This window comes from Lynx rufus, unplaced genomic scaffold (genome assembly GCF_022079265.1).
Source record: "Lynx rufus isolate CCGP_SWC_20201006 ecotype Redwood Valley unplaced genomic scaffold, mLynRuf1.p SCAF_19, whole genome shotgun sequence".
Classification (NCBI taxonomy): Eukaryota; Metazoa; Chordata; class Mammalia; order Carnivora; family Felidae; genus Lynx; species Lynx rufus.
The window spans coordinates 29,142,823-29,404,223 of record NW_025814833.1 but is presented as its reverse complement, the minus strand read 5'-3'; the positions used below and the strand labels follow the sequence as shown (position 1 = coordinate 29,404,223).

Sequence of the window (261,401 nt, the reverse complement as noted above, 5' to 3'; positions counted from 1 at the left end):
AAGTAGCAGTGTTACCGCCCCCCATCATCTTCACTTCTTCCTGCGAGGTGGGGGGGACAAAAAGAGGGAAAGGGGGGGAATTCCGGGGCCAGACCGTACAGGATGATGGGTATTAGGCGCTAGAAATGCAGCCAGTCCGAAATGGATGTTCCATAAGTGTCAAATGCACACCCAATATCAGAGACTGCCTGGAAAAAGGAGTGCAAACCTCTGTATTTGTATATTGATTGCAGATCGAAATGACAATATTTTGGGTCTATTGCGTTAAATAAAACATTTTTTAAAAATAAAGTGTGGCTGCTATAACATAGAATATTTACAGTGACGTGGCTCGCGTCATATTTTTTTGTTAAAGCAATTTTAACATAAATGCCGCAAAAAAAAAAAATACAGCAGACCCCAAAAAGCCATTCAGTGATACAAACTAGCCAGTTAAGCTGTTTAATATTTTTATGTTGTCTCTGATGATACATGAATCACTCAATGTGAAATAAGTTGTGCCATCATTTCTACCCGGGAGATACAACTTTTATTGCACATGCATGACTTGAGCAGGGTATGTTTATTATATTATGATTCATTGATCATCTGAAAAACCTCAAGATAAAAATCACTTGAAGAAAGAAAACCACAATAATCACATCCTAGAGAATGTCAGACGGGTGTATCCTAAATTTTTTATTGAAGTATGGTTGACAAAATGTTATATTAATTTCAGGTGCACAGCATAGTGGTTGGACCCTAGTATGGGTTCACTCGCATTCTATTTCTGTTGGACGACATCCCAGGACAGTAGAAGAGCTGATCCTTTTTTTCCTCCTTGTCTCTCAAGAGCTTTGGAGAACAAGAGGTCACTTGTTTGTGCAGAGACGAGTGCGCCTCGCCATTCTGTCCAACTTCCCTCGCTTGGGAGAGGTCTGTCCTCTGCCGATTGGCAGGCGACTATTGGAGGCAGAACAAAGGCAGCGAGCTGGCCGTTAGCAGAGGCATGTAGAATTTGGCGAGTTAACTCTTGGACCAGGGAGGCAGGAACGGTTGGAGGAGAAAATGTACCAAGGATCAGAATTCGGGGCGTTGGGAGAGTGGAAAGACCGGACTTGAGCACGCGGGCCGGAGAAGCCCTTGCAAAGATGTGGAGAACAGGATAAGGCCATCTGGAAAAGGACCCCGTTTGTGCAGAGGAACGGGAAAGGGAAGGTAGGGAGCGGTAGGGCGGTCACGGTTAGAAGTCACCAGAGCTTGAATACAAAGCTTACGTTCACCACTGCGTTACCGTCCCTCTCTGATCAGCCTTGGATGACAAGTGTACGTGTTCGCGTAAATGGGAGGCCCGGCCAGCCTCCGAGGCCTGGGCGCGGGAGACTGGCGGCTGCCCTAGGGCCCTGCGGAGCCGGGATGGCTGCGGGACTGGGCGCCCTGCTGAGCGAGCCGTGGGCGGCTCGGCGAGCGAGGGGACCGTGGACGCGACGGCGCTCCCCGGGGCGGGTGTGCCACCCAGGTCACCTACGGGCCGCCGGCCCCCCGCCCCTCCGCAGACGCCAGAGACGGATAAGCAGCAAAGAGCCGCGGTGAGCGTGTTCGCGATCCTTTTTTCCCACCATCACCTTCTTCACGTACAACTCCAACCGTGGCATTGAGGCCTTCCATTAAAGCTCCCGGCCGGGGCCGTGTCTGTTAAGAAGTGGAGCGTCACCGAAGGCTACTTCCCCGTTCTCAGCTACAAGATACAGCCCCTCCTGGTGTCCCCAGTGTGTGACTGTCACCAGCTCCACCCACCTGCTGGGCCTGAAATGGAGGCGGTTCACTCCGGTGGATTCTCTGTGCTGCCCCGCGCTCTAGGAGTCGTCTTCTTGTCCCCCACCCCGCCCCCCAAATGCAGAAGCCCCTGGGCAGTCTTGAGCAAGCTAATCACTAGGGAGGCCTGGCTTTGCCCAACGCCAAGGCTCCCCCTCCCCCAGTTTGAAGAACTCTTGCAGAGTGGGGCCTGACTGCCACCTATAAATAGGGACAGTTTTATTTCTTCCTTTCCGATTCGTATGCCTTTTTTTTTCTTGCCTTGTCGCACCAAATAGGATTTCCAATAGGATATGGAGTATAAGTGAGAGGAGACATCGTTACCCTGTTTGCCATCTTAAGGAGAAAGCATTCTGTCTTTAACCATGAAGTGTGACATCAGCAATAGGCTTTTTATACTTGTCCTTTATCGGGTTAAGAAAGTTCCTTTCTCTTTCCTAGTTTGCTGAGAGTTTTTACCACGACTGGGTACTGAATTTTACCCAATTTTGGGGGCAGTGTTTCTTTTATTTTTAAGTTTATTTTATTTTGAGAGAGAGAGAGAGAGAGAGAGAGAGAGAACAAGCAGGTGAGGGGCAGAGACAGAGGGAGAGAGAATCCCAAGCAGGCCCTGCACTGTCAGCACAGAGCCTGACTCAGGGCTGGATCCAATGAACTATAACATGACCTGAGTGGAAATCAAGAGTCAGATGCTTAACCCACTGAGCCACCCAGGCACCCCTTGGCAGTGTTTCTTATTAAAACTATTAATATGAGGAGCGCCTGGGTGGCTCAGTCGGTTAAGCCTCCGACTTCGGCTCAGGTCATGATCTCATGGTTTGTGAGTTCGAGCCCCGCGTCTGGCTCTGTCCTGACAGCTCAGAGCCTGGAGCCTGCTTCGGATTCTGTGTCTCCCTCTCATTCTGCCCCTCCCATGCTCGTGTTCTGTCTCTCTCTGTCTCTCAATAATAAATAAATGTTAAGAAAATACTATTAATATGATGTATTACACTGATATTCAAATATTGAATCAGCCACGTATTTCCAGAATAAACCCCACTTGTTAGGATGATGTATTTAAAAAAAAAAAAGTTGGGGCGCCTGGGTGGCGCAGTCGGTTAAGCGTCCGACATCAGCCAGGTCACGATCTCGCGGTCCGTGAGTTCGAGCCCCGCGTCAGGCTCTGGGCTGATGGCTCGGAGCCTGGAGCCTGTTTCCGATTCTGTGTCTCCCTCTCTCTCTGCCCCTCACCCGTTCATGCTCTGTCTCTCTCTGTCCCAAAAATAAATAAAAAACGTTGAAAAAAAATTTAAAAAAAAGTAACAGCAAAATAAATGGGGCTATATTGTGGTGTAGAATGCAAAATTTGCAAAGCTTTTAAAAGAAAAAATTCAAGGGGACCTGGGTGGTTCAGTCAGTTGCACATCTGACTTCAGCTCAGGTGATGATCTCACATTTTGTGGGTTTGAGCGAGCATTGTGCTTGCTGCTGTCAGTACAGAGCCTTCTTTGGCTCCTCTGTCCCCCCTCCTCTCTCTCTGACCCTCCCCTGCTTGCACTCTCTCTCTCTCTCTCTCTCTCAAAAATAAATAAACATTTTAAAAAAATTTTTTTAATTGTTTATTTATTTTTGAGAAAAAGACAGAGTGCAGGTGGGGAAGGGGCAGAGAGAGAGGGAGACACAGAATCTGAAACAGGCTCCAGGCTCTGACTTCTCAACACAGAGCCTGACTCCAGGCTCGAACTCACGGACCACGAGATCATGACCTGAACCCAAGTCGGATGCTTAACCGACTGAGACACCCAGGCGCCCCAATAAACATTTTTTAAAAAGATAAAATTCAAGAGAGAGAGAGACACAAACCAAGAAACAGACACTTAACTATAGAGGACAAACTAATTGTTATAAGAAGGGAGGTTGGGGGGGATGTGGATTAAATGGGTGATGGGGATTAAGAAATGCACTTGTGCATGTGATGAGCCCTGGATGGTGTGTGAAAGTGTTGAATCACTATATTGCACATCTGAAACTAATATGACACTGTATTTTAATTGGAATTTAGATACAAACTTTTCTAAAAAGATAAAAGTCAAAGAAATTAATTTCTTTTTTTTTAATGTTATATTTGAGAGAGAGAGAGAGAGAGAGAGAGAGCACAAACGGGAGAGGGGCAGAGAAAGAGGGAGGCCCAGAATCCAAAGCAGGTTCCAGGCTCTGAGCTGTCAGCACAGAGCCCAACATGGGGCTCAAACCCATGAACCACGGCATCATGACCTGAGCCAAAGTCGGATGCTTCACTGACTAAGCCACCCAGGTGCCCCAAAGAAATTAATTTTGTAATGTAGGCTATGCCCCAAACTCCAGGGAGATGTGGGTTTTCCCTCCTGTGCCATTAGGAGTATTTTGGTGGAAAGTGAAGAATACATTATTCATTTTATTTGCTTACTGATCTCTCTTCCTCTACTGGAAGTAAGTGTCTCAAGTACAAGATCTTTTTCTTGTCTTCATATTCCTAGCACAGACTCAGGCACTTGGGAAGAGCATGTTGGAGAAGAAATTTTTTTCTCTACCCTTTAAAGTTCTTTTGACTACTCAAAGAATTACACTGACATAAGACAGATTAGCAGGAGACAATCTAATTTAATTACATACATATGGGGAACCCACAAAAGCATGAGAAATTCCAAAGACAGGGAAAATGAAGTATATATGTCATTCTGGAATAAGGAGAAGGGGTAAGGATCTGGGGCTTCAAAAGGAAGGCAGGCAATTCACAAGAAGATGAAAATGAGCAAATATTTGGTAAACAAATGTTTGCTGGGCTATACAGAAACAATGGGACACAGAGAAGAATTTTAACAGATTTTGCTAAATTCCTTTGTCTACCACACCTAGATTATGTTATACTGTAGTTATCTGTCATGATAGCTCTCTTTCTGGAACAGGTCCTCTATCTAAATTCTTTTAGGCAGTTAAGGGGAAGGTAAAAAAAGAAAGAAAGAAAGAAAGAAAGAAAGAAAGAAAGAAAGAAAGAAAGAAAGAAAAGAAAAGAAAAAATTCCTGGGGCACTGGGCTGGCTCATTCAGAAAAGCATGTGACTCTGTGACTCATGATCTAGAGGTCATGAGTTCCAGCCCCATGTTGGGCATAGAGATTATGTAAATAAACAAATACACTTTTTAAAAAAAAATTTTAAAAGAAAAGAAAAGAAAAACTTCCCAAGTCTTGTGTTTCTTAAAAATAATCAGCCTAAAATAATCCACATGCCAAAAACACACATTTGGGGGTAGCAGTTTCCTCTCCCATAAGGACAACACATTGATTCAGAATAAATTAAAAGATGGATGAATGAATGCCATGTAACTTACACTGTTGTTGGGATTTGTATCTATGTTACGTCACATAAAAGTCAAAAGAGGATGTGACCAAAAGATGACAGTAGGGGTGCCTGGCTGGCTCAGTCAGTAGACTGCGCAACTCTTGATCTTGGGATCATGAGTTTGAGCCCCATGTTGTATGTAGAGATTACTTAAAAATAAGATCTTACAAAAAAAAAAAAAAAGATGAGAGCAAATGTAGATAACAGGATAGTACCCATTTATGTGAGATAACTGAGGCCAAGAGAAGTTAGTTTGCTTGTCCAAGGTCACACAGCTAACAAATGACCAAGTCAAGGCCAGGAAGCAGGTCCCCTGGTACCTAATTTAGTTTTGAAACCTAAGGGTATGAAAAGGAAATGCAAAGTGGTAATAAAAAAGAAACAAACTCAGGGCTCCTGGGTGGCTCAGTAGGTTAAGCGTCCAACTCTTGGTTTGGGCTCAGGTCATGATCTGTGGTTTCGTGAGTGCGAGCCCCGAGTGGGGCTCTGTGCTGGCACGGGGGAGCCTGCTTGGGATTCTCTCTCTCCCTCTCTCTCTCTGCCCCTCCCCCACTTGTGCTATCTCTGTCTCTCTCAAAATAAACTTAAAAAAAAGAAACTCATTTTACGATGTAGCTGTCGAATTTCCAGCTACATCAAGTATGAAACAAGCAAGTAAAAGATTGAGTGAAGCATATGGGCCTTCGGAGGAGCTATCTTTGACAACGGTGCTTAGCGAAATTTGACCATGAAATTTGTGATACGTAGTGTCACTCAAACAACTTTGTGAAAGGAGAGAAACACAATAATGGCACTTCATAAAAGTGGGTGCTGCAGAGTGCAGTAAAGAAAATATGTAAAACAGATGAATACAACTACTAGGTCTGTAACAGTTGGTTTTTAATAGGTAATTTTTTTCTCCATAGTTCTAACCATGTGGAGTTAAAGATATCCAAGGGGCATGTGGCTCAGTGGGTTAACTATCTCAGAGCCTGGAGCCTGCTTCAGGTTCTGTGTCTCCTCTTTCTCTCTCTCTCTGTCTGTCCCTCCCCTGCTCGCACTCTGTCTCAGTTTCTCTCTCAAAAATAAATAAACAGGGGCGCCTGGGTGGCGCAGTCGGTTAAGCGTCCGACTTCAGCCAGGTCACGATCTCGCGGTCCGTGAGTTCGAGCCCCGCGTCGGGCTCTGGGCTGATGGCTCGGAGCCTGGACCCTGTTTCCGATTCTGTGTCTCCCTCTCTCTCTGCCCCTCCCCCGTTCATGCTCTGTCTCTCTCTGTCCCAAAAATAAATAAACGTTGAAAAAAAAATTTTTTTTAAAATAAATAAAATAAATAAACATTTAAAAAAATTATTAAAAAAAAAAGATATCCAAGTGACAGTTCCCATCTTGCCAGTTCAACGTATACATACCAAAATTAAGTAGTGCAACCAAAGAACACTGTAATCCAGTGAAGTCATGTTCTGTTTAAGCCTCATTTCTAAATCAGCATATTGGAACATCAGAAAAAGAACCAGGGGCACCTGGGTGGCTCAGTTGGTTAAGCGTCCGACTCTTTTTTATTATTATTTAATTTTTTTAATGTTTATTTTTTAGTTTTGAGAGAGAGCCATGAGTGGGGGAGGGGTCTGAGAGAGAGGGAGACACAGAACCTGAAGCAGGCTCCAGGCTCTGAGCTGTCAGCACAGAGCCCAACGTGGGGCTTGAACCCACGATCCAAGGGCTCATGACCTGAAGTTGAAGTCGGAGGCTTAACCGACAGAGCCACCCAGGTGCCCCTAAGCATACAACTCTTGATCTTGGCTCAGGTCATGATCTCACGGTTCATGAGATCGAGCCCCACATTAGGCTCTGTGCTGACAGCAGATTGGCATTCTCTCTCTCCCCCTCTCTCTGCTCCTCACCCCCCAAAATAAATAAATAAACTTTAAAATAAAAGTTAAAAAGAAAAAGAAAACTAGTATGCCATGGTCGGCCAGGATGTCAGCTTCAGAAGCCACATCAGACCTTTCACAGGGTGCTGACAGAAGTCAGTCTAACTTACCCCTCGGGCCTCTTGCCTTGAATCACGTTTTGCTTCCCAGTTCCCCCAAATCTGAATAGGCTTCCTTGAAACTGATAGTGTAAATCTATCCGTTTCACACTCCTCCTTAAAAGCCTTTGCTGCACAGGGGTGTCTGTCTCAGTGGGATCCCTCTTGATCTCGGGGTCATGAGTTGAAGCCCCAATTGGGTGTAGACATTCCTTTAAATAAATAAAAAGTACAATTTTTTTCGCTGCACAGATCAATGTAATGTGGGGGCCCAGATTGGATCCTGGCACAGAAAAGGGACACTAATGAGAAAATTGATGAAATCCAATTAAGGTCGTAGTTTACGTAATACCATTGTGCTGATGTTGATTTCTTCCTTTGCTCCTTTGATCATTGTACCATAATTATGTAAGATGTTCGCAGTAAGTGAAGCTCGGTGAAGGGTATATGAGACCTCTGTGTACTATTTCTGCAATACGTCTGTAAATCTACAATTATCTCAAAATAAAAAGTTGAAACACTCTCCTACTGACGCCTCATTGCCCTAAGGATTAAGTCCAAATTTTGCTTAGTGAAATTAAGCAAACCCCCAGCTCTACCTAACCCCCAGCCCCCAACACCTACCTCTCCAGCATCAAAATTGGGGAGGAGGGAGGGGGAATGGGGCTCCATTCCCACAATCACTCTGATTCTGCTCCAGAGAATTGCTTTTAGTTATGTGCAGAGGCCACTCTCCCTAGCCCCTCGCCTGGGAACAAATTGAGCCTTGCTGCTCATTGGTCTAGAATGCTCGGCGAGTACTCAACCCCTCTCCTACCTTTGCTTGGCTGAAATCTTGATCCTATATTTCAGCTCATAATTTGGAAGTTACTTTGCCCAGCACATGTTTCCTGACAGCCGCCCCCCCCCCCCGCCCCCGGCAACACTATACATGTTCCACCCCCTCCAACACACACACATGCACAGAGTTGGGGCAAGTGTCCCTTGAATGTGTTCCCACTGCACCCTATGTATACCTCTGGTTTGTCGCTTTCACACTGTGGTAAGGTCCTGTCTGCCCCGCCCCCATTCGTCAATTGCTAACTCTGGCTCTTCCCCTCCTATACACACTTAGCACTTTCCTATAGCAAGACAGCCATTCAAAGTAGCTCGACCTCACAGGCTTTACACTTTGAGGCTTATGTTTCCCATTTGAGTAACTATCCTCGGAATTTATATACTCTGATACAGCGAGAGGGAAGAGTTTTAGTTTTTCCCTTGGGACTATAGAGTTTCCGACTGTGAAATATATTTCTGCACCAACAGCAACTTGTTATGAACGGACACGTATATCCCTGTATTGCAGGAACCATTGCAAAACGATCACCACCATAAATCTAGTTAACATCCATCACCATAACAGAGTTACAAAATTTTCTTTCTTGTGATGAAAACCTTGAAGATTTACTCTTAGCAACTTTCAAATATACAACATGGTATTAACTATAGTCAGCATGCTGTAAGTTACATCCCCATGACTTTGGTACTAGAAGTTTGTACTTTTTAACCCCCTTCACCCTTTTTCCCACCCCCCACCTCCCCACCGCTGACAACCACTAATACGTTCTTTGTATTTGCGAGCTCGCTTTTTTGTTGCTACGCGTTTCTGGTGTTTGGTTTTTTTGTTTTGCATTCCACTTATAAATGAGATGGTATGGTATTTGTATTTTCTTTTTTTAAGTTTATTTATTTATTTATTTTGTGAGAGAGACAGAGACAGAGAAAGCAAGCATGCGAACAGGGGATGGGCAGAGAGAGAGAGAGGGAGAGAGAGAATCCCAAGCCGGTTCCATGTTGACAGTGCGGAGCCAGATGTGGGACTCGATTTCATGAACTGAGAGATCATGACCTGACCCGAAAGCAAGAGTCAGACACTTAGCCAACTGAGCCACCCAGGGGCCCTGGTATTTGTCTTTTCTGTTTGACTTATTTTGCTTAGTGTAATGGCCTCAAGGTCGATCCATGTTGTTACAAATGGCAAGATTTCCTTCTTTACTACGGTTAAATGATATTCTGTTGTATAAATTATGCCACATTTTCTTTATCCATTCATCCGTTGAAGGATATTTGGGTTGCTTTTGTATCTTGGCTACTGTAAATAATGCTGCAATCAACATTGGTGGGGGGAGCTATATCTTTTCAAATTAGTCTTTTCATTTTCTTTGGATAAATACCTAGAAATGGAATTGCTAGATTACATGGTCATTCTATTTTTAATTTTTTTAAAGTTTATTTATTTTTGAGAAAGAGGGAGAACACAAGCAGGGTAGGGGCAGAGAGAGAGGGAGAAAGAGAACCCCAAGCAGGCTCCGCCCTGTCAGCACAGAGCCCCGCGTGGGGCTCAAATTTATGAACCATGAGATCATGACCTGAGCTGAAATCAAGAGTTAGACGCTTAACCCACTGAGCCACGCAGGTGCCCCTATTTTTGATTTTTTGAGGGACCTCCATACTGTTTTCCGCAGTGGCTGCATCAATTTACATTCCCATTAGCAGTGTGCAAGCATTCTCTTTTCTCCATATCCTTGCCCACACTTAATATTTCTCATCCTTTTGGTAGTAGCCATTCTAACCGGTGTAAGATGATATCTCGCTGTGGTTTTGACTTGCATTTCCCTGATGATGAGTGATATTGAGCATCTTTTCACGTGTCTGTTGCCTATTTGTATGTCTTCTTTGGAAAATATTTATTCAAGTCCTCTGCCCATTTTTAATCAGATTATTTTGTTGTTGTTTTTTGTTTTATGTGTTTTTGCTATTGAGCTGCATGAGTTCTTTATATATTTTGAATATTAGCTTATGAGATATATGATTTGCAGATATTTTCTCTCATTCAGTAGGTTTCCTTTTCATTCTGTTGATGGTTTCTTTTGTTTTTCAGAAGCATTTTAGTTTGATTTAGTCATGTTTATTTATTTTTGCTTTTGTTGCCTTTGTTTCTGGTGTCAGATCCAAAAAAATCATTGCCAAGACCAATGCCAAGGAACTTGTTGCCTGTGTTTTCATCTAGGAGTTTCATGGTTTCAGATCTTACATTCTTATCTTTAATCCATTTGGAGTTAATTTTTTGCATATGATCTAAAATAGCATTCCACTTTTATTCTTTTGTATGTGGCTGTTCAGTTTTCCCAACATCATTTAATGAAAACACTATCTTTACTTCATTGTGTATCCTTGGCTCCCTTGTCATAAATTGATGGACCACATGTATGTGGGCTTATTTCTGGGCCCAACTTTGTTCCATTAATCTAAGTGTCAGGTTTCTTGCCAATCCCATACTGTTTTGATTACTGTAGCTTTGTAGTATAGTTTGATATCAAGGCACACAAGGCCTCCAGCTTTGTTCTTTCTCGGGATTGCTTTGGCTATTCTGGGACTTTTATGGTTAATACAAATATTAGAATTGTTTGTTCTATTGTCTATTGGTTCTTTTTTTTACTGCTTTTTTTTTTTTTTTTGAGACAGAGAGAGACAGAGCATGAGCAGGGGAGGGGCAGAGAGAGAGGGAGACACAGAATCCAAAGCAGGCTCCAGGCTCTGAGCTGTCAGCACAGAGCCTGACACAGGGCTCGAACTCACGGATTGCAAGATCATGACCTGAGCTGAAGTCGGACGCTTAACCGACTGAGCCACCCAGGCGCCCCTATTGTCTATTGGTTCTTAAAAACACCTGTATCCTCTAAAACAAAAGAGAGTAGTGAGAAGCGTGGTATTGTTGCAAATAAGCATTGCAAACAAGCGTGTCATTTTTGCAGATATTTTTAATGTCTGGCTTAATAGAAGACAGCCAGATGCCCCTACTTGTTTCTGCATTCAATTTGTTGTGACATCGCATGTCACATAGCCTCTGGACTGCTGCATATTCAAGAAAGAATAAGAGTGAAAAAGGCACGTGATATCTTGGTGTTACTATGCACATTTTTTCATCTTGTGAATGCACGAGAAGCGTCTCCAGATCCCCCCCAGCGTTCTCAAACCAAACTTTGATAACCTCTCAACTAGAGCATTACGCTAGTGTTGACCATGGATATAATGAGCTATTTAGGAGCGAAAACTGATAGGACTTGGTGACTGATGGATCACACTGGGGGTGGACGGAGAGGGAAGTGTGAGTTGCACCGGTGGCCTTATGGTGGAGCCACTCACTGAGACACGGCATTGGAAGAGGACCAAGTTTAGGGGTGACAGAGAGAGATCAGGAGGGGTGTTTTTGGAACCGTTATACCTGAGGACACGCTGAGAGTTACAAACGGAGATATCAAGCATACAGCGCTATCTACAGCTCTGGGATGGAGATACAAATTTGGGAATTGGTGGCTTTTGGATGATAGAAGAAGTCACATCCTGGGAGAGTACAGAGCAAGAGCAGTAGAGAATGGATGGCCAGTCTTTGAAAAATGTCAACAATTTGTGGTTTAGTCGAGTGATAAACTACAGAGTTGCTAGAGAAGTAGCAGGCAGGGAGGTAGGGGGGGAAACCAGAACTATGTGATGTTAAATATAAAAGGGCTTGGAAGCCAAAGGAAGAGAGTATTTCAAGGAGAAAGTGGTCAAGAGCGGCAACAACAAAAAAGCCAAGTAAAATAGCACAGAGCATCTTATCTTTTTTTAAAAAAGGATTTTATTTTTTTCAATGTTTATTTTTGAGAGAGAGAGAGACAGAGCACGAGCGGGGGAGGGGCAGAGAGAGAGGAAGACACAAGAATCCAAAGCAGGCTCCAGGCTCTGAGCTGTCAGCACAGAGCCCGACGCGGGGCTCGAACTCACAAACCGCAAGATCGTGACCTGAGTTGAAGTCGGACGCTTAACCCACTGAGTCACCCAAGCGCCCCTCAAAAAAAAAAAAAAAGATTTTATTTTTAAGGAATCACTACACCCAACGCGAGGCTCGAACTTACAACCCTGAGATCAAGAGTCGCATGCTCTTCTGACTGGGTCAGCCGGGCATGCCGACATCTTATCTTTTTGATTTGGTGACACAGATGTCGTTGGTGACATGAGAGAGAGCTATGTGAGGGGAAATTATTGGGATTAAAGCCAAATTAGAGCAGATTCAGAGTTGAATAACAGGTAGTGAAATGAAGGTAGTTGGTATAGACAACTCTATTATTTGATTAGCTTTTAATTGCATAACCAATACATAAATGTATTTCTCCTATAGGGGCATCTGGGTGGCTCAGTCAGTTAAGCATCTGATTTCAGCTCAGGTCATGATCTCACGGTTTGTGGGTTTGAACTCAGAGCCTGGAGCCTGCTTTGAAGGCTCCCTCTCTCTCTGCCCCTCGTCTGCTGGTGCTCTCTCTTTCTCTCAAAATAAACCAATAGACTTAAAAACAAAAGCAAGTTTGGAAGTTTGTGATTAGATTCTCAAAGAAAAGTATAGAGAACATAATGTGTGTTGTCGAAAAAGCCAATGATGGGGGCGCCTGCGTGACTCAGTTGGTTAAGCGTCCGACTTTGGCTCGGGTCATGATCTCACAGTTTGTGGGTTTAAGCCCCGCGTCGGGCTCTGTGCTGACAGCTCAGAGCCTGGAGGCTGCCTTCGATTCTGTGTCTCCCTCTCTCTCTGCCCCTCCCCCACTCACACTGTGTCTCTCTCTCAAAGATAAACATTAAAAACAATTGAAACATTGCAGAGAGCACTGAAATCCTCCGACCGCTGTCACCACATCCTCCATCTTCCAGAAGTAACCATTATTATTTGCTTGGTGTGTCCTTTCTGGCCTTTTTGTATGTATTAACGTGTTGGCGTTACACATATAGCCTAGTTTACACGTAAACATACACACATATACTCATGCATATTTTACGTGTACCTATTTTGCATATGTATAACATGTATAGAACGATGTACTTCAGTGTTTTAACAAATGCGTTACAGATATTACATACCACGAGTATATCATTATTTGGCATTCCTCTATTGGCAATCATTTAAGTTGTTTCCACCTTTCTCCCCAGTCACTAACAATTCTGCACACAAAACTGCCTTAGACACACTGGCCTGGGCATTGAAGGCAACAAGAGCGGTGTGTTCATTTAAATTTTATTAAAAAAAAATTTTTTTTAACGTTTATTTATTTTTGAGACAGAGAGAGAGACAGAGCATGAACGGGGGAGGGGCAGAGAGAGCGGGAGACACAGAATCAGAAGCAGGCTCCAGGCTCCGAGCCATCAGCCCAGAGCCCGACGCGGGGCTCGAACTCCCGGAACGCGAGATCGTGACCTGAGTCGAAGTCGGACGCTCAACCGACTGAGCCACCCAGGCGCCCCTCATTTAAATGTTAGTTGACACTGCTTGTGCTTTTGATATATTTTTTAAGATTTATTTATTTATGTATTTTAGGGGGGGAGTGGGAGGGACAGAGAGATAGGGGGACAGAGGATCTGAAGCCAGCTTCGTTCGAAGTGGGGCTCGAACTCACGGTTCGTGAGATCATGACCTGAGCTGAAGTCGGACGCTGAACCGACTGAGCCACCCAGGTGCACTGATATTTTAATAGCTACTACCAAACTGCCCTCCCAAATGACTGTACCAATTTGCCTTCCCACCAGCACTGGGCATCTCATGAGACCACTGTCCCACACGCTCAACTCTTTCAAGATGTTTGGCTGTGGAGGCAAGGAAAATTATCAAGTGGTAGCCAGAAGGAGATGAAATATTGAGACCGAGGGGAGGGGAGCGTTCTTTTTTTTTTTTTTTTTAAAGTAAGCTCTTCGCTCCAGGTGGGGCTTGAACTCACAACCCCGAGATCAAGAGTTGCATTCTCCACCGACTCAGCCAGCCAGGTGCCCCAGAGTCGTTTTTCTGTATGAGAAAGGCTTGAGCATGTTTTAACGTGCAGGAGAAAGTTCCAGTTGAGAAGGAGTGGTTGAATGAGCACAAGAAAAAAAAGAATTAATGACATAAAATTCCCAAGAAAGCAGGGGAGGACATTGTCTAAGGCAAAGATAGGAGGACTGGCCTTGGATGAGAAGAGCCATTATTCCTCCTCTGCATTGCTTCCCCGAACTTGATTGTACAGCAGAGTTCCCTGGAGAGCTGGTCCAAACACAGGCTGCTGCCCTCCCCCCCACCAGAGTTTGTCATTCTGTAGGTCTGGAGGTGGAATCTGCAAATTGGCATTTTTTAAAGCTTATTTATAAGCTTTTTATAAGCTTATTTTGAGAGAGCAGGGGAGAGGCAGAGAGAGAGGGAGAGAGAAACAGAATCCCAGGCAGGTTCCACCTTGTCAGCCCAGAGCCTGATGCAGGGCTTAAACTCACAAACCACGAGATCATGACCTGATCCGAAATCAAGAGTCAGACACTTAACTGACTCTTGGGTGTCCCAAGATGGCCCAGATTTTCTCTTCTTAATCTGTTTCGTGTCAATTTAATTCTTAGACCAGCCAGAGAAAACAAACAAACAAACAAAGAACAGAGAAAATTTTTCCTCCTCAATCGTACAAGTCCCAACCTTGGTGCCCAATGCGTAGTGTGTATCAGCTCAGAGCCTGGAGCCTGCTTCGGATTCTGTGTCTCCTTCTCTCTCTGCCTCCCCCCTACTCGTGCCCTCTCTCTCTCTCTCTCTAAAAGACAAACATTTAAAAAAATTTTTTTTAAATGCATCCAGAATGTAACAATTTCTCACCACCTCCACTGCTCTGCCCTCCATCCAAGGCACTACCACAATAGCCTTCTCCTAGGTCTCCCTCCTTCCCCCCTGTCTCCAGACACTGTATCCTGGACAGAGCGGCCAATGAGATTCTGTAATGAGGTATGACGAGAACATTCCTCTCTGCTCAAGGCCCTCGAGCGGCTCCCGATTTCAACCCCAGTAAAAGGCGAAGGAGCAGAGTTTCCCGTGCCACTTTGGCAAAAGGATGATTTTAACGTAATGATTTTTATTATTTATTTATTTATTTTACATTTTATTTATTTTTGAGAGAGAGAGACAGAGCACAAGTTGGGGAGAGGCAGAGAGAGAGGGAGACACAGAATCAGAAGCAGGCTCCAGGCCCTGAGCTGTCAGCACAGAGCCCGACTCGGGGCTCGAACTCACAAACCGTGAGATCACGACCCGAGCCGAAGTCGGACGCTTAGCCCACGGAGCCACCCAGGCGCCCCTAATGTAATTTTTTTTAAAAAACTTCACAGGAGAAGCTCTAAAAACTCAAGTAGAAGTGGCCTTTTTGTAGGACACGTTAACATTTTGAAGGGAACCTACATTTTTTAAGGGCTCTCCCTCTTTGTACTGGGAAGGAGGACACTAAATCTCTAGAAACTCTTATCAATGGAGAAGGCGATGACTTCAATCTGCATAACAACCTTACTCTGTTTATTATGCATCGTATGCTAACATCCTGTAACTGACTCCCCAACCCCCAACCTTTTTTTTTTTCTTGTTAGCGGAAGATGGTACCTAAAATGAAGGCTAGGACCTTTTGAGAGAATAATTCAGATTTCCTGGTCTTTCCCATGCCTATAGGAGGTATCCGTGTTACTAAACTTGTTTTTCTCCTGTTCATCTTTTATTATGGGGGGAGGGGGCATGTCCTCAGCCAAGAATTTAGAAGGCTAGAAGGAAAATTATGTTTCCTTCCCAACAAAGGTAAAGTCTTTTCCCGGGGCGTCTGGGTGGCTCAGCCGGTTGGGCGTCCGACTTCCCGGCTCGGGTCATGATCTCCCAGTTTGTGAGTTCAGGCCCCACATCGTGCATTTGAGTCCCACGTCGGGCTCTGTGCTGCCAGCTCAGAGCCTGGCGCTGATATGCCCCGATTCGAGAGACCCCCCGAAAACAAACCACCAGAGTCCAGAGTCAAAGCCAAGCGGCAAGGGTCATTTATTGCAGGTTCGAACACGGTCCTCTGCGCACTTGTTGCCGGTGACGCTAAGAGGCCCCGAGCGAGGATCTTACAGCTTCTTTTATAGACAGGCACAAACGAGTTAGGGATTTTTCGCGGTTACAGAGCTGTTATTGGTTGACATTTAAATTTGAACACTCAGCAGAACTTGATTGGTTCTCGCCTTTTTTTCAAACCACTCAGCAGAACTTGATTGGTTCCCGCCTTTAGGTCAGACCACAACCGGGCACGCCCTGGCTGGTTTCGGGAACGGCAGGCGGGGGGGGGGGGGGGGGGGGGGGGGTCTTTTCTTTGCAGTTGTGAGTACACCTGGTAATTTTTCTCGTAGTCTCTCATTCCCCCCTTTCTTTGGTGCCTTAAGAGCCAATCTTGGATCTTATGTGTCTGACTCAAATGTTTCGGTAATGATAGGTTGGTATTGGGTCCTAAGGACCATCAGTTGGACCATGTAAACTCGGTCTTTGATAAAGGCAACTAGTTTATTAATAATATAAGGCCCGAAGGTGAGGAGAAGGAGGAGTATAAGGGGCCCAGCTAGAGCAGAAAGCAGGGTGGCTAGCCATGGGGACTGATTGAACCAAGACTCAAACCAGCCTTGTTGTTGTTCTCGTTCACGCTTCCGTTTGGCCAGGCCTTCTCTAACTTTAGCCATGGACTCTCGGACTACTCCGGTGTGGTCAGCATAAAAACAACATTCTTCTCTTGAGGCTGCACATAAACCTCCCTGTTGGAGGAAGACTAGATCTAGCCCCCTTCGGTTCTATAGGACTACTTCAGAAAGGGAGGTCAGAGATTTTTCGAGGTGCGAGATTGAGTCCTCAAGTCTGGCTATATCCTCATCAATGGCTGCCCTTAGGCTATTGAACCCCCGGTGCTGGATGGCTAGTGATGAGATCCCTGTTCCTGCCCCTATGGTACCGAGGCCAAATAAGGTGGCCAAGGTTATGGCTGTAAAGGGTTCCCGTTTTGTTCTTATCGACTCTCTTGCTTCCGTCCCTTCTGTCCACAGATCATATACAACATTTTCTCGGTGGTAAATAACCTTTGGAAATACTAATACCATGATACAATATTCGGTTGACGAATTAAAAACATTTCTGCTAACACATGGGGTGAGCCCTGTCTTAGAACAAATCCACCAACTGTCAGGAGCTGGAATTATCCATTTAGATTCATCTATAGAGTAATTAGTCGGGGCACAGAGCTGGATATGGCTAGAGGGGACCTTTCCTATACAAGTCCCATTGCCAGTGACCGCTTGCAGTGTGAGGCCGGGGCCCTTTCGATTCCACTTGCAAGCTGCTGGCGACACTTCTCCTGATTATGAAAAAGGGGCAGCTAGACCTATGGCTTCGTAGAAGGGGGGTTTTATATCATAACATAGCCAGCAGGCCCTTGTTGCCTCAGGGTCTGATCGGTTTAAGGCCTCATACGCTGCTGTTAGCAATTTCCATAGGGAGTCTATGCCTTCTGGGTTCTGATTTTCTCGGACAGCTTGTGCTTTTACTCCTGGGGTAAGGATGGGGCTCCTGTTGGAGGGAGTAGTGGAGATCTGCCCGGGGATAAGCTTATCTGTTTGTTTTTTTTTCAATACCTGATTTGGCCCCACTGGTTGTACAAGAGGGGAGACTTTTAATTTTATTTGAATGGCAGTCCCAAAGAGGGGACGTTGATATAAGTAGAGTCCCCAAGTGAGTCCTGAGACCCACCGCCTGTCCTTTTTTCCCCTTCTCTGTAAATCTTACACGAATAAGGTTACAGTTTTCATCATACCTGGTGCGGGTACATGGTTGGACATAGGACATTTCAATAAATTGGGGTTTTACTTCCCACTTCCATTCCCCATCATTGGAGGTGATGTAACTCCAGGCTGCGCAATAGAGGGTTTCAAACCCTCCACATGTGCGCCTCATCGCCCCCGTCCTAAATCCCGGACATGCATAAAATCCCTTTCTACTTATTGATACCCTCCTTTGCAGTTGCCTCCATTTACCTCCTTCCATTTCTTCTAATGGACTAACTTTTTCTAAATTAAAATATAAATCTGGCCACCAGGTATTTAATGGGGCAGTTCCTAGGGTTTTGTTGTAGATTTCATGAGTCTCTTAGTAGTTTCCCATGTCAAACTATAGGGGGTGTTGGGGTTTGGATTTACAGACAGAATTTGCAGAACAATCAAGGAGGGCAAGTACCATAGTTACGGCTCAGTCCGTTGGCGGCGTAGGGTCAATTTTAAAGGATTGTCCTTAGTCCGATCAACAGTCCAGGTTGTCTTTGAAGGTCCGATGAGGTCTGAGAACGGGTCCACCGGTTTGGCGTGGGTGTAATGGATCCAGGTGGTGATTCCGTCTACTTTGATGGCCGTAGGCATTGTCAGGATGACCTGGAAGGGTCCTTTCCACCTGGGTTCCAGAGTCTCCTGCCGATGACGTTTGACGAGGACCCAATCCCCGGGTCGGAATTGCTGAGGAATAGGCGGGGGTCCAGTCTCATAAAGTTCTTTTAATTTGGGCCATACATCTTCATGGACCCTCGTCGTCTCCGGGAACCAGCTTTCTTGCTTCTAATTGGATCCTCTCTCGCTCCTCTGTAGTGAACAGGATGTGGAGGAGCTGCTGACAGTCGTCCCAGGTGGGCTGGTGGGTGAACATGACACTGTCTAAAAGAGCTATTAGGTCTTTAGGGTTATCAGAGAATCGAGCGTTCTGTGTTTTCCAGTTGTAAAGGTCACTGGTGGAAAAGGGCCAATACTGGAGTCGGGGGTTGCCTGTTTCATCTGGGGGTCCTATTTCCCACAGGGGTAGGGCCACAGTGGAGTCGGGGAGGCGAGGGTTTGGCTCACGCTGGGTGCGCCCGCGGGTTCGGCCGGCTGGCCCCTCGCGGTTGGTTTCGTTTTGAATGGGGCCCTGCGCGGCTGCTGCCTCCCGTCCTCCTGGTTCCGGCGCAGCTGCCACTTCCCGTCCTCCCGGTTCCCTTAGGGGGGCAACTAGCGGGGCGACTGGTGGGGCGGCTGCTGCGGGCAGGGCCTGGGGTACGAGGGGAGGGGGATGATAGGGTGGAGGGTCTAGGGATAGTAGGTCCTGACTATCGGGTAATATGGGATACAAGGGCGCGGCTGGCGTCCTTGATTTTGGGGGATCTGCAGGCCGCATGGCAAGGACCTTACACGTTCCCGAGGATAGGAAGGGGGCCAACCAAGGGGGTGGATTTTCCACTAAATTCCGCCATACAAGAATGTAGGGAATCTGATCCGGGTGCCCCTCGCGACCCGGTAGAAAAATCTTTGACTTCACCTTAGCGATTATAGGGAGGCAAAAAGTTCCTTCGGTTGGCCATCCAAGCCGAAGGTTGGCCATTTGGAGCGGCAGAGGGTTATTAATTTTCCCCTCCGGATGTCTAGACTCAAATTCTGTCCTCTGGTTCTAACACCCCTGAAGTTAGCAACGAGGAGAGAAAGGGGAGTGCTTTGAGATTGGCCCATTTGTATCCTAGAGGTGGAGGAAAGGATTAAAAGGAGAAACAGTAAAGTTATGAGGATTTCTGGCTGGGCCAGGCCAGGTCACCTGCGAAAGAGGAGGGGTTTAACACTTAAAGGTTATAGAATAGAGAACACAACACTTAGATCGCTAGTGCGTTTCGGGTGTCTGTCACCCGGACAGAAGAATTCCGATGGGCCCAAAAAGGTGCCCCAGACGGGTGCCAGTGGACGTCTCCTACTGGACCCGACTGACTGCCCTATAGCGCGTCCGCCAGGGCTGTGTCAGTCCCCGATACAGATCCCACGCGGGAGAGCCAGAAACGAACAGACAAACAGAAACGGACAGAGCCGGCTCACTTACCGATCGGTCTCAGGGACGACCCGTTGACTTGGGGTCTGGTGGGCTTGGGGGGATCCCGGATGAGCCCCCAAATGATATGCCCCGATTCGAGAGACCCCCCGAAAACAAACCACCAGAGTCCAGAGTCAAAGCCAAGCGGCAAGGGTCATTTATTGCAGGTTCGAACACGGTCCTCTGGGCACTCGTTGCCGGTGACGCTAAGAGGCCCCGAGCGAGGATCTTACAGCTTCTTTTATAGACAGGCACAAATGAGTTAGGGATTTTTCGCGGTTACAGAGCTGTTATTGGTTGACATCTAAATTTGAACACTCAGCAGAACTTGATTGGTTCCTGCCTTTAGGTCAGACCACAACCGGGCACGCCCTGGCTGGTTTCGGGAACGGTGGGGGGGGGGGAGGTCTTTTCTTTGCAGTTGTGAGTACACCTGGTAATTTTTCTCTTAGTCTCTCAGAGCCTGCTTGGGAATCTGTGTCTCCCTCTCTCTCTGCCCCTTCCCTGCTCATGCTGTCTCTCGCTCTCTCAAAGATAAACATTAAAAAAAAAAAAAAGGCTTTTCCATGGTCTAGAAAAATCTACATGATCCGGCCCCTCTGCTACTTCTCATCCTCTCTTACCACTCTTGTGTTTCCTCACCCAGTTTGAGCTATACCGGCCTCCTCGCTGTTCTTAGAACATGGCAGGTAGGCTTTGGTCTTTCTGGCCTACTTTCTCCCAGGATATCCACACGGTCTACTTCCTCCTGTATCTTTGTTTCAAATGTTACCTCAGTGAAGCCAATTCGGATCTGCTCTTTCAAGGTGGCACCCTTCCATTCCATACTCTGGACCCTCCCTCCTTACTATGTACACTGTTTCTTGCACAGCAGTTTTCAAGTTCAAACGTACTGTGTCATTTATTTATTTATTTATTTAGATTGTTTACTGTAACTAAATGTTAGCTCCAGTTAGGCGGGAACTCTTATCTTTTTGTTCGCTGGTGTATTCCCAGCACTGAAACAGGGCTGGCGCAGAGTAGGCACCGTATTTGAACAAGTACTTGCTAAGGGAATAAAATGAATGGACGGATGGTCTGCCTGACAAGATTATAAAAGCGCCTACCCATTTTTCTCCTACTTCAGCGGTTCTACATTTCAGTCCTTGAGTTGGAATTTATCTCGAACTAGAAAGTGTGGCATGAATCCAAATTCCCCTCCCCCCTTCAAATGGCTAATTGTCCTAACACAATTTATTGCAAAACCCACCATTCCCCCACCCCCTCATTTGAAATGTTTCTTAAGACATACCTTACCTCCTTTGAATCAAGTATTAAGTTTAGTTAAAACTCATTATCTCCTGGGACACCGGAGTGGCTCAGTCCTTTAAGCATCCAACTCTTGATTTCGGCTGGGGTCATGATCTCACAGTTTGTGGGTTCGAGCCCCACGTCAGGCTCTGTGCTGACCGCTTGCCCAGAGCCTGGAGCCTGCTTCAGATTCTGTGTCACCTTCTCTCTCTGCCCCTCCCCCGCTCACGCTTTGTCTCACTGTTTCTCAAAAATAAATAAATGTAAAAAGAAAAAAAAAAAAAGAAAAGAAAGGTCCAGTGGAATTTGACCTTCACTCATTCAGCCAGCGTATAGCGATATCAGAGCTATACATTGGTTCAAAAAGTTTTTATTTTTCACTTATTGTCGCGAAGCAGGCCATCTTCCGGAGAGTGGCTACTTTCAGTGGACTGGAACGTCTCCCAACCTTTAATCACATAAAATTCTTCCCTCCCTTCCTTTTTCTTGCTTGACACCAGATAACAGACATTTTTAGAACACGTGGCAGGATATCTTTCTGTAGTTGGGAAAACAGGCATAACTGGGTGCAGAGTGACCTTACATTTGCCCTGCGTGTAAAAATGCAAGCCTTCCAGAAGTCCCACTTTAGTCGTCTCAGAGCGATCCTTAGTTTGATGACCGAAGTTTCCTTCTTAAAAACGTTTTCTTGGGGCGCCTGGGTGGTGCAGTCGGTTAAGCGTCCGACTTCAGCTCAGGTCACGATCTCGTGGTCCGTGAGTTCGAGCCCCGCGTCGGGCTCTGGGCTGATGGCTCAGAGCCTGAAGCCTGTTTCGGATTCTGTGTCTCCCTCTCTCTCTGCCCCTCCCCCGTTCATGCTCTGTCTCTCTCTGTCTCAAAAATAAAACGTTAAAAAAAAAAAAAACGTTTTCTTGAATTAAGTTAGGGTTCTCTCTTAATCATTTCATTGCTTGAAGCTTTTAACACTGAATGGAGTGCTGCGCTGTTGTTGTTGTTTGTTTTAGTAAAGTGTGAACCCTTTGCAGGCAAACTGAGATTTGAGACAAGGCCACCAGTATTCATGAAGTACTTGCTATGCACCGGATACCGACTCAGTCTGTCAGCCAGTCATTGAGATGGCATCTGGAGGGACAAATTAGAGTAAAGAGAACCTATAACTCTATTTACTGATAATCCAAAGGAGGAAGTCGAAAGAAAGAAAGAAGCCAAGGGAAAAATCTAGAGGATCCACGAGGGGGAGGGATGGGTTTCAGAGATTCCCTTTGGGCAGCGTGAGACCTGCTGCTAGGACTGTCGTTGGCCAGATTCTCACTCTCGCCAGGCCCACCTCCCCTCTCCAGGATTACATCAGCAATCCTCGGCTTCCGGCTCCTCCCTCCCCCAATATAGTCTCCAGACTGCAGCCACAGTGATCTCTTTAATATGAAATCTGATTACCTTGCTCCACCTCTTAAAAAAGGCTCCCCTCTTCATGGCCACCTGGATCTCCTCAGTAGGCCCTGCGCTCCCCGTGTCCAGCTTCTTCTTTTGTCCTCTCAGTCCTGGCTTGCACTACAGCCATACTGATGCCCTCCTGCCATTCCCTCAACGAGCGCCCCCCCTCCCCACTCCCACCCCACCCCCCCCCACCCCCGCCGCCACCCCGCTCTGGCTTCTTGTCCTCGGAAGTGTGTCCACCTCCACACTCCCTGGGCCACTAATTGCAAAGACCAGACCGATCTGGTTCACAGAGATGCACATTTCCCTCTTGAGACCGAGGGGGACAGGGACATTTATTGTAGAGTTGGCCTTGTTCTGCCCTGGGCTGGGGGAGGCCTGGCTGAGAATCAGAGCCTCGGGGAAGGCGCTGTCGTGCTCGGTCTGGATTTGAGACAGAGAAAAGACAGTGCCTGCCAATCCAGGGGGGAGGGATTTCTCCTGGTTCCTCCTGGGGGTGCAGACTGCTTGCTGAGCCGGGCGTTTAAGTGGTTTTTGCCAACCTGGCCAATTCCCAACTATCACCACAGCAAGTAATTTACATAACTCATTCTGAAGGCAAACGGACAGAACTTTTGCTTTATTTGTCATCATTTGGCTAGGAAATAAAAGAACACACATTCTAACCCTACTGACTACTATTCCCTCCAGTCATGTCAGTAATTCAGAACTGGTTCCAAAGCTCCTTGGGGCTTTCACCCGTGACCTGAACATCATTGACTACCACCTGCCTGGCATATACCATCATGCACCTGTAAGCAGAGTAATTGTAACTGGGAAGAAGTCAAGTCACAATTGTCAACAGACCCTACCCCCACCAAGATGAACTAGTGACATTTCAGCCTATATGGTTATTTCTCTCCATTTCTCTCCGTATACAGTATGTATTTTGTACTTAATACTGTGTGATCTTGGGCCTTCTTTTCCCATTGTTCTCTTCTTTGGTGGTCTCATTCATTCGGATGGCTTGCATTATCATTTGTAAAGCGACAATTTAGCCCTGATCTTTACTCTGGACGTCAGCTTTCTCCACCCCCCCATCCCCCCCCTCCCCCCCGCCCAGCCCAAACTTGCTCGTCTGCAACCATTTTGGTAAGTGGCCACCCCCATTTAAGCCAGATACCTAGTCATCCGTAGTGACTTCAGTCACCTCAATTCCACCCCCTTTCCATCTGATTCTTTAACAAATTCTACGCTACCTGCTACACACACCTGCCTCCCTCTCTCCACTGCCAGCACCCTAATTCAAGTCCCCGTGCTCTCTCTCAAGGTCTGTTCGCACGCCCCCAGTGGGGCCCCTTCTTCCGCACTCAAACCCCCTGCGATCTTAATGGGTTCGAAGATTCTGCCTACCTCTAACTCGGCTCTCTCTTTACGCCCCTTCAATTCCTGTCACCCTGGATCTCTTTCTGTCCCTTGCTGGTGCACGCTCTTTTCTTCCAGTTTGCACTTAACTGCTTGCTCTTCTTGAAAAGCTCTCCCATGGCTGGTTTCTTTTCTCCATTCAGATCTGATGTGACATCTAATATCAAATTTGGTCTCCCATATATTGTCCACCAAAGCACCTAGTTTGCTTCCTCCTTGGCCCCAACCACAATAGGTAACTGTTTTGTTAATTGTATTCAGATTTTTTTCGTTTTCGAATAAATTAGAACAATTTTAATTTCTGTAATCCCCCACCACGAGACTACCGCAGATAAAATACACAATGCCTGGTTAAACTTGAATTAAAGATACACCTCGAAGAAGTTTTTGGTATATGATTTTGGGATATACGCATACTGAAAAAAATTCTCTGAAATTCAAACTTAACTGGGCATCCTGTATTTTTATCTGCCAAATTTGGGAGCTTCACCTTTGAAGTAAGTGCCTTGCCCTTGTCTCGCTTGTTCTGGGTTGTATGCTGACAGCCAAGCCCAGAGCCTGCCATTTATTAGTAGGTGTTCAGTAATTGTTCTATATGAAGGAACGATCAGTCTGTCGTTTTGTACTTCTTTTTCCCCAAGTGACATTTATTTCTCAGAATTGTCCCCATTCACCGGCAATTCTTGTTGCAGATATTTGGGGAAGATCTATTTTATTATCTAAACTTCTTTGTTTCCCATTTATGTAAAATCAGCAGTTAGGAGTATCTACCTTCATCACGTTGTTCTGAGAATTAAACGAGTTAATGGTTCTAAAGTTTCGCACGGTGCCCGGCCCCCTAGAACACGCAATAAATTTCAGCTCGGTATCAAAGGCAGCCCGTGAACCATTTTAGCGGAAAGCAAAAACGCGGGTTCGTGGAGCACGGGTGGGGGCTGGGGAAACGGTTAGAAACGGGCGCCGGCCCAAACGCGGAGGGGCCCGGGGAAAGGGGAGGAGCGAAGAGCGAATGACAGAGAAGACAGCCAATGGGGAGGCTGGGAACCTCTCCCCCTCCCTTAGCGTTTCAAATTCTAAGCTCGGTTTCCATCCGGGTCCTTCAGCCTCGTTCCCGGGCAGTATAAAGTTTGCTGTCTCCTTTGTTCGCCCTCGTTGCGCAGTAGTGCTAGCGGCTTCCCTCTTCCGTTCTCGGAGCCAGCGGCCCTCCCTCGTGCTGGGCTGCTACGAAGCCCCTGCCGGCGAGCTCGTAGGAGCTTGGAACCGTCGTCACCCCTCCGGTACGTGTTCCCCTGCCCTTCGCCCGTTGCGCCTACGTTCCTGCCACGTTAGAACTTGGGATTATCTCCCCGGAGATGGGGGTGGCGGGCGCCATTTTAAGAACCGAGAGGTGCCGACCTATTTCGATAAGGCTGAGCGTGTCCGGGGAAAACGGCCGTGGGGGCTCCGTTCGGCCGGGTGCCTCTCGAGAAAGTTTGGCTGTCGCCTGCGGGGGTGGCGGCGGAGGCCGGGGTGGGAACGGGACGAGGGCCGGCCGCGCCACCGCGGTACCTGCATTGGGATGGCGCTGGCGCTACGGACGGGCACGTGCACTTTTACGCGGGTCCTTGTTCATTGGCGGCCTTGGAGAGGAAGCCCTTCGGATTTTCCCAGCCACTGCCGATAGCGAAAGTTACTCCCCTGGCCGGTGTAGGCTTTTCTGGGTTGAATCCAAGTGTCGCCATTTTGTGTTTTCCACGCGCTTTTTAATGACGGGTTTTAATTGGATTCTGCTGCAGTCATGGAGTGCTGAGTGATACGATGCGCGCTTCCACCTTCCGTTATTATGAAACGATGCCGAAACCTTTTTTATTTTTAAACCTTTTCGGCGGGGCAGGGGCTGGTGGAGAAGGGGAGGTATAACTTGGCTCAAACTTGAGATTTCTGCTTAGGTTTACTAGGGAATCCTAACGAGGAAAGACAAAGTTCTTGGAAGAGGTCCTCCGACTGGCCTGTGACCTTGAATGAGGCTACACGCTTAAAAAAAACCATCAGGGTAATTTGGATGTGATCGTTGAATCCTTAAAAGGCAACACATGTAGGATTAAAACTAGAACTGCTTTTTCAAACGTTGAGTAGTTGATTAAAATTGCCAAGGTGGTTTAAGAATGGAGGCATAAGTTAACTTGGGCCTTTTAACTGGTCTAATGCAAACTGCGCTATCACTAAACTACTTAAATTGGTTTCCTGCTGACGCTTGGAAGAAGAGAATGCTTTTGGTGCCTTCAGTTTTTAAGGAATGACGATTTTATAGTATAACAAGAAAGATGTGCCAATAAATACATGTGTCCCATAAGCTTGAACTTTTTCTAGGGAGGTAATACTGTTCTTTTTCAACAGACTCTCACCAGGGGGAAAAAATGGTTGAAGCAGATCGCCCAGGAAAGCTTTTCATTGGTGGCCTCAATACAGAAACAAATGAAAAAGCCCTTGAAGCCGTATTTGGCAAATATGGACGAATAGTGGAAGGTGAGTTCTCTGAAGGCTTACGCGGAGCTGTGAATAATTAAAAATGTAAGCTGTGATGAATTTGATTACGTTGATCGTCTGACATGATACATTTTGTCCTCTAAGAAGTTCTGAGCTTGCATTTTATAGACTAGCTTTGGTTATTTCATTTGAACTAGAGTAACGCCCCCCCCCCCAAAACTGTGTTTTTTAGTTCTGTTGATGAAAGATCGTGAGACCAACAAATCGAGAGGATTTGCTTTTGTCACCTTTGAAAGCCCAGCAGATGCTAAGGATGCAGCCAGAGACATGAACGGAAAGGTGAGATGGCACAATGATCCCGTTTCTAGTGCATAAATTGGCACAGTGTTCTTGAAATCTGGTCGAGGGTAGCTCTTGAGTTGTGTTTTGAGTGTATGCCTTTCTAGATGCATCTGATCTTAGCCGTTTGTGAATTCACAATTTGCAAAGTTAGGGATTATGCTCTGAAAGTGTCTCAGTTCAGGATGTTGCATGACTCTGTTCTCTACTTGAAAACTGGGCTTTTCGGTTATCAGTTTGTTAACAACTTGACTGGCCTTTTATGTTTTATTGACCAGTAGTGCAATGGACCTTATGTTTGGGTTCAACTCCTCCGTAGCATTCTCAAAAAGTTCCAATGGAAAAACGACCCCGTATTTTTATTGAGCAAAATTTACCTACAAACTTTATTTTGAAGGGTGCGTTGGCGTCACGTGGCATAGTGAAGGGATCTGCAGGTTTTCTTTAAATGTTGATGGAATTACATTTTGATATTATTTAGTCCTTAGATGGAAAAGCCATCAAGGTAGAACAAGCCACTAAACCGTCATTTGAAAGTGGCAGACGTGGACCACCTCCACCCCCAAGAAGCAGAGGCCCCCCAAGAGGTCTTAGGGGCGGAAGAGGAGGAAGTGGAGGAACCAGGGGACCTCCCTCACGTGGAGGGCACATGGGTAATGACTTGGGTCTGCCTCAGGCTTGGTGTGGAATTTGGGAACTGCAGACCTCACGCCAGTGTGTGCGTTGGTTAAGTCCTTGTGTAAAGACTCCACCTGATACTGGGAACACTTGATGCATATATATCGAAGTCCATGAGACTTAAGACACCTAGAAGTCATTATAAGTTTGTGTTTAAAAAAACAGTGGGTAGGGTAACTAGCTGGCTCAAAGCCCCAGATCTCTGGGGTTGTGAGTTTGAGCCCCACATTGGGCATAGAGCTAATTTAAATATGAAAATGGGCACCAGAACTAGGTAGTTTGTGGGGGGGAAAATTGCAGAAGACTTCACAGAAAAATTTTGATCTAGGCCTTCATTTTAAGTATATAAAAATGAAACCATTCGTGTTTTTTCTTTGAAGCAATTTAAAGACTACCGTTTTTTGGTTGGTCTAGATAGACTCCCTTCTGCTTAGTAGTCTTGTAGAAGTGAAAACGAAAACAAGACTCCCCAACTGAACAGAAAATGGTCATTCTTGATAGAGCATAAAAGAACTTGTACAGCTTCCTACTGATTATTACGACGATTAACAGGGTTTTCTTTTTTATTTTAATGTAGATGATGGTGGTTATTCCATGAATTTTAACATGAGTTCTTCCAGGGGACCACTTCCAGTAAAAAGAGGACCTCCACCAAGAAGTGGTGGCCCTCCTCCTAAAAGATCAGCCCCTTCAGGACCAGTTCGCAGTAGCAGTGGAATGGGAGGAAGAGGTAAATGCTGGATTTATAGAACAATCCATTCTGCCACCATGACCTGCACGTGGTTGACAAGGGATTTAAAAAATGATGGTTAAAAATAAAAATCTTCAATATAAAAGATGCTTATGAAAGTGACTTGTGGACTAGGGGTGATGTAGGTACGTGAAGTTAATATGCACTGAAAAGACTTGAGTTGTGAACAGGGGGGTTTTAGGGAAGAAACTCTTTGAGTTCCATACCCTCTGTCCTATCTGAGTGAACTGCCCTGCTTTCATTATCTGGATGGAAATTCACATTCACCGAAGCTTCCCACTTTGGATGTATTTCTAAAAATGGTTATTTTGTCTTAAGCTCCTGTGTCACGTGGAAGAGACAGTTATGGAGGCCCACCTCGAAGGGAACCCCTGCCCTCTCGTAGAGATGTTTATTTGTCCCCAAGAGACGACGGATATTCTACTAAAGACAGGTAACAGACAAGTGTAGTAGTTTGTCTCCATAATTTCGGTTGAAGGGAGAACTTGCCAAAAGTGTGAACCGAGTTAATTTTTGTTTTTGTAGCTATTCAAGCAGAGATTACCCAAGTTCTCGTGATACAAGAGATTATGCACCACCCCCGAGAGATTATACTTACCGTGACTATGGTCATTCCAGTTCACGTGATGACTACCCATCAAGAGGCTATAGGTAAAGTGATACTGCAGCCTGCGACAGCTTGTAAATAAAATTGCTCTGAATATTGCTACCCTGTGGCTTACGAGTTTTTCTCTTCAGTGATAGAGATGGCTATGGTCGTGATCGTGACTATTCAGATCATCCGAGTGGAGGCTCCTACAGAGATTCATATGAGAGTTATGGTAAGATACTGGTTGAGGGTCTTCGAGTATCACCAGCTTGAGTTTTTAGGTTCATGAGCCACTTTATTAGGCTGTGTGGTGCTTGCTTTTTAAGGGATATTTGCTTGCTTTTAAGGGGTAACTTTATCAGCTGGGCTTTTCCTAGTTTTGTGAGGGGCTTTTGTTTTTTCTAAGTTTTTCTTTTTTTTTTTTGAGGCTGTTTGCTTGCTTTGGAGGGGATTTTGCTTGCTTAAATTGGCAGCCTTATGTGTTTTCCCCCAACAGTGAAAATACAATTTAAAAATTTTATTAACAAGATCAAATGTTTACCATTGCAATATGAAGGAAAGTCTACAGTTCAAAATTGCAACTTATCACTGGAAAGTGTCTGAGTGTCTTCTCTAAAATAACAAGCTGTCTGGAATATCCTCTTGAAATACACACCGTCTTCAGTCTTTGCAAACAAACATTAAAACCCATCCATTTCCGTATCTCAGCAGATGAGCAAATCCCTGTTAATGGCCAGCAATGGCAGAGTTTAAAACCTTCCAGTTAAGAAAGTAAACGTTTAATACAAGAATTCTGTAAATTCAGATTTAAATGTTGTATATATACAATTTATAGTGTTGCCATATTACCTGACCATTGACCCTGCAGGTAACTCACGTAGTGCTCCACCTACACGAGGGCCCCCGCCATCTTATGGTGGAAGCAGTCGCTATGATGATTACAGCAGCTCACGTGACGGATATGGTGGAAGTCGAGACAGTTACTCAAGCAGCCGAAGTGATCTCTACTCAAGTGGTCGTGATCGGGTTGGCAGACAAGAAAGAGGGCTTCCCCCTTCTATGGAAAGGGGGGTACCCTCCTCCACGTGATTCCTACAGCAGTTCAAGCCGCGGAGCACCAAGAGGTGGTGGCCGTGGAGGAAGCCGATCTGATAGAGGGGGAGGCAGAAGCAGATATTAAAAGCAAACAAAACTTTGGACCAAAATCCCCGTTCAAAGAAACAAACAAAACAGTGGAACCTTTTCTGTCATAACTACCCAAGGACTACTAAAAGGAAAAATTGTGTTACCTTTTTTAAATTTCCTGTTAAGTTCCCCTTCCATAATTTTTATGTTCTTGTGAGGGAAAAAAGTAAAATCTGTTAATCTTATTTGACTTTATGACATTGCTTTCAGTAAGCAAATGTTAAATGTGTTTAAGACTTGACTTGTGTACTAGTGTTGTAATTTTCCAAGTAAAAGTGTCCCTAAAGGTCACTTCCTATATCTTGATTTTTCCCAGTAAATGAGGCAAGCAATTCTAGGACCTTCCACAAACATCTAGCCATCTAAAATGGAGAGGTGGAATTCTTCTGCCTATACAAACAAGCTAGCTATTAGAGGGTGGTCGGGATATGCTACTCTTAGGATTTCAGAGTGTCTTCAAACTGAAATCTCCATGTTCTCAGTATGAAAAACCTGAGATCAGATGCTTTTATGTAAGGAAAGTGCTATTCACCCAGTAAATCCAAAAAAGCAAATGGATAATGCTGGCCATATTTTGCCTTTCTGACATTTCCTTGGGAATCTACAAGAACCTCCCCTTTCCCCTCCCCCAATAAGACCATTTAAGTGTGTGTTAAGCAACTACAGAATACTAAATAAAAAGTTTGGCCAAAACCAACCATGAAGCTGCAAACGGTGCTTGCTCTTACTGTTTCAAATTTTTGCAACTCTGTAGTGTCTCACTTTTAAGGAACAGCTTGATTGCAAAGGAGAAAATAGATAAGCAATGAAGTTATCTCCAACTTCTCAAAGGCTTATGACTTCTAAAAAGTGAATCTATCAGCATTCCACATCAGATTTAAAGCATCAAATGCCTGTGAAACAGCAAAGATGGTAAGCAAAGCAAACTAGTTTTTCCGTCTAAGTCGAGATTGAACACTTACCTTCCTCCTAGTACAGTGAGACATACTGTACCTCATGGCAATGGAAATGCTTTCTAGATTAAAAAAAAACTTTTGGAAAAGCAAAGTGTTCGATAGCATATTAGAAGTTCTCCAAATTCAACACATGGATTTTTTTTTTTTTTTAAAGCATGTGTGACACTTAAAGGCCTTAATAATACAGCTGTTGTTTACCAATAGCGATCTGGGGCTTGGGAGGGGGTGCCTTTTTTTTTTTTTTTAAAGTATTTTTGATGAAGACCTTTAAACATGCTTCGTATGTTTTAACATTTTTCAAAATAGCCTTTTAGTCAATGTAGGAAATGGCTTAAGTTTGGGGTCCCACTCTTGCCCCTGCAAGCCATTGCAAACTTGACATTTAGTTGGATGCCTGACTTGTTTTTAGTTCTATGGAACTACACTGTATGGAGAAAATCTATTGCAAAGTGGTCTTTAAAAAGCAAAACCTGAGGCAGCATGACCCAGGTCCAGCCATGAAGTTGAAAAAGATGCTCTTGAATATAGTAAACTTGAAGACCTCCAACTAAAAATCCTTACAATGCACTTATTCCTTCAAATAAGTTTTGTCCGTTCAACTTATGGATTTAACATGGCAGTGCACCATTGGAACAGAATGAGAATCCATAAGCCATGCGACTTAACCATTTTAAGCCATTCCAGTCCATCCCAAGCCAGTGAATCTTCCACCACTTAAGAGAATTAGTAGAACATGAAATACGTTAAGCTGCAAGTCTGAACTTGCCTTTTCTTTCTGGAAAAGAGCAGTTGTAGGCAAGTTTTGAAGAATTTCCTTTAAGAGAGATAACTAGTTTACCTATTTAATTTTTACAGGTTGAGGATTTTGGTCCTTATGGTTGGAGTGCTGATTTATTCACACTACATAAACCTCACAGCAAGAGAAATCAAATGCTAAGGTAAGTTTCAAAAGCCATGGCCTTTATAGATACAAATTATGTAGCTTTGCCTGTTTGCATAGCTGTGATAGTTGTAAGTTCTCCCTACGGGGTAGGATAACCTAACGTGGGTGAGGAGGATAAAGTTAAGTGCTGTAATGTATTTTACACCTGGCGCGTTAAGTTATCCATTAGAATGGAGGGTGAGGTGAAACAGGTAGGTTGCCATTAGTGGCTCAGTCAAGTGATCTTAGCTTTTTTTTTTTTTTTTTTTTAAGTTTGCAAGCAAGCGTGTGTGCAAACGGAGGGAGAATCCCAAGCAGCCTCCGCGCTCTCAGCGCAGAGCCAGACATGGGGGCTCGATCTCAAACCATGAGCTCATGACCTGAGCCAGAGTCCAGATGCTTAACTGAGCCAATCAGGTGCCCCTTAGCTCCCCTCCCCCCCATGTTGTGCTGTACTTTCCATGTTATTTACGACTGGAAGTTGGTACGACTGGAAGTTGGTACCTCTTCATGCCCTGTGTTAGTTACTTCTGAGTGTATTACAAAGCTTGCTAATCTAGTCTCCTTAAGCAGTTGTTGACTGGAGCTGTACAGTTAGTGTTTTGGTAGGTGCACAGACTTCACTTCCATGAGGTTCAAACTTGGTCCTGTGAATTTTGTAAGAGGACGCCCTTTTTATTCGTGCCGCCTCAGCCACAGTACAAATGGTCTAAAGGGAGAACAGATGCAGCTGCTTCTAAGTTCCACTTACGAGTAATGTTACCGGCATAACGGTGACATGGTTTTAATATTCCCAAAGTGATAAAGGAATTAGTATTTACGGTTGCATCTTGGAGCTTGCAGCTTAAAGGAAATGTTGCCAGTTACAAAGTATGTGTTTAGAGAATGGGTAAGAGGGGAGTAATTTCCAGTATAAAACAATATCTTGTGACCTGATCACATGCTTTTCATTTTACAGAGTTGTTGAAGCAGAAGAATGCTGATTGTCGATAAGGCACAACAGTTGCATAAGCAGTACTCCTCAGAATTGGTTTGGTGCAGGCAATAGAGTTTTTGCCTTCGAGGGTTCCTGTGGATCTGAGGAAGGAAGGCACCAGTGTTGATTAGCACTCTTAACTAGGGAGTGGTAGTTACTTCAAAAAAAAGTAATTGACCAGATAAAGGGGAGCATTTAAGGAAATGGGTAAGTGGAGGTAGGAAGTTCTTGTGGTTCTTCACGTGGATTTGACAAGTTTGGCTTTCATTCTGTTAAAGTCCTCGGGGACGACTCTGCAGTTTAGAACTGGCTGATGACTACTGTCAGAAAGTTGAAGTAGAAAAATGAAAGGCATAAGTGGTAACTCTTTATCCAGTAAAGTGTTTGATTTTTTTCAGCAAGTGGAACATTTTGGTGCAGTTTATCCCGAAGTGGGGTTTAGTCAGAAAACCAAGGGAGTAGTGTCTGGAAACTTAGAGTAACTGGAAACAGCTAAAATGATTGAAAGCACACTTTAAAAACTGGAAACAAAATTGGGCCACTTGGCTTTTTTTTTTTTTTTTTTTAAACTATTGTTTGGTAAGCCTGCTTTTACCCCCACCACCTGTCTTGGAAACAAACCAATTGTGTTGGAGACCAGAGCTGGTAGTATAAAAAAGCTAATGTTTCCAAAGGAAACAGATTTGAGTCGTTAGGTTAGAAAAACCAACTCAACTCCTAAGGTTTTTTTTCTTCATCGTAAAATCAGCGCTATCATCTTTGATCTTTGTCATTGTGGGAAATAACCCCAGAATTCTAACCCTCTTCGGACAGGCTTTTCTAATCCCAGACAATGAGGGTATTGACCAAATTTAAATAGCTGTTGACACTTACATAGCTGTCTTCCTCAATCCTATGATGTAAAGTACGTGGGATTATGCTTCTGATGACTTGGGCTCTGGAGATTTTATTTAGGTATCTGGAAAATAGTGTAGAACATAGAAATTAAACATAGTGATCATTAATATGAAGTCGAAATTAAGCATACCCAAATGACCATTCAGCTGTTGGCAAATAGTTTACTGACCCAGCAGACTTAATTCTCCCGTTGGGAAAAGAATCCATCTTGAGTCTTCTGGCTTTATACTGGTTGTAAAAGAAACAATGATAAAATGTTTTGTTGAACTGGTAGTTGAATACAGGACTTAGATATCCTAGATCACTTTTCTCTTTTTGGAATGTTTTGTATTTGAAACTTAATAAAACTTAACATGCATATGTTGTGGCCCCTGGGTTCTTTATTCTTTTGTAATAAGGAATTTAGGCTTTTCCATATGACCTTGTGTCCATCTTGAGCGGTTGCCTTGGAACATAGTCCCCAAGGTGGCCTCTTCTGTGACTAGGCTGCTTTTATTAGGGGAGTGAGCTTCAGGTGTAGGTATCAAGGTAAATGAGGTGAGCCCATTTAGTCTCTACCCCTACATAGGCAGTGACACCAAAGAACTAGAAGCTAAAAGACTAGAAGGTATACTCTGGTTTTTACTGCTTAACTCTTGGGGGAGGCACAGGTCCATTGGCTCAGTTTGGTAGCGAATCCCAATGGGGATCTTCAGCGATGTTCTTAAACAGTGCCATTTGATTAACGTGCTTCTGTATTGACCGCTTTCTCTGTTTTTGTCTTCTGTGTATTTCTGACTCCTGCACTGTTCACCCGTGTCCTTTGTTCAAAGGAAGGCCACCCATGGTTTGGAGTGTAGTACCTCAAACAGGCACTGCTCCCAGTGGGGTTTGGGGCATGAGTGAGTTTCATAGAGTATTTCGAGGTGTGGAAAGGCAGGATTGGCTGGCTACAAGGTCCTATATTCTAGGGTAAAGGGGGAGGTAAAGCTAAGTTGGATTGTTTGATATTTTAGGTTTTCTGTGCGCGCATTTAGACATCTGACATTTAGTTTTGAGACATGGGCCAGACCACTGGGGCAGTCTCTGTTTTCTGGGTCCCCCTTAAATTCATCTGCACCTAAAATGTGGATTTGGGTTATATAGTCAGTTGAACAGAAATCATTGCGTGGGAAAGTAATGTTAGTTGAGCATTAGGATGGCAGAAAAAGCCCTAAGTATTGACCTGTAAATAAATTAGCTCCACACCACTTCCAGAGGAACTAGGCCTTCCCATCAATTGTTAAGTTGCACACATCTGTGCACTTCCCTAAAAAACAGCGACCTCAATATTTACAGATTTTGAAGATGAGTTTTAAAATTTTAATTTGGATTGTTTTAAGTATGTGTAATTTAGCAAAAGTCCACACTATCAAGATGGAGAACGTTGCTATCACCCAGGCCAAGTTCCCTTGTGACTTGCTGCAGACAATTGCCATCATTCCTCAAAGATGGAGACTAGTTTTGTCTGTTCTAGAATAAACGCAATCATAAAAGTGGAACCTTGCGTAAAGCTTTTTTTTTCTTAACTTTTTTTAAACAAAATGCTTTAAGATTCTGCAAGTGTATCAGTTCCCTTTTTATTGCCGAATAGAAGAAGCATGGTACAGTTTGCCTGTTGATGGAGACCTGGGCCTTTTTCAGCTCTTGGCTAGTAATGAAGTTGCTGTGAATGTTCTAACATTTAAGTCTGTGTACACAATGAGGTGAAAACAAGTTGCTGTGAACATTCTAATATTTAACAAGGAGATGGAAAACACTTCAATGTGGAATTGCTGGATTGTAGGGTAGATACTTCCTTTCATAGGGAATTGCCAGATGTTCTCCCAAACTTGTTTTACTTGCCATCAACATTGCCCGTATCCGTATGTGGTGCCCCTTTTTTTAAGATTTTTTTTAACATTTGTTTATTTTTGAGAGAGCACGAGTGGGGAAGGGGCAGAGAGAAAGGGAGACAAAGAATCCAAAGCAGGCTCCAGGCTCCAGAGCTGTCAGCACAGAGCTGGACACAGGGCTCAAACCCACGAACCGTGTGATCGTGACCTGAGCGGAAGTCGGACGCTGAACTGACTGAGCCACCCAGGCGCCCCTGTATTTGGTGCTTTTAAATGTAGCCATCCTGGTGGGTGCATTTCATCTTGTTTAAATTTGTATATCCCTGATGGAGTACTGTTTGTATTTAAAAATCTATAATTTACAGTGAAATGCACACAGATCTTGTGTTCAGTCTTGAAAAAGACTGTTTAAGCCATTCATCAAGATGCAGTATTTTCCAGTCCAGGAAGTTTTTGCGTGTCCCTTACCAGTCAGTATCTCCTCCCATGCCCAGAGAAACAGCATTAATCTGGTTTCTATTGTACGATATATTTGCATATGTAGGACTGCATATAAGTTAAATCCTTCCGCAATGTACTTTTTGTGTCTAGTTGCTTTCAGCATGTTTTTGAGATTCCTCCATGTAGTTTGTATGAATTCCTTTTTGGTGCAGAGAACCCCATTGTATATGTAGTTTACCTGTTCTGTTGATGGACATCTGGAGTTCTAGCTTTGGACTGTTAGGGATAATGTTGCTGTGAGTAATGTGTAAGTCTTCAGCATATAGTTTCGTTTCTTTTGGATAAATTTTGGAGAGGGATTGATGAGTAATACAGTGGACTATATACGTTTAATTTTTAAACTGCTGAATAGTGTTCCCAGAGTACCATTTGATGCCCTCCTAGCAATTTATGAGCGTTCTCGTTGCTTTTCCAGCATTTGCCGCTGTTGGTCTATTTCCTCTTACCCATTTTAGTGGGTGGGCGAGGTGGTATAACATTGAGATTTTAATTTGCATTTCCCTGATGACTAATGCGGAGCGCGTTTTTAAAAAAATGAACTTTATTTTGGGATCATTTTAAATTTACAGAAAAGTTGCAAAGATAGGGTAGAGCTCCTATATATCCGGCAGTCAGGCTGCCCTAATTTCAATATCTTACATCGTTTTGGTGCATTTGTCAAAACGAAGAGATGAACGTTGGTGCATATGTTTTACAGTCTGGTAGTTTTAACTTTGTTAGGTGTATAATTCATTTTGAGTTGGGTTTCTTTTTCCTTTGGGGAGGCAAGAGTTGAAATTCTTAAAAAATAGGAATACCGTTTAATCTTTTATTATTTTTCTAATATTTATTTATTTTTGAGAGAGAGCGAGGGGGAGGGGCAGAATGAGAGGGAGACACAGAATCCGAAGCAGGCTCCAGGCTCTGAGCTGTCAGCACAGAGCCCCACGTGGGGCTCGAACTCACAAACCACGAGATCATGACCTGAACCGAAGCCCGATGCTTAACCGACTGAGCCACCCAGGCGCCCCAGGCGCCCCAGGAATACCATTTATTCTAATGTGTGTTGAAAAGACTACTTTTCCATTGGATTACTGCCTCTGTCTTTGTAGGAACAGTGTATACACTGGCCCCATTACTATGTGTTTTTTAGTAACGTGTCTGATCTTAATTTTTGTCACTATGTATCGTAAGCTGACTAAAGATAAATTCTTTTGTGTGTGTGTGTGTAGGATGTTTTTGTTCCTTGAAGTTATTGTTGCTGGGTTTTTGTTTTTGTTTTTTACTTCAAACCATCTTATGTTAGAGGGTTTCTGTTATTTTTATTTTGCAAGAGCGAGCAAGGGAGGGGCAGAGAGAGGGAGAGAGAATCCCAAGCAGGCTCCACGCTCAGCCCAACGTGGGGCTCAGTCTCAGGACCCTGAGATCATGACCTGAGCTGAAATCAAGAGTTGGAAGCTCAACTGCCTGAGCCACCCAGGTGCCCCTGTTCGAGGCTTTCTTAAACAAATGGAGGTTTTTGGTTTTGTGCTCCTGACTATAAGGGGTAGGGGATGAAGTTGTAAGCTCCGGGGGATTTTCAACGCTTTGCTGAGCTTCACTGTGGGGCTGTTCGTTGGGGAACCCCTGAGGCCAGCGCCTTTAGGGCTTTGCTCTTGGGCTCGTCAGATACCTCAAGGAAATCTTGGCCAAGTTCCTACCTTGAGGGCGCAGGGGGTATTTACTGGTTTAATACATAAGGTTGGGGTTTCGCCGTATGGGTGTGTGGTGATTGGCCCCGTGCTTGCACACGAGCTCTGCCCCCCACGGCAGCGGCTTCAGTGCCGCCTTGATGTAACCCATCTCCGGGTGGCTTGGCAGCGCTGTTCTTTGTCTTTCCATGGTGATGGGGAGGAGAATGATCTTTCCAGAGTAATGTTGGGGGAGAAGAAAGGCACAGTTAGAAATTTCTTCTCTGGCCTCTCTGTGGTGCCTGCCTCTGTTCTATTTTAGGCCACGCTCTCCTGACCTCCATCCCTGCTGGAGACTTACCTTCTCCAGTCTCTAGGTGTTTCTCACTTTTATCTAGACTATCTAGAATTGGACTTGGAACTCCAGCATTACCGTTTGTGTGGCCTCAGGCAATTTATTGAACCTCTCTGTACTTGTTCTCTCACCTGTAAAGTGGAGCTCATAGTATCCGTCTCCTAGCGCGAGGATTAAATGAGTTAATAGTGCCGGGCACATAGAAAATGCCGCCTAAGTGGTAGACTTCATCATCATCTGTCAATTTTCCTGTTGTGTGTCCTCATCCGGGCTGGATTTGGGGGAGGGAGCCCAGCACCTTATGGTAGAATCTTGTCAAGGACTGGAAGTCCCTATTATAAACCAAGGTTCTTCCTTTTTTTTCTGAGTCCTAGTCGTCTGTTTGTTTGGGGGACACTATGGTGATTAATCCATACAGGGCCCTTCTCATTTTATTTTCACATTTTATTCCCATTCCTACTCCCATTCACCATCTGCCCCTCCCCAGTGGGAAGCATCTAATGCATTTAATGGATATCGATGTTTTATATGCATGTATTTTTAATTGACTTAAACGCTACGGTATTTCAATATCCCTTCGTAACTTCTCATCACCGTCTTTTGGACATGTAGCCAGCATCCATCGTGTCCGCTGCTTCTAAGTATAGTATTTAATGGTGTGCACCCCCCATAGTTTGTCTGTCCGCTTGCCAGTTTGGTGTGTAAGCTATTCCTTCCTGGGTTGTAGTGTATACCTGGCTGCCTACAGCAGGCTGAGATTTGACCCTAGTTACGGAAGCTCTTTGATTCCCAGACTGACTTGAGCTGAGAGTTACCGGACTTGGGCTTGTAATTGCTTCTTCGGAAGCTTTCACGTGAACTCCAAAGACTCCACCCAACGCTACGGTCTTTCTGGTCATCTTACCGGTATAACGGTTAAGCAGCAAGCATGTGGGCACTCGGAGCACGTGGTTCGGTTGGCACTTCTTATTAGTTCATCGTGATGCTCCTGCCTGCGTGGGTTACTAGCATCCCGTTTCCCTTGTGGCAGAATCTGCAATAAAGCCCAAAGGCATGAACAGACCAGTCCCCCAAATCCTGTTTTTGCCAGGTCCATTTCCAGTTGCCACTCCAGGGTCTATCGCTAGGTTAATACAGTATATGTTTAGGTCCAATCAGAAGCCACACAGTAGTTTGAACAGGGAAGGTTTATAGAAAGTTTAACATGGAGAGGAAAATAAGGGATTACTAAGAAAACAGCTCTTAAGAATACCGATATAATAGAACATGCAACAACATACAGTATACGTGATAACCGCTGCTCCTAAGGCTGAGGCGGAGTGAGTACTGCAGGCACCTCTCCTCTCCCCCCCCCCCCCCACTCCTGCCAAGAGCAGTGATCAAGAGCCCTGCCAGCACCCCAGGGCCAATCTCTACACCATGTTGGAGAGGCATGGCTGTGGCCTATGGAATGGGGGTCCCTCCCCCTGCCCCCAACCTACAGAACTTACTAGAACCGTTTTCCAGGGTACTGGAGAAGGTGGTTCTCCGGTCTCACCAGAGGTACCTGGCTCTAGAACTGCCTGGGAGGCTTTCTGCGGAAGCCACTGCGACTTGAATACTGCAGGACCCGGACCCTGGACAGGCTCTGAGCACAGTTAAGCGCCTGGGGCTGGAGAAACCCACCCTCACTGCAGGAGCCAGACCTGAGGAGTTGCCCAAGCTGGAGAAGCACATCCTTCCTGTACGAGCCTTCCAAGGAAGCATACCTAAACCGGGAAGCAAAAACCCTTTTTCTTCCTACAAGTGTCTCTTTAATGGCCTTTACCGACAAAACCTAATGTATTGTGATACATTAAGAAATACATCTTTTGGGGGTGCCTGGGTGGCTCAGTTGGTTGTGTCAGGACTTAGTTCATGATCTCACGGTTCATGAGTTTGATCCCTGCTTCGGACCCTCTCCCTCTTTCTTTGCCCCTTCCCCACTTGCACCTTCTCTCTTTCAAAAGAAATACATTTTAAAACAAACAAAAAAGGCCTGTTTTGGTCTTTCAACTCTGCAGTGGTAAAGGTAGAGGTTCATCTTTTGTTCTATTTAGATTTTGTCCCCAGTTCCTGAAATAGCTCCGTAGTGATAAAGGAGAAGAGAATGCCTTTTGTTTATTCCTAAAAAGCCCCTTTCAACCACACCCAAGTTTGTTAAGTTTACTTTTTTTTTCTTTTTAAAGTTTATTTAGGGAGAGAGATTGAGCAGGGGAGGGGCACAGAAAGAGAATCCCAAGCAGGTTCCACACCATCAGCATGGAGCCCGACACAGGGCTTGAACCCATGAACCATGAGATCATGACCTGAGCTAAAACCAAGCCAGGCCTTTAACCAAACTGAGCCACTTAGGCATTCCGTTAAATTTGCTTTTGGAAAGTCCCTAAGACGGGTGGGGCTGGTTGTCAGAGGAACTGACCACGTGATTGTGGAGGTTTGGAACTTTCGGCTCCACCCCCTTGACCTTGGGAAGAGGATGAGCCAATCACCAGTGGCCAATGATTTTATCAGTCCTACCTACCTAAGGAAACCATCAATTTGGAGAGCTCCTGGCTGGTGAACCCACGCAGTTGCCAGGGAGGGGGCGTGCCCTGCCAGAGGGCATGGTGTTTTTCAGTCCCTTCTTCGTCCCTGGCCCTATGTGTCTCTCCAGTTTGGCTGTTCCTGAGTCGTATCCTTTGTAACACATGAGTAAATAGTAAAGCTCTTCCTCAGTTCTGTGAGCCGTTCTAGCAACTTACCAATCTATAGACACACTTGTGATTGGCATCTAAAGGAGGGCAGCCTTGTGGGACTGAACCCTTCACTTGTAGAATCTGATGCTAACTCCAGATAGAATTGAACTGTAGGCCACCCAGCCGTTGTCAGACAATGGGTCAATGTGGGGGAAAAACCCACATTTGGTGGCCAGAGTTATTGAGAGTAGTAAGTAACAGGAAACAAGTTTTTCTTGTACATAATGTTACGCCAGCCGACAAAAGGAAAATATTTAAAGGGTTCAGATTCATTTTCACAGAGCAGGCAAAAAGTGAATGTGGAGCTGAGGCAATAAATCAATAATTGGTATGAAGGGTAATGCTCGCCTCATAAAATGAATTCAAAAATGCTGCCTCTGTTTTCTGAAAGAGCGTGTTTAGGATTGGTATTGTCTTTTTCTTAAATGTCTGATTGAAGTCATGAATGAAATCTTCTGGGCGTGGAATTCTCTCTGTGGGAAGAGTGTTTTTTTATTGCAAATTTATTGAAAAACTTTTTTATACTTTTTTTTTTTATCTTTATTTGTTTTTGAGAGACAGCGTGTGAGCAGGGGAGGAGCAGAGAGAGAGAGGGAGACACAGGATGGGAAGCAGGCTCCCAGCTCCGAGCTGTTAGCACAGAGCCCGATGCGGGCCTCGAACCCACAGACTGTGAGATCGTGACCTGAGTTGAAGTCGGACGCTTAACTGACTAAGCCACCCAGGCGCCCCAAATTTTAAATTATTTTTAAAAATTACGTTTATTTGAGTGTAGTTGACTCAAAGTGTTACATTAGTTTCAGGTGCATAACTTAGTGGTTGGACAAGTTTATATATTATGCTATGTTTACCACAGGTGTAGGTATTGCTGTTACACTGTCATTGACTATATTCCTAATGCTGTGCCCTTTATTCCCATGAGTCATTCGTTCCATAACTGGAAGCCTGTACCTCCCACTGCCCTTCACCCATTTTGCCCAGCTTCTCACCCCCTCCCCTCGGGCAGCCATCAGTTTGTTCTCTGTATTTATAGGTCTGATTGTGCTTTTTGTTTATTAATTTTTGTTGTTTTAGATTTAATTTCTTGAGTAGATACAGGTCTTTTCAGGTTTTCTACTTCTTTTTGTGTCTCTGGTAGGCAGAATTCCAAAGTGGTTCCCCAGATTTCTCTCCCTAATCCTCGGGGCTGTGGATAGGATATGTCATAGTCATGATAGTATTATGTAGAAGATAAAAGGGAGGGGCACCTGGCTGGCTCAGTTGGAAGAGTATGCGACTCTCCATCTTGGGGTTATGAGTTCAAGTCCCACGTTAGGGATAGAGATTACTAAAAACAAAAACGAAAACAAAAAACAAATTAGAAAAAAGGTAAAGGATTTTGCAGATATAATTAAGGTTACTAATCACTTGACTTTGAGTTAATCAGAAGGGAGATTATCTGGGTAGGCCCATTGTAATTATGGGAGCTCTTTAAGAACAAGGATGGTCTCGGGTAGCAAAAGAGGAAGTCAGAGATTGTTTTCAAAATTCTTGTTTACATTTCTTTATTTTTGATGGAGCACAAGCAGGGGAGGGGTAGAGAGAGAAGGAGACACAGAATCGGAAGCAGGCTCCAGGCTCTGAGCTGTCAGCACGGAGCCTGATGTGGGCTCAAACTCCCGAACCGTGAGATCATGACCTGAGCCGAAGTCAGATCCTTAACCGACTGAGCCACCCAGGTTGCCCCAAGAGGAAGTCAGAGATTAGAGCATGAGAAGGATTTCTTGTGTTCTTGCTTGCTCACAAATGGAAAGAGGGCTGCGTGTCAAGGAATAAAGGTAGCCTCTAGAAACTGAGAGCAGCTCCAGGCTGTCAGCCAACAAAGGGAAGGAACTAAATTCTGCCATCAGCCTAAGTGAGCTTGAAAGCAGATTCTTCCCCCAGAAGCTCCAGAGAACACCCCAGCCCACACCTTGATTTTAGTCTTACGTGTTACCTTCCCCGCCCCCCCTCGCCCCGGGAGGGCCTGATTGGGCTTCTGACCCACTACTTATCCTAGGTGTTCATTTGACTCCCTCCTTCCCCTCCCTCAAGTCTGTGTTCACATCTCACCCATGCCCTCCATGAGGCCTACCTTGACTGTCCTATTTAATACTCCATCTGTCCATCCCGTCTCACCCTACTCCCAGCATGCCTGAACTCTTACCCTGCTCTCGTCCCTCCCCCCAGTAATGCTTATTCCTTTCATACATACCATATAATTTACCTGTTTACTATATCCATTGTTTCTTTTCTGTCTTCCCCTGTTAGAATATAATCTCCATGAGATCAGAGAACTTCACCTGTTTGGTTTATTGATGTCTCCCCCAAAGCCTAAAAAGTGCCTGGCACAGTAGGAGGTCAACAAATGTGTGTCGGATGAATGAATATACTTTACTCCTCAGACCAATTCTTCCAGAAATGTATCTGCCTACCACACTTTATTTCACATATATCCGCGAATGTACTGCTTCACGGCCACCCCAAAGAAAGACCCCAAAGTTTGTGAATAATTACATTCAGCTCCTAAGTGCAGAATCTCTGGGAACCGATCTCATATTCTCTAGTATATGGATTAAACGTGTTAAATTTATCTCCAAACATTCTTTTTAAAGATTTTATGTTTTATTTATTATTTTTTAAATTTTATTTATTTTGAGAGAGGGACAGAGAGAGTGAGCATGAGTGGGGGAGGGGCAGAGAGCAGAGAGAGAGAATCCCAAGCAGACTCCGTGCTGTCAGCACAGAGCCCGATGCGGGGCTCGTACTCACAAACCATGAGATCATGGCCTGAACCAAAGTCAAGAGTTGGATGCTTAACTGACTGAGCCACGCTGGTGCCCCTTAAAGATTTTATTTTTAAATAATCTGTACACCCAACGTGGGGCTCAAACTCACAACCCCAAGATCCAGAGTCGCATGCTCCACGGACTGAGCCAGTCAGGCACCCCTATCTCCAAATATTCTATGTAAAGTACTGGGAGGAAACAAGAATGTTACAGGGCAGGGGGCAAAATTCGAATGTAATCTACAACACTTGCTTTGGTAACTGGTCACAAGACCATATTGGTATGTATAATGTTCTTTCTAAAAGATCCATTTTGGGGCACCTCGGTGGCTCAGTCCGTCGAGCATCCAACTTCGGCTCAGGTCACGATCTCGCCATTCATGAGTTCGAGCCCCTCATGGGGCTCTGTGCTGACAGCTCAGAGCCTGCAGCCTGCTTTGGACTCTGTGTCTCCCTCTGTCTCTGCCCCTCCCCTGCTCACTCTGTCTCTGTCTCTGTCTCTGTCTCTGTCTCTCTCTCTCTCTCTCTCGAAAATAAATAAACATTAAACATTTTTTTTAAAAGATCCACTTTATATTCCCTTTTACCTCTGTTAAGGGTGCTATTTACTTGGTGGTATGACCTAAACCTTTATTTCTGAGGGGTAAGCCCCCTTTGTGGTTCTAGCTGTATGTTGTACTAATCTTCCTTTTACTTTTTAAAAACATTAATAACATTGAAATATAGCACACAGAAGAGTAAACTAAGCAACTTCCACTTGTGATGACGATGGAGTAATTGGTCCGAAACCTACTTTCCCACCGTAAACAATTGTACAACTGGGCAAACGATAATGACTCAACCAGGAAGATCCCTTTCCTTGCTCATTTGGCTTGTTGGCCGATTTTATTTCCTTGTGGGTTATAGAACTGACGTCCATGTTACTTGCAGGCTGTAAACTGAGGCAAGTTTCCAGCTTCTAGAGGCTACCCATTTTGTTTTTTGGTTTATATCCCCCTTCATCTTCAGAGTCAGTAAAGGGAGGTTGAGTCCTCATCGTCTTGCGTCCCTCTGACCTTTTCGGCCCCCCGCTTCTACTTTTAAGGACTCATGTGGTTAGATTGGGCCTATGTGGATGATCTAGAATTCTCTCCCAATTTTATGTAAACTGATTAGGAACTTCAATTCCATCTGCAGCCTTAGCTCTTTTCCATGTAACATAACATATTCACAGGGGCTGAGGATCAAGGCATGGGCATCTTTGTGGGGAGCCATTGTTCTGCCTACCACATTGAGTACGTTCTCTAACTGTAATGGAACCAAATTAGCAGTCAGTAACAGAGGGGTGCCTGGGTGGCTTCGTCAGTTGAGCGTCTGACTCTTGGTTTCGACTCAGGTCATGATCTCACGGTTTGTGGGTTCAAGCCCCGCATCCGACTCCACGCTGGCAGTGCAGAGTCTGCTTGGGGTTCTCGACTCTCTTCCTCTCTCTCTGCCCCTCCCCTACTTGCACGTGTTCTCTCTCTCTCTGTCTCAAAATAAATAAACTTAAAAAAAATCAGCAACAGAAATGCAGCAGGGAAATCAATGAACATTTGGAAATAAAACTTTAGCCCTGTTATACAATCCGTGGATCAAAGAGACAGTCTCAAAGGAAATTTTTTTTTATTTTTTTTTCAACGTTTATTTATTTTTGGGACAGAGAGAGACAGAGCATGAACGGGGGAGGGGCAGAGAGAGAGGGAGACACAGAATCGGAAACAGGCTCTGGGCTCTGAGCCATCAGCCCAGAGCCCGACGCGGGGCTCGAACTCACGGACCGCGAGATCGTGACCTGGTTGAAGTCGGACGCTTAACCGACTGCGCCACCCAGGCGCCCCAAAGGAAATTTTTAAAATACATAGAATTAAATGAAAATGAAAATCCAACATGTCAAAATATGTGGGACTCATGTAAAGCGGTGCTGGAGGGGAAATGTTTTTTATATAGTAGCCTCATTGAGATACAATTTATCCTTTACAGTTCCGCGGTTTTGAGTATATTCAGGGTTGTGCAACCATCACCACTAATTTATTTTCATCACCCCAAAAAGAAACCCTGTAACTGTTTGCAGTTACTTCCCATTCCTTCTGTTCCTCCCTGCCCCTAGAAATAAATAATCTGCTTTCTGTTTCTATGGGTTTGCGTATTCTTGCATGTAAATGAAATCTTACGATATGTGGCTTTTTGTGACTGGGTTCTTTCACTTAACATGTTTTCAAAGTTCATCCCTGTTGTAGCATGTGTTAGTGCTTCGTTCCTTTTGATTTTAGAGAAAGAGAGAGTGAGTGGGGGAGAGGGGCACAAAGTGGGGGAGAGAGAGGGTCTCAAGCACTCAGTGTGGAGCCGGACGTGGGACTCCATCCCATAACCCCGGGATCATGACCTGAACTAAAATCAAGAGTTGGACCCTCAGCCAACTGAGCCACCCAGACGCCCCAGTGCTTCGTTCCTTTTATGAATCAAGTAATAATTATATTGTTTGGATATAACACATTTCGTTCATCCATTCAACAACTGGTGGACGTTTGAGTAGTTTGCGCCTTTTTTGGTTATCGTGAATAATGCGGCTGTGAATATTCCTGTGCCGCTTTTTGTGTGAACGTGTTTTCGGTTCTCCTGGGTATAGACACCCAGATCATACAGTATCTGATCATATAGTAACTAGTTTTGTACCATTTTGAGTTAATACAAAATTCTTTTCCACAGTGGCTACAACCACCCAAAATCCCACGACAGGGAACTTTTTAACACCAAATGCTGTTTACATTAGAAAAGAGGAAAGTTGGGGCGCCTGGGTGGCGCAGTCGGTTAAGCGTCCGACTTCAGCCAGGTCACGATCTCGCGGTCCGTGAGTTCGAGCCCCGCGTCGGGCTCTGTGCTGACGGCTCAGAGCCTGGAGCCTGTTTCCGATTCTGTGTCTCCCTCTCTCTCTGCCCCTCCCCCGTTCATGCTCTGTCTCTCTCTGTCCCAAAAATAAATAAACGTTGGAAAAAAAAAATTTAATAAAAAAAAAAAAAGGAAAGTTCCCAAATCCATAACCTAAGTTTCCTTCTTTAAGCAACCAGAAAACAGAAAGCAAAATGAAACCAAAGAAAGAAGAAGGAAGGAGCTAATAAAAATCTGAACAGAAATCACTGACACTGAAAAAGGGAAAACAGTAGAGAAATAAGTGATGTTAGGCGTGATTCTTCTAAAAAATCAATCACCTCGATAAACCTCTAACAAGTTTGACTGATCACAAGAGAAGACACAACTACCAATATCGGGAGCCAAACAGGGAAATCAGTACGGAATCTCCAGACCCTGAAAGGATACAAAAGGGAGTGTCAGGAACAACCGGCCGCTCCTACGTTTGAGAACTTAGAAGGTACGTGCTAATTGCTCCAACCCACAGGGTACCTGTGATGGTTCATTTTATGTGTCAACTGGACGGGGCTAAGGGATGCCCAGGTAAAGACACACTTGTGGGGGTGTCTGTGAGGCCCGCTGGAGCTGCTTGGCTCGTGCACGCAGAGGGCTGATAGTGCGCGTGAGTTCACATTCACCCTTGCACACCCCTCTTCCTCCCCACCTGCATCAGGCAAGGCAGAGTTGACACTCAGAGCTCCCCTCTTGGATCATGCCGAAGCGACAACCTTCCGCAAGATGCTGCCAGAAATTACCCACGGGTTTAGCTTCTTCCCCTTTCTTGTTCTGCTTCCCCCATTCTCGTATCAGGTTCTCCTGGGAGCACTTCTTTAAATTAATTGCATGTATGGGAATTCTCATCTCAGCATCTGCTGCTGGGAAACCCACCCTGGGACAAGGCGGGTCACGTATTCCCCCAGTTTTCAGGTTGAGGGACATCTACTGAGGTAACACTCCAGGCTTCTGTGCCCCTCACTTACTCCCCACGGGAGGAGGACCGACATGCTGAATTGTGAGTTGAGGACTAGAAATTTGGTGTATGTTGATAGATCAGATGTTCCGCGAACCCGTAGATAGCGGTGCCAGCTGAAGCCTTCTTTGTGGGCAGGTAAGGCAAGTCCGTACTTGGCACACGGGTCAGTCTCTGTCGGAAGGAACCACTGACCTTTCCAACGGGATGGGGTCAAATATAATCATCTTGGGACCAAGCCACTCGTTGCTATCCTCAAGGGATGGTGCCATTTTGGGGACTTAGTGTTGGTCTCTGTTGCTGGAAGGTCAGATATTTGGCCGCGGCCATGTGTAGATCAGCCCTGTAAGAGGAAGACGGTGCTGTTGGGCCCGTGCGTAGCCTCTATCTCTGCCGCTGTGGCCGATACCAAGCGGCCAGGTCATCATGTCTCCCTGGCCATTTAGTGCTTCTTCTGCTCTCTGGTGGGTGTTAACGTGAAAAGACAAAACCCGTCACATTGTGCCCATTCCCCTAAGTCCACCCGTATGCCTCTTCCTCAGACCTCCCTGACCCCAATCTTCCCATCTTTCCCTTTGAAGCCCCCGACCAACCAAGCTAACCATTCCCTGTGGCCATGAGCCAATACGTGTTGTAACCCCAGGACGCTTCTTCCGCACAAGGTGGATGACCAAGTATACCCCATACCAAGGATACCACCGAAAGCTCTGCTCGTGTCTTTCATAGAAATCCTCGAGTGTGGCCATGGGGAGGGGGGTGGGGTGCACATCTTCAGCCTGTGCCCAAACTGAGCCTACCCAACCATGAGCCAAGTTTGAGCTCTTTCCTTTTTACGTCAGACGGTCCATATGTCTATCTATAGGTGTGAGTCGAGGGAGAGGTACCAGCACAACAGTGGCAGGTGACATAGGTGTCTGGACCACCTGTTCCTGCAGCTTGCTTGTGTCCCCTGGGCCTGCTTGAGCCTCATCCTGCTACATGTATCACTTTATCTTCCAATGGATTGCTGTTGGGTCTGTCCAAACTGGGTAGATCTCACAGAACCCAGCTCGTGATGGGCAGTTCTGGGAACATGATGTCACTTGATGTCCCGAGGTCGGTGCTCAGATCTCTACCAGGGCCCTTGGCATGTCAGGAGCTCCTTTTCAAATGATACATAGTTCTCTGCTTCTGGATGGCCTGGCCTTGCTCCAGAACCCTGAGGATCTGCATTGCCCTGCTCCTTTTTGGGCTTGCCAGTATCTATCTATCTATCTATCTATCTATCTATCTATCTATCTATTTATTTATTTATTTATTTTTATTTATTTTTAAGTATTTTAAATGTTTTATTTATTTTTGAGACAGAGAGAGACCGAGCGTGAGCAGGGGAGGGGCAGAGAGAGAGAGGGAGACACAGAATCCGAAGCGGGCTCCAGGCTCCGAGCTGTCCGCCCAGAGCCCGACACGGGGCTTGAACTCACGAACCGCGAGATCATGACCTGAGCTGAAGTGTGACGCTTAGCCGACTCAGCCACCCAGGTGCCCCTGTCAGCATTTTTTTAAGCCACAGATACCTTTTGGGGCACCGGGCTGGCTCAGTCGGAAGAGCATGCAACTCTTGAGTTCAAGCCCCACGTTGGGTGTAGAGATTACTGAAAAAAATAAATACATAAACGTAACCCCCACCCCCCAGATACCTCAAGTATTATGGAACTTTCTGGATCATATGACCAAAGTGGCAGGTTTGCATTTAGTACAGCTTGAACTTGCTACAGAGCCCTTTCTTGCTCTGGGCCTCGTTCCAAACAAGTTGCCTTCTACGCCGCTCACTAAATGGACCGGTGCAGTGTTCCCAAGCATTGGAACGTGCTGCTTCCAGACATGAAGAGGTCCACTTTTATATTCTTTCTTAGAGGTAGGAGATTCAAAGTTCAAAATCACTTTGGAGCAAATGCCTCAGCCTTCCCCAGACCCTAGATCTCTAAAAACTTCACTCATGTGGCTTATCCCTGCCTGAATCTTTGTAGGGTTTATCTCTGACTCTCTAGAGTGCATATGTCTTAGAGCATCCAGGGTACTTTTGCTTTTTTACTCATCAGATCGAATTAACATGATACCATCAATCTGAGGGATCATTATGGTGTTCTATGAAATATCCAGATGGCTTAGGTACCTTTGTGCTTTATTATGAGAGAGAACAGGAGAAATTACATAGCCCTAGGGTAAGATTGTGAATATGTATTGGTGTCTGTTCATGCAATTGGAAACTGTTTTTGATTTTTCTTCCTGGTGGGTATGAAAGAGTATATTTTCCCAAATCTGTAGCCACCTGCCACTTGCCAGAGGCTGTGTTAATCTGCTCTAGTAAAGATACCACATCCAGCTCAGTAAATGTAATTGGGAGTATTATTTTTTTTTTTTTTGAGAGAGAGAGAGAGAGAGAGAGGAAGAGGGAGAGAGAGAATCCTAAGCAGGCTCCACACCCAGCCCAGCACTGAGCCCTACACGGGGCTTGATCTCACGACCCTGAGGTCATGACCTGAGCCGAAATCAAGAGTTGGACACTCAACCACCTGAGCCCGCCAGGCGCTCCGTTACTGGGACTGTTATTGGGCAGATGCCAGACTGATAAAATGGGGATGTGATGGGGACCGTGACTCTTGCATCATTGTATGTTTTGAGGGTGACACTAATTTTTGCCATTCCTGCCACCCCTGCCCAGGGATGTGATACTGGTTTTTATTTACTCTCTTGGTCATTGGGGGACTTTTTGTGAGGGGAAAGGTTTCGGGGGCTTCCACAGGACCTTTCCTATTATGATAGCTCTTACTCTGTAGATCAATGAGCTGATATATAAGGATTCTGGTAACTGCTAATATATTCATCCATTATTCATCTGGGAGCCACGTAAATGACTACTAGACCTACTGTGAGACCTGAGCCAATACTCCTTATCCTCCTTATTATTACCTGACCACTGTAAACCCTCTCTCTACCCACTTTGGGCTCAGTATCAGTGTCTCCTTCACTTCCTGGTTCCAGGAGACCTCAAAAGTTCTGTGTATATTCCCCTTTCCCTGGCTATCTGAGTAAACGGTCACAGATGCTTTTGGAGAAGGACGGGGGAAATCGCTACCGATGTATTTGTCATGTCGTACCGTGCTTCCTCATGGGAACCTGGCCTCTCCTTTACTTTATGGGTTCTGGGGTCTGCAAACTGGCTTAGTTCCGGAATGGGGGTGTGACTTCCCATTGGGGCAGTTGACTTCTGTTTTAGTCTGTTTGGGCGTCTGGAACAAAACACGAGAGACCGGGTGGCTTATAAACTAAACATTTATTTCTCATGGTTCTGGAGGCTGGGCAATCCAAGATCAAGGTGATGGCAGATTCATTGTCTGTTGTGAATCTGCTTCCTGGTTCACAGGCAGCCATCTTTTCACTCTAACTTCATATGACAGAAGGGGCGAAGGAGCTCTCTGGGCTTCTTTTATAAGGCCCCCCGCTCCAAATACCCTCACACTGGGGATTAGGTTTCAACATACGGATTTTGAGGGGGACACAAACATTCAACTATAGCCACCTCAGATATCTGCTTATCTAATTTTTATTAAATAAATACATTTATATATATTTATACATGTATAAAGCAATACCCTTGTTGGCTGTTCTTATATCTTGCCCCTAGGACACAATGTTTTATGAGTCATCTCATTAGATACCTGTGGGTCAGGCCTACAGTCCTGGCTCACATCCCTCCCTCCCTCCCTTCCTTCCTTCCTTCTTCCCTGACTCCCTCCCTTCCTTCCTTCCTCCCTCCCTTCTTCCCTCCCTCCCTCCCTCCCTCCCTTCCTCCCTCCCTTCTTCCCTCCCTCCCTCCCTCCCTTCTTTCTTTCCTTCCTCCTTCCCTTCCTTCCTCTTTCTGTTCCAGTAGCAGGTGGATCTGAAATCTTGTTTGCTTTTGCTTATGGGGGAGTCTGGGATTTATGACAAAGAATTCCTCAAGGGTTTTGAGACTCCCTACTGTTTTTTCTCATCATTGACAGGAAAACTTAGAGAAATTTGTGCCACTAGGAGGGATCAACGATTTTCAAAATGTAGATGGTTTGCTGGCAGCCTTAGAAGCCAAAGAACAATGGAAAACTGGTTGATGCATTGGCTTGGTTCTCCTTCTTTGCTTTACAAGGGCATAAGGCCTCACTAGACAAGTCTCAGTATTGCTTATCTGAGGTGGAATATTTAAGGCGTCTGTTGTCAGCCGTAAGCCACAGAGTGTGACAGTCTAGGAGGCCACCCATTTTGCAGCTCAAACAGCCTCCTAAGAGAAAAAAAACTTAGACAATTTTGAGACCAGCACAATACCGTAGACAGTGGATTCCAGGCTTGGCAGAGTGTGTAAAACCTCGGATGAAACAATTGCATGATAATCCACCAGACCTTCTCGTGTGGTGCCTAGAATCTGAAGAGACTTCTGGACAACTGAAGCTGCCAGCTCTCTCCCAGCTTTGAGGCGTCCAAATTTTGAAAACTCTGACCTGATTTATATGATGTTCTTGTTCCAAATGCAGATGTAATAATATTTACCAATGGGTAAGGTGCTGTGGCTAAAAGCGGCCCGTTTAAGGCCTCCTCTGCTGCGATGACCTAACATACGGCCCCGGAAACTCATGTTTGGTCTGGAATTAAACCTGCACAAGGCCGACAAGCTAATCCCAGTTAGTTACACTACAGCTGCCATTTTTAATTCTGGACTTAGAATCGACCTATGAAATCTACTGATACCAGATCTGTCTTTGGTGTTGGTCGTGCCACAGCGCGACTGAAAAAAAAATAGAGCATTTTTACTTTGTTGAGCAAAAGCATATCTCACGGAAAACAATATCTCATGGATAACTTCCTACAGTAAGAAACTTGTGTTGACTAAAAAAAAAAATGGGCAAAATAAATCATGTACTTCACCAAGGGAAAGGGGCAAACGGATTGAGAAAGAAGCTGAATTTGACTGGGCTATGGGAATTACCTGACAACACTTCTTTTAAAAATAATTTTGTTAAGGGACGCCTGGGTGGCTCGGTCAGTTGAGCGTCCGACGTCGGCTCAGGTCATGATCTCACGGCTCGTGAGTTCGAGCCCCACATCGGGCTCTGTGCTGACAGCTCGGGGCCCGGAGCCTGCTTCGGATTCTGGGTCTCCCTCTCTGCCTGCCCCTAACCCACTCGCATTCCGTCTCTGTCTCTCTCAAAAATAAATACATATTAAAAAGAAAAAGTAAAATAATTTTGTTAAATTTAATGTTTATTTATTTTGAGAGAGAGAGAGAGAGAGAGAGAAAGAGATTGCAAGCAGGTGAGGGGCACAGAGAGCGGGAGACACAGAATCTGAAGCAGGCTCCAGGCTCCAAGCTGTCAGCACAGAGCCCGACGTGGGGCTCAAACTCAAGAGCTGTGAGATCATGACCTGAATCGAAACCAAGAGTCAGACACTTAACCGACTGAGCCACCCAGGCAGCCCTATCAGCAGAATTCTTTCCAGGCCACTCCCAAGCTAAGCCCAGAAAGATCTCCCTAACCAGATTTTACCAGGAGCCTGGTGGCAGTTGGATTTCATGGAACTAATACTTGCAGAAGGTAAGAGATTTTGTCTCATTATGGTATGTATGGCCTTTAGGTGGCCTGAATTTTTTCCCACTTGAAAAGCTGATGTTGCAGACAGTGGCAAAGGCTCTTTTAATGCACGTAACTCCCACTTTGGGGATCCTGCAGCGTATTGAGTGGGACAGAGGATGTCATTTTATTTCTCTTGTTGTCCAGGAATTATGTTTGCTGACGTTTGCAGGTTCCTGTAAGCCTCAGTCCTCTGGATATGCAGATCAAATGCATCAAACTCCTTGGCCAAGCTTCAGCAATCTACCAGGTTAAAATGACCTAGAGCCTTATTAAAAATTAAAGTGGCCCCTGGAAGCAAGCAGGGGCTCTCCCTTTGAACTTAGTTTTTTGGCGGGTGTGTGCATTGTCTTTTTCTTTTTTTTTAATTTAATTTAATTTTTAAGTTTATTTATTTGTTTTGAGAGAGAGGGAGACAGAGACAGAGAGGGAATCCCAAGCAGGCTCCGCACTGTCAGCACAGAGCCCGACATGGAGCTCTCGCTTCGAACCATGGGATCGTGACCTGAGACGAAATCAAGAGTCAGATGCCGAAGCCACTCAGGCGCCCCTAAGGTTTTATTTTTAAGTAATCTGTACACCCAGCGTGGGGCCTGAACCCTCGACCCCGAGCTCAAGAGTTGCACGCTCCTCTGACTGAGCCAGCCAGGCACCCCTGAAAGGGACACTTTCAAATGCTGCTGATCACCCATATAACATTTACTGGGGCGCCTGGGTGGCTCAGTTGGTTAAGCGTCTGACTTCGGCTCAGGTCATGATCTCACGGTCTGTGGGTTCGAGCCCCGCATCGGGTTCTGTGCTCACAGCTCAGAGCCTGGAGCCTGCTTCGGATTCTGTGAATCTGTCTCTCTCTCTCTCAAAAAATAAACAAACATTTAAAAAATTTTTTTAAAAATCACATTTACTAAGAAGACGAGCGTTGTTACACTGCCTTTTCCTTCTGCGCTCTTGGTATGGACACGATCTGGGTTTATAAATCCAGCAATCTGATTATTGGCACAGTACAAGCGGGGCCGTCTTTCTTAGTAATTCTTGATCATAGCAAAGTAGACGTGGCTGGTATGCGTCTACATACATACTCAAGCTCTAAATCTAACACAGGAATGTTTCGTTAACTGGTTTGATTGGAAGGTCGATGCAGAAAAGGCAAACATTGAATTAACAGACCAACAGAAAGCTGGCATCTACAGATACAAAGTGCAGAAGTCAGATCTGGTATCCCTAGATAATGCCCGAGGGTGCAATTGCTGGGTTGTATGGCAATAACCTGTTTAGTTCATTGAAAAACTGCAAACTACTTTCTGGAGCGGTTATAAACACTTTTACCTTCCCGCTGGCAACGTATGAGTTAGGATCTAGTTCCTCTGCATCCTCGGCAGCATTTGGTGTTGTCAATGTTTTTTATTCTAGCTCTTCTGATATGTGTGCAGTGATCTCTGACTGTGGTTTTAATTTTCATTGCCCAATGATACTGATCATCTTTCCGTGCGTTTATTTATCATCTATGTATTCTATTTCATGAAGTATCTGTGTGTGTCGTTTGCCCATTTTCTATTGGATTCTTTTTAACTGTTGAGTGTTGAGAGAGATTGGTTTTTTTTATTTTTAAATATATATATATATATATTTTTGAGGCAGACAGCGAGCAGGGGAGGGGCAGAGAGAGAGGGAGAGAGAGAGAATCGCGAGCAGGCTCTGGGCTGCCAGTGCAGAGACAGCGCGGAGCCTGACTTGGGGCTCGAACCCATGAACTGTGAGATCATGACGTGAGCCGAAATTTAAAACATATATACCAAAAGGTCAATATTCTGACTATCTAAAGAGCCCTCGTAACAACAATGAACTGTATTGGGTCTCATTTGTCGCATGCTGTAGAAGAATAATTAAAAGTAGACTTCGGGCACCGGGTGGCTCAGTCTGTTGAGCATCCGTCCTCAGCTCAGATCACGATCTCGCGGTTCGTGAGTTCGAGCCCCACGTCGGGGTCTGTGCTGAGCACAGACCCGGCTTTGGATCTTCTGTTCCCCTCCTTCTGTCCCTCCCCCACTTGCGCTCTCTCAAAAATAAGTACATATTGCAAGAAAAGTAGACTAAGCCAATGTCTGCTTCTACCCATAAAAGATTATGTGGTATGGACTTTTTCCCCTAACATAAACAACTAGTAAACTGGACAAAGTATACGAATGAGCTCTTTCCAAATACTGAGACAACAAGCAGTGCAGAACGTTGGTCCCCAAGAGAAGGGAAACAAAGGATGAAGACCCCGAGGGTCACTCAGATTGTTTTGCCTCAAAACGAATTCAGTACTACGACCCCAAAGAAGGGCAGATTGATTGGATGCTGCTTTGGGGAAAAAAAAATCTCTAAAAGACATTTTTAGGGACACGTGGAGAAATCTTAATATGGACTGAAAATTAGAAGGCATTCGTGAACTACTGTTAATTTTCTTAGTTGTGATAATAGACTTTTGGTTACATTGAAAATGCCCTTAATTTTAGGAGAGGCGTGCTGAAGTGATATGATGCCTTCAGTGTATTTGCACATAGTTTATTTTTAAAAATATAGCCACTGCACCTATGGAGGCAAGTGAAATATGGCAGAATGTTACTAATTATTAAATTTGGATGCTGGGTACAAAGGAGGTCATCATACTATTCTTTCAATTTTTCAGTATGTTATAAATTTTTCCTAGTAAATGGTGTGTGTGTGTGTGTGTGTGTGTGTGTGTGTGTGTACCGTTTTAATTTCCCCTTCTTTCTTCCTGGTGGCTGAAATGCAGACATGGTTGGAGTTCAAGCAGCCTATTTTTTTTTTTTTAACTCACAATTGCCTTTAAAAAAATAATAGCTTTGGGGCACCTGGGCGGCTCAGTTGGTTAAGCGTCCGATTTTTGGTTTCGGCTCAGGTCATGATCTCATGGTTTGTTAGACTGAGCCCTGAGTTGCTGTGAGCATGGAGGCTGCTTGGGATTCTCTCTCTCTCCCTCTCTCTCTCTGCCCCTCCCCTGCTCGCTCGTGTGTGTTCTCTCTCTCTTTCAAAATAAATAAGTAAACTTAAAAAAATAAAAAAATAATGCTTTGGGGCCGCCTGGGTGGCTCAGTCGGTTGAGCATCTCCCTCTTGATTTTGGCTCAGGTCATGATCTCACCGTTCGTGAGTTCGAGCCCCACATCAGGCTCCACGCTGACAGCTTGGGATTCTCTCTCTCTCTCTCTCTGCACCTCCCCTGCTCGTGCTCTTTCTCTCTCTCAAAATGAATAAATAAACATTAAAAAATTTTAAAAAATAACAGCTTTATTGAGACATAATTCAGAGAGTATATAACTCACTTATTCTAAGCATACAGTTTAATGGCTTCCAGCATATTCAGAGTTGTGCAACCATCACCAAATCAAGTTTACAACATTAACATTTTCCTCACCTCTTCCCCAAAGAAACCCTCATATCCCTTAGCAGTCACTCCCAATTTCCCCTCCACCCCCCAACCCCAGTCCCGGGCAACTGCTGTCCTACTTTCTGTCCATTCGGACTTGCCTCTACTGACCATTCCGTATAAGTGGAATCACACAATGTGTGACCTTTTGTGTCTGGCTCCTGGCAGTTAGTACAGTGTTTTCAAGGCTTATTCATTCATTGTCATGAGTAATATTTGATTGCAACGTTACTTATCCATTCATCAAGTGATGGATATTTGGATTGTTTAAACTTTTTGCTTATTACGAATAATACTGCTGTGATTATTTGTGTACAAGTTCGTAGGCGCACACACGTTTTTATTTTTCTCAGAGAGGAGTTGCTGGGTCATATTGTGACTGTGTGTGTGTGTCAACGTTGTGAGGCACTGCAAAACTGTTTACCACAGCAGCTCAGCTATTTGACATTCCCACCGACAGTGTATGAGGGCTCTAATTTCTCCACATCCTTACCAACACGAGTTATTGTCTGTCGATTCAGGTTTTTAAATTTTATTGTTCAGTTTTTTGAGTTTATTTATTCATTTCGAGAAAAAGAGAGAGAGCACAAGCAAGGGACGGGCAGAGAGAGGGGGAGAGAGAGAACCCCAAGCAGGCTCCACACTGTCAGCACGGAGCCCGACGTGGGGCTTGATCTCATGAACCACGGGGTCATGACCTGAGCTGAAATCAAGAGTTGGACACTTAACCAACTGAGCCACTCAGGCACGCCTATCGTTTCAGGTTTTTTGTTTGTTTTTTTTAATTAAAAAAAAATTTTTTTTTAAACTTCACATGTTTGGGGTTCCTTTTAAAACATTGTTTACGGTTGTTCATTTATTACTGAGAGAGAGGGAGCATGAGTGGGGGAGGGGCAGAGAGAGAGGGACAGAGAGAATCAGAAGCAGGTTCCGTGCACTGCCAGCGTGGAGCCGACGCGGGGCTGGATCCCATGAACCTCGAGATCGTGACCTGAGCTGAAATCAAGAGTCTGCAGCTTAACTGAGCCACTCAGGTGCCCCCCCAGTTTTTCTTTTTAGTAATCTTTACACCCAGCGTGGGGCTCGAACTTATGACCCCGAGATCAAGAGTCGCGTGCTCTTCTGACTGAGCCAGCCAGGTGCCCCACGATCTGTCTTTTTGATTATGGCTATCCTAATGGGTATGAAGTTCAGTGTCATTGGGGGGTTTTAAAAATTAATTAATTAATTTATTTATGTATTTATTTTTGAGAGAGAGAGGTCATGAGTGAGCGAGGGACAGAGAGAGGGAGTGAGAGAGAATCCTACCCAGGCACCAAGCTGTCAGCGAGGAGCCTGAAGCGGGGCTTGAGCTCACCCGAGGTGGGGCTGGAACTCAGGAACCGTGAGATCATGACCCGAGCCGAAACCAAGAGTCCGATGCTGAACCGACTGAGCCACCCAGGTGCCCCTCACTGCAGTTTTGATTTGCATTTCGCTGAATGCTAATGATTTTGAGCATCTTTTCTTGAGCTTATTAGCTGTTCGTGTATCTCTTTTGGAGAAACGTTTATTCAGATAATTTGCCTATTTTTAGTTATTTGTCTTTTTATTATTGAGTTATCAGCGTTCTTTATATATTCTGCATACAAGTCCCTAATGAGATATATGATTGCAAACGTTTTCTCTCATTCTGGAGTTGTCTTTTCACTTTCTTGATGGTGTCCTTTGAAGCGCGACATTTTCAATTTTGATGAAGACCAACTTATCTTTTCTTTTGTTGCTTGTGGCCTTGGTCTGATATCTAAGAAATCATTGCCTAGTCCACGTTCACATAAACAGTCGTTTTGAACGATGAGGTGGGAAGTCAAGGACGGTGAGGTAGTGAGAGAGCAGAGTCTTGGGTCTCTCGTGACTATGAAGCTGCATGCTGGCCTTGGGCTGCCCAATTCTGGATTTATTTCACCCGAGACTGAGGTAAAGTACCTTATTTTTAAAAATCAAGAACTTCTGTTTCCTAAAATACACCACATGTTACGCCACGAAGAAAGACAAGAGTACAGGAAGATATACACGGGGGCGCCTGGGTGGCTCAGTCAGTTGAGCGTCCGACTTCAGCTCAGGTCATGATCTCACGGTTCGTGGGTTCGAACCCCATGTCAGGCTCTGCGCTGATAGAACGGGGCCTCCTTGGGATTCTGTCTCCCTCTCTCTCTCTGCCCCTTCCCCACTATCTCTCTTTCTCTCTCAAAATAAATAAATAAACTTCAAAAAAAGAAGATGGGCCGCCTGGGCGGCTCAGTCAGTTAAGCATCCAATTCGGCTCAGGTCATGATCTCCCGGTTTGTGAGTATGAGCCCCACATCGGGGTCTCTGCTGTCAGCACGGAGCCTGCTTCCGATTCTCTGTCCCCCTCTCTGTCTGCCCCTCCCCCACTCATTCTCCCTCTCTCTCCCTCTCTCTCTCAAAAATAAATAAATAAACTTAAAAAAGAAGAAGCTATGTACAAACACATATAACTAGCATTGGTTTAGTATCCATTATGTATAACAAACTTTTACAAGGCAGTAATAACAGACAACCCAGTAGAAAAGTGGATAATGGCAATGAGCAAGTATTTGACAGAAGAGGAAATATTATCAATCAACATATGATAAAATGCTTTAACCTTATTAGTAATCATAGAAAAGTAAATTTCACAGCCACGAACATAAAAAAATGTCGGAAATATCAAGTATTAGCTGTAATGTGGAGCAATGGGAAATCAGACCCTGATTATTGAAATGGTATAATCATTTTGGAAAATAGTGCTTTGAAGATCCCTACAAGGTTAGGGGCTAGTTGTAGTGGGAGAAACCAAACAAGCAGCTGGAAAGACGGTAGGTTGTGGTTAGAGACAGGTGATGTTTGAATTCACGATTTAGGAAGGGGAGAAATCTGTGATGACAAAGTACAAGCGGTTGGCTAACACGGAAGAGTGTTCATTGAAGATGAAGAGGCGTGTCAGTCTGGGTCCAATCAGGACAGAGAAACCACAGCAAGATTTGAATAGGACTGTGAACAGTAATAGGGGATTGGAGTAATGAGGGATTGGCTAGTAAGAAGTAAAGGGAACTCTAAAAAAATATGCAGCTGAAATCCAGGCCTTGTTATAGAAGCTGCCATGGGGCTGAGTCGATGGAACTTGCTGGACATCTGCCCTCTAGAACTTGCTGAGAATGTGCCCTTTACGGTGCTTGTTTCCTATTCATGGGGGAGGTGTCTCACCAAAGGCACCTTGCTTTAGAAACCGCCCCCCCCCAAATTGGCTGCCAGGAGAACCTGCTCCCCACTGTGCACTGGAGGGAGCCAGTGTCATAGAAGGGGAGCACTCAGATGCAGAAGGGGAGCACTCAGAAAGCTGGAAACCCGGCAAGAGCCTGTGGAGCGAGCACACAGGAAACAGGAAGTAAAACCCCTTCTTCTGCAATGTCTATCACCGGCTACCGCTACCGATAAAACTTCCTCTCGTGCCAGCTGGCAAAGTAAAAATGATGTAAAGGCACAGGTCCGTTTTCACAGAAGGGCTGGAGGTAACCCATCAATCGCAAGTAGGGAAAGTCAAGGAACCGGGTGGTCGTGACCCAGGTGTTGGCGGAAATTGGGGTAGAGTGGAAGGTTATAAACCCACTTGTGTCTCCAAGTGTGACCTTGATGTACCTGTGTCAGAATCAAGTGGGGCGTTTAGTAATTTAGATTCCGGTGCCTTAGGGCGGATCTTCTGAAGCAGGGTACTGGGGACTACGGCTCCCAACTCTGTTTTTGAAGTGCCCAGGTAGATCCAAAAATTTAAACATCAATTATGAATGTTTCAAACATGTAAAAGTAAACAGTATAACTAGTACCCAGCAGATGTTAACACTGACCTTACTTCCTGCAGATCTTTTTTTTATTAAAAAAAAATTTTTTTTTAACGTTTATTCATTTTTGAGAGAGCACAAGTCGGGGAGAGGCAGAGAGAGAGAGGGAGACACAGAATCTGAAGCAGGCTCCGGGCTCTGAGATGTCAGCACAGAGCCTGATGCGGGGCTTGAACTCACGGACCTTGAGATCATGACCCGAGCCGATACCAAGGGTCAGACACTTAACCGACTGAGCCACCCAGGCACCCCGTCACTTAAAACTTTTGATGGGGGGCACCTGGGTGGCTCAGTCGGTGAAGCGTCAGACTTCGGCTCGGGTCATGATCTCGCGGTCCGTGGGTTCAAGCCCCGCGTCGGGCTCTGTGCTGACAACTCGGAGCCTGGAACCCATTTCGGATTCTGTGTCTCCCTCTTTCTCTCTCCTCCCCCACTCATGCTCTGTCTCTCTCTTCTCAAAAATAAATAAACGTTAAAAAAAAAATTAAAAAAAAACTTTTGATTGTACGTATTTTGCTTCTAAGTATAATTACATCAGATCAAACATTTGGAGGTCAAATCCTTCTTTTAAAACTATTATTAGATAAAACAACATGAATGAATCTGAAAATGATACTGCTGAGTGAAAGAAGCCAGGTAAAAGGAAGTACCACAGGGGTGCCTGGGTGGGTCAGCCGGTTGAGCGTCCAACTTCCGATTTCAGCCCAGGTCATGATCTAGTGGTTGTGGGATCAAGCCCCACATCAGGCTCTGTGTGCTGACAGCGTGGAGCCTGCTTGGGATTCTCTCTCTCCCTCTCTCTCTGCCCCTCCCTCACTCACACACTCGCGCTCTCTCTCTCTCTCTCTCTCTCTCGCAAAATAAATAAATAAATATACTTAACAACAAAAAAAGGAAGTACCATACTGTATGCTTCCATTTATATGTGATTCCAGAAAATGCAAACTAATGTACAGGGACTGAAAGCAGATGGGAAGGGAAGGGGGGGAAGAGGGGATTGAAAGGGCACAAGGACACATCTGGGGGTGATGGAAAGTTTTATCTGGATTGTGTGAGTGTGTATGTGTGTGGTTCTATCACAGGTATATACATATGTCAAAATTCATTATATCGTACATACATCTTAAATATGTGCGATTTATTACGTGTCAATTATATCTCAAAAGTAAAAATCATTGGCCAGGAAAAAAAAAACGTGTTTGTCTTAAGACATATGTGCGCATTCATTCATTCATTCATTCATTCATTTTGGAACATCGACTGTGCCCCTGGTGCTGCTGAGAACGGTGTTAAACCAGACGGACAAGACCTCTCTCTGCTCTAGGGAGGTTGCGTTCTGGTGGGGGAGACGTATCAAAAAGTAATAATAGTAAAGCGTGGTTAAGTGTTAGGACAGGGCAAGAAGGGGAAGTTTTGAAGCTCATCTAAGCTGGTTATTTGGTGGTAGATGTCTAAAGCTGTGCTGAGAAGGATTCGGAAGCTTAGGAAGATCCTCTGTGTGAGGAGGGGTGGTGACTGATGGGGAGTACCGTGCATTGGCTAGTTTAAGGCTGTGCTAGATGGGGGGGTGGGGGTGAGGGGAAGGTGGGTGATGGGCATGGAGGAGGGCACCCGTTGGGATGAGCACTGGGTGTTGTCTGGAAACCAATGTGACGATAAGTTATGTTTAATATAAAAAAAAAAAAAGACTATGCTCTTCACACTGGCCTTATCGTAAGTTTCCCAATTCTATGACTATTTCAACTGGGTGGTGACAATGTTTGAGGGTAACAAGGTCTGTTATAGACCAGTTTTTTTTTTTTTTTCTCTTCTCAGAGCAGGATTTTTAACGCAAAGTGTTTCTTGTTGGGGGAAGCGTGCACTTTCCAGACTGTAGTATAGACAGAGGACAAGGGCTCTTTTGTTCTCCAAAGTTCTGTTTTCAAGTGTTTTGGACCCACTTATGGGACTGTGTCTGAGCCTTTGCTAAGGGTACTGCAGCTGGATTGTGTAGTGGAACCAGGTCCAGAAAAGGAATTGCTAAAGAATGCAAGTAAACAGGATGTCAGATGTTATCCTTAGCCTATTTCCCTAAACATAGCTTTTTTGGCTGCAAAGTAAAATGCCATTCTTCTAGCTTCTGCGTATACACCGTGATGGCTGACAGCAGGCACAATCTTCATTCACTTGGCACGTTTTCTCAGCCTACCTTCCCCACGAGGCTCAGATCTGTCTGACCTAAGAGCCAGTTGGCATCTTCCTCCTGACAGAGGCCAGATTTTCACTGGGGCTAGACTATTTATTGACAGTGTTCTCCCAGACTGGCCCTTGGGTGTCTCATCTCCAAGGTCCTTTCTGTTTTCCGAGAGCACTTGCTTCCTACTCTCTCCTTCACTTCCTTCCCTTACAGCTTCTTGCACTGTGGGGTTTTTTTTGGGGGGGGGAGGGGCGGTGTTTGCGTGTGTTTCTTCTTCTTTTTAATCCTAGTGAATTTGTTTTGCAGGTTTTGAAAAAGAAGCCCAGCGTTCTCCAGGATTTTTATGCATTCGATTTCTACATCTTTTACGTGTGATCTCTGTGGCTTTAAGATCCCATAAGTTGAGTGGGCTCCCCCGTTATCTAAGAAAAGTTGTTTAAATGCTTTGCTCTGCAAGCACCAGCAGAGAACTCATAAAAACGGAAGACAGTAGCAGATGCAATCGCGGATGTGGCTTTAGTCTTTGCAGCTGCCCCAGAGAACTGTTCAGAGCAGACAGTCCTCAGCAATGAATCCAGAAGAGCGAATCGTGACATGGCTTATATCCTTGGGGGTTTTAGATTCCCCCAAAAAGACCATCTGTGATCCGGAGGAGTTCTTGAAGTCTTCGCTGAAAAATGGGGTAGTGCTGTGCAAACTGATCAACAGACTTAGGCCTGGCTCTCTAGAAAAGGTAAGAGAAAGGCTCTTTGGCATTGCTTACCGCCAGAGAGCGGTAATAATGTAACTCTGGAGGTGTTCTATGGCCAGGGACTCTCCTACTTTTAATCGCTAAGAGTTTGGCATTCTGTCTTGTTGTTTTTCTACTTTGAAAAACTCTGAAAGTGAAATATTCTCCTTTAACGATTGGCCCGCAAATATAATACAACTGATACACCTTTGGTGCCAGGGGACAAGGAAAAAATACTGCTATCATTTGCTCTGTCATAGAGATCCATGTGGTACCTCCCTGTGTATCAAAGGTATCTGTTGAACTTGGGGTCTATGTGAGTCTGTGTAATCATGGCATGATTTAGAGCAGATACTAATGGTGTTTATTGACAGTTTGACTAAAATCCATGGCGATTTTCTTCTCAAAGAAAGAAAATATCCATTGAAACAGAGGCTATTTAGCAACCGGGAGAAATAATCCAAAATGTCAGGAAAGCTTTGGTAAAACAATAGAAACCAAATATAGGTTTTGAATGCAACATGCGTTCAAAGCGAAACTAACCTTACTCTCTTCTAAACTCCAAAAGTTTTAATGATGGGAACCCATGATCACGAGGATGGCTAATTTCTAAAGTAGGCACTTTAAGTGAGTTTAGAGGTCAAGTCTTCCTGTCACTTTCTTTAGGTTGGCAGGGAACATGACCGTGAGCGTAATGTGACTTCTTTTGCCTCCTTGAACCAGTTTGCATTTTTAGTGAGCCAACTGATTGACTCAGAAGTTTTCCGAAACTTGAAAACCACTGCTGACATGGTGGTAAAACACACAGAACTATGACCAAATGTTGCAAACGGCCAAGGGGAAAGTATAATTTTAGATTAAAAGCAAGAACCAAGCTCAAAAAACAGCCTGGATCTAATTCGCCATCGCCACACTTTGGCAGAAGGCGAAGAAAAAGTTTGCACGCCGAGATAGATGGTTTGGGACTAGAGGTTTAGTGACATTTGAAACGGGACCGACCGTTTAGACTTTTACATCACTTCCTCCGGTGGTTATTTCTCTTCCTGGATTGACAGCGGTGTTGCCCCTGCCTTAAAAAGCCTACCTCTCGGATTATCAGCAAATGAGGAATGTGGCGTGCTTGGCATGGGATGACAGCATCCAAGTGACATTTGACTGTGTTTCTCTAGTTCTGTTTGGAGCCGCAAACCGAAGCTGACTGCCTCAACAACATCAGTGACTTCCTGAAAGGATGTGCAACCCTTCAGGTGGAGGTAAGCCCGCCCAGGCCCTGCTAAGGAAGATGCTGTTGTACTAAAAGCGCTTGGTTGATTTTGACTCTTGAACAGAGGTAGCGCTTTAGGGAAACCGTGGTTAAGATTGGTGGTCTGCAGTGGTGGCTCGTCAGTCTGTCTTTTCCAGAAACCAGTTCCGAAGCAAAAGAAAACAAAATCTAAAACTCAGAATGTGATATATATATATTTTTTAAATAAGGTGTTTTTTTTTTCAAGTTTATTTATTTATTCTGAGAGAGAGGAGGGGAGGGGCAGAGAGAGGGACAGGGAATCCCAAGCAGGCTCTGTGCTGACAGCGCGGGGCTCGAACTCACGAACCGCGAGATCGTGCCTGGAGCCGAAATCAAGAGTAGGACGCTCAGCCGACTGAGCCACCCCGGCACCCCGGAATATGATTATCTTTTAATACAGCATCCAAGCCTTGACCATAATGCCCCTGAACTGGGAAGAGAGGAAAGTATGTTGTCACTTTTTCCCATTAACACTTTAAGGGCATTTAAAAAAAATGTTTATTTATTTTGAGAGAGGGAGAAAGAGTGTGAGTGGGGGAGGGACAGAGAGAAAGGGAGAGAGAGAATCCCAAAGCAGGCTTCCTGCTCAGCACAGAGCCCAGCTCGGGGCTTGATCCCATGAACCGTGAGATCGTGACCTGAGACGAAATCAAAAGTCGGACCCTTAAACCGACCGAGCCACCCCGGGCGCCCCTCCCATTAACCCTTTAGAACAGAAGCCTTGGAAAGCTGAGAAAACGTGGGCCTGTGGTAGAAATTGTATATGAGGTGATACTTTGCCTGAGTGTTGAATTACTTAACTTTTCTGTTCCTCAACGTGTGTGTGTGTGTGTGTGTGTGTGTGTGTGTGTGTGTGCGTGTGTGTATCACGTCTTTATGTGCAGAAGCAAAAACCAGGGAAACAACGTCAGTATCTAGCAATAGGGGAGTAGTCAAATAAATAAAGTACATTCAAATGATGCTGAAGTCTTATACATTCATTTAAAAAAGATTGTAGTTTTGAAAATGGAAGTACAGTTGCCATATCATATTGTATTCGTTTCAGGCGTACAACGTGGTGATTTGCCAATTCTGTGTATTACACAGCGCTCATCACTATAAGTATAGCTACTGTTCGACACCATACAATGTTACTATCTCGTTATTGACTATATTCCCCATGCTGTACTTTCCATCCTCGTGACTTACTTATTTTATAACTGGAAGTTTGTGCCTCTGGACCGCCTTCACCCAGCCCCCCAGTTCCCTTCCTTCTGGCAACCAGTGGTTTGTTCTCTGTATTTGTCGGTTTCTGCTTTGTTTGTTTTGTTTCTTAGATTCCACGTTATCACTGAAATAACATGATAATGGTCTTTCTTTGTCTTGACTTATTTCACTCAGCATAATGCCCTCTGGGTCCATCCGTGTTGTCACAAATGGCGAGATTTCGTTCTTTTTTTTTTTTTTAATAAAATGTTTATTTTTTTATTTTGAGAGAGAGAGAGAGAGAGAGAGAGCACGAGCAGGGGAGGGGCAGAGAGAGAGGGAGAGACTCCCAAGCAGCCGATGTGGGGCTTGAACTCACGAACCCTGAGACCATTACCTGAGCCAAAAATCAAGAGTCGAGCATTTAACTGACTGAGCCACTGAGCCACCCAGTCACCCCCATTCTTTTTTTAATGGTTTATATACACATCTGTGTCCATTCTTCTATCAGTGGACATTTGGGTGGCTTCCATATCTTAACTATTGTAAATAATGCTGCAATAAACACATGGGTGCATATCTTTTTGAATTTGTGCTTTTCCCCCCTTTGGGTATGTGCCTCAGTATTTTGATCTGTAACAACCGACACAAGAATTACTACTTCATGGGGCTGTTTTAAGGATTAAATGAGATACTACATAATAATTTAGAAGTAAGAGCTCCAACCTGAAAAAGATCTGTGAGATAATATATGTACAGTTCTCAGCAGAGAACCAGGGACATAAGAAGTATAGACATGTATTAGCAGTGTTATTTGTGGAGAATTATTAGTAGTGGGTTGATCATGCCCTCCGATGCTGGATTGCTTGGGTCCAAATCTCAGTTCTCTTCTTACTAGTAGCTTTGTGGCTTTGGGCATGTTACTTGACTACGCCTTAGTCTCCCCACCTGTAAAATGGGAAGGATAGCAGCACACATCTCATAGGATCAGTGTCCGATGCCAATGAATTCATGTCCCCAGAAGAGTGCCTCGTACATAGTAACTATCCTCCAAGTGTTAGCTATCATTATTAGTAGTAATGCAAGTCGCTTTGCCCCAGATAAAACTTGGTTTGCTTCAGGATTTTTTCCTAAAGCTAGCCACAGCATCAGGCTACGCTTGTCTCAGAATATCGTGTTCCAGGTGTCCCTGTTGCCCAATTTTAGCTGCGTGTGTATGCACGGGCACGTGTGTGTGTATGCTTTTTGAGGTAAGTGGAGCCTGGGACGACTGTATGTATCTTATAGAATAATGTCTTCTACGGAACAGATCATGGTGTTTTCTTTTTTATTTGACAAATAAAAACATGGTGAGGTTGCCAATGATTTCTGCACTATGAAGCTGGGTCTAGCCGACGTTGTTGGAGAATGAGTCGTTTCACAAAAGTGGATTTTTCTGATAAATAAAGCTTACTCCTGTAAGTACCAATGCTTAAAATATTTTCACCCACTTCGGATACAAATCTTTCTTTTTTTTTTAAAATGCTTATTTATTTTATTTTGAGAGACAGATGGGGAGGGGGCGCAGACAGAGAGAGAAAGAATCCGAAGCAGGCTCCAGGCTCCGAGCGGTCGGCACAGAGCCCGACGCGGGGCTCGAACCCACGAACCGGGAGATCATGACCTGAGCTGAAGTCGGACGCTTAACCGACCGAGCCCCCCAGGCACCCCAAGTTCGTGCCTTAAACCATATCGCTTTTCATCCCCCCACCTCCCCATCCCGTGGTAACTACCATTTTACTCCCAGTTTTTCGAGTTTGACTTTTTTAGATTCCACATGTAAGTGAGGTCACACACTACTTGTCTTTCTGTGACTTCTCTAACTTAGCGTAATGTGCCCAGGGGCCATCCGTGTTGTCACAGGTGGCAAGATACGCTCCTTTGTCGTGGCTGAATAATACTTGATTGTGTATACATACCACGTCTTTTTTATCCGTCCATCCATCCATGGACATTTAAGTTGTTTCCATCTCTCGTCGCTTCAGCTACCGTATCTCTCGGGCCTACCTTACCTAGCAACAGTGCCTAGTATAGGACATACTTAATAGATTTTGATTAATGCCATAAAGCTGTTAACGTACAAAACGCAAGGAGAGTAGGGCTTGACCGTTGCCCAGAACACATTATTATTTATCGAAAGAGAGAGTGCCAGTTTGAAACGGTCAGCTGGGAAATGCAGAAAAATGAAGCCAGAGATACAGCAGAATGACAGCTCGAGTGCTGGCTGTGGGGCATGGTGGCCCCATTAAAGAGTTGCTGCCTTCTGAATCTCTAGGGGTCCAGCGGGCCTCTCCAAGGGACCTCCGTCTTTGTGTGCTCATATGGCGTTAGTGTCCGAGGGTGTCTAGAAGATCGCACAGCTAGTAAGTGGTCAGCGAGGTTTGCTGAGACATCTAAAAAACAAAGCGCTCGCTGAAGCACCTCCTAACTTTGATAGTATCTGTTTTTTCAAGTTTTGTTTATTTAAGGACTCTCCATCCCCAACGTGGGGCTTAAACTCATGACCCTGAGATCCAGGCTCGCAGGGTCTTCCAACTGAGCCAGCCAGGCACCCTGATGGTATCTTTTGAAACACACAAGTTTTTTAAGTTTGATGAAGTCAGGGGCGCCTGGATGGGCTCAGTCAGTTAAGTGTCTGACTCTTGATTTTTGCTCAGGTCATGATGTCATGGTTTTTGAGTTCAGGCCTGCACAGAACCTGCTTGGGATTCTCTCTCCCTCTCTCTCTGGCCCTCCCTCCCCGCCCCTCAAAATAAATAAATAAACATTAAAGAAAAGATCCTCTAAAAAATTCGATGAAGTCAAATTGATCTATTTTGTTGTTGTTGCTTGCGTTTTGGGTGTCGTATCTAAAAAATCATTGCCCGATGCGAGGTCGTAAAGATTTACCCTTATGTTTTCTTCTAAGAGTGTTATAGTTTAAGCTCTTACCTTTAGGTCTTCGATTCGTTTTGAGTTACTTTTTGTATATGGTGTGAGGTAGGGGTCCAACCGTATTCTCTGAAACACTATTTGTTGAAAAGACCATTCCTTCCCCCACTCGATTAATGTAGCTGTGTAGTAAGTTTTCAAATCAGAAAGCATGAGCCTTCCAAATTTGTTCTCCATTTTCCAAATCATTTTGGCTATTCTGGATCCCTTGTGTGCCCATATGGATTTTAGGATCAGCCTGTCCATTTGTGAAAAACAAAACAAAACAAAACAAAAAAAAAAAACCCCAAAAAAACCCAACAACCCAGCTGGCATTTTGATAGGGATTGTGTACAATCTGTAGATGGCTTTGGGAGTATTGCCACATTAACAATATTAAGTCTTGCGATCCATGGACACAGGATGTCTTTCCACTTATTTGGGCCTTTTAACATGTCATTCAACATTGTTCTGTAGTTTCTAGTGTGCACGTGTTATACCTCCGTGGTCCAATCTATTCCAAAGTATTCGATTCCTTTCGATGCTGTTGTAAATGGAATTGTTTTCTTAATTTCATATTTGGATTGCTCACTGCAAGCGTGTAGAAATGCAATTGGCTTTTGCATATCGATCTTGTATCCTTCAACTTTGTGTAACTTATTTATTAGTTTGAATAGTTTTTTGGATTCCTTGTGGTTTTCCTGTACAAGATTATGTCATCTGCGCACACAGATAGTTTTACTTCCTCCTTTACCAATCTGGATGCCTTTTACTTCATTTTCTTGCCTAATTTGCCTGGTTAGAACCTTCAGAACAATGTTGAATAGAAGTGATTAAAGTGGACAGCCTGGTGTTGTTCTTAATCTTAGGGGGAAGCTTTCAGTCTTTCATCATTAAGTAGGATGTTAGCTGTGGGTTTTTCATCGATGCCAGGTTGAAAGGAGTTGTGTCAGGTTGAAGGAGTTCCCCTTCTATTCTTAGTTTTTTGAGTTTTTTTGAGTTTTGTTTTTTGTTTTGTCTTTTGTTTTGTCATGAGACGGTGCCAGATTTTGTCAAATGCTTTTTCTGTATCTGTTAAGGTGACGGTTGGTTTATTATATTGATATGGTGTATTACTCTGATTGATTTTCATATGTTAGTTCCATCTTGCATTGCTGGGATAAATCCCAGTGGGTCATGTTGTAGTATGTGCACATAGAGATAGATTTGTGTACATCTGTGATTATTCTTGAAACGTCTTTCTTCACAGAAATGGAATTACTGTGTCAAATTTGATAGCTGTTCTCAAATCCCTATAAAAACGCCCTGTGAAGTTATACCCCCACCAGTAGAGTAGGAAGTGCCTTCTTCCTCATGTCCCTGGCAGCACTGGGTATTATTTAGCTTCAATGTTTGCTCAAATGTTGGGTGAAAATGGTATTTGATTTACTGCTGTAATTTGAATTTCATGATTCCTGGTGAGTTTGGGCATCTTCTGACCCTTTTATGGTCCATTTGTATTTCCTTTCCTGTGAACCAACTAGATCTTTTTTATGGAAATGGAGAAGGCAGGGAGGACACTCAGGCCTCAAGAGAAAATGTTCTAGAGCGCGTGGAAAAACCCTGATGTCTAGGTAGAGTGTCACTAATGCGACCAGGAAGTCCTTTGACAACACTATTCTAGCCATGGTAGTTTTATTTTCATTCTGCCTTTGAACTTGGGAGGTGTAGGGACAGATACAGTTGTTCCGATCATTTGAGAGTGGCCTGAGTGATTGATACCTCTCTGGGCTGTTCTTGGCTACTTCCTCTGTGATTTCCTCCTGGCCTCATCCCCCCGCCCCGCCTACTCCTGCTTTGTCCCCTGCCCGCCTTACTACCAACCCATCGCCAGGTTTACCCTGCTATCTCCTATTTTGCTCCTGGGCCAACTCTACTTTTAGTTATTTTTTATTTTTTTAAGTAGGCTCCGCACCCAACGTGGGGCTGGAGCTCGCGACCCTGCGATCAAGAGTTGCACGCTCCACTGAGTGAGCCAGCCAGGCGCCCCCAAGCCTACTTTTATAAAGAGATGTTTTGTTCATGAGGGATTTCATTGAATGCATATGTGGCTCACTTAGTGCGTCCTTCTCTCTCTCTTTCTCTCTCCCTCCCTTCTTTCTTCTCTCTCTCCTTCTCTTTCCAGTACCAGCTGGTATCAGTATGGTTTTTCTTTGCCCCCACCCCCTCACTGCCTCCTGTCTCCCTGAGTCACTCCATCTGCCTTGTCACTGGAACAGCCTGGGTGCCGTCCCCAAAGTGGGGCCTGTGGGATGGACGATTTGCCATTTCCCAGGGGGCTGCTCTGCAGGGAGGCAGTTCTGGAAGGAAGGCAGGTCCACTGATGACCAAGAGTCAGGGCTGGCTCTCCCCTAAGAGCGCTCCAGCTCTAGGAGAGCAAAACCATCTTGGAGGAGTGAGGCATGAGGTCACGCGACTAACCAATAGCTGTAATGGGTATCAGACCCTCCCTCAAGCCCCAGTCTGCCACCGCTGTGAAGTCAGAGTCCCCTCCCCTAGGCCTCGGTTGACTCATCTGTGCAAGAGGAGACTAGAGTAGGGACTGGTAACGTCTAACTGTTGGACACTCTGTTTTTGACTGGCCCAATTCCAGGAGTTTCTGCCCGGCAAAGCTTTGTATATTTAGCTGCTCAGTTTGTGCCAGGGGGAAGACTAAGGAGGATTTTGGTAAGTTTTTCTTTTTTGGTCTGTTGAGCAAATCTGACACTCCTAATGGAATTTCCATGAGTTACAGGAACTGACAGGGCTCTGGCCAGCCTCATCTTTTACCGACTGCATTGTCTTTCTGTAAAAAGACTTCTTCGAGGAAGGCGGTAAATACCCCCGCACCACCCCCCCCCCCAACAAGAACGTGGTGAGGCTCTCCCGGAGGGACCATTCGACTTGGGTCCTGTTATCAGAGAGCCCGGGAAGGGCATCCAGGAGAGTTGGGGAAGGGACGGATGCCGAGGGCCGCCGGAGAGCGCTTGCTTTCTGGCGGTCTCAGCGGCTCCGCACGGCGCTGGGGGGTGGGGGTGGGGGGTTCCTGGTCGGGTCCGGAGGTGCAGGAGGAAGCAAGGCCACCGGGAAGGGCGCGTCCGGGAGGCCGGGACTCCCGCCCGAGGCCCCGGCGGTGGCCCGCGGCAGGCCGGGCGCCAGCGGGCCCCGGGCTCGGCCGGAGCAGGCGGCGGCCACACTGCGCATGCTGCCGCCGCTTCGCCGCGGCTTCTGCCGCTGCCACGGCTACCCGGGCGGCGGCGGCGGCGGCGGCGGCGGCGGCGGCGGCTGCTCTGCCCTGCCGCTGTCACTTCCAGTTCCTACTTCGGCGATCCAGGTCCGGGTCACCGCTTCCCCGCCGCCGGCCCGGTCCCTCCAGGCCGCTCTCCCTGCCCGGCTCCGGCTCCGGGCCGGAGGGGCCAGCGCGCGGCGGCCGAGCGGGGTCCCCGGGAAGCCGCTCCCGCCCGCCCCGCGCGCCCCGGCCCGGCTCGCCGCCAGCGCACCCGGCGGGAGCGTCTCCCGCACCCCGCTCGGCGCCGCGCTCCTCCGCCCGCCGAGCCGCACGGCCCTGGAAGCCAGAACTTGAGGGCGAGAATCTGGCTTCCCTTTAGATCTTAGAGAAAAAAAAAAAAAAAAAAAAAAAGGCATAAAGAAAATCCTCCGGCTGGAGAGGTGGCGGGCGCGGCACGGAGTTTGGAGACGGGCGCCCCCTCCTCGCCCGCGTTCGGGAGCAAAGTTGCAGCCGCCCCTCCCCGCCCGGGCGAGCCGAGCCCCAGCTCTCCAGTTTCGCCCGGGTGGCGGCCGCGCTCAGCGCAGGGTCCCAGCTCCGGCCGGGGCGCGCGGTTCCCGCAGCCTTGGCACGGGCTCGCCCGCCCGCTCGCCGGCCCCGTGACTCGCGAGGGCGAGCCGCTTCCAGGAGGCGGCGGCGGCGGCGGCGGCGGCGCGGCCGGAGCCAGCGAGCGAGCAGCGGGAGGAGCAGCGGGCAGCGGCCGAGCCAGGTGACCTGCCTGGGGGCTAGGGGTCAGGGGAAGGGGAGAGCGCGAGGGCCGGGGTGGTGCCGCAGGACCGGGGTTGCAGAGGAGCCGCCCTTCCTCCCCCTGCCGTGGCTCGCAGCCCTGGCCGCGGGGTCGGTGCTGGGCCAGGGCCTGGCGGTGCCCTGGGATCCCGGGGGCCGGGAGCGGGGGGCGGGGGGCCGAGGGCGCGGAGCGAGGACGCGCCAAACTTAGGGGCGAGTTGTCCGGCCCTGGCCGCCGGGTTTGCAGCGGACGGGAGTCCTTCTCCCCCCCCACCCCCCAACCAGGGCGGGAGTCAACAGCACTATTTTCGATACTAATTTGATGCCTCCCCCCTCCCCACCCCCTCAGTCCCGGGCATCCGCACGTTTGGGGATATCTTTGGCATCGAGTACACAGGTCTGTCGCAGGAAGGGTTTGTGGCTGTACTCTACAAGGTGTACCAACGTGCCCGTAGTTAATTTCGAGTTTTCATTTTCCAGTCATTTAGGAACCCAACAGGTATTTGAGCTATTTCGTTTCTTAGCTCTCGAGTGGAGAGCCCTCAAGTTTATCTCTGTCTCTTCAAAAACCTTGTTTTCATTTCTTGGTTTGTTATTGTTTGGGGCTATAGGGGTGACTCACATGATTTGTTTTTCTTTTCCTAACGTGTAGCGGGAGTAAAAATAGAATACGGGAATATATTTGTCTATGCGGCTACTTAGCTTTTTGTGAATAAAAAGCTTTATATAACCTAAAAACCATCACCGAAACGGGTAGATTTCGGTTGAGGTTCTGCAAAGTATTAACAGTTTAAACTGTAAGATCCTAAGGTGCAAACTGCCTTTCTAACTTCTATTTGCCTGGAAAGCCCACAATTTGTCCTTGAACTTCCTATCTTAATTTTGACATTGACCACGGTAAGGGGAGCTGGGATGACATCATTTGCTCCAGCCACGGTCCTGGTGTTCTGTGACTGAGGGCACCTCTCTGCAAAACGTAAGGCCAGGGCCTGCCCTTGTACTTCAGCTGAGGCATTTCCAAGGATTTCTCTGAAGCAAAGTATTATGCTACATGCCAGGCGGTACCGCAGTTCACTCTTACATAAGCCGGCTCCAGGCTCTGGGTGTGTGCTTGGAGCAGTTCATATCAGAGAGTTCTCAGTCTCCGGGGGTGGTGGTGGTTGGTGATTGGAGTTTGGAACAAAGTGAAATTTGCAGCTTGGATTCTCAGCTTGGGTTTCTTTGCTGCTTAATTTTTCAGAATGTCTTGTACTTAACCTTATCTGAAACTCGCCGTGCCCTTGTAGAAGCGTGTAGGAGAGGTGGCATTACTTTTCATTTGCCGGAGAAACGGAAAAGTTAGTTCACCGAAGTCATACAGACAGCTTACCCGTGGTAGCGTTAAAGCTCCAATATAGATCTTCTGCTCTCTACCCAGGAGTTTGTTTGGTTTGTTTTTACTAATAGAGGACATTTTAAAGCTAAAAAAAATTTTTTTTAAGTTTATTTATTTTGAGAGGCAGAGAGAGCAGAAGAGGGGCAGCGAGAGAGAGAGAGAGAGAGAGAGAGAGAGAGAATCTCAGGCAGGCTCCGTGCTGTCAGCGCAGAGCCTGATGCGGGGCTCGAACCCACGAACCGTGAGATCGTGACCTGAGCCGAAACCAAGAGTCAGATGCTTAACCGACTGAGCCACCCAGGCACCCCTAAAACACTCTTATACAAAAGTGTTTCATTTGGCACATTTCATGGATGGTACGTCTTCTGAGCTACTCATTTTTTCGATTCTTTCTGCCAACTCACATCTTGGCCTTGTCTTTGCTTGCACAGGGCTGGCGCTGTGCTTAAGGGTGAGGACAGGAGTAAAGCTTTCCAAAGGAGGGTCTGTGGTTGTTGTATGTATCTGCTGTCTTTGTCCTCCCCATGCATCTTTGGGGACAGCAGGTGCTGAATAGAGTCAGCAAACCAGGGCCCGGAAATGTCCGATATTTGTTTGACACCATCAGTCCAAGTATAATATTACTTCAGTCTTTACAAAGAAACTCATTCAGGAGGAGAAATTGGAGAGCGCGAATTTGGTTCCTTTACAGCGGCCCGCTCATCACCCTGCTTAGGAACTTCGGATGCAAAGGAGGAAAAGGAGTGAAGTGCCTACCGCTTCTCAAGCACCTACTGTGTTCTAGGTACTGTGCTAGGTACTTTAGGCATATTAGCTTGTTTGATCCTCCCGACAGTCCTGGCAGGGAGGTGGTGTTGTGCCCATTACACAGTGGAGGAAACTGAGGTTTGGGGATGATCCGGGCAAATGCGCCAGTCAGAACGGCGCTGCTGATGGGCCTTACTCCAGGGCTCGTTCCCTTTGCCATGTGCCAGGCTGTCCCCACAAAGGAGCTATTGATAAATATAGGAACACCAAGCTGCCTGGCTTTCAGATATGGCCAGACATCAGAGCCACCTGGGTGCGTCTACAAAATACAGACATTGTGGTCACCCCAACCCCCCCGCTGAGCTTAATTGGTCTGCGGTGAGGCCCAGGCCTAGGTATTTCTTCTTCTTTTTTTTTTTTTTTTAACGTTTAAATAAATTTGGTATTGAAATATTACATGAGTTCAGGAAACCGCGCAAATCCTAAGTATACCATTTGACGAATCTTTACGAATTGAACACATCCGTATAATCAGCACACTAATGAAGAAACACAACATTGGGGCGCCTGGGTGGCTCAGTGGGTTAGGCGTCCGACTTCAGCTCACATCATGATCTCGCAGTCCATGGGTTCGAGCCCCACCTCGGGGCTCTGTGCTGACAGCTCGGAGCCTGGAGCCTGCTTCGGATTCAGTGTCCCCCTCTCTCTCTGCCCCTCCCCCCACTCACCTTCTGACTCTCTCTCTCTCTCTCGAAAATAAATAAACATAAAAAAAATTAAAAAAAAAAAGAAACACAACATTATCAGCACCCAGAAACCACCTTCAGTGCTCCTTCCCAGTCACCACCCCTCACCAGTGGGCCCCACGGCCCTGACTTCTAAGACAATAGATACATTTTTTTTTTTCTGCTTTGGCACATTATATGAGTGGAATTATACAGCGTGTACTCGTTTATATAAGGTTTCTTTCACTCAGGGTAACATTTGTACAAGTCACCCACATTACGGATACTAGTGGCTCGTTCTTTTCATTGCTGGTACTGTCCCATCACGTGGACGTCCCATGGTTGGTTTATCCGTACACCTGTTGATGGACATCTGGGTGGCTTCCAGGTTTTGGTTGCTGTGACAGTGCTGGCCTCGGGCATGTCTTCTGGTACGCGCTTCTTTGGGGTTTGTACCTACGGATGGCACAGCGGGGTCATCGGGTAGGTATATGTTCAGCTTGAGTAGGTACCGCCCGACAGTTTCCCAAAGGCACCGTGTCTTGTAATTATTTTGTTTCGAGAGGTCCCCCCAGTCGTTCCAATGCGCAGCCGGATTTGAGAACCATTTCCGTGGTGTGTCTAGAGTTCAGCAGTCTAGCAACCTCCAGGGTCCGTCACCCAGCTGAGAACCGTAAAGAAAGACATGCCAAGCTCCTTCCGCAGCTTGAGAGCTTCTGGAAAATCTTCTCTGCCGGATTGGGGAACTATCATTCCCGTTCTCGTAATCCTTTGTGCCAAGCTATCTTTTTTTTTTAACTCAAAAAAATGTTTATTTATTTGACAGAGAGAAGAGCGCAAATGGGTGAGGGGAAGAGAGAGAGAGAGGGAGAGGGAGAGGGAGACAGAGAATCGCAAGCAGGCTCTGCCCTGACAGCTCAGAACCCGACCCGGGGCTCGAACTCACCCACTGTGAGATTACGGCCTGAGCTGAAACCAAGAGTCAGATGCTTAACGGACTGAGCCACCCAGGCGCCCCTGGGCCAAGCTGTCTTAATGCTGATGGGCCATTCTCACTATGGGGAACTGTGGACACGTTGATCTCTCTCCTAGTCTTGGTGCTGCTCGAAGGCAGGAACCTGGGTTTGATCATTCTTATAATCCCAGCCCTCAGTTTAACAGGTACGCGTAGCAGGTACTCAGGAACTGCTTACGAAGTGAGCGATCAATAGAATGACTGAACGGTGAGGGAAAGTCTGGGCTGCAGAGAGATACCGCATCGTTGCCTTAAGGCTTACGCACTCTATTCCTGGGAGACTGCTTCAGGATCTCACTCGGAGCCTGATGACTTTTACTTATCTAACTGAGCTCGTGGGCATTACGGGTCATCTGGTTGCTCATCCCTAAACGGATTAGAAATAGAAAATTAGATTAGATGAGATAAGGTTTGTGGAAGCACTTTGTAAACTGGGGAACAGCATCTGGATAGAAGGTCGTGATAAAGGGGGAAGGGGGGGTGCTGCTGGGGACTAGACGTACCGGCAGGGGTAGAGAGAGTTCACGTCCATGTACGACATGGAGGCAATGATGTCAACAGCGCGTCAGGGAAGGAGCCAGGAAAACTCTAAAAAGAGCAGACCCCCGGGCGCCTGGGTGGCGCAGTCGGTTGAGCGTCCGACTTCAGCCAGGTCACGATCTCGCGGTCCGTGAGTTCGAGCCCCGCGTCAGGCTCTGGGCTGATGGCTCAGAGCCTGGAGCCTGTTTCCGATTCTGTGTCTCCCTCTCTCTCTGCCCCTCCCCCGTTCATGCTCTGTCTCTCTCTGTCCCAAAAATAAATAAACGTTGAAAAAAAAATTAAAAAAAAAAAAAAAAAGAGCAGACCCCCAAATACATAACCACCCGGGGCCTTTTGGCGTGGGGTCAGGCAACCCCCCCCCCCAGTAGACGATTATTTGCAAATGATAACATCGCGTTATCAAAAAACAAAAAAATTTTGCTTAAGTCTTTAGCTGTGTTAAGCAAAGTCTATTAAGAAGTGAGTCATGCTTTAGAGAGAAGATCTTCTTTTGAAATCTTAACATTAAAAACAACTTGGATACAGGGGCGCCTGGGTGGCTCAGTCGGTTAAGCTTCCGAATCTCGATTTCAGCTCAGGTTATGATCTCACAGTTCTTGGTATCAAACCCCGCGTTGGGCTCTGCGCTGACATTGTGGAACCTTCTTGGGATTCTCTCTCTCCCTCTCTCTCTCTCTGTGCCCCTTCCCTGCTCATGCTGTCTCTCTCTCTCTCTCTCTCTCTCAAAATAAATAAACTTTAAAAAAAAGTAAAAACAAACAAACAAAAAACCCAACTGGGACACAGGCAGGGGTAGACTGCGGCCTCTGTAAAATGATAGCTTCTCCCAGATTTCTGAGCTTTTACACCAGTTACTTTGAGAATTTAAACAGGGAGGAACCTTAAAACAGGAAAACAAAATCCAGCCATCTTGTTCCTTCGTTCCGTGATTTATTGGACAGAGACCACGTGATTTTGGGGAAAAAAACCTTTTTTAAAGGTTTTTTTTAAAATTTATTTTGAGAGAGAGGGAGAGAGAGAGGGAGAGAGAGAGAGTACCAAGCAGGCTCTGCACTGTCAGCACAGAGCACGATGTGGGGCTCCAACCCACAAACTGCAAGATGCTGACCTGAGCCCAAACCAAAAGTCAGATGCTTAACTGACTGAACCAGCCAGACGCCCCTGGAAAAGAACATTTTTTAAAAGTAAAGTTGATGGTAAAATCTCCGCATATTTTCTAATACTTAACAGCCCTCTTCTGAAGGCAAAACAAAGTTGAGCATTTTCTGGAAACTTTGGATGAATAGTGGCAGCCCTCCTTGTCTTTACCAGCAGACATCAGTCCTTTGACCGTTATTAATATTGTTCATTCACTAATTGAAGTGCTTCTTCTTTTCACTTGTACTTGAAATTCTCTGTGCCTCACATCACAGAAAACAATTTGAATTTAGATGAGAGTGTGTTGAAGTGTGTTTAAAATTATTCCTATGTCCTATTTAATTTGTTTACGTATTTTATTCGGAAGGCTACGTGAAGGCGGTTGAAATTTCTGTGATATCGTGGCTCAGTGATGTCCCCGGAGCAGAGGTTGGAAACGTTAACTGTCATTTCTGTCAATTTATGTGCAATCTTAAGAGTTTTATGAACTGGTTATGAAAGTTCACGTTAAGGTCTCTGGCTGGTCGTCTTAGTGTTGTTCTCGATGCTTAGCGTGGCCAAGTTTTAACTGCTGAAGACAATTCGTATATGGTTTCCTTTGTAAGAACTCAGGACTAGAAATGTGTGTGGGGCTCTCATTCCAAGGAGGACCTGGAGAAGACAAAACCACCGAATTCTTCAGAGACTACGAATTATTCAGTTGTTGACCACAGGAACTTCCTCAGCCGCCATTTTGTGTGCGAGGAATAGAAACCGTTTGGATGGATTCCTCTTGGAATCGAAAAATCAGGAACGCTTTTCACTCTTTTCTAGTCTAGGTATGAGCTAGAAGAATGTGAAAAAGGAATATTTTCAGTTTCTCGCGTTGATTACCTGGAGGAGATAGTTTAACTTTTGTGTCTTTTAAGACCAACATATTCATTTCTTAATTACAGTAGCTTGAAACTTAAAAATACACTCCAGGGGCGCCGGGGTGGCTCAGTCGGTTAAGCGTCTGACTTCAGCTCAGGTCCTGATCTCACAGTCTGTGAGTTCGAGCCCCGCGTCGGGCTCCGTGCCGACAGCTCGGAGCCTGGAGCCTGCTTCGGATTCCGTGTCTCCCTCTCTCTCTCTGCCCCTCCCCTGCTCCTGCTCTGTCTCTCTCTGTCTCAAAAATAAAATAAAATATAATAATTTTTAAAAAAGGTTTAAAAAAATAAAAATACACTCCAGAGCAAGATGCTTGTTTTGTTTTTGTTTTTTGCTTGTTGTTTTAGTTAAACAATTCGACAAATGGCTTTCTATGTTTGGTGACGACTGACAAGAAACATTTTCCCTTGCCCCTGGGAAATAAGTAATAAAGCTGATGAATTGGGCATAGTTGAGGGGGGAAATCAAAACCAATTGCCTCTATACAAAAAACCATGGTAGGCAGTACTTAAAAAGGAAGCATGTCATTTCTGAATTGGATTGAATATATATATTTAAAAAAATTTTTTTAAAAATGTTTATTTTTGAGAGACAGAGAGAGACATGGCATGAGTGGGAGAGGGGCAGAGAGAAAGGGAGACAGTATCCAAAGCAGGCTCCAGGCTCTGAGCTGTCAGCACAGAGCCCGATGCGGGGCTTGAACTCCGGCTGTGAGATCCTGACCTGAGCCGAAGTCTGATGCTCAGCCGACTGAGACACTCAGGCGCCCCTGGGTTGAATATATATTGATAATACCAAAAGGAATGTGTTTTGTTAGAAAATTTGATCAATTGGATCTTTCTGATGGGAGATATACAAGTTGTCTTGTTTTAAATCTCACTCAAATTAAAAAAAAATTTTTTTTATTTTAGAAAGAGAGAGAGAGCACAAGTAGGGGAGGGGCAGAGGGAGAGAGTGAGAAAGAGAGAGAGAGAGAGAGAGAGAGAGAGAGAGAGAGAGAATCTCAAGCAGGATTCACGCTGAGACCCTGTGGAGGGGAAGGACTTGATCCCACACCCTGGAATCATGAGTTGAGCCAAAATCAAGAGTCGGACACTCAACCGACTGAGCCGCCCAGGCGCCCCTCTAATTTGGTTTTAATGTTGATTCTAATCCAGGCCGTTTCGGGGGGCAACAGAGCACAATGTAGCTCTTTACTAAAACCACACAATGTAGGCCAGCTATCCCCTACTCCAGCCCCCTCCTAATCTGGTCATATGCTATCCCTGAGCGGGAGCCCCCAGGGATCAGTGTGAGGGGTGATGCCTTTGGAGTTCCTTCGTAAAAGAGGCGCAAGGTCTGGACTTTGAATTGCAAATGAAGAAGGGTGAGGGCACTTGCTAGTTTTTCGGGGCCTCTGCTTACCCACTTTTTAGAGGGGATAGATGTCCACCCGGTTCAGAAGCTGCTTCATATCTGCATTTCACCTGGAAGAAAGACTTAGGGCGCCAGACATCTGTCTGCTTAGCTCCGGGCTCAGGCAGACCCCGGCGGACTGGACCCCACCGCACAGAGGGGTGTGTGGGTTCAGAGAGCTGGCTCATCCGAGAGAACATAGAGCCACCCATCATTGCTATTTGCCTTCTGGCAGAAGATCTACCTTCCTAATTAAGTTCTGCTTAGACAAATAGAGTCAAATCCCAGCTTTATACTTTCTTGGGAACTTGAATATTATTACACAGATCAGCTGTATCAGTTGAGGGATTGAAAAGGGCAACAGGGAAAAGGAAGGATTAAATTAAGGGAAAGGGGGAAACAGCACTTTGCAAAGCAGTGAGTGACACGGTTATTAAGGGCTTGTCTCACCCTGGACAATAGCAGACACGTTTCTCTACCCTTGGAAGCGCGGACATCGTTTTACAAGGCATGTTTAAGGTGTTAAGCTCTTAGCATCTTTTATGAAGAGCCCAGCCTGAGAAGCAGGCCTGAACATTTCATCTTGTAATTCGTCTATTTTTAAAAAATGTTTATTTATTTTTGAGAGAGAGAGAGAGAGAGAGAGAGACATAGCGTGAGCGGGAAAGGGGCAGAGAGAGAGGGAGACACAGAATCCGAAGCAGGCTCCAGGCTCTGAGCTGTCAGCACAGAGCCCAACACGGGGCTCAAACCCACAGAGTGCGAGATCATGACCTGAGCCAAAGTCGGACGCTTAACCGACTGAGCCACCCAGGTGCCCCTTTGTCTATTCTTCATGGCTAGGTCTCCAGAAAACAGGATATTTACCAATAATTTGTGAGAAGCGTCTGCCAGCCAGTATTTTACCAACAAAAGAAATGTAACCACTTCTTTGGGGGCACAAATGTTGTGATAGCATTCCTTGAAGACATGCTGGTGTTTGGGAATGTGTTATGGATTGGGGAAAATCTTGATTTGGGATCGAAAAATGACTTTTCAGGAAAGACAACAGGATGGAAAACCATGCTTTCGTGGTCGGTGAGCCCATGCATGGGTGGCTTCTTTATTTGCTACATTTTCCATACTATCCTTTTTGTTTTCATCCTACAACAAATGTCTCTCTTAGTGCCTGGCATCTCCCAGGGGCTCAGTAAGTATTTGTCCAATGGAGAATGACCGGATGCGTGTTTTTAAAGTTTGTTTTAGATAGCTTGTGTATCTAAGAGTCTGTATGTAAAATTTCAGGAGTTGACTTTTATTCGGAGAAATGACTCTTTGAGTGTAATGTAATGAGCGTAAGTAAGGGTAAGGAGAAAGCTGAGTCTCTTCTAATACAGTGCCTACTCAACTTCTTTCTGCCAAGCTGGACTACCTGTTGCGTGGTTTTCAAAAATTAAAAAGAAACAAAGAAAAGACAGTTAATGGTAGGCGAGTTAGGTCCCATCATGTCGAAGGGAAGACCTTTTCTGCTTTTCCAGTCCTCCGCTCACCTCATATTTCTTCCGTTACCCAAACTCTGTTGATTTCGTTGGGTTTTCAAGGCGTGACGCTTGCACGCATTAGGACTCGGTAACTTTGATTCTCGAACGTGATCCCAGGCGGTACCTTCGCTTCCTTCAACGTTCTTCCCTTCTCTGAATCACCGTCTTCAAGGAGAAGAATCTGTTTTACCAGGCGATGGAAAATAAATAAGCCCCGATTTATCAAGTTCTGCCAGAAAAAAAAAAAAAACAAAACAAAAAAAAACCTTTTCTCTGTCTTTCCTTCGGGGGAAGGCATACCAAAAGGGCAGGTGTTTCTGGTGGAAGAAATACCTGTTTAGCTTTTAGGTGGAAAAGCAAAGACTAATGATCAGCAAGTACTCGTTCACTGTCTCTAGGGTGGGTGCTATGCCTGGCATTGTGGGAACTCGCCGCATTTAACAGCGGATTGCAGTGTATGCCGAGGTATCCAGCGTAGTGATTCCAAGGTCTAGAACATAATACAGAGTTCAGAAGAAGCAGCCCATTGTAGCCTGAGGTGTCGTGTTTGGGGCAGACCCTGTGGAGGGGAGTGATGTTGTTCGGGCCCCAAAGGACAAGGGGGATTCAAATGGTTGAGGAGGGGCGCCTGGGTGGCTCAGTCAGTTCAGCGTCCGACTTTGATTCAGGTCTTGAAATAGTGGGTCACTTGCTGTCTCTCTCTCTCTCTCTCAAAATGAATAAACTAAAAAGAAAACCAAACCAAATGGGTGAGGGAAGTTTTCCATCAGGAGACGTGCACCTGTCAGAGAGAGGCACGGTGAAGAACGTGAAGAATTCTGGGGCAAACGAGGAGACCACGGTGAGAAATGACGGGCTTGAGATGAAATGGCACTTGCAGGTGGGGTTCCGTCAGGCTGAGAGACCTGGGTGTTCGTGGAAAGCACCATTGCATCATGTGTCTGCTATGAGAGCTCGCAAACACCCACCTTGCCGTGCGTGGATTGTATCCCACGTGGACATCTTGCTTGGGATCGGGTGGAGGAAAATGAACTGATTGACGTCTGTTAGGGCATTGATGGGGCATCTCTGAAAAGGACCTACTTTTGAAAATGTGACTCGCATGTGGCCGTGAGCGGGGGGTGCCAAAAGTCTTTGCCAAGGATGTTGTGGGGGGTGATCTCTCAATGAAGAAGACGGTAATCTCTTTGGCACAACATCCTTCCTACCCTGATGAGCTGGTGGAAGGGGGTCTTCGGGTGTGTGGATCGGAGGCTTTCAATCTGTCACCCCTTCTTGCTTCTCCTGAGTTCCTTCGGCAGAGCCCGTTTTAGAGCGAGGTGTGAAACAGGTGAGTGTGGCTTATGGTGTTTGTCATTTAAGCCATTGACAATGAAGCAGTTCAAACGATAGAGCCAACCGCCGGCAAAGCGGTAAAACCCCTCAGCTCTTTGGTGCTTCCCTGCTGTCTGATTCGTAGGTCCTGGTGCTTTGTGGGGAGACCAAAAGGCACCGGTACTGGGACAGGCCGGCCATTGCAGACTCTGCCCAGACTGGGCACAGAAACTCAGTGAAATCCACAAGCATGGAATTTGAAGTACGTAGGTCACCTCACAGTCGCAGGGCTTAATTTTGCAGACAGATACGGGTGTATGTTATTTTAGCCGATAGGTGTTTCCTGGCAAGTCACGTGGGAGTTGAGTTTTTCTTCCTTAATCATCTTTTTATTTTTTTTATTTTTTATTTTTTTCAATATATATGAAATTTATTGTCAAATTGGTTTCCATACAACACCCAGTGCTCATCCCAAAAGGTGCCCTCCTCAATACAATCATCTGTCTTTTTAAAAAAAAAAAAAATTTGTTAACGTTTATACATTTTTGAGCCGCAGAGAGAGACAGTGTGCAAGCAAGGGTGGTGTAGAGAGAGAGGGAGACACGGAATCCGAAGCAGGCTCCCGGCTCCGAGCTGTCAGCACAGAGCCCGACACGGGGCTCGAACCCACGAACCGTGAGATCGTGACCTGAGCCGAAGTTGGACGCTTAACCGACTGAGTCCCCCTCGGTGCCCCCTGACTTTTTATATATAATCGTATGCTTTTTTTTTTTTAACTTTACCGTAATTTCGGCAATGCTGTTTCTTCAGTTAGGATTAATCATCGATTGGCAAGAGCTTCTCAACCCTTGTGAATTCATCAAATACGTATTAAGCGCCTGCTGCGTGACAGGCACTCTTCTAGACCCCGAGGATACAGAAGTGAAAACGTTTTTTTAAGCCCTGGCTTCATGGGGCTCACATCCGAGGCATCGTTTGTGCTTAAGTGTCTCTGCCAGCACTCCCTGTCGATCGGCCGATGAATGATCCCTTATCGAGCGTCTCACATGCGTTGGATACCGGGCCGCGTCTGTGGGGCAGTTTGGACTCCCAAGAGCCCGCCTTCTAGTTGGAAACGCAGACCTGATCTTAACGCCCACCGAATAAACAGAGAACGTTACAGCGGTAGCTGGTTGAGGGCTGAACTGTACAGCGCCCGTACGGACCGGAAGGCTGTGGCAGTTCAGAAGACGGAAGCCCGAGGGTAAGCGGATGTGGGACTTTGGGGGAAGGCAGCGGATGAGCAGGCCAGGGCGTGTAAAGCCACCGCGCCGTGGTTCCTTTGTCCGCGGTGCTCCCCCCTGCCTAATCTCCGTGTGGGGTGCATCTGACGCCAGTGTCTCCGGTGCCTGGGACTCGTGGTGAAGCCGTTGATTCTGCTGGGCTGCAGGGCTCCCACCCTGAACCCGAGCGGACTCCTAGGCCAGCTGGGGCTGCAGAAGCCCTGTCTTCACATGTGCGTCTCCTCCTCAACTGCCTGGCCCGCTGGACAGCCAGGACTGGTCGACCGTTAGACTTTCTGAGGCTATTCTCACCTTCCTCTTGTATCCCTCGATTCTCTCGTTCCGGGCCGCGCGGAAACAGGTATAGTGCTCGGGGTGTCTAGAGTCATCGTTCATCCTTGACGTGCGAGGACAAGGAGACAGTATGAAGGATGCGGACGCTCGTCTGGGACCGCACGTCCAGGCATTCTTCACCGTAAAGCGGGCTCTTTTCCGAAGGTTGATTTGCAAGTTATTGTTAGGAACCCGGAAGACATTTTTTTTTTCCCCCTAGAAACCAGGTTCTACGCAGGGATTATGTTTTCTGGCTGGCCCACAACAGCCTGTTTAATAAGTGCGGCCGAACTATAGAATTCACCCTGTGTCTCTGGGAAAATGTGTTCCGCATTCCAATTTGGAACGCGAGGAAGTAAGTCCCCTTCTCCGGAGGGGTGGGGGTGAGGAGCTTGGGGAGGACACCCCCAGGTCTGCCACCCAGATGCTTCTAGCAGCTGAGGAATCACCCGTCCGCCCCGCCCCTCAGAAGCGGCAGCCAGTGCGGCTCCTGCAAAGGCTCTGGTGACGGGTGTGCAGGAGGGGTGGCGGGGCGGGCCGCCATGGCGTCTGGCTGAACAGCAGCTGGTTCTGGGCACCCTGCTTCCTGTCCTCGGCTTGGCAAGCCCTGTTAACAAGAGAGATTTCATCTTTCCCTTCCGCTGATGCCTACTCTCTTCTTGGGGCAATCATCCAAAGCCCTTTATTGTCTCTTTCTCTTCTTAATCCTGTGACCATCCCGGCCAAGATGCCTAGATCATTCCTCAGTCATCCCCCTCCTTCCCGAACACTTAGTCGTCGATTGATGATAACTCCCTGTTGGGGAGCAAAAGGGTCTTTTCCCCTGGAGGAGTACTAACAAGGAAGATCGGAGGCCATGAGGTGTTGGCGATTCTGAAGCGGCCATCAGGATTTGGTGATGTTGTGACGAGACATGAGCAACGAGGGGGGTCGCACTCAGGTCTTCGCTCCTGTCACGGGAGCTCTATGCAGCGGAACTTCCTGGCTCTGAACTCTCTAAGGTCCAGGCAATCGAGAAGCCCATATTAGTTCCGGAGAACGACGCCACACAAATCCACAGAGACGCAAGGACGTAGATGGTCAAAGCTAGAGCCAGAATTTATAAGTAGGGCGTCTTTTATTTTTTATTTTTTAACAGTTTTAGTTTTATTTATTTTGAGAGAGAGACAGAGAGTGAGCCGGGGAGGGGCAGAGAGAGAGGGAGACACAGAATCCGAAGTAGGCAGCACAGAGGCTGACACGGGATTCGAGCCTATCAACCGTGAGATCATGACCCAAGCCCAAATCAAGAGTTGGACGCTGAACCGACTGAGCCACCCAGGTGCCCCAAATCGGTCATTTCTTTTTTTAATGACAGTTTGAACAAGTCCACTTGTAAACAGGTAGTAGTGACATTAGCCTGTGATCTCCCAGAACCCCTCTGCTTAGATGCTCTAGTACCCAACAAATTTCTATTTCTGATTTGGCTTATCACGCGGATTTCTCTCTTGGGAAAGAGTGATACGCTGGCCATAAAATGGCAGTATCCAATCTTCTTAATGGTTTATTTCTTTTAGCAGAACTATGCAAGTTGGCCTTTTGGGGTTATGCATTGGCCTTGGGCGAACTTGGTTCGCGTGAGTCCATTCTCCAGAGCCATGAGAATTGAAGAGCAGATTCTGGACCTTGGGGACACGGCCGAGGTGCTGCCTCTGAGAGTCCCCTATTCAGATCATGGGCCGGCGAGCCTTTTGCTGTGCTGGTTTGGTGAAAGACGTCGCTCACGTCCCTCGTGGGAAACAGAGCCGCAGAAAAGTGGCATTGTTGCTGACTTTGTGAGTGCTTTCAGGAGGAGCCGTGCGGAAGCATCCCGGGTTCACAGAGCCAGGAGCAGTGCCACCCCGTGAGATATGACTAAGCAGCTCGGATTTGCTTTGCTCTGTTGCACCACGTAATGACATTTCCTCCAAAGTTCAGGGGTCAACAGAGGCAGCGCGCTCAGCTGTGAGAACTGGAGGCTGTGATTCAAGATGGGCTAAGTGCATTTCAGATTTTACGCAGTGGGAACAAGGGAGAGATGGAATGTTCTTAAAACATTTGGAGTCTGTTTTTTTTTTTTTTTTTTTTAACGGGCCCGAAACAGAAGCTGTGTCCATGTGGTTCCACTGAATCACTTGCTTTTTAATTGATTAGGTTTTAACAGTTGAGTGACGGAGCCTATTGGGATCACTCCAGACCCTAAATGAACTTCATTTTTTTTTTAAGTTTATTTCTTTATTTTGAGAGAGAGAGAGAGAGAGCACGTGAGCATGAGTGGGGGGGGGGCAGAGAGGGAGAGAGAGAGAATCCCAAGCAGGTTCTGCACTGATGGATGTGGGGCTCGAACCCCCAAACCGTGAGATCGTGACCTGAGCCGAAACCAAGAGTCAGACGCTCCACCGACTGAGCCGCCCAGGCGCCCCCTAAATTAACTTTAAATGGAAGTCGATTGAGGGGTACTGAAGCCTCATGACATTGGTGACGTTACCCTGTTCCGACACCCTGTTCTATGGTGTGGCTTCTTCTCTTAACGAGGACGTGGCCGGAGCTGTCACTGGTTATGTCAGGTGGTTAGAGCGAGGCGCCAAGGAGTAGTTTAGGTTTGCCCTGTAACCCCGGGCTGAACCCCCGCCCAAGCAACACCTCACAAATATGGACAGCGGCTCACAAGGTGGAACCAGATGAACACATAGCGAGTGGCTCAGTGCAGCCCTTCCCCGCTTCCGGCAAACATGAGCCGGTGCCTACCGGGTCGGGGCTTGAAAGGAGAAGGCCAGCACGGGAATGTGGCACAGCCCCTGCGGAGACAGTCTGGTCCTGTGGGACACTTTCTCCTTGCCACGATTAGTCGAATTAGTCATCGTAGCGGTTGTAACGAACTTGTGTTGACAGCAGGCAGGGATTTCTTTTTGGGTACAAACCCACAGATTTCTTCCTCTTCTTTCTAGTGCCTCGTGACAGTGGGAAGTATGCAGACAGGGCTCAGATGTCCCCCAGAGCTCTCTCTCGTGTATCTGCATTGGTTCCATCACTCTCTTGCTCGGTGACGCAACCGCTCTGAGTCTCAGTCTGCTCATCTGTAAAATGGGGGAAATAAACGTGCCCATGTTACGGGCTTGCTGGGAGAATCGTGTGCAGTGAATGGAGACACATAAATATCTCCAGGCACGGTGTTGGCGTGTCGCAAGGGCTCAGTAAATCAGTACAGTGTACCTGTAAGATTAGTGAGGGAATAGAGCGGGGGCGGGGGGGGAGCTTGGAGATTTTCTTCTCATGTGCTTCCTTGCGCTGGTCGATTTAGGGAAAACGTCACCGAACGGCGTGCAGATTGAAAGTGAAAACTGTCCCCAAAGGGTCTACTTGTAAAACCATGAGAATATTACATGTCTGCGTGGTTTATACTGCCAGATGCCCAACAGTCCAGAATTAACACCTGGTGTTTAGTGGACGGAAAAGAAATTGTGCGGTCATTGTGGATATCCGAAATGGAAAAATGCGAGGAAACATTTAAAAATTAAATGCCTCGTCTGATTTCAGCCGCTGATGTCGTGTTGGGCCTTATGTAAATTGACCTTATGTACATTGACCCGAAGCCTTACTGATAACACCAACAGTCCATTAACACACAGCTTGCATGTTAGATGTATTATATACTGCATTCTTACAATGAAGTAAGCTAGAGAATGTTGTTACCAAGTCATAAAGAAGAGGGGCGCGTGGGTGGCTCAGCGGTGGAGCCTCCGACTTCGCCTCAGGTCCTGATCTCACGGTTCATGAGTTCAAGCCCCGCATCCGGCTCGGTGCTTGCTGCGCAGAGCCCGCTTCCGATCCTCGGTCTCCTTCCCTCTCTGCCCCTCCCCCGCCTGCTCTCTCTCGGTCTCTTTCAAAAATAAATAAACATTAAAAAAAAAAAAGAACTCATAAGGAAGAGCAGATACTTTTACAGTACTGTACCGTATCGAAAAAAGCCCACGTGTAAGTGGACCCGCACAGTTCAAACCTGTGTTGTTCAAGGGTCAACGGCACTTAAAAAAACATCTTTCATGAGGTTTAATCTCGGTCTCGCCTGTTGCTTACCCAGAGTAGAGTAAACGTCCGTCGTTGTTGTCCTTGAACCTCGCCCCCCCCCCCTGTTGCAGGAGGCGGGACCTTGAAAGCATCTCGTAGTAGTTCCAGAAGCCGCCCTTTCTTGTCTGCATCACAGTCGTGGTAGATGGAGGGAAGGAATCCTGCCGTTCATCCGACCTTCACAGACCCAACTGCGACTAACCAGCTAATTTCTGGACCCAAATGGTATAGAGCAAGTTCAGCTAATCCGGGACTCGGGCTCACGCGGAGTAGCAGACGGGGAGTAGTAACATCACGGCTTCCCGTCGGAAAAGCACCAGCGCCGTAAATGTGCAAATGTGCGTTTCCTTTAACAAGCCCCGGGGCTCTGCGGACAGAAAAGGGGAATTGGCTCTCCATTTTGTGTGTGTAAATGGTTGGGATCGCTCCCAGGCAAACGGCCCCGTACTGCAGTCCAGTTCTCCTCGTTCTCCCCTACCCTCCCCACGTCGTCCGGCCGTTCTCCCTCGCTTTTTCCCAAGTTGCGCGCTAATGTCTTTACGTTTTCCACACCATCAGCTCTAAACTTGGTCTCATGCCTGTCATTTCCATTAAGGTCTACAAGACTGCTAACAGCTGAAAGCGTTAGGCTCCCTCCCAGTGTTTCCATTTTAGTAAGGGACCCATCTCGGTGCGCGGAAGAAAAGTCTGGGGCGGAATTTTTAATAGCATGCAGTTTGAGGTTTGGAAGGGTGTGGTGCGGTGGAGGGTGTTCCTGGCTATATTTAATCTTCCAACTGCTCTGAAATCATAACTCTTAGGCTCTGCTGTCTCTGCTACTCCCTAGAGGCCTCTTCCAGCTCCTTCCTGTGTAGTTGCTGCTGCTACAGAATAGGCTTGCAGGGAGAAAAACAGTGTCCGTGGGTAAACTCTAGCATATGGGGGTTTTCTAAAAAGGAAACCCTGTATAGTCCCGGCAGCTTCCCACAAGTACAGGCGGTGACTCTTGTGGATGCGTGTTTCATTTTCTGATCGGGTTATTTGTCTTAATCTCAGTCAAGTGCCCTTGTACGGGTACGGGCCCCTGATGTGGGCCAGTATCTGCCGCACGTAGGCAGTCAATTCACCTGGATCAGGGAGCAACAGAAAAGGAAAGGGGGGACGTTTTTCTCACAGCTGTTGCTCTCGTGTCTCATCCTACTAATATTTACTCGTGGTTTTTATTTTAGGCTGCTCATCCCCACCACACCTCCCCAGCACCCGCATCCACGCGCGCACACGTATTCACGCTCCCGTTAGGAATTAGAGGCTAAAAACAAATGACCTTTTGGCTTGGTTACCATCGTGGCACCCGTGCCCTTAAGACTTCCCCACCGATGTGCTCTAAGGGAGATTCAGTGAATCTGGAATCCTCTGGGATACCAGATACGCTCTCCAGGGTCTGTTGTATCTTGTTCACCCAGGCTTTGGCAGACTAAAACAGAGTGCCTACCCCTTTATTCCTGGACAACTTTGAATTTCATATTGTGGGATTCGGAGACATATTTGGATCGTACTGTCATTTGACTCTTTAGTAATATTGGGGTTACCCCTTTACTAAAAGTAGAATGAGTGTGTCATTTTTTTTTTTTTTAAGAGAGAGAGCATGAGCAGGGGAGGGGCAGAGAGAGAGGGAGACACAGAACGGAGCCTGACCTCACGACCTGAGCCGAAATCAAGAGTCAGACGCTCAACCGACTGAGCCCCCAGGCATATTAAGTTTGAATGCGAAACATCCATCGATTAAATGAACAGTATCATCGTCGATCCCAGAATACACAGATTTTATAGGTTCACATTTGCATATATTATCTATATTGACGCCCCCCCCCCCCCGAAAAAAATGGATACTATGTACCTTCATTCTAGAGACAGAGTTTAGGTCTTGGAGAATATGTACACAAAGAAGATAAAATTTTGCCTTGACATGGCTTTCAGAAAACACGCAGATTAGGAATGAAACACATGGCTCCATCTAATGGGACGGCCCACACGAAAAGGTACATTTTATTCCTGTCACTGTATCTGGGAAAAGAAGATTCAGACTTCTAGCCCTCCTGGAATGAAATGATTTTATTTATTTTATTTTTAATTTTTTTAATGTTTATTTTTTGAGAGAATGAGAGAGAGAGAGAGAGACAGGGTGCAAGCAGGGGAGGGGCAGAGAGAGGGGGAGACACAGAACCTGAAGCGGGCTCCAGGCTCTGAGCTGTCAGCACAGAGCCGGATGCAGGGCTCAAACTCATGAGCTGTGAGATCGTGACCTGAGCCGAAGTCGGAGGCTTAACCGACTGAGTCACCCAGGCGCCCCAAAGAATGAAATGCTTTTAGAAGGTGAACTTGCATCCAGAACCTGGGCATCTGGTTACCTATAGATATGTATATCTATATTGTGGGCTGGCTGGCAGATGAATAGATTGTGCCTGTGTTTGAGAATATTGCTAGCTTCAAATATTCATATATGAGACTAGAAGAATTCTATGTGCATTTTAATACATTGAAGACATTTACAAATCAATAATTAATTTGTATTTAAGACAACAACCGATAGGAGTCTTCACCAGGGACGGTGGCATACCAGAACGAAGGCGAAGTGAAATATCATATCTATTTCATGTTTTGTTGCTGACACTTGCGGAGTACTAGGAAGGCCAGAGGTCACGTCTGGAAAAGTCACCTGAGGCCAGGAAGAGCCGGCACAGGTTCAAATCCACGACGATGAGCTGAGAGGGGCGAGGTCAAACGGCAGAAACCAGGAACCAAGGCTGGGAGCAAAAGACCCACCTGGAAAAGTTTGAGTGACCACGGAGCTGGGATCCCAGGCCGTTGGGACCCGGTGGGTGGCAGCAGGGAGGACAGCAGAGGAAGAGACAGCATGCCCCAGTGGCCCTCCTGAGCCCAGCGATTGAACTGTGCAGGTGGCAACGTGTCAGAAGGGCTCCAGCACCTTCTTCGCGGGCTGGAAGGGCGTTGTGTAGGTGGCGGGCACGAACTGTAACAGGTGCCTACGGGGCTCTGGTAACGGGGCCGAGCATTGACACGCTCAGGGCCAGAGCGCGCGTCTGCTGATGGGCTCAGCTTCTCGGCTCGGCTCTCATTTCCCAGCACTGCTTCGCTCTGACTCACCGAGGGCCCTGCCACATGTCATTAGGCGGCTCAGCTGCCGCTTTCACTTCTCGCAAGGCTCTATGGAGGTTTGGCTCTTGGCTTTTACATCGTTTTCTCCTGAGAGCTGGAGGGAGTGGCCTTTTCGATAGGTTGGTTTGCTGAGTTGAACCCTTAACGGCGTCTGACAGTTTCAATTTCCTTTCTCATAGGTGTTTGATCCTGATGACCTTTATGCAGGGGTCAATTTCTCCAAGGTTCTGAGCACGCTATTAGCTGTCAACAGAGCAACAGAAGGTGAGCTGGGTTTGCGATTTGTGAGTCGTGCGTGACACGTTTGGATCCACGGGCGTCTCATTCCCCTAGGAGCCAACTTTGGCCACGACTGTTCGATCGGTGCACATCTCTCCCCTCCCTGCAAGTCAACCCCAGTGGGTGTCAAATGCTTTTTTTTTTTTTTTTAATGTTTACTTATTTATTTTGAGGTGGGGTGGATAGAGAGTGAGCAGGGTAGGGGCAGAGAGAGAGGGAGAGAGAGAGAGAGACAGAGAGAGAATCCCAAGCAGGCTCTGCACTGCCAGCACTGAGCCCCATGCAGGGCTCGAACCCATGAACCGTGAGATCATGACCTGAGCTGAAACCAAGAGTCGGACGCTTAACCGACTGCATCGCCCAGGCGCCCCTTTTAATTGTTCAGAGGTTAGGATTTAAACACATCTATCACAGATGTTATTGTAATGGCCTTCATATAATGATAAGAACCAAGGCACTATTTCGTCCAAAGCTACAGAATACACAACTGAGAACAACAAGACAGAAAATGAAAAGGAAAAGATGAGTTCCCCTTTTCATAAAGTTTACAGAAGATAGCAGTTACTTCCCCATTAGAGCCATGTTTTTCTCATAGATTTTTGTATGTGTCTGTCCACGTAAAAGAAGTTGTCAGTGGGGCGCCTGGGTGGCTCAGTCGGTTGAGCGCCCGACTTCAGCTCAGGTCATGATCTCACAGTTTGTGGGTTCGAGCCCTGCATCGGGCTCTGTGCTGACAGCTCGGAGCCTGGAGCCTGTTTCGGATTCTGTGTCTTCCTCTGTCTCTCTGCCTCTCCCCTGCTCACACTCTGTCAATCTCTCTCTCAAAAAATAAATCAGGGGCGCCTGGGTGGCGCAGTCGGTTAAGCGTCCGACTTCAGCCAGGTCACGATCTCGCGGTCCGTGAGTTCGAGCCCCGCGTCAGGCTCTGGGCTGATGGCTCAGAGCCTGGAGCCTGTTTCCGATTCTGTGTCACCCTCTCTCTCTGCTCCTCCCCCGTTCATGCTCTGTCTCTCTCTGTCCCAAAAATAAATAAACGTTGAAAAAAAAAATAAATCAAATAAACATTAAAAAAAAAAAAGAAATCCACATACTTTAAAAAGAAAAAAAGAAGTTGTCAGTAACCTTGCACTGGAAACGAAACCTCAGGGTCATAATGAGTGAAAAGAATATTTTTTATTTAAATGTTTAATACCCACCACATTGGAGGCATTAACTATAAATCCTAGCAAATGTGAAGAAAACGCCCCATAGCCTTGGAGTATAACCTTACTCCTGTGAGACAGCATCTTTCCTACAGCTGGGTGGGAATAAGCATAGTTGAGATGCACTGAGCCCTCACCACGGGTCTAAGCAATTCTAAGAATCATCGGTGGTCTCCTCTTTGAAATGACCCTGGGGGTAGGTATTATTATTAGGTCCGTATTACAGATAAGGGAAGTCCGGCCCACAGTTGCCCAACCGGGAAGTAAGTGGCAGAGCTGGGGTTCAAAGCCACATCGGACTGACCGCCCCCCAAACATAGGTCTTGGTGCTCAGACTGTTGGAGAGTCCACAGGCTGTGTGCCCAGCACCGCCAGGTGCTACGAAGGAAGTGTAAGATATGGTCCCCGCCCCTGAGAAAATTACCATCTATTTCGGGAGACTCAACTTACCCACGTGAAACAATTAGCGCACGAGAGCAGACAATATAGTCGAGTGCCAAATAGAATGGAGCATCTAGGAAGCTATCAAGTAATTATAGTTTTAGTCAAAAGAGCTGTACATAATAGCAATAAATGTAAAAATACTTCTCTAGAGTTGTTCTTTTGCTATTTGGGAAAAAAAAAGGAGGCTCTTGAGCTATTGCAAAGGCGTATAGCAGAAGTACAGCTAATTCGAGTAACTATATTTAAGACATATGACAACTAGCCAGTGCTAGGCAGGGAGGATCGTATCATTCTAGCATTATGCCATCCAAATTATACGTTCCTTTGCCAAACTCTGCTAGCAAGTTTTATAGTCTCTTCCCTTGCCGCGGATATTTATAAAATACAAGGAGGTGAAAGTTAAAACCCACAGCATCAAGGAAATTACTTGGATACTGAGCTTGTCGCCTAGGGAATGTTTGGGCTTTAGACTTTTGCAGTTTATGTCTTTTAAAAATAAACGGAGAGGAAAAAAGCCCTCATTTGAATTTGTCGAGAAGCCAGCATACGGAAAACACCCAGCTCAGCGCTGGTCTGATCGAATTTCACAAGGTTTCAAGGAAGAGAAGATTCTCGAGTGTAATTTTTGAAGATCGCATCTTTCCCAGACACACTCTGTCTCCGATTCTCCTTCGCCTCGCCCACCGCCCCCCCCCCGCCCACCGCCGCACCCCCAGTTTCTGTGAGAATTTACATTACATACGCTACACACGTTACCGCATATGAGGAAGACAAGAACCACCCAGTTAAGGGCCAAAACACAAAGAGAGAAGTTTGAAATATTTCAAAGTAATAAGAGCCACAAACAGCTGTTTGGTACCCAATATAGTTCTGCCTTGGATAACAGGGCGTACTGTCTCAACCGGTTCAAGAGGGGAGAGTCGTAGGGAAATGGGTTAAGAGAAAATGTGGCTCTGTCGCTGTTTTTCATTCTACTGGACAGCGATGGCCAGTAAGGCTATGAAGAAGTTGGCCACCAAAATGGGAGGCGGGGGGAGGAAATTCACTTGGCACGTTCCGAATGGTAACCGTGAGGATTACGGCCAGGGCGCCCGTGCTAATGTCCCGTGAAAGATTGTGTTATGTTCTAGACGTGCTTCTGACATGAGTGGCTCCCTTTATCTTGCCTTTTCCTCTTTTCACAGATCAGCTATCAGAAAGACCATGTGGACGTTCCTCTTCTCTTAGTGCTAATAGTTCTCAGACAAGCCCACAGGGAGCAGTTGTTAGCACAGCTCCAGGGCTGCAGAGGCAGTCAAAGGCAGTGGTAAGTATAGAAGCCAATTCCCCTTGCCTGTTTCACAGTCTGTCAAATGAAATCGATATCCTGGTTTCATCTCCTCGTGTGGCGAGATAGCCGTCCTGTGCGTTTGGGGCGTCGCCGGTGAAACTACTTTAAACCTAGCGCCAGTTCGGGCTGGCCCGCTGGCGCGCGTCAAAGGCATGTGGGGCAGAGGGTCAGAAAATCGGGGCTGAAGTCCCAGAGTTCTTTCCCTTCCTGGGACCGAGTGACTCGTTTAGCGGGGAATGCCGTGCAAATGGAAGTCGTTAGAACGGCTTCCTGATGGCAGCTTGCTGGCATTTCCTCTACCTCTGGCTTATTAGGAGAACTAGATAGTGCCTGGCACATAACAGACAATCAATATGCATTACTTGCCATCATCATCGCTACTGTCATTTGCTTTTTCTCTGTGCCTTCCTATTGAGCCTGTGATGATGAACTCCCCTCGTGGGGTAGCCCAGTTAGCTCTGCATTTGGTCTTAATAGGAGCTTTTATTTGGGAGGAACCGCCTCATCCTCGGCTGGCTCTTTGGAGACCTTTATTCCTTGTCAAAAGCCACCCACTTGCTTTAAGCCATCAGGAGCTGTAACTTCCAAAGACTTTAATTACTTCCAAAGCGCTTAACCTTTTGAGATCACGGCTCCCTTTGGGGAGCTGATGAACACTACGCTTAACCTTTTGAGATCACGGCTCCCGGCTCCCGTTGGGGAGCTGATGAACACTACGGTTCCGCGCCCCCTTGGACCCTCTCAAATTGTGTGCAAACCTCCTGTGCAGGAACTTACGGGTGGTTTAGGTCAAGATCCCTGTGCGCATCAGCTTCTCAAAGGGGCCCGTGACAGGTTAACAACTCCGCCTTAGGTATCTACGGGATATTTGATGTTTGCATATGACTAAATCAGCCAATTTAAGATATTCTTAGCCATTGAGAGGTGGGAGGCAGATTTTATGTGTAGATTAGTACTTAATCTTGGCCCTATAATTATGTAAGACCGTGTCTGGGTGTTGGGGAGAGGCAGGGTGGAATAGTTTATCACTCTACTTTGTTTCCTGGCGCATTTAGCAAGTATCTTCAGGCAATTGGTGAGGGGAGAGGGGAATGAAAGCTATGGCCCCCTTCAAAATACACATTCTCGTAAACACAAAAGGTCGCATGCACTTCTGCGCCGTTTATTACCCTCCCCCACCCCAGCCCCACTCCTCAGTTAAAGACTCAAGACGGCTGTGGACCTGGGGTTCCGTCCTTGCGCATCCCACGTTATTTGCCTCAATTCATGTCGTTTGTGCCCCTGCCCCATGTAGATGGGTGCTTAATCTGGTGTGGCTTTTATTTCCCTAGGAGATGATGGAAAATGGAGGCCACCAGTTGATAGTAAAGGCAAGATTCAACTTTAAGCAGACTAATGAAGATGAACTGTCAGTTTGTAAAGGGGACATCATTTATGTCACCAGAGTTGAAGAAGGAGGCTGGTGGGAAGGCACATTAAATGGCAGAACAGGCTGGTTCCCTAGTAATTATGTCCGAGAAATTAAGTCCAGTGGTAAGTGGATCTTTCAAAAGCCTTTTGGAACGTGACTGATGTACTCTCTTGTATTCCTACTGACAATCTTTTTTTTTTTTAATTTTTTTTTTTTTTTACCGTTTATTCAGTTTTGAGAGAGAGAGAGAGAGAGACAGAGCGTGAGAGGGGTAGGGGCAGAGAGAGAGGGAGACACAGAATCCGAAGCAGGCTCCAGGCTCAGAGCTGTCAGCACAGAGCCTGATGAGGGGCTCGAACTCACAAACCATGAGATCATGACCGGAGCCGAAGTAGGACGCTTAACCGACGGAGCCATCCAGGCGCCCCCCTACTGACAATCTTGTAGTTTTAGTTGGTCAACAGAAACTGTTTGTATTTGCATTTATAAGCCGACAATTAGGGTAGGAGGGAACTGGGAAAAATCGATGATTAGATATTTTGAAACGAAGTTGCATTTCGATTACATCAAGACAGCAAAAACCTAAAAAAGCTAAAGAATTCAAAGCTCAGACAACTGTTCCACCTTAACTATGTCCCCTTCCTGCCACTCTAAGAATCACCATGGTAGAAAAGAATAATAAGAGAGGCCATGTGCTAACTTCCTTTTTTTAGCCCTAAGCTCTTTAAGCAGACCTAAGTCTAAATGCCTCAGACATGTGTTCGAGAAATAACAATCATAGGGCTGCAGGAAGCCGTCTGGCTGCTTTGATTCTGAATAAAATTGCCCTTAACTCTTACGTACTGCTAACTGCTTATCCTCTTTTGTAATAATATCGGGAGAATGAAATCTAAGAATTCTTCAGTAGTCTTTCTAGAACTTTCTTAGGTCACTTCCTTGCCTTTTGTTATTTAAGCAAGGAGGCCCTGCCTATATCACCAAAAAAACCCTGATATATAAAAATATGTCACAATACAGATAAAGTAGTGTTCGGTTATTCACATTGTTATATCTCTTCACTCCCCCAAAATATTTACCCAAGGGCTCCTTTGAGTGGTTAGCTGCTCAGTGCGCTTTTTCTTTTGTAGACGTCTTCATTGCTTTTTTAATGACTCAAAATTAATACTATCGGCTAATATAATCATAGGCCCATCGTAAATAAACTAAAAAATTACAAAGATGTATAATATAGGCGATACAAATTCCTCTCTCCTTTGCATCCTCCCCCAGATAACCCCTCTTAGGAGCTTTTCCCGAACGCATTTAAGAGAAAGTTTGGTTTGCACGCTTTTCTGTGTCATGTGTTGGTTTAAGGCAGGGGGCACCTCCCTTAATGGAATAAATGTTTACTAAAAGATTTATAGTTATATATGTATGTGTAGACTTCTTAGCATTTTTTAGAAGATTTTATTTTTGAGTAATGTCTACACCCAACATTGGGCACGAACTTACAACCCCAAGGTCAAGACTTGCATGCTCTACCGACAGAGCCAACCAGGTGCCCCTTAGCTTTTTTTTTTATTACTGGGAATTGAGATGTTTCTGTGGATCCCTGAAATATTTTCACAGGCCTTCTTGGAATTTCCTTGGTTTTGATGGTTCTCACAGCTGATTTTTACCCCTCGCTACGTCTTTCAGTTGCTTTGGTCTGGTTGTTACGGTCTCTATCTTTCCAGATTCACTCTAGCTTTGTTCGTTGATTCAGTGTCTTCATCCCCCAGATTGAAAGCCACAGGTCTCGCCGCCTTGCCTGGGGATTCCCCAAGGCATTGTCCAAGCATTGTCGCGAGGACACCGGAAGTGGACAGACAGCATGCCTTCATCATCATGTCCCTCGCTGAGATGCCTTGTAGCACAGTCTGGCTGCTGCATTGTGGACTGCCCTGGGCTGTTTGTTCTGGGCTTTGGACCCTTCCCTTAGGGTTTCTTCTATCCTCTCTTTGGTTTGGAGCTCAGTTAAGGACTCACGTGGCAATCTCTGGCTCCGATTGGAGCACCTAGGTAACCCTTTGAAGCGTCTTACCCAGCCATCAAGGATAGGTCTGGACAGCTGGGGCCAGGAAGCCTGCCACTTAAATTAAACCGAATTTAAACTCAGCAGCCAGAGTGATTCTTTCAAAATGGAACTCGGGTAATGGCTCCCCATCTCAAAAAGAGTAAAAGCCAAGGTCATCTCACTAGCCTACAAGGTCCTCCAGGATTCAGCTTCCCGTTGCCCCTCTGACCTCCTCTCTGACCTTTCTCCCCCTCACTCATTCCACTCCAGCCACACTGGCTCCCGGTTTCCTGTGCCAAATGGGCACCTACCTCACTTACTGATCCTCTGCCTAGGAGGCTCTCTGGATGTCTACATGCCTGGTTCCCTCACCTCCTTCAGGTCTCTGCTTACTTGTCCGCTTTGCAGTAGGGCCTTCCCTGGTCACCCAAGAAAATGGAACCCTATCCCCATTGCCCCTCTCCCCCTTCCCTGCTCTATTTTTTGTTAACCATTTCTCTCCACCTCACATAGTGTACGTGTGCTTATTTACTTCACTTACCATCTGTATATTCCCATGAGAATGTAAGCGCCATGAGGGCAGAGATGTTCTGTTTTGTTTAGGCTCTCTAAGTATCTGTAAAATGAATGGATACCGTGGGGCAGGTCATTATATTCTGTTCAGCTTGTTCACTGAGCATCAGTTAGATACTTGGTAGTAGCGGTGGTGGGGCTATATTAGTCTGTCCTCGGGGACCCTGCCTCTAATGACCTTACAGTCTAGTGGTCAAGATAGGTGTGTACATAGACAACTGTAACAGGGTAGCACGGGATAAGTAACGCAGACAAAGCTCTAAGTCTAGACAAGATGCTATTGGTGCAGGCAAAAAAAAACCAAAAAGGTTCTATGAACAATAACCTCGGCGGGAGGGGGAAGCACTTGAATCGGGCCTTGAAGGATGAAAAGACGCTTCTGACAGGTAGAAGGTTAGAGGGCATTAGTAAGTTAAAGCATGGAGGTAGGAAGGTGTGGAGTGGGTGGTAGGGTGATTTGGGTTGAGGGTAAGGCACGTAAAGAGGAGTGGGGCTTCGGCTGGAGCTATATGAAGAAGGGTGTCAACACAAAGCAGGGGATAGTAGGGGACAGTATGTGGTTTCGAAAGCTGTTTCTAGTCATCAAGTGGGGGCTGGATGGCAGAGAAGTGGTAGGGGTAACCAACGAGGATGTGGGGAAGCCAGTAGAGACTCTTGCTGAGATCTTGGCAATCCAGAGAGCCGTGCGGGCTGCTTTTGTGATAGTGGAGCGGAAAAAGTGGGCGGATGCAGTACTGTTAAAAAACAATCAGGAAAATTTGCTGATGATTTGTGATGAGCAGAAGGGAGGAGGTGAAGATAATTCCAAGTCTAGAGGTCCAGCTTGAGGGTGAGCTCCTTAAGGGCATGTGGCGTCATGCACCCAGCCAGCCAGCAAAGGTTTCTTTGCCATGACTGGGATATCAGGCTCTGTCCCGGCACTGGTGAGTCAGAGAAACCTAAGACATGAGTTTTGTCCTCATGTTTATAGTCTAGTGACGGGGAGATCTCACTGAAGATGATGAGTTGCTTTGGACATGTTGAGTGGAGGCACCAGAGAGTCGTCGTTCTGAAGATTTCCAGCAGGTAGCTGTCATTATTGATTTGGAGTCCGGGGCAGAGCTAACAGCCGGAGATGAAACTGACAACTGACGTCGTAAAGTGGTAGATGATAAAGCGTAAAAATACATAGCAGATTGTCAGCGGACAGAGAGTGTGCTGTGGCTGGAGAGGTTGGAAGTGGCTTCGTGGAGGAGGTAGGGCTTGAGACACGTAGGCTGTGGATAGGTCCAGATGAGAGGGGAGGACAATCCAAGCCATAGTGATTGGTCAGGGAGGACCAAAGCCACAGAGGATCCGTGGTAGGACTGAGCAGAGGGAGCTTGGGGTGGTGGAGGAGATCAGCTCGGTGTAATGAAAATGTCTTGTTGGGAAGGAGGTGATGAGTCTTTGTTGACCCGAATTCTTGCCCATACCACCTCTCGCTGCCTCCACAGGGGGGCAAGTTGGCCGGAACCTATTTAGGATGCTGCTGAGGGACACGTTAAGTTCAGTGTTGTGCTATTTTATGTTTGGTGTAGAAAATATACCTGTCAACATTTTCTTTCTTTAAAAAAAATTTTTTTTAATGTTTACTTATTGAGAGACAGAGAGAGCATGAGCATGGGAGGGGCAGAGAGAAGGGGAGACACAGAATCTGAAGCAGGCTCCGGGCTCCGAGCTGTCAGCACAGAGCCCGACGCGGGGCTCGAACTCACGAACCGCGAGATCATGACCTGAGCTGAAGTCGGATGCTTACCCGACTGAGCCACCCAGGCGCCCTGCAATGTTTTATTTCTTTTCATGAAGTTCATACTGATGTATAAGCTTAGGGAAGATTTGTCTGTAAGGAGTTTTAAAAAAAATGACTCCTAGATTAAATACGTCTTTCATTGAAATGAAACCATCCATTTAGAGCTTTAAACCCCACGGCCACACAAACTCTTGGGTCGTTTGGGAGGTTGAATCAGGCATGGAAGTCAAGAACTCCTGTGATCTCCGTTTACTCTTGGGTCAAGCGGGTAACGCTGAGGTCACTTGAATAGTCAGTGATTCTGACCTTCATTCCTGGTAGCCTGGGGTACTTCTCATTCGGGCCGGTATTCCACGTGCCTTTGTATTGTCTTCAAAACGGAACAAAGCAACCCTGGCCCTGTGCAAACCCCCACCCTGCAGATTTCAGTGCCGTGGGAGTACTGTGCCCGCTTTTCTTCCCTTGAGCCTGCTATGGACAGGAGCACTTTGTGCTCTGGTAAAGTCGCCCTTGGGGAGTGGCATGTTAAGTTTGAGATTCCACTGTAACTTTTGTCTAGAAGATGATTATGGTCAAGGCCCTGGGGACAGCTTCTTCCCTCCCATCAGGAGGAGGCTGGTTTCAGAGGACCTGTGAAGCCACCAGTCTACTACCGTAGGAAGTGAGGAAGTAGAATATTTGAGTATCTCGTGCACGCACACGCACGCACGAGACTCCTTTCGACATGAGCTTGAGGCTGAAGGTAGGGTAGGATTTGGTGACCGTGATAATAAAAGCCTCTCACCAAGAATGATGGGACCTGGACGGTGGTGACATTATGGAGCCATTGTTCCCAGTCCTGCTTGCGTACCTCTCGTTTTCTTGTTGCATGAGAAAAATAAACCCTTTTGAACAAAAACATTTTCTCAAAGATTTTGTTTCATGAAAAATATATGTATGAATCAATTAGGCATTATATAAGCGTCAGAGGGTATATTAAGGGCCTTTGCTCCTTTGTTTGAGTCAGATACATTATAAATAAGAAAATTAGCCATTGGTGACAATTTTCAGTCCTTTATTTTAAGAATCAGTGGTGACCTGTAAATTAACATGTTATTTATGCATGAAAAAAAAATTCCTGCCAATACATCAGTAACACCATAAATTGTATCTTTTTTTCGTTTCTGTCTTAGAGAAAAGCTAAGGACTTTGCATTAAAATTTTCCTGGCAAAATGTCCGTGCCAAGGAAGTATTGAAGCAAGTATGATCAGGACAGATATTTTAAGCAAATTCTGTTTTCTGCAACTGGTTCCGTTAAAGGGTCATTAAATCTTTCTAAGACTTTTTATTAGCAGGTAAATATAGTTATCAGATGAGGAGATTAGGTAGCTGGCTAATTAAATTTGTATTAAGGCAGCTTAAGAAATGACTCTTCCTGCTGATTGTAAACCAAAACTAAGATTGAGCTTTATATTTAGACTTCCTGTTGTAATCCCCTGGGTATGTCACATAGATGTTTCATATCCAGAGAAACCCATTGTCACTAGATTTCTTTTTGTCCCATCACCACCAACAGGCAATAGGAATCTGTACAGCAGCAGGGGAGGGGAAAGAACCAAACGTTAATTGGAAAAGGCTCTTTATATCAGGATTAGGAGGGTTTCTTATGGCTTTATCTGTGGGACAGTGCTGTTGTTGGAGTTCTCTTATGCCAGGTAACCCATTTGAATTCTTCATGACGTTGGTTGATGTCAGCGGTTGAGTTGAATTGAATTGAATTGAGCTGAACTGAATTGAATAAGAGGTGGTGAGAGAGACCACCTTGCCTTGTTCCTGATCTCATGGGGACCACGCTCAGCCTTACATCTTGTGCCATGTATGTCTACGCCAGCTGCAGGTGTTTGGTAGATACTCTTTATTGAGTTGAAGGACTTCCACTTTATTCCTATTTCGGGGGGGACAGGAGGTGGGAGTTTCTTCCCCTTGAGGGATTGTTGAGTTTTCTCAGGTGCTTTTTCTGCACTGACGGGTATTATCATGCGATTTTTCTTTGTAGGCTGTTAATATTGTGGGTTGCATTGATTGATTTTGGAATGTTTAACCAACCTGGCGTCCATGGGGATGGATTCCGTGGTCTACAATGCTTTAAAAATGTTGCGGAATTTTATTTGCTAATATTTTGTTAATGTTTTTTGCATCTATATTCATGAGGGCTATTGGTCTGCAGTTGTCATTTTTTTATACTATCTTTGTCTGGCTTTGGTGTCCGTGTGATAGTGACTTCATAAAATGAGTTGGAAGGTTATCCCTCCTCTTATTTTCTCTAAGAGATTGTGAAGAATTGGTATTGCCTCTCCCTTAAACGTGTGATAGCGTGCTCCAGTGAAACCACATAGGCCTGGAGATTTCTTTTTCTGGAGTTTCAAGTTTAGAAGTTCAATTTCCCTAATAGTTCTAAGTCTGTTCAAATGGTCTAGTCCATACTGGGTGAGTTGTGGTAGTTTTTGTTTTCCGAAGAGTTGGTTCGTTTCACATCTGATTATCAAGTTAATATGTGTAGAGTTGCTCAGAGTATTGCTTTATCATCTTTTTTTTTTGTTTAAAGAGAGTGCGAGTAGGGGAGAGGGGCAGAGAGAGAGAGAGAGAAGGAGAATCTTAAGCAGGCTCCACGAGCCGCCTAGAGCCCACCGGGGCTCGATCCCATGACTCAGGGATCATGCCCTGAGCTGAAATCAAGAGTCGGATCATAAACCGACTGAACCACCCAGGTGCCCCTGTCATCTTTTTGATAGGTAGTGACAGCCCCTGTTTCACTCCTGATACTGGTAATCCGTGTCTTCTTTTGGCCTCTGTCAATCCTGCTAGAGGTTTGACAATGGTATTGATCTCATTAAAGCACCAGCTGTTTTTTTGCATCCCGTTCAGCCACCCAGGAACCTCCATGCAGCCAGTCCTTTCTTTTCGGTTCATGTTTCTCCGTCCTACTCCGCATAGGTAACATTTTGTTTCCATTGCAATCACCCATTCCTGTGGCCTTTCCTTCCTGCTTCTCTGTCTTGGCAGGCTCTCCATTACTGTTTACCCTCCCGTTCAGCCTGGCTTTTGAAAGCTGACCCTATCTTGCCGGTATCTCTAGAAAGTTTCATTTTTATCAAGACTGGCTTACGTTACAGTCGCACAAAACGATTGTGCGTTCTTTTAGAAAAAAATGTTTTTAGGTTTGTTTATTTATTTATTTATTTATTTATTTAGAGAGTGAGCGAGCAGGGGAGGGGCAGAGACAGAGGGAGAGAGAGGGGATCCCAGGTAGGTTCCGCACTGTTAGCACGGAGACCAGTGTGGAGCTCGAACTGACGAACTGGGAGATCATGACCTGAGCTGAAACCAAGAGTCGGGTGCTGAACCGACTGAACCACCCAGGTGCTCTCGGCTATGAGTTCTAAGTAGAACCATTATCACTACGTTATAGGAAACTGGCCTCCTAAACACTGAAAGAATTTGGTAACTGTCAATTTCAAATAAGTCTGAGTCCAACAGTGGTGCCTGGGAAGCACAGCCGGCTTGGTACAATACTTGATTTCAAGTCCTGGCTCTGCCACTTACAATCTTGTGAAGCCACCAGGTAGATCCAGGAGGATCTTGAAATGGCGTGAAGCTTCCAGCAACTGGCTGTACCCCACTTGTCATCACTCGGACGTGACACAGTTGGCCCAGAGGGCTGCCTTTTTGCCTTGTTTTCGCCCTACCCAGCAAGGCCCAGCTGGACAATTGATTGGCACAGGAACAGTCCTGCCTTGAGCATTGCCATGTCTACAACTGTGCTTCTGGAATCTTCCCTGCCCAGAAAGTTCTCTACTGTTTTCTCTCCTGGTTTGAATTCTCACCACCCTCCAGGACTAGATCGAGTGCCTCCTGCCCAGCAAGGTCTTCTCTGAGCATCCCAGCTCAAACTGATGGCCTCTCTGAACGCCAGTAGGAATCACTGCAAAGGCCATTGACCAAGCCCTTCTCGGTAGATTTACCTCTGGACATCATATTGGTTAGGAGCACAGGCTCTTGTCAAGGCACGCCTGAACTTCAGTCTTGGCCCTGCCATGTCCTAGGTACATGCCCTTAGGTAACTAACTTCACCTCCCTGGACCTGAGTGACCTTCTCTGCAAAATGCAATCATCTCTGCCTGCTAGGGTCGTGAGGCTCAAATAAAATGTCTGAAAAGCTATTAAGTGACAAATAAATAAAAGGATTATTTTAATATAATATTTTAAATATAATAATAATTAAAAGTCAAGGTTAAATGAGAAAATATTCATGCGATAATGTGATAGAATTACAGAGGAGCGCCTGGCTGGCTCAGTCAGTAGGGCATGTGACTTTTGACCTTGGGGTCATGAGTTGGAGCCCCACACTGGGGTTCGAGCTTACCTAAAAACATAACATTAAAGGGGTACCTGGGTGGGTCGGTCGGTTAAGCGTCCGACTCTTGATCTCAGCTCAGGTCATGATCTCACAGTTGGTGGGATCAAGCCCCACATCGGGCTCTGCGCTGATGGCACGGAGCCTGCTTGGGGCTCTCTCTCTCTTTCTCTCTCTCTGTCAAAATAAATAGAAAACACTTAAAAATAAGTAAATAAATAAAAAGTTTTTAAAAAGGTTGTTAGGAGAATTACAAAACCATAAGTAAAGTAAGAAAGATCCCTCTGTGTGTATATGTGTGTGTGTGTGTGTGTGTGTGTGTTCACAAATACATATATAAAAAGACTGAGAAGACATGCTTTATAATGTTACTCTGATGATGGTTAACTCAGACTAATCATTGGTTTTTATGTTTTCTCTATAATTTGCATTTTTTAGGGTTGGGATGTAATAGATTTAAAACTAGAAAATATTTTTTAAAAAGAAAAATCAAGTGTGATGATATCTTATGAATTGGTTACTTATATGTACTCGACTATACTACAGAAAGAGTTTAAAGCAGCATATAATATAGCAAGATAAAAATGGAATGTAAAACAAAATGAAGCAAAGGAGAAAATGAGGGGAGGAACGGTAGTGTTAGTGACACTGTTAAACATTTATGATCGCCATCTTGTATTTTCCTGAGGTGTTTTTTTTTTTTTTTAAGAAAGAATGCGTTAGGATGTCTCTTAGTCATGAGTTTAATAGGTAAGATTAACCTGGTAAAAGAAAGGCAGCATTTTGTAGCACGATGTCATGATACTCAAACGATACATAAAAGAAAGAAGAATTTTCTGCTCGTTTTCAGTGTGTTAGAGATTCTGATTATTTTATTTTTGGCACAGTAGAGAGCCCCAAGAAAGGATGGCTGCTATTACCTATGTTATAATATATATCTATACTATACTTGTATAGTAACTTACAAGTTACAAATATGTGTATTTGGTTAGCATTAATTTGGCTTATCTGTTTTGAATGAGGTGAGTGGAGAGGCAGACTGGAGTAAAGAAACGAGCCCGAATGGAGTGAAGTTCTTGGTCTGGCCCTGCCATTCATTAGCTAGGCCTTAACTTCTTGGAAATTGAAGGGGTCTGGACAAGAACCCTAGCTTGGACCATCTAGAGTCTAGTAAAATTAGAGTGTCACTTGTCGGGGAATGTACATTTCCACTGATCCTTCCATTTGACAAAATTTATAGTATGTGAGTCGACTTCAGTTATAAAATGTTCATCTTAGATCTGTGTGATCTTAACATAATTTAAATGTCTATTCCACAGAGAGACCCCTCTCCCCCAAGGCTGGCAAAGGATTCGAAACTACTCCACTTACCAAGAACTATTATACTGTGGTGAGTGTTCAGATCAGAACTAACAAAATTTCTTGACTCTCTGTATGGAACCTTTTCACTTGCTGAGCCACTGATGCGTTGAGGTGACGCTCACAGGAGACTGGGTAAAGTATCGCAAGGGTCTAATGTCAGCTGTGCTACCGTGGAGCTCTTCTGCTGGTAGGCCTCTTACAGATGTCTAGAAGTTTTACATCCACCGTACTGAAAAATTCCAAGGTAGCCCAAAGAGAAATTGGTTCATAAGTAGGCGTGATGGGGAAACCCAGCAGTTAGATATAGCCTTACCAGATATTAAGAAGGTGAGTTCCCACGTTCCTCTAATGCTATTAGTTTTAAGTGATCGCATACTGTGATTTTATTTTCGAATCAATCAATCCATTATGGTGTCCTCCAAAATATTATGAACCTTGTATTTGAGGAGAGCCCGGAGGGAAGACTGCCCTCTGGCACAGCGGGAGGCGTGGAATGACTCTGGCTTGAACACAGACATGTCAAAATATATTAGCTATAAATAGGACAGATACAGTACTCAAAATAAGTTCCCATTTGAGAAAAAAAATTGTATTATTCTCCTTAATCTTCCCTCTGCTTTCCTTCACGTCTCCTTTCCAGACTCGGCCCAATCACTAATGAAAAGGACAAATCATTGTAAGCTCTAAGTTTTCTTGTCTGAAATAGTGTCACTTTTGAGAGAGAGAGAGAAAGAGGGAGAGAGAGAGAGAGAGAGACAATCTCGAGCAGGCTCTGCGCCATCAGCACAGCTCTCACGAACCGTGGGATCGTGACCTGAACTGAGATCAAGAGTCGGGCGCTTTACCGATTGAGCCACCCAGGCTCTCCTTAGTGTCACTTTTCACCCAGTATTGGATGTGCATTTGGACTGCATACTCCTTTCATTTTGCACATGGATAATCTTGTTCAACATCTCTATACGTAGCGTTCCAAAAGTCAGAATTGCACCCTTCCATGAGTTTGCTCCATAATGATGACATGAGTGGTTGTGGGTATGAAAACTCAAGAAGCAGCTTCATAGGGGACATGGGCAATAATCATAGGGGACAATCTTGTCACTACTTTTCTTCTTACATTTTTTTTATTTAAAAAAACTTTTTTTTAATGTTTACTGATTTTTGAGAGGAAGAGTCAGAGCATGAGCGGCGGAAGGGCAGAGAGAGGGGGAGACACAGAATCCGAAGCAGGCTTCAGGCTCCGAGCCATCAGCACAGAGCCTGATGCAGGGCTCGAACTCACGAACCGTGAGATCATGACCTGAGCCGAGGTCGGACACTCAACCAACTGAGCCAGCCAGGCGCCCCTCTTCTTACATTTCTGAGGTTAAAATATATTACCCAACAGAGCTAGGCTCCCTTCTTCCTTCCTCCGTGACCATTTCTTCCAGTTTCTAGATGACCCCCCCGTGATTTAATTTTTGTTTTAATTTTTAAAATGTTTGTTTATTTTTGAGAGAGAGAGAGAGACACAGAGCACGAGCAGGGGAGGGGCAGACAGAGAGAGACACAGAATCCGAAGCAGGCTCCAGGCTCTGGGCTGTCAGCACAGAGTCCAACATGGGGCTCGAACCCATGAACCGTGAGATCATGACCCGAGCCATAGTCCGGCGCTTAACTGACTGAGCCACCTAGGCGCCCCCTCCCCACCATGATTTAATTTTTAAAGAAAGTATGCAGTCAAATGGTGGATGAAAACGTTGCAGTAGCTTCTTCTCTCTTTGCATCTGGAGTATGCCATCACACTGCTTTGGAGCTGTCTCTGCCTCTGCTGATTCTATTTATTTTTTTAAGTTTGTATTTAAAATCCCGTTACGTAACATACAGTGTTATATTAGTTTCAGGCGTGCACTACAGTGGTTCTACACTTTCATAAAGTACGCCGTGCTCATCACAACAAGTGCCCTCCTATCACCTATTTAACTGTGCACGTCCATCACCTATTTAACTGTTCCCCCCCCCACCTCCCCTCTGGTAACCGTCAGTTTGTTCTCTGTGGTTGAGAGTCTGTTTCTTGGTTTTCCTCGCTTTTATTTTGTTCCCCTTTGCTCGTTTGTTTTGTTTCTTGATGAATACAATTGTATGCCATTTGTCTCTCTCTGACTGACTTGTTTCTCTCCGTATTATGCTCTCTAGCTCCATCCGTGTCATTGCAAATGGCTCGATTTCATTCTTTTCATTCTTTTTTATGGCCGAATAATATTCCAATGGTGTGTGTGTGTGTGTGTGTGTGTGTGTGTGTTTAACTCAAAGAGTTAAAAATAGAACTACTTTACAATCCAGCAGTTGTACTACTGGGTATTTACCCAGAGAATACAAGAACTGATCCGAAGGGATACACGTACCCTTATGTTTATTGCAGCATTATTTACAATAGTTGAGATATGAAAGCCATGTGCATAGCTTCTCGTACCTTACTACTCTAAACAATTCTGCAGTGAACATCTTCTACGTAGGACTTTGGCAAGGCATATAAAGAGCTGTAGCTGGATTCCTGGAAGTTCAATTATCCAAAGGCCTGAGGGCCAGGAGAGCCAATGGTGTAAATTCTAGTCTGAGGGAGGAAAAGACTGATATTTTTAGCTCAAGAAGTCAGGCAGAGGGAGCAAATTCTCCCTTCTTCTCCCTTTTTGTTCTTTCCAGGCCCTCAAAAGATTGGATGATGCCCAGCCACGCTGGGGTGGGCAGTCTGCTTTCCTCAACCTACCAAAGCCATCTGCAGACACCCTCCCAGACATACCCAAATAATGTCTAAGCTCGGTACCTTGTGACCTAGTCAAGTTGACATGTAAAATGAACCAATCGCATCCGATAAATTTGGGCAGGATAGAAGCTCCTTGAATTTGCAAGTCTGTAGATTTGTCTCCCCCTTTTCAAGTTTCCAGGGGACCGTGTGCTGATTTCTGCCCCACCCGGGCCTTGATGCAAGTTCTCCAGTGTGACCAAAGTGGCTTTGGGTACCCAGCCCAGACCTGCATGTGCCATGAGCCACGTTCAGTGTGTCTAACTGAGGCTTGCCCACTCCTGGCCTGGTGCTTGGAATAGGTGCTCAGGATCCTTTAGGGCCGTGGCAGCCCAGAGGCTTTTGCTGCCCCTGACCGTGGTTCCTTCCGCGTTCTCAAAATTCACTGCCGTTTGTTAAACTTCTCTCACTACTGAGAAACAGCATGCCATTTTTCTATCCATTGTTTTTCTAATAATCTTATGCTGCTTGTTGGCTTTCTCTGCCCTTCATAACTTGCTGTGACGTGCCAGGAGGCATTTAAAAATAAAGAACAACAACAACAAAGGAAAATGGTAACGATGTGAGGCGCTGGTGTTAATTAGCTTGACTGTGGCGATCTCTGCACACTGCGTACCTATATCAAAAGCCCAAGTTATAGGGGCCCCTGGCTGGCTCAGTCGGAGCAGCGTGTGACTCTTGATCTCGGGGTTGTGGGTTCGAGCCCCCTGTCGGGTGTAGAGATCACTGAAAAATAAAATCTTTCGAAAATATATCAAGTTATACACCTCGAGCATAGACACTTTTTATTTGTCAATCATACCTCAGTAAAACTGAGAAAACAAAGAACAGGAAAAGGGATCAGTGTGGCTTAGCGATCAGGCTGAATCTGTGCGCAGTGCTTGGCTCTTCGCGCCCATGGTCTGTCTCACTGGGAACGTGGGACAGACGTGATGGGAAGCCACGTGGCAGAGAATGATGCAGTTATAAAGTGTCCTAAGATGGGCTTCTCAAAACGTGGCTGGGGGATCCTGCCTCAGAAGGCCCCGGGGAGCTTGTTAAAAGTGCACACGTCCGGGCCCCATACCGGACTTGCTGTATATCAGAATCTCTGGCCATAGATCTCAGGAAACAGTACTTTTTTTCATGTTTATTTATTTTTGAGAGACAGACAGACAGACAGAGACAGAGCATGAATGGGGGAGGGGCAGAGGGAGAGGGAGACCCAGAATCCGAAGCAGGCTCCGAGCTGTCGGCACAGAGCCTGACGCCGGGCTCGAACCCACGAACCGTGAGATCATGACCTGAGCCGAAGTCGGATGCCCAACCGATTGAGCCACCCAGGCGCCCCAGGAAACGGCTGATTCTGCTGCTCACTAAACTGAAGTTGGAGAACCAGTAAAGGGAAAGGTTCAGTGGAAGATGGGATTCAAGCGTGTCGAGACTTAGCTAAGCAGAGAAGAGCTGGAAGGGAATTCAGGCAGGGGGGCTACATGGGCGCATCCCCCCCCCCCCGGGGCAAGAGTGGGCGCGCCCGCGATCCCTCCCTGCTGGTCATAGAGTGGACTGCACTGTCTTCTTCGCCCGTCAAAACGCCCCCCGGGAAGGTGGAGTGCTGTATTCACACGCAGTGATCCGAATATTCGATTCTGGGCGGGAGCATCTATCCGTCTGCAGAGGGAGAGATGATCTCTCCCTACCTCCAAACAGGAAGGTACAATCAGTAGCGGCCAGCACAATTTATTTTTCTCCTAACTTTCTTCTACTTCATTGTAACTTGTGGCAGATGCCTAGAGGGTATGCCTTGGAGAACCCGTACGCAGTGGGAAAGGTGGGGAGTGTGTAACATGTGACCTCACATAAAAATCCCAGGAAGCCTCCTGCAATTTCTGCTCTTACCGCCCACCTTCTGCTTACCCCATTTTCCCTCTTACTCATCTCTCTACCCACCTGCTCCCACCCGGAGTTTTCTCTACCTTTTTAGCGCTTATCCGCCCCCCCCCTCTTTTTTAAGACTTTATTTTACAGAGCGGTTTGGGGTTCACAGCAAAATCGAGCGGAAGGAACAGAGATTTCTCACGTACCCCTCCCACCCGCACACACACACAGCCTCACCCGCTACCAGCGTCTCCCACCAGAATCGGTGACAACTTGTGACAAGCGAAGGATCTACGCTGACGCGTCACGATCTCCCAAAGTCCATCGTTTACATTGGGGTTCCCTCTAGGTGTTGTACGTTCTGTGGGTCTGGACGAATGTATAATGGCCTGTATCCATCATTATAGTATCACACAGAGTATTTTCACTGCCCTCAAAATCCTCTGTGCACCTTCCCCTTTTAAATCCACCAGCCTGAACTACTCCCTACATCTGCCCATTTATTCCTTCTCCACATTCCCTGTACTTTTTTTTTTTTTTTTTTTACCTACCCATTTCCTGTCTTACTCATCCATATACGGTTGACCCTTGAACAGCTCGGGAGTTAGGGGCGCTGACCCCCTGCACGGTCGAAGATCCATGTAGAACTCTTGACTCCCCAAGAGCTTAACCAGAAGCCTTACCGCTAACATGAACAGTTGATTAACACATATTTTGTATGTCATATGTATTACATCCTGTCTTCTTACAGCGAAGTTAGCTAGAGAAAAGAAAATGCTATTTAAAATATCGTAAGGAGCAGGGGGGTTCCCGGGTGGCTCAGTCGGTTAAGCGTCCGACTTCAGCTCAGGTCACGATCTCACGGTGCGGGAGTCCGAGCCCCGCGTCGGACTCTGGGCCGACAGCTTGGAGCCTGGAGCCTGCTTGGGATTCTGTGTCTCCCTCTCTCTCTCTGGCCTTCCCCTGCTCACACTCCGTCTCTCTCTCTCCCTAAAAAATAAATAAACTTAAAAAAAAAAGTAAATATCATAAGGAACAGAAAAGACATTTACAGTAAGCGGACCCGCAGTTCAAAGCTGTGTCGTTCAAGGGTCGGCTGTTTATGCATTTTAGCCTCTTAAAATAATTTCTTCATATTCTATGACTCTTTCCCTTTGGAAAAAAAAAAAGAAGAAGAGTTATAAAAACGAACTCACTCTAAAGCCTTTCCAGGAAATGTGGGAAATATATTTTACTGGAAAATCAATAGCCCAGGATAGAGGCATAAAAGGCCGCCACCTGTTTTTCTATGGCTTCTTACCATCTGTCTCGCTCTGAATTTAGTCAAAGGTTAATTGAGCAAAAGAATACTCCGTCGCCCTTGTGAAGACAGAGTCAGGGAGGCAAAGGCAGTGTCTGGATGCAGTCTATTTTAGTAAGTTTGCCAACCCCCTTGCTTTCTGACTCACCACTGAGGCCTTCTGTTTGGGAACACATAGCCTCCTCTGTCTGCTTCCCTTTTTATCCCTTTACAGTACATGCCCTGTGGCCTGAAAAATAAAGAGCCAGTCTCAGAAGTTCATCAGTTGGTCTTTTGAGATTGAGGAAAGCAATAAAAGCTCAAATGAATTTGAGAAAGAATCCTAAGTGTCCACCCTGATGAGCATTTCTGCTCATCAGACCGCAGCCAGGGCAGCGCTATTTAACATGTTACCGTTCGATTGGGTTTTTGTTGTTGTTGTTGTTGTTTGCATTATTAAGTGAAGGAATCGTGGATCATCTCTATCAGTTTAGTTTTGTAAAGTCGGCATTCAGCCACCCTCAAAGCTTTCAACAATAGGAGTTAAAATATGTTTTCTGTTTAGCTCTGAAGGAGGAAATGTTTAGCTATGAAATTTGTTTCAGTTTTGCTCACTGAAAGGCGGCGGGAGATATCCGCCTGCTTCCCTCACCTTTGCCTTCTGCGTGTCCCAGGCTGGTGGGTCCAGCGAGAGTGGGACTTCTAGAAAGTGCGCCGCCTCACCTGGCAAATAAAGCCACTGGAGCAGGACAGTTGGCACCTTTCTTGCAAAATCCTACTGATTTCTTGTGAAGGAGCCCCAGATGATAGCGTTTTGAAGGACGTTGAAACAATAACGCTGTTTCGGTGGTGAGAGGGAGGTCGGATTCAAACAATGCTGTTCAATTGTGTTAAGAATCACATTTTATGGGGCGCCTGTGGAGCACCGTCAATTGAGCATCCGACTCTTGATTGGGGCTCAGGTCATGATCCCAGGGTCATGGGATTGAGCCCCGCATCGGGCTCCGCTCCGAGCGTAGAGCCTGCTTAAGATTCTCTCTCTCTCTCTCTCTCTCTCTCTCTCTCTCTCTCTCTCTTCCCGTCTCCCCCGGGCACATGAGTGCACGCTCTCTCTAAAATAAGGTAAAAAAAGAAAATGAAAACCTCATTTTACGAGGTAAATAACGCCTGCAGTTTCTAATTTAAAAAGTTCCTTCGGGCAATGGGTGAGCGGATTCGGTTTGATTTTTTTTTTCTTTTGTTTTTCTTATTTTCAACAGACGTGATGATTTGGGTAGTGTCACAGCTCTAGGCAACAGTGCTCGAAAGGAGGGTGAGGATGTGAGATGGCTCGTATCCAGACCCGGTCTTTTTAGAAAAATGTGAACAAAAGGAGATGATTAGATGATTTCATCCCTTCCTGAACATTAGCAGGAAGGCACGCTACCAGCCTTTTCCCACCCTTGATACAAATGCTGTAGACAAATAAATCTTGTTAATGAAGCAGTCTGTGTATGTTTTCCCTCTTACTTACTAAAAGACGGTGCTGCTGAATTCTGGTGTAGTTCTCCCCATTTCTAAGAATACAAAATGAATACGAGTGCAGCTCATTTATGTAAGCGATTAGCTGAGGTACCACAGGCGACCCCAGCCCAGCTGGGCAGGCAGTTTCACTGATGGACAAACTACAGTTTGGAAGGACCATCCTGGGTAAGGACGTGGGGTCAGGGAGAAAAAAACGGAAAGAGTTTCCATTAACAGATGAGAAATATGTGCTTTGAGTCTCTAAAATCGCTTTTTTGGCCGTATAATTTCCATACCACAAGACTCACCGTTTTAAACTTGCACGGGGGCGCCTGGGTGGCTCAGTGGGGGAAGCGTCCGACGCTTGATTTTGGCTCGGGTCGTGATCTCACGGTTTGTGAGTTCAAGTCCCGCACGGGCTCTGTGCTGACAATATTTGTTCCTTTGTGTCTGGCTTCTTTCCTTTTTGCGGCTAATATTCCATTGTATAGACACACGAGGTTTTGTGTAGACATTCACCAGTTTATGGACCTTCGGATTATTGCCACTTTTTGGGTACTATTAATGACGCTCTGTGAAAATTGATGTGCAAATTTTTGTGTGGACATAGGTTTTCATTTCTCTAGTTATTGAACTGCTGCGTCATATGGTAACTCTAGGGCTATTCAAATCCTCAGCCAACTTTTTTTTTTTTAATGTTTGTTTATTTTTTTAAGAGATAGAGAGACCGAGTGCAAGCGGGGTAAGGGCAGAGAGAGAGGGAGACACAGAATCTGAAGCAGGTTCCAGAATCTGGGCTGTCAGCACAGAACCCCACGCGGGGCTCGAACTCACGAACCGTGAGATCATGACCCGAGTCGAAGTCGGAAGCTTAACCGACTGAGCCACCCAGGCGCCCCCTTAGCCAACTTTTAATTAATTATTTTTACTGTTGAGTTGTAAGAGTTCTTTTTTTTTTTAATTTTTTTTAACGTTTTATTTATTTTTGAGACAGGGAGAGACAGAGCATGAACAGGGGAGGGTCAGAGAGAGGGACACACAGAATCTGAAACAGGCTCCAGGCTCTGAGCTGTTAGCACAGAGCCTGATGCGGGTCTCGAACTCACGGACCGCGAGATCATGACCTGAGCCAAAGTCGGATGCCTAACCGACTGAGCCACCCAGGCGCCCCTAAGAGTTCTTTATATATTCTGGATACTGGATCCTTATCAGATATACGACTTGTAAATATTTCTCCCATTCTGTGGGTTGTCTTCTCACGTCCTCGATAATGCCCTTTGACACACACAAGTTTTTAATTTTTATGAATTCCAATTTATGTATTTTTTTTTCTCTTGTTGCTTGTGCTTTTGGTGTCAAATCTGAAGTCGTGAAGATTTTCTCCTCTGTTTTCTTCTAAGAGTTTGGTAGTTTTAACTCTTGAGTCCATTTTGACTTAATTTTTGTATTATGTTATAAAGTTGGAGTGCAGATTCTTTGGCGTGTAGACACCCAGTGGTCCCAGCACCATTTGCTGAAAAGATTGTTCTTTCCTTATTGAAAGGTCTCGCACACTTGTCAAAAATCAGTTGACCAGGGGTTCATTTCTGGACTACCCCGTTGATTTATGTATCTATCCTATGCCAGCACTAAACTATCTTGTTACTGTAGTTTTGGAGTGTGTTTTGGAATTGGGAAATGTACGCTGTACTTTGTTCTTTTCTAAGATTATAAGAGTTTATGAAGGATTGATGTGAATTCTTTCAACTTTCGGGAGAACTGACCAGTAAGGCCATCTCATCCGGGGCTTTAAATGATGGGAATTGTTTCGAATGCTTTATTCAATAGCTTTACTTGTTATAGATGTATTCAGATTTTCTATTTCTTTTTTTTTTCTTGAGGCGGGGGAGGGGCAGAGGAAGAAGGAGACAGAATCTTAAGCGTGCCTCACGCCTGGCACGGAGCTCCATGTGGGGCTTAATCTCATGACTGTGAGATCATGGCCTGAGCCTAAATCGAGAGTCGGGCGCTGAACCGACTGAGCCACCCAGGCGCTCCTGGATTTTCTATTTCTTTTGTGAGTCGGTTTTGGTAGTTTGTATCTTTGTAGATTTTTTTTTTTTTTTTTTTTTTTTTACTTTTTTGGGTGGTCGACCTAGAGTTTGCAATATATATTTAGAAGGAATCCGGGTCCATTGTCACAGAGCACTATACCGCTTCACAGGTAGCACAAGCACCTTATAATAACAGAGTATACCTAATTCTTCCTTCCCACCCCTGGCATCATTACTGTCATTCATTTCATTTATACGTAAACTTATACGTAGGCATCATATATATGCTTGTAGATAAGCATATATAATTGAATACATTGTTCCTGTTACTATTTTGAACAAACTGTTATCTGTTAGATCAATTAAGAATACAAAAAAAGTAGATGGGGCACCTGGGTGGCTCGGTCGGTTAAGCGACCCACTCTTGGTTTCAGCTCAGGTCATGATCTCGTGGTTTGTGGGTTCGAGTCCCACGGAGGGCTGTGTGATGGCTGCACAGAGCCTGCTTGGGCTTCTCTCTCTCCCTCTCTCCCATCCCCTCCTCCCCCTCAAAATAAATAAATAAACATTAAAAAAAAGAATACAAAAAATTCGAGTTTTTATTTTATTTCATTTTTTTTTTATTTTAGAGAGAGAGAGAGAGCGTGCAAGTGAGAGAGATGGGGAGAAGGGCAGAGGGAGAGAGAATCCCAGGCAAGTTCCACACTCAGCGCGTGACTGACGCGGGGCTTGATCCCATAACCCTGGGATCGTGACCTGAGCTGAAATAGTCAGATGCTTCACTTACTACTTCTCTCGTACTTTCTTTCTTTATGTAGATCTGGGTCTCTGACCTATATAGCATTTTCCTTCTTCCTGAAGAACCTTTTGGGAAACATTTCTTGCAAGGCAGGTCTACCGGCAACAAATTCCCTCAATTTTTATATGCCTGAGTTCTGAAGGAAAATTTCACAAGGTACAGAATGCCAAGTTGGGGAGATTTTTTTTTTTTTCTCAACACTTTAAACATTTCTCTCCACTCCTCTCTTACTTGCATAGTTTTTGAGGATAAGTTGAATATAATTCTTATCTTAGCTCCTCTCTAGGTAAGCTGTTCCCAACCCTCCCCACCCTTCCCCCTGGCTTCTTTCAGGACTTTTTCTTTATCATTGTTTTTTTCTGCAGTTTAAATATGATCTGCCTGCTTGGTGTTTTCTGAGCTTCCTGGATCTGTTGTTTGGTGTTTGACACGAATGTGGAAAAATTCTCAGTCATTGTTGTTTCCAGTATTTCTTCTGTCCCTTTCTCTTTGTCTTCTCCTGGTAGCCTCATTAAACATATGTCATCTTTGGTATCTTGTTCCATTTTCTTTAGTCTTTTTTTCTTTCCTGTTTGCTTTTCAGTTTTGAAATCTTGTATTGACATATATCCACAAGTTCAGAGACACTTTTTTTAATTAAAAAAAATTTTTTTTAATTTTTGAGAGACAGAGAGAGACAGACCATGAGCAGGGAGGAGCAGAGAGAGAGGGAGACACAGAATCGGAAGCAGGCTCCAGGCTCTGAGCTGTCAGCACAGTGCCCGACGCGGGGCTCGAACCGTGAGATCATGACCTGAGCCGAAGTCAGACGCTTAACCGACTGAGCCCCTCAGAGACTGTTTTTTTAGTGGGCCAGTGTACTAATGAGCCCACTAAAGGCATTCTTCATTTCTATTAGAGCGTTTTGGACCTCTACCGTTTCATTTTTATTCTAAGTATTTCTCTCATTCTGCTTACGGTTCCCGTCTGTTCTTGTATGTTGTCTACTTTCAGTAGAGCATGTTACATAGTTATATTAAAATCTTAGTCTCATTAATTCCAACATTCCTGCCATATCTGACCATGGTTCTAATGTTTTCTCTGTGTCTTCAAACTGCGTTTTTTGCCTTGTAGTACGCCTTGTTGCTTTTTGTTGAGAGCCAAACATGATGTACTAGTTGAAAGGAACTGCAGTAAATAGGTCTTTAGTAATAATGTGGCATGGCACGGGGGGCAGGGGCAGTATTCTGGAGCCCGGTCATTAGGTCTCAGTCTTTTGGTGAGTTTATGTCTCTGGATTACGAACTTCACCAGTGCTTCTCAGCAGCTTTCCTCCCTTAGGTGGGACAGGAAGGCTAGAGGGACTGGGATAGGGTATTTCCTTTCCCCTAGGTGGGTTAGGCTCTGACGAAAAACCCGATAGATCAAGCTCTGGTCAAATAATTTCTCTCTTGAGGGCAGACCTTGTTAGGATGAACAGAATGCTGTGGCGTATTTCAAGATGGCTCCCTTTCCTTTCCCCCTTGTGAAGCGGGACGGAGATTTTCCTCCCACTTCACTGAGACAACCTGGTGGCTAGCGGAGGTAAAACAAAAGATGGGCGGGCTGTCCCGTGACTGGGCCCCCTGGGGTTTTCAACTCTCAGACTGGGCCACGCTGAGCCCCCCAGCAATTCGGTCACAGTTCGGATTCTCCTGCCCTGCTGCTGAGTTCCGCAGAGGCCTCTGCTCATGGGTTTCTGCTCCAGCAAGGTTTGATTTTCTGTGTCCGCTTGTCTGTCTCTCCAGTTCTGGGGGTAGCATTGTCCCCTGTGACCTCAATTCCCTGAGAAGAAGAGTTAGTTGTTTGTTTTTTTTTTTTCCCAGTTAGTTCAGCTAGTCTGCTGATTGTTAGGCTGGAGTAATGACTTCCAAGCTCCTTAAATGCTGGCCCAGAAACCAGAAGTCCTGTTGCTTATTTTTCGATAGAGACATTTATAGCTACATATCGTCTGCCTTAAGGGCATCCCGTGAGTGTTTTTACGTTGCGTTTTCTTTTTTTGTTCATCTCAGGGTAGTTGCTGACTTCCTTTGGGGTGCCTAAACTTTCTATGGGGGGGGGAGGAAAGCATCGCCAGCCCGTCACTGGATTAATTTCAGGGGGCACTGGACCCTCCAGGCCCCGGGATTTGTTTCCACTAACACCTTTCGACAGTGGTTTCTGAGGAAGACAGGAACTGAAAGGAGACAGAAGTGGCTGAGGAGAAGGCCGTGTGACCTCAGTCCTCGCTTCAGAAGCCACCCTGTGGGCGGCTTCCCTCTAAAGCAGGGATTCTGACCTAGGGCCGGTATTGTCCCTCGGTGACACTGAACAATGCCGGGACACGTGTGTCATCGCCAGGCTGGAGCAGGGGTTGGCCAGTGGCGTCTAGCATCTCTCGGGTAGAGGCCAGCGATGCTGCTAGGCTGCTGTAACGCACAGGGCGCCCCCTCACAGCGGACAGTTATCTGGTCTGAAATGTCAATAGCGCTGCCGCGGAGAAACCTTTTCTTGCCCCCTTACGTTGGTGGGACTGTCTCCTGCTCACTTAGCACCTACCTGTCCAGTGTCTCAGTGCCTCTTCACAATGGTCCCTGAGGTAGGTGAAATGTCACAATCTGAGGTGAGGCGGGTGAAGCCTTAAAACTGTAGCCAGGCTGTCAGTCGGGAGCAGAGCCCGGACGACCACCCTCCAGTCCGGTTGTGTCCCCGCAAACGCCCACAGTCGCCCGGGCCTCCGCTCGCCTTGCTCACTCCAACTTTCGAAGGCAGATCGTCATGGACTGTCCTGTGAGTACACGTCCCAGCTAAGAGCGCCTCACGCTGTCTGGCCCTGCGAACGGAGTGGAAGCTCCCGGCAGGCCGCGCGGCATTCGGCCCAGAGTAGGCGTTCGGTACACGTTTGTTGAATGAATTAGGAGGTAGGAGAGGAAAGGTATGAAAATGTTAGCTTGTGTGTCTCGAGGAGCTTGAAGGGAAGGTTGGAGCTGCCCCCGGAAGAGGCTGGGGCATGGTGGGGCCTAGCACTGGTGGGGCAAGAGAGACTGTGGACCGTACGTGGGTTGTTTTGCCCAGAGGATTTTAATTTGGTTTTAATTCATAATACCGGTAGGCTTTGTTTCCCTTGCCAAATTCCTCACACTCCTGCTTCCTCTTCCCTTGGAATCGTTCATCCCAGCACCTTTTACCTTTTTTGAAAGACTAGGTTTAGCTCTACTTAAAAATTCACCGTGGCCTCAGATTTTTGTCCCCTAAAGGTCTCACCAAAAACGTAAAGACATTTGGCGGCATTTGACGTCCATTTTCATTAAATTGTCCCGACATTGAATCTGCGCGTTCTAAGGTGGCTGGTCTCCACGTTCTCCTCCATAAAATGGGAATAACGATCCTTTGTTAGCTAACTGAGCCCTTTCCCGAGAATCAATGATTTAAGCACACAAAAGCATTCTCTCTCTCTCTCTCTCTTTTTTTATTAAATATATTTTACTGTCAAATTGGTACCCAAACAAAAGCATTCTCAACAGTACTGTGTAAATGGCCAGGCCCCTCCGGTTATGGGTGACTTTGAAAAATTGTATTCATATGACTTATGCAATATAACCATAATCATTAAAGTAGTTTGCTAGAATGAAACAAAGGGCATTCGGATTTTGTGCTTCTCACTTACAGTGCTAGCCTCATAATTTGCTTAAAAGCTCTTTCTTACCTGGGACTGTCCTGACAAATACAAGACCCTGACCTTTGTTTCCCCATAGGTGTTACAGAACATTTTGGACACGGAAAAGGATTATGCTAAGGAACTTCAGTCTCTACTTGTCACTTACTTAAGACCCCTGCAGGCCAATAACAAGTAAGATTTACGTTTTAAACCGGTTGCTAAATAAAGCAAGATAATGTCAGCATCGAGTCATTACTCTTATGTCACTGAATAATTGATTTTGCCCTTTAGAAGAATTTCCACAGATCACAGGTTGCCAAGAAACACGGTCAAGGCAACGGAAATTACGCAAGACGTTGCTGCTGGAGAGCTTGGCTTTCTGTCTCTTTGGGCTGTGGAAGGAATGAGCGGATCCGCATTTCTGTCTGTCACAATTTTTATCTTGTACATCCTAAAAGCGACACATGCGGTTTTACCTCGCCCCAAGAGGGCCTGCTGGTGTTTCTATGCAGCAAACATGTAAACTGGAAACTTTCGTGCTCCCCGTGACCTTTTCTTGCCAGGGCAGAAACTCTTTCCCGCGGTCTGAGAGCGGAAAGAGTGTGGCATTTTGTGAATGTTCATAAGGGCACTTCAAGCCTGTATTTCAGCCAGGCAAAAAGAGAAATGATAGAGATGTTAAAATGTTTTTGTTTTTTAAACAAAACATTCAAACCTTATTCTGGTCTTCGAAGTGACTGTCTGAGGCTGGAATTGAAAACTTAGTCTTCGTGAAAGAAAAATATCGACCGCTCATTTTGGGTGTGTGTGTGTGTGTGCGCTTCTAGAATAGCATATTAAACAGTGGCTAACTGCATTTGTTTGTGTTTATATCTTACTTGATTACCCTTTACCGGAGATTACGATCTATAAGTCAAATAGAAAATGTAGCAGTTGGCCCATGTAATGGGGGACAAAAGCCTCCTCTTTTTCCTCGGGAAGAGTTTACTTTTGCTGGACAGCTGCCTAAAGTATTGGGCTTCAGTCAGGGAAATATGTTTCATATATTTCACGATTTTTCTCCCTTTTTTCCACATCATGTTTGCTAAGGCGTAAAGCCTGGCTGAATTTCCCAATTGGGAATTTTCCACGGCACTATGGGAACATTACTCCAGCGTGAAAGGATTTTATAGTCCTATGTTTTGTAAGAGCTTAAACGCGATCAACAACAAAGTGTCCTTTGTTATTATTATGTAAAGCACGAAGTGAATTCTGTGAATCATGCTTCTTTGAGCTGAATGGAAGGAACCCCAGTGAATCACTGGGTCCAGCGCCCGGGAAGAAATCACCATCCCCATTGAACACATAAGAAAGCTCAAGTCCAGAAGGGCTTTACTGCCGTACCCATCACACAGCCAGGAAGTGGCCACGCTCGACCCACTGTGCCTCCTGCCACCGGTGACACGTGCCTTCCGTTTCGCGGAGGTGACGGGCAGAGGCAGGACACGGAGGCGGTGACCCTGGGAGGGGAGATGGTGAGATTTCAAATGAAGGAGTGACTGATTAGCAAGCTGGAAACAGTAAGAGGAAAGGGAAGCTGGCTGGCTGAAGGTTTTTGCTTTTGACTCCCCATCATAGGGGTTTTCCAGCGTGTGGTTCAGGAGGGCGATGGGGGCAGAAAAGCTGGCAGCTTTTTATGCCCGAGGGGTTTCGGGTAACGTTTGTTTGGGTGTTCCTTTTCTTTGTCAGCAAAAATGACTCTCTGGGAAACACGCCCCTGGTATTAATACACGAAGAAGAAAGGCCTTTTAAGTCTTCAGAAAAGCCTCCTCCCCGAAACGGTCTAAGAGCATGGACTCTGGAGCTAGAACGTTTTGATTGGCATTCTGGCTTCACCCTTCACTGCTTTGTGACTCCGGGCGATTTGCTGGACCTCTCTGTGCCTGGGTTTCCTGAGCTGTAAAACGGAAGCAACAGGGGCGCCTGGGCGGCTCAGTCCGTGAAGCGTCCGGCTTCGGCTCAGGTCATGATCTCACAGTCCGTGAGTTCGAGCCCCACCTCGGGCTCTGGGCTGACAGCTCTGAGCCTGGAGCCTGCTTCCGATTCGGGGTCTCCCTCTCTCTCTGCCCCTCCCCTGCTCATGCTCTGTCTCTGTCTCAGAAATAAATTTAAAAAAACACTTAAAAAATTAATTAAAAACAGAGGCAACAGTCCCGACCTCATAAAGTTGTGGGCAGGTTACGGTGCGTTATGTGTGAAACGCCCGCCTCCGTGTTAAGTGCCGGGTGAGTGTGGTTGGCGCTTCTGTTATCATGTACTGTCTGGTAGGGGAGGAATGGACAGAAGTCACAGCGCGGAAGCTCTGGATAAAACTGTTCCGTTTGCCTTTATCTGCTCCGTTCCACTCCACAGACAAATCAGTACTAGTTTCTTCTCCTGGACCTCCTCTCCTAAACATTTCCTTTCGTTGATTTATGAGCATTGCAAATTGGGAGAAACTGGGTTTTGTGATTTTTCCCCTGTGCATTCTGCGAGCATATATACTATCCTTCGATTGCTCTCCCAGCGGCTCTAGAAGACTCAAAATGCTTTACGTTTATCCCCCGCTATGATGCATTTCGCCTATTAAGATATTTAGATAGTATGCAGTTGTAATTCGTTCACTCGTTGCACTGTAAAATGCCTAAATGGCTTTTATAAACCTTCGTTTGCTTGACGATCATTATTCTTACTGCAGGAAAAGAAAATCAAGGAAAGACGCTTTCACTTTTATTTTTTTTAGGTTTATTTACTTATTTTGAGAGAGACAGAGACAGCGTCGGGGGGCGGGGCACAGAAAGAGAGGGAGAGAGAGAATCCCAAGCAGGCTCCATGCTGCCAGTGCAGAGCCCGACGCTGGGCTTGAACTCACGAAACCGCGGGATCACGACCTGGGCCGAAACCAAGAGTCGAATGCTTAACCAACTGAGCCACCCAGGCACCCCAAGTAAAGATGCTTTTACAAATTGTTTAAGAACACGGACTTGGTGTAAATTAAAAAGCGAAAGTTAAAATCTAGGGGTTGCTTCCCTTGTCCCCTTTGCCAGTTATTAGCAAATCATCAGCTCGCTAGACCAGAGATAGATAACTAGAATCATCCTTAAATTCTAGCCACTGAAACTATGTATGTTTTTTTTTTTTTCCAGTCTGAGTACTGTGGAGTTTACATCTTTATTGGGGAACTTTGAAGAAGTATGCTCATTTCAACAGACGCTCTGCCAAGCCTTGGAAGAATGTTCAAAGTAAGTGTCACATATTGCCATCAAGATAGCCAGCAACATCGCTTCCTTGGCGTGTTTTGTTTTCCTTTTAACTGTTGTCTTAGATTAAGGGCATTTTATGTTTACTCATTTGTTACAACTTTGATAAACGGTCCCGGTACAGAGAAAATATGCTAGGTGGTGGCATTCACAGGGCCAAACCATTAGTTGTATATATCAGGGCTCTACGTGCAGTAAATTGTTCCTGACTTTACTGAAAAATTGTATTGCTTTTACTGCTCCTGGGCAGTGTAAGAGCCAAATAAGGTCTCGATCGACCGCGGATGATGCCTTTGACATTGATTAGATATTTTCTTTTGTACATTGCAAATGGAAAATTAGTCAGATGACTCATTTGGTTGCACAAGCTGCTGCTTCTCTTTAAATCACACCCAGGATCTTATCTGTTATATTAACAGTTGAAACTTGAAGAAGTGGGGAAAGGAAAGTATATCTTTGTGTGAACCACAATACATATTTGATGGTTAGCTCGATAGTTGAAGTGTTCAACTATGAAATGGGCTGTAATGATCATCAGGCAGTATATTTCTGTAGCAAGATTCATTTTCCAAGCAGTGTATCTTGGAGAAGTCGGCAACTTTCATCGTCTATAGCGAAACTGGAGGGATTGCCTGTTTCTTGAGCTTTCTGGGACACGGGTGGTCATCCAGGAAGGAAGATGGTAAGAGCCCACACCAAAGAGACCTGTGGAGCCATCCTCAATGCGCATAGGGATCCCGCTTGTTGATGAGGGAAGAGAAGTCACCGGGTGAGAAGAGCAGATCACAAACTAGATTTGTAATCTTCGTTTTCCATTTTATAGAGAAAGAGGTAGGAGGAAGTCCAAGGAAAATGCCAAAATTATTATAATAGCTATCCCTGAATGGTGGGGTTCTGGGTAATATTTTTTCTTTCTTGCACGTTTCTGATTTTTCTACAAATAAAAACAGGTGGCTTGTAACTTAAAAAAAATTAATTAAAAAAATCTTGAGGCCATCCTGCCTAGGGACCACCAGGTCACTAAGACTACATAATACTCTTTTGTGATATGTCATTTTTGGAGTTGATTAGTTGTGTCTGTACTTGAACTTCATATAAATTAGCCGACAGTATTTTTGTGTGTGCCTGGCCAAAAACTTGAATATTATAATTTGAATAAATACCTTTTTTGAGAAAGAGAGAGAGGCACAAGTGCGCGACAGGCAGAGAAGGAGAGAATCCCAGGAGAGGCAGAGATAGAGAGGCAGGCTCACCCGAAGCAGAGCTCGAGCTCACCCGATGTGGTCCTCGAACTCACGAACCATGAGATCACGACCTGAGCCAAGTCAGATGCTTAACGACTGAGCCAGCCAGGCGCCCTTGAATAAATATCTTAAAAAAAAAAAAACCCAAAACACCCTACTTCGTAATTCCAGGTAAGTACCTGACCTTATGTATCGGTGCTGTGTTTGGTGGTCGAGAACTTCCATTTCATGGAGGAAGTGATTATAATAGAGTTTCTCTTTTAATTTTGACAAAAGAATTCCAAAGGTTTGCACGTTGCCAGGTTTGATTGGAGCCATCTTCCTTTATTGCGTTTATTATTTTACATTCTGTGTTTCATCTGTTTTTACTTACAGGTTTCCAGAAAACCAACACAAAGTAGGAGGCTGTCTACTGAACCTCATGCCTCATTTTAAATCTATGTATCTGGCTTACTGCGCAAACCACCCTTCAGCTGTCAATGTACTCACACAGCACAGGTAAATTGTTACCATTTCCCCAACTAGGCTGCTTTACAGCGAGATCCTTTCCTAGGACTGCTTCGTTTGGAAGTCCAAGGTCGCCAGCTGAACTTTCGATGACTGAGCAGCTGCTATGTGCAAGGTCCTGTACTGGCTGATGGGGATACAGCAGTAAGCAAGGAAGAGGAAGTCCCTCCCCTCAGAGCATAGACTCTTGAGAGCAATGCAGACGTGAAATCAAACACCATAAACATGTTGTAGGACAAAAGGGTAATGAAAAGAATGGTGTTAGACTGTGCAACATGGTATCAGCTTAGTGTGGGGGGAGGGGAGGCTCAGGGAAGGCCTTCCTGAAGCGAAACTCTATTTGGATCCTTTGGTGTAGTCTTCCGGTGCCCCTATGAATGGTTTTTCTGAGTTGCTGACAAATAGCTCAAGTGCCAGGGGTCATCTCGGTTTCACTTTCCCTTTGTCTGGTGGGGGACGTCTCAAGCAGTGCTGTGACTGGAAGGCAGATATTTACTAACATGGAGGGCGGAAGGACACGAGCGGTGTGAACTACCTGGCGGGTACTTTATGCAGTGGGTTGTGATAATAATTGTACAGGATTAGAAATTGTTTCAGATTCGTGGGGAATAACAGAATAGTGTCTCCTTTCAGAGTCCTCGCAAGGGACCTTGATAAATGCTTCTCTCTCCTACCCCTCCTGACCCTCGGGCTCCCTGTCCCTGACACATTTACTGGTGCGTTCATCTGGGCCAGCACGCTGTATGGTGGGTTTCTTTTTTGTAAGTTTATTTATTTATTTTGGGAGAGAGAGAGAGAGAGAGTGCACGAGCGAGGAGGGGAGGGGCAGAAAGAGAGGGAGAGGAAGAATCCCAAGCAGGCTCCGCGCTGTCAGCACAGAACCCAGCATGGGGCTCGATCCCATGAACCATGAGATCATGACCTGAGCCGAGATCAAGAGTCAGGTGCTTGACCAAGTGAGCCCCTCAGGTGCCCCTGTACGATAGGTTTAAAGATGCCGTTCGAACTTTGAAATCATGTGCTAGAAATCTGACGTGGTGGGGACAGTAGCAAGTACAACACACAGAGTCTCTCAGGACTTAACCTGGAGACTAGATTCAGAATGGATAGGAGTTATAGAGACTGCTCATGGCCAAGAGGAATATTCTTCTCTCAATCTGGCTCAGACTTGAACTCCCAGAGCCGGACTGGAACACTAGTCAACACCAACCCTCGGAGGTGGCGGAATTTTGGGTTTTGTCCTGCTCTGTTAGGAGCGTTATTGACTTCATAGAGCCGTTAAGTAAGGGCATTTTTAAGGTAGAATTCAGTGGGTCCTACTCGAAGGTCAGTTTTTATTTCCCTGACCAACGTCGTGAATTCTTGTAGAATAGCAAACCCGGAAGTTGGAGTTTAAAGAAAGCGGAGCCGTGAATCTGAGTTATTTAGGCAAGTGGCTCAACTCCTTAGAGCTAATATTAGCTAATAATAGCACTGATAGTGTGCCAGGCACATGATGTAAGAGCCTATGAGGGAATTACTATTATTACCGTCTCTGCTTTACAGATAAGACGTTGGAAGGTCAAGGAATCTGCCCGAGAACCCATAGCCGTTAAGCGGTTGAGCCAGAATTAGAACCCAGGTCTGCCAGACTTCTAAACAGATATGTTTGTTAAGATATATATTTTACCTACAAAGAATGACTTAAATGCAAATTTAAGGAATTGCAATAAAGTGAGCACCCATGGTACACACCACCCAGCTTAAGAAATAAAACATTACCACTTCCTTTTTTATACACCAGGCTTACTGGGTTCGAATTCACATACAGTTAAATTATTCTTAGCATATTCAGAGTTGTGCAACCATCCCCACAATCAATTGGAGACCATTTTTATCACTCCCAAAACAAACCCATCCTAGTTGCCAGGCACTCGCTGGCACTCTGGACATTTCATTTAAGTGGAATCACACAGCACAGGGCCGTTTGGGTCTGGCTTTTCTCCCTTCTCGTAATGTTTTCCAGGTTCATCCGTGTTGTAGCACTTATTAGCACCTTGGTCTTTATTAATTTTTATTTTTTTAAGTTTATTTATTTTTGAGAGAGAGAGAGAGAGAGAGCATGCAAGTGGGGGGTGCAGAGAGAGAGAGGGAGAGAGAGAATCCCAAGTCACCTCCACCCTGTTGGAGCCCGATGACACGGGGCTCGATCTCAGGATCTGTGAGATCATGACCTGAGCCAAAATCAAGAGTCAGGCACTCAACCAAGTGAGCCACCCAGGTGCCCCTAAGTACCTTGTTTTTTAAATCACCAAAAAAAAAAAAAAAGATTCCATTGTTTAGATACACAATATACAGCATACAATATACAATATACTATATGCAATATACAGCATAATATTCTTCCATTCAAGGTGGTGGACATATGGATTGTGAATAATGCCTCTATGAATATTAGCTACAAGTCTTTGTGTGGACATGTTTTCATTTCTCTGGGGTGGACACCCAGGCGTGAAATCGCTAGGTCATATGAAAACTTATGTTTCACCTTTAGAGGAGCTGATAGACTGGTTTCCAAGGTGGCTGCACCAATTTATATTCATTCCCGCCATTTTTTATCATCAGCGTTTGTGATTGTAGCCATCCTGACGGGTGTGAAGTAATATCTCATTGTGATTTGCTTTGCATTTCCCTGATGAAGGATGCTGTTAAATATCTTTCATGGGCTTTTTGGCCATTTGTATAGCTTCTTTGGGGGAAATGTCTATTCAGATCTTTGCCTATTTTATTTGTTTTTAATGTTTACTTATTTTTGAGAGAGAGAGAGCGCGCGCGCAAGTGAGTGGGGGAGGGGCAGAGAGAGAGGGAGACGGAGGATCTGAAGTGGGTTCTGCGCTGACAGCAGAGAGCCCAATGCGGGTCTCAAACTCATGAACGCTGAGATCATGACCTGAGATGAAGTCGGACGCTTAACCGATTGAGCCACCCAGGTACCTCCATCCTTTGCCTATTTTGGGGGCACCTGGGTGGCTCAGTCAGTTAAGCTTCCGACTTCGGCTCAGGTCGTGATCTCACGGTTCGTGAGTTCAAGCCCCGCATTGGGCTCTGCGCTGACAGCTCGGAGCCTGGAGCCTCCTTTTCTCCCTCTCTCTCTGCCCCTCCCCTGCTTGCACTCTGTGTCTCTCTCTCTTAAAAATAAATAAACATTAAAAAAATTTTTTTTTTTAAATCCTTTGCCCATTTTTAAGTTGGGTTATTCCTCTTTTCATTGTTGACTTGCAATACTTTATATATTCTTCTTTATATCCTCTTCTTAGATATATGATTTGCAGAAATTCTCTCCCACTTTGTGGATTTTCTATTCACTTTCTTGATGGGGTCCTTTTTTGTTTGTTTTTTGATGGTGTCTTTTGAATCACAAAAGTTTTAATTTCGAATTTGTCTTCTGTTGCTTGCGCTTTTGGTGTTCTATCTAAAAAAACTATTGCCTAATCCAAGTCATGAGGATTTATGCCTGATTAAGAATTTTATAGTGTTATCTCTTACCTTTAGCTCTTCAATCTATTTTTAAAAGATGTTTATTTATTTATTTTGAGAAAGAGTGAGCAGGGGAGGGGCCGAGAGAGAAAGAGAGACAGAGAATCCCAAGCAGGCTCCACAGCTGTCAGCGCAGAGCCCGATGTGGGGATTGAACTCATGAACCTTGAAGTCATGACCTCAGCTGAAACCAAGAGTCAGATGCTTAACTGACTGAGCCACCTATGTGCCCCTGTTTAATCTATTTTTGAGTTAATTTTTCATATGGTATGAGGTAGGGGTCCAACTTCATTCTTTTGTGTGTGTATGTCTAATGTCCCAGCACCTTTTGTTGATTTCTATCCTTATAAATTTGTTATACTGTGTTTTATGTCTCAGAATCGGGTCTATCTTGGTGAATGTTCCATGTGAGCTTGAGAAGAATTTATATTTTGCTGTGATTAGATAAAGTATTCTATAAATGTCAACTAGATCACTAGATTGATGGTGCTGTTCAATTCAACTATATCCTTACTAATTTTCTATCTGCTGGATCTGTTTATTGATAGAGAGATGTTGAGGTTTCTAACCATAATAGTGGATTTATCTATTTCTCCTGTCCGTTCTATCAGTGTTTGCCTTGTGTATTTTGATGTTCCCTTCTTAGGTGTATTCATGTTAAGGATTGTTTTGTCTTATTGGGGATTGGCCCTTTTATCTCTATGTAATGCTTCCTCTTTATCCCTGATAATTTTCCTTATTCCGATATCAGCTTTTTCTGAAATTAATATAGCTAATCCAGCATTTTTTAAAAAATTTTTAACGTTTATTTATTATTGAGAAACAGAGAGAGACAGAGCATGAGCAAGGGAGGGACAGAGAGGAGGAGACACAGAATCGGAAGCAGGCTCCAGGCTCCGAGTTGTCAGCACAGAGCCCGACGTGGGGCTCGAACTCAGAAACCCAGACATCATGACCTGAGCCGAAGTCGGATGCTCAGCTGAATGAGCCACCCAGGTGCCCTGAAGCCAGCTATTTTTTTGATTACCGTTAATATGATATATCTCTTGCATCCTTTTCCTTGTATTCTGTCTGTGTCTTGTAGACAATATGCAGTTGAGTCTTGTTGTTTAACCCACCCTGACAGTCTCTGTCTTTTAATTGGTGTATTTAGACCATTTACATTTAAAGTGCTTATTGATATAGTCAGATTCATGTTTACCATGTTTATAACTTTTCTATTCATTGCACTTGTTCTTTGTTTCTTTACTATCCGCCCCCCCTCCCCGCTTTTACTGACTTCTCTGATTTTAGTTAAATGTTTTATATGATTTCAGTTTATCTTCTCTCCTAGCATATTATACTTCTAAAAAAACTTTAGTGCTTTAGAGTTTATAATATCCATTTATAACTAATCTAACAGCACTTTCACATAACACTTTACCATTTCATAGGTAGTGTCGGTACTTTATAAAAGAGTATTCTCAATTCTCCGTCATCTCTTATAACATTGTGCTCATTCATTTTATTTTTCCATAAGGTAAAACCACCTAATATATCGTCACTATTATTACTTTTAAAAGTTATCTATTAGATCCACGAAGAATCAGAAGAAGAAAAGGTTTTCTTTTACCTGAATTTATTATTCTCTAACACTCTTCCTTTTTTAAAATTTATTTATTTTGAGAGATAAAGAGAGTGTTCCCACAAGCCAGGGGAGAGCAGAGACAGAGCGGGGAGAATCCCAAGTAGGCTCCACATTGTCAGCACAGAGCCCGATGTGGGACTCGATCCCACAATCTGTGAGATCATGACCTGAGCCAAAATCAAGAGTTGGACGCTTAACCAACTGAGCCACCCAGGCACCCCAACACTCTTCCTTTTGTATGTAGGTCCAAGTTTCCTTCTCTCCAAAGAACTTGTTTTAACAATTTTTGCAAAGGTGGTCTATTGGCGATAGTTTCCCTCAGTTTTTGTGTGCCTGGGGAAGTTTTATTTCTCCTCTACTTAATTTTTTTCTCTTTTATTTTTATGGTGACCAAAAAAAAAAAAACAAAAAAACAAAAACAAAACATGTAGCATGAGATCTGTCCTCTTAACAAACTTTTAAGTGTAAAGATCAGCACACGAGAGGATTTTCCCCTGATCTTTACCGTGAGAACTTGCTTGGGCTCTTGGATGCAAAACCCACAAAAATATTTGGATCCTGAGACTGAGTTGCTGGGGGTTTTTTAACTGTCCAGGTCGTCCACACTTAGACTCTTTAAAAAAAATTTTTTTTAATATTTATTTTTGAGACGCAGAGCGAGACAGAGCACGGGCAGGGGAGAGGCAGAGAGAGTGCTGGGCTTGGGGGAGGACACAGAATCCAAAGCAGGCTCCAGGCCCCAACACACTCTTAAAATTAGCATTTGAATGTTTCTGCCAGTTACTGGAGCCAGTGGTTTGTCCTTCAGGGAAACATATCTCTGTTTTAAGTCTCTGTATTTACCTGTCTTTCCAGATTTGGGGGTGGTGGTTTCCCTGTGATCCCAATTCCTAGTAGATCTAAGAAAAGTCATTGATTTTTCAATTAGTTTTTTACTTGGGAGAATAGTAATGATGCCTTCCGAACTCTACATGTCAGAGCTGAAACCAGAAGTCCTTCAGTGATTTGTTTTGTTTTTTTGTTTTTTTTTTTGAATTCTTTCTTTGGTAGTTGCTCTGATGCTTTCCATATATATCTTATCAGAATCTCCTTTATAAGTCACACTAAGTTAATTCTAGTGAGATATACGAATGTGATTCCTGGTATAACTCTGTTTCCTCTTCCCTTTTTGGGCTACAATTGTTATACATATTACATCTGTAAGTTACAAGCCCAATAGTATATTGCTACAAATACTATTTTATGTGTAATAATGAAAACGAGAGAAGAAAAGAGGGCAAGGATGTATTTATCGCATCAGTTACATTAACATTCTCGTTGACTATGTGTTTATTTCTTCCTGTGGATTTGAGTTACTGTGCTGTGGTTGTAAAATACATTACATTTCTATATGTTGCAGGCTTTATGCAATTGTTTTTACATTAGTTAAGAGAAGAAGGAGACATATGTATTTTTACTGTCTTTTATGATAGGCCGTTTTACATCTCTCTTCTTCTTACAGGTAGATTTGAGTTTACATCTGGATTTACTTGATTTTATCATGTAACTTTAGTATTTCTTGTAAGGTGGGTCTTCCAGCAAAGAGCTCTTTCAGTTTTTGTTTATTGGGGGATATTTTCATTCCACCTAAATTTTGTTTTAAGTTTATTTATTTATTTTGAGAGAGAGAGAGAGAGAGAGAATCCTGAGCAGGCACTGTGCTGTCAGCATGGAGTCTGACTCAGGGCTCTATGTGGGGCTCGAACCCACAAACTGAGAGATCATGACCTGAGCCGAAATCAAGAGCCAGATGCTTAAACAACTGAGCCACCCAGGTGCCCCTTTTCCACCTAAATTTTTGAAAGATAGTTTGGATGGATATAGAATTCTTGGTGGGCACTTTTGTTCCTTTACTTTGAGTATATCATTTCACTGCCTCCTTGCCCTTATTAATTCTGGTGAGAAATTAGCAGTTAATCTTATTCAGGTTCCCTAGCGCACCATGAATTGTTTTTCTCTTTCTCTTTTTAAGATTTTCTCTTTGCTTTTGTCTCTCAGCATTTTTACGATAATTTATATATGGATCTCTTTGCATTTTTTGTACTTGGAATTCATTGAATTTCTTGGATGTGTAGATTAACATTTGCCTCAAGTTTGGGAAAGTTTTCAGTCATTATTTCTTCAAATATTTTTCTGCTTCATGCTCTCTTTTGGGACCCTCATGATGCACGTGTTGTTGTGCTTAAAGATGTCCCACATTTCTCTGAGGCTTGTTCGTTTTTCTTTTTTTCTTTTAAATGTTTATTTATTTTTGAGAAAGAGAGCAGGGGAGGGGCAGAGAGAGAGGGAGACACAGAATCCGAAGCAGGTTCCAGGTTCTGAGCTGTCACCACAGAGCCAGATGTGGGGCTTGAACTCACGAACTACGAGATCGTGACCTGAGCCGAAGTCAGAGGCTTAACTGACTGAGCCATCCAGGTGCCCTTCATCTGAATTTTTTAGAAAAAAATGTGTATTTATTTTTGAGAGAGAGGGAGAGAGAGAGGGAGAGAACGTGCACGCGCACACACACACACGTACACACACGTGCACAAGCGGGGGAGGGGCAGAGAGAGAGACGGAGGCACAGAATGTGAAGCAGGCTCCAGGCTCCGAGCTGTCGGCACAGAGCCCAGTGTGGGGCTCAAACTCACAAACTGAGAGATCGTGACCTGAGCTGAAGTCGGATGCTTAACCGACTGAGCCACCCAGGCGCCCCACAATGATTGTACTTTATAGCCTGAATTTCCATTTGGTTCTTTTTTTTATAATTTCTATCTCTTTACTGATACTCTCTGTTTGATGAGACATTGTCATTATAGCTTCTTGTAATTCTTTAAGCATGGTTTCCTTTTGTTCTTAGAACACATTTATAATGGCTACTTTGAAGTCTTTGTTAAATCTGACATTTTGTCACTCTCACAATTTCTGTTGTCTCTTTTTATCTCCTGTGTATGGGTCACACACTCCTTTTTCTTTGTGTGTTACATTAAAAAAAATTTTTTTTTCTTAACGTTTATTCATTTTTTGAGAGACAGCACGAGTAGGGGAGGGGCAGAGAGAGAGGGAGACAGAATCCGAAGCAGGCTCCAGGCTCCGAGCTGTCACCACAGAGCCTGGCGCGGGGCTTGAACCCACGAACCACGAGATCGTGACCTGAGCTGAAGTCAGACACTGAACTAACTGAGCCACCCAGGTGCCCCAGTGTCGTACATATTTTTTTTTTTTTTTGAAAACTAAGCACTTTATGTAATTTTAGATTTAGCAACTCTGGATACGGATTCTTTTCTCCCCTCTTGGAGGGGGATGTTTTTGTTGTTGTTGTTGTTTGCTTATTTGTTTGTTTAGTGACTTGACTGGACTGTCTTAGTGAGGTCTGTTTTGCCCACAGCGTGCATCCGCTGAGGTCACGCCTCAGAGGGCACAGCCTTGGTCATGCACACACAGTCACCCCGAAATGACAGTGGTTTTAGCGGGGTTCTCTTTGACCATCTCTCCCTGATTTTCCTGTTAAGCTGTTTACCCCTGGGGGCATAAATTGATCTGTCATCTGATCCAATTAAGTTCGCGCAGGGGTTGTTTTTGAGACCAGTCTTTGAAGTTTGTTCTGACGTTCTTAGCTGTCTCTTTCCTTGGTTCTGTCTAGTGACCTCAGTGGCCTATGGTTTACATTCTTGCTCTTAATTAAGAAAAGCTGCCAGCGCCCTCTCATTTGCTCACCACCAAAATCTTCATTGTTTTTGCAAGAGCCTTTAGGCTTGGATTTCTCCTCTCTCTCTCTCTTTCTTTTCTTTTCTTTTCTTTTCTTTCTTTCTTTCTTTCTTTCTTTCTTTCTTTCTTTCTTTCTTTCTTTCTTTCTTTCTTTCTTTCTTTCTTTCTTTCTTCTTTTTAAAGTAGGCTCTGTGCCCAATGTGGGGCTCAAACTCATGACCCAGAGATCAAGAGTCTCATGCTCTACCGACAGAGCCAGCCCCGCGCTCCTCCCCACGCTCTTTTTCAACTAAAACCAGTTCCTTTGGGGAGAGCTCCAGAGCCCTCTGTTCTTGTAGGCTGCCCTCCTCCCCTGGCAAAATCTTTGTGCCAGTGGTCTGGGCACGGCACTAGCCTCTGCCTTTCTCTGCTTGCCTCACCCCGCACAGAACTTGTGCCCAACAGTGAGTGGGGGTGAGGGTGCGGGGCCCCGGTATTTTCAGCCTGCCACTCCTGGGGTAGAGCCCCCTCCCTATGTCTGTCTGTGGGGGTGCTGAGCACAGAAGGAAGCCTCCGGCCTCTCAGCCACCCTTGCCAGGAATTGGCTTTTTCAGTTCAACGTTGAAGCACATGAGATATGCTAGTGAGATATGGTGTCCTTGGATTGGAAGCGAAGGGGAGAGGGACACCTGTCTTCTTGGCCACTAGGGTCTCTGTCAGGCTGAGCTGGGAAGGAAGGAGAGGCGAGGCGAGCAGGTCCTGGCTCAGGGGCCATGAACTCTCCCCGTTCTGTGTGAGTATAAGAATGTTTTCTCGAATACGTATTTTTTCACTTATCGTTATGCCATTCGGACAGTTTCTAGAGGCCTTAAATGGTTGCTTTTATAGTTTCCACCAGCTTGCAGGTTTGTGGGTTAAATGAAGTAATGTATACCAAAGTCTCTGGCTTCGGGCCCCCCCTGGCTGGCCCAGTCCGTCGAGCGTCCGACTCTTGATTTCGGCTCAGGTCATGATCTCATGGTTCATGGGATCGAGTCCCACATTGGGCTCTGTGCTGACTGCACAGAGCCTGTTTGGAATTCTCTCGCCCCCGCCCCTCACTTTCTCTGCCTCCCACCTCTCTCTGTCTCAAAATAAACAAATTTAAAGCAAAACCAAGGTAGTCGTCACCACCCCTTATTTCGACTTTATTCATCTGCTGCGAGCTGCTAGTTCCTTTTTAGAAAAAAGGTGTGTAATATTTCCAGCACACAAAAACCAGAGATAAAATAAATCCCATCCAGGTAGCCACCATTCAGCTTATAAAACAAAATATAGCTGCAGCTGGAGTTCTGTGTGTGTGCTCCCTCGTATTTCCTGCTTCTCCGTCCCTCACCGGAGGGGACCGCAGTCCTGGATTTGTTTCTGTCATTTCCAGGAACGCTCTCATACTTTACCACCCATCTTCAATAAAGAAAAAAAAAATGGGGGGCGCCTGGGTGGCGCAGTCGGTTAAGCGTCCGACTTCAGCCAGGTCACGATCTCATGGTCCGTGAGTTCGAGCCGCGCGTCAGGCTCTGGGCTGATGGCTCGGAGCCTGGAGCCTGTTTCCGATTCTGTGTCTCCCTCTCTCTCTGCCCCTCCCCCGTTCATGCTCTGTCTCTCTCTGTCCCAAAAATAAATAAACGTTGAAAGAAATAAACTTAAAAAGAAAAAAAAGAAAAAAAAAATGGTTCAGAGACATTTTTCTTGTGGCAGATACATAAACATCCTGTGTGTAAAAGGGAAAATTTCTTTTTTTTTTTAATTTTATGTTTGTTTATTTTTCAGAGAGAGAGGGAGAGTACGAGCAAGGGAGGGGCAGAGAAAGGGGGGCAGAGGATCCAAAGCAGGCTCTGCGCTGACAGCAGAGAGCCCGACGTTGGGCTTGAACTCACGAACTGTGAGATCATGACCTGAGCCCAAACCAAGAATTGGACGCTTAACCAGCTGAGCTGCCCAGGTGCCCAAAGGGCAATTTTTTTAATACCAATAAAAAGAGATCCCTCTGGGGCGCCTGGGTGGCTCAGTTGGTTAAGCGTCTGACTTCGGCTCAGGTCATGATCTCACTTTTCGTGAGTTCGAGCCCCGTGTCAGGCTCTGTGCTGACAGCTTGGAGCCTGGAGCCTGGTTCGGATTCTGTATCTTCCTCTCTCTCTGCCCCCTACCTGCTTTCTCTCTCTCTCTCTCTCTCTCTCTTTCTCAAATATAAACTAAACATGGAAAAAAGAGATCCCCCTCATGTTCGCTTACCATTTTTATGAGCACATATTCTTTTCCTTTTAACCTGAGAGTAGCAATTCCAGAAACAGTGTGCCTCAAGTAGCAGACTTCCGTAGTGTTCAGAGAAGTTTCTGTTGTAACTGTGTGTTAAAATGTTACTGACTGCATTTCCCCATATTCGGAATTTAATGTTATGAATAACCGTAGAAACTCCTTCAAACATGATGATTTAAATAAAGTTTGTCACATAGTTAATTTCGAGGTTCTCAACTTTTGGGGGGGGGGATTGTATCCGGTTTGCTTCCTTTGGGTTGGTGATGTTTTTTGAGAATTTTATACTATCCCTTGAAATGATGGAGGACTCATTGGAGTCCCATAGAACGGAATTTTTATCGAACCTTTGATTTGCATGTAAGGAGTGAAAATTAAATTGAAATACTTGGGGGGTTTCCCCAGACGTGGTTCTAACATAATCTCAGCTGTTTTACATGCATTTTGTGGCGATTTATGCTGACACAGTAAAGGCGAGGCGTAGTTGAATGAAATTTCCAGAAATTTCAGTCTAAAATCCTGTTTTAGACGAAGCTGTCAGATGAAATAAGGACTCTGGTGGGTTTCTGTTCTTTGCCTGCCGAATCTGTGGATGGTCAGATGCCGGAAAATCACTGGAGCCTGGGCAGGCCAGTCAGTCGAACTTCTCCCTTTCAGCCTGCAGGTGGCAGTATCATACCAGAAATGCGCCTGACAATGGGCCATGAGGTCTAAGGCTTTAAAATTCATGGCGTGTTAGCACCTGGTGAAAAATGCAGTAATGTATTATCTGAATTTGGATACAGAGGCAGACCCCCACCTTGATGTGTCCCCATATTTACATATATTTGAATGGCTGCCCCAGTCTTTTCTAATCCCCTGGTTGAGGTCTTTTGGGATTTCCCCTCTCTCTCCCCTTCAGGCTTATTACTGAAGCTCTTCCTTCTTCCTGGGATTAACCTCTCCCTTACAAAAATACCCACTTCTCTCCCGCGCTCTGGTGTGGCTCCCATCCTTTTGACGAGAGAGAGGGGCCCGGATTTAAAGAGAGAGCAAGGAGATGGGAGAATGAGCGCTAAGACAGGTCTGAACCCTACCTACTTCTGTCTCCATTGCAGCGACAAACACCGCTGGGCCCTTTCCCTCTTGTGAGTTTTCACCCTCTGTTTACCATGTTGTCAGCAACAGAAGACTGAGAAAAACCCAAAGAACTGTGTTGTGTATTTGCCTCGGGACAAGGAGCGTTGGGAACATTCTGAAAGTAACTTCTGTTCCGTTTGTGTCTTGGAGGAACCGGGGAAGGGGTCAAGTGAGACTGGTCAGAAAAAAAAAGTGGTGGGAACAAAAGAGAAGCAGACAGCCTGGTCTGTGGGACGAGGTGAATGAAAAAGGAATGATAGGGATCCACCCAGCCCAGTTGAGTGGCCTCCCTGGGGTCTTCCACTGGCCAGACTCCCCACCCCCACCCCGGGGCCTCCAACAGAGTGATTTCCGTGAAAGGGGAGTGGGAAGGAGGGGGCTGTGGAGGGGAGATCTCTGATCCTTTTCCAGCTGCTCTAGGTAGACCTCTCATCATTCAAAGTAGAAATCTCTGGGGCGCCTGGGTGGCTCAGTCGGTGAAGCATCCGACTTCAGCTCAGGTCATGTTCTCACGGTTCATGGGTTCGAGCCCCGCATCGGGCTCTGTGCTGACAGCTGAGATCCTGGAGCCTGCTTCCATTCTGTGTCTCCCTCTCTATCTCTGCCCCTCCCCTGCTCACACTCTGTCTCTGTCTCAAAAATAAATAAATGTTAAAAAAAAAAGTAGAAATCTCTGCAAAGATTCCACAGAAACACTCTTATATGATGTGGTTAAGCTCTGTATAGGTACTATAAGGTAAGATAGTTTTCTGGAGCTTTCCAGCCCTACCCAGAACGTCCCAGAGCCCCATCCACCATGCATTCTGTGAGGTACACTATATGTTGAGTCTAAAACGGCATCCATACCTTGACAACTGCTTGTGTTTTGTAATATCACGTGTACAGAACATGTTAAGCTTGAAAAACAAGTCAGCCCGTTGACATTTCCAATAGGCTGCATAAAGTTAAAAACTGCATTTTCAAGACAGCTTGTTCTTTGGTATCACAATATATATTTGAGTGTTTCATTTTTGTATAACGATATTAATTTGTGCATTAAATTTATCGGGCTAAGTAAAATGTGTCTTTTAGGACCTATTAATTGTAATGGGCAGTGGCTTTATTAAGACCATTTTGTTCTTCCGTTGCACTCGTCAAATGTTCATTTCTTCCTGATAGCCGATGATCTCATGTTAAATGGAAAAAAAAATTTTAATTCTCTTATAATATTAAGCAAGCCTAGAAGTTGGAATGCTGCACGGAAAGTAATAAGAAAGTACATGCTAACATTTGCTTTTAATTGTTGTAACCCCTGTATCAATTAGAGTTAGAATATTGAGGATGCGGGCAATTCTGTAGTCATAGAAAGACTTGTTTACCCAATTGAAAAGAAATTAGGAAAGTGATTTTCTCTAAATTACATTTCTTCTCAGATGCCTTCTCCAAGTTCAAGTTATTTTCCTAATTATATTTTTTATGTAATGAATTTTTAAACCTCCTTGTGCTCTTGGTTGGAAACTTAACATCAATTGAGTTTCCATTAAGCTGGAAATCACAGCTTAATGGTAGTTTTTAAAGATGTGATTTTAGCAAAAGGTATTTGCCTTGGCATAGTAATAATAGTAATAAAGATGCATTTTCGGGCTGAAGTTTACAAAATACTTTTCTGTACAGAGGCAACTTAGCTACTTACTCAGGAGTACTCTCTCTTCCTGAATCTCAGGTTTCTCATCTGTAAAATGAGGGTAACATCTGTTTTGAAGTGTTGGCATCCATATTAAATAAGAATGAATGTGTGCAAAGATCTTAGCATGAAACAGTAGCCTTCTAAACCCCAATACCGAATCTTCAGAATTTTAGTAGGGAGTAGGTTTTTTTTGTTTGTTTTTATCTTTTGTTTTTTTTTAAGTTTATTTCTTTATTTTGAGCGAGAGCGTGAGCGGGAGTTGGGGAGGGGCGGAGGGAGAGAGGGCGAGAGAGAATCCCAAGCCCGTTCCTCACTGCCAGCGCAGAGCCCGACTGCGGGGCTCAAACTCACGAACTGTGCGATCATGACCTGAGCTGACACCGAAAGTTGGACGCTGAACTGACTGAGCCACCCAGGCCCCCTTGGTTTTTTGTTGAAAGTGTTTATTTATTTTTGAGAGAGAGAGAGAGAGAGAGAGAGAGAGAGCGCGGGCTAGCGAGGGAGGGGCAGAGAGAGAGAGGGGGGACAGAGGATCCAAAGGGGGCTCTGTGCTGACAGCAGCGAGCCTGATGCGGGGCTCCAACTCATAAACCGAACCGTTACTCACGAACCAAACCATGAGATCATGACCTGAGCCTAAGTCGGGCGCTTAACCGCCTGAGCCATCCAGGCGCCCCTAGGAAGTGGGTTTTATCTCTGTTGTACAGATGAGTCAGCTGGGGCTAGGTAAGCGATCCAGGGTGACCAGACCTGTTTTATGACTGCAGGTCAGGGTACTTCTCTCCTCTCAGGGGCTTCGGGGGCCAGACTGCAACAACCGATGACAGTCCTCGGTGTGGATTGTCAGGTGTGACCTCTCCCATGCGATCCAGCTTCCGTTAAGGCAGTGACTCCCAGCCCGTTTTCCCTGCACGGCATGTTCCTGGGACATCAGCTGAAACGCCATCCTTTTCTCTCTCACTCACAAAAGCCCAAGGAGGGAGGGTGTCTATTAATAGGGGTGACTTGCCATGCACCCCCTCCCCAAGTTTCCTTGAACACAAGGAAGTAGGTCATTTTGTAGGAGAAGGTTCCTGATCGAGGGTGATGAGAAAGATTGGTGGGACCAGTAGGAGTCTACAAAGTTAAGGCTTGGTTTTGGAGGCAAGCAGAGGTTCTTGAGTGAGAAAGGAAGAGGCTTAGAGCCGTGGTCTGCAGGACGGCTTGGAAGCAAAAAGGCCCGGAAGCCAGGAGACCAGTTGGGCTCTTGGAGTGAACCAGATGGGATGAAAGAAAGGTCCGAAGCAAGGCAGTGGCAGCGGGAATGCAAAGGAATAAACGCGAGACTGATTGGATACGCCCGGGCAAGCCAAGAGGTAAAAGGGGCCAAGTAATAAGCAGAAGTTTCCGAATAGGCTGGCAGGTAGGCAGTGGGTGTCCTTCTTTAATTTTATTTTGCATAAATGAATATTAAAATGATCTTTCAGCCCCAGGCCTCAATATCACGCGGGGGGGGGGGGGGAGGAGACAATCCAGACGGTGCAAAAAGCAGAAGAAGCACGAGCTTCCTGGGCACAGTTCACAACATATGAATAGCCTTTTTCTTTTAACCGAGTTGTTGCCTTATGGGAATTGTCTGTGTCGCCTGCCGCACTGGTTTCAGATCCTAGGCTCCGTGACTTTGTGGTTAGTCACACAAACACGCAGCTATCCGAATTTTCACCTTGATTCTGAACATTATGAGTGGGTGCCCGGTGATAGGGAGCATGTGGTGAGTCGCTACCCTGCGCCTTTGACCAGCCAATAACTTGAATGTTTGCGGCGACTGAGAAAATACTTTTTAAAACCGTATGTTGGGGCGCCTGGGTGGCTCCGTCGGTTGAGTGTCCCACTTCGGCTCAGGTCATGATCTCACGGTACGTGAGTTCGAGCCCCGCGTCGGGCTCTGTGCTGACAGCTCCGAGCCTGGAGCCTGCTTCGGACTCTGTGTCTCCCTCTGTCCGCCCCTCCACCGCTTGCACTGATGTGAATGGGACAGCATTTGGATTAGCGCGACTAACTTCCATTTGGTTTTATATTGTACGAAATATGGGAAAATGATGCTTGGTTGATAATTCTTTGCATAGAACATGAAGCAATAGCAAAGCCACGTTCGTTCTTTTTCTAGCGATGATCTGGAACAATTTATGGAAAGTCAAGGTGCGTCCAGCCCAGGTATCCTCATTTTAACAACCAGCCTCAGCAAACCGTTCATGCGACTGGAAAAGTATGTTACTCTCTTGCAAGAGCTGGAACGCCATATGGAGGTAAGGGAAGGCCACGCATGGGCCTGTGCTCTGGAAGAAGCAGCCAGTCTCCTTCCAGACTAAGCTTGCCGAGGAATTCAGAAAAGGCCTGGGTTTCAAATTTTACCTGATTCAATCTTCCCGCTTCCCTGGGCTTCTAGTTTTCCTCATTATGCAGCAAAATAAGGGGGGGGGGAGCATTCCTTTATTTCCCCCTTCTGGAGATTTTTTTTAAAGTTTTACTTAGTTTATTTAATCTTCCCACTTTTACTGGGGTCTGATTGACAAATAAAAATTGTGTATATTTAGGTGGTACATTGTGAGTTTTAAAGTGTTACAATATGATGGTTTAATATATGTCTACATTGTGAAATGATTCCCAGAGCAAGTGAATTCACACCTCCATCACCTCACAGAGAGGATGAGAACACTCAGGATAGACTCTCAGTAAATTTCAAGTGAACGACACAGTGGTGTAAACTGTGACCACCACGCTGCACATTAGATCCCCCGAATTTATTCATCTTATGACCAAAGGTCCCACCTCCTTCACTACTCAATATTCATGATCGTTCCCCTTCTCGGTCCAGCCGCTTCTCTCAAGCCCATGCTAACCGGTTGACTTAGGTTTTCTTCATCTGTAGACGGCAGTTCAATCAAAATCGACCAAGATCTTCCCTTGTTCCGGTATATGAACCAACCTGACTGTGGGAGACAAACAGAGCAAAACGTCAGAAAATAGAAATACCGCTTTCACTATAGACAGGGGTCGATATCTCTACAGCCCTGTGATCACTCAGCTTTCTGACCCTGGATGACACTGGAAGATTCTGGTATTTCCTTAAAGATTCATAGACGGGTCCAATATTAGTTTATCTGTCTACGCATCATAGATCTACACCAAAGTTCCCTCACGTTTTTGTTTATAAACTTCTAGTTGGCTTGCCCCAGCCGTGGCATCGCTATAATCTTCTCTGAATATTAAGGTTTGCACCGAGGCCTGATAACTGAATATTATTTCATTGAGAGGCCCAATCCTTTTCTTAAAAACCAATCGACAGGGATAGCTTCTAGAATTGTCCTTGTGCCATCGAGCATGGGCGCCGGAGGTGGTGTGGGTGGGAGAGGAGGGCCCTCTGGGGGAGGCGGCGTTTACCCTAGTTGCTCTTCCTGTGTCTGGGGAAAGGTTTTGCGGTTTTAAAGGGCTTGATTATCTTTAAAGAAAAAGGTTGCACACTGCCGGTCTCGTCAGCATTTGTAAGGATTGAAAGCATGTACTCTGAGCAAAAATCCAGAAAGCATCGGCACCAGTTTCTGGTACTGCTCAGGGCTGAGGCGCTAATATGCGCTCCGTTTGAGGGGAAGACTCCCCAGATGCCCCCGCTGCCGGGATCCTCTCTCTTGACCTTCCTTGAAGTGGAACCCGTGTTCCCTCCTGTCTCCCTTTTCTGTTGCTTCCAGTTCTTGGCTTGGGGCAGACCCCTGGTCTGTTCAGCCGCGTTTCGTGACCCAAGGCTGGCCGAACAGCGGATTTTCTCCTTCCATTTATTCCAGCTGAATTCCAAAGGTTAGGTGTACATATACCCCCAAGGTGGGGTACGCAGCTGCACCCCACGTGCCCCCCATGTTAGGTATACAGCTTCCCCAAGCATCACCCCTTTCCCTTCGTGGACAGTTACGGAGATGTGGATCCCTGCGAGTAGTTTTTGAAGCTGTCCACTCTTCGGGGTTGTAAGTACCGTGGAATTGTGGACCATACGTAAGAACCTCGCTTGCAAAGGAACACACGGTATGAAGCTTGGAATTGTTTTCCCCGTCTGCCACGTTGAACCCGCCGAAAGAAAATGGAGGCATTTTAGGAAACGAGATTGGGTTGATTTTTCTCCGACCACTCCTCTGTTTCCGCAACTCCCTACCTCTGGTCACTTATTAACAACGTGGCCTGACGATGCCCCCCGCCAACTCATGGTTATTTCTTATCTCAAGTATAGCAGCAAAAGGGGAAACGAGAGCTCTGGCCCCAATAACCGCACCTAGTATGTTGTTGCCAAACCCATGATGTGTTACCGGCTGTCTTAATTTCTTGCTCGCCTGATAATCGGAGGTGCTGAGATTCCAAAGGCTCAAGTGCTGTTGTATTATGCAATCTTTAAATTTGTGTTACCACCGCCACAACGGGGATCCAGAACGGTTCCGTCATCCCCTCGGATTTCCCCTCTCTTTGCAGCCGCAACCCTCCTCCCACCCCTAACCCCTGGCGACCGCTCATCTGTTCTCCTTTAACGTTGTTTTGCAATGTATTCCTTTACTAGGATACGCATGCAGATCATCAGGATATTCTGAAAGCAATCGTAGCATTCAAAACTCTCATGGTAGGTGATGCTCTCAAATTATGATTCTCCGTTGTGTATGCGTTGTTCCTAAAAGAGTGATTTGTGTGTAACGTCTCTTTCCCAATGCAAAGGTCTTTAGAGTGGAAACAATAAGCTTTGGCGACAGTATCGCAGTGATTGTTTCATTTAATTTTGTCTTCCAAAAATCATGCTTACCTATGAAAGGTTGCCGGGCCGAGGGTATAAAGCACTCACATTTGAAGTCTCTGCCACATTAAGCATTGTTGTGTAGGTGGGGGGTTTCCTTTTGTCTCTTTGTCTTTGCCCCCGTGTCGTTCACCTTGTGTCTGTGCGACTTGTCACTCACTGATAGCCATCGGTGCTGGATTCATCTATTTATGCCAAAGGGTGTGAGTTTTACTCTTTGCGTATGAAAAAGAAATCCTTCATCAAATCTAAAAGGAAAAAAAACCTACTAAAATGCAACTGTTTTGTAATCTTGTATCTTGAGCATGATTGTTAATGTCTTCTTGAACCCACTGATGTAAAAGCACTTGGTGGCCTTTTAGGAGAAAACAAAGCATCACTTTGGGTGATTGATTAAGTTTAGCTTCATTCTAGACGTTTCTTTTTTTTTTTTAATGTCTATGTATTTATTTTGAGAGAGAGAGCAAGCAAGCAGGGGAGGTGCAGAGAGAGGGAGAGAGAGAGAGAGAATCTCAAGCAGGCTGTCAGTGTGGGCTCGAACCCACGAACGGGGAGATCATGACCTGAGCTGAAACCAAGAGGCAGACGCTTACCCTAGTGAGCCACCCAGGTGCCCCCATCCTAGACATTAATGTAGCATTCCAAGGGATTGGGATCCATGGTTAGTTGTCGGTTCTTGCTATAAGGTTGTGATGCAACATTCGCCATCACCTCATTTTTATTGCTGTTGAAAGATCAGTACCTGATGCGTCCACAGGTAAACAGCAGGTTGAAGTCCAGAGTAAGGTATTACATTAAATACCTTTTGTTGTCATAGGTCACAAACAGTTTAATCTTGGCAGTTTTACATGGCATTTATTACTATTTGGGTCCCTTTTATTTTGTCCTACGTAAATGGAATATAAAATTCCTTTTGAAAACAATATTTCTTTCTGACCATAGTACATGTTGTGAAGCTTGCTTTGATGGTTCTAGTATATTTATTCCCACTTTAGATGCTTCAGAAACATGTGTCCAGTGAACTGATTTCTTCAAGTTTCCATTTAGCCGAAAGGGGCAGCAGAGATTTTATAGAAAACACAGCCCCCAAGGAACTGTGACATTTATTTGGAAACAGTAACATAACTAACCATATGCTTATTTTCATATTCAATTTGGAGTAAAGGCTGTTACATTTTTTTAACAAATGTGTAAGTACTGTTAAAAATTATTCTAAGATGACTTCACATTTTCTGAAACAGTGATCTATATCTATCTATATGTAGATAGATAGATAGATAGATAGGTAGATAGATATAGTATTCATACCCCACATTTTGTTTCCTGGTTTGTATTTTCACTTTGTATTCATAAAATTCAGTTGTATCTCTTTCTTACAATTCTTTTAGGAACAGAATTAATGTAGTATTTTTTCTCCATACCAACCTACTCCCAGTCCCTAAACAAAGTATAGGCAGTGCCTCTGTTTCGTTGTAAGGTCTATTTGATTCACTGCGGCAGGAGAAATTTAGTTTTCCCTTTTTCTAGAGCCCCTGGAGTCATTTTGTGTTTGTTTGCTTTACTAAGCTGTCGCTTGGTTGGAAACTGAGCGTGTGTTGGGAAAATAAAACGGCTTGGTGACGAGCTGGAAAGGAGCTAGAGCAGGGACCCCAGCCAGCCACTCGTTTTGGCACGGCGAAAGGTGGCTCTTCCTCGCAAAACCTCTGGGGGCCCCAGGCTAGAGCTTCAGGGCCGTGGGTCTCTCTGTCCGTGAGGAGCGGATCTGGTGATGGGATTCGTGGTGAGGAATCAGGACGCTGTGGAAATCTGAGAGCCCAAAGCTTCCTCTAACTCTGCTCTTGTTTTCGGTCTGTTTCGCAAGAATTCCTCTTCCAGTACGTTCTGTTTTGGTTCCATAGGGGCAGTGCCAAGATCTAAGGAAGAGAAAACAGCTGGAGTTGCAGATACTTTCTGAACCTATTCAGGCGTGGGAAGGAGAGAGTATTAAAACCTTGGGGAATGTTCTGTTTATGTCACAAGTAATGGTGCAGTATGGAACATGTGAGGTAAGAGGTTTCACAGCTCAACGCCATTGCTGCCATCTTTCCTCTTGTTCTTCTTTGATTCGTTCGTCCGTCCGTCCAGGCCAGGTTGCTCGAACGTGCCAGGAAACCGAGTGCCTCTTCTTTGCCCCACACTCTGCTAGGTGCTGTGGGAGAGAGGAGGAGAGACCACGCGATGAGCCGTGCCTTAAAAACAGATGAAAACACAGGCTGCGGCCAGAAAACGAACCCAGCTAGTCAGTGTAGATGGTGCGCCTCAACAGTGGGTTGCACGGAAGCTCAGAGAAGGGAGAGAGCAAGGAGGCTGTGGAGAGGGGACTCGAGGAGGAGGGCCACGAAGGGAAAAGGCGAGCATGTCGTAAGGTAGAGGTCCTTCTTATCTCAGGAGAGAACAGGAGCGTGGCCTTTTGCTGCAGGAAGGCGAGGAAGCCGGTCTCTCGGGAGCAGAGGAAGTGTGTTGGGAGAGGGAAAGCCGTGGAGCGAGACCGAGTCAGGTTATGAGAACGCTGGGCGTCAGGCAAGAGTCGTTCGAATCCACCCAGCAGGCAACAAGGAACTGTTAGAGGCTCGAGTAGTAGAGAAACGGGAGCAAAGGGGTGTTTATGATACTTAACCTGACTACCACATACGTCAGGTAAACAGAAGGACCGGCTGGGTTGGCAAGTGAGCAGTACCCCCCCCCCCCCGCTTCCCCACGAAGCTGGTGGGGGCAGAAAATGAAACTTCGGGGCCAAATCTGAGCCCCATTTAGGAGGGAAAGCCGATAGGAAGCAGTGACGTATGGGCTGGAGGAGATGATGGCTGCCATCTTAGACCTGTTAACTTCCAAGTGACCGTGGGTCTCCAGGGGGAGATGTCTTGTGGGCGGCCATTAAAACAGTAGAGAAACGTGGGCGGGAGGTCAGAGTTAGAGGCAGGGAATTAGATGTCCCTGACAGATGTGCCTTCCTAGGAAGTAAGTATCCAGAGAGAAGCACGGAGGGCTGAGATGGAATAGGTCTTTTAGGAAGGGGGCAGTCCAGCGAGGGGGGAAGGTTGGTTATGTCACCTGGCCTGATTTATCGGCTGTTAGAATTGCCTTCCCCGTCCCCAGACATCTTCCTATACTCCCTGGCAGGTCTCTGTCAGAGATTCATTACTTTGGGTTAATAAGCAATCTCATTTAAGACGCAGATACCCTGGGGAAGGTTGGTGGGTGCTGCAGAAGGTTCAAAGGTCAAGCAGTATGGAGACCAAGAAGAAGCCATCGGATTTTGCTAGAAGGCAGTTATTGATGGCTCGGAGACAGCGGTGGGGCTGCAGTTAGGGAGGAATCAATGAGGAGAAAAATGAAGGCAGCAAGTCATTTGGCCATAAAATACCGAGAAACAGGGTACTGACATACCTCGGGAGATCCTGGGGGTTTGGTTCCAGAGCGGTCTCTCGGTGTGTATAAAAGTTATCTCCACGCTACGCAGTGGTTTATTAAGTGTGCAATGCCATGTAGTCTACCAAACGGGCCTACCTTAATCAAAAATCCTTTATTGCTACAAAATGCTAACCATCGTCTGAGCTTTCCGTGAGTCATAATCACTGATCGCAGATCCCCATAACAAATACAGTAATAATGAAAAAGCTTGAAATATGGCAACAATTACCCTAACGCGACAGACATGAAGCGAGCAAATGCTGCCGGAAGCACGGCACTTGCCCACCTGCTCCACGCAGGGATGCCACAGGCCTTCAGTCTGTTAAAGAACACGACTACCTGTGACGCGCAATGAAGTGAACCGCAAGAAAACAAGGCAGGCCTGTATTATATCGAAGGCGCCACGGGGGCCCGGGAAGGCCTGTTAGGACAGGAGATGTGCGTATGTTAAAGGCAAAAGAGGAAAAGCTCATTAAGCAGGCGACGCTGCTGGAAGGAGGAAGAAGAGATTAAGTGTCTGTAGAAGGGCATGGAGATAATTGGAGCTAACATGGCTGGACATGTAAGCCGAATGTAATTAAAAAAAATTTTTTTTAATGTTTATTTATTTTTGAAAGAGAGAGAGACAGACAGAGACAGGGAGACAGACACGGGGAGACACAGAATCCGAAGGAGGCTCCAGGCTCTGAGCTGTCAGCACAGAGTCCGATGCGGGGCTCGAACTCACGAACCGTGAGATCGTGACCTGAGCCACCCAGGCACCCCTGGATGTAATTTTTTCCGCATCTACTACATGTGCATCTGTTTGTAGAGTTCAGAGAAGCCCTCACGTGTAAAATCTCCCTTGGTGCCATTTTCAAAAGGTATTTATTTCTTTGTTTCACATGAGTACGATAGTTTTCATGTTCTTACTGATTAAAAGTAATTTTATGGATAAGATCTTAACACACATGCCAGAGCATAATACATTTCCTATTTCAGGCTTTCCTACCTGAAAGCCCCTTCTGTTTTGCTACTTTTCAGAGTAAAATCATTTTCATTTTGTGAACCTAGAGACTTGTGCTTTGGCTACAGCTTGCGTAGCAAGGCATTAACTGTGTGACTGCTCAGGCATACGTACTTGGGAAACAGGCACGTTATTTGTATTTAACCGTTATGTATAGGAAAAAGAGGGATAAACTGTGGCTTTATATTCACTTCGAAGTCGAATTCAACTAGTCTTGTGCTTTTAAGTTGGGTATCTTTTTTAAAAGGTCACTGTTCATGTTTCGTTGCCTTATATAAGCCCTGTGATATACGACAGTGACTCCACAAATTCTTAACAAACAAAATGTCCACTTTCTGTCCTCCACTTAATATTTTCCGTTTCACTTTAGGAAAAAGAGGAGCGGTACCTCATGTTGTTTTCAAGTGTCTTGATAATGTTATCCGCAAGTCCTCGGATGAGTGGCTTTATCTATCAGGTCAGTAGATTTCATATAAAACAAACAGCAGGACCCAGAATGAAAACAGGTTTGCATCCCGTTGCAATATCTGTTCTATGGCACTAAAAGCTCCAGCCAGAAAATGCAGAATGTTCCGACCCTTTGTTGTAATTATACAGCTTATAAGAGCAGATGTTCCTTAGATGGAAAACCTTTGTATTGCTGTAATGAGTTTATCTTGAACGTCCATCGTGCTGGCTGTGAGCTAGGTTACGAATGGTCCGATAGAAGTCCTTCCACTCGTTGGGAAATTAAACTTCCTTCAGTCCGCTCCCCAAATATGGAGTGCTATAAGTTACTGTTGCTTATTATAGCTGGCCTAGCAATGACTAATGTTCATGAAACTGGAAAAAAAATTTTTTTTTGAATCTTTACTCTGTTGACTGATTCTCCAGAAAATGTGTTAGAAAACAAGTAAGCCTGTTTGTAAATCCTCACCGTATGGTTTAGGATGTGTTAGCAAAACACAAGCCACATTGCCCCCTTGCTTTCTCGTCTGATCACATTTGAAAGCAGGGAAGCATGCAGGCCAGAGAAATATGTCGAGCCCTGAATCAGCAGTGATTTCCGAGAGGGTCAGAAAATCTAATAGACATAAGCCGGGGCACATCTAACCACAGAACTGATGGGAATGTTCCTTTTCTGATAGGGAAAAATACCAGTCGCGGGAATCGTGGTGACCAGATTAGATGAAATCGAAGGAAATGACTACACATTTGAAATCACAGGTAGGCACTCTTGTCTTTTTCAAGTAGCTACTTGAAATCCTTTTTGGAATGAAGTGGGATTCGAGTAAGTAAAAGCTATTATTTTCTGCTCTAAGTCCGTGAGCAAGTTTTACCTGGCCACAGCAAGGTGTCTTCCATTTTCTGGGATAATTAGGGTCCGGCGATAGAAGCAAGTCTCCTGGCCACTCAAAAGCCTCAGCGTGGCCATTGGTTTCAATCTTTTCTTGCGTCGGAGCTACTTGTTAGAACTAACAGAATGGACTGATGTAGAGGCACAAATTGAGCAGGCCTGGTAAGGCCTGACCTTTTGGCCTACGGTCCCTTTTGCCAGGCCCGTGTGACTTCCACGTGACGGTTGCGCTCTGCACCGAGAGGGCGCAGCAGCTCACGCTGGGATGGTGGCCCCGGGCCTTACCCCCTTCGTTCCCCAGTAGAGAGCCTGAGATCGGATGTTGGCCTTGCTTCAGCAGGGGTTTCAACAGGGGTTATCTCATCGGTGTGGACACTCATGGAAACAGACACCCCAGCCTTAGTTGCTCGACGTGTGTTCATGAATGAGGTGAACTCAAGGCCCTCCGTGTCTTTTGTCTCCAAATGCTCCCAATGGGGCAATGCAGGTAACCTAGTAGAGAGGACTGTGGTCCATTGCAACAACAGCCAGGACTTCCAGGAATGGCTGGAGCAGCTGTGCAGACTGATCAGGGGACCTGCCTCTTGCAGCTCGTTATCCAAAACATCGTCGTCGTCTTCTGGTGCTCATTCCGTAAGTTGTCCACTTGTGCGGTCCGGGGACTCCTGAGTCTCTCGTCACACCTGCCTGCAGAGGACTTACAAGAAGCAGTGAGCATGCCCTTAGTCTTTGGGTTGTCTATATTCGTAGGTCTTGAAGTACAGTTAAACCTCACTAATTCTGATTACTTGTGGAGGGAGGTCCATCCAAATTAATGAGAGGTTTTACGTAGAGGTGTGCGGCTTTGTCGGACGGCGTTGAGGAGCTCCCGCCAACTGCCCGCAAAGTTTTGTCTAATCAGAAGTCCCACTGAGATGTTTTAGCGGTAAACGAGATTTATTTATTTTTTTTCGCTTTTTTTTTATTACGTATGGTTTATTGTCAAATCGGTTTCCATACAGCACCCAGTGCTCATCCCAACGGGTTAATTAGCAGCCGTTATTCTCCTATTCGTTGTGTGCTGAGTCAAAAAACAGATAGTTTACCTGCCCAAGTACTTCACCATCTCCACGTAATCTCATTTAGGCTACCACATTCACCGGGCAACCTTCAAGGGTAAACTTGCAGCCGCTGCCTTCTTCCAAGTCATCACGAATTTGGAATTCCTGGACTTGGAATTGATGAGATTTTACTGTACTTGTTGAGTGAGAGCGAAGATTGCAGTGCTGTTAACACTCCAACCGGTGATGCCAAAATTCCAGTCTCAGGCACTGTGCGATGTGGTGGGAAGAACAAGGGCTCCGGCATCAGATCTGAGGTCAAATCTTGGCTTTGTCAATTGCCAGCTAGTTAGTTACTTCACTTCGCTAAGGTTTGTCGTAGGCAGTTCTGCTGAGATAACCTATTTCAGCACCTGATAGAGTGCCAAGCGCCCGACTGAAGCCATCCAGTGCTGACTCCACTCTCCTCTCTTATGAAGGAAAGCCACCCCTGACTTTAGTGAATCAAATTCCAGAAGAGAGAGGGAAGACAGGCCCGTAGGATGTTGAGTCGATTTTGTGCCGTTCCCTAGAGACCCCATCATCTGGACTTTTGTTTTCCCACCTTTCCTTTCCTGTGGTTGGCTTTGCTGATCCAATGAAACTATTGTTCTCTTGCCACGCGGCACAAGGTCGGGTTCAGGTGGCAGATCGCCAGCATCTCATCAGACATTTTCCCAGTCTTTTAGCTCTACCGGACAGCCCCGAGGACCCTTGGAGCCTCCTCAAATTATAAAACCGTGGAGTTTAAGTTGTCTACGACCCGCACCTCCACTTAGACCATCAGCAGCACTAGGTTATAAAGAGGTAATTTTGCTACCTATGGTATAAAATGTGTCTGTCAAGCTAATGTCACAGCTTATTCCGAAGAGTTCTGTGGGGATGTGCTAGAATTTATGCTAGGTGATACATGTCAGTCAGTCGTGAATCGTTAGACTCGGGGATGTTTTTATTTCTTAATTTTCCATTTCCCCATTGTCCCTGTGCAAATATTTATCCAGAAGGGTTTATGTGCACTGCCTGGGTTCCCCGGTCCCTTCCTGATAATTGTATATAATGTCCACACGTCTTAAACAGAAGCCACTTCCTTGGAGTTCAGTTTGCGACCAAGCAGACCCAGTTCTGCATTTTGGATCATTTAGATCTATTAAAGCCAAATCAGGAAAGTCTTATGGGACCAAGGCATAAGTCTGAACTATGAGAGTCTGGACCTTCTGCTGCAGTTGGAAAGGGAAAAGAATTTAATGAAAAGAATGTCTTTTCAAGTGAGGCTTCTAAGCAACATTGGATATTTGGGTAGTGTGGGGACTTCAAGGTTCTTTCTATTTTTTTCCTCAAAGTCGCAGTCAGGAAATGTCAGTCACTGGCTTCTGTAACTGTGTGGAGTGTTAGTTTTTCCATCCAAATGGTGTTTTGTTTTGTTTTGTTTCCCTAAGATGTTAATCATCATTTCAGCTTTCAGTAAAGAGCCTCATTTATAAGTAACTGTTCTTTAACTAGGTCTTCCTGAGTGAAGGTTTAAGATCGTGGCGGTTATGAGACGCATCTTAGAATTAGGGAGCAAAGACCGCATATATTGCCATATCGACTGTGTGTTTTGATGCGCGACACAGATTTAGCTCAATCTCAAGTTTGTTTTGATTTCAAACACTGTGCTACTGTCTCGATTAATTGTTGCCTCCGAGTGCGGTAAAAATAGAGCGGTATTGACACCGGAGGAATTTTTGATCGTTTCAACTGGGCATGACAGGAGAAATAATGTTTGAGCTGAATCCTTATTATGTACCTCTGTTCAGAATTGGGCCAGGAAACAGTCCCACAGGTTTGCTGTGGAAATCGACCCGGGAAAATCGTAGTTATCTGGGTCCCCTTTTTAACGATCGCTATTTTGTAATTGTCAGTTCCTAAGTTCGAATTCAGGTGAGCCTTGAAGGGTCCAGTTAACTTAATCCTTCGCAGAACTAATCCATTAAAACTAAGGCATGATCACGTTGTTTCTGCTGGGAGAAGAGAGCTATTAATATACTCTTACCGTATAGTGTGTATTTCAGTTATTTTCAGTATTTGTTATTCTGCACAGAACTGTATTCCTTGGGCTTTCGCATGACAATATTGCATCTGAGACTAATGCAGGAAACATGATGATGTTCTGTGTAATTGATGATGACACTAACATTTGACTGTTGTTTTAGAATTACTGATAAATGGATTTGATCATTATAACCATCGACCTCTCACGCTCATTTTCTCTTTCTTTACATATTCACTTTAGAGGATGTCTTATATCTTAAAGGTAAGGGTAGAACAATATCTTTGGCTTACAGTGGCCTCATAATGCTGTGCTGTCACCTCTGATGAATGAAGCTTTTCCTTTATGCTTGTTTTGTCCCTTGTTCTCATTGGTGGCTAAAGTACGAAGATGCAGTTCTGACATGTAAGTACTTTCTTCAGAAAGCAGCCTCTTGTGAAATCCACATGAAAATGTTGTCTTAGACGCCTTGAAAATGCCTGTTTTCCTTGTGTCTTTTTGGTAAACCCTCTTTTTCCGATCCTTTTTGTCACATGTGAGTTTTCCATGTCCGTTTTCAAGTCTAAGTGGGTCGCTGTGGCTAAGCGGAAGAAATTAAATTCTTTTGTCCCATATATTTTAAGGTACTAATTATGACCCACCCATCACGTATATACCTTGCATGGGACATTGGGATAAGACGGTCACTAGGGTCTGAGATTCTCATCTCTTTGTTTGGATACCTGATAATGAGCACCGGTTACTTATCCGGCAAAAGCAAATTCAGTAATCCGTGGCTCTTTTATCTGCTAATTAAAAATACGGCTTTCTGTATGTACATTTAAGCTTCGGTCTACACCCATCGCTCCTGACGCCAAATTATTTATCAGGACATCCCTCATTTGGCTCTTCTCTCTGAGTTCAGGGAAATTATTTGGTCCCTTAATTTTCCCATCTGACAAATGGAAATTAATATTCTTCTTTGTGGGACTGTCGCTAAGGAAAATGTATTTAAAAAGCTTTGAAGCTCCTTGAAAAGCAGTATGTACCATATTAGTATTTACAACTGTTACTTGATTCCCTGGAAACTGTATCAGCGAGGACTATAAACCAAGTTAGGAATGCGGTTGTTTCCCTAGGATCTACACCCACTATTTTCTCTGCACACGGCACCCGTCCCTATGGCGATTGAGAGGCCAGTGTCACTGCCTCTGTTTTATGGAAGCTTTTAGAGTTTCTTGGAGCCACTTTTTATTGTGTACATTATTAAACTTTGATGCCCTTTTGGGACTGTCAAAATAAGAGAGAGCCATTCGGTTTCATTTCATTTGCTCTTTTTAATTTGTCTTGGGGGGAGAATTTTAATTCCTAAACAAACCTCTGTCCTTACAGGAGTCTAGTAAAAGCCCCAAAACGATGAAGAAGTTTCTTCATAAAAGAAAGACGGAAAGAAAGCCATCGGAGGAGGAGTATGTGATTCGGAAAAGTATGTGTTTTGTACTTTTGGAAGGTCGGTTATGGATGAACTAGCGGAAGGATTCTTTTGAAAGCAGATGATTAGAGCAGTTTGTCCTCCGTACCCCCTGTTTCATGAAGAAAAAAAATGCATGCATTCAAGGGTTTGGTCACCTCTAAGATTTTTGAGTCAGCTGCCGCCTGTATGATTTCGTTTCGAATATCTTGCCCCGCCTGGTTGAGAACCACTAAAGGGACCTGTTTGCTACGGATACATTTTTTCCCTTAGTTTCTGATGCCCAAGATATTTTCCTCTACCAGGATACACTAAATAGACCTGAAGGCTGAAATCCTTCTGGAAGGTTAATGCTCAGTGACGTTCTCTGAGTTAGCCGAGGAGTCGGGCAGCTGCTGCATAGAAGCAGCTGGATTCAGAGTCAGGCTGTGGCTGGGAACGAGGTCCTTTGGGACACGCATGAAGGAGTAAGTGATGTGTCACCAAGGGGTGACGGATCTGTGCGTCCCGGCCAAACATACAGTCTGGAAAGATCTGCTGGACTCCAGCTTCTGCATCTACCCCACCCCACCCCCCACCGGGATGTGCGCATCCGCCGCCCCGCTAGCTAGCAGGGTTTCGCCCTCCAGTCATTTCAAGAATGAGTTGGAGGAGGAGAGGCAGGAGGGGGAATCAATGACTCTGCTGGCTGGTTGGAAAAACGGGTGAGGTCTATGGGGGAAAGCTTCCCAGAGAAGGGAAGCCTTGAAGTTTGAGGGAGAGGCGGGTTGTGGTATATATCGGATGAGAACTGAGGCTAGGGCTGTCATTGCGGCCTCTAAGAGTCTAGTAAAAGCCCCAGGGCCGCCTGGGTGGCTCAGTCGGTTAAGCGTCCGACTTCAGCTCAGGTTGTGATCTTGAGGTTCATGAGTTCGAGCCCCGCGTCGGACTCTGTGCTGACAACGTGGAGGGGACTCTGTCTTCCTCTCTCTCTCTCTGCCCCTTCCCCGCTCTCTCTCTCTCTCTCTCTCTCTCACACACACACACACACACACACACTCTCTCTCTCTCTCTCTCTCTCAAAATAAACTTAAAACCAAAAGCCCCAAAGTGATGAGGACATTTCTTCAGGAAAGAAAACTGGAAAGAAAGCCACTGGGGGAGGAAGCTTTCCAGTCAGGGAGGCCAGTCCCTAGCAGTTGAGTGCAGTGCATGATTCTGAGGGTCCAGGGGCGTAGATGTCTCTGCAAACTCATTGGTAATTAAATCTCACAGGTACGGCTGCTCTGGAAGAAGATGCTCAGATCCTGAAAGTGATCGAAGCCTACTGCACCAGCGCAAACTTTCAACAAGGCCATGGCTCAAGTAGGTTCCCCCAAACCACTTTCTCTAATGAGCCCCGTTTCTTCTTTACTGCTCGGCGCCTCTTTGAAGAAGAGAAAAGCAGCCCAGCTGGGTTGCAGGGCGTGGAGAGCAGGTGACTTCGTGCCGAGGAGCAGCGAGCAGAAGAGCAGAACTGCATCTTTCCGATAAGGGGCTTTTAGCTGCCCGGCGGTTTGTTTACGCAGTGTTTTCTTTTCACCCGGAGAGAAAGAGACACGCAAGAGTAAAAAAGCTGGAGGTGATAGAAATGAAAACAAAAGAAGTTTTTTAAAAAGTCATTCTCCTTTGAAGTACGCAGATGCCTTCACCAGCACTAGTTAGGAATTAAAGAACCCAGAGAGTTCCTGTGTCTGTGAACTGATGCTAATCTCTTCTCATGGGCAGATTTGGAAAGGAAGTCACAATACTATCTCCGATCAGCTGCATATTTAAGCGAACAGTGCTTCACCAAGCTCAAGTTTCAAAGTTGCTCTGAAATTCTGGAAATGTAGCTGCTTAGCCGGGGCTGTTTGGAATGGGTGCAATTTACAGGGAGCTATTGGGGGAGGGTAATCCCCCCCTCCCCGCACCCCTCCCCCCAGCAACTTTCAGGCACCAAAGGAAAGCAAGCGGATGTTTTCTGATTGATCCTTGAGCTTTTTTTTTTTTTTTTCCAAACCGAGTCACATAGACACGAGTCTTCCGTGACTATAGGCGTTCAGGGGACCACAAGTGAGGTGTCTGCTGTCTGCATTTGCCTAAGACACGAGTGCTCCGTAACACAGCCACTGCCCAATCACTTGGGTGGGGGGGGAGGGGATCAGTTTGGTGGGTTGCCTTGACCGATGCCTTCAGAGTAACTTGTCCCTAAGGCTGGCAGGAGGAAGATGTTTGATGTCGAACTTGACACGTTTGACGGTGAAGGGAGGACTGTCACACCATGTAGTTCACAGACAAATCCTGGCTGTGGCCTTGGGCGTGGCCAGCTCTGAGAACAAGTTTTGAGGAGGCAGGAAAGGAAAGGGAGAGCAATGTCTGTCGTGAAAACTAGGAAAGCGAGGGGGACAGGGAGGCCCCAGAAGAAGCCTCCCTCGTGCAAAACCTGACCTCACCTGCTCCCCGAACCCGCTCTCGTCATGTCGACAGTGTCTGTAGATGTGTCACAGGGGCAGGCAGGTGTTATGGCCTAAAGAGTCACGTTTCCGCCCCTCCTGCCCAGCCTGCCCCTGACACGTGGCAAGCGTCTAGTATCATGGTGACCTCCCATCCTCTGTCCCTCTCCGGCCAGAAGTCGTGCTTCCCTGGAAACGACTGCTGTTGTTTCCTGCTGCATTTAACCGATCAGTCAGTCGGTCTGCTGTCTCCTTATTAGGCACCTACCAAGCGCTGGGCCCCGTGGAAGGCAGACACAGGGCCACCTCAGCAAAGGGGAGGCAGTGAGCACTCACAACTTGAAGGAATTAGGCTTCGAAGAGAGGACGCCAGTGGCTCAGGGAGACTGAAGTTTAAGGGCTTGAGCTCTGAAAGGAAGGATCCGGAAGTGAGGGGGAGGTTGGACATACAGGAGAGCTGTTTGGCCAGGTCCCTTGTCTGTTCCGTCACCTCTTCTGTCCCAGAGCCTCGAGGCAGTCTGAGCAGAGCCCTAAGGATGCCCACATCTTTGAGCTGATGTGATAATCCCCAACCCCCGCTCTACCCTTGACCAAAATGGCCTTGACTGACTGAACGCACCCCGCCCCGGCCCCCCGCTTCGAGACTGAATCGGTGCATTTGGCCGTTTCCTCAGTCGGGAAGGTGTAGTCACCAAATGTTGGGTGACTGCTCTCTGGGGTGCAAGGCAGCAGCATGCCATCCACAAAGACCCCTCGATGACGACAGTGGAAGGGGCCAACACCTAGAATAGTCTCCAGTAACTGTCCCCTTTCCGCCCTCTCTCAATCCTTGTTTGTAGGTGCTCGCAAAGATTCGCTTCCACAGGTCTTACTCCCCGAGGAAGAGAAGCTCATCATTGAAGAAACCAGGAGCAACGGCCAGACCATCATTGAAGAGAAGTGAGTAGAGCAGGCTGCTGTTTCTGATCTGTCTGGGGGCCAGAAAGAAGGTTCTGGCAGGGCAGTGGGTCTCTTGCAAAGCCTGCACTGAAGGATAGTCCGTCCTTCTCCGGGAATATAGCCCTCTTTGCTCTCATGCAGTTGGGAGCGGTGGGAGGGCTGCCCCCCCCCCAACAAAGGGAAGGGGGAAAGGGAGGCCAAGCGGCCAGAACTCTCTGCTTGGTGGCTGCCCCTGGGATCAGGTCCCTCATACGGTACGGTGCTTCAGGGCACACAAGAATAGCACTCTAGATGAAACTAGATGGTGCCGGGGAAGGCCACAGCACCAATTTCCTTGCCCACGTGGATGCTTCTCATGCATACTGAGTCAAACACTGGACTTTCACATACTTGACCTATTTAGAATCCTACAGAAACCCAGTGAGATAAGCTTTATGTTCACCACTTCTATAGGAGAGGAAGCTGGGGTTCAGGGAGATGATGTCCCTGGTCTACCTTTGCACAGTAGGGACGGTGACCTAATGGGCGAGAAGCAGGTTAAGTACCCATGGGCTCATAAAATAAACACAAAGTGGCCAGCCAAATGGTTTGTTTAAACTGGAGTCGTTTCTGAAGTCAGGCCTAAATTTGCCTAGGACAGCATATTTCAAAGTGCTTGACATCGTTGATGTGTTTTTCCATCTGGTACATGAAGTGATGTGGCAAAATGGTAAAGCACTTGGGCTCAAGGGGACAGCCCTGGTTCAAGTCCAAATTCTGCATCATGTTAGCTGTATGGCCTAGGTGCAAACCTCTTTACCTCTCTGTGCCTCAGTTTCCTCATCTGTAAATGGGTATGATAGTACTACTTTAAGGTTTGTTGTGAGGTTAAATGGAAAAATAAATACAAAGGCTAGCACATGGTCATCACTTAATAGATGATAATCATTGTCATTATAATTGTTGTAGCTATATTAATCCCCACGATAACTTTGTGAGGTTTTTGGGGAATGTACTATTATCCCCATTCTGTCTGTGAAGAAAGTTAAGACAAGGAGAGGAGGAGAAAGAAACTACCCAAGGTACCCAAGGTACCCAAGGTTACCCAAGGTTGGAGGACTGGTGGGTGGTAGGATCAGAACTGGAACCCAGATCTCCAAAGTTCTTGTCCAGGAAGAGAGCCAGCCGGGAAGTGACTGTCCTGCCTCAGCCAGGGCACTTTAATTCTCTTTCGGAATAGATGGAATCTTCCAGAAATAATGCCTCTGACTTTGTGTCATGTAGGGTCAGAGAGATGAAAAGTGCAATGCCATGGCACAGATCTTGTAGGATAGGCAGGACCTCATGACGGCCCTCATTGTATGTTCGGTGATGTTCATTCCTGCCGCAGAGAAAGAATCGAAACCTTTTGATGAGCCCTAGTCTCTTCTTTTGTGTTCACCCAGCTGGGAAGCAAGTGGCCAAAGAGGAGGGCAGTGTAGAAAAGGTGTAATGACATCGTGTTTGAATGACCACGTGTGCTGATGGTTGTTCACCCACAAAAATAGGGCCCCACGAGGACCGTTCTTGGCGGTCATGTCTCCCGACCAGCTGGAAAGTCCACTGCTTTTCAGGATCTGTATTTCTAGAAAGCTGCTTTTATTGCTACGTTTTGCTTAGCAGTATTTCAGTGCCAGCTGTTAAACTCTGAACTTTATGTTCTAGGAGTCTTGTCGATACTGTTTATGCCTTGAAGGATGAGGTCAAAGAACTGAAACAGGTAATGAAATATAAAAGTCATTTTCTCAGCTCATAGAACTGATGAGGTGGGGATTTTTATTTTCCTTGTGTCTTCAAGGTGGGTCTTGTTGGTTTATCCCATGTGGTCTTGGGTTTAAATTTCTCAGGATTGCTCATATACCTATTTAGCAGTTTACAAAAGGGTCCCCAACTTAGTTATAACTTTCACGCTCTCGGACATTTGTAAACAGAATTTTTTTTACAAAGCTAAGTCATCCGTGAGTGGATAAGTGTAAAGAGAACCATAAATCTTGAGTTGTGGGCTCCTCTAGAGATGTGATCCCCTGTTTCATGATGCACACTCTTCCCAGTGTTTGGGGACTGGCTGTGCCTGGTGACGGGGTAAAGGATGGACTGGAGCGGGGAGAACAGAGACTGGAAGAACACTCGGGAGGTTGTCACAAAACTCAGGGTGAGACAGAGGAGCACGAGAAAGGAAAGTACAGTCAGTGGTGACGGCTGCTAACAGGATAAGCAGGAGGAGCCCTGAGAAGGGGCCACTTGGTTTGGGAATTGACAAGTCTTTTCCCATCACAGGAAAATAAAAGAATGAAGCAATGCCTGGAAGAAGAATTGAAATCAAGGAGGGACCTAGAAAAGCTGGTCCGGAGGCTGTTGAAGCAAACTGATGAGTGTATTCGGGCCGAGTCCAGTAGCAAGATCTCCATCCTTCCATAACCATCACTGTGCGGCTGGGCAGATGTTGCCTTCGGGACATCTTGAAATGTCCAGCTTCAAACGCTCTGTTTGCTCACTTCTTCGGTTTTCATTTTGTATCGGAGTCAGTCTCTCTCTCTCTCTCTCTCTCTCTCTCTCTCTCTCTCTCCTTCGCTTTCTCTCTCTGTCTCCCTGTTTGCTTGAGTGTTGGTTGGTTGGTTATTGGTTGGTTGTTTTCCTTCTGACAGATCCTTCTGACAGGTGGTAGAAATCTCCCCAGAGTCTTTTCCATCCGATGAGAAAAGGGAAACCTAGTGTAGGCAAGTGACTTAAATGGTCTTCAGATGGCCTTCAATTCATAGTGCCTCTTTACCAGCCATTACCCCTGGGTCACTCTTTTGCGGCTGGCTACCAGAGCAAAGTGGCTGGCCGTGGCTTAGTAAATGTGAACTTGACTTTTTCTCGAATGCTTTCTTGTATCTGGAAGCCCCTCAGTACCCAATTTAATGAAGGCGAAGCTCCCCGAGCTGTGACTAGGGTAGGGTGAGTAGAAGACTAGCACATTTGCCCAATGACCCAGCCACCCTTCCCCGGGTGATCATGTGCCACCCCTCAATGCACACTTTTTATTATTATTATTATTATTGTTACCGCCCTGTGTTGTCTGTAGGGCCAAGAAGACAGTAGCACCCTTATTTCTTTTGTGCGGGTTGACATTTTCACTCTACGGGGCAGAAGCCCCACGCATCCATGCCAACACCACACCCATTAGCAAATTGCACTAGACAATCTTCCCCTTCAGCAGCAGAGCTGGCCATCTTTCCCCAGCGCATGATAGGTTTCCTCCCCTAACCTTCTGCCTCCCGCGTAAGGTTTATGTCTCCCCAGTGCTTTAAGCCAACCATACCAAGTGGTGCGTAAACTAGTAAGTGTGCGCTTTGCTTACTTTTAAAAAACACGGACTGTGAGCCGCTCCTTCGTCCACACTGCGTATTCGCCTCGCGACTTCTCATCCTTCAAAACGATCTGCATTGAGGAGATATTGTGCCCTAGTAGACAGCTTTAATTCCCCGTATTGCTCTCCCAGATACGCTGTGAGAAGCTGTATGTTCATCAGCCTCTTCGAGTAGGGCTCGAAGCATCATTTGCAGAGATGTGCTATTGGTCCGGTTTGTATATCCAGAAAGAAAGGACCCCTCCGGTGGTCGTGCGCTGGTTACTAGTGAAGCTGAGTGTTTGGAACCGGTTCGCCAAAGTTGCCCTTCGGATCAAGTGATCGCCTCTGTAAGTGTCTCAAAAATGAGCACCACGTAAACCCGGTTTAGAAGAGGGTCACAGAAGAGCAGCACCCATCCGAATTCGACACAATCGAACGTTGGCACGAGGCTCCGGGACAGAGCAGCACAACCCGCCCCTCTCTCTCCCAAAGACAGGTGCCCTTGGGCAGGCAGGGACGATCACTGGAAAGAAAGGCAGAGGGCCAATGGACCGGTCAAGGTTGTCTTCCAGATACGTTTGACGGGTGCCTATAAATGTGGGTTTTGCAAGTGTTGTCTAGAAACCAAACTTGAAGCTTGAACACCCCCAGCCTGCTAAGCCCGTTTTCCTTTTTTGGTACCGGGGGTCTCAAGTTCCCACAGCTACACAGTACGGGGCTGTTGACTGCTTGCCGCCCGGCAGAAATGACACACACCATCCACGGGAAACGGACTATTCCCGCCGCCCACCATCAGCCAACCCCAGGCTGTGGAAGCCCAGCAGTCTAGATGTGCCGTCCTTCACCTAAAACTTAACAACAGCCACACAGATCTTAGCGTCCGCCCCGTCTGGGGTTAACCAATGGCTTGCAGTGAATGGCACAAACTATACCCCTAGGGAACATTGTTGCGATTGCGAAATCCTTTAGTTGATAAGGTGTAGGATTGCTTAGCGTAGCGAAAGGTCTTTATTTTAAAGTGACGTGTACCTATGCATGTGTCTGGAACCCGGCCCTTCTCAGGAAAGGCCCTCGGTACGCTGGGTACTGAAGCTTGCGCCGAGTGATGTCCGCACTCGCACGTTAAACAATAATATAAAGGAAACGAAGCCATGTTAGCCCGAGAGCAGTGTCTCCGTAGTTGTGTCGTTGACAATACTCTACAAGTGGGTTCCTGTCACCCTGTAATTAAACCGCTGCCCTTAGAGGCTTTGTAGCTCCTCTTCCGTCGCGTCCCTTCTGACACAAGCTCAGATTTTCTAACTTGTTTTTATTTTGAAGACTTTTCCAACGGACATTTTCAATAAACAAGAATAACAGTGCTTTATAAACTAAGTCCTGTGTTTCTTTCCTTTTCTCCCCCCGCCCCCACCAGCTGGTGGCAGTTTCCTCCCGCGTGTCTCCACTCAGGGCAGGGGACGTTTGCTCCCCACTTTACAGAGATACTTCATGCCATGAGATGGGACCTTCCTTAACCTCTCCGCCCCTCTCCTTCTGGCCCCAGCCTACGACCTGTCTACACCATTTTCCGCCCGGTGTAGGGCTTTCGTCAACCAGTGGTAGCCTCTATCTTGCCCACAGTTGGAATGCTGGTGTCAGCAGTCACGATGAAAATATTTGCTCCCCCTCGAGACAGATGCATCTGGTCCTGCCCCCTTAAAAAAATTTTTTTTTTCATTTTATTTAAGTCCAAGCTAGTGAACATACGGCGTGGCATTGGTTTCGGGAGTAGAACCCAGGGATTCATCGCTTACGTATAACGCCCAGTGCTCATCCCGACAAGTGCCCTCCTTCATGCCCATCTCCCCACCCAATACCCCTCCAGCAACCCTCAGTTTCTTCTCTGTATTTAAGAGTCTCTTATGGCTTGCCTCCCTTCCCGTTTTTATCTTATTTTTCCTTCCCTTCCCCCATGTTCATCTGTTGTGTTTCTCAAATTCCACATATGAGTGAAATCATATGGTACTGGTCTTCCTCTGACGGACTTATTTCACTTAGCAGAATACCCTCTAGTTCCATCCACGTTGTTGCACGTGGCAAGCGTTCGTTCTTTTTGCTCGCCAAGTAATATTCCACCGTGTATACATACCACGTCTTCTTCATCTATTCGTCAGTCGATGGACATCTGGCTGTTGTCAATAGCGCTGCTATAAACATTGGGGCGCCTGTGCCCCCTCTGAATCATCATTTTTGTATCCTTTGGCGAAATACCTAGTGGTGTGACTGCTGGGTCGGAGGGAAGTCCTACTTTTAATTTTTTGAGGAGCCTCCATACCGTTTTCCAGAGCAGCTGCACCCGTTTGCATTCCCACCAGCAGCGCACGAGGGTTCCCCTTTCTCCGCATCCTCGTCAACACCTGTTTCCTGAGTTGTGCCCCCTCTTATGTTTCTCCCCAGAAGCCTTAAAAAAAAGACCTATCCCAGGCTCCCTTGCAGCTAAGGCTCCGTATACAATGTGAGTGGTTCCAGGGACCTGTTGGTGGTTTCTGTACCCCAGCTTACAGAGGGTGCAGCTTTGTGCATGGGAGACCGTAGCAGCAGCAACCATGACCTTGAATCCATCCGTCCAGTGGAGGCCCCCCGACTTTCACTTCCGTAGCCAGTGACTTTGCAGGCACCTAGTATTACCTTTCTGCTCACCATGCCTTTGGCAGTTTACGTTTCCTACTCTGAAGTCGTAGCTACGACGCAGCACCTCCCGGGTGCTAGGCTCTATCCTAAGTGTTTTACATGGCTAAGCTCACAAAACCCTCCCAGCGACCCTATGGGGTATTGGTTATCCCCATCTTACAAATGGACAGAGGCGCGGATGTTGAACAAGATAGCGGGGTGTGTGGAGCCGGGACGTGAAACCCTGGTCTGTCTGCCTCTTGGATCCGTGCTGTCTCTACCACGTTTCCTCCTCTATACTTGGCACCTGCTAAGTAAGCTTCTGCCTCAGCCATCTACTCGCCTGAAGTCGCTACTGAACTTTTTTTTTAATATATGAAATTTATTGTCAAATTGGTTTCCATACAACACCCAGTGCTCATCCCAAAAGATGCCCTCTTCAATGCCCATCACCTCCCCTCCCCTCCATCCCACCCCCCATCAACCCTCAGACTACTGAGCTCTTAATTGGAAAATCCAGGGAAGCCTTTTCAACTCTTATCTTGATCTCTCCACAGTGTTTGACCCTCGCCTCCTTGATAGATGTTCCTTGGCTTGCATGAGCCCAACTTTTCTGGCATTCATCCAACCTGACCAACCCCGTCTCCTTTGCTGGCTCTGCCTCCTTTGCCTGTCCCTTGAACATTGGCTGATCCTCGACACTTTTCTTCTCCTCTTCCTTTCTATAGCCTCTTCCTGGACGGCCTTGTCTACCCCTGTAACTTCATTTATCACAACGCAGGTGACTCCCGCGTCCGTATTTTCCCATCGCGATCTTTCTCCTGAGTTCCAGACCCATGGATGCAGCTTTTTGCCGGACGGTCTCAGCTTGGGTGTCCTTCAGCACCTCAAACTCAACATATCCAAAGCTGGACTCCTCATTTGCATTCCCGGGTCTGTTCGTCCAGTGTTTCCCATCCCAGTGAACAGCACCCCTGGCCACCTCGTTGCCCCAGCCAGGAAAATGGGCATTCTCCTCCACTCTGTCTTCTCCCTCAACCGTGTATAAGTTTATACATCAATGCTTTATAAGTCTAGCCATCCATCTTACCAGTTTTAACTCTCTTGTGTCGTCTGAATTCCTCTCCATCCTCCTGACCATCGCCTATTTTTGGCACTTGTCACCTCCTTCCCTCTTGTGTCACCTTCTCCAGTCTGTCCTCTTTCGTGCCAGTAGAGTGATTACCTGCAAGATGTATGTCACTCCTCTGTTTCAAAATTTAATCTCTCGCTATTCCCCAGCACACAGCAAAATTTAGTCTCCATGAATTTCCCCTAAGTCCTGTAATATGCCTTTTGTCCTTCCTAAAATCCCTTTCCCATACCTGTCCATTGAGCAAATTCTTCCCTTTCCATTAGGGGGCAGCTCAAGTATCTATGTGAACTCACAATTTCTAAAATGCGTGCATATAGGCGTGTCTCTGCATGTGAATGTGTGTCTGTATGTATTACGATTGCCAGACAAAATACAAGGTGCTCAGTTAAATCTGAATTTCAGATGGGGCACCTGGCTGGCCCAGTCCGTAAAGCATGTGACTCTTGATCTTGCGGTCTCAAGTTCAAGCCCCACGAAGGGCGTAGAGCTCACTCACTTTTTAAAAATTTGAGTTTCAGCTGTACAACAAATAATGTTGGTAGAGATCATGTCCCAAATATCGCATGGGATGTATGTATACTAAGGTTTTCAGCGTTTACCTGAAATTCAAATATAAGTGGGTCTCCTGAATTTTTATTTGCTAACTCTGACAGCTTTTGTATGTGTGCGTGTATATAAAATATATATTTATATTTCTTAGTTTATTCTTATATATATTTAGTCTCTCACTATATAATTAGTGTATATATATGTTTCCTGGGAGCAGTAAGCACTTCTACTCCGTGCTGAAAGGCAGCAGAGCTCCTTGGAGAAATGGCTGAGTCTATGGCTAACGCAGGGAAGGTACTAGATGAGCCTGGAACATCTTGTTGTGCCAGAAAGTAACAGAATGCTAAAAAAAGAACCCGATGGAGCCATGTTTCAAAGACGCAGGGGCCAACTTGAAGAGGCTCCCACTGGCCACATAAGGGAAAGTTTGGGCACCAAAATAAGAACAGTAATGAATTAGAGAGCATTGGGAACAGTAGAAGTCTGTGAGTCCATACTAATCAATAAGTGGGGAGAAACAGCAAGCTCTTGTGTACAGACCCTGGTTAGTGTTGACTCGTAGACGCGCAAGGGACACGGGAGCGGGAAAGCCATCACGTCGCCACCAGCGTACTAAAGACTGATTCAGGCAAAAATGACTGTCAGATGCTAAATCAAGGGGGAGATGATGATGCGAGAGATACTTGCGTAGTCTCAGAGTGTCTCCCCCTGGGACTGCTTCCTAGTTACAAAGGGGAAAATGGTAACTACAGAATGGAGACCTTGGACAACACCTTCACCGAGTGATCAAAATTCACATCAGCGATGAGAGGCTGATGGCCATTGTGTGCGTCCAGATGTGGTAGGAACCCTGAGAAGAACACAACATCGTGTATGTAGTTTTCCATCCAGGAAGGCATAACTGGAATTTAAGCATGAGGAAACATCAGACAAAATAAGGAACATTCTTTTTTTTTTTAATGTTTATTTGAGAGAGAGAGAGAGAGAGAGAGAGAGAGAGAGAATGAGTGGGGCAGAGAGAGAGGGAGACACAGAATCGGAAGCAGGCTCCAGTCTCCGAACTGTCAGCACAGAGCCCGACGCGGGGCTCGAACCCACAAACCACAAGATCGTGACCTGAGCCTAAGTCGGTCGCTTAACTGACTGAGCCACCCGGGCGCCCCCGGAACATTCTTTTTTTGTTTTAAAGGGGAGAGACTGTTATTTAGAAATGTCAATGTCATTAAATACAAAGAAAGGCTGTGGAAATGTCCCAGATTAAAGGTGACTAAAGAGACATAACAACTACATTCAATACCTGACCCCAGACTGGATCCTACTGGAAGGGGAAAATGATATTAAAGGACATTATTGTATCACTTAACAGAATTTTCAGGAATACAAATGGCAGATCAGTATCAGCGTTAAATTTACGGAAGTTGATCAAGTGTAGAGTTGACTCTTTTTTTTTTTTTTTAAAATTTTTTTTTTCAACGTTTATTTATTTTTGGGACAGAGAGAGACAGAGCATGAACGGGGGAGGGGCAGAGAGAGAGGGAGACACAGAATCGGAAACAGGCTCCAGGCTCTGAGCCATCAGCCCAGAGCCTGACGCGGGGCTCGAACTCACGGACCGCGAGATCGTGACCTGGCTGAAGTCGGACGCTTAACCGACTGCGCCACCCAGGCGCCCCTAGAGTTGACTCTTGAACGGCATGGGGGGCGAGGTCGCCAACTCCCCCGCACAAAAATCCACGTATAATTTTGACTCTCCCCAAACGAAACCAACAGCCTACTATTGACTAGAAGCCTTATTGATAACATACAGTCAACACATATTTTGTATGTTGTATGTATCATACACTATATTCTTACAACCAAGTAAGCTAGAGAAAAGGAAATTTATTAAGAAAATCTTAAGGAAAAGAAAATACGTTTGTAGTACTGTACCCTATTTCCTGCATGTAAGTGTGCCCACATACTTAAAACCTGTGTTATCTGAGGCTCACCTGGGCTGTGGTTATAAACAAGAATATCTTTCTTCTTAGAAAATACACGCCGAGGGGCGCCTGGGTGGCTCAGTCGGTTAAGCGTCCGACTTCGGCTCAGGTCACGATCTCGCGGTCTGTGAGTTCGAGCCCCGCGTCGGGCTCTGTGCTGACTGCTCAGAGCCTGGATCCTGTTTCAGATTCTGTGTCTCCCTCTCTCTCTGACCCTCCCCCGTTCATGCTGTGTCTCTCTCTGTCTCAAAAATAAATAAACGTAAAAAAAAAAAAATTTTTTTTTTAAATAAAAAAAAAAAAAGAAAATACACGCCGAAATATTCAGGGGCGAGGCCATGATGTACAAAACCTCAGATGGTTCAGAAAAAAGATACACTTGGTATTTATATTAGTATTTTTGCAACTTTTCCGTAACTTTGAAAGAATTTCTAAAAAAAAAAAAAAGCTCAAGTATTGATTGCGTCCTCAGGGAATCCAGATTCCAACACCCCTTTTCCGTGTCCCCGCCTTGCACTTCATTTGCTTGTGTCTTTTTCCACACCAAACGTGACGTACCTTAAGAGGAGAGCTTCTCTCCTTTCCTGTACATAAATTCAGAGCCCGATACAGGGTCAAGTCCGTAGTACCTACGCCGTATGTGTTGAGTGGAAGCCAACCGGGGGTCTAAGCTGTCTGCGGGGCAAGTTGTGAGGAAGTGGCCAGGAGGCTGGGTCACTGGCCAGACCCTGCAGGCTTGGGAAGTCAGCCCAGACACCAAGACTGCCCTGCACACGATGCCCGCGGTGAGCTGACTCCTGCCCGCGCCCCCGGACCCTTCATCCACGCGCACACCTCTGCGGTCTTGTGTGCTCCGTGCTCTCCCCCGGGGGCTCCTTTCCTCCACCGCAACATCCTTTAGGACCCAGTCTGTGCCACCGCTCCCGGAGCTTGCACAGGTGTCGTGCAGAAGACTGCACGTACCGTCGATCAGTGTTGGATGGGTGGCCGGATGGGTAACAACAACAACAAAAAGAAACAGTAACCAGAAATGGGCATCAAATCTGAGTTAAAGGCTGTGCGTTCGAGACATTCACAGCAGAGAGGTGCAGGAGAGAGGAGTAGGGTTTGTGACGGATTATTGGACTCAGGTGGGGCTCAAGTCCACAGGAAAGCGTGCAGAATTCAGAGGAGCTCCAGGAGCGGGCCGTGGGAAGTTCCCTGTGTATTTCACTGGCGTTCTTGAGAGTTGCCGAATCGCCTGCTGGGGTTACTCAGAGGAGTGTGGTCTGGAGGGGGTACATTTGCGTGCTGATGTCCTTTAGATTGGAAATCAAGGGTCGCAGGCTTTTTTATTCATTTTTTGAGAGAGAGTGTGTGTGAGCGGGGCAAGGGGAGAGAGACAGGGAGGCAGAGGATCGCGCTGACAGCAGCGAGCCCGAGGCGGGACTCGAACTCACAAGCAGATCGTGACCTGAGCCGAAGTCAGGTGCTCAGCCGACAGAGCCACCCGGGCGCCCCAGATTACAGTCTTTTTAAAAAGAAACCTTCCTAGGGGCGCCCGGGTGGCTCCGTCGGTTGAGAGTGTCCGACTTCGGCTCAGGTCGTGATCTTGTGGTCCGTGAGTTCGAGCCCCGCGTCGGGCTCTGTGCTGACCGCTCGGAGCCTGGAGCCTGCTTCGGATTCTGGGTCTCCCTCTCTCTCTGCCCCTTCCCTGCTCATGCTCTGTCTTTCTCTGTCTCAAAAATAAATAAAAACATTAACAAAAAAAATTAAAAGAAAAGAGAAACCTTCCTAAATACCCTCAATGTGGGTGTGGTCTTTGGTCTACTGCCTGGGCAAGGCCTATTTTCCTTGGTCTCCTACATCTCAACCATTTTAAGATGCCTTCCTGTGCACTTGCACCGCTGGGTGCAGGCAGGTGTTCTGGGGGCCGCGTGGAAACCCACCTGAGCGCTGCTGCCTATGACGGTCCGTTCCGGACTCCAGGTTCTGCTGGGCGCTCTCGGGGAACGACCTCATTAAATCCTCACCAACCCTGTCAAGCAGGTATTATCATCCCCACTTTCCAGACGTGGACACTGAGGCCCACAGGAGGAGAAGTGATTTGCCCTGGTTATAAAGTTAGTGAAATAGCAGAGCCTCGATTAAAACTGTATCTGTCTGACTCCAGACACAATCATTACACGGCAGTGAGTATTTCTGCTTTAAAACATTTTTTTTTTTAATTTGAGAGAGAGAGAGAGAGAGAGAAAGAGAGAGTGTGTGTGTGTGTGAGAGAGAGAGTCAGGGAGAGGGGAAGAGGGAGACAGAGAATCCCAAGCAGGTGCTACGCTCCGCATGGAGCCCGATGTGGGGCTCGATCCCACAACCCTGGGGTCATGACCCGAGCCAAAAATCAAGAGTCTGCGCTACTCAGGCTCCCCTCCAATTTTTTCTTTTTTAACTGGAGGTTTCACAGAGAAAAAAATTGTACTTAGTTTCATGTTCCGCGTTTCTGTTGCCTTCGTTTAAGTGCGATTTCCCCGTACGAGGAGCACACTGCATTTTGTAGACATTTGCTTCCTACCAGGTAACAGAGATCGTGAATATTTCATACTAGGCTCATTTTCTCTTTCTTTGGAAATAAAAAGCATTGGTCATTTCAAGCCTTCCCTCCCCCAACCCTTAGAGGGAATGTAAAAGTAACATGTTTGTTAAAAAAAAAAAAAATGGAATGAAGTTAGATAATTTACAATCAGAACGTTATAGGTAGACCAGAAATGTCCTCAGGTCCTCCTCATTTAGTAGAACAACTTTGAAAATGTTCAAGTTTGGAACAACTGCATGTACCGTTTTGCGACCTACCATGAACTATTATAATAAAAACAGATTCTTTATTTTTTTATTTTTATTTATTTTTAATTTTTTTGAACATTTATTTATTTTCGGGGCAGAGAGAGAGCATGAACAGGGGAGGGTCAGGGAGAGAGGGAGACACAGAATCGGAAACAGGCTCCAGGCTCTGAGCGGTGAGCACGGAGCCCGACGCGGGGCTCGATCTCACGGACCGTGAGATTATGATCTGAGCCAAAGTCGGTCGCTTAACCGACTGAGCCCCCCAGGCGCCCCATAGAAATAGATTATTTATTTTTATCTACACTATAATTCTCATTCTCTACTCCCCGAGTACGTTTTTATCATAGAAATGTTGTCAACATAAACTATTTTTACAGTATTGCAAATTTTTTTTTCTTTGCTTTACCCAACCCCCAGAATTATTTCATGAGCTACTTCACCGAGTGATAAGCAGCTGCATTTATTCATTTTTCCTTCATGCGATAAATAAAGAGCCAATTCTATGTCAGGCCCTGTGGTAGACACCGAAGTCACCATGAACAGGTGAATAGGACACAGTCTTGGTCCTCAAAGAGCTCACAGAATAGTAGGGACGTCTTCCACTTGGCTAAGAGCTGTGGGCACGGTGGGGGAGGGGGAGGGGGAGGGGTGTTCCAAGCAGAGTAAACCTCATGCGGTACCGAGGGTTGGAACTTAAGACGCCGAGAGGCGTATTGGCAGGAGACGCTGAGGCAGGGGAGTGGAGAAATCAGACTTGTGTTTAAGAATTCACCTTGGGGGCGCCTGGGTGGCTCAGTCGGCTGAGCGGCCGACTTCGGCTCAGGTCACGATGTCACGGCTCGTGAGTTCGAGCCCCACGTCGGGCTCCGTGCTGACGGCTCAGAGCCCGGAGCCCGCTTCGGATTCCGTGTCTCCCTCTCTCTCTGCCCCTAACCCACTCGCCTTCTGTCTCGGTCTGTCTCAAAAGTAAATAAACATTAAAAACAAAAAAACCACACAAGAAGTCACCTTGGCTGTGTGTGGAGGTCAAATGACAGGGAGCAAGAGTGGAGGTGGGGAGGCTGGGAGCCTGGTGTGGCATTCCGGAAGCGAGGTGACAGTGACGCGGACTTAGGATAGTGGCAGCCGAGATAGAAAGAAGTAGATTAACGTAGGAACTGTTCCAGAAAGAGAGCTGATTATGTTCATGCCGGTGTGGACGTGGAGTGAGCACAGTGGGAAGGAGTCGAGCCAGGTTTCTGGCTTGGGGAGCACGTGTCTCGTTGTGTTGGGGGAGGGGTCAACAGTTCCCTTTGGACCCATTGGGCTGGGGGGCCTGGGCCCACCATTTGGAGATGCAGGCAGTTGGGGACAGACTCCAGGGGGGCAGGTCAGGACTACAGGCATGAAGGTGGTGCTCGAACCCATGAGCTGGCAAAGCGGGGGAGGTGGCCTGCTGCGAGCATGTGGGACGGGAAGAGAAGAGGGTAACGGGTGGGACCTGGAGTTCTTGGAAAGGACAGGGTGTCCTCATGAGGAAGTACTCTGAGGGGGTGAAGGCAGTTGGCTTGGTGAGGCTGACGCTCAGGGGAAAGAAGGTTCTGGGCCGGAGCTACGGGAGGTGTCCTTTAGGGAGCAGTAGGAGGTATGAGAGCAGGAGAAATAGACTAGAAAATGTAGTCTTTGTATCTAGAGCATTCCTTCTGGTAACAGATGTGGTCAGCAACTCGGTCGCCAGAGGCCAAGATAACGGGGAGATACCATTCCCAAAGAAGAAGAAGAAGGCGGGGTGACGTGCAGGGGCGATGTTTAAACCCGGGAGGTGAGGATACGAAGACTAAAAGTTTCGTCCAGGCTGGACGTAGGTTCCCTTTGGAGGAAGCCTACCAAAGGGGTGATGCCTCTCGCCCTCCCCCGCCCCCACGACCCCGCCAGGCAACTGTGGCTGTGCACAAAGTGGCACTGAGCTACCGCGAGGCAGGGAGAGTCACGGCCCGGTGTATGGTCTCTTTTCTCTGGACCAGGCCAAGCCCTCTTCTCAGCTGGACCTGGGGTCCTGGCCTTCCTACGGGAGCCTGACATCTATAAGAACCTCACGAGCAACGTCTCCTTGCTGTCATGGCCGCTGCCCCACCTCCTTCAAGCGTCCCATGCGGAGGACAACGCGGAAGCAGGATATTCCGCTCCGGAGGACAAGACGGCACTGTGGACGTATCGGTACGTGGGTCCCCGAGTCAACACATGTCACCTCTGCTCACACCAAAGTTCTCTTGTGGAAGTGCACAGCCGAGCAAGTACAGCCACTCTGGGTCTCTTATGTGAAAAATCCCTCTATCTCAAGGGACAAAGAATGGCCCTGTCGGCCTCGGTGGAAGGATGGAGGGCCAGTTTCCCAGCTCCAGGCCCTCTCGCCTAAGGTAGAACCACCTAGGCAGCTATTAAAAAGGTAAAGCAGGCGCGCCTGGGTGGCTCAGTGGGTTAAACGTCTGACCTCAGCCCAGGTCATGATCTCACGGCTTGTGAGTTCGAGCCCCGCATCAGGCTCTGTGCTGACAGCTCGGAGCCCGGAACCTGCTTCGGATTCTGCACCCCTCTCTCGCTCTGCCCCTCCCCTGCTCATGCTCTCTCTCTCTCTCAAGAATAAATAAACATTAGAAAAAAAAATTAAAAATAAAAAGGTAAGGCAACTGCTTCTCATCTAAGCACCCCCCCTCACCTCCAGCCTCGCTAAATTGTGATTGATCAAGGGAAAAACAAAGTCTCTTTTTAATCTCCTGCAGCCTTTCCAGAGCAGGCTGGAGATAAAGACCCCGATCGCTTTTCCCTGAACGGGCTTCACATCATTCATCAAAGGCTATCGCAGACCTCCGGGGACTGTGCTGTCACCAAGATACTTTGTGGTGCAACCGAGCTTGAGAACCGAGTTCGCGAAAACATCACCAAGGTCGGAAAGAGACCCCCTCGGAAAGATCCCCCCACCCCCCACCCACCACCCCCGCCCCCAACCCGGCGGCGGCGGGCTCGAGGGGCTGGATCACAGCAGTAATGTTAAGGGCTCTTTATTATTCAAAAAATAAATAACAAGATAATCACAAGTTCACTCTGGAAACAATGGAGACTGCAGGTAGATACGAGAGATTTCCTTTAAATACAGTCATTTCGGGAGGAGGAGTGGGCAGGCTGAGAGCGGCTGCCTCTGCTCTCTTCCTCCCACCTACAGTGGTGGAGACGGGACAGGGTTGAAATAAGAGAACCGAGTAGTAACAGCCTGACTGTGTGCGGATGAGGGGGGCGGAGGAGGGAGAGAATGAGTGTGGGGCGGGGGGGGAGGAGGCGGCCGGGGGGGGGCAGGGTTTTTCAGTTCTCCGCTGCAGCAGACTTTCTAGAGCCTGCCCCCTCCGTCGTAGGGGCCGCAGGAACCCGGAACCAACGTCTTCAGTAATCAAAGACATCACCCACGGAAAGACACTGCACGCAAAGACACAAAACTAAACTTGACGAATTTTCTGCCGTTTACTCTGAACTCAATCTGTGCATAATGGTCTCGTCTTTTCATGGGGCTCTCCGGACGTCTGCCTCGGGTGGGGGGTGGGGGGGCTTGTCGCTTCAGACTATAGACTCTGACGGACCGGGGCCTGCTTGGGCTGCTCGGCCCCGCGGTTCGCGAGTCGCAGCCCTACAGGCCTGGGGGTGTATAATAAATAGTTCTCCGCGAGGAGGATCCTAGGGTTATAAATAGGCAGTTCAACAGGGGGTGGGCTTAACTGCTCTGCTGTACTAGAAGACCACCAGCGTGAGCTCAGCCGCGGCCTGCGAGGTGCCAGTGTTCAGAGTTTGAGCAAGCCAAAAGACGTGAAGCCCGTCCCGTGGCTCACTTGGCTCGGATCAGTCACGTTCACGAACACCGAAGCACCTGGATGCAGTTCGAAGACTCCTCCCAAGTGAATGGATTGCTGCCCACAGGGTTTGGAGGAACTGCGGGCATTTGCAGCTCTGAGTAAGACTCTCTCGGATCCACTCGGGGAATGCAGGCAGAGGCTGGCTATAAACGGAGCTTGACTCGAAGCTTCCCGATTGGAACAGAAGGTGACTTGGGCGTAGATATAATAGAGTCCTTGTCTTTTAACGGCCAGCTGCTTCCCATTCTCGAGGGTTACCAAGTTGCTGCTTATGGTGTAGTAGCCTTTGGGGGCCCACTGGAGAACTGCAATGGAGAGGGGAGATTCATGGTGAGATGACGCGTACGTGGTTCGCATTCTAACACAACACAGAGTCTAATGTGGGACCCTGGCTTCCTCTACGAATGAGAGTTTGGGGGGAGAGGGGCTCCTGAGGACCCTTCCGGACCTCCGTCCACGGAGCAGCTCCTGACAACTCGGCAGCGGCTTCCGACGGAGCCGGGTTCCAATCCGGGCGTCGTGCAAGCCCGCACAGGTCACTTAACCTCTCTGAGCTTTTTAGTTCCTCCTCTGTAACACGGGGCTGGTAGCACAGCGTCTTTCAGAAACTTGTTCTGAGGATTAAGTACAGCCACTGAACGCGGTGAGTTTCCTTCTTCCTTTAGAGCTTTGGAAGCCGATTTGCCCGTGAACTTTAAGGTGTGAGTGATTTCAAAATTCCACGTCATAAGTCACGCACGCTAACCCGGTCAGACAAAGCCCTTGCTAACAGGAACACTGGCATCTTGCTCTCCTGGGATTTCACAAAGTCCGAGAGCTGCCCGTTCCACGTAGCTCAGCCTTAGCCCACAAGGGGAGAGACCCCATTTCTTCCTCCCTGATCGTGCTGTCGCAAGCCCGACCTGCCTCCCACAGCAAGGACTAAAATTAGGCAAGGAAGTATGAAAATAAACCTGTCATTTCACTGTGTGTTTTGATCTTCCATTGTAGTGGGGCGTCACCAACTTGAAAGTACCTGTGTTCTTGTGGCGAAACCTGAGTACCCACCAACAGTGTGCCATTTTCTCGGCTGAGATGTTGAGTGGGTTCAAAGTAGTGTGTGCGCCCGATTTCAAATCTCAGCTCCCACAGAGAGCTAGACTGCCGGCTGTGGGGGTTGGGGAGAAGTGAAAGTATCGATCATTTGCTTCCTTGAGCTCTTTTTTTTTTTTTTTTTAATTTCCTATTTGGTGGTCTATCGGGGTGTCAGATTCAACCTGTCAAGACTCATCCTTCGGTAACAGGAAAGGCGTCCTGAAATGTCTGACATTTCTTGGCCCTCCAGACCACTCCAGAAAGGACGCTTCATTACGGGGTTTTCACTTTGGGACCGTTTGACAGAACAAGGGCGCGGGTTCTCTATCTTTTAGTCCACCAACATTATTTTCCTAAGCCCTTTTACCTAATCTTTGTCCTTGCTGTGGGATCCAGGTCAAGTTTGTGGCAGCATGAGCGGGCAGGAGTGACGGCTTTGGGACTGGGGTGGGGTGAGGGATGTTACTGTCTTGGCATCTGATCGCCTGTGGGCCTCCTGGGATGCAGATGGGGAAATACGCTAGGACCAATATCGATCATGGGTCTTTGGGCAGAATCTGAGCACCGTGGAATATATCCAAGGGCCAGGGTCTAGGTACAGGTGGACAAAGACCAGTGGGAAGCTACTCTTCTAGGTGGTGGCTCTGTTGCTGTCATGCGATCTGGATGTGCCAGTGTCAGGCGAACAGCCACCCCGGACATGCCCGTCGACTTGTGATGTTTTCCCATAAGTGTATTTTCTGAGAATGGCTACTTGGCAGAATTATTAAATGTTGTAGGAACAAGGGGTGGGAACGAAGGGCTTTATGCGGCTCTTCCACCATCTAAAGTACAGAAAAGTAAGCTCAGGAACGACACCTTACGTTTGGAGAGCACATGACAGTGTAGCCTTCTTCCACATTGGCTGATGTGACGCTGAGAGCCACCCCGTGAGTCAACGAGGCAGGAAACAGCGGTGAAGGCACTGGCCCGAGCTCATCTAGCAAGTGGTAGTCACAGTCCTGGAATCTCAGGGTTCAAAAACTTCCTATCCGGTGCTCTTCCTTCCATATCATGATCTCCGACAATCATTTATGGGTTACACCCACTGAGACGCCCAAGCTGCCTCAGATATGAGGTGGTGTCTCCTCTCCTCTCTCTCTGTCTTCTATTTCTATCTCTGTCTCTTTCTCATTGTGGGTGTGTGTGTGTGTGTGTCTCTCTCTCTCTCACACACATACACACACACACACACATGCTGTGTCGAACTCCGTTCTGGAGCACTGTGCTACATGTTTTCCCGAGGTGGTTTCACGCTCGTGTGCACATTTCCACCCATTTGTCAGATGCAACGCACTCTCTGGCACTGGCTATCTCAAGGCACACGAGATCTTGGTTGAAAAAGATCTCAGAGCCAGGATGATGGCAGAACACATATGGAAATAAAATCATTCAGAGTTGCAAAGATTACGGCGTGTCGTCTGTTGTTACTTCATCGGAAAAGCTAACGTCCTGGCAACGATCGATCTTTGCAGAATGATTTTACCTTTAATTTCCCCGGGGTTGGCCCCAGCGAGCCTGGGGTTAATCATACAGGGATTGACAGATGGCGGGAAATACCTCCGGAGGCCCATTTACGCACAGTGAAGAGGGGTTAGCATGAGGGATGCTCCCAGTCGGGAGGTCACTCACTCCCTGCCATCTCTTCTATGTTGTCAGAATAATGGTCCCTCCACCCAGCAATTCATTTGGAATCGGCCATTGAACAAGAACATAATGAGGACATCGGGACTGCTTCCCACCTCCTTTTGTCCCTTCAAGGCCCATCTGTCCGTCGGAGCTCACTTTGAAGACAAAGGAGGGCGGACGAGAGGTGTATGGGTGGGTTGGTAGACTGGGCCCCAGAGGAAGAGAGGAACCTGCCCAGTAGGCCGTGTCGCTTCAGCATCCCCGCCCTCCCGCCCGGGTGCCCGACTCAGGTGCTTTGGACTTACCAGACGCTGTGCTACTGCTGGCCTCACTTATGACATGTGCTGCAACTCGAGGATCCTGGTCGCCTGAAATTGAAACCAAGAGCCAACTGTCAGGCCAAGAGCAATGCGAAACTGCCCGCAGAGCCATTGGGTCTAGTTCTCAGCCACGTAAGAGAGGCCGGGCTTAAACCGGTTACGCAAAAGGAAAGGTAAAGTGGTCTGAAGTCCCTGCCACAGGGACAGGTTGGTTTCGAGAATCCGAACGCCTGAACCGGCGCTGGGCACCGAGGCTGCTCCCCTCATGGCTCTTCGATACCCGACTCCTCTCTACCTACGTGGACTCCGGCTAAACTCCTGGTCTCCATGAAACGTATTTGGAAGCTTTGCTTTTGGAAATAGCTCCCATCCGCTGGGGATCTCACTGGGCGCCCAGGCCGTGTCTGATGTGGTCAGGCAACAGGCCAAACTATTGTGCCTATCTCGAGTTGTTTCTCGTGTAGAAAGCTTGCTTTTTAATCAGATGTGTTGATCTCCTGAGTGCAGAGACTATGAGGAAGTTTCTCCCCCCCCCAGTAATGGGCCTGATGTCAGACACCTTGGAGGTGCCCTATAAATATTGAATCAAATTGCATGACCTAGATAAGCAGTTTCGTCAAGTTGATCCTTTCCCTGCAGACCGCTAGACAGATCCATGTGAACTGGTTCCTCAAATTTCATTCTGAGGACAAAAACCTTCGTGGAAATCAGATGACCCGTCGCGAGTGTCCAGAAAAGGAGGTGGGCGGGAGAGGAAAGGCCCTAGAAAGCATCATAGGAGGAACAGTGGAAGACACTGGGGGTGTTCAGCCTGGAGAAGACAAGGCTCAAGGGCCACGACTGCTGTTTTCAACATCTGGACAGTTGCTGCATAAGAAGAATTCTGCTTTGCTCAGTACGGCCCCCAAGAGCAGAACTGGGTCCAGTGAGTGGGAGATTACAGGAACGACTTTCAACTCCAGAGGAGAAAAGATTTCTCTCGAGTGGTATAGCAATCTTATTATCATTATTAGAGCCACTTAAAAATGGACCCAAGGTGCCTAGGCATGTTGGATCAGAGGACAGATGGTCAGTGCCGTTGTGAAGGAGATGCGTATCGTGTGGGTGGTTCTACATTTGAGAACCCTTCCAGTCGAGACCCTTTCCGCCCCTGAGATGTTTGAGATGTTCTGACATCTCAGAAGAGTAGAACGTTGTCACACGGTATCGTTCCTCGATCCCAGATGCTCCACTGGCCACGGTCCCCCATGAAAACCTGTTGTCGCTGAGCGGTGAACGCCCCTGCTCCCAAATGATGACTTCCCCATAGACACGTATAAACAAAGCCTTCCCAAATCGCAGGCATTAGAGAAGGTGTCGATTTGGCCATCGTATTCCTGTTTTATTTCTAGGGCTAAAAGTTCCCTCATTCATCAACCGGGCTGTTCAGTGTCATCAGCCCAAAGCTTCCTTTTAGTTTTTAAGTATTCATAAAAATGAGTAGAGAGCAACCTACCTTTTTGCATCGCAACATTTTTTTCTTTCTTCGTTTCTTTGTTTAGCATTATCTCCTAAAATAAGAATCATTGCAAAGGGTCATTTTGACAGGAAATCGGGCGTGGGGGTTTTAGAGGTATCATTCATTGGGCGTCTGTCATTGCTTTATCGCCTGTTCCTGGTGAGGATGACCCCAGCCTCCCTGCCTCTGACAGGTATTGACAAGTAATGCTGAATGGGGAGACGTTTCTACCCTGGGAACTAGTATATAGAATGATATTAAACACGAAGCACGGTGTGTGTCTATTGGAATAAAATTGGTCTGAAATCTCTCAGGAAATGGTAAGAGTAAGTTCGACCTTGGGAAGAAATTCCAGACGATGAAAAGACCCTCAGACATTTTTTTTTTTTTTTTATCCCGGTCAAGGGGATGAGGGAATTCTCTGGTTGCTGGTCGCCTTGCGTGGCCTGTATTTATCTAGAGTAATCAGCAGATGGGAGACACAGATAATCTCCCAGTGATGCCAGCGTTCAAAGGCAAATGCAACACTTCTTAAGGGGTTTCTTTTCACTTAGCAACTGGGGAAAGCTGGAGGTACTCAAAGAAGTTAACAGGGACAGCCCTCAACGCAAGCAGGAAGGTAATAATGGCTACGGCTGCCATTTTGAAGATCCTGGATACAAGGCCCGGAGGGCTTAACTGGCTGGCATGAGGTCACCCAAGGGGTCTGGGGGTGGAAACCAAGAGCAGAAACCATGCGATCACATTCAGAGGCCGACTGAGCTCACGCCATCACTCTGGACTCTAAATACAAGGGAGGAACACGGTAGTATTTTCACATCTGATCATCAAAGTCCCATCACCGGACTCCATTTTCTATAGGGCCCTTCCTTTTCCGTTCTTCCCCAGAAGGAATCCGTGGCGGTACTGTTGGGGGTCTCGTTGTAGGCTCAGCTCGGTTGCCAGAAGTGAGGGTGTAAGCCACAGAGCCCTAGCGGGGAATCTGAGCCTCGAAATGCTCACAGGGGCCCGCAGGGCTTTAACTTTCCACTTGAGCTAGACTGTGGCGCTGAGAAAGTGCGGTGACAGGAAAATGTTTGTGAGACAGCAAGTAAACAAATGAGTATTTAGTGTCTTTTCAAAAATGGAGTGTGATGATCGAGGGTGAGATACTTTTAGGCTACGTGAAAACGTGAAGTCAGCAAAGTTTGTCTTTTATGTGCCCAGCCTTGCCTTTCTGTGAACTTTCCCTCAGCCGCACTCCCCAGAGCCTTTTGCCCCCTTGCTTCACTCCCCACCTCGACTGAAAGACTTCTTAAAGTTGACTTTCAGAAAATCTGGGACTGGTTATTTCTCTCTTAGTGGGAGGTCTATGTGGCAGGGATGGACAGGCGGACCTTTACCTTGAAGAGGAAATGCTTTGACACCTCAAAGACGTCTCAGGCCTCAGTGGGCAGACGACCCTGGAACCGACCAGTCTAGCGGGGTGGGGTGGGTAGTATGTTTTAGTGTGAAATTACACTATTCAACATGCTGCCTCCACTTACCCTAGCATAAACCCTGAATCCCATCCTGTCCAAGTGACAGGTAGGTGTTGCCTGCCTCAGGAGATAATGAGTTGCCTGTTACTAGAGGTGTCCAGAGTTTGGCGACCGCTGGGTAGGGACTACTGGGGAGAAAACCGAAGTCCTGGGTTGATAATTGCATCTGGTGATTTCTTTCTTTCTTTTTTTTTTTTTTTAAAGTAGGTTTTATGCTCAGTGTGGAGCCCAGTGCAAAGCTTGAACTCACGACCCTGAGATCAAGACCTGAGCTGAGGTCAAGAGACAGACACCGACTGAGCCGCCCAGGCACCCTTGGATCCGGTGATCTCTGGGACCCCTTCAAGTCCTATGATTTGGAGCCCCCAAAATCAAACCTTAGGTTGCCCTGGACCGGTCAGACCGTGAACCCCAGAAAGAAAGCCTGTTAACGCTCACTAAGAATATTAAAATCCAGTTTGGGGTTACTATGCGGTTGGCCTGTTGGATTTTTTTTAAGATTCCAAAATATTGTTTAGAATGAGAAATTTGGGGGAACGGATATTGGAAAGGGGGTCGGTCTTGGAAAAGGACTCGTTGTCTAACCACTGCGCGTATCATAGGTACACAGGGCTTCCTCTGTCACACGCGAGGAGCCCTGGGTGGCATGTTGAGAAGGTCTGCCTTTCTGGCATGTGAGACTTTGGAGCTGGCACTATTTTTAGGCAAGCAGCTGGAGGGGCCAAGCCGGCTGTCCTCCTCGCTCCTATCCTGGGAGGCTGGCTTGGGAAGTTTTACACATCTGACCTAAAATAGAGCCGTTAGCAATGGGCAGTGGAACTGTAAAACTCTCAGTAAGAAAGAGGGAGGAGAAAACCCAACAGCCACTCGCACTGCCCTGGAGGGAACGCAAGGCTGATCGTATAATTACAGCACGGCAGAGCAGATAATCTCAGCCCTCTCACTTACAGACGAGAAAACAGGCCCAGGGAGGTGAAGTCACTTGCCCAAGGTCACACGGCCGAGCGCACTAAGTAGGCCAGTTGGATGACTGACTGTTGTTCTGAAAGTGGCTTTAATTTTGCAACACCTCCCAATGCCCCGTGGTTCTGGCGAGAATCCTCGAAGAACCAGAGAAACTCAAGTCATGAGAAACTCAAGTCGTTTCCAAGCCTAACAGAGAAAGAGGAGTCTCCATCTAAACCCTAGGTTGGCGTAAAGAACGCAAAAGCCGGCAGCAGATTCGGGCTGCGTTCTGATTCCTGTAGGTGACACCTTCATAGGCTTCGGAGTCTTCGCTATTGGATTAAATTCCACCTCAGGGACAGTGCAGGAGGACAGGCGTAAGCTCAGGTTGCATCGTAAGCCCTTTACTCCCGGGTTGAATTGCAGAGCATGTATGTATGTATGTATGTATGTATTTATTTATGTTTATTTATTTTGAGACACAGAGGGTGAGTGCGAGCAGGGCAGGAGCAGAGAGAGAGAGGGAGAGGGAGAGAGAGAGAGAGAGAGAGAGAGAGAGAGAGAACCCCAAGCAGGCTCCACGCTGTCAGCACAGAGCCCGATGCGGGGCTCGAACTCACGAACCGTGAGATGGTGACCTGAGCTGAAATCAAGAGTTGGATGCTTCACCCACTGAGCCACCCAGGAGTCCCTAAACTATACATCATTTATACGTGAGAACCAACTCCTGTTGGCTTATCTAGATACCGCCCCCCCCCCGATTGGCACAAAACTGCCTTCAACGTGGGGAGCTGCTTCCTATTCACGGCCCCAAAGCGAGCTGAGGGCCAAGGGTACTTAGTGCTCTGAGAGCAGAACAGGCAGAAAGACTTTTTGATGCTCTGCCTCAGGAGAAGGAGCTTCTAGACTCCTTGTCCGTGATGACGGAGTCCATGTTGTAAATGACATTCTAAAACTTCTTGTTTGGGGTACCCTTCAGAGGCCCCAGTGACTACAGTGATTTCCTGCTGGGTCCTCTGTCCGTCTCAGGTGTTGCCCGGCCCTAGGGTGGACTGGCTTCACCGGCAAGTGGTGTTACGTAGGGTCTGGTGTGAGCGGCACCGAGAAAGTCCGTCCCCCCTTCCCCACACCTCTCCCCACGAGCAAAGGAAAAGACCTCCCTTTGGTGGCGCCTGAAATTCTGTCACCGGAGAAACATTCCTTCCAGTGTGAGAGCATCAGCCTTGCGAAGTCCCTGGTGCCCACCGTAGCCACCTAGCGTGGTGGAGGCAGGACCGTAACGTGGCCACAGGTCCCCAGCGAGAAGGCATCGAGGTTTGGATGGAAAGACAAGAAAATACCGGAGGACAAAGTCGGTGTCCTTCGTCATGTTCACAGAGGCGGCTGCATGTGTGAGCCCGTGATGTGTGCGAATGCGGCCGTGAGAGCGCGTAATGTCCCCGGGAGAGGCCTTTTTGTTCTTCTCAAGAACGTTCCTATGAACACGCGCCCCTCCCATTCTCCTTTCCCTTTTAACATGGGATCTCGGCTTCATTTTTCCTTTCCTTTTTTGGGGGGGGGAGGGGGGAGAGGGGGATACCTTTACCCACGTGTATGTATGCACCTACGTATGTTGGTATATGAAACAAATGTCTACACTTTTACATTGCCAGGTTTCCGTCTCCCGACCTAGCAAAAGCAGTAAAGCGTTTCGATGACACTTTAACGAACAACTGGGCTCCTTACCTTGAGAAAGGCTTCAAACCGGCTTTTAATTTCCTCACAGTTCAGTAAGGATAAGGCCCCCTCTCCTTTGTTGCATTTCTGTAATGTTTTCATGAACACAAAATCTTCATAAAGATTCCTTTCATCTTCTATCTGTGAAGGGACAGGGACATGAGAAACATAATTCTGGAACATGCAGCTAATGACGTCTGTCAGTGTAATCGCCAAAGGCAGCAATTAAAACGCCATATTGTCTGAAAGTCCAGGTAGAAATCACAGCCATTCTAATAATATTCTAGAATGATCTATCGCTCATTGGTCCAGTAACGATCGGTCACTGTGAGCCCAGTCTATAAAACAGTTTTCTGCTGAGCTCGTTTGCCTACTTCATTTTAGTTTGTGCATTTGACTGAAAGAGCCCACCAGGCCAAACACAAACAAACAGACCCAGAACCCCCCCGTCTTTTCGCAGCTGTGAAAGCTAAAACTTGACTAACCCAGTGGATGGCCTCGACCATCCCTGCCCCTCCTTATCCTGATGGTAACCTTCACGGCCTTAGTTCTAGGCTGGCCTCCCAACAGAGGGCATTCAAACATCCCTGGGAACATGCAGCCTCCGGAGGCCGAACGCCCACCATTCCTACACCCAGACTTTTCGGACCAGCCAGATAATTGATCAAGTTTCTCCTCTTCATATATGATCGATGTTTTGTTGGCCCGGCCGGCAATGCCCCGCGGGGGAAGTGGATAGACACACGGAGACAGGATAAATCCTAACGGTTATTTTCCCCTCGGGATGCAAAACCGCCTGCAAAGTTGCTCCACTGTTCTGTTCCTGGAAGTCCAGCCGCTTAAGAAGGTAAAACCCCTCGGAGGGAGACTGAGGGGCTTGCAGCTACCATCAGTGTTTGAGGAATTACAGAGAGAACGCCACGTTTGCCGTAAATGTGCAAATTCTGGGACTTAGCCGTGCCTGCGCTGCTCTGGAGCACTAGGACGTTTCAGATCAAATTCACACTCTCCTCTAGTCGGCAATTAAAAAACAAAAGTTGTCTCTAGCAGAAGAAAAGTGTAGTTTTTAAGCAAAACTTGAGCGAATAACCACAGCTAGTGTCCGCATAGGACAAAGCCTGTTCGAAGCTTGCTACAAAGGCCAAATTCACTTAACCTGCGGGGTGGACACTACTCTCGTCCCCATTTCTCGAATGTGGAAACTGAGGCCTAGAAATAAAAAATGACTTGCCCGGGATCACGGGGCCAATAGGGAGCCGAGTCGCGGTTTGAACCCAAGCAGTCTGACTCCAGAGCCCAGGCTCTGGCCCAGAGACCAGAAGAGGACACCTTGTCCTCCAGGACGAGGTGCCGAACGTGATGCCACGAGACCATGTCTCTAGTTGGGTTCCTACCATTGCCCATCGGGGCAGAACGGACCCCAACCGACCCGCCCGGCGGTAAGGACCCCCACACGTAATTAATAAGGGCTTGTGGTTCGTCTTACCTTGTCCAGTCTTCTGTGAAGATACACAGCAAAGAGTGCTGACCCAATCATCTGGGTGATGAGAAACACAGTAAGTAAATACATAAAAATTTTCATACTGACGGGTGGTCCAGGGGCCACGGAGCGGGGAGCAGTTTGGCTATATGTTTCGATCATGCTGTGTTAGAGTTGGAACGAGATCTTCAGACCGAGGAGGTGGCAGCAGCAGCATGAGAACACTGTCAAAGTGGCCACCTTACTCAGGATTAGTTAAGAGCGCACAATCGTTGCAGCCCACACTTCCTGGAAATTGTGTTTCGCAGTCTTCTCTCCCAGCAAAAAAAAAAAAAAAAAAAAAAGTTACGTAAAGGTTTTTCTTTTCTTTTCTTTTTTTTTTTTTAATTCTACCCATATCATTCCCTTCCAGGCTTTCCCTTTTGTTAGTAAAGAAGAAACAAGTTTCTTCTTCCATACATTCATTCTTGCCTTGAAATGTCACAGGCTTCTTAACAGACAATGGCAGTGTTTTTCCTATCGCTAACTTTCTGGGTTCACCAGTTTCAAGGAAAGTGACAAATTCATCCACCAGCAACCGACTTATTTCAATTTCAATCTTACTAATACCACCCAGGAACCTGGCGTATGGGGAAAGAAACAAACGTCAACAAAAGTTTGGATTGATTTTGTGGCTGCTGGGCCACTGGCGAATTGCTCCTCGAGACTCCTTTCATCTTTAGAACCCAACGAAATCCCAGAAGCTTGTCAAGTCGGGTCTGCATGGCATAAAGCACAAAGGAGGGCTGACAATTATTAAATAGAATTTAGCTGGAAAGGTAATTCGAGAAAAAGAAATTTCTCCAAGGCCAAGAGGAGTAGGGTCTTGAAAGAAATCAGTCCCAAGCTCTGGGATCGAGGTTAAAGTGGGAATCTTGGCTTGACTTAGCCGGATTGCTTGTCTACGCTGTTCTAATCTGTCAGATAATGGCTCGGAATAGAGACAATAGGCTCCAGTTAAGAGACCTGAATTCTAGCCCTTGCTCCACCAACAAATCGCTATGGACCTCAGACAAATCACTTGACCTCTCCAGGTCTCAGTTTCCCCATCTCCAAAGAGCTGCCTTGCCTAGCCTACAGGCTGTTGTGAAGATCAAATAAAAACGTGCACAGGGGCGCCCGGGTGGCTCCGTCGGTTAAGCGTCCGACTTCGGCTCAGGTCATGATCTCACAGCTCGTGGGTTCGAGCCCCACGTCGGGCTCTGCGCTGACAGCTCGGAGCCTGGAGCCTGTTTCGGATTCTGTGTCTCCCTCTCTCTCTGCCCCTCCCCCGTTCATGCTCTGTCTCGCTCTGTCTCAAAAATAAATAAACGTTAAAAAAAAAAAACTTCAAAAAAGGTGCACAAAAGATCTTTGAGACGTGTTAAGCAATAGACAAACAAGTCGCCCTGCATTTGGGGGAATTGGTTTAGCCGAAGAGAGTGAGTTTTCGAAATAATTGTTACCTCCTTACACGCTAGTAAAAACCAAGAGAACAACAACGTCAAAAACACCCAACGTTTTGACAACACATTGAATCATTGAGGGGTGTAGGATTATGCATTTCTCAATGGTTTTTGCGTCGTCTCATCAGATTGTCTTCAAAATAAAAGCAGCTGTGGAAATCCCTACCCCACATCCCAACCTGGTCAAGAAACCATGATGAGATCACTTTGGTGATTCCTATAAAATTGTTTTGAGAGACAAATAGGAAATGTAACAAAGTGCTCCGGCGGGCACACTCTCTGTATAGTTAGCACCTGCTCTCTTCCCCTCCCACGCGTCAGCATCCTGTCCCGGGCCCAGATCTGTGCAGCTCCTCACTGCATCTGCCAAGTAGGTGGCTTCGATGCACATGATAAACTTCCATCCGTCAGGTCAGAGGCTTCAGTTCTTAGACAAGTAACCTCCGTTCCGCTGAAGGAAAACGATCACGGGCGCCAAGAGAGGGGCTCGGGGACTTCTCCAAAGCCGGTTTCGTGTGGTAACCAGATCACAGAATGCCAGAACGGCGAGGGCCCTGCCAAGATCAGCTCGGCCAACCGCCCAGGGACAGGACGCCGAAGGGACCCCAGAGATGGGGGCAACGGCCGGCTTCATTTCACGTGACCGCCTTTGAGAAAAAGTTGTCCGATCTCCTTGCTTCCCGCTTTCTCAACTTCAGCCCCCTGCAGTCTGACTTCCACCCCCAACGTTCCCCGGGAACTACCCACACCACTATTAGCCCAACCGTTTGGGCCGAATCCTTTCTTAGAGTGCATTTTGCGTGACCTTTCTATTAGTCTGTTGACCTACGATTCTGTTGTCACCCTTCTAGCGTTGCCCACTTGCCTCTCAGAATACTTCTTTGTGTGATCCCCTTTTTTTCTTTGTTCCCCTTAAAACTTTGCTATTCCCGGGGCGCCTGGGTGGCTCAGTCGGTTAGGCGTCCGGCTTCGGCTCAGGTCATGATCTCGCAGTCTGTGAGTTCGAGCCCCGCGTCGGGCTCTGGGCTGACAGCTCAGAGCCTGGAGCCTGTTTCAGATTCTGTGTCTCCCTCTCTCTGACCCTCCCCTGTTCATGCTCTGTCTCTCTCTGTCTCAGAAATAAACATAAAAAAAAAAAAAACTTTGATATTCCCTATCCTTACCCTCCTCTCCTCCCTGCGCCTCCCCTCCGCACCTCTCACTCTACACGTTTTCCTTGGGCGATTCCCATCCACCCTCAGGGTTTTCACTATGACCCTCACTGTGATAAATCCCAAGTCTATAACCATGGCCTTGAGTCTCAGATTTGTAAGTATAGCTACCGCTCAACGTCTCTACTTGGGCATCCCAAAGCCACCTCACATTTGCACACCCCTACCCTTGACTCCACTTCCTGCCCAGCCCCGTTCTCCCTCAAGGTTCTTCCCATCTTGGGCAAGAGTGCTGCTACACCCACCTAACTGCCTGGGTCAGAGACCTGGATGCCAGCCACGACTCTTCCCTACCTCTTGCCCAGATTCCTCCCCAATCCCAGTGGCTTCTTCTTCCCCAAAGCTTCTCGATAGCCATTACTCTTTTCCTGTCAACATCTGAGTCTAGTCCCACATCCCCTCTCTCCTAGATTACTGACTTGCATTCTCCTAATGTATCTCCTTGCTTCCCTTCCTGCCCTGCCCCACCCACCCTTCGTACTGCCAGCAGAACGTTAATTCTGAATCTTGTAACTGACCATCTCATCTAATCTGACCTGACTCCCTCAGACTCTGCCCCAGACCCAGGGAAACAGATTGGCAGTGCCCTGGCATGTTCAACATGGATGGGATTCGCTCCAGAATAGCTTGCTTGCCCTTCAATCCTGGAAGCCTCCTCTTTCTTTCGTCCTTCTTCTGCCTGGTCCTCTACAACAATTGGCTGCCTTTCCGACTTCCAAACTTGAGCTCTAGTTTCTGATTTCTGATTCTGTATCAATTTGTCCTTTGTGTCAGGACATCCCACACCCATCTCTCCTCCCGAAAAGAGTGGCCTTGCCCTGGTGTTGGCCCCCTTTAAAAATCTTCGGCTGCCTAGGGACGCCTGGGTGGCTCAGTCAGTTAAGCGTCCGACTCTCGATTTCAGCTCAGGTCATGATCTCCCGGTTCATGGGTTCAAGCCCCGCGTCAGGCTCCGCGTTGACAGCGTGGAGCCTGCTTGGGATTCTCTCTCTCCCTCCCTCTCTCTCAGAATAAGTACACATTAAAAAAATTCTCCAGCCGCCTAATGCATCCAGAAGTGATTCTTAAACTTAGTTTCCAAGAGATCCGTAGATCTCTGGAGCGCGCAAAAGTGCCTACAACCAAGGTCAAATAATAGCCATCTTTTTCTGAATTCACAGAGCATTAAGTTAATAGGTTGGGTCACTTTTCGGTTTTTCTTATGCAAACTTTTCTTAAATCTCTGTCCCCTTGTTTTACTGCCGCTCTCCTGCTAACTAGTGACTGCATTGCCGCGAATAAGTACCAAGGGAAAAATTCAGAAAACAATGGATCATACCTCAACAGTTTGTCTTGGGTGTGCGTATGCTTGTGGTTGTGATTTTATATTGATAACCTAGAACACCGTCATAGTTTCTGCTAGGAAAATTATTTCCAGTACATATGAAAGAGTTAAATGTATCAGCATTTTGTTTGTTCTACAAAGGGCCTCACACGGACTCTTTGCCCTGAACATGTCTGAAAAACCCTAGCCTAGGGCACGGCATCTCAATTCTTAGCCCAACACATGACCTGTCCCCTGCCATGTCAAGCCAGGTTTATCCCCCTAAACGTGCTGTTCCTGCTCAAGCTGTTCCCTGCGCTCATGCTGACTCCCTCTGCCCTTATCCATTAAGGTCGAGGAAGAGACACCCCTTCTGAAATATCCCCTCCCAGCAGACAATGTGGAAAGTTTACTCCGTCTTAATCTATCTTCTGTGCTTAATCTATCATTGCATGTGCCATGTTGCCTCATAACTGACTCATTTGATTTCCCTACCATTGGCTCCTAGAGCAAAGAGACCATTAAAAACTCAAAGCTCAGAACCCTTGCTTCCTGACCCATGGCAAGGAATTGGTGACTCTCTGCCAATCTACTAAATTTTTTTTTAAGGGCATAGAAAGGGGAGTTGTTCAACATTCTATCTAATCTGATAGAATAGCACTGGCGAGCTTCTCTGGCGATAGAAGTCACCATATATTTAAGTTTTCTTCTATTCCTTTAGTTATCTTTCTTTCTTCTGGGGTCAGTTCCACTCGTTTATTTTTGGTTCTTCTCTTTCATGTTGGTAGTTCTCCTCAAATGCCTGATGACCCTTAGTTGTCTGGTCATATTTACGAATGAAAAACTATGTTCATTTTTATGGGCAGACGGCATGGGTTTCCTCTGCAAATTGCATTGAGCTGTTTCCCCCCACAAACCCTTCTCCGGAATGGGAGGGCTGGCTGCGGGTTCTGTTTCAGTGGGTGGAGCCTGTCAACAGGCAGGCTTCCCTTTAGGTTATGTGGGTGGAGAGGCAGGAAGGCCAGGGACCCCCACAACCGATGAAACCAGGAGGGCTTTTCTCTGGGGTGAAGCCCTGTAGAGGGTTTCGCTCTTGACTGATGCTGGTTTTTCTTTTGTTTTCTTTTTCCTGTCTTTCGTGGAGGTCTTAGCACCCTCCCCAGAGCCCTCCTGGGGCCACTTTAGCCTGAGGGCAAAGGCCAAATGCTGCTGCTAAGGGTTCATCGGGGACGAGGGAGAAGGGGGAAAGAGCCCACCTGTCCCAGCTGTTTCTGCCGCAGCTCTTTAATGAGGTACCATGATGGTTACCTCTCAGCCTACCCCTGCTCTTTGCATTTACTGTCTCTGAGCTTGATGTTTCCTTGGGAAAACCCACTCTCGCCCCCGAGTTCTTGCATTGCAGTGCAATGCTCTCATCTGTCTGCTAGTCCAAAGTCATTGCCTTTCTTACTTGTTCGGATTTCTCAAAATTTATTTCACTTTTTCTTGTTCCCCATGGTTGCTGTGATTTCGTCCTTTCTACATTTATTTTTGGCCACATAATACATTCACATGGTTACAAAGGTAAATGGCGTAAGAGAACGAATGTGCAACGTAAAGTCTCCCGTCCACTGCTTTCTCCCAGTCCTCCATTGTCACCCAGTGTCGTCAGTCTCTTAGATCTCTTGCAGAGATGCCTTTACGTGCATTCAAGCAAGTACATAGATATTCTCCTCCACCCTTATTTTACACACAGTAGTATACAATACATTGTTCTACATCTTTGTTTTTCCATTTAACAATATATTTTGGAGATCATTCCATGTCAGCAAATGCTTCTTTATTCTTTCTTTCTTTTTTTTTTACAACTGCATAGTATTCTACTGTATGATGATATACCATAACTTATTTAACTAGTTCCCTATTGACGAACATTTAGGTTGTTTCCAGTCATATGATATTAGACAATGCTGCAACAACAACAAAAAACCCGTACGTATTCATTTTTTAAAGTTTCCTTTCAGACATTTGTGCGAGATCTGGAAGGCAAAAAGAAATCACACTTTTTAGAACATTAAACAATCAACATGTTGACCTAAACACATCACACTAAAAGGAAGATAATTTAAAAGTCATTGTTTATTTTCTATTAGCCAATGGACAATGAAAATTTCCGTTATCAACGCATAGCAAATTATTTGCGGTATACATCTTCTTCAAAGCCAGACATTGCACTTTCAAGCTTCCAATGCAAAGCCCTACCTGGCCTTGAGAATCTCTGTTGCCCCATGTGTGATTCTCCATGTAGATCTGCAGCAAAAAGCCAGAGATGATGTGTTCTCTGGTGCCTCCATCCACAATGCTGCCGTTGTTGGCTAGATTGGTAAGAAGCAATTACAGGAGACATTTCTTTCTATCAGTTCATTTGCTCAAATCAACATTCACTGAGTGCTGCGGGCCAGGTGCTGAACTGGATGCTGGGGAGACAGGGATAGAGATGATAGTGCCAGGGCGCCTGGGTGGCTCAGTCAGTTGAGCGTCTGACTCTTGATTTCAGCTCAGATCGTGATCCCAGCATCGTGGGATTGAGCCCTGCATCGGGCTCTGCCCGGAGCATGGAGCCTGTTTAAGATTCTCTCTCTCTCCCTCTGCTCCTCTCCCCGCCTTGTGCTCTCTCTCTAAAATAAAATAAAATAAAATAAAATAAAATAATGGTGGTCCCTACCTTGCCAGGAGCTCCCAGTTCAGAGAAGCCAACCAGTACAGGAGCAGACAAACATAAAACAAAGTGAGAGGTGCCACAGTGGAGGGGAACACAGACTGCTGTGGGAACATTAAGGAAGAGTACTTACCCAGCCAGGGGGCTGGAATAGAAAGAATATCAGAGAAGCTTCCCTAGGAGGAGAGATCCCTGCCATCACTTTGTATCCTGGCTTCTAGCACTCCACTGACAAATCCCAGCGTTCAGCATCCATCTACTGTCCTTGGCTTTTCTAATCCAGAACCTCCTAACCTTTTTCATTGTGCAGCCATCTTCTAGTTGACTATATTGACTCTGACACTCCAAAGGCTCAGGAGGAGTAAGGTAGGAGGGGGTTCGGGATAATCAGCATTGACAAATGATGTTGGGGACAGGGATACTTGGAAGGTTGGCCTGGTTGTAGGTATTAGTTTTGCCAGCGTGACCGTAATCCTCAATCTCTCTTCTTACCAGCTGCCTATCTCCATCCCAGATCCCCAAAGTGAATTTTGTTGGCAAATCCTTGCTCCTTGTTTCTGACTTGGGAGGCACTTTACCTCCGTGCCCCATTTGTGTAAGAAAAATAAAGCTATATTTATCTATATGCCTAGATGGAAAAGGAACACAGGTAACACCGATTGCCACTGGGGAGTAGAACTGGAGGCTGGCATGATGTTTACAATGAACGTATTTTGCTTTTGTAATAACTTTTAAAAAAAATTTTTTTTTAATTTTTTTATTAAAAAAAATTTTTTTTACATTTATTTGTTTTTGAGAGACAGAGATAGAGCACAGGTGTGGAAGGGGCAGACAGAGAGGGAGACACAGAATCCGAAGCAGGCTCCAGGCTCCGAGCCATCAGCACAGAGCCCGACACGGGGCTCGAACCCACAAGCCGGGAGATGATGACCTGAGCCGAAGTCGGACGCCTAACCGACTGAGCCACCCAGGTGCCCCTGTAATAATTTACTTTTCCATAAGCTTTTTACTTAAATAAACCTTTACAGACAGAAAAGCACACAACTCATAAGCTTAATGAATTTTCATGAAGCGAACACGCCCGTCGGACTCATCACCCAGATGTAGACCTTTACCTCTGAAACCCCCCTTCTCAGTCACCTCTACTTCTCACAAAGGTAACCGCTGTGCTGCCTTCTGTCACCAAAGATAGCTCTGGCCGGGAGTTCTAGTTGCTTCTTATCCTTGCTAGCACTTGGTACCATCTGTATTATTTAATAGGTCTGTAATCTTATCTCATTAAAATTTTGATTTGTATTTCCCTGATGGCTAATGACGTTGAACATCTTTGTACGTGCTCATTTGCCACCCATGTGTCCTCTTTGTTGCTAGCATCTTTCAAAAACATAGAACGTGGTCATTTAAAACAACAAAAATATAGAACGTGGTCATTTAAAACAATTGCTTGAAAATACTAATGCCACTAACCTGACTAGGGGTCTTTAAGTGTAACAATCCTTCTGAGGGGCGGACATGGGGGGGTGGGAATAGCCAGCATTCGGTAGCAGACATTACAGACTACTCTGCTTGCTGTGGGATCTTGGGTAAACTATTTAACCTTTTGGTTCCTTAGGTCGCTTTGTCTATAAAGCAGAGGCAACAATAGTTCCTGCTTCAGAGGGTGGTCCTGAGAATTAGATGAGAAAATTATATAAGGCGATCTGCTCCATGCCTGACACGGTAAATGTTCGTCCATGTTCTCTCTACCTATCTGGCCAAGCCTGGAAAGACAAGGGAGAGAAGTTCGTCCTTGAGGTAGTCAGCAGCTTAGTATCTGACGGAGAATGGGTGAGTGATCCCTCTTTTTCTGGCTCTGAGGAAAAAAAAAAAACCCTTCAGAGTTTTGTTCTGGATGCAGGATTCTGTCCCCTCACTCCCTGCTGTGCTCCCCACCCCCAACCAGCACAAGGAAAATTCTAGAAGAAATTTCCAGTCACAACGGGGCTGTTGGAAGCTGCCGCGTCCCTCGTATGAGTTTAACACCTCCTGCTGTGCGTCTACCAGAAAGACACAAGTCCCATGGACTCTTTCTGTATAATTCACAAAGGTCTTCCCATTGATGTCTCCTATGGCAGGACTGCCTGAGGTGCCTTGTGGCTGACACCAAGTGGTCAACATCCATGTAGCAAATGTTGGTTCAGCACTTAGCAAGCGCTGGGCTCTCTGATAGGCCTGGGGAACTAAAACGAAGAAGAAAGAGCTACTAGTTAAGGAGATAGGAAAGCAAGGAGCCAACCACAGTGCACTGGGGAAGCATCAGAACAAGGCAAGTAGATGGGGTTGTGGGAGCACGCAGGAGTGGGGGTGAAGTGTGACAGGGCCAGGGAAGGTTCCTGGAGGAGGTAATGTTAGAACCCTGAGGGAATTTTCTGGGTGCCCTCCAGGTGCAGGAAATAACACACGCAAAGACCCGGAGACCGAGCATCTTTCTTCTCGTGAGGCTGCATGCTTGGGACCAAAGCCTTGCTCCGGGCTCCGCAGAGCACCCCAGCTTCTTCCAGTGGGCCCTTAAGGTGGAGCACAGGCTATTAGGGCTTTATAGGTAGACAAAATCCCCTCTGCTCCAGAGTGAAGATCAGGGATCAAGTACACCCTAGGTGGGTATATTATTGGCACCCGTTTTCCTTTAGAAATCGGCCTGACATGAACATATAAGGCTTGTCTGTGTGGTTGAAGCCCACTTTTAACCTCCTTCGTTCTGGCCTCAGCTTGCCTTCTGTACCTCCCTTAGAGCTCCAGAACCCTGGTAGGCTGGCCCCAAGCTCCTATGCACCGAGACCCCCCACCACACAGCCTTTCCTTGGGCCCCTCTTAATTTACCCCTACCCAATCCTTCTTCTTGACTTCACAGGTTCAGGGTTCTCTCCTGTCTTTCTCATTCTGTCTCTCCCCAACTTCTAACTACTACTCTCCAGGCTGCCCTCGCTGGTCCCGACCCTGGGCTCCAGCAGTCCCTCTGCCCCGTCCTGTGGTTCACTCCTGGGGCTCTTTCTGAAACAGCACTCCTGCTCCCCACTCATTTCCTAATATCCTCACAGGAGACTGTCTTCTTGGTGGGGACCTCACTCAGAGAACCTCTGGTGTTCCCACAGGGTCTCCTGGGGCCGGCCCCATGGTTTCATAAATGGGGAAACTGAGGCTCGGAGAGAGGGGACGACTTACCAAAGTCATGCAGCAAGTTAGTGGCAGAGCAGAGACCAGCCCAGGCCTCCAGACTTCCAGCCAATGCTCTTCCCCGGGAATCAGGCCGCCCCTTCACAAGGCTCAGGTCTTCACAAGGCCGACATTTGCTCCCACCCACTGACTGCACGGTACACCATCTCTGTAAGCACTTCCTTCCTGAGTCAGTTCATTAAGACTGCAGCTGGCCCGTCCAGGCTTCTGACTCAGCAGCCTTGCAAAGAACATCCAACCATGTCTGCATTCAATTAAGGAAATGCCAGGGGCAGGAAGCATTTCTTTTTCCTGGCAGAGTGGAGGGTACAGAAGGAGATGAAGAGATTCAATTAAATGGTAAGATGTCAGGGACCACGGTAGGGGTGGGGTGAGGGGGAGAAGGGCTGTATCAAAGGATTTGGGATTAGTAGTTAAATACATTTTGGTACCAAAGTAGAGTTACTGGTGTAGAGGGACCCCTGTGATACACTGTTAGTACAAATGTCATGGCAAAAATAGAATGTTTCCATAGTTCCACTTAAGGCTGCAAAGTAAAAGGAAGGTGAGAGTGTCCCCAGAGTGCCTATGAGTACTAATTAGAAATGAGCTGTATGTTCCTCTCCATTCTCTGCACCCATGTTAATTTTTATCTACAGGTTGGTAGCTGGAAACAATTACCACAACCTTTGAGATCTGCTGGGGCTCAAGCATTCACCTGCCAATAAATGGAGTTGAGAACTTTTCTCCTTCACAATGTCCCACAGTGAATGGTGCCATCTTGCTAAGTGTAGACTTAGAACAGCTTCCACCAGAGCACATCTATATCTCATCCAACATCTAATCCTCAAGGATTTTTTTTAAAGTAATCTCTATGCCCAACGTGGGGCTTGAACTCACAACCTTGATATCAAGAGTTGCACGCTCCACCGACTGAGCCAACCAGGTGCCCCTCCAACCAAGGATTTTGACGTCAAGATGCCTTCTGACCCAGAGGGGCAGGAAGCCCTGACACCCCCTATTGTGACAAGGTCATGGATGCCTGGATACCTCTCTCCCAAATTGGGAGAACCAATCATATCTGAAGCGTGTTCCAGTAAATAATGGGGGGTGACATTTGTACACGGTCGAATAGCATCCACCCAAAATTCTTGTCCACGGGAACCTGTGAATGTGACTTTATCTGGAAATAGAATCTTTGCAGATATTAGTTAAATCCAGATGAGGCTATACTGAATTGGGGTGGGCTCCAATCCAATGACTGGTGTCCTTATAAGAAGAGGACAGTTTGGCCACAGACGTACACTGATGCTGCCAGAAGCCAAGTGACATCAAGGATTGTTGGCAACCGCCAGAGGCTGGGAGAGGCAAGGAAAGATCGATTCTTCCTTAGAGCCTTCAGAGGGACTGTGGCCCTGCTGACACCTTGATCTTGAACTTCTGGCCTCCAGAACTGTGTGAGAATAACCTTCTGTTGTTTCAAGCTACCTGGTTTGTGGTAGCATATGTGTGGAGTGTGTACGCTTGCTGTAGGGTTATGGGAGCCGCTGGAAACAAATACAACACTTATATGGAAAAAGTTGGCCCCATCTTATGAAAGGCTGCGCCAGTTGTGACATGAAAAGAAAGATGCTCCTCCCCAGAGGACGCGCCCTCAAGCATAAGGACTGGGCGGCCCCTCTGATTATGCTGTACACTGCTCTAGAGAAATAAGCTTGGAAGGTACCAGAAGACTTATCTCTGAGTGATAAATTCTGGAACATTTCTCTCTGTTTGCTTCAACTTGTCTGTATTTTCTAAGTTTCCTACAATGGGTATGTGTGACTTTTGTAAAATATATGTGTCTCAGGGCACCTAGCAGGGTGGCTCAGTCGGTTCAGCGTGTCTCACTTGATTTGAGCTCATGTCATGATCTCACGGTTCTTGAGATCTCTGTGCCTCCCTTCTCTCTCTCTCTCTCTCTCAAGATAAACTTAAAAAATCTGTGTCTCTGTCTACCTTTCATCATTTATCCATCTACCTGTCTTTGATTACTAGTACTCTCATGCACTCACAGAATCCTTCTAAGTGAAAGAGTCCCAGGGTGCCTTCATTTCTTGTAGGCCCATGGTGAGGAACTACTCTCTAAAAACCCTGGAAGGAGTGAGGGTAGACAAAAACAAAACCATATATTTATATGGTATTTGACACTCTTCAAAGAGCACACTTCCGTATCCATCGACCCTTTCAAACTTATACCCTTCTGATTGATAAGAATTCTCAGGCTCGAAGAGTTGTTAAAGAACTCCTCCCGGGTCTCATCGCTAAGAATTCATGGGGCTGTGACTAGCACTCATGGTCCTGACACCTGGCCCAGTAGAAGTTTCTAGAATGTAAGATCCATAAGGATAGCACTTTCTGTCTGTCATGTTCCCCAAGCACTTATATCTCCAGCATTTAGAATGGTGCCTGGCATACAGTAGGTCATCGGTACGTTTTATTGAATGAATGTGACAAATGCAGGCTTCTCCCTAGAAGAATTTTCTGCTATTAGGGATATTTTTATCCAAGCCAAGCTGTTGTGCTCTGCAAAAAGCAGCAGGACTGCTGAAGGGGTTCCTCTCTCTTCTCAGTCTCTGTCCTTCTACAGCCTTCTCCTCCACCTCCCACTCCCCAGGCAAAGGATAGCTAATTTCTGGAGATGACCTCTCATATCGCCTACAAGGAGGCTCCTATGTGGTACAATTCAAGGTGGGTCTGAAAAGTCAGTTTCCACAGTGCAGTGGTTATAACGTTCACCTCATACAAGGTGAGTCTAAAAAGAGCTCCTTATGGGGCATCGGGGTGGCTCAGTTCAAGTGTCTGGCTCTTGATTCTGGCTCAGGTCCTGATCTCATGGTTTATGGGATTGAGGCCCACATCGGGCTCTGCGCTGATGGCACAGATCGTGCTTGGGATTCTCTCTCTGTTTCTCTGCCCCTCCCCTTCGCGTTCTCTCTCTCTCTCTCTCTTTCAAAGTAAATAAATAAACTTCAAAAAACCTTTTTAAATAAAAAGAGCTCCTTGGGCACCCGGCTGGCTCAGTCGGTAGGGTAGTGCGTATGACTCTTGATCTTGGGGTTGTGGGTTCAAGCTCCACGCTGGGTATAGAGATTACTGAAAAAGAAAATCTTTTAAGTACATACATACTAAATAGGGCTCCTTGTCCAAAAATAGCACCACCCAGGAAAAACAGATCCAGGGTCAAGGGGAGGGCAGGCTCTGCAGGTTGGTGGGCTTATCAACAGCAGAATGATTTATTTGGTTCTGGGACGGGGGCAGGACACATCAAGAGACACACAGACAGAAAGAGAGAGAAAATGGCAGCAAAGTGGTTGGAGAAAGGTCTCAGGTCAGGAACAGAACATGAGAAGTACAGAAAATGTCTAAAAGCCGATCAAAAAGGAAGACTTGTTGAAACAAATAGGAAAAAGGAAGTGGGGTGGGGCGGGCAGAAGGTACCTGCATCCCTGGCTGTCACCCTAGCCCAACCTCCGTTCTCACGCCTTCTCCTAAGAATATCCCCCCACCCCCCATGCAGGTGACACCTTCCCACCATTCCCACCAGGCCCTCTTGCGGGGGTGGGGAGGTTCTCCCAGAGGGCAAGCTTTGTACCCAGGTCTTCCCTTCAAGTCCAATTTCCCAGGAAGCTTTAAAGTTACCTCATGCCCTGCGTGGGGGTGCTGGGGGCCGTGTGGCTACTCTCGGTGCCAAGGATTGGGTCTCTGGAAGTTGGGAAGCCAGCCAAGAGATTGGAGAAAAGGAGGGAGGGTCAGGGGCCTCTGAGCACTGGGGTGAGGAGCAGAGCTCTGGGGACCCCGTAGGATTTCATAATTCTTCCCTTTCCTGGCCTTTTCCACACCCCCCGGGACAGGAAGGGCAAGCTTAAGGAGGGTTTTGGGCCAATTGATTCTTAGCAAAGACCTATCTCAAAATCTACTCCCACCTCAGAGCAAAATGTTCATTTGCAGCTTAGGGCTCCAGAGAATTTTCTATCAGTGAGGTGGGTTTGGGGGGTATCCTTCACAAGGTCGGTGAACAATGAAAATGACTGCATCTTCGGAGTTCGCCCCTCTGAAACCGGAAATGTGTGCAGAGCTGACTTAGTGCTAATACTTTCTCTTACTCCTGTAAGAAAGAGGAAAGACTGTGCTCAAGGTAGCAGTGATGTGCGAAAACCACAGTAGAGGTTTTGTAAAGAAGAGCAATTGTGGCTTTTGCACAAATGATTCCTAAACCGAGGCTGGGGACGGCATATGACACTTTTCAAATGAGGTAGCTTCTGGACTGGTATTTCACTGAAATGAAGACGATCTTTGAGCAAGACCGGAAAGCCAAAACTCTACATTTCATGACCTCTGCAGGAAAGTAATCGTTGCATTATGGAACATTCTAGACTGGCAGGCTCAAACCATGGCCCGGAAGAAATGTAGGCCTTTTGGGGTAAGAGGGGGGAGGCAGGGAAAATCTAATTCCCAATGAAAGTTTCTGATCGTTTTCCACTCTCTTTAGTCCCCTCCCCTAGCACAGGGGATCTGATTCAATAAATGGGGAAAAGAAAGTAGAGGAAACAGCAGAAAAATTGATGTCAGTCTCAGGAGGTCCAGAACATTCTTAACTCAAAAGTTGCCTGCAAATGCTAGCAGAAAGGAGGAAATCACACAGATTAGAGAAGAAATAAATGAAATGGAAAATCGATTAAAAAAAATCAACAGGGGCGCCTGGGTGGCGCAGTCGGTTAAGCGTCCGACTTCAGCCAGGTCACGATCTTGCGGTCCGTGAGTTCGAGCCCCGCATCGGGCTCTGGGCTGATGGCTCAGAGCCTGGAGCCTGCTTCCGATTCTGTGTCTCCCTCTCTCTGCCCCTCCCCTGTTCATACTCTGTCTCTCTCTGTCCCAAAAATAAATAAACGTTGAAAAAAAAATTAAAAAAAAAAATCAACAACCCTAAGTTAACTTTTTGAAAAGGTAAACAAAATTGATGAACCTTAGCTAGACTAACTAAAAAAAGAGGGAGAAGGAGAAGACTCAAAATCAGAAATGAAAGAAGGGACAATACAACTGATGCCACAGAGATAAAAAAGATCACACAAGACTATTATGAAGAAGTACACACCAACACACTCGACAAACTAAAAGAAATGGATACATCCCTAGAAACATACAAGCTACTAAGAATGAATCATGAAGAAATCGAAAATCTGAACAGACCAATATGAGTAAGGAGATGGAATCAATAATGAAAAACCTCCCAAGAAAGAAAAGCCCAGAACTGGATGGCTTGAAAATTGTACCAAACATTAAAGAAGAATCAATACTATTCGTTCTCAAACTTTCCCAAAAACAAAAGGAAGAGAAAAGAACACTTGCAAACTCATTCTGGGACGTCTGCACAATGATACCTGATACCAAAGCCAGACAAAGACACCACAAGGAGACTGTAGGTCAGTATCCCCAGTTAATATAGAAGCAAAAATCCTCAACAAAATACTAGCGAACTGGTTTCAACAGCTCATTAAAAGGCTCAAACACCACAACCGAGTGAGATTTATCCCTAGGATGCAAAAATGGTTGAATATACACAAATCAACCAATGTGATACTCCACATTCACAGAACAAAGGGTAAAAATCACATGATCATCTCAATGGATGCAGAAAAAGCATTTCACAAAATCCAACACCTTTTCAGGATAAAAACTCTCAGCAAACTGGGAATAGAAGGAAAGTACCTCAACATAATAAAGGCCATGCACAACAAGCCCGGAGCTCCTATCATGCTCAATGGTAGAAAACGGAAAGGTTTTCCCCTAAGATCAGGAGCAAGGCAACGATGTCCACCCTTGCCCCTTCTATTCGCCATTGAACTAGATGTTCTAGCCAGAGTAATCAGGCAAGAAAAAGAAAGAAAAGGCATCCAAATCAGAAAAGAAGTAAAATTGTCCCTGTTTACAGATGACATGATTTTATATACAGGAAACCCTAAAGAGTCCTTTTCAAAACCTGCTAATACTAATAAACGAATTCAGTAAAGTTGTAGGACACAAAATCAATGTACAAAAATCAGTTGCGTTCCTATACACTAATGACAAACTCTCTGAAAAGGAAATCAGGAAAACAATTCCATTCATGAATAGCACCCAAAAGAATAAGATACTCGGGAACCAATTCAAATAAGAAGGTATAAGTCTTGTCTACTGAAAACTACAAAACACTGATGAAAAAATTAAGCAAGATAAAAGCAAATGGAAAGACATTGCATGTTCATAGATCAAAAGACTTAATAATGTAAAAATGCCCATAGTGCCCAACGCAATCTACAGATTCAATGCAGCGCTAACAAAATTCCAATGGTACTATTTACAGAAATAGAAAAAAAATCCTAAATATCATGTGAAACAACGAAAGATTGTGGATAGCCAGAACTATCTTGAGAAAGAAGAACAAAGCTGGAAGCCTCATCCTTCGTGACTCGAAAATATATTACAAAGCTACAATAATCGCAACAGTAAGACACTGGCATAAAGACACCAACTAGACCTTTGGAAATGAATAGGGACCCCGGAAGGAAGTCCACATGTATACTGTCAACTGAGTCACAAGAGTGCCAAGAATTCACAGCAGGAATGGGACAGTCTCTCTAACAAATGCTATTAGGTAAACTGGACATCCACACGCAAAAGGAATGAAATGGGACCCTTATCTTCTACCATACACAAAAATCAACTCAAAATGAATTTAAGACTTAGACAATAGACGTGAAACCATAAAATTCCTAGAAGAACATTTAGGTCTTGGTAATGATTTCATGGCTATGACACCAAAAGCGTAGGCAACAAAACCAAAAATAAACGAGACTACATCAAACTAAAAGCTTCTGCACGGCAAGGGAAACATTCAACAGTATGAAAAGGCAACCTACAGAAAGGGAGAAAATATATGCAAACCATACATCTGATTAGGGGTTAGTCTCTGAAATATATAAGGAACTTGTACAACTCATAGTTGAAAAAAAACAACTAACAACCCAATTTAAAAATGGACCAAGGACTCAAATAGACACTTCTCCAAAGAAGACATAGAAATAAATGGCCAACAGATATATAAAAAAATGTTCAATGTCGCTAATCATCAGGGAAATGCAAATCAAAACCACAATGAGACATCACCTCACACCTGTCATGACTGCTACTATATATATATAAAAAAAAGGCGACAAGTGTTGATGAGAACATTGAGAGATTAGAACCCTTGCACATGTTGATAGGAATTCAAAATGGTGCAGCCACTGTGGAAAACAGTATGGAAATTCCTCAAAAAATTAAAAATAGAACTATTATGTGATCCAGCAATCCCACGTCTGGGTATTTATCCAAAAGAATTGAAATCAGTATCTTAAAGAGATAGGAGCACTGCCGTGTTCATTGCAGCAATAGCCTAGATGTGGAAACAACTCAAATGTCTATCGCCAGAAGACTGGATCGAGAAAATGTAGTATATACATCCAATGGAATACTATTCAGCCTTTAAAAAGAAGGGTGAGGGGCGCCTGGGTGGCGCAGTCGGTTAAGCGTCCGACTTCAGCCAGGTCACGATCTCGCGGTCCGGGAGTTCGAGCCCCGCGTCAGGCTCTGGGCTGATGGCTCAGAGCCTGGAGCCTGTTTCCGATTCTGTGTCTCCCTCTCTCTCTGCCCCTCCCCCGTTCATGCTCTGTCTCTCTCTGTCCCAAAAATAAATAAACGTTGAAAAAAAAATTAAAAAAAAAAAAGAAGGGTGGGTGAACCTTGGGGAGAGTATGCTGAATGAACTAAGTCAGTCATGAAAACACAGACAACCCCTGCATGATTCCACTTAGGTAAGGTATCTAAAATAGTCAAATTCATAGAAGCAAAAGACTGCAATGGTGTTTGCCAAGGGCTGGGATGGGGGAAATGGGGAATCCTAATCAACAGGTGTAAATTCCCAGTTTGAGCAAGATGAATAAGGTTGAGAGATCGGCCGTACAGCATCGTACCTATATCCACAATAGTGCATTGTGCACTGAAAAGTTTGTTAAGAGGCTGGATCTCAGGTGTTCTTACCATGATAAAATAAAACGTAAAAACCCGAAAAAGAGCATAAAAAATTAAACTGCCTATCATCAGTCTCATGTGGAGTACACCAAGGACAAGGATGTACCACCATTTTTCTTTTTTCCTGATTTGTAAAATTTGCACCGGTGGCTGTAGGATGTTCTTCCTGCTGCTCTAGCTTGTGTTGACTCATGCATGGTCTCGTCAGCAAAGCAACAGTGCACACCCCTCCGTGCTTACTCCTTAGACCCCCTTAAAGGAAGACTGTATTCATTGGCTTTATTGGCATTAACCCAATGGCTCCCAGTCCTGGCTACACATGAGAGTCACCTGAGCAGCTTTCTCACGTGCTTCTGCTGGGTAGCTGGAATTGCAAACTGGCGCAGTAGCCATTTCTCTCCGAGTACTTTCTCTCCGTTTTACACAAATTGACATGCATGCCATTTGATTCTGAAATTAGTTGTGATTCATTACTGACGCTTGATCGAACAACTCCCTAATACCCTAAAAGAGCACCCATTAGAGTAAGTGCACTTTCAGAAAGGAGGAGGCAGAGAGGAAGTAGCCAGACCTTGGGAGAGTCTCAAATTGAAAGAGGGCAGAGAGGAAGTAGCCAGACCTTGGGAGAGTCTCAAAATGAGGTAAAAGGGAAAAGAGAAGCAAGGAGGGGTCAAAAGAACAGAGAATCAGGACTGGGTGATAGCACAGAAACCAAAGAGGGGGAAAGATGCAAAAGAACTAAGCCCATCCTTCTGGTTTCCCCTGGAGCACTGCCCGCCTCCCCACCCAAGGAAGGCTTTTTCTGTGCTAATCAGCTAGGACTGGCCGTCAGCATCAGAACCACACTGCCCAGCTCCCCAATTTCACCATTCTCCAAGCCCACAACATCACAGAAGTCAGTAAATTTGCCGCATCTCTAGCTCATCAGCTACAAAAGAGGACAATGGCCTCTGCTCCTAGGACTATAGTGAGCCCTAAACAGGCACCCAGAACAGCACCCGGAGTTGGGGCACCTGGGTGGCTTGGTCGGTTGAGCGTCCGACTCTTGATTTCAGCTCCGGTCATGATCCCAGGGTCGTGGGATCGAGCCCCACGTCAAGCCCCTGTGGCGGGCTCCACGATGAGTGTGGAGCCTGCTTAAGATTCTCTCTCTCTCGGGGCGCCTGGGTGGCGCAGTCGGTTAAGCGTCCGACTTCAGCCAGGTCACGATCTCGCGGTCCGGGAGTTCGAGCCCCGCGTCAGGCTCTGGGCTGATGGCTCAGAGCCTGGAGCCTGTTTCCGATTCTGTGTCTCCCTCTCTCTCTGCCCCTCTCCCGTTCATGCTCTGTCTCTCTCTGTCCCAAAAATAAATAAACGTTGAAAAAAAAAATTAAAAAAAAAAAAAAAAGATTCTCTCTCTCTCTCCCTCTTGCCCCTCCCCCCCTCGCACTTTCTCTCTCTAAAATAAATAAATAATAAAATAAATTTTAAAATAAAAGATAAACTTAAAAAAACAGCACCTGGAAAATAGGACATATTATGTTGAGTGTTAGCTATTGTCGTATATATATACAAATATATGTGTATATATATATATAAATATCTCCTTTGCAGACCTTCTTAGCACCCTACATTCCCTTTCTGTAATGTTTGTGGCAATGGTCATCTCCCACTTTTTTTTTTTTTTTTTTTTTTGCTTTTTAAGTCAGCTCCACCGGCAGAATCTCCCTTTTGAGTAACTCAAAGCCAACTGATTTGGGACCTTAAGCACATCTGCAGGGTCCCCTCCCCTTGGCCATACTATGTAACCGAATCACAGGAGTTATATCCCCATCATACTCATGGGTCCTGCCCACCTGCCAAGGGAGGGGACCGTACAAGGCATGCACATCAGGGTGTAGGAATCTCGGGAACCATCTTAGAATTCTGCCTACCACAGTGCCTATTTGATTACCCTCTCTCGCACTGGATCACGACGTCCACAAGGGCACGGGCCATTCCTGTTTTGTGGCATGAATGAAGGGGAAACAGTTGTGGATATGTGTGTTTCGATTCATCGAAAGCCTGACCGTTGTGTTCAAGAAGTCGAGGGACCCCTTACAGCTTCACAGAAGGTTCTGGAAAGCCGTGGAGCATACAAACGAGGTAGGCATCAAAGCCGCATCCCTCTTTGGTGCTTGTCATGTTACCAGAGGCAGTGGGGACGCTGCCTGGGGCCTCTGCTGGCCCGAGCACTTCCCAAACCACGGGTCTCCACGCACCCACCCAGCTAGCTCTTTGCCAGCACCCGGAACCTAACAGTTGGCACTTCTAACACAAGGGGCACCGTCTGAGCTCAACGGTTCATGACTGCCGCTCACCTGCCCCGCTCCTCTCCTGGCACCTGGGCCCCTGATCTGGGCCAGGACCCAGGATGGGCCCTGGGGCCCTCGGTACTTTTTACAACACTTTTATCAAGACGTAAATCCCATAATTCTTCCGTTTAAAGTGTACCTTTCAATGGCTTTTTAGCATATTCACGGAGTTGTGCCAACATCACCACGATCCACTTCTGGAACATCCCCTTTTGAGGTCGTGCCCTCCTCCCCGCCCTCCCATCCCCACTCAAGCCTGACAAAGGCAGGACCCTGCCCCCAAGGCTCTCCCAGTCTTGTGCTACATCGCTGCGCTCTGGGCAGGCAGAAGACCGAGTTCCTAGCCCTGGCTGTGCTGTTGAACAGCTGTGTGACTATGTGGCCTTCCCTTTCTGGGTCTCCGTTTTTTTAGATGTAAAATGAGGGGATTGGACCGTAAAACGTTCCCTGAGGGACCTCGCTGTTCTGCTCACAAACTACTGATGCCAGCACGGTATGAGTTTAGGTCAACAGCCCAGCATTCTTACTGCGTCCATTATGCTTCCCCTTCCATTCACCTTCCCTGCAACCCCTTCCACTCCTTTGTACCTCCCCACACCCGTCTCTCCAAGACTCAACTGCAGCTGTACCTTCTCCAGGAAGCCCCACAGGAGTCTCTCTTTTATCTAAGCTCCTGCGGCAACCGAACCATCTACCACGCAACGCGGCCCTTCCTCCTAGAGAGAAAGTCTGTACTTCTTGTGGGTGGCTAGGAATGGTACGAAATGTTTGCACTGCCTCCCACATCACCACCCCCTTTGTCCACCCAGTGCCTTGTATGGCTGTTTCTGTGGTTCTTTCCTGCTCGACACCTGGCAAGATACCACCATACTTCAGAACTTGAGGTGACGTTGGGAAGGGCACAGGATGGGACCAGCATCGTTCGGGCACTTACGATATGCCCGGTCCCTGCCAAAGATTTCATGCGCTTTATCTGCCCGGAGGCTCCCAACGGTAGCCTGTGAGGTAGAACGGAAGGTAAGGGACGCTGGAGGGGGCATGGGCAGATGAAATCCAAATTTCTCTCGTAGCTAATGGGGGCTGAGCTCACCCACAACGGAGAGGAGAGATCCCTGCAACCCCATCACACCCGGTGCAATGCTGGCCATACCGTAGGCCCAGCTCCCTCTTGCTCGGGCCCTGGGTGATGGGGCAAGATGCTGAGATATTAGGGCAAGTTTGTGTATGTGTGTGTGTGTGGGGGGGATGGCTGCCACATCAGATCTCAGCAGAAAAAAAGTTTACCTCGAAGAGGCCTTAATTTCTGCGAAGAATTCATTTTCACTTAGCCAAAGATTTCTCTAAAATCGTTCTTAAACCCATTTTATTATTGTCACGTAGGGCCCTGTGTTTTAGAATGCTTCACCCACCAATGCCTGCTGGAGCTCTGGTTTTCTGATGAGAAAAGTGATAAGTGCTCGTTGTGGGAAACTTTAAAATGCAGAAAAATATAAGGAAGGAAACAAAAAGCACCCACAACCCAAAGATAAACACTGATAACATTTTGGAGTATTTCCTTCTAGGCTCACTGCCTTGCATGCACTCTCTCTCAATAAAGAAATAAATATACATACCTTTTGCATCACTGGATTCATACCGGCCATACAACTTCATACTCACTCTCCCCTGAACACTGGGTGGAGTGAGCATTTTTCTACTTAAGTCCCCCCCCCATTCATCCCTATTGGGAACTGGTTTTGTAAACGAATAAGACGATTTTAGCGCTGGTTCTCAGAAGCACGTTCCATCACTATTAAATAGCAAATCCTAATAAAGGCAAACAGCTCCGGAGCCCAGAAGGTGGCAGAGTAACTTGGAGTTTGTTCTAGTAGCCTCGGAGTGGTCTTCCATTCACGTTGTACTTACTTATGTAGCACCAGACGCTGGCACTGAACTGTTTTTTGTCTCCTCAACAAACACTACGTATTAAGCTTCACTCCCCATTTTCAAAAACAAAAAAAAAAAAATTGCAGGATTGATTCAAATGTGGTTTTGATAGAGAGTGTGTGTGTGTGTGTGTATGTGTGTGTCAAGGTAGTAAGCAGCCATCCCCCAAAATATTTCGGTGAACCTGGTGATTCACTTGATGATCTGTGGGGACAGGGAAAGTTCTTCAGTGGCAAACTTAGCCACAAAGGTCATCTTCCTTCCAAGGGAGAGGAGGCCCCATCTTGCTCCATTTCCCTTTCCCAAGTTCCGGGCCCATCCACACTGAGCCAAAATCAGGGCTTTCCAGCTGCCCTTGATCCAACTTGAGACTCAGCTTTCTGAAACCACTCTGGTAGGCACGCGTAAGAATGGGCTACGTGATGGCCTCGATTTGCAAGGACGGTCAGAAATGAGGCTGCTGGCTCTTTTTCTGGGATGACTCAGAGTTTCTCTGGGCTTACTTACTGAAGCGAAGAGCCCAGCGGAGCCCCTCTCCTGGGCAATCTTTTTAGGATGAAGAATGGCTCACCCCATCGAGTCTCAGTTTCTGGAAGATTGGGTTAGGCAAGGGGGAAAAAAATCAATTCATGCTTTCAACTTGGAAACTTGTAACTTGTAACTTGTAACAGAAAGCCTTCTTTGAAATACAATTCTGGAAAAGTGTTATTTAATGACGTTGCCAAACGGAGAGAAAAGGAACAAAATTACCCGTAAACTTACCTTTCTAGCATAACCATCGTTGTTATATCTCTTTCTGGTCTTTCCCTCACATAAACCTTTTCATAGTTGTGATTATAGGATCTAGGTAATGATTGTATCATGCTTTTTTTTTTCTCGCTTAGCTTTCCTTCAGCTTTATCGAGGTATCATTAACAAATAAAACGGTAAGCTATTTAAAGCGTACATCGTGGTGATTTGATGTACATACGTGCCGTGGAAAGATGCCCCCATTGAGTTAATTACCACAGTTATCTCCACTTAGCCTTTTCTACTAAGCATCTGACATTGCTCTACGTTCTAGTAACCACTGTTTTAAAAGGCAACATAACAGAATTTTTTAAGTGTTTATGTATTTATTTTGAGGTGGGGAGGCGCGGAGAGAGCGAGAGAATCTCAAGCAGGCTCTGAGCCATCAGCACGGAGCCTGATGCGGGGCTGGATCCCATGAACCGTGAGATCATGACTTTAGCCGAAATCAGTAGCTGGGTGCTTAACCCAGTGAGCCCCCCGGGTGCCCCTAGAAATGCTTTCTTTTTAATAACATTGCATCACTGTCATATTGCGGTTTTTCTCCTGCTTGTCTGCAAAAGGCACAAGGTTAAGAGGTTGGAGATGTGGCTGGTGCCCCCAAAGAGCTCTTATTCTATTTGGGGAAGACAGTCATTTCTTCAAAGACCCTTAAGTTGGAGCCACCAAGCATGAGTAGCACCAAACTGAGGACTGTCCAGAAATTTTTTTTAATGTTTATTTATTTTTCAGACACAGAGAGACAGAGCATGAATGGAATGGGGGGAGCAGAGAGAGAGGGAGACACAGAATCCAAAGCAGGCTCCAGGCTCTGAGCTGTCGGCACAGAGCCCGGCGCGGGGCTCGAACTCACAGACCGCGAGATCATGACCCGAGCCGAAGCCGGACGCTCAACCGACTGAGCCACCCAGGCGCCTCCAACTGAGGACTGTCTAAACAGATACCCCTCCGTGAGCAATGGAGCACGTATGGGAGCAATCGGTTGAGTCATTTTCAGCGGCTCAAGTTTACCACCCTCAAACTCGGATTCTGTATTGGCACCTGTCTCACCTACTGCTAGCTAATGTCATGTTTCAGTGGCCTTGATGTGGAGGCTGCACATGTGGAGGCCTCTCCCACACCCTTTTAATCTGGTTGGTTGGTTTGATGGAGAGTGTACCCTGATGGGTTTACACCTTACCTCCGTGGTAACCAAGTGAGAAGATTCTAGCATCTTGGAAGGCATCAGATGAAATCCTAAGGTAATAAGCAGAATCTTTCTGGTTCTAAGTGGCTCAGCTGACGGAGGTGTTACCCAGACTCTAGAGTCCGGATGGGGGTTCCTTGCATCTTGTCACACTGCTGAAAAGTTCTAACCCTGAGCTTTACTTAGGGCCCCGTGAATGTTTGGAAATGTTTACAATCCATAATTTGTCTTTGTTGATTTGCACAAGCATTATCAATCCAAATCGTTTGCACTGTGAGCTTCTTTTATAAGTATAGACTCTCTTTATTATCCCGGATTCCATTAGAAGAAAGCATGATCTTGATACAAGAAAATCTTCATCATTGACTGCCAATGCTCAGGAAATAAAGCTACCAGGGCCAGTGTATCCTCAAGTGAAAAGAGCCATTTGAACATTTGGTGGCTTTACCTATCCTGACTTCTATATAGGGTACCGCTCCTTTAGCCAATACTCAGCTTTTCTAAAAATGACTTTTCCAACCATTTCCACGGTACGTATTTATGCTCAACCCAAGATCATGTGTGTCTGTGAACTTCCCATTGGCTTTGATTAAAAGTACCTGGGACTAGTTGAAACAAGGCTGTCCTTGAGACACCAACCCAGATCATCTGGAAATAAAGGTGGAAGCCCTGAGTTACAGGAAGATTGTGAAAACAGATGTCAGAGAAAAGCCCAGGAAGTCATCCTTCAATGCCATTCCCTACAGCCTGTGGGAGAGAGTCTCAAATATTCATATTGTCTCCTCTCTTTTCAAAAGTTTATTTATTTATTGAGAAAGAGAGAGAGCAGGGGAGGGGCAGAGAGAGAGAGGGAGAGAGAGAGAGAGAGAGAATCCTAAGCGGGCTCTGCACTGTCAGCACAGAGCCCCCGCAGGGCTCATCCCACGAACTCTGAGATCATGACCTGAGCTGAAATCAAGAGTCGGACGCCTAACCAATGGAGCCACCCAGGCGCCCCTCTCCTCTTCTTTAAGAATATCTTCTGGGCATTTCTCTGGTAAGAGGTGGCAGATTGTACCTCACCATTGTAAAAAGACATTTTCTCAATGTAATTACCTAGTTGGCTTCCTCAATAAAAGATTTCAGTAGTTTTGTCCACAGACATTAATCTTCCTCTAATGGCTCTGACTCAAATGCAGACCAACTTTGTGGTTGGAAATGTTGTGACATTACCAAGAAAGCTCAGTCAGTACCAGGACTCTTGTCAAACTCCTGTTTGCAAACCCAAGGAAAGACCTTTAGCAGGAAAGGCCAAAACAGTGATATGCAAAACCATTACGCTTTGTTTGGTAGAACTCAAGTGATTAGTGAACCCTTCTCTCCGCCGTTGTTTTTTTGTTGGTTGGTTGGTTGGTTGGTCAAAGGAACCAGTTCAAGGAAATTTTCAGTGAGGTTACCCACTGAGTATTTGTGTCCATGAGAGACAAACAGGTTCTGGAGGATCAAAAGCAACACAGTATCAAAAGTTTATATTAAACTAGTAGTTTCAAACTTAATTCCCACCAAACTGTTAGTTTTACTTTTCTCCTCACTTAAAAGTACAAATAGGGCTTCTATAGCTGATAGCACTTGAGGACATCACCAGCTGCACTAAGGATCAAACCAGCAGCTAAGAGTAGCAAGAGGTCCAAGCAAGAAAGTGATCCTAGTTCTAAACAGATGCCAGGGAGAGGCAGAGTGGATAAGAGGTCATAGGCTCATGAGATGTTGAGTTGGAAGAGAGCTTGGAGCAACAAAGTTTCTTGAAATGCAGATTCCGAGGCCCCGAGGTAGGAGATTCTGATTTAGTGGGTCTGGCTGGGGTAGGGCCCAGGATTTCATGGGCGACAAGTATCCCAGATGATTGTGCTATAGGTGGTTCATGTTGATCCCACCTTGAGAACCTCTGTCTCAGCGGGAAGGGGGTGCAACTCATTCATTTTACAGGTGTAAAAAAGACCTTGAGAGGCTAAGTAACTTAGAATCCTTGAGACTCAGATCAAGAAGCCAGGTTTTGCAACCCAGGGCCTTTCCCCTTCTGCTATGGTTCAAGACTGAGCTCTTTTTCCTTCTTCTGTGCTCACCACCTGAGCCTATGCCAATGACCAAGGCAGTCAGCCCTATTGTTTCAAGTTGGGGCTGGTAGCTCTTTTCACGACAGGCCTCAGACTGCGTGGGCTGTGATCTTAGCGGAGGGGCATCCACAAAGTGGATCTGGCCCCCTTAGCTTGGTTGTCCCCCCATAAACAGAGCGAACTGTGACACAGGCTCTCCTGCTGCCAGAGTGCTATTTCACATCGGTGACCCTGAGCTCTGGAATATATCTGTCCTGTTGAAGACTTGCCCCAGGATACATGGCCCTTTGGCATATACAGGTTATTAAAGATTTGCATGCTTGATCACCTTAAGTATACAGAAAGAGTAGTATTAATTGCCTGTGCAATACAGTGTATTCGTTTGCTAACACTGATGTAATAAAATACCACGTATTGGGTGGCTTAAACAATAGAAATTTAAGGTCTAACAGTTCTGAAGGTTAGAGGTCCAAGGGGTGGTTTCATCTGAGGCCTTTCTCCTTGGCTTATAGATGCCTGCTTTCTCCCTGTGTCTTCACTCCATCTTCCCTCTGTTTGTCTCTGTGTTCTGATCTCCTCTTCTTGTAAGGACACCAGTCGTATTGGATTAAGACCCACCTCTATGACCTCTTCTAGCTTAATCACCTCTTTGAAGACTCAATCTCCAAATACAGTCATATTCTGAGGCACTGGGGGTTGGGGTTTCAACATTTGAATTTTTACTTTTTTATCATTATTTGTTTTAATCTTATTAATTCCTTAAACTGTGTAAACTCTACACCACACATGGGACTCGAACTCAGGACCCTGCGATCAAGAGTCGCATGCTCCAATGACCGAGCCAGCCAGGTGCCCCTCAACAGTTGGATTTTGAAGGACACAACTCAACCCATAACATGTTGTCTTTGTTCATTTCTGTAATAAATAGAGATGGGGTGGGATGGGTAGGGAGGAAGGGGTGGAGAGGAGCAGAAAAGCGGAAAGAAACCTAAGCGTAGGGCTGCCGAATGAAGGGAAAAGTGTTTGTTCAGTAAGAGAAGTCAGATATCAGGGAGGCATTGCCATCAACTCATTGCCAAAGTCATGTACCATATACTTCCATTTGCATAAAATCCAACATTTCATAAGGACGGATGAATGTTTCATGAAAACTCTGCATGCATGAATTGATCTTATATTTTACTGATAAAATGTGCTCTTCTGAATAAAAAAAAAAGGGGCAATCATGCCTTTAATCTTTTGGAGATTTCTCTAAGTATAAAGTTGCCCAAATCGCTTAACTCTCAGAGGAAAATAGTTAATAGATGACCTCAGAAATTTTACAAAAGATACAAAGTCATCCAACATTTCCCTACCGAGGACATAAGTAGAGATGCTATAGACCTATTCTGATGCTCCCAAGATGTGGTTTGCTATGGCCGACTTTGAGAAAAGGAGAGGTCCTAGCTATCAAGGGTGGCCTGGCGAGAGGAGGGAGGACATCCTGAGGTGGATGCAAACACCAAGCCACCTTGGACCAGTCCTGCAGATCACTAATAAAGATTAGGGAGCTATTAACGGATGGAGTGTATCTGTTTTGCGAATGAGGGCTTAGGCCATTCGAATCCAGCTAGCTACTCGGGTGTAGGTTGTACTCAATCGGAATCCCGCACGGGGAAGGACTGGAGCCCTAGGCCAATAACCTGTGGGATGTCTCTGCGAGGAGTCCTGCCCGGCCAGGGCTCCTACTAAAGGCCCAGAGTGCCTGGGAGATTGGAGGAGGGAGACTCCGACGGGAGGAGCGAGAGGGGCCGCCCAATGTATACTGACAATACCACTGGCTGTTGTGGTTCGGGCTCGCCTCGGGCTTCAGTGCTAAGGGGGAATTAGAAAGTGAGCGCTGAGTCACCTACGCAGAATTGCTAGAAGACAGAGGTGGGCAATTCTGAGTGTCGGTGGTCACAGAGTGTGGCTTCTGGCGGGCCACGGTCTAACTACCCTGGAGCCCAACAACAAACAGCGGGAAGAGGACAGAAGTCCTTGGTGCACGGAAGTTTGACCTTCCAGGCTTCGCCTTCAACTGGCTGCTTGTGCTTTGTCTATTTGGTGGCCTGTCCACGAGCCAGTTTGTCATCACGCGGTCATTTCTTACTCGAAGCAGCACGGCAGCTCATGCAGTGTTTACGCCGGGTTCCGTTTTAAGTGCCTTACAAATAATAACGCATTTAATGAGTGACAGGTGAGGAAATGGGGGCACAAAGACGAAGTGACTTGCCTGAGATCATAGTGCTAACAAGTGACGGAGCCAAGATTAGAACCCCAGCAGTCTGACTTCAGAGCCTGTGCTCCCAATCGCCGCAGCTGACTGCCGCGTCGTCGCTGCGTGGGAAGGGAGGACAGTGGGGGCAGGCAAGCCCAGCTACCCAGAACCAACGGGGGGCAAGACTCTTCCAGAGAAGCCCATTTCCCATGTAACTGAGGGCCGGCCCTTTACGGGTGGGTGCTTACACATTACAGTGTTGTCGGAGAGAAATCTTTCTAAAAGAAAGACTCTACACACGCGGTGCCCCTTCCTGAAAGATGCAATGGCTCCGTTACCAACATGACCGGTGCATTCGCTGCACCCTCGCTGAGAGCCTGTGCCGTTATGTCGCTCTAGATGCCAGTGGTGATTGCGTGGGGCTCTGGCTGCATGAGCTTTCTACTGTGTGTGGGATGACAGATCCCCAGTGCTCTGTTCCGGTGCTGGTGGGTACGTCTTCCGCTGGAAGGACAAATGCCTTGTGGTTGACCCCACGGCGAGGTGGACCCAGGTGACTCGTGTTCAAGTGGCTCTGCCGCCTATTAGCTGCGTGACCTTGGGCAGGTCAGGGAGCTTCAGTTTCCTCATCTATAAAAGGGGGATAAAGAGACTTCCTACCTGGAGGGTTATGAGAACACAGTGAGATAACACAAGGGAAGCGCAGTGCCTGGCCCCAGACTGAGCCTTGTGACCGCGAGCCAATCGGAAGGCCCCTTTCGTTCTCTACAGGAAACCCAGCGCTCTTAAGCACTGTCACCACAGAGGCTCTGGTCCTCCCAGCCCAGTTCATTTGTGACTGTGTGCTCAGGGGCGGCCTCCAGGCCATCAGAGAAGACTCCCAGTCCCGAGCTAAGCAAAGCCGGGCCTACGTGAGTGACAAAACTAACGTGGGCTATTGGTTGACACGGCTTGAAAACGAGGCCGATCGAGACCAGGCACTCGGTGAGTGGCGCCTTGAACGGAATACACAATAGGTCACGTAGTCGGTTCACCTCACCCACCTTTGCCGTGTCTCACTTTCTCCACCTGCACGGAGGCCTAATAATACTTGCCACCGACACACCTTCCTGCTGTTGTCGGGGAGCAAAGACTCCTATCCCCTTCAAGGGTCCTTCTAGCTGGACTAAGAAGCCATTGGCAGGAGACAGATGAACAGGAGAAAGCCAAGTTTAATACCATACGTACAGGGACTCCTCGCGGACGTGGAAATTCCAAAGACAGGCAAAGGGAGATGTATGTGTCACCCCGAACTAAGGACAAAGGGGTAGGGGTCTGGGACTTCAGAGGGAAGAAAAGTACCTCACAGGGCGATAAGAAGAGCAGATGTTGGTAGTTAGATGTGTGCCTGCCGTACAGATGGGTCACTTGGATAAAATGTATCTCCGCTAATACCCCTTGTTCTGGAAAGAGCCTCCAACTTAGATTCTTCTACGCAGTTAAGGGAGGCGCAAGAGTTTCTCTTGAGCCCACAGGGTCTCGATTTGCCTTCAGCTCAAAAAAATCCGCACGCCAGAGTGGCACATCCTGGGGGCGCCGGGGTGGGGGGGCCTGTCCCAGACCCCTTCACTGTCGAGAGGGTTATGGTAGGCAAATGCCATGGAGAGAGAGGAGTCATTGGAAGATGTACATCTAACGAAGTAGAAACCTTTGAACTTTCGGGGCTGTGGGGTTATCTCCTGGAGACCTGTTCTCTTTACCTTTCAATCTCCTCTTCAGCGCTTCGATTAAGATGAAGTGTTCCCTTGGGGCGTCTGGGTGGTGCAGTCCGTTAAGCGTCCGACTTCAGCCAGGTCACGATCTCGCGGTCCGTGAGTTCGAGCCCCGCGTCGGGCTCTGGGCTGATGGCTCAGAGCCTGGAGCCTGTTTCCGATTCTGTGTCTCCCTCTCTCTTTGCCCCTCCCCCGTTCATGCTCTGTCTCTCTCTGTCCCCCCCAAAAATAAATAAACGTTGAAAAAAATTTTTTTTAAAAAGATGAAGTGTTCCCATCTTGCCCCAGGCCGGTGTAAACATCCCGAGGAGAGCGTTCTGGCCTCTGGCAGCCTGAATTCCACCTTACCCCTTGCCCAACATCCTTTGAGGGACAAAATAACCTATGCCTCCTAACACTGCCACAGCCCCGTGCTATCTCGTGCAAAAAAAAAAAAAAATCACTTCAGTTCATTACTCCTTCATTCACTTCACAAGTATTTATTGAGCACCTATTTATTATGTGACAGACACTGTGTTTGGCCCTAAAAGATACAGGAGTGAATGAACCAGACACAGCCCCGGTCCTAATGTACATTACATTCTCAGGAGGGTGGGCCGACAATCATCAGATAAATAGAGAAACTGACAAGACCATTCCAGATCGTGATAAGGCTTATAAAGAAAACCAAAGGGGGTCATCGGTGAGAGACTGACCGGTGGGGGAGAAGTGGTTTAGTTGGGATACTTGAGAAAAGTCTCATCAGGACCAGTTCATCTTATTCTGGGGCTTGGGACCTAGAAGTCACAGGGCTGGGATGTCCGCCACTTAGAGATTTGTTACCCTACCTGGGACTCCCTTCACAGTTGTACCTACTACCTAGAAATACTACCTAGAAGGGTCACACTCACGACTGCTAACACCTTGATGTGAATTCGGTGTCAAACCCTTTCCTCCCCATCCTGAGCGATGAAACACCTGTGGGCCGCGGGACGGAGTGGAGCATAGGATGAGGTGGGGTGGAGAGGGAGACCTTTGCACTTTCTGTGTCATCGTTTCCGCCTTCACATCAAGGTGCTTTACCCCTCAGGAAAAATCTTTAGATGACGAGTGACTAGAAATTGGTTTGCGAGGTTTCCAAAGCTGTAGCTTTTGTGATCGCTGTTGCCATATCTGCGTTCTTCCCTTCCTATCAACAAACACTGGAAAAGCTCTGATTCATGGCGTCGGGCTTGCCATGCGGGCCTCTTGTTCTGAGTCAGAGTGGAAGGGCTCAGAGGCCTTCGGTTGGTAGGGCTTAGTAATGAGGAAGGAAACGGTTACTAGGAAATGAAGAGTTGCACTCATCAAAGTGCTGGGTAACCAAAGAACGGTGACTTGGTTCTTTGTTACATGGTGGAATAGAAAAGAGTAGGTGTGTGACAGAACCAGGCCCAGATGACCCCACACGGTTCAAAGGGCCAATGCCAGCTTCCTATGAAGTCGCCTAGGAAGTAGGTGGGGACGGCCCCCATTGTATCTCCATAGTGTTTGCTTTTGCTTTTCCCGAAATAAGCAATTTCAATCTTTCATGTCCATGTGGAAACGCTCCCAATTTCCCCTGCCCCCCCCCAAAGGTGGGTGTGTAAAAGGACTAGACTTTGCGGGAGATAATCGATGACCTGAACTTGGAAGTTTTCCTCATAGCAGCTGTCCTCTCACCCACCTTTGAATTGCCCCGTCCTTAACGGCTGCTCACCAAACTGGCATGGCAGCTGAGGTTGGTAGAACATTCTAGAAACATTTAGAACTCAGAAACGATAATATAGAGCACTTGACATGTGCTTAGGCGTGCTGTTATAATTGTCTATTTAACAACACATATACTGTCGCACGAACCCCCTGAGGTAGCTATCCTGCTATTATCTCCTTTTTATAGATTAGGAGACTGAGGCCCAAGGAGGTTAATTAACTCACCCAGCTATGGAATGGCATGGCAGGTTTAAGTCTAGGCAGCCCACTTCCTCTGTCTGTCTCTTAATCCTTATGCTATTCCTGGGGCACCCGGGTGGCTCAGTGGTTAAGCGTCCGACTTCGGCTCGGGTCATGATCTCGAGGTTTGTGAGTTCGAGCCCCACGTCTCTGTGCTGACAGCTTGGGGCCTGCTTCAGATTCTGGGTCTCCCTCTCTCTCTGCCCCTCATCTGCTCATGCTCTTTCTCTCTCTGTCTCTCAAAAATAAAGAAACGTTAAAAAAAAATCATTATGCTATTCCTGTTCTGTCCACTGTCTGTGACAAGTGGTACCCAGCTCTCAGTGTTTTTGGCTGCTCTGTGTGTTTCCTTAATCTCTGCCCCTGCTGTTCATTCCATGGATTATCTCCTCCCCACTGCTTCCAGAAAAGATGGGAGGTAGTGACTTAGGCCCTGAGGGTTCAACCCTTAAGTGGGTTCTAAGGAACACTGGTTCACCGGGAGACCTGGGTGGCTCAGTCGGATGAACTGATTTTGGACTCTTGATTTCGGCTCAGATCATGATCCCAGGGTCGTGGGATCAAACCCTGTGTTGGGCTCCGTGTTGAGCGTGGATCCTCCTTGGGATTCTTTCTTTCTCTCCCTCTTTGCCTCTCCCCCCTGCTCACTCTCTCTCTAAAACAAATAAAAGAAAGAAAAAAAAATCTTTAAAAGAAGGACAGTAGGTCACCAAACGTTCACCAGCTGGCTTATAACTAGTTACCCACACACATTTCCCCCAAGTGTTTTTCGTACCTGTGCCTTCCTCAGAGAATCAGGGCTGTGAACTTCTAAAGCCCAAATGAGCACCATGGTATTATCTGGAAACTATGAGTTGGGGGGCCCCATGCCCAGAGATGGCCCTGGCGGATATTCGACTTCAGAGATGACTGATTTCATTTTCAGACCCAGAGCCAGGCTGAATATCGGGATGGGGGACCAGAGTTTGGTTATTATATACGGCGAGAAATCCTGTCTGGGGCCCTTGTGGAGAGCGGTCGTGTTGATTGCTTACTTGGCTTAGTTGTGCCTAGTTGGCTGGTTGAAGCAGTGTGCTTATAGCAAGAGGAGTTTGCTGTGGTGGTTGGCTATGGTTTGCGTCTTGCCCCTCGGGACACATGCTGAGGGGGACAACCTGAAATCTTCAAACCGAAGATCCATGCACGTTCCCAGAGGAATGAGACAAAATGGCGTCAGGAAGCTAGGTGCCAGATTTGTACTTATGTCCCGTAATTCATGGCTCAATTTCAAGATGGCTCCCATAAAAGACAACCGTGCAGCCTCGGATTCTTTTCCCCCTTCCTCCGCAGAGATCTCTCACCACTCAGGTCATCCGGCGGTTTTGTCTCCCCTCTCGACTACACTTTTCTTCTCAAACCCCTTCGTTTCTTACTTTAAAAAATTGTTTTAATGTTTATTTATTTTGAGAGAGTGAGCATGAGCAAGTGGGGGGAGGGGCAGAGAGAGGGGGAGAGAGAGAATCCCAACAGCACAGAGCCCGACCCCACGAACCGGGAGATCATGACCCGAGCTGAAACCAAGAGTCAGACGCTTAACCAACTGAGCCACCCAGGCGCCCCTTCTCAAGCCCCTTTTTAAAATTCACTGATCCCATGCTAATAACCCATTAAAAGGGTTGCTTTTGCCTGGGGGGGGGGGATTAAAAGCTTGCTTTCTTTTCCACAGAGAGAACAAGAGGACATAAGCTGACAGTTAAGAAAAGGGGATTTGTTTGATTACCACAGATTCACTCCCAACATCCTCTCCGCTCGTGAATTAGGTCTCACTTTAGCACTTGAATCGTTAACTTCCAGCGTGCTCCTTGGCACATGGCCGTCCACTGCTTCAAGATGGCAGTGCCTGACTTTTTAAAGTTTTTTTTTTTTAATTTGAGAGAGAGAGCATGTTCCTCCACCAGTGGGGGAGGGGCGGAGACAGAGGGAGAGAGAAAATCCCAAGCAGTCTCCACAATGGCAGCGTGCATTCCATTCGGAGGCAGGGCTCGATCTCACTAATCCATCCACTGTGAGATCATGACCTGAGGCAGAATCCAGAGTCAGCCTTCTAACCGACTGAGCCACCCAGGCGCCCGGCAGCATCTGATTTTTGTTTGCTTGAGTGTTTGCTTTTTCTAACGAGGTCTTTCCGGGCTTCCCGCAAACCCGGGTCAGGTTTGAGATATTCAAAAAAGTTGAGCGACGCGAAACAAAAACCTAGACGTGGTTTTCCAGTCTCGGTTAGCAAATGTTACCCATTCCCAGCTGCCACAAAGTTGTGCCCGGTTTGCGGTGGCCAGGGTTCTCCGGGCAAATGGCGGCCTTGCAGTGGGCCTTTAGGCCGCTGTGTGCTCTAAAGCACTGAGAAGAGTCTAGAAAGCTTGAGCCAGCTGAGGGCTGGCGCCGTCCAAAGGTGCTAGTCTTCAGTGCATAAGCACCACCCCCTTCACTAACGGCCGAGGGGAAGGCCCTTCATCGGAGCACTCCCGGAAGTCAAACGAGAGATGAAAATGGTCTGGGGAGACTGAGATTGGACTGTGGGTACTGTTTCACCACCCGTTGGATTTCCTCGATTCTAAAATAGCACTGGGGATCTAAGGCACACCGTTGGTTTAGAGATAGCTTCGGAAGAGAACACTAATCCCAGGGTTCTGGCAAACTGGATGCCAGGGTCATGGTTAGGGTCACGACTCGGCACGCCTCTGCCTCTTAATAGGTGCGCATATGTGACACCTTGCAAGACGTACTTCACCTTTTTTGTGCTCCGGTTTCCTCAGCTCTCGAAGAGGGGATCATCCCTGTACCTAATTCATAGGGTTATGAATAAGTTGTTACAGATAAGGGACTTAGAGGGACACCTGGCTAGCTCTATTATATTATATTGTTATTATTCTCCTCATCGCCTCCACCATAATTATACACCCTGATTTCAGCAATAATCAAGTGTGAAGAATGTTCTTTTTTAAGAAGTCTATTTATTTTGCGAGGGAGAGAGTGTGCACGCATGTGTGTGGGTGGGGGAGGAGCAGAAAGGAAAGGAGAGAATCCCAAGCAGACTCCATGCTGTCAGCACAGAGCCCGACGCGGGGCTCGATCTCACGAACCGTGAGACCATGACCTGAGCCGAGATCTAGAGTCACATGCCTAACTGACTGAGCCAACCGGGCGCCCCCCCAACACGTGCCTTTTTTAAAGTGAAGAAACACAGTAAAGATAGCGATCCAATTCCATGACTGCTGGTATGGATTCTGTGGGTTGTTTTATAATTTCGTCATCCACGTGACCTAAGCATTAGCATCGTTGATGTGACCTAAACGTTAGCCACTTCTGCCACGCCAAGGGTCTTTCTAGGGTCTTTCTTTCTCTAAAATCCTGGGGAAAGGAGGTTTTGCCCCCTCGTATTTTACCTCTCGGTCAGGTGTTCCGGGGCAGCCACTTCTCTGGGTTGGATTCCCTCCAGGCCATTCTCTGAGATTCTTCCATACAGGCCCCGGCTCATGGCCGACCTTGTCACCGCATGGAGCTCCTGCACAATGGTCCTTCCCAGGGTGCTGCTACATCTCTGCGTGGGCATCAGCTCCAAGCTGGGCAGCCGTCTCAAACTCCAGCACGCAGAGTCTTACAGGAGTTTCAGACTTTATTGGAGGGGTGGGGTAAGGGTAACTGGAGAGAATTTCAATGAAGGACAGAGGATGCAAACCATACATTAAATGCGGCCCCGGGTGGCTCAGTCGGTGAAACGTCCGACTTCCGCTCAGGTCACGATCTCCCGGTTCGTGGGCTCGAGCCCCGCGCCGGGCTCTGTGCTGGAGCCCGCTTCGGATTCTGTGTCTCCCTCTCTCTCTCTCTGCCCTTCCCCCGCTCACACTCTGTCTCTCCCTCTCTCTCTCAAAAATAAACATTAAAAAAAAATTTTTTTTTAAATAAATGTGGCTTTGCCTTTATGTTGTGCAACAAAAAAGCATGAAAAGGGGTGCCTGGGTGGCTCAGTCGGTTAAGCGTCCAACTTCGGCTCAGGTCATGATCCCATGGTCCGTGGGTTCGAGCCCCGCGTCGGGCTCTGTGCTGACAGCTCAGAGCCTGGAACCTGTTTCAGATTCTGTGTCTCCCTCTTTCTCTTACCCTCCCCTGTTCATGCTCTCTCTCTCTCTGTCTCAAAAATAAATAAAATGTAAAAAAAAATTAAAAAAAAAAAAGCATGAAAGAATTAACTCCTACACAAGGGTCTTCCGTGGACACATCGGGTTCCTGGCCTTACTCTCTCCTATTGAAGGCTGTGGACGTCTCTTCTCAGTAAGGTCTCCATTTTCAAGATGGGGACGACTACCTTCCTTTCGGGAAAGCTTACCTCAAAATAGCAAACTTTAAGCATTCACTATATGTCGTGCATTGCTCTAAGTGCCGTATCAATATTAACTACTGCATTTCATTGATTAGGAAACGTGCACATTTAGTATTTTAACATTTCTGAAGCCAGGATGCGTCAACATCAAGATGTATAGAGCTCAAGGGGTAACTTGACTTTTCTTTTTGAGAGGTACATAAAATAATGGTCTATCCTACAGTCGATGATGTCTTAGATCATCTTAGATTCAATGAGCTATGGCAATTTAATCCTCACAACTCCATCATCGAGAGATTTTTTTTTTTTAGGGTGTGATTTTGAAGTAATCTCTACACCCGATATGGGGCTCAAACTTACAACCCCAAGACCAAGAGTCACATGTGGGGTGCCTGGGTGGCTCAGTCGGTTAAGCGTCCAACTTCAGCTCGGGTCATGATCTCACGGTTCATGGGTTCGAGTCCGGCATCGGGCTCTGGGCTGACAGCTCAGAGCCTGGAGCCTGCTTCACATTCTGTGTCTCCTTCTCTCTCTGCCCCTCCCCGGCTCGTGCTTTGTCTCGCTCTATCTCTCAGAAATAAATAAATTAAAAAAAAAATTTTTTTTAAAAAGAGTCACATGCTCCACCAACTGAGCCAGCCAGGTGCCCATGGAGGGACTATTTTTATCAGTAGTTTTACAGATGATGTATTTGAGGCTCAGAGGGGTTACCCAGCTAGTGATGTTAAGGTTGCTCAAAGTCCCACAGATAGAAAATGGTAAATGTGAACCTAAGCAGGCTGACTCAGGGACCTATACCTTTAGGACATGATCTGATCCTCGGGGATCAACACGTCTCCCATGGGGACCCATTAATTATTAAGGACTGTCCTGTCCAATCCAAAGCGAGGAATAGAAAGACTTCCCAAAGGGTCACAACACCTGCCAGGCTGGCCCTGCCAAGTTGTACTGTTACACAAAAACGAGTGACAGTGTTTTGTTTCTCCTGTTTTCCCACTGTGCTCCAGAGGCATACGAAGTAAACCGATCACAGAGCCTCCTGCCCCAGGAGCTCACAGAAGCTTTGAAGTAGAAAATTTCTTGCTTTATTTTGGAGGCTAGGTCAACTTCTAGTGCAGGGCCACCCCCTGCAATCTCAGAAAAGGGAGACTGGGTAAGGATTTACTAATTCTGTGCTTAGCACCGTCTCTGGGGTGAAAAGGCAAGGAAATGGGCAACGGTTGTCTTTCTGGTTCCACAGACTTGGGATTATTATTGATCGTATCTTGTCTATTTCATGTGTATATTTCATCCGCTCATTTCCTATGAGCTTGTGACAGAAAGGAAGAAGTTTGACACCAGAAACACAGATTTAGGTCTTCAAACTGGGTCTGCATCAAGCAAGCAAGAAGCCAGACTACTTCAAAGTGAAGATGGCCTAGCCCAACCCCATTTCTAGAAATCGGAGGAAGACAGCTGTAGAATATCAAATAATTCATGAGTTTTAGAGTCTCCAAACACTGCCGACCGTGCACTGTGTCTTTTTCCTTTTGCAACACAGACCCTTGTAAAACAGGATTTTCGTATCACCAGGTAAGAAAAAGCAAGTTAAGAAATAAACGTAAGGGGTGCCTGGGTGGCTCGGTTAAGCGTCCAACTTTTGATTTTGGCTCAGGTCATGATCCCAGGGTTCGGAGCCTGCTTGGGATTCTCTCTCTCCCTCTCTCCGCCCCCCCCCACCCCCCACCTGTCCTGTGCACACACTCTTTCTCTCAAAATAAATAAACTTTAAAAAAAAAGAAATTTTTTAAAAAGAGATAAACTTAATACTACCTCTGGCATAAAGATCAGGAAACTTCATTCCTAATATAAAGTGAGTGTCGTAGGGGAGTTATTTATTTATTTATTTATTTTAATTTAAAAAAAGTTTTTAAGTTTATTTATTTATTTTGATAGAGAGAGAGAGAACCAGCAGGGGAGGGGAAGAGAGAGGGGGACAGAAGATCTGAAGCGGGCTCTGTGCTGACAGCAGAGAGCCCGATGCAGGGCTCGAACTCACGAACCTTGAGATCATGACCTGAGCCAAAGTCGGACTCAACTATTTTATTTTTTATTTTTAGAGAGAGAAAGTGTAAGTGAGGGAGAGGGGCAGAGGGAGAGAGAGAGAGAGAGAGAGAGAGAGAGAGAGAATCTTAAGCAGGCTCCACACTCAGCAAGGAGCCCGATGCAGGGCTCAATCCCACATCCCTGGGATCATGACCTGAGCCGAAATCAGGAGTCAGATGCTCAACTGACTGAGCCACCCAGGTGCCCCTAAGGGGAAGTTTTGTTTTTTTTTTTTTTAGAAAGAACGCTTCACTGTTCTCATTCTTCAGTGTTTTGTGATACATATCATATTTTATACAAAAATGTAAATATGAATTGCTTTACCTTGCTCTGTGTTGTACTTTTTAGTGTCAATTAAAGTGACTTAATTCCCCATTTTAAAATTCTGTAATGAAGGCTAAATAAGCAAATGAATCATAGCTTGGCCGTTTTTTGTTTTTTGTTGTTTTTTTTTAGCACCACCTAATTGTGAAAACCACGTTTTGCTTTTTGCTATTTGAATGAGCTCTCGGTGAGCCCATGTCGGTGTGCTAGCAATCGGCTATAATTTCTTAAATACTTAGCGGTTAAACACATTTAAAAACGTCTAACAGGGACGCTGAACTTCTAAACTGAGAGCTAAGTAACATAAGTTAGCTTCTCTGAAGGTCAGACTTGAAAAAGTTTACTCCACGGTTGGTTCTTTCCTCCGTGACACACCCTGTCTGCCCTGGTCTATTCGCCTATATTTCTCTCCTGTTATTAGTTTTGGAAACACACACTGCTCTGCTTACCTTTAAAACTACTTTGAGGGGCGCCTGGGTGGCGCAGTCGGTTAAGCGTCCGACTTCAGCCAGGTCACGATCTCACGGTCCGTGAGTTCGAGCCCCGCGTCGGGCTCTGGGCTGATGGCTCAGAGCCTGGAGCCTGTTTCCGATTCTGTGTCTCCCTCTCTCTCTGCCCCTCCCCCGTTCATGCTCTGTCTCTCTCTGTCCCAAAAATAAATAAACGTTGAAAAAAAATTTTTTTAAACTACTTTGAGATGGGGGCACCTGGGTGGCTCAGTCCGGTAAGTGTCCGACTTCAGCTCAGGTCACAATCTCGCGGTCCGTGAGTTCGAGCCCCGCGTGGGGCTCGGTGCTGACCGCTCGGAGCCCGGAGCCTGCTTCGGATTCTGTGTCTCCCTCTCTCTCTGCCCCTTCCCCGCTCACGCTCTGTCTCTCTCTGTCTCTCAAAAATAAATAAAAACATAAAAAATTTTTTAAAAAAATAAATGCAACACTTCCCACAAGTGGAAGCAATTGCTCTGTTAGCTGTTAACGACTCCTTGCAAAAGTCTAATACCATCACCCACACATGCATCCCCTCATGCTGTTATCCTTAAAACGAGTGTGGGAGAATCGTGCGCCCTGGGTTGGAATTTCACTGCCACGCTTGACCATCTTTGTTGGGGTTTGTATCTCTGCGTGTGCCATGACTCATCTCACGATGAGGCAAAATTAATTGGAAGTTAGAGTGTCTCGTATTTTTCCTCCACTTGAACGGTTTTTCACTAGTCTGAGACAAGGATTTTTGCATTTCTGCCATTTTGAGTTTCTGAGAGATGTGAATTTTAGGATATTTGCAGATATATGCAACGATTCCCACAGGTTTCTTCATTTCTTTTCTTTTCTTTTCTTTTCTTTTCTTTTCTTTTTTTTTTTTTACCAGAGTTAGTTTTCGAAATTGAGAATTCTCATAACCTGAAAAAGAAACTCTGTACCCTTTAGTCATCACTTCCCTACCCCGTCCCCACCTCCAGTCTTAAGCAGCCACTAATCTTCTTTCTGTCTCTATAGATGTCTCTATTCTGGACATCCATATGAACGGAATCATATAGCATGTGGTCTTTCGTGACTGGTTTCTTCCCCTTAACATGTTTCCAAGGTTCCTCTGTGTTTAGCATGTTCGAGTACGTCATTCCTTTGCACGGCTGAGTGACATTCCATATTATGAATACACCACATTTCGTTTCAATGAAGGGACTTAAATACAGGCAGTGGGGACCAGGGAGCAGGGACCAGGACGGGTGTTAGTAGGCTGAATGAACCTGAAGACCTGAAAATTCTGGGAGTCTCTGCGAATAGACGAGACACATGAATATCATGTAGGATTTGTAAGTCCCTATAGGTAGACAGAGCCCTTTGGTCTGGGTTTTTAATCAGACCACAGTTTCCGGGCCTGCCGTACCAGAGATGCTTATAATTTGCCTGTGCTTCCACAGGGATCTGCACGTGGCTTCCGTGATCCGAAACGTCCCTGAGACCCCAACCCTTCCCAGGGGTGTCTGATGGCAGCATCTGGGCGTTTGACCAACGGTGGCTGTTTCATAGGGAGGTTAGCGCTCTTTGGAGAACTCCTGTGGCCTGGCTTAAGAAGGGAAACTTGAGCAATCAGATTCCTCTCTTGGGAATATGGTATAAGGAAGCCGAGGGTCTGAGCCACAATCTGAGATGAGAGTGAAAGGCTATAAGACAGATTGGGGTTGGGTCAAATATGAGGGACCGTCTATGAGCAAAAGTTAAGAGGAAACCAGCCAACAGAGAGAGGAGGATGGGGCAGATATGCAGAGCCGATCAGAGATACGGAGAGAGATCCCGGGCCTTTGGGGGGAGTGCCAGAAATTGTAGCTGCCACACTGCCCGTTCCGGGTCCTGCTGCTGTGGCTCTCTTGGGAACGCCATAAGACCTCCATCTCCTTACAACGGCCAGTGCCCCCACTCTCCTGTCCCCTTACACACTTTGTTGTTGAACCAGCTTGAGCGGGTCTCTGTTCCTTGCATAATGGAGCTTTGACTGACATACACGCAGGGTCGGTAGAGAGTTGGGAGCCAGGAGTGAAAACGTAGGAGTGTTGGGGAAGCAGATGCCCAGCATGATGGTGGACGTGGGCCAGGCCGCACCCGTCAATGGGTGGGGAGCAGCACAGGTGGGGTGAAGGAAGAGGCACCTGGTGACAGGGTGAAATACAGAGGGCCCAGAGGGGTCTCGTGAGCTTCCTGTCCGGAGCTGGAGGTGTGTGCGTGTGCATGCGTGCACGTGAACACACGCGTACGTTTGCGTGTGGCAGGTGCGGGCAGGGGCACTAACAGCAAAATCATAACCCAAAGGTGAGATACGCACATAGATCCTAGAGGCCAAGTGGCACAAGGGATGGTCACGCTCAGCTGACTGCCCCTTTCGTCAATCACTGGTTTATGTGGGCAAGGACAAAAGAATCCTGCTTCAAAATGCCCCCGGTGAGAGCAGCTGCTATAAAGCAGAAAAAAGCTTGGGGAGCTGGGGAAGGGAAAAGTGTCGGATGAAAATTCTTTTTCTAGAATTTTCTTTGACTCTGTACCTGTAGAGATGTCGTTTTATAGAGACGGCAGTTGTGAACCTTTTAAAGCCTCGACACGGGAACGCCAAACTCCTCCACTGGGAAACTCTCGGTCACCTGAGGCAGAGGTGATTCCACAATCTACGGACGTTGGTAAGTTTGTCCAGTTTATTGTCCCATAGTTAGCGGGCGGCATTTCCTTGGGGCTCTCGCGGGCAGAGAAATGCTATAGAAGCCTTCTGCAATCTAGAGCCGGGGCAGCCTCCTGCTTGGGGACGCAAGACTTGACACCTTTAAACATTTTCGTTTTTAAAAGATGAAATGCTCCTCTTTCCCCCTATTCCACGAGTACTACGTGTTCATCATGGAAAAAAAAATCAAACTATACACAAAAGTGCAAGGAAGATTAAAAAAAATATCTGCCGTAACCTCACTGCCAGATATAGTCACTGGTCACATCACGCTGTGTGTTAATTGCAGCCTTTTTTTTTTTTCCGTATTCACACCACTCTCCCTGGCGTTGTGCCAGCACCAGGCCACATGCCTGTGGGCTCTGATGTTCACCAGCCTGGCAGAGAGAAGAAGTTGAAACAACCCTGCCACCTGCTGCCCAACCTGATCTCCTAAGCGGTTTTTTTTGGCTCTGTACAGCTCGTTTTCTTTTTAAAACCGCTATTGTTTCTATTTTTCTAATTACACGCGTAATGCGTGCTTGATTGCTATAAAAATTCAGACAACAGGGAAGCTGATGTACAAAATGTAAGTCCCCTTTCCATAACCCCACTCCCCAGAGGTACCACTATGCCAGTTTAGTGTGTATCTATCCTCATTCATGCGTTTACATGCCTATATATGGTTCACTCATTCATTCATTCATTTGTTCAAAAAAATGTTCCCTTAGAGCCTCCTGTGGGCCAGGCTAGACACCAGGGCTGGGGCTGTGAAGAAACAACAACAAAATCTCTTCCTTGTTGGAGCTTACATCTTAGTGCAGGGAGACAGGCAGGAAACTAACCAACAATGGATCTACAATATGCTAGGTGACGATAGGGAGAAAATAAGACAGGGTTAGAGACCTGGGGAGTGCCTCGAAGGGTGTAGAGGGAGTCGCTATTTTACACAGAAAGAAGGACTCTTAGGGAAGGTGACATTTGGGTAGGGCCCTTAAAAGAGTGAGCAAGTAACCAATGTGGTTATCTGGGTCAAAAATGAAGGGCGGAGGCAGAAACAGACCTGAGAAGCATCAAGGAGGCTTGCTGGCTGGAATAGAGTGATCCAAGGGGGAGGGCGATAAGAGACAAGGTCACAGAGATCACAGGGATGAGGTAGTGGCAGGTGATTCCTAGGCCTGAAGCTACAGGGAAAGAAAACGACATTATAGGAGCCCCACGCGAACTGGAGCTATGGAGGAGGGACCCTGTGACTCCAGCCATGAGAGAGTTTTGAGGAGAGGAGAAGAAGGCATGATCTAACTTAAAAGTGTTAAGGGATCGCTCTGGCTGCTGTGTTGAGAATAGACTATAAAAAATGAGAGTAGTAGCAGGGAAATAAGTAAAGGTAGAAAGCAGAGGTTGAGGCTGGGGCACTCCAATGCAAAAAAAGACAAAGGGAATCGAAGGGGCCCAGGAGTCTGTAATTTTTAAAGAAACATCACGGGTAATTCTGATGCAGGTGCCATTCCCGCCACTTTTATTCAACATAGTACTGGAAGTCCTAGCCAGAGCAATAAGGCAAGAAAAAGAAATTGAAGGCATCCAAAGAAGTAGTAAGAAGTAAAATGAAAAGTAAAGAAGTAAAATTGTCTCTATTTGTAGAAGACGTGATATTATACATGGAAAACCCTAAAGATTACAGTCAAAAAAAAACTGTTGGAACTAATAAAGACACTTAGTAAAGTAGCAGGATACAAAATCAATACACAAATACGTCAGTCAGAGATAGACAAGTATCATCTGATTTCACTCATATGTGGAATTTAAGAAACACAACAGATGAACACAGGGGAAGGGAAGGAAAATTAAGATAAAAACAGAGAGGGAGGCAAACCATAAGAGACTCTTAAATTTTTTTTTTTAACGTTTATTTATTTTTGAGACAGAGAGAGACAAAGCATGAACGGGGGAGGGTCAGAGAGAGGGAGACACAGAATCTGAAACAGGCTCCAGGCTCTGAGCCGTCAGCCCAGAGCCCGACGCGGGGCTCGAACTCACGGACCGCGAGATCATGACCTGAGCCGAGGTCGGCCGCTTAACCGACTGAGCCACCCAGGCACCCCGAGACTCTTAAATACAGAGAACAAACTGAGGGGTGCTTGGTGGAGGGATGGGTTACATGGGTGATGGGCGTTAAGGAGGGCACCTTTCAAGGTGAGCACTGGGTGTTATAGGTAAGTGATGAATCACTAGATTGTACCCCTAAAACCAATACTATACTGTATGTTAACTAACTTGAATTAAAAAAAATAAATTTTTAAAAATCAATATAAAAAAAATCAGTTGTGTTTCTGTACACCAACAACAAACTGTCAGAAAATGAAATTAAGAAAACAATATCATTTATAATACCTTCAAAAAGATTAAAATACCTAGGAATAAATTTAGCCCAGGAGGTGAAAGATCTGTACACTGAAAACTATAAGACACCAATGAAAGAAATTGAGGAGGACACAAATAAATGGAAAGACATTTCATGCTCATGGACTGGGAGAATTAATATTGCAATAATGTCCGTACTATCCAAAGCAATCTAGAGAGTCAATGCAATTCCTGTCAAAATTCCAATGGTATTTTTCATAGAGCTAGAACAAATAATCCTCAAATTTGTATGAAACCACAAAAGACTCTGATTAGCTAACTCGACTTTTAGAAAAAAGAAGAAAGCTGGAGGCATCAGGCGTCCCAATTTCAAACTGTATTACAAAGCTGTCATAATCAAAGCCATACGATACTGGCATAAAAATAGACACATAGATCAATGGAACAGGAGACAAAGCCCAGAAATAGACCCACGCATCTTTGGTCAATTCATTTTTTTTTTAAAATATTTTTATTTATTTTTGAGACAGAGAGAGACAGAGCATGAGCAGGGGAGGGGCAGAGAGAGAGGGACACAGAATTTGAAGCAGGCTCCAGGCTCTGAGCTGTCAGCACAGAGCCTGACGTGGGGCTCGAACTCACGGACTGTGAGATCATGACCTGAGCTGAAATCAGACGCTTAACCGACTGAGCCACCCAGGCGCCCCGGTCAATTCATTTTTGACAAAGGAGTTAAGACGATACAATGGGGAAAAGACAGATTCCTCAGTAAATGGTGTTGGGAAAACTGGACAGCTCCATGCAAAAGAATGGAACTGGACTCCTGTCTTACACCACACACAAAATCAACTCAAAATGGATTAAAGACTTGAACCTAAGACCTGAAACATAGAACCCCTAGAAGAAAACATAGAATAAGCTCCTTGACATTGGTCTAGGGAATGATTTTTTTTTTATTTGACAGCAAAAACAAAAATAAACAAGTGAGACAACATCAAACTAAAAAGCTTTTGCACAGCAAAGGTAACAGTCAACAGAAAAGGCAACCTAGAGAATTGGAGATAATATTTGCAAACCCCATGTCTGATCAAGGGTTAATATCCAAAATATACAGGGAACTCTGACCACCTAACGGCAAAAAAACCCAAATAACCCAATTTAAAAGTGGGCAAAGGACCCTTCCAAAGAAGACGTACAAATGGCCAACAAGGACATGCAAAGATACTCAACATCACTGCTCTTCAGGAAAATGCAAGTCAAAACCACGATGAGATATCACCTCATACTTGTTAAGATGACTATGATCAAAGAGACAAAAAATAAATAAATACATAAATACATAAATAAATACATAAACAAACAAACAACAAATGCCAGTGAGGCTCCTGGTGAGTACCCTTGCGCACTGTTGGTGAGAATGCAAATTGGTGTAACCACTATGGGAAACAGTATGGAGACCTTTCAAAAAATTAAAAATAGAATTACCAGGTGATCCAGCAACCCTACTTTTCAAGTATATGTCCCAAGGAAATGAATCCATTATCTAGAAGAGTTATCTGCACACCTGTGTTCATTGCAGCATTATTTACAATAGCCAAGGTACAGAAACAACTTAAGTACCTGAATGGTACTTAATGGATGAACGGATAAAGAAAACATGGCATATATACAGATATAAGGGAATATTATTCACTCTTTAAAAAGAAGGAAATCCTGGGGCGCCTGGGTGGCTCAGCCAGCTAAGCATCCGACTCTTGATTTCAGTTCAGGTCACGATCTCACGGTCGTGAGATCGAGCCCCGCAATCTCTTGGTATTCTCTCTCTCTCTCTCTCTCTCTCTCTCTCTCTCTCCTTTTCTGCCCTTCCCCCTTGCATGCTCACACATGCTCTTGCGCTCTCTCTCTCTTTCTCTCTCTCTGAAAAATAAATAAACTTAAAAAAATAATAAAATAAAAAGAAGGAAACCCTGTAAATACTACTTGGTATCACTCATACGTGGAATCTAAACAGAAGAAAAAAAGAAAAAAAGTCAGACTCCTAGAAACAGAGATTAGAGTTGGTGGTTGCCAGGAGCTGGGAAGTGGGGGAAATTGGGAAGGGCTGGCAAGAGGGTACAAACTTTCAGTTATAAGATGAATAAGTTCTGAAGATGGTGACTATAGCTGATAACACTGCATTGAAATTTGCTAAGGGTAATACTTAAGTGTTATTGCAAAAAAAAAATCACTATGTGAGGTGATGAATGCGTTGATTGATTTGATGGTGAAACTCCTTTCACAATGTATATCGAATCACCATGTCGTACACTTTAATCTTTTTTAATGTTTACTTATTTTTGAGAGAGGGAGAAAGAGAGCACGAGCAGGGGAGAGGCAGAGGGAGGGGAGGACAAAGGATTTGAAGCACACTCCGCGCTGACAGCAGGGAACCTGGTGCGGGGCTTGAACCCACGAACTTCGAGATCATGGCCTGAGCTGAAGTCGGATGCCTAACCGGCTGAGCCACCCAGGTGACCCTGTACACTTTAAATATGCTACAATGTAATTGTCCATTATGAAAAAAAAGCAAGCAAGCAAACACACACACACACACACACACATTAGACATTTGTGCTGTTTTGCAAGCTTACATTTTGTAGCAAAAAGTGCTGCATGAAGTTATATTCCGCACCCCCCCACACAGCAAATGACAGGGAAAAAAAAATTGCCCCAAATGGAAGGGTAGTAAAAACATAAATGTTTATTTAAAGACCAACGAAAAGGGATAGAATGAGCCATATTCCCTCCCTTGACTTCATCAGCATGTTTATTATGTATATCTGAATTTGGGGGACATGGTAGGTCACTCTGAGTGGTGCTCAGGGCTTATTTTTGAGTTCTACTAGTTGTTTGAGGGGACACAGGCAAGGTAGGGTGATTCAGAGTGGGGATACTCAGATTCGTGTCACAGCAAAAAAATAAATCGTTTCAGTCAATGAAATAAACAATCACAAACCACCAAAAACAAATGATTTTCTGTTTTCTCGCCTGGCGTATTTTTGTACGAACCCTAATCTGTCTGGTGACAGGGAAGAAATAGGTTTGAAATAATTGTCGGTACAAAACTTTGCCCAGGAATTACTCGTAAGCTCGTTCCTTATTCAGTGAAGTGATTTATCTGATTGGTAAATTTGGGCAGAACAAACTGGACGTGCTTAGGTTTTGTTTTTGTTTTTTTGTTTTTTTTTAAATTACTGATAATAGAATTTTCCCTCCACACCAGAACTTGAGCAGACAGAAATGTTTCAACACTTGCCTGAATGTCTCCCAGCCTTCTCCTTGGGATATAGTGACAGATTTTTTTTGTTATCACGAGGCAAACGAAACAGATAATCCTGAACAGAAAGAAGTTCTCCAGATGAGCTAAGGGGCCCACGTTTTCATCATCAGAATATGATTTTAAACTCCCATCACCCCTACTTTACCCAAGATGGGGGCCTTTGGTATATTTCCCACCACAAACAGCTGTCCCTTTCTCGAGGTTTCCATGTCAAAGATGAAAGCAATCGTAAGAAGGCTTTGCTCCTTCGGTAGCAGAGCTGTGCAATCTTCACCTGGCCTCATGGACTTTCAAGGAGCCACAGGATGGGGGAGGCTTGGAATCGGTAGCCTATTCAGAGAACCCCACATCAGCTGGTCTCAGCCTGCAGGATTCATAACAGTCTTAACCAATGACCATGCAAATAAGATGGGCACTGGAATTGTGTCAATAATTGGTAATTACTATGATTATTCGATTCATTGATTGAGTTGTGCCATGGTATTTGCTTCCAAGAGTCTTCTCCCCAGTTGATGAGATCAGCTACGTTTCCCTTGAAATGACGATGATTCCCAGGCTGATGTTGCCGGAAGCCGGCTGGCATGTTGCTATGTGGTTTGGTAGAAAGGCAAAAGGTGGGGAGGGGGCAACCCCGAAATGTCTCGAGAATCGACCAGCTGACTCCAGGAAGAATCACTAACAAGATCTCCTAATGGGAAGCTGTCAACACATTCCCCACTTTGGTCAGGGTATGTGCAGAAGTAATTCGTTAAAATAAGATGAGGTCATTCTGGATTAGGGTGGGGCCCTGGATCTCAGGAGTGGCGTCCCCTGAGAAGAAGCTCATGTGAGGACACAGACGCACACAGGGAAGATGATGCGTCAGGCTCTGTGCTGAGAGTATGGAGCCTGCTTGGGATCCTCTCTCTCTCCCTCTCACTGTCCCTCCCCCACTCGCCCTGCCTCTAAAGAAACAAACAAACAAATAAATAAAAACTTAACAACAACAACAACAAAAGAAGGCTCCCTGCTAACTGTGATATCAGACTTCTGGCCTCTGGAACTGTAAGAGAATCCATTTCTGTTGTTTCAAGCCACCCATTTCGTGGTAATTTATTGTGACAACCCTAGGAAACTAATGCATATGGTTGGGGGAGGTGTTGGGGGGGGAATACTAATGCCTGATGAACAAGCCACTTCAACCTTACCCTGATCTCATTTCTGCACTCATCTGATGTTCTGCTGGGTTTTTTTTTAAGTGAGTACATCTTTATTCAATTTACAAATGAGGGCAAAGACCCAGGCAGCGTGCTTTGCATTGGGACTTATTTTTTTATATATATATACAACTTATTGTCAAGTTAGCTAACATACAGTGTATACATTGTGCTCTTGGTTTGGGGGGTAGATTCCTGTGGTTGATCGCTTACATACGACACCCAGTGCTCATCCCAACAAGTCCCTTCCTTGGGGCGCCTGGGTGGCTCAGTCTGTTAAGAGTCTGACTTCGGCTCAGGTCATGATCTTGTGGTCCGTGAGTTCGAGCCCCACGTCGGGCTCTGTGCTGACAGCTCAGAGCCTGGAGCCTGCTTTGGATTCTGTGTCTCCCTCTCTCTCTGCCCTTCCTCTGCTTGTGCTCTATCTCACTCTGTCTCTCAAAAATAAATAAATGTTAAAAAAATTTTTTAATAAAAAATAAACAAGTGCCCTCCTCAGTGCCCATCCCCCGTTTCCCCCCTCCCCATCAACCTTCAGTTTGTTCTCTGTATTTAAGAGTCTCTTATGGTTTGCCTTCCTCCCTCTCTGTTTGAAACTATTTTTCCCCTTCCCTTCCCCCATGGTCTTCTGTTCAGTTTCTCAAGATCCACATATGAGTGAAAACATACGGTATCTGTCTTTCTCTGACTGACTTATTTCACTCAGCATCACACTCTCCAGTTCCATCCACGTTGCTGCAAATGGCAGGATTTCATTCTTTCTCATAGCCAAGTAGTATTCCATTGTGCATATAACCCACATCTTCTTTATCCAATCATCAGTTGATGCACATTTGGGCTCTTTCCATAATATGGCTATTGTTGAAAGCGCCGCTATCAACATTGGGGTACAAGTGCCCCTATGCATCAGCACTCCCGGATCCCTTGGGTCAATTCCTAGTAGTGCTATTGCTGGGTCATAGGGTGCCTCCCATTTAGGCAACTCGATTTTTGAATTTCTATTGAGCTTAGAGTGGTTCAGGGTTTCATGGGGATTCTGCTGTCAAGGATTCCGAGGGGAGGGCCACACTCCCTTGACGTTTGTGATCATCCCACAGACACAGGACAAACATGTAGAATAATGTCAGCAAGCCCCGCATTCCTGTTGTGCATGAATCTGGGTGAACAAAAACATGTGTGCCACGGGAACTTCAGTGTCACCTTCCACTGTGTGTTCACCCTGCCGGGATTGGAGCCACCCCTCACACAGTTTACCATGTGCCTCCACCAAAAATAAAGCAAAACTACAGGCTTTCTGCAGGAGGAGGGCTACTCAATTGCTGTTGTGTTTTTCTTCTACCTGATTACATTTTGAAAAAGGCATGAGGAAGACTTGCACTCAAGCAAAAAAAAAAAAAAAAATGACGGGGACTAAACTTAAGAAGTAGCAATGGGGTGGCACCTGGGTGGCTCAGTTAGTTAAGCGTCCAACTTCAGCTCAGGTCATGATCTCACGGTTCGTGGGTTCGAGTCCCGCGTCCGGCTCTATGCTGACGGCTCGGAGCCTGGTGCCGGCTTCGGATTCTGTGTCTCCCTCTCTTTCTGTCTCTAAATAAATAAATAAATAAACTTAAAAATTAAAAAATAAGGAAGTAACCATAGGGGGTGTGATGTTGGATTTCAGAGATGCGCTTGTAGCACTATGAGGCTTTGTTGATTAATTGCTTAGTGGATATTATCAAAAGGTGAAGGGGGAAGAGTTAAAAAAGAAAAGACTTTGAGGTTCCTTAGCCAGGGGGACCTGAGAATATCGTGATATATCATCAGACATAAGCTGTACAAGAGGGACATCAAGTTGTAGGGAAGGAGCAGGGATGTGATTAGAATATCCTGCTGTTTTAATTTTTTTTTAAAAAAAAATGTTGAAATGTTTAAATCTCTAAACCATTTTGGGGAGGTGCTTTAAGTCACTAAGCCGTTACAAGATTAAATCTGACAGGCGCTTTTAAAGAAAATATGACAACAACTGTTGACTTTTTAAAAGCACAATATAAAATATGGTGGAAAGTTTTCCAATTGAGAAATAGATTTCGCTAAGAAATCGAACAGAAAACAGATCTGTTCTGGATCTATTATGCTACCCAATGGACTATTCCACTGTATTTTTTCTTTTTCTCTTTCTTTCGTTCTTTCTTTCTTTCTTTCTTTTTCTTTCTCTCTTGGGACAGGACAAGTTCCTAAACCCACATTGATGGTGATCAGATGTTAGGATGATAGGGTGGAGGGAGGAGGGAGGCCAAGGAAGGACAAGGCCCTATCGATCCCCTCCCACCCCTAGGACAACCATCTGTACAAACTGGTTTAAAAAGAATGTCAAGGGGCACCTGGGTGGCTCAGTCAGTGAAGCGTCCAACTCCGGATTTTGGCTCAGGTCATGACCTCACGGTTTGTGAAATCAGGCTCTGTGCTGACAGCGTGGAGCCTGCTTGGAATTCTGTCTCTGCCTTTCTCTCTGCCCCTTCCCTGCTCGTGCTCTCTCCCTCTCTCTCAAAAATAAATTTTAAAAAAACATTTAAAAAGAAAGAAAGAAAAAGAATGTCAAGGTCAGCTTCGATGGGGAGAAGACCTCACAAAAGACCAGCATAGTCTGAGGGATGGAGAAAGGGCGGCGTCCGAGGGCTTGAGTGCACAGTGCATATGTTGATTTGGTGTATTTATATGTCTCAGGTTTTTGTTTTATTTTGTTGTTTAACTGTAGCTAGAGCCTTCTTCTCCATCCCACTGAGAAGTGGCTCGGAATAACTTGCCCATTGGTTGAGCCCAGAGCTCTTGATCTCAGGGAACGTGTCCCTAACCACCGTCATTACTGAGCCAAGCGCGGCAATCCCCTTTCTTTTGCGACATTTACAGGTGGCAACGTGGCCTAGTTTGGTGAATGCGACAAAGGAGAAGTCCGATGGCGGGGGGAGCTTCGGGGGAGGGTTTTCCTCTCTGATCGAAGACAGAGGCTTATGTTGAGAGAAAGTCTCCTCCCTGCGCCCACTTCCTGCTTCTGGAAGTTGTCGGGTGATGACGTGGCGGGGTGGAAAGAGAGAGCGAACCGGGGGCTTGAGCTGCAGTCCCTTTTCTCCAACTATCTATCTCCAAAGTTTTTATTATGTGGGAAAATGAAATTTGTTGTTTAAACTGACGTTAGTTACGCTACTGCATGAAGCCAAAGGCAGCTTAAGCAACAAGACGCAGATAAACCGAAATGACACAGGTCACAGGGGGCAACGCAAAGGGTCAGATCTGGAACAAACGTGGAGTTTGGAAGTAAACAGACCCAGGTTTGGATCACTGATTCGCTGTGTGCTCTAGAACAAGGCACTTCGTGTTGCTGGGCCTGTCTTCTCCTCTGTAAAATGGGGGTAAATAACATAAGGGTCCACCTCATGGGGCTGTTGTAGGATTAAGCGCGATCATGTGATGTGTGTGGCCAATAGTCCATGAATGTTTTCTCTCTTCGGCTTCCTGCCTGACGCTGCAGCCCGTGCAATCTGTGTTTTTTGACTTAATTAATTAATTAACTTTTTACATTTACCTCCAAATTAGTTAGCCTATAGTGCCACAATGATTTCAGGAGTAGATTCCTTCGTGCCCCTGACCCATTTAGCCCATCCCCCCTCCCACCACCCCTCCAGCGACCCTCTGTTGGTTCTCCATATTTCAGAGTCTCTTCTGTTTTGTCCAGTGCCATCTTTTTGCTTTGTTTTAAAAAATGCGTTGCCTTTAGAAAATCAACTCTAAGAGTTTTAATGCAGTAAAAACGTTTAGCTTGTTTTTTTCGTTTTTACAAAATGCATTTGAAACGGCACAATCTGTTGACTGTCTTATCTTTCCTTTAGAACTATTTTAGCGGCTGGATTTGCATGATATTCGTTATACGCAATGGCAGAGTACCTAAAAGATTAATTTTACTTCATTGTAAACATTTTTGTACATTTACAGTGTGCCTCTTCTCTGCAAGTACCCCAAACAGGAGATGACTTAATTACATTAGTATCTGGAAAAGTTTCTGCTGAAGGTCTGTTATCTCTCGCTCTGAAAAATAATAGACTTCTGGAACTCTGATGTGTCATCTTGAAATCTTTAAGTGCTTTTTAAAAGTAATCCTTAAGTCTCTGTATGTCGATGTTATTTTCAGCCCTTATGACAAAAGCAGAGGAAAATAAGGAGTGGGGTCAGTTGTTCCTGTGAAAGAAAATGTCATCTAAATAACAGTGATTTAAAAAGCGGTCACAGTGCCTCTACAGCACAGATGTGGACAACCTCACCGATGAGCGAATGCACTGTGCTAAATTCGTCCCGGTTGGTACCACCTTAAATTGTCCCCAAAACCCTACCTGGTAGATATAATGGCTATAATAATAATAATAATATTTCTTTATTATAACAAATATCAATATCAATATCAATTAGTGCTAATTATTAATGTTAGTATTAATTATTAACAATATTGATTAGTAATATTCACATTAATTAATGACGCTGATGTTGAGTACTAACTGACAGTGTGAATTTTAACTCTCACTTAAAATGCTGGTGTTATTTATTAATTAATAGTGTTATTAATACATGTATTGCTGATTAAAATTTTTTTTTACATCTATTCATTTTTGAGAGACAGAGACAGAGTGTGAGCAGGGGAGGGCAGAGAGAGAGGGAGATACAGAATCCGAAGCAGGCTCCGGGCTCCGAGCCGTCAGCACAGAGCCCGACGCTGGGCTCGAACCGCGAGATCATGACCTGAGCCGAAGTCGGACGTTTAACCGACTGAGCCACCAAGGTGCCCCTTCCATGTATGGTTTATTATAATAACTTTACAGATGAATAGAGTGAGGGGCAGCGGTCGGCTGTAACGTCTCCAGCCTTCATGTGGCTTCCTAGTGTCAGGAGAGCAAACCGCCATGGGAAAGCTGCAACTGGAGCAATATATTTTAAGTGTCTCAAGGGCCTTACTTGTTTTGTTCCTCAACTAGAGCAGTGCTAGGTACCTCCTAGACACCAAGTGATTGATTGATCAATCAACCAAGTGATCTATAGCCAGCAATATCTTACTTGTGCACATTTCCCTCCGAAGAAATATTTAAGGGCCTGACAATGATGCGAATCTCATCATCATTTCCAAAATAGCTATTATATTTTCTCCGTGGCTGCGGGACCATTTCACAGCAATGACAGTGCCATCAGTTTGTGAAAGTCTTGAGGACACAATTACCAAAACGAGAGCTGGTTCCGTCATTTTTTTAAAAGGCCAAATATAGCAAGTAGTTTTTTTTTTAATTTTTTTTTTTCAACGTTTATTTATTTTCGGGACAGAGAGAGACAGAGCATGAACGGGGGAGGGGCAGAGAGAGAGGGAGACACAGAATCAGAAACAGGCTCCAGACTCTGAGCCATCAGCCCAGAGCCCGACGCGGGGCTCGAACTCCCGGACCGTGAGATCGTGACCTGGCTGAAGTCGGACGCTTAACCGACTGCGCCACCCAGGCGCCCCATAGCAAGTAGTTTTATACGAGGAAAAATAAAAAGACCAAGGACCTGATCCCTTCATTAGGCTTTCATGCCCAAGTTGAGAACTGGATATTAACCAACGTAGTTTGTAGAACTAACATTGTGAGCATCGTGGCCATAACTTTCGAGCAGATACAGAGCTTGAAATTCTTGACATTTTACATAGTCGCTAACTTGAAGGGATAGAATGAATGGGACCAGAAGTTGATGCGTACATCGCTAATCTACTGTGTGACTTTGGGAGCATCATCTGTCTTTCCCTCTCTGGAGCCCCATTTCCCCAACTGTATGAGGAAGGTTTGACCACGTGATCTTCAAAGCCCCTTTCGTGTGCCAGTCAGCTCCTTCTCTTTCCTTTTATCCCCCAGGTTATTGCCGTAGGAGGAGTGGATGTTCTTGAGAAAAGTCTCTTTGATAGTAAATACAGCGTCTCATGAATCTGGAGGACATTATGTAAAGTGAAATAAGCCAGACACACAGGACAAATACTACATGATCCCACTTGAATGACGAATGTAAAATAGTCAAACTCATAGAAGCAGAGAGTAGAATGTTGGTTGCCGGGGGCGGAGGGGGGGTGGTGAAACAGGGAGATATTAGTCAAAGGCACTAAGTTTCAGTTGTAAGATGAATAAGTCCTAGAGATCTATGGTTCAGCACAGTGCCTGTAGTTAACAATACCATATTGTATACTGAAATTTTTGCTAAGAGGGTGATCTTATGTTTAAGTGTCCTTACCACAAAATATAATAATAATGACAATAATCATAAAGAAGGTAGGAGGAAACTTTGAAGGTGATGGATATGTTTATGGCAAAGATTATGGGGGGGCGCCCGGCTGGCTCAGTTGGAGAAGCATGTGACTCTTGATCTTGGAGTCACGCATTGGAGCCCCACAGTGGGTGTAGGGATTACTTAAATAAATAAGCTTTTAAAAAGAAAGATTACGATGATCGTTTCATGGGGGTGTACTTATCTCCAAACTCATCAAGTTTTACATGTTGATATTTAATGGACAGCTCTTCATATGTGAATCATATCTCAATAAAGTGGTTTGAAAAAGAAAAAAAAAGTACCTCATCTTGGGCTGAAAGTCCTTGGCGACTGTGAGGTTCCTCACTCATTTCCAGAGCCGCTAGCCCATCCATGTGGATATTACTCAGGATTCTTATGGTGATCGGTGACTTAACCCCAGCTGCCATTTTGCTTCTGGGAAAAAGAGAGACTTACTGGCTCATGTCACCGAGCCATGGGAAGGGCAGGGACAACTGGAACAAAGGACTCGCAAAACTGACAGGATTCTCTGTTTCCCTTCTCCTCTCCCTTTCTTTTTCCGACTCCCATCTCTGCCTCTCCGGCAGCTTCGTTCTCTCAGACATTTCTTCCGCACGGCTGGATGCATGGCGGCCGGTCAGTTCTGTGCTCACACCTCCCAGAGTTCCTGCCACAGAGGAATTTCTACTTACTCTTTCTAATGCCGAGTATTAAGAGAGCCCAGGAAGGCTTGGCCCACCTTAGATCCCGTGCCCGTGTCTATGCCAATCGCTGTGTACAGGTAACAGAGTTCTCTAAGAACATAGCTGTGGTCCTTCAAATGGGTGGTTGGAGTGGAGAAGGGAGCATTTCCCAGAAGGGGGAGTGCTGCTCTGAGTAGACAGAACGCTGGACAGCCACGGCAGTGAGGCTCCATGGCCTTTGGTGGAGGTCTGCTGAGCACGACCCACCATGACACCGAAAGGTTCTATGGCATTTTTATAATCAGGAGATGCTATGGACTGAATGTTTGTGTCCCCCTCAAAATTCTTATCTTGAAATCCCACCCCTTGATGTGATGGTATTAGAAGGTGGGGCCTTTGGGAGGGGTTTAGGTCATAAGCATGTAGCCCTCATGAATGGGATCAGAGCTCTCATCAGAGACCCCAGAGACATCTCCCACCCTTTAGCCATGGGAGGACACAGCAAGAAGACGGCCATTTACGAACCAGGAAGTGGGCTCTCACCAGATTCCAAATCTTCCAGGGCCTTAATTTTGGACTTCCCAGTCCCTGGAACTGTGAGAAATAAGTTTCTATTGGTTATAAGTCACCCAGTCTATGGTAATTTGTTAGAGCACCTGGAATGGACAAGACAGGAGACTCTTAGGAAAGAAAATACATTGCTACATTGAATTCAAAGGGCTGAGGATTGAATACGCTTTACCAGCCTCTTTTCTCCAATGCAGATAATGACCTGTAATGTTGAAAGAGACATCCATTTTTTTTTTATAGTGCCACTCGGAGTAAGCAATAGAAACTTCATCCATTTTTTATTATTCATAACACGACTTGATACTTACATAGTATGGCATTTTCATCAAAGGATTTCAGAACATACAATTAGCAAGTATTAGTCAGTTTTCAGATGGGAAGTCAGAGGTGCTGAGAAGGCAAAGCCCGGCACTGTGGGTCTGCCTGGGATGGTGAACTTCTGGAAAGTACCTTTTCTAACCCTAGCCTAGTAAGTCAGTTCAAAGGTGCATGCCATCCAGTTCAGCAGCCCCATTCCAGCCGAGAAGGAAACTAAAGATGAAAGTCAAGCTTTCATAGAATCAGAAACTCTTCAGATTTGGAAGAGGACTCTGTGGCCAGATGCAGGCCAACCTCCCACCCGTGCATATCCTCTTTCTAGAATATCACTCATAATGAGTGGCCATGCAGCATCTAGAGACTAAACACTATTTAGTTCACTAAGCAACCCATTTTATTGTTGGAGTGAGCAACTCATCCTTTAAGTTGGAACCTGTCTTCCTCAGGTCAGCCATTCTTTTTTTTTTAGCTCACCCTTGAGGGCCTGGTCTGTGAACGCCAGTCATCTAGCATAGGGGGATTCAGAGGTAAGACACGGTCCTCATTCTCCAGGACATCAGCGTCCAATGGAAGACACAGGCATATCTGCCTATGGTGTGTTCTGTAGTGAAGGTGTGGACAAGGGAGCCCCAAAGTAGAAATGCTTACCTCTCTCCAGAGAGGTCAAACAAGTTGTCCTAGAGGAGCTAACCCTAGAACTGATTTTTAAAAAGATGATTAAGAATCTGCCGGATGAACTAGGATGGATTCTTGATCAGGCGGAGGTGACACCAGCACATACAAAGGCTCAGCAAGAGAATGGCTCCTGAGGGGAAGCACAGATCGTTTAGCGCGACTGGAGACCGCGTGTTGGAGGTTTAAAAGCTCAGGCTGCAGGGCTAGGTAGCGTCATAGGATGAAGGGCTGCTGTATCGTCGCAAAGGAGCAGCGTTTACGCTATAAACTAGTGAGTCTTAGCACTTGTGGGGCCACAAATTACTGAGAATCTGATGGAAGGCTAGGAGCCCACTCTCCAGAGAAACGTAGGGACGCAGATGCACATGTGCACGTGCACGCGTGCACACACACACACACACACACACACACACACACCGTATTTCTTACCATTGTGCAGATGCTTTAAAATCCATCCATGGATTCATTCGTTTGTTCATTCAGTATTCATAGGGGGAGTTGGAGACCCAGAGCCAAGGACTGTGCAGGGTGTTAGAGATAGAGCTGTGTTATGCGTTGAACCGTGTCCCCCTTACGGAAGATACACTGAGCAATACTCCTACTACCCCTACTATTTCAGAATGTGGCCTTAATTGGAAGTAGGGTCTTTAAAGAGATGACAGGTAAGATTAAGTCATTAGGATGGGTCCTAATCTAACATGACAAGTGCTCTTATAAAAAGGGGAATTGGGACACAGAGATACGCTCACAAGGAGAACACCATGTGAGCATGGACACAGAGATCTGTATGATGCATGTACAAGCCAAGGAATGCCAAAGATTGCCCGCAAGCTTCCAGAAGCTGGGGAGAGACCTGGAGCAGATTCTTCCTCCCAGCCCTCAGAAGGATCAACACTGCCCACGCCTTGATCTGAGACTTCTAGTCGCCAGAACTGTGAGACAATGACCTTCGGTTGTTTAAGTCACCCAGTGTGTGGTACCTAGTAACAGTAGCCTTAGCAAAGTAATACAAGTAATGAACAAAGAAAATCTAGATTCTGCCTCATGGAGCTTATACTTTAGTGAGGGAGAGAGATAATCGGACAGATACAAAAATGTATGCCATACATTGTGAGAGCAAGAGCCCAGGGGTTTATGGGAATACATACAGAGGGGCCTAATTTAATACAGGTGGGCAGAGAAGACCACCTAGAAAAAATGTCCTAAGGAATGAGTAGAAGTGAGGCATGTCACTAGGGGGATGAGGTGAGAAGTGAATTGGGAGAAGAGAGAATATCCATGTGCAAAGGTGCAGAGGTGAGAAAGAGCATGACGATGAATTCCAGGAACAGAAAGAAAGTCACTATGACCGCAATCTAATGTGTAAGGGTCAGGGATGAGGATATAAACTTGGGATCAGATCTTGGAGAGTCTTATAGGCCAAGTTAAGGAGTGCAGACTACATTGTAAGAGCAATGGGGAATCACTGAATGGCTTTCAGGAGGGGCATGAAGATCAGATTAACCGTTTAGGAAGATCACTCTGGCTTCAGGCTAAGGAATGGATTCGAGAACACCGAGAGTGGCCGCAGAGAGACCAGATTACGAGGTTTTTACAAGAGTCTAGGGAGCGATGCTGATGGCTTGGGCCAAGGTGGTAGCGTGGAGGTGGAGAGAACTGAATGCATGTGGGATAAAATTTTGAGTTACAGCCAGTAGGACCTCCAGGTGGAGCTATCCTGCAGGTAGTTGGAAATATCTATGGAGATTCCCTCTTCAATGCATCACCAGTCTCTCCCTTTCTACTGCATCAAGGCCTTGAACATACAAACATACTCTAATAGTTCCTGTCTTTAAACAATTCTCTTTTGATCCTATATGTCCCACTTGCGGTTCCCCCTCAAAGCAAAACTTTTGCAAAGAATGTTTGCAAACAATTGTCTATACTCTCTTTCATTTTCTATTCACTCTTTTTTAAAATATTTTATTATTTTTGAGAGAGTGTGTGAGCATGGGAGGGGCCGAGAGAGAGAGAGAGAGAGGATCCAAAGTGGGCTCTGCGCTGACATCAGTGAGCCCATTGTGGGGCTTGAACTCACAAACCATGAGATCATGACCTGAGCCAAAATCAGACACTCACCAACTGAGCCACCCAGGCGCCCCTCAGTCTTTTTAAAAAAACAGCTTTATTAAAGATATAATTCACATATCGTACAACTTACCCATTTTAAATGTACAGTACAATGGTTTTTAGTATAGTCTTGGAGTTGGAACATTTCAGCTTCAGAAAGAATTCTATACCCTTTCCTATCACACTCTAAACCCCTCGCATCTTACCAAGCCTTAAGTAACCTCTCATCTGCTTTCTGTCTCTGTAGAATTGCCCATTCTGGACACTTCACATAAATGGAATCATATAATATGGGGTCTTTTGTGCCTGGTTACTTTCATTTAGCATCATGTTTCGAGATTCATCCATGTTGTAGCATGGATTAGTATTTCATGGCTGAATAACTCTCCATTTTACAGATATTCCACATTTTGCTTCTCCATTCATCAACTGACCCATCTATTCTTCAATATTGTCTAACTGGGCTTTCATTTCCGCCACTTCTCTGAAAATACATTTGTCAAAGTCATTAACGACTTCTACGTTACTTAATTCAACAGTCACTTTGCTATTCTCGTATCATTCAAACCCTTAAGCATTCAACACGATTGAACATTCCTTCTTTTTTGAAATAACTGCTTCTCCTGATTTCAGTGACACCATATTTTCCAACCTAAAATGCTTGTTTCCTTCAATTTTGTTGCCGGGCTTTCCCTTTAATCCCATCTATAAGTGTTGGAGTGTTCTAGAGTTTGACCTTGAACTCTTTCATCTACCTATGATTTCTAAATGATTTTATCCAGTCCCATGGCTTTATATATTATCTATGTATGTTGATGACTCCAGAGTTTTTATCTTCAGTCAAGACCTCCTCTCTGAGCTCCACATTCATATACACTACCTCCTGCTTTGCCAGTTCTTTTAGATGTATAACAGACATCTCAAATTTAACATGGCCAAAGGACACCTGATTCGCTATCTTCCCCCCCCATCCTCACAAACATGATCCTCTCACATCCTTCCCTATCTCAGTTAATGGCACAATAGTCCAATAGTCATTCAAGCAAAAACCCAAGAGTCATTCTTGATTCTTCAGTTCCTCTTCATCCCTTACATTCAAACCCTCAAAAATTCCAATAGACTGTATCTAATAAAAAGTATATCAAAATTTGACCACTCTTCATCATCTCCACCATTACCCACCCCCCTAGTTCAAGTGTGGTCCAGAGAAACTGGTCGTCCTCGTTTGGGCCACTGTAATAGCATCCTCATTGCTCTCCCTGACTCAGTTCTTGGCTACATTCCAATTCATTCTGTACATCACATCCAGAATGATCATTCTAAAGTGTAAATCAGATCATGTCTTTCAAAATCTTTTTGAAGTTCTCCAATGCCTTGCTACCTAGCTGCGTGGACTCCCTTATAATGAAATCCAAAGTCCCAATTATGGCCCTGTAGGGCCCTCTAGTACCATCTCCTTGTATTCTCTTGGATCTCATCTCTTATTACTCGTCTCCTTCTTCATGCGGCTGCAGACACACTGGTTTCTTTGTTGTTCCTCAAACACCCTTATCTTGTTCCCATCTCAGAGCCTTGGCACTTCTGTTTTCTTTGCCTTAGAGGCTATTCTCCCAGGTGTTTACATAGCTCTCTTCTCATTGTATCGTCTCAGTTCAAAATGTTACCTTCTTTAGAGATGGCCTTCCTTGACTGTCCTGTGTAAAATTGCACCCACCATTTTGCTTATGATGGAGAACAAAGTAATTTTTAAAAATGAGAGTATGGAAAAGTTATATAGTATTGCTCCTCTTACTCCATCAGAAAGATGATCCTTGAAAATTTTTGAGGTTAAGATGTATTTGTTTACAATAAATATTCAAGATGAACTACCATCATTTCATGAAGTTGGCAGAGGGATAACTGTTTCAGAGCAAATTCTGCAAGAAAATCTCTTAGTAGGGAAAAAGGATACGCATGACATGTAGGAAGGTATACTTTTCAGCATAGACCAACTTTAAGTAGAATGGACAAAAATACCACAATTAACGTGAGAAAATCCTCTTTTGTTAACATTATTTACTGAAATACTGGCAGCTATAGCATCAGAAAAGTGGGTTTTGAGCTATATCTCTATGGTCTTAGAAGATTCTAGTTGAATAGAAACCCCTAGGACTTCATAGAAGCTTGGAACACTAATCAGTTTTCTTCAGGAGTTTCTATTTTTTTTTTAATTTTTTTAACGTTTATTTATTTTTGAGACAGAGAGAGACAGAGCATGAACGGGGGAGGGTCAGAGAGAGGGAGACACAGAATCTGAAACAGGCTCCAGGCTCTGAGCTGTCAGCACAGAGCCCGACGCGGGGCTCGAACCCACAGACCGCGAGATCATGACCTGAGCCGAAGTCGGACGCTTAACCAACTGAGCCACCCAGGCGCCCCACTTCAGGAATTTCTAAAATCTTGAGAGATGGCCTAAACCCAGAACAGATGCCTACAGGATGATGGCTTCCAAAGGTTTAGGAAACTTACTTTTTATTGGCACTGGAGCCCACATACGTAAGCCAGAACCTACACGTAAACTAAGCAGGGTAATACACGATAAAATAGAAGACTTAAATAAAATTAAGAGTGTCCTAGCATAATAGTCAAAATGTACAGGATGCAATAAAAAAAATCACCTGTCATACCAAATCCAAGAAAACTAAAATCTGAGTGAAAAAAAAAACTCTACAGTCAACCGATACCAATACTGAGATGGATTGTACGTTGGAATTATCTGATAAGAATTTTAAAGCAGATGTCATAAAAATGCTTCAACAATCTATTAAAAATTCTCTTGAATGTACAAAGTATCTTGAAACACATAAAAAACATTCATATTGTATGAGTCCCAGAAAGAGAAGACAGAGAGAGTGGGACTGAAAAACCATTCAAAGTAATAATAGATGAAAACTCCTCCAAACTGACAAAAGACATAAACCTACAGATTCAGGAAGTAGAGAAAACTTTAGTTAGGATACCAACCCCGCCCCCCCACCCCCCACAAATTCACACCAGGACACGGCATCAGGAAAACTTCTGAAGAGTGAAGACAAAGAAAAAGTCTTGAAAGCAGCCAAAGAGAACCACGAAATTGTAGGTAATTCTATAGGGAACATTCTATAGGGAACATCCTATTTGAATTATGGTAGGTTTCTCAGATGACATCATGGAGGCCAAGAGGAAGTGTCATAACAGCTTTCAAGTACTGAAAGAAAAGACCTGGGAGCCACAAATCCCCTATCCATTGAAACTATCCTTGAGGAATGAAGGGGAAATCAAGACATTCTCAGATAGTGGAGAACTAAGAGAACTTGCCACTTGTACACTTACCCTGAGAGTATAGCTGAAGAAAGTTCTCTAAAGAGAAAAAAATGATAACAGAAGAAGGCTGGCAACTTCAGAAAGGAAAGCAGAACATGGAATGGGTAAAAATAGAAGTAAACATTATAGACTATCCTTCACTTCATGAGTTTCTTTAATAATATTTTATGGCTGAAAAATGATACAACACCATCTGATATGGAGCTCGATGCATGTAGAGAAAGTATTTAAGACAATGATATTTGAAAATCAGGGAGGGTAAAAGGGTCCAAATGGAACTAAGGTTTCCATACTTCACTCAAAGTAGTAAAATATCAACATTAGTAATCTGTGATCATGTGTATATGTGTGTGGTAATGCTCAGAGCAACTACTAAGAAAACTATACAAAGCAAATTACTCAAAAGCATTGTAAATAAATAATATGAAACTCTAAAAATGTTAAGCAACTCACATGAAAGAAAGAAGAAAAGAAAAAGGGGAGCAAGAGATAGAGAAAAACATAAAACAAATATTAAAATGACGGACTTAAGCCCTAACAATTTAATAATTACTTTAAATGTAAATTGTCTAAATTCACCAATTAAAAGAGATTGGGTGGGGGGTGCCTGGGTGGCTCAGTCGGTAGAGCATGCAACTCTTGATTTTGGGGTTGTGAGTCAGAGCGCCTTGTGGGGTGTAGAGATTACTTAAAAACAAATAAATAAACAAAAACTAAAAAATAAATTAGGGGTGTCCGGCTGTCACACTTGGTAGAGTGTACAACTCTTGACCTCAGGGTCGTGAGTTCAAACCCCACACTGGGCGTGGAGCCTACTTTAAAAAAAAAAAAAAAGCAGAACAGCGATAACATCAGATAACGTAAACTTCAGACAAAGTAAATCGCTAGAGACAAAGGGGGATATTATATAATGATAAAAGGGTCAACCCATTGAGAAGACCACCAAACAACACAGCTGCAAAATATGTGAGTAAAACCCATAGACATGAAGAAGAAAGAGACAAATCCACAATAAAAGTTGGAGACATCAATACCCCACTCTTAACAACGGATAGAACTGTGAGATAATCAGCAAGGATATTGAAGGTTTTGTTTATTTATTTATTTATTGAGAGAGCAAGCAGGGCAGGGGGAGAGAGAGAGAGAGAGAGAGAGAGAGAGAGAGAGAATCTTAAGCAGGCTCCATGCTGAGCATGGCACTAGACACAGGGCTCAATCTCATGACCATGAGATCATGACATGAACCGAAATCAAGAGTCAGACGCTCAACTGACTGACCCACCAAGGTGCCCCAGGTATCAAAGATTTTAACACAATTAATCAACAAGATCTAAATGACATATATAAAACATCACAACTATCTACAACAGAATACACATTCTTTTTCAAGCACTCATGGGACATACACCAAGATAACTATATCCGTCCGGCATCATTAAAAAAACCTTAACAAATTTAAAAGAATTTAAGTCATGTAGAGTTTGTTCTTTGACCAAAGTCAAACTAGAAAGCAATAACAGAAAGATAAAAAGGAAATCTCCAAACACTTGGAAACTAAGCAACATACTTAACAATCCATGAGTCAAAGAGGCGGTCTCAAAAGAAATTTTAAAATTAACAGAACTGACTAAACATATCAACATGTATGAGATGCATTTAAAGCAGTGCTGAAAGGGAAATTCATAGCATTAAATGTTTATAATTAAAAAAGGACAAAAGTCTCAGGGGCTCCTGGGTCGCTCAGTCAGTTAAGCGCCCAACTTGGGCTTTGGTCATAATCTCTCGATCTGTGAGTTCTAGCCCCATATCGGGCTCTGTGCTGACAGGTCAGAGCCTGGAGTCTGCTTTGGATTCTGTGTCTCCCTCTCTCTCTCCCCCTCCCCCACTCATGGTCTGGTTCTCTCTGTCTCTGTCTCTGTCTCTCTCTCTCAAAAATAAATAAACATTAAAAAAATTTTAAAGAAAAGGACAAAACTCTCAAATCAATAATCTAATCCTCTTAAGAACCTAGAAAAAGAAGAGCAAGATAAATCCAAAGAAAGCAGAAGGAAGGAAATAATGGTGACAGGAACAGAAATCTATGACATTGAAAACAGGGAATCAGTAGAGAAAATTAATGAAACAAACAGCTGATTCTTCCAAAAAAAAAAAAAACCTCAATAAAATTGATAAACCACTAGCAAGTTTGAAAAGGTAAAAAGAGAAGGGATACAAATCACCAACATCAGTGGGACACCTGGGTGGCTCAGTTGGTTAAGCCTCCAGCTCTTGGTTTCGGCTCCGTTATATGATCTCAAGGTTCGTGAGCTTGAGCCCCACACTGGGCTCCATGCAGACAGTACAGAGCCTGCTTGCAATTCTCTCTCTCCCTCTCTCTCTGCCCCTCCTCCACTCATGCTCTCTCTCAAAGTAAAGAAAAAGAAAAACAATAAAACACACAAATCACCAATATCAGGAATGAGATAAGGATATCACAGCAGATGCTGCAAAGGATAATAAAGGAATACCACAAACCACTTTATGGTTCTAAATCCTCATGCAAGAACCTGTACACAAATGTTGGTAACGTCTTTATTCATAATAGCCCAAACTGAAAACCACCCAAACATCCTTCAGTAGGTGACTGGTTATACAGACTGTGATACATCCACCCTATGGAAGAGTACTCAGCAATACAAAGGTAATGCACCAAGTTGTAAATGCGACAACTTGGGTGAGTCTCTAGGGAATTATGCTGAGGGAGAAAAAGCCAATCTCAAAAGAGTACCCAGGAGCACCTGGGTGGCTCAGTTGGTTAAACATCCGACTCTCGGTTTTGGCTCAGGTCATGATCTCATGGTTTCGTGATCTTGATCCCTGCATCAGGCTCTGCACTAAGTGTGCAGAGCCTGCTTGGGATTCTCTCTCTGTCCCTCTCTCTCTGTTCCTTCCCTGCTTGCACTGTCTCTGTCTCTCTCGAAATAAGTAAACTTGAAAAAATTCAAAAGAGTAGCTACTGTGTGAGTCCATTTACATAACATTCCCAGCATGGCAAAATTGTAATGAGGGAGAACAGACTAGTGCTTGCCAGGGACGAGGGAGGGGAATGGCTGTGGCTACGGTGTAAAACAGGAGAGCTTTGTGAGGATAGTATAGTTGAGTGTCTTGTCGTGGTGGTTGTATAAATCTTGACGTGTGATAAAATTGCATAGAGCTACACACACACACACACACACACACACACACTCGAATGCGTGTGTACAACCAGCAGAATTGGAATAAGCTCTGTGGACTTTACAAATGTCAATTTCTTGACTCTGATATTTTTCTAGAGTTGTATCAGACATCAACATTAAGGGAAGCTAGGAGAAGGCTGCTTGAGATTTTCTTGGGCATTTCTTTGCAACCTTCTGGGAATTTATAATTATTTCAAGATAAGATGTTACAAAAAACATTTGGACACCAAATGAGAGACTCCGTGTATGGAGTCCATCAACTGAGAAGGTGTGTAATATATGCTCTTTACTAGTGCTATTGTTACCTACCTTCCTGATCCAAACTTGTCCCCATGTATAACAGCCCCAAGTAATATTGCCAAAGTGAGCGGCTTTGCCCGTTGTGGTCAACCCAAGGAAAACCAAAATTATTTTTTCAACCTAGCTACATCATGGGGTCCTCTATCAGGCTGCCTCCCCCTCGTCCTTCCTTGCTACCAAGATGGGCAAGAAAACACATTTTTATGAACACAGTAAGAAGCACTTGCCTAAGGGTGGACTTCGTGTCTAGTCGGAACGAGAGTTAACAAGAGTGCCGGCGTCCTAAACGTTAGAGAGTATATATGTATATATAATTTGTATATATAAGAGGTATGATACTTGGCATTAATTTACAGGAATCCAGACATGATGACCCTCTGCTCCTTTGCTTTGGAAATGAGCTTATCACGAGTTCAAATATTTCCCACTCTAGGGGCGCCTGGGTGGCTCAGTCGGTTAGGCGTCCGACTTCGGCTCAGGTCACGATCTCGCGGTCCGCGAGTTCGAGCCCCGCGTCGGGCTCTGGGCTGACGGCTCGGAGCCTGGAGCCTGCTTCCGATTCTGTGTCTCCCTCTCTCTCTGCCCCTCCCCCGTTCATGCTGTGTCTCTCTCTGTCTCAAAAATAAATAAATGTTAAAAAAAAAAAAAAGAATCAAATATTTCCCGCTCTAGCTGACCCCGGTTGAGAGCACAGGCATTGCCAAGGTAAATGTGCGTCCAAATCCCAGCTCTGACACTCACGGGCTGTGAGAATGTGACCCGTTTGTGCTGACTTCTCTAAGCCTCGTCTCCTCACCTGTAAAGTGGGGTCCTGGTCATAACTACCCCAGACGGTTGCTTGCACGAGCCAACGAGATAATAAAAATGCTTAGCATGACATCTCCTGGGCAAATAGTAAAAGCCCAATTCGCAGTGGTGTTGCCAGGAGTCCATTAATAATGGAGCACCGTTATCACTCTTTCACCACCCACCCCTAGTGGTAGCCAAGGCCTGAGAACCTATGGTTTTAGATTTCACTCCTTATTGTAAATCTGAGTAAGGCTGGTCCTTTCTAACTGCGCCCCCTCAAAAACTTTTGAGAAAACCTTCAGGTTTCAAGTAAACCTTTTCTTCTTTGGGGTCTACACTGTGGTTTTGGCTGAGTTTCACTCTGCTATTTGGGTTCAGCCAAAGGTGGAATTCAAAGTGAAATGTAAAGAGGAAAAGGCCCTCTTTATGCAAATGTAACTGAACAACAGTTTCTGCAAAGTGGAAAGTGCTGAGTTTTGCACAAAGCTGAGGTCAGTTGGCTTTCTTAGGTTAGACCACTCTGTTGTCTCTGGGAGAGAACTAGCTGAGGGGAGAGAAGGGGCCTCCTCCTCTACCCAGGTGTTGTCCCGGGGGGTGACAGAGAGATGGCTGTAAGAAAGGGAAAACTGGGATCTTGCTCAGCGGCTCGGCGTCTGCTGAGGTATCGAATCACCTTCAGGAGGTTGCTCTCAGTCGCTCTTAGAGGCAAGGTGGATGGTGTGGGTGGGGCTCAATGCAAATAAATGCCTTCCCTCCAACTTCTGAGATGGCAAGTAACTCCAGAAACATGGTAGCGCTCTCAAAAGCACACAATACCTGCCACGTAAAGTATGAAACCCAAGACAATGGCGATATTAGTTTTACAGCCCTGGGAAAATAAACGGTTGTTGCAAATGGACTGCATGGACTGCCCAAATGTATATGTTGAACCCTGACCCCCAAATAGGATGATCGTAGGAAATGGATGGAGCCTTTGAGAGGTCACGAAGTCCTGAGGTGGGGCCCTCATGAACGGGGTTAGTGCCTTTACGAAAGGGACCCCTCACCCCTCCCACCGCGTGAGGACACGTGCTCTCACCAAGAAAGGGGCTCTCACCAGACACCGCATCTGCTACTAACTTGATTTGGGACTTCGCAGTCTCCAGAACTCTGAGAGAGAAACCTCAGTTGTTCGAGCCACCCAGTGGAAGGTATTCTGGTAGAGGAGCCTGAGTGGACCAAGACCGTTGTTTGTGAAGACAGAGGATTGAGTTTTAAATCCCATAACGTCCGGTGTAAATAATTAGCACTCCCGGGGCCCCTGGGTGGCTCGGCCGGTTCAGCGTCTGACTCCCGCTCAGGTCATGGTCTCGCGGTTTGCAGGTTCGAGCCCCGCGCGTCGAGCTCTGCGCTGACAGCTCAGGGCCTGAAGCTTGTTTCAGATTCCGTCTCCTTCTCCCTCGGCCCCTCCCCCACTTGCGCTCTTTCTGTCTCTCTCTCAAAAATAAATAAACGTCACCCCAAAATAAACATTAAAAAAAATAATAATTAGCCCTCCCACGACCGTTGGGTCCTATCATTCCCATGGCTAAGGCCATCCATTCACCAACGACAATTCCTTTCTGGGTTGCCGGCTGGGTACAGTGCTGTTCCCGCACACATTGGAGATGCCCTGCTAAACAGCGTTCTGGCAGGAGTAGCCAAGGAATCACCCCCTGGGGAAATGGAAGATCCGGGAACATAACTGAGCATTCTCGTCGAAGGATCCAGCAAGTGCAAAATAGATTTGGAGGATTATTTTTCGACACCGTTTCTGAGTTTTAATTTTTCAATTTTCATGCCGAGTTTGGACCAGACGTGCCTCCTTCATCGCAATTGAAAGCAAACTCCTAAGTGTTTCCAAATATCACTTTTTTTTTTTTATTGAAGTGTAGTTGACATGCGATATTATGTTGGCTTCAGGTGTACGATATCGTGATTCACCATTGACCTACGTTATGAAGTGATAACTATCACTTCCTTAGGGGCGTTTTCTTTGACCCCTTCCTCCAGTCCCACTAGGTTGGGCCCTATGGGATCTCACAGTCTCTCCGGTCCTTTCCTTCAGAGGGCAGTTCACACTTAACGGTTCCATAACAAGGTGTGTGATTGTGAGCTTAGTGCTTGCTTTTTCTGCTAGACGATATCGTCTCTGAGGACGGGGGCCGTGTCCCATCCTAGTCACTGCTTACAGGGACTCCTCGCTCAGAACCTGGCATACAGCCGATGCCAGGATGAATTCAATTTCCCCACCCGTCCTTCATCCGAGCCAGCCTGATGGGTTTCTGTTCCCTGCAAACAAGAAACCGGAGTAGAATGCAAAGGAGTAAATGACAACTCAAAGCCTCGGCAAGAGCTGAGCCCAGGTTTCCCTCCAAGAGTTCATTTGCAGAGGGATTAATCCTGTTTGTAACACGGAAGGGCGGACATTTCACCTCTGGGTGCTCGGATAACTCGCTCTGCTTCCTCTCGGCATGGACTAAAATGGTACACTACTCCTTGCCTCACCTCCATTCTACTTTCATTTTTCGGGTGCTAATCTGACCTTTAGTTTTTTTTTCTTTTTTAAGGCACCAAATGCAAAGAGACAGTAGGTATTTTCCCCAAGTGACATTTATTACCAAAGTGACACAACATCATTTCTTAGAGTCTCTGTAGTTGGGACCCGTTCACAATTCAAGGTGCCTGACCCTCACACATATGCCAGAATATTCTCCATCCTTATCCCCGGGCCACTTTTGCTTGTTAAAGTTAGGTTGCGGTGTTTATAAGAATGTATATTATTGAGAAGAGAATGGCGTGGCTCATGCTTTGTCCGTGAAATCCAAGGGCTTAGCAAACACCAGAGCTTTGAATATGGGATTTAGTATATACTCCCCTAAACAAGGGAATCGGTCCCATTTAGGTCAGAATTCCACAGACACACCCAATTTCCCCAGCTCCGCCCTCTGCCCACATTCAGGCAGAAGCTGGAAGCCTTCGGTCAGACCTGACATAAAGCAAAGCCCTATATCGGGTGGGAGAACAATAATTACTCTGGTATTCCTATGGAGAATATGTTGGTAACATATTTTAATATGTAAGAAGACATTACTTTTCTACCTCCGTTCCCAAGAGAGATGGCTACTCCTAATTATCTTTTGATCTCAGATATCACATCATGGAGGCACGTGACTTTTTTTTTTTTTTAACCCTGTGACCCAGCAATAGCACTGCTAGGAATTTGCCCAAGGGATACCAGAGTGCTGGTGCATAGGGGCACTTGTACCCCAACGTTTATAGCGGGGTTTTCAACAATAGCCATATTATGGAAAGAGCCTAAACGTCCATCAACTGATGAATGGATAAAGAAGATGTGGTTTATATATACAGTGGAATACTACTTGGCAATGAGGAAGAATGAAATCCGGCCATTTGCAGCAACGTGGATGGAACTGGAGGGTATTATGCTGAGTGAAATAAGTCAGTCAGAGAAAGACAGATACCATATGTTTTCACTCATTTGTGGATCTTGAGAAACTTAACAGAGGACCATGGGGGAGGGGAAGGGGAAGAGAGAGTTACAAACAGAGAGGGAGGGAGGCAAACCATAAGAGACTCTCCAATACAGAGAACAAACTGAGGGTTGTTAGGGGTGGGGAAGAGGGGAAAGTGGGTGATGGGTGTCGAGGAGGGCACTTGTCGGGATGAGCATCGGGTGTTGTATGGAAACCAATGTGACCGTAAATTATATTAAAAGGAGATTTTATTTATCTTTAAGCTTATCTATTTATTTATTTACAGAGAGAAATAGAGAGAGCATGAGCGGGGGAGGAGCAGAGAGAGATCGGGAGAGAGAACCCCAAGAAGGCTCCGTGATGTCAGCTCAGAGCCCGACGCGGGGCTCGATCCCACAAACCATGAGATCATGACCAGAGCCGCAGTCAAGAGTTGGATGCTAAACCGAGTCACCCAGACGCCCCTTATTTTATTTTATATTTGTAGAGAGAGAGAGAAAGCACGGGAGAGGAGCAGAAGGAGAGAGAGAGAATCTTAGGCAGACTCCATGCTCAGCATGGATGGAGCCTGATGTGGGGCTCGATCCCATGACACTGGGATCATGACCCGAGCTGAAGTCAAGAGTCAGACACTCAACCAACAGAGCCACGCAGGTACCTCTAAAATTTTATTTAATTTTTTTTTAATTTTTTTTTAACGTTTATTTATTTTTGGGACAGAGAGAGACAGAGCATGAACGGGGGAGGGTCAGAGAGAGAGGGAGACACAGAATCGGAAACAGGCTCCAGGCTCCGAGCCATCAGCCCAGAGCCCGACGCGGGGCTCGAACTCGCGGACCGCGAGATCGTGACCTGGCTGAAGTCGGACGCTTAACCGACTGCGCCACCCGGGCGCCCTAAAATTTTATTTTTATTTGATCTCTACACCCAACGCGGGGTTCACATTGCAACTCTGAGATCAAGAGTGGCATGCTGTACCAACTGAGCCAGCCAGGTGCCTTGGCATGTGAGCTTTGATCTCAGGGTCGTGAGCTGGGGACCCATGTTGGATGTACAGATTACTAAGAAAATAAATAAACTTAAAAAAAGTAGTTCAGCAGGGCGCCTGCGTGGCTCAGTCAGTTAAGCATCTGACTCTCGGTTTCGGCTCAGGCCATGATCTCACGGTTCATGAGTTCAAGCCTCGCATTGGCCTCTGCGGACAGTAGGGAGCCTGCTTCGGATTCTGTGTCTCCCTCTCTCTGCCCCTCCTCTGCTCGCACTCTCTCTAAAAAATAAATCAACAGTAAAACAAAATTAAAAAAAAAACAACAACAAAGGAAAAAGTTCAGCAAAATTAAAGAAATTATTTTTTGAAAAAGAAAGCATATCACCTCCTCCAGGAAGCCTTCCTTTACCCTCAATAACAGGGCGCCCTCCTCTGTGCTTCAAGAGCCTTCATCCTAATTATCCTTCAGGGTCTTGCTTAAGCAGTACTTCCTCCGTGAAGCCTTCTGTGATAACTTCGTCACACTCCCCCATCCTACACTGAAATCCCATGGGTCCACTGGATTTACTGTGATCACCTATTTGCTAGTCTCTCTCTGGTGCTGTGCTGGTAAATGTTTAATAACTTGTTTCCTGGGGAAAAAAAAATCCTAGTTTATAGTGACTGCCGATTTCCAGGATATAAATACACCTACCGTGGCCAATCTCAGGCTACCGGGGCGAGGCCACGCAGCACTAAAGCTGGGAAGATATGCCAACGGCACCGCATTATATATTATTATATATTATTATATTATATATATATTATTTCCACCATACAGATACAGTAGCAGTAGATTGCCTCAAGAGCAGGGAGAATAATAAAAGGCAAAAAAATGGTTAGGAAGTGATAAGCTTTGAGGACTTATTACCTTTGGTTTTTGTTTGTTTGTTTATTTTTTTTTTACGTTTATTTTTGAGAGACAGAGAGAGACAGAGCACAGGCAGGGGAGGGGCGGGGAGAGAGGGAGACACAGAATCGGAAGCAGGCTGCAGGCTCCGAGCTGTCGGCACAGAGCCCCACGCGGGGCTCGAACTCACGGACTGCGAGATCATGACCTGAGCTGAAGTCGGACGCTCCACCGACGGAGCCACCCCGGCGCCCCTACGACCTTTGTTTTAATTATGTTTTATTTAACAGTCAGTCTGCATAATTTTACTTGTCATAATGATGTGTTTCACAGTCTGTTTGCAATGTTCCTGAACATTTATCAAATCTCAGGCCCCAGCAGGAGCTGGCTACAGCCCGTAACCATCTGTGTCCCCAACTCGAGTGTGAATTTGGTGAGGACTTAGGCTGGGACTGTCCAGCGACCGAGCACAGAGGACTCTTCAACCACAAAGGCCACTTGGCAAAGGCTCTGGAGGAAGCCGATGTGACCTCAGCTAAGAACAAGCTCAGAGCCCTGTTATATATAGCACCGCATGACCAACTTCCTTCACACTGAGCTAAAGTGCTGCTCCGTGTTGACAACAGGGCAAGGCGGTATAGGTCTGGTCTGACTGCGAAACCCGCACCAAATTTCCCGTAGAGCAAAAGAGAATTGGCCGGCCGCCGGCAGGAGACAACCGCGGGAACACTCACAGGGTGTTTGGGGCCAAGTCGGCCATCGGTGGCACCCTGGGGACGTGAACTTGCATTAATCAGAGCAAATGCCAACATGCAATGGGTGCTTCCTACCTCGGTGCCAGGCACCGTGAGAGGCCATCTGTGTTTGCCCATCCAGTGAGATCAGACTGGTTGGGATGGACAGGTTCTGCTTCGTGGTCTCCGTGACCGTTTTCCTTGTCTCCAGGATGGCGCCATTCACACTGGCCGGAGTCACTCCACTGAGAAGCCTGGGAGGAAGAGGTCCCGCGGGCTCAGCTTTGACCCTCTCTGACATCCGCTCAGAGAGCTGAAATCCGTTGGCTTTTCAGGGCACTGGTGACACTACCCACGGTCCCCTCCAGATCTCAATAGGTTGACATTTCGCACCATTTGAATAAATCAAAGTGACAGAGGGCCATTAAGTTGCTGAGCTGGGGAGATGATCACAAAGAAGTGAAAAAGACATTTTCTTTTCTTTTCTTTTTTTTTTTTTTTTTTTGCTGATGAGCGAAATTAGTAAATTTTGCAAAGGAAGTGGGGTGCTTTGCGAGAGGAACCTTCTCGAGGAGAAAGCGGCAGTGCCACGCATCAAGGGCACCCTAAAGACCCGCTGTGTGGAATCCCCACCCTCCCCGAAAACAAGAGAGCCCTGACTTGGCAAGTCCTGACCTTGGAATACAAACTCGGTGTCATGTGCAAAACTGAATCCCGTTTCCCACAGAAGGAAAAGGTCGTTTTTCTACCCCCGGTGGAAACACAAACTTAGGTGCTCTTCTGTTCGCGTGCAGAAACAGCCTAACTCTGCCTTGAAGCTGCTTTGTTCAAAATGTGTTTCAGGGATTTGGCGAGTGGAAAAAAAAAAAAAAAAAAGCAAGCAGGCACACAAACAACAACCCTAAAGTGTCCGGCAATTTGGGTCAGAAGTTGAAAAACCCAATTGTGAGGCCGCATTCAGGAAGGGAGATCTTTTTCATGCTAATCGACTACTAATTATAAAATAGGTGATAGCAGGCAAGTGAGGAACTAAAAAGGAGGGGGTGGGGACGGTGCTAGTTCACAATTTAGTCACCCTTGATTGGAAAGTGGGCGTTGTAAGGTTCTTTGGCACCCCCCCCCCACCCCGTGAGTCACTCTGCGGCATGGGTTTCTCTCCCTGTGGGCTTTCAGTTTGGACACAGAAACAACGAGCCAAAAATTAAAGCCTGAAGGGCTGATTTTAAAAGGCCAAGCTGCAAAGAAGAGTGGGTTTCGGGCTCCTTTGCCAAGAGAGGTGGAATAATGGAGAATAGGCTCTTTTTTTTTTTTAAGTTTATTTACTTATTTTGAGAGAGTGCACGCGTGGGGCAGGGGCAGAGAGAGAAGGAGAGAGAATGGGGGGTGGTCAGATGGTGAAGAATCTGAGGATGATGTTAACGACCTGGAACTCCAGCCTATGAGCGACAGGGAGCCACGAAAGCAGCGTTTCTCCAGTTTGGCTACATGTTAGAATCACCTGGAGGGCTTGATGCCTGGATTCCCAACCCCCAAGATCCCCATTTAATTGGCCTTGGGTGCAACGTGGGCATCAGGATATTAGAAATCTGTCCAGGTGGGGGCGCCTGGGTGGCTCGGTCCGTTGAGTGTCTCATTTCCGCTCAGGTCATGATCTCGCAGTTCGTGGGTTCCAGCCCTGCTTTGGGCTCTGTGCTGACAGCTCAGAGCCTGGAGCCTGCTTCGATTCTGTGTCTCCACACCCCTCCCCCGCCCCTCCCATGCTCTCTCTCTCTCTCAAAAATAAATAAACATTAAAAAAAAAGAAATCTCTCCAGGTGATTCTGCTGTGCAGCTAGGGTTGAGAGCCACTGCATTAAAGGGTTTCAAGCAGGACCACGATGGTGTCAGGCACCTGTTTACTAGAGCCCATGGTGACAGCAAGTGGAGGACAGAAGGCAGAGGCAAGAACCAGTTTGGAGGCAATTGCAATGGTCCAGGCCAGAGATGATGTAGGATGGACCAAAGCGATAGCGATAGGACAGGAGACGAAGATACAGTTGGGAGAGATGTTTAGCTTGTTAAATTGCCAAGACTTCGGTGACTGATTGGCTGTGTGAGCTCAGGGACGGGGAGGAATCAAGACTGAGTCCCAAAGAAATTCGACCCTCCCGGAAATATGTGACTGGTGGGGTATAACACAACATATTCATTCACTTTGGAAAATGCTTTGGCAGTTCCTTAAAAACCTAAAGATAGATTATCGTACGACTCGGAAATTCCACTTCTAAATATGCACTCAAGAAAACCGGAAATACGTGGCCACACAAGTGTCCATCAACTGACGAATGGAGACATCAAATGTGGTATGTCCATACAATGGAATACCGTTCAGCCATAAAACAGAATGAAATTCGGATTCATGCTACAACATGGTTGAAGCTTGCAAACATTACGCTACGTGAGAGAAGTGAGACACAAAAGACCACGTATTTTATGATCCCATTTATATGAAAAACCCAGAAGGGGCACAATCCAAAGAGACAGAAAGCAGATTAGTTGTTTTCAAGGGTGGGAGGAGCTGGGAATGGGGGGTGACTGCTAATGGGTAAGAGGGATCTTTTGGGGGGTGATGAAGTGTCCTGAAACTCGATTGTGGGGCCAGTTGCACAACTGCGAATTTACTAAAAAGTACTGAAGTGAACACTTTAAAAGGGTGGATA

The 261,401-nt window shown here is 46.0% G+C and overlaps 3 protein-coding genes, 1 long non-coding RNA gene and 1 other non-coding gene across 9 annotated transcripts; 4 read left to right on the top strand and 1 right to left on the bottom strand.

The window, feature by feature from the left end:
* Positions 1–25,152: 25,152 nt before the first annotated feature.
* Positions 25,153–34,125, top strand: RBMX (RNA binding motif protein X-linked). 3 transcript variants are annotated; one of them, XR_006962556.1, is made up of 10 exons: positions 25,155–25,285; positions 26,385–26,513; positions 26,707–26,813; positions 27,295–27,466; positions 28,069–28,221; positions 28,561–28,675; positions 28,768–28,893; positions 28,981–29,063; positions 31,828–31,910; positions 32,853–34,125. XR_006962556.1 is itself a non-coding variant. In XM_047082029.1 (9 exons), exons 2-9 carry the CDS (start codon positions 26,405–26,407, stop codon positions 29,918–29,920), a joined length of 1,086 nt encoding a protein of 361 aa, XP_046937985.1. In that variant the 5' UTR covers positions 25,154–25,285; positions 26,385–26,404; the 3' UTR covers positions 29,921–30,014. The 3 variants fall into 3 exon arrangements, 2 of the variants coding, with proteins under 2 accessions (XP_046937986.1, XP_046937985.1); XM_047082029.1 differs by lacking the exons at positions 31,828–31,910; positions 32,853–34,125 and adding an exon at positions 29,700–30,014 and having other exon boundaries at positions 25,154–25,285; XM_047082030.1 differs by lacking the exons at positions 27,295–27,466; positions 28,069–28,221; positions 31,828–31,910; positions 32,853–34,125 and adding an exon at positions 29,700–30,713 and having other exon boundaries at positions 25,153–25,285.
* LOC124514091 (small nucleolar RNA SNORD61) lies at positions 26,563–26,631 on the top strand. The gene has a single exon (XR_006962582.1). It is a non-coding gene; the product is annotated as a small nucleolar RNA SNORD61 (small nucleolar RNA).
* A 28,962-nt stretch (positions 34,126–63,087) lies between the features above and the next one.
* Positions 63,088–163,341, top strand: ARHGEF6 (Rac/Cdc42 guanine nucleotide exchange factor 6). Of its 3 annotated transcripts, XM_047082026.1 has the most exons (22): positions 63,088–63,446; positions 64,613–64,696; positions 92,586–92,670; positions 95,516–95,637; positions 96,993–97,194; positions 107,165–107,235; positions 121,210–121,304; positions 124,277–124,372; positions 126,010–126,132; positions 142,216–142,354; positions 144,646–144,705; positions 146,772–146,918; positions 149,700–149,786; positions 150,457–150,535; positions 151,153–151,298; positions 152,426–152,551; positions 154,017–154,037; positions 155,145–155,238; positions 156,478–156,567; positions 158,516–158,615; positions 160,299–160,353; positions 160,911–163,341. In XM_047082026.1, exons 1-22 carry the CDS (start codon positions 63,282–63,284, stop codon positions 161,049–161,051), a joined length of 2,328 nt encoding a protein of 775 aa, XP_046937982.1. In that variant the 5' UTR covers positions 63,088–63,281; the 3' UTR covers positions 161,052–163,341. The 3 variants fall into 3 exon arrangements, with proteins under 3 accessions (XP_046937982.1, XP_046937984.1, XP_046937983.1); XM_047082028.1 differs by lacking the exons at positions 96,993–97,194; positions 121,210–121,304 and having other exon boundaries at positions 63,252–63,446; XM_047082027.1 differs by lacking the exons at positions 152,426–152,551; positions 154,017–154,037 and having other exon boundaries at positions 63,253–63,446.
* A 9,103-nt stretch (positions 163,342–172,444) lies between these two features.
* On the top strand, positions 172,445–174,368 carry LOC124513967 (uncharacterized). The gene is made up of 2 exons (XR_006962559.1): positions 172,445–173,292; positions 173,856–174,368. It is a non-coding gene; the product is annotated as an uncharacterized LOC124513967 (long non-coding RNA).
* A 196-nt stretch (positions 174,369–174,564) lies between these two features.
* CD40LG (CD40 ligand) lies at positions 174,565–185,452 on the bottom strand. The gene is made up of 5 exons (XM_047082058.1): positions 185,202–185,452; positions 183,725–183,856; positions 179,532–179,586; positions 178,022–178,084; positions 174,565–175,279 (listed from the first exon to the last, which is right to left on the bottom strand). Exons 1-5 carry the CDS (start codon positions 185,355–185,357, stop codon positions 174,903–174,905), a joined length of 783 nt encoding a protein of 260 aa, XP_046938014.1. The 5' UTR covers positions 185,358–185,452; the 3' UTR covers positions 174,565–174,902.
* Between the last annotated feature and the right edge of the window lie 75,949 nt (positions 185,453–261,401).

What these genes read in the sequence shown, in the direction of transcription:
- RBMX (XM_047082029.1), top strand. Translation starts at nt 26,405, where the DNA reads ATGGTTGAAGCAGATCGCCCAGGAAAGCTTTTCATTGGTGGCCTCAAT. An exon ending in CCAGAGACATGAACGGAAAG is followed by an intron (nt 26,814 to 27,294) that starts GTGAGATGGCAC and finishes GATATTATTTAG; the next exon opens with TCCTTAGATGGAAAAGCCAT. An exon ending in TACCCATCAAGAGGCTATAG is followed by an intron (nt 28,894 to 28,980) that starts GTAAAGTGATAC and finishes TTTTCTCTTCAG; the next exon opens with TGATAGAGATGGCTATGGTC.
- ARHGEF6 (XM_047082026.1), top strand. Translation starts at nt 63,282, where the DNA reads ATGAATCCAGAAGAGCGAATCGTGACATGGCTTATATCCTTGGGGGTT. An exon ending in TAGCATTCAAAACTCTCATG is followed by an intron (nt 144,706 to 146,771) that starts GTAGGTGATGCT and finishes TTGGTTCCATAG; the next exon opens with GGGCAGTGCCAAGATCTAAG. An exon ending in AGGTCAAAGAACTGAAACAG is followed by an intron (nt 160,354 to 160,910) that starts GTAATGAAATAT and finishes TTCCCATCACAG; the next exon opens with GAAAATAAAAGAATGAAGCA.
- CD40LG (XM_047082058.1), bottom strand. Translation starts at nt 185,357, where the DNA reads ATGATCGAAACATATAGCCAAACTGCTCCCCGCTCCGTGGCCCCTGGA. An exon ending in AAATGTTGCGATGCAAAAAG is followed by an intron (nt 178,085 to 179,531) that starts GTAGGTTGCTCT and finishes TTTCAATTTCAG; the next exon opens with GCGACCAGGATCCTCGAGTT. An exon ending in CAGCAGTAGCACAGCGTCTG is followed by an intron (nt 175,280 to 178,021) that starts GTAAGTCCAAAG and finishes TCTCCATTGCAG; the next exon opens with TTCTCCAGTGGGCCCCCAAA.